This window comes from Homo sapiens, chromosome 19 (assembly GCF_000001405.40).
Source record: "Homo sapiens chromosome 19, GRCh38.p14 Primary Assembly".
Taxonomy (NCBI): Eukaryota; Metazoa; Chordata; class Mammalia; order Primates; family Hominidae; genus Homo; species Homo sapiens.
The window spans coordinates 35,920,797-36,161,187 of NC_000019.10; the positions used below are offsets into that span (position 1 = coordinate 35,920,797).

The 240,391-nt window shown below is 52.0% G+C and overlaps 12 protein-coding genes, 3 long non-coding RNA genes and 1 pseudogene across 67 annotated transcripts, besides 33 other annotated features; 9 read left to right on the forward strand and 7 right to left on the reverse strand.

Annotated features, from left to right (window-relative positions):
- Positions 10,797 to 11,016: an enhancer, noted in NCBI's record as "active region_14508". NCBI's record gives its function as "activates an Ori minimal core promoter by ATAC-STARR-seq in GM12878 lymphoblastoid cells {active_cell/tissue: GM12878}" and the evidence as "EXISTENCE:reporter gene assay evidence [ECO:0000049][PMID:35858748]".
- Positions 11,027 to 11,116: an enhancer, noted in NCBI's record as "active region_14509". NCBI's record gives its function as "activates an Ori minimal core promoter by ATAC-STARR-seq in GM12878 lymphoblastoid cells {active_cell/tissue: GM12878}" and the evidence as "EXISTENCE:reporter gene assay evidence [ECO:0000049][PMID:35858748]".
- Positions 15,578 to 25,828, forward strand: LRFN3 (leucine rich repeat and fibronectin type III domain containing 3). The gene is made up of 3 exons (NM_024509.2): positions 15,578 to 16,759; positions 18,614 to 20,044; positions 23,752 to 25,828. The coding sequence occupies exons 2-3, from the start codon at positions 18,630 to 18,632 to the stop codon at positions 24,221 to 24,223; spliced, it is 1,887 nt and encodes a 628-aa protein (NP_078785.1). The 5' UTR covers positions 15,578 to 16,759; positions 18,614 to 18,629; the 3' UTR covers positions 24,224 to 25,828.
- Positions 25,829 to 26,318: 490 nt separating this feature from the next.
- LOC105372383 (uncharacterized) lies at positions 26,319 to 43,274 on the forward strand. Its single transcript, NR_136525.1, has 5 exons — positions 26,319 to 26,450; positions 36,457 to 36,568; positions 37,418 to 37,479; positions 38,203 to 39,798; positions 42,751 to 43,274. It is a non-coding gene; the product is annotated as an uncharacterized LOC105372383 (long non-coding RNA).
- Positions 26,631 to 26,925: an enhancer, noted in NCBI's record as "tiled region #3529; HepG2 Activating DNase matched - State 12:CtcfO, and K562 Activating DNase unmatched - State 8:EnhW". NCBI's record gives its function as "activates a minimal TATA promoter and a strong SV40 promoter by Sharpr-MPRA in HepG2 and K562 cells {active_cell/tissue: HepG2 | K562}" and the evidence as "EXISTENCE:reporter gene assay evidence [ECO:0000049][PMID:27701403]".
- Positions 27,651 to 27,945: an enhancer, noted in NCBI's record as "tiled region #1826; HepG2 Activating non-DNase unmatched - State 23:Low, and K562 Activating non-DNase unmatched - State 20:ReprD". NCBI's record gives its function as "activates a minimal TATA promoter and a strong SV40 promoter by Sharpr-MPRA in HepG2 and K562 cells {active_cell/tissue: HepG2 | K562}" and the evidence as "EXISTENCE:reporter gene assay evidence [ECO:0000049][PMID:27701403]".
- Positions 38,264 to 38,313: a silencer, noted in NCBI's record as "silent region_10543". NCBI's record gives its function as "represses an Ori minimal core promoter by ATAC-STARR-seq in GM12878 lymphoblastoid cells {active_cell/tissue: GM12878}" and the evidence as "EXISTENCE:reporter gene assay evidence [ECO:0000049][PMID:35858748]".
- Positions 38,324 to 38,373: a silencer, noted in NCBI's record as "silent region_10544". NCBI's record gives its function as "represses an Ori minimal core promoter by ATAC-STARR-seq in GM12878 lymphoblastoid cells {active_cell/tissue: GM12878}" and the evidence as "EXISTENCE:reporter gene assay evidence [ECO:0000049][PMID:35858748]".
- Positions 38,534 to 38,583: an enhancer, noted in NCBI's record as "active region_14510". NCBI's record gives its function as "activates an Ori minimal core promoter by ATAC-STARR-seq in GM12878 lymphoblastoid cells {active_cell/tissue: GM12878}" and the evidence as "EXISTENCE:reporter gene assay evidence [ECO:0000049][PMID:35858748]".
- Positions 41,511 to 41,675: a silencer, noted in NCBI's record as "fragment chr19:36453209-36453373 (GRCh37/hg19 assembly coordinates)". NCBI's record gives its function as "represses an EF-1alpha promoter that drives an FKBP-Casp9 reporter gene in an ReSE screen in K562 erythroleukemia cells {active_cell/tissue: K562}" and the evidence as "EXISTENCE:reporter gene assay evidence [ECO:0000049][PMID:32094911]".
- Positions 42,808 to 43,108: a silencer, noted in NCBI's record as "silencer 1 fragment used in repoter construct". NCBI's record gives its function as "represses an SCP1 promoter by reporter assays in K562 erythroleukemia cells {active_cell/tissue: K562}" and the evidence as "EXISTENCE:reporter gene assay evidence [ECO:0000049][PMID:32103011]".
- Positions 42,858 to 43,058: a silencer, noted in NCBI's record as "peak3453 fragment used in MPRA reporter construct". NCBI's record gives its function as "represses an SCP1 promoter by STARR-seq MPRAs in K562 erythroleukemia cells {active_cell/tissue: K562}" and the evidence as "EXISTENCE:reporter gene assay evidence [ECO:0000049][PMID:32103011]".
- Positions 52,758 to 52,958: a silencer, noted in NCBI's record as "peak3454 fragment used in MPRA reporter construct". NCBI's record gives its function as "represses an SCP1 promoter by STARR-seq MPRAs in K562 erythroleukemia cells {active_cell/tissue: K562}" and the evidence as "EXISTENCE:reporter gene assay evidence [ECO:0000049][PMID:32103011]".
- Positions 54,958 to 55,158: a silencer, noted in NCBI's record as "peak3455 fragment used in MPRA reporter construct". NCBI's record gives its function as "represses an SCP1 promoter by STARR-seq MPRAs in K562 erythroleukemia cells {active_cell/tissue: K562}" and the evidence as "EXISTENCE:reporter gene assay evidence [ECO:0000049][PMID:32103011]".
- Positions 66,147 to 66,206: an enhancer, noted in NCBI's record as "active region_14511". NCBI's record gives its function as "activates an Ori minimal core promoter by ATAC-STARR-seq in GM12878 lymphoblastoid cells {active_cell/tissue: GM12878}" and the evidence as "EXISTENCE:reporter gene assay evidence [ECO:0000049][PMID:35858748]".
- Positions 73,355 to 73,854: an enhancer, noted in NCBI's record as "H3K4me1 hESC enhancer chr19:36485053-36485552 (GRCh37/hg19 assembly coordinates)". NCBI's record gives its function as "activates a minimal SCP1, AML or CMV promoter by ChIP-STARR-seq in naive H9 embryonic stem cells {active_cell/tissue: H9 hESC(naive)}" and the evidence as "EXISTENCE:reporter gene assay evidence [ECO:0000049][PMID:30033119]".
- Positions 74,189 to 74,238: an enhancer, noted in NCBI's record as "active region_14512". NCBI's record gives its function as "activates an Ori minimal core promoter by ATAC-STARR-seq in GM12878 lymphoblastoid cells {active_cell/tissue: GM12878}" and the evidence as "EXISTENCE:reporter gene assay evidence [ECO:0000049][PMID:35858748]".
- SDHAF1 (succinate dehydrogenase complex assembly factor 1) lies at positions 74,392 to 75,516 on the forward strand. The gene has a single exon (NM_001042631.3). It carries the CDS (start codon positions 74,479 to 74,481, stop codon positions 74,824 to 74,826), a length of 348 nt encoding a protein of 115 aa, NP_001036096.2. The 5' UTR covers positions 74,392 to 74,478; the 3' UTR covers positions 74,827 to 75,516.
- Positions 74,499 to 74,578: an enhancer, noted in NCBI's record as "active region_14513". NCBI's record gives its function as "activates an Ori minimal core promoter by ATAC-STARR-seq in GM12878 lymphoblastoid cells {active_cell/tissue: GM12878}" and the evidence as "EXISTENCE:reporter gene assay evidence [ECO:0000049][PMID:35858748]".
- Positions 74,639 to 74,698: a silencer, noted in NCBI's record as "silent region_10545". NCBI's record gives its function as "represses an Ori minimal core promoter by ATAC-STARR-seq in GM12878 lymphoblastoid cells {active_cell/tissue: GM12878}" and the evidence as "EXISTENCE:reporter gene assay evidence [ECO:0000049][PMID:35858748]".
- Positions 74,729 to 74,848: a silencer, noted in NCBI's record as "silent region_10546". NCBI's record gives its function as "represses an Ori minimal core promoter by ATAC-STARR-seq in GM12878 lymphoblastoid cells {active_cell/tissue: GM12878}" and the evidence as "EXISTENCE:reporter gene assay evidence [ECO:0000049][PMID:35858748]".
- SYNE4 (spectrin repeat containing nuclear envelope family member 4) lies at positions 82,511 to 88,017 on the reverse strand. 10 transcript variants are annotated; one of them, NM_001039876.3, is made up of 8 exons: positions 87,758 to 88,017; positions 87,421 to 87,571; positions 86,329 to 86,472; positions 85,954 to 86,148; positions 85,627 to 85,875; positions 84,537 to 84,641; positions 82,817 to 82,875; positions 82,511 to 82,724 (listed from the first exon to the last, which is right to left on the reverse strand). In NM_001039876.3, exons 1-8 carry the CDS (start codon positions 87,883 to 87,885, stop codon positions 82,541 to 82,543), a joined length of 1,215 nt encoding a protein of 404 aa, NP_001034965.1. In that variant the 5' UTR covers positions 87,886 to 88,017; the 3' UTR covers positions 82,511 to 82,540. The 10 variants fall into 10 exon arrangements, with proteins under 10 accessions (NP_001034965.1, XP_047294301.1, XP_047294300.1 ...); XM_047438345.1 differs by lacking the exon at positions 87,421 to 87,571; XM_047438344.1 differs by lacking the exon at positions 86,329 to 86,472.
- Positions 87,189 to 87,730: an enhancer, noted in NCBI's record as "H3K27ac-H3K4me1 hESC enhancer chr19:36498887-36499428 (GRCh37/hg19 assembly coordinates)". NCBI's record gives its function as "activates a minimal SCP1, AML or CMV promoter by ChIP-STARR-seq in primed H9 embryonic stem cells {active_cell/tissue: H9 hESC(primed)}" and the evidence as "EXISTENCE:reporter gene assay evidence [ECO:0000049][PMID:30033119]".
- Positions 87,731 to 88,270: an enhancer, noted in NCBI's record as "H3K27ac-H3K4me1 hESC enhancer chr19:36499429-36499968 (GRCh37/hg19 assembly coordinates)". NCBI's record gives its function as "activates a minimal SCP1, AML or CMV promoter by ChIP-STARR-seq in primed H9 embryonic stem cells {active_cell/tissue: H9 hESC(primed)}" and the evidence as "EXISTENCE:reporter gene assay evidence [ECO:0000049][PMID:30033119]".
- On the reverse strand, positions 88,324 to 93,443 carry ALKBH6 (alkB homolog 6). Of its 6 annotated transcripts, NM_001297701.2 has the most exons (8): positions 93,379 to 93,417; positions 92,718 to 92,792; positions 92,548 to 92,626; positions 92,225 to 92,293; positions 90,608 to 90,668; positions 90,098 to 90,249; positions 89,771 to 89,887; positions 88,324 to 88,757 (listed from the first exon to the last, which is right to left on the reverse strand). In NM_001297701.2, exons 3-8 carry the CDS (start codon positions 92,599 to 92,601, stop codon positions 88,494 to 88,496), a joined length of 717 nt encoding a protein of 238 aa, NP_001284630.1. In that variant the 5' UTR covers positions 92,602 to 92,626; positions 92,718 to 92,792; positions 93,379 to 93,417; the 3' UTR covers positions 88,324 to 88,493. The 6 variants fall into 6 exon arrangements, with proteins under 6 accessions (NP_001284630.1, NP_116267.4, NP_001372985.1 ...); NM_032878.5 differs by lacking the exon at positions 92,718 to 92,792; NM_001386056.1 differs by lacking the exon at positions 92,718 to 92,792 and having other exon boundaries at positions 90,098 to 90,281.
- Positions 93,444 to 93,705: 262 nt separating this feature from the next.
- On the forward strand, positions 93,706 to 130,321 carry LOC101927572 (uncharacterized). 2 transcript variants are annotated; one of them, NR_170988.1, is made up of 4 exons: positions 93,706 to 93,790; positions 96,016 to 96,164; positions 98,438 to 98,588; positions 130,029 to 130,321. It is a non-coding gene; the product is annotated as an uncharacterized LOC101927572 (long non-coding RNA). The 2 variants fall into 2 exon arrangements; NR_170987.1 differs by lacking the exon at positions 130,029 to 130,321 and adding an exon at positions 124,913 to 125,551.
- Positions 93,807 to 93,906: an enhancer, noted in NCBI's record as "active region_14514". NCBI's record gives its function as "activates an Ori minimal core promoter by ATAC-STARR-seq in GM12878 lymphoblastoid cells {active_cell/tissue: GM12878}" and the evidence as "EXISTENCE:reporter gene assay evidence [ECO:0000049][PMID:35858748]".
- CLIP3 (CAP-Gly domain containing linker protein 3) lies at positions 93,864 to 112,077 on the reverse strand. 2 transcript variants are annotated; one of them, NM_015526.3, is made up of 14 exons: positions 111,928 to 112,077; positions 111,396 to 111,619; positions 106,336 to 106,475; positions 106,156 to 106,249; positions 105,790 to 105,951; positions 105,351 to 105,469; positions 103,600 to 103,836; positions 98,375 to 98,510; positions 98,102 to 98,230; positions 97,052 to 97,195; positions 96,859 to 96,982; positions 96,590 to 96,654; positions 96,111 to 96,183; positions 93,864 to 95,416 (listed from the first exon to the last, which is right to left on the reverse strand). In NM_015526.3, the coding sequence occupies exons 2-14, from the start codon at positions 111,559 to 111,561 to the stop codon at positions 95,362 to 95,364; spliced, it is 1,644 nt and encodes a 547-aa protein (NP_056341.1). In that variant the 5' UTR covers positions 111,562 to 111,619; positions 111,928 to 112,077; the 3' UTR covers positions 93,864 to 95,361. The 2 variants fall into 2 exon arrangements, with proteins under 2 accessions (NP_056341.1, NP_001186499.1); NM_001199570.2 differs by lacking the exon at positions 111,928 to 112,077 and having other exon boundaries at positions 111,396 to 111,839.
- On the reverse strand, positions 114,188 to 133,966 carry THAP8 (THAP domain containing 8). Of its 5 annotated transcripts, none has more exons than NM_001331103.2 (4): positions 133,353 to 133,489; positions 119,148 to 119,340; positions 118,527 to 118,922; positions 114,188 to 114,796 (listed from the first exon to the last, which is right to left on the reverse strand). In NM_001331103.2, the coding sequence occupies exons 2-4, from the start codon at positions 119,292 to 119,294 to the stop codon at positions 114,644 to 114,646; spliced, it is 696 nt and encodes a 231-aa protein (NP_001318032.1). In that variant the 5' UTR covers positions 119,295 to 119,340; positions 133,353 to 133,489; the 3' UTR covers positions 114,188 to 114,643. The 5 variants fall into 5 exon arrangements, 4 of the variants coding, with proteins under 4 accessions (NP_001318032.1, NP_001318031.1, NP_689871.1 ...); NM_001331102.2 differs by having other exon boundaries at positions 118,650 to 118,922; positions 133,339 to 133,489; NM_152658.3 differs by having other exon boundaries at positions 133,339 to 133,489.
- Positions 114,803 to 114,976: a silencer, noted in NCBI's record as "fragment chr19:36526501-36526674 (GRCh37/hg19 assembly coordinates)". NCBI's record gives its function as "represses an EF-1alpha promoter that drives an FKBP-Casp9 reporter gene in an ReSE screen in HepG2 liver carcinoma cells {active_cell/tissue: HepG2}" and the evidence as "EXISTENCE:reporter gene assay evidence [ECO:0000049][PMID:32094911]".
- RNY5P10 (RNY5 pseudogene 10) lies at positions 128,350 to 128,423 on the forward strand (annotated as a pseudogene).
- On the forward strand, positions 134,101 to 190,349 carry WDR62 (WD repeat domain 62). 24 transcript variants are annotated; one of them, XM_017026665.2, is made up of 33 exons: positions 134,101 to 134,352; positions 137,984 to 138,075; positions 139,172 to 139,234; positions 145,162 to 145,219; positions 145,461 to 145,631; positions 146,510 to 146,647; positions 147,032 to 147,214; positions 150,760 to 150,920; positions 152,546 to 152,735; positions 160,637 to 160,774; positions 162,267 to 162,445; positions 163,857 to 163,948; positions 165,891 to 166,016; positions 168,242 to 168,309; positions 168,389 to 168,510; positions 169,649 to 169,724; positions 170,404 to 170,515; positions 170,606 to 170,669; positions 171,893 to 172,015; positions 173,235 to 173,368; positions 176,231 to 176,283; positions 178,603 to 178,821; positions 179,952 to 180,079; positions 180,418 to 180,521; positions 180,868 to 180,978; positions 181,218 to 181,355; positions 181,941 to 182,055; positions 182,152 to 182,278; positions 182,360 to 182,411; positions 182,547 to 183,185; positions 183,722 to 183,879; positions 183,972 to 184,277; positions 190,333 to 190,349. In XM_017026665.2, exons 1-32 carry the CDS (start codon positions 134,176 to 134,178, stop codon positions 184,230 to 184,232), a joined length of 4,572 nt encoding a protein of 1,523 aa, XP_016882154.1. In that variant the 5' UTR covers positions 134,101 to 134,175; the 3' UTR covers positions 184,233 to 184,277; positions 190,333 to 190,349. The 24 variants fall into 24 exon arrangements, 22 of the variants coding, with proteins under 22 accessions (XP_016882154.1, NP_001077430.1, NP_775907.4 ...); NM_001083961.2 differs by lacking the exon at positions 190,333 to 190,349 and having other exon boundaries at positions 183,972 to 184,312; NM_173636.5 differs by lacking the exon at positions 190,333 to 190,349 and having other exon boundaries at positions 181,956 to 182,055; positions 183,972 to 184,312.
- Positions 179,811 to 180,312: an enhancer, noted in NCBI's record as "H3K4me1 hESC enhancer chr19:36591509-36592010 (GRCh37/hg19 assembly coordinates)". NCBI's record gives its function as "activates a minimal SCP1, AML or CMV promoter by ChIP-STARR-seq in primed H9 embryonic stem cells {active_cell/tissue: H9 hESC(primed)}" and the evidence as "EXISTENCE:reporter gene assay evidence [ECO:0000049][PMID:30033119]".
- Positions 189,946 to 190,576: an enhancer, noted in NCBI's record as "H3K4me1 hESC enhancer chr19:36601644-36602274 (GRCh37/hg19 assembly coordinates)". NCBI's record gives its function as "activates a minimal SCP1, AML or CMV promoter by ChIP-STARR-seq in primed H9 embryonic stem cells {active_cell/tissue: H9 hESC(primed)}" and the evidence as "EXISTENCE:reporter gene assay evidence [ECO:0000049][PMID:30033119]".
- On the forward strand, positions 190,347 to 192,915 carry OVOL3 (ovo like zinc finger 3). 2 transcript variants are annotated; one of them, NM_001302757.2, is made up of 4 exons: positions 190,347 to 190,500; positions 190,573 to 190,637; positions 191,964 to 192,168; positions 192,657 to 192,915. In NM_001302757.2, exons 1-4 carry the CDS (start codon positions 190,407 to 190,409, stop codon positions 192,863 to 192,865), a joined length of 573 nt encoding a protein of 190 aa, NP_001289686.1. In that variant the 5' UTR covers positions 190,347 to 190,406; the 3' UTR covers positions 192,866 to 192,915. The 2 variants fall into 2 exon arrangements, with proteins under 2 accessions (NP_001289686.1, XP_016882680.1); XM_017027191.2 differs by having other exon boundaries at positions 190,407 to 190,500; positions 191,967 to 192,168.
- Positions 190,577 to 191,206: an enhancer, noted in NCBI's record as "H3K4me1 hESC enhancer chr19:36602275-36602904 (GRCh37/hg19 assembly coordinates)". NCBI's record gives its function as "activates a minimal SCP1, AML or CMV promoter by ChIP-STARR-seq in primed H9 embryonic stem cells {active_cell/tissue: H9 hESC(primed)}" and the evidence as "EXISTENCE:reporter gene assay evidence [ECO:0000049][PMID:30033119]".
- On the reverse strand, positions 192,913 to 194,079 carry POLR2I (RNA polymerase II subunit I). Its single transcript, NM_006233.5, has 6 exons — positions 194,002 to 194,079; positions 193,863 to 193,917; positions 193,543 to 193,616; positions 193,381 to 193,455; positions 193,219 to 193,270; positions 192,913 to 193,021 (listed from the first exon to the last, which is right to left on the reverse strand). Exons 1-6 carry the CDS (start codon positions 194,058 to 194,060, stop codon positions 192,959 to 192,961), a joined length of 378 nt encoding a protein of 125 aa, NP_006224.1. The 5' UTR covers positions 194,061 to 194,079; the 3' UTR covers positions 192,913 to 192,958.
- Positions 193,063 to 193,574: an enhancer, noted in NCBI's record as "H3K27ac-H3K4me1 hESC enhancer chr19:36604761-36605272 (GRCh37/hg19 assembly coordinates)". NCBI's record gives its function as "activates a minimal SCP1, AML or CMV promoter by ChIP-STARR-seq in primed H9 embryonic stem cells {active_cell/tissue: H9 hESC(primed)}" and the evidence as "EXISTENCE:reporter gene assay evidence [ECO:0000049][PMID:30033119]".
- Positions 193,593 to 193,722: an enhancer, noted in NCBI's record as "active region_14515". NCBI's record gives its function as "activates an Ori minimal core promoter by ATAC-STARR-seq in GM12878 lymphoblastoid cells {active_cell/tissue: GM12878}" and the evidence as "EXISTENCE:reporter gene assay evidence [ECO:0000049][PMID:35858748]".
- A 91-nt stretch (positions 194,080 to 194,170) lies between the features above and the next one.
- On the forward strand, positions 194,171 to 205,145 carry TBCB (tubulin folding cofactor B). Of its 3 annotated transcripts, none has more exons than NR_155756.2 (6): positions 194,171 to 194,878; positions 195,245 to 195,388; positions 199,914 to 200,010; positions 200,731 to 201,377; positions 204,655 to 204,727; positions 204,872 to 205,145. NR_155756.2 is itself a non-coding variant. In NM_001281.3 (6 exons), the coding sequence occupies exons 1-6, from the start codon at positions 194,765 to 194,767 to the stop codon at positions 204,984 to 204,986; spliced, it is 735 nt and encodes a 244-aa protein (NP_001272.2). In that variant the 5' UTR covers positions 194,672 to 194,764; the 3' UTR covers positions 204,987 to 205,145. The 3 variants fall into 3 exon arrangements, 2 of the variants coding, with proteins under 2 accessions (NP_001272.2, NP_001287900.1); NM_001281.3 differs by having other exon boundaries at positions 194,672 to 194,878; positions 200,731 to 200,922; NM_001300971.3 differs by lacking the exon at positions 194,171 to 194,878 and adding an exon at positions 194,974 to 195,132 and having other exon boundaries at positions 200,731 to 200,922.
- Positions 194,913 to 195,002: a silencer, noted in NCBI's record as "silent region_10547". NCBI's record gives its function as "represses an Ori minimal core promoter by ATAC-STARR-seq in GM12878 lymphoblastoid cells {active_cell/tissue: GM12878}" and the evidence as "EXISTENCE:reporter gene assay evidence [ECO:0000049][PMID:35858748]".
- Positions 195,313 to 195,402: an enhancer, noted in NCBI's record as "active region_14516". NCBI's record gives its function as "activates an Ori minimal core promoter by ATAC-STARR-seq in GM12878 lymphoblastoid cells {active_cell/tissue: GM12878}" and the evidence as "EXISTENCE:reporter gene assay evidence [ECO:0000049][PMID:35858748]".
- A 2,007-nt stretch (positions 205,146 to 207,152) lies between the features above and the next one.
- LOC105372385 (uncharacterized) lies at positions 207,153 to 219,186 on the reverse strand. The gene is made up of 3 exons (XR_935954.3): positions 219,095 to 219,186; positions 212,896 to 212,997; positions 207,153 to 207,562 (listed from the first exon to the last, which is right to left on the reverse strand). It is a non-coding gene; the product is annotated as an uncharacterized LOC105372385 (long non-coding RNA).
- Positions 207,455 to 207,684: an enhancer, noted in NCBI's record as "active region_14517". NCBI's record gives its function as "activates an Ori minimal core promoter by ATAC-STARR-seq in GM12878 lymphoblastoid cells {active_cell/tissue: GM12878}" and the evidence as "EXISTENCE:reporter gene assay evidence [ECO:0000049][PMID:35858748]".
- Positions 219,187 to 219,269: 83 nt separating the features above from the next.
- CAPNS1 (calpain small subunit 1) lies at positions 219,270 to 229,557 on the forward strand. 7 transcript variants are annotated; one of them, NM_001302632.2, is made up of 11 exons: positions 219,270 to 219,469; positions 220,204 to 220,424; positions 221,504 to 221,537; positions 221,856 to 221,945; positions 222,113 to 222,170; positions 222,268 to 222,332; positions 225,010 to 225,078; positions 225,180 to 225,258; positions 225,400 to 225,516; positions 228,782 to 228,840; positions 229,017 to 229,557. In NM_001302632.2, the coding sequence occupies exons 2-11, from the start codon at positions 220,216 to 220,218 to the stop codon at positions 229,041 to 229,043; spliced, it is 807 nt and encodes a 268-aa protein (NP_001289561.1). In that variant the 5' UTR covers positions 219,270 to 219,469; positions 220,204 to 220,215; the 3' UTR covers positions 229,044 to 229,557. The 7 variants fall into 7 exon arrangements, with proteins under 7 accessions (NP_001289561.1, NP_001740.1, NP_001003962.1 ...); NM_001749.4 differs by having other exon boundaries at positions 219,270 to 219,361; positions 220,201 to 220,424; NM_001003962.3 differs by having other exon boundaries at positions 219,270 to 219,361.
- Positions 219,537 to 219,586: an enhancer, noted in NCBI's record as "active region_14518". NCBI's record gives its function as "activates an Ori minimal core promoter by ATAC-STARR-seq in GM12878 lymphoblastoid cells {active_cell/tissue: GM12878}" and the evidence as "EXISTENCE:reporter gene assay evidence [ECO:0000049][PMID:35858748]".
- Positions 219,677 to 219,736: an enhancer, noted in NCBI's record as "active region_14519". NCBI's record gives its function as "activates an Ori minimal core promoter by ATAC-STARR-seq in GM12878 lymphoblastoid cells {active_cell/tissue: GM12878}" and the evidence as "EXISTENCE:reporter gene assay evidence [ECO:0000049][PMID:35858748]".
- A 568-nt stretch (positions 229,558 to 230,125) lies between the features above and the next one.
- COX7A1 (cytochrome c oxidase subunit 7A1) lies at positions 230,126 to 231,651 on the reverse strand. The gene is made up of 4 exons (NM_001864.4): positions 231,597 to 231,651; positions 230,873 to 230,959; positions 230,666 to 230,750; positions 230,126 to 230,238 (listed from the first exon to the last, which is right to left on the reverse strand). Exons 1-4 carry the CDS (start codon positions 231,609 to 231,611, stop codon positions 230,186 to 230,188), a joined length of 240 nt encoding a protein of 79 aa, NP_001855.1. The 5' UTR covers positions 231,612 to 231,651; the 3' UTR covers positions 230,126 to 230,185.
- Positions 234,547 to 235,278: an enhancer, noted in NCBI's record as "NANOG-H3K27ac-H3K4me1 hESC enhancer chr19:36646245-36646976 (GRCh37/hg19 assembly coordinates)". NCBI's record gives its function as "activates a minimal SCP1, AML or CMV promoter by ChIP-STARR-seq in primed H9 embryonic stem cells {active_cell/tissue: H9 hESC(primed)}" and the evidence as "EXISTENCE:reporter gene assay evidence [ECO:0000049][PMID:30033119]".

Below are 240,391 nucleotides of genomic sequence, written 5' to 3' on the forward strand. Positions count from 1 at the left end.
GTCACCCAGGCTGGAGTGCAATGGCACAATCACTGCAGCCTCAAACTCCCAGGTTCCAGCAATCCTCCCACCTCAGCCTCCTGGGTAGCTGGTACTACAGGTGCATGCCACCACTTCTGGGTAATTTTTTTTTTTATTTTTTGTAGAGATGAGGTTCTTACTATGTTGCCCAGGCTGGTCTTGAACTTCTGTCCTCAAGGGATCTTCTTGCTTCAGCCTCCCCAAGTACTGGAGTAACAGGCGTGAGTCACCTCGCCCTGCCAATAGGTGGCAAAATAATTAAGAAAATCAGAAGTGTTCCATCAGAACCAACATGGTGGTTGCCTTTCAGGGGACAGTACACTTTGTAAATAAAAAGGAACAAAAGAGGAATGTTCTAGAATACATCAATTACATTTATTTATTTATTTATTTGTTTATTTATTTATTTATTTTTAAGACAGGGTCCCCCTCTGTCACCCAGGCTGGAGTGTGATGGCACAATCTCAGCTCACTGCAGCCTCGACCTCTGGGGCTCAAGTGATCATCCCACCTCAGCTTTCCAAGTAGCTGGGACTACAGGCGCATGCTACCACACCCAGCTAATTTTTTGTATTTTCGGTAGAGACGGGGTTTCGTCACGTTGCCCAGGCTGGTCTCGAACTCCTGAGCTCAGGTGATCCGCCCACCTCTGACTTCTCTCTTCATGTGGAAGTAGATGCCTGAATAATTTTACTCAATGATTCACTGTGCTGTGCATTTGTCTTCATCTATAGGCATTTTGTATGTCACAACAGATAAAGTTTAAAAGATCTAGCCAGGCATGGTGGCTCATGCCTGTGATCCCAGCACTTTGGGAAGCTGAGGCGGGAGGGTCACTTAAGCCCACAAGTTCAAGACCAGCCTGGGCAACATAGCGAGACCCTGTCTCTACAAAAAAATTTAAAAATTAGCCAAGCATGGTGATGTGCACCTGAGATATCAGCTACACAGGAGGCTGAGGCAGGAGGATCCCTTGAGCCCAAGAGGCTGAGGCTGCAGTGAGCCATGTTTGTGCCACTGCACTCCAATCTGGGTGACAGAGTGAGACCCTGTCTAAAAAAAAAAAACACTATGCAAAAATTAGCCAAGCTTGGTGGTGTGCACCTGTAATCCCAGCTACTTGGGAGGCTGACGCAGGAGAATCGCTTGAACCTGGGAGGTGGAGGTTGCAATGAGCCAAGATTGTGCCATTGCACTCCAGCCTGGGCAACAGCAGAGACTCCGTCTCAAAAAAAAAAAAAAAAAAAAAAAAACTAACTAATAATGCTTGCTCATTATAAAAAATTTGAAAAATGCAGCAAAATAAAAAAGAAAAAGAAAATTCACCCACTTCTAAGAGACAGCTTCTATTAATGTTTAATTATATTTCCTGTCTTTTACTGGGCATATTTGTATGTATTCTGACCATCCTGTATATAGAAATTTGCATCCTGACCATACTCTATATGCAAATTTGCATCTGGCACATTTTTGCAAACAATTTTTATTAACTTGGAATGAACAGCTGTATTTCCTTCAACTACTCAAATATGACCTGACCTCACTATTGTACACCACCTTTTTGCTCTGGAAAGTAACCAAAGAGATGATCCTCACAGTCCTTAGGGCAGAATAAATTATGTTTTTTCTTTTTTTTTTCTTTTTTCTTTTTTTTCACTCTGTTGCCCACGCTGGAGTGCAGTGGCGCGATCTTGGCTCACTGCAACCTCTCACTCCCAGGTTCAAGTGATTCTTCTGCCTCAGTCTCCCCAGTAGCTGAGGTTATAGGCGTGTGCCACCACACCCGCCTAATTTTTGTATTTTTAGTAGAGACCGGGTTTCGCCATGTTGCCCGGGCTGATCTCAAAGTCCCGGACTCAGGTGATCCACCTGCCTCAGCCTCCCGAAAGTGCTGGAATTGCAGGTGTGAGTCACCACACCTGGCCAGGGCACAATACATTTTTTGTTTTGTTTTATTTTTTGTTTTTTGAGACGCAGTATCGCTCTGTTGGCCAGGCTGGAGTGCAATGGTGTGATCTTGGCTCACTGCAACCTCCGCCTCCCAAGTTCAAACGATCCTCCTGCCTCAGCCCCGCTAGTAGCTGGGATTACAGGCACGCACCACTATGTCTGGCTAATTTTTGTATTTTTAGTAGAGACAGGGTTTCGCCATGTTGGCCAGGCTGGTCTTGAATTCCTGATGTCAAGTGATCCACCCACCGCGGCCTCCCAAAGTGCTGGGATTACAAGCGTGAGCCACCGCAACTGGCTTTTTTTTTTTTTTTTTTTTTTTTTGAGACAGAGTCTCGCTCCGTCACCAGGCTGGAGTGCAGTGGCACAATCTCGGCTCACTGCAACCTCCAACTCCCAGGTACAAGTGATCCTCCTGCCTCAGTCTCCCGAGTAGCTGGGATTACAGGTGCCCACCACCACGCCCAGCTAATTTTTGTATTTTTAGTAGAGACGGGGTTTCACCATGTTGGCCAGGATGGTCTTGATCTCTTGACCTTGTGATCTGCCCACCTCGGCCTCCCTAAGTCCTGGGATTACAGGCGTGAGCCACCGTGCCTAGCCCAGAATAAATTAAACATTAAAGCTTAGATTTCATTTCTCAGTTCACTTGTATTTAGAAAGAGCTGTGGGGGCGAATCTGTTTCCCTTTTCCTCTTCCCCCTGCCTGGGAGCCATCCTGGATCTTTCAGGCCAGTGCTTTCCCAGGGATAGTAGCACAAAAGTGGAAGCCACCTGGATCTCTGACTCCGTGAAGCCTTCACACCAATTCTGCATTCTTTATGTTTGGTCAATTTGTAGGAGAGAAATAAAGTTCGATTTTGCTTAAGCCACTATTATCAATTTCAGCTACTTGTATTTCTTGTCTAACAAACAGTGCTCATGAAACATGATCCATTTCTCATATTCCTGAATCTCTTTAGAAACACCAGTCTTGAGGCTGGGTTCAGTGGAAGGCCAAGGCAAGAGAATCACTTGAGGCCAAGAGTTCAAGACCAGCCTGGGCAATATAACATCTCTACATACATGAAATAAAAAAAATACGACGTGAGTGGATCATCTGGGGTCAGGAGTTCGAAACCAGCCTGGTCAATGTGGTGAAACCCCGTCTCTACCAAAAATACAAAAATTAGCTGGGCATGGTGGCACACACCAGTAATCCCAGCTACTCAGGACGCTGAAGTGGGAGAATTGCTTGAACCTGGGAAGTGGAGGTTGCAGTAAGCGGAGATTGCGCCACTGCACTCCAGCCTGGGTGACAGAGTGAGACCCTGTCTCAAAAAAAATACTTAAATAAATAATTTATGGCGTCATAAAAATCCTTGTAATGAAATCTTTTCCTACTTGCTGGAGTACTTCCAGGAAGTAAATTCCTAGAAGTAGAAATAATGGAACAACAGATATGCGCATTTTCAGGCTTTGGATGCAGGCTGCCCAGTTCTTCCGAAAGGTCATCCTCGTTTGCAGCCAGCAATGGGAGTGGGGTCTCCCATGTCGCTGTGCTCTCCTTGGCTATAGGGAACCAGATTTCTGATATCTTTGCTGATTTGACGGCAAAGAGGAGGGTTTCAGTACTTCAAGTTCAGTTATTACTGGTGGTAAACTTGGCTTTGATCAATTTCAGCTATTTGTATTTCTTTTGTGATCTGTCTTTTCCTCTCATTTGCCCATTTCTCTTTTGGCTGATTGGCTTCTCATATTAAATTTATTAATGTTTTCATTACCTTAAGGATGTTAACTATTTTTTTCTTTTGTGATCTGTCTTTTCCTCTCATTTGCCCATTTCTCTTTTGGCTGATTGGCTTCTCATATTAAATTTATTAATGTTTTCATTACCTTAAGGATGTTAACTATTTTTTTCTTTTGTGATCTGTCTTTTCCTCTCATTTGCCCATTTCTCTTTTGGCTGATTGCCTTCTCATATTAAATTTATTAATGTTTTCATTACCTTAAGGATGTTAACTATTTTTCTTGTTTTCCTTTAAAAAAATTTTTTTTTAAAGAGACACAGTCTCACCCTATCATCCAGGCTGGAGTGCAATGACAGATCACAGCTTGCTGTAATCTCCTGGGCACAAGAGATCTTCCTGCCCCAGCCCCCCGAGTAGCTGGGACTACAAGCATGCACCACCACACCTGGCTAATTTTCGTATTTTTTATTAGAGACAGGATTTCACCATGTTGCCCAGGCTGGTCTTGAACTCCTGAGCTCAAGGGATCCTCTTGCCTTGGCTTCCCAAAATGCTGGAATAACAGGTGTGAGCCACCACACCCAGCCTCTTCCCACATTTTACTCTAGTCCATCTGGAATTTATTTTCATTTATCAGTCTCCAAATTAATATTTGTACCTCAAATGGCTAAGACAGAAATCCAACTGCTGTGACATTATGCTTCTGTTCTATAATGCATTCTTGCTCTTCTGCTCTGTCTTTGGCCAGTCATTCTGGTACATTACCCATCAAGATTGTTCTTACACTGAAACACACTTTAAATTATGTGAGCTTCATGATGTTACTATCTTGTAACCAGGCTCTATCCACAGCACCTAGAGCCTGGCACATGGCAGGATCTCAAGAAATATCTGGCAAAAGAATGAATTACTGAATGAATAAGTGGGAAAATAAATGAATAAATACAATATGCAGCTGAGCGTGGTGGCTCACACCTGTAATCCCAGCACTTTGGGAGGCCAAGGCAGGAGGATTGCTCAGCCAGTTCTGGCCCCACTCAACAGCCCAGCTGAGCTCGAAACCAACAGCCAGTGACATTGCCAACCATGGACATCAGCCACCTTGGACATCAGCCTGGTTGAACTTTCACATGACTCCAGCTCCCTCCAACATCTAACTTCACCACATGAGTAACACCAAGCAAGAACCACCCTGCTGAGCCCTTCCTAAATTCCTGACCCAAAAACTCAGAGGGAAACTAAAATAAGCCACTTCACTTGGGGATAATTTGTTACGCAGCAATAGATAACTGAAACACTGGGTTTGCAAACTCAACCCTCACTCTAACCCTACAGCATCCAGATGTTTAATGTAAACAGTGAGTTGGGCCTGGTGCAGGTGAGCAGGTGCGGTGGGAGCCCTGAGGCACTGGGGAACCTGTGCTGCACTGCCCTGAGCTGTATGTCTCCCCAGATTTGTTCCTTGCCCTCCCCTTTCTTCCCCCATCCTAGGCTGCTATTTCCAGTCTTCCCTCCAGCTGGGGTTGAATCAATGGGAAGCTCAGGTAGGAGGCTGGAGGACCAGAACAAGCAGCCAGGGTCATTCCACTCCCCAAGGGTCATTCTCCTCCTTCTCCTGGTAGTTATGCCTCCTCTAGAGCCCCAGCTCCTGCCAGCCAGACAATCCCACTGTGTTCCCAGCTTCTACTAGGAAACCTTATCTCTGGGCTCCGGTGACACCACCTCCTCCCTTTGTTCCTCCAACTTACGGTGGAGGCAGCTTCCCTCTGCTGCTAATTTCCAGTTTCTTCACTGACTCCCACTGGGCCCCTCAGCTCCTCCTTCCCTACTTAACCATCTCCATCTCCAGGTGTTCATGTCCCCCTGTGTTTTTGTCATTGTTGTTGTTGTTTATTTATTTATTTATTACAGACAGTTTCGTTCAGTTACCCAGGTTGGAGTGCAGTGGTGCAATCATAGCTCACTGCAGCTTCTAACTGCTAGGTTCAAGTGATCCTCCTGCCTCAGCCTTCTGAGTAGCTGGGACTATAGGCACAGGCCACCACACCCAGGTATTTCTATTTATTTTATTTATTTATTTATTCATTTTGTAGAGACAGGATTTCACTATGTTGCCCCGGCTGGTCTCCAACTCCTGGCCTCGAGTGATCCTCCCACCTCAGCCTCCCAAAGTGCTGGGATTACAGGCATGAGCCACCGCGCCCAGGCTGCAAATCCCAATGAAGAGGAAGAACAGGATGCGGGACATGCCATGCAGAGAATGAAAGGTGGGTGCTGTGTGAACGTGGGTACAAGGAAGTTAGGCTTTCACTGGGGTGGCACAATGGCAGCTCTGAGGCAAAGGCATCAGAGCAAAAGAGAAGGAAAAGAGGGAGCCTGCCCTGCAAAGATCTGGGAGAACCGTGCTCCCAGAAGAGGAATGGCTATCACAAAGACCCAAGGCAGGAAAGAGCTGGGAGTGCCTGAGGAACAGGGAGAAGGTTGAGCAAAAAGAGCAGCAACATGGGGCAAAAAGAGCAGGATCATGGGGAGATGATACGAGGATGGAGAAGTTGCTGTGGTCACAGGAGCCATGGGCAGGAGTTTGTGCAACCAGTTTGTCCATTACCCGATGCACACAGCAAATCAAGACAGCCAGTTGCAGCTGAGAAAGAGGATTAGTTGTAGGGTCAACAAATAACAACATGGGAGAGAAGCTCAAATTCATCTCCCTCAGGAATCTGGAGCAAGGATTTTTTTTTTTTTTTTTTTTTTTTGAGATGGAGTCTCACTCTGTCGCCAAGGCTGGAGTGCAGTGGCGCCATCTCAGCTCACTGCAAGCTCCGCTTCCTGGGTTCACGCCATTCTCCTGCCTCAGCCTCCCGAGCAGCTGGGACCACAGGCGCCTGCCACCACGCCCGGCTAATTTTTTTGTATCTTTAGTAGAGACGGGGTTTCACCGTGTTAGCCAGGATGGTCTCCATCTCCTGACATTGTGATCTGCCCGTCTCGGCCTCCCAAAGTGCTGGGATCACAGGCGTGAGCCACCACGTGGGGCAAGGATTTTTAAGGATTTGGGGGTGAGACAAAGTGTGGATATCATTGTTGGAAGACTGCCGGGTGAAGTTTAGGGACATGGAGAGGAAGAAGCAGTATTCTCATACTACTGGCAGTCCTCTGTGGGGGTCTTCACATTGGTTGCTGGAATTTGGGGGTCTGATAAACAACTCAAGTGATCTTTTTTAAAAAAGCCTTAAGATTCTAATGTCAGAGATCCTGCCTGTGGGAACAATGGAGATGCAAGTCAATTAAATGATCTTATGACCCTAATGTCAGACATCCTATCTATAGGCCAGGCACAGTGGCTCACCCCTGTAATCCCAGCACTTTGGGAGGCCGAGGCAGGTGGATCACCTGAGGTCAGGAGTTTGAGACCAGCCTGGACAACATGGTGAAACCCCGTCTCTACTAAAAATACAAAAATTAGCTGGGCGTGGTGGCAGATGCCTGTAATGTCAGCTACTCAGAAGGCTGAGGCAGGAGAATCGCTTGAACCCGGGAACGAGAGGTTGTAGTGAGCTGACATCATGCCACTGCGCTCCAGCCTAGGCAACAAGAGCAAAACTCTGTCAGAAAGAAAGGAGAGGAGAGGAGAGGAGAGGAGAGGAGAGGAGAGGAGAGGAGAGGAGAGGAAAGGAAGAGAAAGAAAGAAATCCTATCTATAGGAACAATGGGGGTCTAGTACCACCTGACTTTTAGCAACAAGGAAGTGGACCAAAGTGCAACCTGATTATGTTTAATTATAACTACATTTCTGGGGCTCGATGGCTCACGCCTGTAATCCCAGCACTTTGGGAGGCTGAGGCGGGCGGATCTTTTGAGGTCAGGAGTTTGAGACCAGCCTGGCCAACATGGTGAAACCCCGTCTCTACTAAAAATACAAAAATTAGCCAGGCGTGGTGGTGGGCACCTGTAATCCCAGCTACTCGGGAGGCTGAGGCAGGAGGATCACTTGTACCTGGGAGTTGGAGGTTGCAGTAAGCGGAGATTGCACTACTGCACTTCAGCCTGGGTGACAGAGTGAGACTCAAAAAAAAAAAAAAAGACAGACAGGCATGGTCGGCTTGTTAACATGCAGACTGCTGGGTCCCCCAGAGATTCTGGTTCAGTAGATCTAGAACAACAGAGAATTTGAATTTCTGACAAATTGTCATGTGATGCTAATGCTGCTGGCAGAGGTCACACTTTGAAAACCACTGGTCTAGAAAAACACCTTTTTTTTTTTTGAGACAGGGTCTTGTTGTCTCACCCACGCTGCAGTGCAGTGGTGCAGTCACGGCTCACTGTAGCCTCAATCTCCCGGGCTCAAGTGATCATCCTGCTTCACCCTTCTGAGTAGCTGGGACTACAGGGTGCACCATCCCACCTGGCTAATTTTTTAAAGATTTTTTTTTTAATATGTGGGGTCTCACTAAGTTGCCCAGGCTGGTGTCAAATTCCCAGACTCAAGCGATCCTCCTGTCTGAGACTCCCAAAGTGCTAGGATCACAGCTGTGAGCCACTGTGTCCAGCCACAAGTGAAAGTAAGTTAATAAAATATGTCACTTGAATTTAATTATTTTGCTAATAATTAATAGATATGCTGGGCATGGTGGCTCACATCTGTAATCCCTGCACTTTGGGATGCCGAGCCGGGTGGATCACCTGAGGCTGGGAGTTTGAGACCAGCCTGACCAACATGGAGAAACCTCGTCTCTACTAAAAATACAGAAAATTAGCCGGGCGTGGTGGCACATGCCTGTAATCCCAGCTATTCGGGAGGCTGAGGCAGAAGAATCGCTTGAACCCAGGAGGCGGAGGTTGCGGTGAGCCGAGATTGTGCCATTGCACTCCAGCCTGGGCAACAAGAGTGAAACTCTGTCTCAAAATAATAATAATAACAATAATAAATAGATAATATTTATATAAACATATCCAAAATACTATTTCAACATGTTATCAATATTTTATAAATGACTGAGCTACTTTTTTTTTTTTCTTTTTATTTGAGACCGAGTTTCTCTGTAGCCCAGGCTGGAGTGCAGTGGCATGATCTCAGCTCACTGCAACCTCTGCCTCCCGGGTTCAAGTTATTCTCCTGCCTCAGCCTCCTGAGTAGCTGGGATTACAGGTACATGCCATCACACCCAGCTAATTTTTGTATTTTCAGTAGAGTCAGGGTTTCACCATGTTGGCCAGGCTAGTCTCGAACTCCTGACCTCAAACGATCCACCCGCTTTGGCCTCCCAAAGTGCTAGGATCACAGGCATGAGCCGCCCCACCCGGCTTACATTCTTTTTTCCTATTAAGTCTTCGAAATCCCTGTGTATATTTTATATTTGCAACACATCACAATTAGGACTTGTCTTCAATAGCCACATGTGTGACTAGTGGCTACCATACTGGACAGCACAGGACAGGCCTGGAATGGTGGCCACTGTTGCGGGGATAGTGAGTTGAAGGTGGAGACTTGCCTCTTGAATTTAGCAACGAGGATGAGCTTTGGCAATAAAAAGTTTCATTTTTGTGAAATGGAGAGAGAGAGAGTATATGAACACTTCCTTCCTGAAGTTTGGGTGTGGTTTTAACACCAATAGAGAGATCTGGCTAACAAAACTCAAAACCAACACCAGATATTAGCAGCACAAAAAAAGACAACCACATATTATGTCCCTTCTGATAGGAGATCTTAATATTATCCCTGAAGTATACTTAACCCCAAACTGAATGTGTATCTGACTCAGCCTCTAGATCTACCAGTTTGCAAGACATACAGAGGATGGCAGAACATATTAAAGGACACCAAGAGGGGAAACCAGTCAAATCAGACTGAGAAGAGATTATTTATAGGTGGATAGTGTCAAAAAGAAAGGAAAAAATTAAAATTTGTAAAAAACAAAAAAAAAAATCACACTTTGGGAGGCCGAGGCAGGAGGATCGCTTGAGCTGAAGAGTTTGAGACCAGCCTGGGCAACACAGTGAGACCCTGTCTCTATTAAAAAAAAAAAAAGTATAAAATTTTGGCCAGGTGCGGTGGCTCACACCTGTAATCCTAGCACTTTGGGAGGTCAAGGCCAGAGAATCACCTGAGGTCAGGAGTTCGAGACCAGCCTGGCCAACATGGTGAAACCCTGGTGCAGTGGCCCATGCCTGTAATCCCAGCTACTCAGGAGGCTGAGGCAGGGGAATCGCTTGAACCTGGGAGGTGGAGGTTGCAGTGAGTTGAGATCGTGCTATTGCACTCCAGCCTGGGTGACAAAAGAGAGATTCCATCTTAAAAAAAAAAAAAAGTATAAAATTAAAAAATTAGACTGAGATGAATGAGAGGGAGAGGGAACAGTTATAAAATAGAAGACTTAAAGAGGTAACAAACAAATACAATGTACAATGCAGGCACCCTGGTCGGATTCTAATTTGAACAAGCCAACAGTTTAAAGACATTTCTATGACATTTAGGGAAATTTGGAGACAGGATGAATGTTAAGACACTACTAAGGATTTGTTGGTTTTTTAGGTGCGATAAAAATGTTATAGTAATGTTTTTTTAAGAACCTTATATTTTAGAGATACATAATGGATGAAATCATGTGATGTCTGGGATTTGCTTTAAACTAACTTTGGGGGAGGTGGAATAAATAAAACAAGATTGGCCATATGTTGATAATTGTTGAAGCTGGGTGATGGGTACTTAGAGGATCATTACATTATTCTATTTCTGTGTACGACTGAACATTAATAAGGCTTTAAAAGGGGGACTGCTGTGAAAAAGAGAAAAAAGTAGGGAAATTGTGTGTTTTTTCCCCCCAGGATCGAAGCGCCTTTAACAGGCTCCACAGCTGACAAGGACGTTGGGATGCAAGAGAGTGAGAAGGCGCCAGGGTGGCTGCAGGGCACATTCAATAGTCGGTCTAGCTCTTGCTCCCGCGGCTGCCTTCTCTGCAGCTCTGGAGGCTGCAGCTTCTGGTCCTGGACCGGGACTTAGGTCCACACCCACGTGCTGACGTCGGGCAGGCTCAGCGGCCTCCCGCGCCTGCGCAGCACCGCCCTTTTCGGGCGCGGCGCCCAGTCCCTACACCCCACAATCCCCCGCGCCGTTCCGGAGGCGCGCTAGGAGTGGGTGTGGCCTCTGCCTCCACATTGGAACAAGGTGAGGCAGAGGGTGTCGCGTGGTCTTCTGGGAAATGTAGTTCGTCTGCCAGGCCGGAACCACCGCTCAACCGGCTCGCGAGACTATGCACCCCACAATGCGCCGCGCGCGCAGCGGCTAAGCGATGCGTTGCTGCCTCCACGTGGTGGCTGAGTGATCATGCTCCGGTTTGGGAATGGGGCCCAGAAGGGTAGGGTTAGGGGCGGGGACGGTGCTGGGGATGCTGAGGGTCGCCCTGGAAACCTCTGGGAAGATTTTCCAGAGGGTAAGTCCCCTGAACCTGGCCCACGAAAGGGTAGTAGTAATGAAGAAATTGGAGGTGGGGCCCGCTATGAGGACCGAATGACAGAGCAGCACCTGTTGGCTGCATATGATAATCAGGCTACTGTTACACCTAAGACTCACACAGTAGGCACTTCCTAGGCCACTTACCGCTCCCTGCGCTTCAGGTATCTTAGCCCATTCAATCCTCCCAGCCACCATTCGAGATATTATCAGCCCTCCTTTCTAGGAGTGAAGCTGAAGCCCAGAAACGCGAATCACTTGCTCAAAGTTATTCAACATGTCAGTGGCAGAGCTGGGATTTGAACTAGGCTGTCGGGCTACCAAGTCTGGGCTCTTCTTCATAGGAATATCTCATCACCCTATTCAGTTATCCTAAAATTGTAATTAGCACATGAATCAAGTCAAGATGGTCATTAACATGTGAATCTCTTTGAGTCGCTGATTACCAGCGCTTGTTCCTGCCCAAATTTGTGACTTAGACCTGCTTCAGGACAAAGTTGACAATCAACATAGATTTATAGTTAGCACATGAATCAGCACAGGTTTCTGTTCACAGGGATCAGATTTCTGATTAGCACTTGAATCAGCAGTGGTTTGTGTCAACAGCTGGAGTCTTTAGGTTCCTGATTTGCACAGGGATCTCCATCCAGGGATTATTTTCTTGCCTAAATAGGCCTGTTCCTTTATGTCCAGGTGACCTTCTCTTCAAATGTTGTCCCAGCTGGGTGCAGTGGCTCACGCCTGTAATCCCAACACTTTGGGAGGCTGAGGCGGGAAGATTGCTTGGGTCTGGGAGTTTGAGACCAACCTGGGCAACATAGCGAGACCCCGTGTCTCCATGAAAAATAAAACAATTAGCCTGGCATGGTGGCATGCTCCTGTAGTCCCAGCTACTTGAGAGGCTGAGGTGGGAGGATCCCTTCAGCCCAGGAGTTTGAGGCTGCAGGGAGCTATGATCATGCCACTGCATGGCAGCCTCAGCGACAAAGCAAGACCATTTCTCTTAAAGAAAAAAAAAAAAGGGCGGGCACAGTGGTTCATGCCTGTAATCCCAGCACTGTAATCCCAGGTTGAGGTGGGCGGATCAACTGAGGTCAGGAGTTCGAGACCAGTCTGGCCAACATGGTGAAAACCCATCTGTACTAAAAATTTTTTTAAAAATGGCCAGGCACAGTGGCTCACGCCTGTAATCCCAGCACTTTGGGAGGCTGGGGTGGGTGGATCATCTGAGGTCAGGAGTTTGAGACCAGCCTGGCCTACATGGTGAAACCCCATCTCTACTAAAAATACAAAAATTAGCAGGGCATGGTGGCACGTGCCTGTAATCCCAGCTACTCGGGAGGCTGAGGCAGAAGAATCGCTTGAATCCGGGTGGCGGAGGTTGTAGTGAGCCAAGATCATGCCACTGCACTCCAGCCTGGGTGACAGAGCGAGACTCCGTCTCAAAATAAAAATCAGCCAAGCGTGGTGGTGCATGCCTGTAATCCCAGCTACTCAGGAGGCTGAGGCAGGAGAATAGCTTGAACCCAAGAGGTGGAGGTTGCAGTGAGCCGAGATCATGCCACTGCACTCCAGCCTGGGCGACAGAGCAGGACTCTGTCTTTAAAAAAAAAAGAGATGGGGGCTGGGCGCAGTGGCTCACACCTGTAATCCCAGCACTTTGGGAGGCCGAGGTGGGGGTATCACCTGAGGTCAGGAGTTCAAGACCAGCCTTGCCAACATGGTGAAACCCCATCTCTACTAAAAATACAAAAATTAGCCGGGCATGGTGGCACATGCCTGTAATCCCAGCTACTCGGGAGGCTGAGGCAGAAGAATCGCTTGAATCCGGGCGGCGGAGGTTGTAGTGAGCAAAGATCACGCCACTGCACTCCAGCCTGGGTGACAGAGTGAGACTCCGTCTCAAAATAAAAATCAGCCAAGCGTGGTGGTGCATGCCTGTAATCCCAGCTACTCGGGAGGCTGAGGCAGGAGAATAGCTTGAACCCAGGAGGTGGAGATTGCAGTGAGCCGAGATCATGCCACTGCACTCCAGCCTGGGCGACAGAGCAGGACTCTGTCTTAAAAAAAAAGAGATGGGGGCTGGGCGCAGTGGCTCACACCTGTAATCCCAGCACTTTGGGAGGCCGAGGTGGGGGGTATCACCTGAGGTCAGGAGTTCAAGACCAGCCTTGCCAACATGGCGAAACCCCATCTCTACTAAAAATACAAAAATTAGCTAGGCATGGTGGTAGGTGCCTGTTATCCCAGCTACTTGGGAGGCTGAGGCAGGAGAATCACTTGAACCAAGGAGGCAGAGGTTGCAGTGAGCCAAGATTATGCCACTGCACTACAACCTGGGCAACAAAGTAAGACTCTGTCTAAAAAAATAAATAAATAAATAGGCCGGACACTGTGGCTCACGCCTGTAATCCCAGCACTTTAGGAGGCCGAGGCGGGCAGATCACGAGGTCAGGAGATCAAGACCATCCTGGCTAACATGGTGAAACCCTGTCTCTAATAAAAATACCAAAAAAATTAGCTGGGCATGGTGGCAGACGCCTCTAGTCCCAGCTACTCGGGAGGCTGAGGCAGGAGAATGGCGTGAACCCGGGAGGTGGAGCTTGCGGTGAGCCAAGATCACACCACTGCACTCCAGCCTGGGCAACAGAGCTAGACTCTGTCTCAAAAATAAATAAATAAATAAAATAATAATAAAATGGGGTTATTTGTTTTTTGCTTGTTGCATTGTTTAAGTCCCTTATAGACTGAATTCCTCTTTATGTCTCTAAATACATTTGTCTCTTTGGTACACATCTGCGGTGCTACATGCCCTCAACCCACCAGGTTTTAGCATAGCTGTTGTGGTAGACAGTTCCGTGTGCAGTGCAGATAGCCCTGGTTCAGCCCAGCTGTTCTCAAAATGTGGTCCCTGACCAGGTGTAGTGGCTCACACCTGTAATCACAACACTTTGGGAGGCCTGGGAGGGAGGATTGCCTGAGGCCAAGAGTTCAAGACCAGCCTGGGCAGCATATTGAGACCCTGTCTCTACAAGAAATTTTAAAAATTAGCTGGATATGGCGATGCATGCCTGTAGTCTCAGTTACTCTGGAGCCTGAGGTGGGAGGATTGCTTGAGCCCAGGAATTTGAGGTTGCAGTCAATTATGATTGCACCAATGTACTGGGTGACAAAGCAAGACCCTGTCTCAAAAAAAAAAGTATGGTCTTTGAAAAGTCACATTAGCATCACCTGGGTACTCGTTAAAAATGCAAATGTTTGGGTCCCACCTCAGACCCACTGAACCAGAAACTCTGAGGTTGGGACCTGGAGATCTATGGTGCCCCCGGGTGATCCTGGTGGGCTGCACTGCAAGGACACCTGGCCTGGCTCCTGCAAGGCAAGGCATCCCTCTCTGCTTTTCTTTCTTTCTTTCTTTCTTTTAAAGACAGAGTCTCACTCTGTCACCCAGGCTGGAGTGCAATGGCTGGATCTCAGATCACTACAATCTCCACCTCCCGGGTTCAAGCAATTCTCTTGCCTCAGCCTCCCGAGTAGCTGGGATTACGGGCGTCCGCCACCACACCCGGCTAATTTTTGTATTTTTAGTAGAGACGGGGTTTCTCCATGTTGGCCAGGCTGGTCTCCAACGCCTGATCTCAAAAGATCCGCCCGCCTTGGCCTCCCAACGAGCCGGGATTACAGGCGTGAGCCACCGCCCCCGGCTGTCAGTGTGTCTTGAGGTCTTTCCCTAATCCCAGATGGCACAAGTTTTCCCTCTTGCAGGCAGAGAAAGGAGCCTTGGGAAGGAGCCCCTCTGGCCTGAAAGATCAAGCCTATTGCTGGGCATGGCCAGGTAAGGAAACTCCAACCGTGGAAAGGACATTCCAGGGAGGTGGTGCTGAGATAAGGGGGGCAGAAAGAGACAGGTTTGGGGGGCCAGTGGCTCTGGAATGAAGCGCTACACTCAAGGCTAGGAATAGTTACTGAATGCACATACACACATACCATTCTCACAGCCCAGGTGCTGCGTCTTAGAGCGTGTGAGTGTGTATGTGTGTGTCTGTGTGTGCGCGCGCACGCACGTCTCTATCTCTGTTTCTGTCTTTCTCTGACTTGTCCTTATCTCTTGTCTCTCCATCACTCTCTGTGTCTCGCTGTCTCTGTGCATTTCCATGTCTCGAATATGTGTGTGTTTCAATCTGTCTCTCTGCCTCTTTCCATTTTCTCCTCTCTATCCATCAATCTAAGCCTGCCCATCTTTTTGTCTGCCTTTCTGTATCTCCGTTCTTCTCTGTCTCTCTGTCTCAGTCTCTCTGTATCCAGGGATTCTCTTTCCCAGCAGCGCCAGTGCGACTCCATGGGAGGTGGGGCCGGGGCGCGTCTTTGAGAGAAGGGGCGGGTGCCTACGCCTTTAAGCGCGGGTGCGCGCGGAGCCTGCGCCTTTAAGCGCCGGTGCGCGCGCTGCCCTGGGTTGCCGGCGAGGAGGCCGCGGGAGCGCCTGGACCCGGCCCGCCCAGCCCGGCCCCCGCCCGGCCCCCGCCTCGGCCCCGGCGGGGGAGGGGTCTCTGAGCGCGGCCCCTCCCCCCTGCGCCCCCGCCTGCGCTGCGGTGCCCCCATCCCGCGTGTCCCAGTCTGTCTGACCGTCCCTCCGCTCCCAGGCCTCGCCCCACCCGGCCCTGGGGCTGCCCGGTCGCCCCCCTCCCCACCGCAGCCGGTCCCCTCCCTCCCAGTCAGCCTCCGCCGCAGCCCAGGAAGCCAGCCGGGACGCCGCCGCCCCGGACCCCGCGCCCTAACCTCCACCTCGGGGGCCTGCACCCCCAGATTGAATCGGGAATTCCGGAAACCCGAGCCTGGAACCCTGATCTGGGACCAGCACCCCGAGATCCGGCCGTGGAACCCCAAGATCTGGAGCCTGAACCCCAGTATATGGGGCTGGAATCTCAACATCGGTCACTGGGACCTCAATATTTGGAGCCGGAACCCCACAATTTGGAACACAGACCCCAATATTTGGAGCAGAACCCCAAGATTTGACATCTAAAACCTCAAGCCTGGAGCTGAACTCTGAATTCTGGGCCTGGGACCTTGAAATCTGGGACTGGATTTCCAGTACTGTACCCTGGAACCCACTCTTGGGGACCTGAACCCTGGGATTCAGGCCTCAAATTCCAAGATCTGGACTGTGGGATTCCAAGGGGCCTGAACCCGAGTTTGGGCCTGAAGTCCTTGCTGCAGACCTGAGTGCTTAAATCTGGGGCTTGAGACCTCCCAATCTTGACTCAGCACCCCAATATCTGAATGCAGAACCCCGGGATCGGATCTCAGACTCTAAACCCCACCGTTTGGCTGCTTAGCATCCCAAGACTGGACCTGGGAGACCCTGACCCTGAACAACCCAAACTGGACCCGTAAAACTGGACCCTAGAGGCCCAATATTTAGGGGTCTGGAACCCCGAGTATTAAGGTCTGGAGACTCCGTTGCCACAGATTTGAGCCGAGTCAGGACACAGTCCCTCTACAGAAGCCTTGGGGACAGGAAAAGCATGACCAGATGCTCCCTCCAGAGCCCTGACCTCTGACTCCCCTGGAGCTAGGACTCTGCTCCCTGGGGCTGCTTCTAGCTCAGGTAAGGCTGCTGAAACCTCAAGGTGGGGACGGGCTGGGAGGAGCATTGTGGCTGCGGGTTACGGTACCAGGTACCCTTTGACACTCTTGGGGTTTCTCCAGAAAAAAAGACATTCCCCCATGGGTCTGCCTTCAGCTCCTGCTCTGCTCCAAACACTCTCTGGACACTGGCCATCCTTGCCCCTCTCTGACCTTCCCTGCCTCAGTTGATGGGACCTCCAGGTCTCTGACCCCTGCAACCCTTACAGCCTTTCGCTGTCTATCCGGTCCGACCGTCTCCGCCACCTCTCTTGTCCACCACTCCTCTCTCTGGGCTCCTTTCTCCACCTGTCCTCTCAATGGCCATCTCTGTTCCCTTTTTCTCTCTCTGATCATCTTTGTGACACCCCTGTCCACAGGTCCTCTCTCCAGTCGCCTCTGCCTGCTGCTTCTCAGTGACCATCGCTGACATCTGTGTCCACTGTGCCTCTCTCTAATCATCATTCACCAGCTCTCTTGCTCCTTCTCCACCCCTGAATCTAAGCCTAGGTCTGTGACCGTCCCCATCCATCTTTGACATTGCTGTCCACCACTCTTCTCTCCAGCAGCCTCTGTCCATCTCTCCTCTCTAGCTTCCTCTGGCCACCTTTCCCTTTCTCTGGCCATCTCTCCCACTGCTCTTGCCCTCCTCCCACCCCTGACCCTAACTCCCAGTCTGCAACTGTCTGACCATCTCTGGCCACCTCTCCTCTCTCTCTCACTCACTGATGCCCTCTGATCATCTCTGGCCACCTCTTCTCTCTCTCTCACTCATTGATGCCCTCTTGATCATCTCTGGCCACCTCTTCTCTCTTTCTCACTCACTGATGCCCTCTTGATCATCTCTGCCCACCTCTTTTCTCTCGCTCGCTGATGCCCTCTGATCATCTCTGGCCACCTCTTCTCTCTCTCTCACTCACTGATGCCCTCTGATAATCTCTGGCCACCTCTCCTCTCTCACTTGCTGATGCCCTCTGATCATCTCGAACATCTCTGCTGCCTTTCCTCTCTCCGATGACCTCTCCCCGCACCATCCTCCTGAGCAGCTGTCCTGGGCTCCCACTGACTCTGCCATGTCTGTCCTTTTCCTCCTCTCTGACCACCTTGCTGGCTTTGGGCCGTTTCTGACCACGTGTCTCTGACATGGTCATCTCCCCCAGATCTGAGCCCAACCCATGCCCTCCCTTCTCTTTGTCCACTGCTCATCTTCCTGACCATCTGTAACCCCTTCTCTTCTCTGGTCATATCTGACCACTTCTGATCATTGTTGCCACCCTGGCTGCCCCGTCTCCCCATGGCCAGCTTTTACCATCTCTGACCACGTCTAAAGCCCTCTGGTTTTCCTGCCACTCACCCAGACCAGCTGTCATTTCTCTGACCATTTCTTTACTTTTTTCTTTTGGAGAGACAGAGTCACGCTCTGTTGCCCAGGCTGGAGTGTGGTGGCGCAATCATAGCTCACTGCAGCCTCAAATTCTTGGGCTCAAATTGATCCTCCCACCTCAGTGTCCCATGTAGCTAGGACCACAGGTGGGCGCCACCATGCCTAGCTAATTTTTAAAAATTTTTGTATAATAGATACACGGTCTCACTTTGTTGCCCAGGCTGGTCTTGAACTCCTGGCCTCAAGCCATCCTCCTGCCTCAGCCTCCCCAAATGCTGGGATTACATGTGTGAGCCACCGCGCCTGGCCTTCCTCTGGCTTTTGGTCACATCTGACGGTCTTTGACCAGCCCTTCTGCCCTCAGCCCACTGTGACCTTCTCTCCTGGTCTCAGACCACCCCCAGCCCCTGCAGAACCCCTCTTCTGCCCTCACGCCTCCCCTCTTCTCCGCAGGACACCCCTGCCCGCGATGGCCATCCTCCCGTTGCTCCTGTGCCTGCTGCCGCTGGCCCCTGCCTCATCCCCACCCCAGTCAGCCACACCCAGCCCATGTCCCCGCCGCTGCCGCTGCCAGACACAGTCGCTGCCCCTAAGCGTGCTGTGCCCAGGGGCAGGCCTCCTGTTCGTGCCACCCTCGCTGGACCGCCGGGCAGCCGAGCTGCGGCTGGCAGACAACTTCATCGCCTCCGTGCGCCGCCGCGACCTGGCCAACATGACAGGCCTGCTGCATCTGAGCCTGTCGCGGAACACCATCCGCCACGTGGCTGCCGGCGCCTTCGCCGACCTGCGGGCCCTGCGTGCCCTGCACCTGGATGGCAACCGGCTGACCTCACTGGGCGAGGGCCAGCTGCGCGGCCTGGTCAACTTGCGCCACCTCATCCTCAGCAACAACCAGCTGGCAGCGCTGGCGGCCGGCGCCCTGGATGATTGTGCCGAGACACTGGAGGACCTCGACCTCTCCTACAACAACCTCGAGCAGCTGCCCTGGGAGGCCCTGGGCCGCCTGGGCAACGTCAACACGTTGGGCCTCGACCACAACCTGCTGGCTTCTGTGCCCGCCGGCGCTTTTTCCCGCCTGCACAAGCTGGCCCGGCTGGACATGACCTCCAACCGCCTGACCACAATCCCACCCGACCCACTCTTCTCCCGCCTGCCCCTGCTCGCCAGGCCCCGGGGCTCGCCCGCCTCTGCCCTGGTGCTGGCCTTTGGCGGGAACCCCCTGCACTGCAACTGCGAGCTGGTGTGGCTGCGTCGCCTGGCGCGGGAGGACGACCTCGAGGCCTGCGCGTCCCCACCTGCTCTGGGCGGCCGCTACTTCTGGGCGGTGGGCGAGGAGGAGTTTGTCTGCGAGCCGCCCGTGGTGACTCACCGCTCACCACCTCTGGCTGTGCCCGCAGGTCGGCCGGCTGCCCTGCGCTGCCGGGCAGTGGGGGACCCAGAGCCCCGTGTGCGTTGGGTGTCACCCCAGGGCCGGCTGCTAGGCAACTCAAGCCGTGCCCGCGCCTTCCCCAATGGGACGCTGGAGCTGCTGGTCACCGAGCCGGGTGATGGTGGCATCTTCACCTGCATTGCGGCCAATGCAGCTGGCGAGGCCACAGCTGCTGTGGAGCTGACTGTGGGTCCCCCACCACCTCCTCAGCTAGCCAACAGCACCAGCTGTGACCCCCCGCGGGACGGGGATCCTGATGCTCTCACCCCACCCTCCGCTGCCTCTGCTTCTGCCAAGGTGGCCGACACTGGGCCCCCTACCGACCGTGGCGTCCAGGTGACTGAGCACGGGGCCACAGCTGCTCTTGTCCAGTGGCCGGATCAGCGGCCTATCCCGGGCATCCGCATGTACCAGATCCAGTACAACAGCTCGGCTGATGACATCCTCGTCTACAGGTGCAGGGTCCAGGCACTGGGGTAGCTTGGGTGGGGGAGTGAGGCAAGGGGAGGGTTGAGGGTACACCTACTAATACCCTACACCGAAGCACAACTGATAAGTGATGCTGGAAGGTTCCAAAAGAAATCAGAGAGCAAAAGTAAAAGAAATCAGGCAGCAAGGATAACAAGACTCTGGCAGAAAGGGTCAATGAAATCTGACAGCAGTGATAAAAAGAAGTCAGACAAGAAGGACGAAGTAAATGAGACAGCAAATGTTAAAATATATCAGGCTACAGGGCTAAAAAAGATCAAGCAATAAGGATAAACGAAATCAGGCTGCATGAGTAAAAAGAAATTAGGCAGCAAGAATAAATAGTAGTAGCAAACATAAAAAGGAAACCAGGCAGCGGGAGGAGAAAGTAATCAGGGCAGAAGAATAAAATGTTAATGGGCAAGGGTGGGTGGGGAAGATAAGGGGATAAAAATAAATTTAAGTTGTAAAGATAAAGAGAGAAACACCAGGTTTTCCAGATGACAGGACTAGATACTAGCTGGGCTGCAGGAAGAAAAGGAGATCAAACAGGAAAGCACAGGGAGCCCAGAAACAATGAAATAAGCAGCTCTGTTAGAAAAAGAAATCAGACCAGAGGTTAGAAGGAAATTGCAGGGAGGAGGTTCGATAGAGACTGGGCTTCGGTGTGTGTGGTGTGAACTATTCCATGTTTCAAGTTCTAATATAGTGACATCCAGATTTTTTTTTTTTTGAGACAGGGTCTCACTTTGTCGCCCAGGCTGGAGTGCAGTGGTGCAATCTCGGCTCACTACAACCTCCACTTCCCGGGTTCAAGCGATTCTTGTGCCTCAGCCTCTCGAGTAGCTGGGATTACAGACGTGCACCAGCACGCCCAGCTAATGTTTGCATTTTATTTTTAGTGGAGACGGGGTTTTGCCATGTTGGCCAGGCTGGTCTAGAAGTCCTGACCTCAGGTGATCCACCTGCCTCAGCCTCCCAAAGTGCTGGGATTACAGGCGTGAACCACCACACCCAGTGTAGATTTTTTCTTTTCTTTTTTTTTTTGAGACGGAGTCTCACTCTGTTGCCCAGGCTGGAGTGCAGTGGCACAATCTTGACTCACTGCAAGCTCCGCCTCCCAGGTTCATGCCATTCTCCTGCCTCAGCCTCCCGAGTAGCTGGGACTACAGGCGCCCGTCACCATGCCCGGCTAATTTTTTGTATTTCTAGTAGAGATGGGGTTTCACCATGTTAGCCAGGATGGTCTCGATCTCCTGACATCGTGATCCACCCGCCTCGGCCTCCCAAAGTGCTAGGATTACAGGCCTGAGCCACCGCGCCCGACAGATTTTTTATTTTCTAAATCAAATCAAACCTAGTTCAAGTTCCTTTTGCCAGGTAAACAGAAATATCCAGTTTGCCACACTTGTGGGGGATTCTCTTCTCTCTCCTGTTGTTGCAAACACAGAACCTGGGGTTTACACACTCCAAGAGGTGGCTCAGTCCAACTTGTTCCCCCAAGCTGGAGAGCACTCAGCACATCTGCAGTGACCGCATGTGGTCAGCAGTGGTGGCTGCTGACCTAGGTGCTGTTGACACCTCTTACCAAAGTCCAACCTTGCATGGATGGACTGCGGCTGTGGGTGAGTCCCTGTCCTCACGGCCAGGCTGGGCCAAGGGTGCAGCCCCAAGGCTGACTGTAAAGACTGGACCTCCCCAGGGTTGAGGACTGTTCCTTGGGGACCTAGTAGTACCTGGATGTCCTTTCCCTCCCTTGGGGCCAACACCTCAAGAAAAGGCCACTTGATTTCCATTTCAGTCCTGGCAACCCACTGAGCTCATTCTACTCCCTTTCTCAGACATGACTCGGAAGATTGCACGGAAGTCCTGCCCCTGAAAATCACACAAGTCGGCCAGGCGCGGTGGCTTAACCCCTATAATCCCAGCACTTTGGGAGGCCGAGGCAGGTGGATCACCAGGTCAGGAGTTTGAGACCATCCTGGCTAACACGGTGAAACCTCGTCTCTACTAAAAATACAAAAAATTAGCTGAGTGTGGTGGCACGCGCCTGTAGTCCCAGCTACTCAGGAGGCTGAGGCAGGAGAATTGCTTGAACCTGGGAGGCGGAGGTTGCAGTGAGCCGAGGCTGTGCCACTGCACTCCAGCCTGGGTGACAGAGTGAGACTCCGTCTCAAAAAAAAAAAAAAAAAGTCACACAAGTCCTGGCCACCTTGCCAGGTGGGGAATGGGATGAATGCTGTCCTAGACAGTCACCCTGCCCCAGGCGGCCACGGAGTTCCCTGTACCTCTCTCATTAGAATAGCCTAGGAATAAAACAGGTGATAAGTCAACTCTCCAACAGGGTGCCCAACTACAAAAGAAACTATAGTGAAATTGGGTGGTAAGGATTAAAAGGAAACAAGAAAGAAAAAGATAAATAGAAACCAGCCAACAGAGATAAAAGAGAAGCAGGTGACAGAGCCGGAAAGAAATAAGGCAACAGGGAGAAAAAGAAAGCAGTAGTGACGGAGGCACATTAGTTTAATGAAAAGGGAATCAGACGACAGGACTCATTGGAAAACAGGCTATCAATACAGTCATCATAATAAGGCAATAGGGCTAGGGGGACATTTATTGGCAGGTTACAAGGAAATCGGGCAACAGGGGTACAGGGAGATCAGGTGGTTTGATTGGAGAGAATCCTAGCTGTACACTAGAGGAAAATCAGGCAGCTGGAAAAGGGAAATTTGGCATAGGCTGCAGGAAATAGGGGAACCAGAGGGAAATTGGCAAGCGTCTGGAGGAGACTGGGAGGTAAAATGTGGGGGAAATTGGATGGGGGTGGCTAGAAGACAAAAGGATTAAATTAGATGGAAATTGGACAGGGTTAGAGCAGAATTGGGTGGTGAACTGGAGAGATGACTGGCAGTGGGACCAGAGTGAAATCAGGCAGAGGATTGGGGCAAAATTGGGCAGGGAGGCTAGAGCGGAGCTGGGCTGCAGGCTGGAGGGAAATTGAGTGGGCAGTGCAAAAGGGAAATTGGGCAGTTGGGTATAAAATGAAACCGGCAAGGTGTGGTGGCTCACGCCTGTAATCCCAACACTTAAGGAGGCCAAGGCAGGAGGCTGGACTGCCTTGAGGCCAGGAGTTTGAGACCAGCCTGGGCAATATAGCAAGAGCCTGTCTCTACAAAAAATTTAAAAATTAGCTGGGCATGGTAGTGCACACCTGTAGTTCCTGCTACTCAGGAGGCTGAGGCCGGAGGATGGCTTGAGTCCAGGAGTCAGAGGCTGCAGTGAGCTGTGATCATGCCACTGCACTCCAGCTTGGGCAACAGAGCAAGACCCTGTCTATAAGAAAACAGAAAGAAAGAAAGAAAAGAAACAGGATGGATTGGAAGAACTCACGTGGTGAGCTGTTAGAGAAATTGGGTGGTGGGACTAGAGTGAAAATGGGCAGCAGGCTATGAGGACGTGTGAGAGGGTGGGCTAGAGTGAAATTGGCCAACAGACTGGAGGGGTATCAGTCAGGTGGCTGAATGGGATGTCAGACCAAAGGGAATTGGGATGTTGGTGAGAGGGAGCTCATTGGGTAGAATGAAATGAAGGAGTGGACTGGTGGGAAGTCTAGCCCCGCAGGGAGTTTGGTGGGGGAAGCACAGGTTGGGGGCTGGGCAGCCTGAGACCTGACCCCCACCTGCCTGCCCTGCAGGATGATCCCGGCGGAGAGCCGCTCGTTCCTGCTGACGGACCTGGCGTCAGGCCGGACCTACGATCTGTGCGTGCTCGCCGTGTATGAGGACAGCGCCACGGGGCTCACGGCCACGCGGCCTGTGGGCTGCGCCCGCTTCTCCACCGAACCTGCGCTGCGGCCATGCGGGGCGCCGCACGCTCCCTTCCTGGGCGGCACGATGATCATCGCGCTGGGCGGCGTCATCGTAGCCTCGGTACTGGTCTTCATCTTCGTGCTGCTAATGCGCTACAAGGTGCACGGCGGCCAGCCCCCCGGCAAGGCCAAGATTCCCGCGCCTGTTAGCAGCGTTTGCTCCCAGACCAACGGCGCCCTGGGCCCCACGCCCACGCCCGCCCCGCCCGCCCCGGAGCCCGCGGCGCTCAGGGCCCACACCGTGGTCCAGCTGGACTGCGAGCCCTGGGGGCCCGGCCACGAACCTGTGGGACCCTAGCCAGGCGCCCCCCCCTCTAAGGGTCCTCTGGCCCCACGGACAGCAGGACCCGGACACCCTGTGGGACCTGGCCTCAAACTCACCAAATCGCTCATGGTTTTTAAAACTCTGATGGGGAGGGTGTCGGGGACACCGGGGCAAAACAAGAAAGTCCTATTTTTCCAAGCTTGGGCGAAGACCCTTGCCCTCGTCTCTGTCTATGGGGGTTGGGGGACGGAGCAGGGGTCTGGAGCTGGGGAATGCCTCCTTTGGGGAGACACCCCCTCCCCGCCCAGTTCAGTCTGAGGACCCCGGAGGAGGCTGAGGATGGCGATCCATTCAGACAATAGATGTTCCCTGCGTGTCGGCTCTGAGCATGCCCTGGGTTGGGGGATGCTGTGGTGATCCAGATAGCCCTGAGCCCTGCCCGCAGGGGCCTAAAGTCAAATGGGAGACAGACACATCCCCAGACAGTGATAGCACAGAGTGACCAGGGATGTGGGGATGAGGGAAGCCTGGGGGATTGTGACAGTCCAGAAGAGGTACCCTTGCTCAGCCCCAGGTGTGGTCAGGGAGGGCTTCCTGGAGGAGGACACATGTGATCTGAGAATGACATATGAAGGAGATAACTGGGCAAAGAGCAGAAGGAAAGCTCTTTCAGGCAGAGGGCACAGCACAAGCAAGGTGGTGGTGTGCCCTGGGCACTGGGGGTGCTATGGTAGAGGTGAGGCAGGAGGGTTGAGCAGGGTCTAGGACCTCCAGGCTGAGGAGCTCAGACTCTGGCCTGATGATACCAGGGAGCCATGGAGGGTTGTATGCAAGGGAGGAATGGGGTCAGTTTGGGGCTTCAGGAAGATCCTTCTAGTGCTATGAGTAGGGTGGACCCAAGGGGAAGACTGAAGCTGGGAGCCCCAGGGGAAGCTGGGGCAGGGACCTGGGTGGGTGAGGACGAAGTTGGACCAGCTGGGCTAGGGAACAAGAAAAGGGAGTGGGTTGACAGAGACACTCGGGAAACTGTGGGAAGCTGAGGCGGTGGGTTATGGAGCTGCGGGGCCATGGGGTGGGGCAGGAAGATGGTGGGGACTGCCCTCATATAGGACCAGGGAGGAGGAGCAGGTTTGGGAAAGATGATATGGCCAGTGGGGAACTTGGTAGGTGTAGGGGGCCCTGAGGATGTCCAGGATGTGGCATTCAGGAGGGTGCAGGACCCCTGGTCTGAGGCTGAAGCTGGAAATAGAAATGAGGGCTTTGTCAGCAGAGATGGGAACTGACGCTGCTGGGGTTAAGACGGCTTCTTGTGGGGGATGATTCCAAGTCCCCACTATGGGACATTTTTTCTTTTTTCTTTTTTTTTTTTACAGATGGGGTCTCACTATATTGCCCAGGCTGATCCCAAACTGGCCTCAAGTGATCCTCCCGTCTCAGCCTCCTGAATTGCTGGGATTACAGGCATGAGCCACTGCCCCTGGCTAGGGACTTTCCATATTTAAGGGTGACGCAAAGAAAAACCTAACCAAGACTAAACAGGACCAGCAGGCAGAGGGACAGGGGGAAGAAGACCAAGCAATTCAGACCCAAGAAACTCTTGTGTTCAATGATATAAATAAAGGCTGCGGTGACCCCCCAGAGAGCAGTGTTAGGGGGTCAGTTGGGGCAGATGGCAGATTCAGCTGATTTGAGAGGAGGGGGTAAGAAAATGTAGCTAGAGGGTGCAGCCCCTGTCAACCTGTGGGCCTGGAGTCCCATGTCTTTGCAGGGTGGGTCCTTACTCTGTCTTGGGCAGCCCTAGGCCCCATGAGACACCAAGCCTGGAGGTTTGCAGAACCAAACCCCGGTCTAGGAGATGTTGAGCCTCCTTGGAGATCCAGGAACGGGGTTGGCAGTAAGAGGAATAGCACCCCCTGAACTCAGGGCTTCACTAATGATGTCCCCAGAGGCAGGAGAGTGGAGGGAAGCTGGGTCCTGTCACCTGGAGGGACACTGGTGTGAGGGCATGGTAAAGAGAGCCCAAGACTGAACTGGCCCTTTTCATGACCTGGGGCACATGATTGTGACCTCGTGGGATGACATATCCTAGATTCTGCCACAGCTTTTCTGGGGGGTCTAGGCCTTGAACATGTTATGCCATGAGTCATGGGACCAGCCTGAGTCCTGGGGGACCTCGTCTGACCACACCCTACTCCCCAAGTCCCCAGCAGTATCATGAGATCCTTCTTGTTGTTTGTTAGCCTTGGACAGCTGAAGTCAGGTGACGTCATCAAGAAGAGTGAGGGCATGAGTCCTGGGGAAAGGGGCCTAGGAGCAGGGGCATAGTGTTTCGAGACTGTGGTCCCAGCTACTCGAGAGGCTAAGGTGGGAGGATTGCTTGAGCCCAGGAGTTCGAGGCTGCAGTGAGCTAGGATTGCGCCACTGCACTGAGCCCAGGAGTTCGAGGCTGCAGTGAGCTAGGATTGCGCCACTGCACTCCAGCCTGGGCCACAGAACGACACCCTGTCTCCAAAAAAACAGAAAAGGAGCCTAGGAAGTGAGGATGCTGGGGGCCTAGTGCTGGCTACAATTACCAGTTGCTCCCATGAGGGGGAGCCAGAGGGCACTGTTCGTGTGTGTGTGTGTGTGTGTGTGTGTGTGTGTGTGTGTGTGTCGAAGTCTCTTGTCGCCTAGGCTGGAGTGCAATGGCGCGATCTCCGCTCACTGCAACCCCCGCCTCCTGGGTTGAAGCGATTCTCCTGCCTCAGCCTCTTGAGTAGCTGGGATTACAGGCGCCTGCCACCACGCCCGACTAATTTTTTTATTTCTCCACGTTGGCCAGGATGGTCTTGATCTCCTGACCTCGTGATCTGCCCGTCTCAGCCTCCCAAAGTGCTGGGATTACAGGCGTGAGCCACCGCGTCCGGCCCTAAACCCACATTTTTAAATGTGAGCAATCCTTGCTGTGTGCAGTGTGCTGGGGATTCATTGCGGAACAAATACAGCACAGGTGCTGCCTTCGCGGCGCTCACTATTTGGTGGGGACACAAATGTTTTCTGAGTTTTGTTTTTTTTTTTTTTTTAGACACAGTCTCAATGTCACCCAGGCTGTAGTGCAGTGGTGCAATCATGGCTCACTGCAGCCTCCACCTCCCAGCCTCAAGTGATCCTCCCACCTCAGCCTCCCAAGTAGCTGGGATTACAGGCATGTGCCACCACACCCAGCTAATTTTTGTATTTTTGTAGAGATGGGGGTCTCACTGTGTTCCCATACTGGTCTTGAGCTCCTGACCTCAAGTGGTCCTCCCACCTTGGCCTCCCACAGTGCTGGGATTACAGATCTGACCGTAGATGTTATATAATCACACCAGCAAGTGTAAGCATCTGCAGTGACCAAGGGGCGCCATGCAGGAGACACATACAGAAGTGCGCGACCCTGTAACCAGGGGCCCTGACCCAACAAGAGAGATTGAGGAAGGCTTCCTGGAGGAGGGGAGGCCTGGCGGAGACCTGAAGGATGCGCAGGTTGGAGTTAACCATGAAAGGGGTGGGAAGGGTATTCCGTGCAAATGGAAGAGCCTGTGCTGAGGGAAGCATGAGTGAAAGAGCTGAGGCCAGGGGGCTGAAGTAGGGGAGGGAAGGGAAGAGAGTGACCTTGGGTTGAGGCTGGAAAGCAGGAAGGGAGCCGATGACGCAGGACCCCGTAGGCTGCTGGGAGGAGTGTGGATTGTCCTCTAAGTGGCATGAGAAGCCATTGAAGGGTTTTTTGGTTTTTTTTTTTTTTGAGACGGAGTCTCGCTGTCGCCCAGGCTAGAGTGCAGTGGCACAATCTTGGCTCACTGCAACCTCCGCTACCCGGGTTCAAGTGATTCTTCTGCCTCAGCTTCCCGAGTAGCTGAGATTACAGGTGCCCTGCCACGACGCCCAGCTAATTTTTGTATTTTTAGTAGAGACTTCTTCACCATGTTGGCCAGGCTGGTCTCGAACTCCTGACCTCATGATCTACCTGCCTCGGCCTCTTAAAGTGTTGGGATTACAGGCGGCATGAGCCACCCCGCCTGGCCCATTGAAGGGTTTTGAGGTCTAATGAGAGTAGCAGTCCCTGATCTCAAGGAAGCTCTGTGGGGAGGAGGATACTGCAATAGTCCAAGCAGAAGGGTGATCCGGACCAAGTTGGGGCCTGAAGTGGTTGAAGAGAGATTTGAGACGACCTTACTAGAGGCCTCTGCCCCCCACCCAGCAGACAGTGTGCCCTACTGTACAGCTACCCAGTTCTGCAGCAAGATTGCAGAGATGGGAAGAAGAGTTGTAAGACACTGGGCTCTGATATCCACAGCTCCACCCCTTAGATGGGGGAGGGACTTCTGTGTAGCATGGGAATGACGGACCTTTTCCAGGCTCAAGTAGCAGGCAGACAGTGGATGGAGGCTGAGAGGCAGTGGGTGGTCAGGGGGAATGTGGACACAGGAAATGCAGGGCTGGAAGGGGGACACACACTTGGTAGTAGCTTATTACAAATATGGAAGCAGGAAGGATGGGAGGAGGGCAGACTGGTCCCTCTAGCATGGGTCCCCCATGTTCCCCCACAGCATGCCTGGACCACCCCCACCCGCCTGCAGAAACACACAATCACATGTGTCTAGGATTTAAAGTTAAAATTTTGCTTGTCAGCTAGGCACAGTGGCTCATGCCTGTAATCCCAGTGCTTTGAGAGGCCACCCTCAGGGAGGATTGCTTGAGCCCAGGAGTTCAAGACCAGCCTGTTTTCAACTCCGTGGACCCTGTGAGGCACACTTCACTCTCCCCAGCCCTCTGGATAAAACAGTAGTTCCTTAGGAACTTTAACTTCCCCCAAAATGCTGTGGCCTCCCAGGCAACATAGCCATACCCCATCTCTACAAATAATAATAATAATTAGCTTGTCCAACTGCCTAGCTAAGTCCATCAATTTCCTGAGCTCAGGGAGTACAACTACTTCTACTGTCAATTCCTCATCAATTCCTCATCTGCTTTTGGCCCCACACATTTTTTAGACCAAAGCTCCGGCTGCTGGAGCATTATCTTGAAGTGACTGTAGACCCAATACCAGGATTCTGCCCTGTCTGTGTACTGCCAGATCCAACCCATGTGTCTTGGGGTGGCTAAATCTGACAAAGGCCCTGAGTGTCTGGGGACACCTGTGATCTCCTGCAAGGCTGAGGCTAATGCCACGCTTTTGCAGCTCTTTGCATGGGCACATATGTGAGAGAATCAGATAAAAGGTGTTCCCAAAAAGGATGTTTGTGTTCAGGGTGGAACCTGACGCCTGCCTCCTGCCTTTGGGTCCTCCCTGATGGCTGTGCCCTCTCATACCTCGCAAAAGCAAAGATAGGTATCAGTGCTGCCTGTCGTCCTGACCTGTGCGGAGTGACGTTGGGAACATTGTGGTGACCAACACAGCCCTAGCCCTTGCCCTCAGAGTTCCAGTTCAAGGCTGGGAGCAGTGGCTCATGCCTGTAATCCCAACACTTTGGGAGGCCGAGGCAGGTGGGTCACTTGAGGTCAGGAGTTCGCAACCAGCCTGGCCGACATGGTGAAACCCCAACTCTACTAAAAATACAAAAATTATCCGGGTGTGATGGCAGGCACCTATAATCCCAGCTACCTGGGAGGCTGAGGCAGGAGAATCACTTGAACCCGGGAGGCAGAGGTTGCAGTGAGCCAAGATTGGGCCACTGTAGTCTAGCCTGGGCAACAGAGCGAGACTCCGTCCCAAAACAAACCAACAAAAAAGAGTTCTATTTCCAGTGGAGGAAATAGATAATCACAAAACAATGGCATCCCAGAGTGGTCGGGGATGGGGAAAGAACAGGCAAGAATGATCAGGGCTTTTGCAGAAGCCCAGGGGACTCCCAGAGCCAGAGGGTTCTACACTTGATCTTAGCCAAAAGGCCAAGAAGCAATCTGAAGTTTCTAACTGGGCCTGGGATGGGAGGTGGGGAGACAGTCCAAGATTTCCTGAGGCAGGGCCAGCTTTATGGCAGTGTGACTGTGGGGTTGCACCATGCCCCAAACTTAGAAGTACCCTATGCTTGCTTTAATGCCCTAGTGTCACTATCTTGAAATTAATAATTTTTGAACAAGGGCCCCACATTTTGATTTTGCACTGCGCCCTGCAAATTATGTAGCCAGTCCTGCCCGGAGGAGCGAACACTTGAGGGATTTACAGAGAGAGCCGAGGCAGAGAGGGTCTTCCCAGGAGAGAGAGCATTGGGTACAAAAGCCAAGAGAGGGCCAGGCGCAGTGGCTCATGCCTGTAATCCCAGCACTTTGGGAGGCTGAAGCGGGCGAATCACCTGAGGTCAGGAGTTCAAAACCAGCCTGGCAAACATGGCGAAAACCCGTCTCTACTAAAAATACAAAGAATTACCTGGACGTGGTGTCAGGAACCTGTAATCCCAGCTACTTGGGAGGCTGAGGCAGGAGAATCGCTTGAACTTGGAAGGCAGAGGTTGCAGTGAGCCCAGATCCTGCCACCGCACACTAGCCTGGGTGACAGAGTGAGATTCCGTCTCAAAAAAAAAAAAAAAGAAAAAAGAGAGGACTGCACACTCAAAGAATGAGCCAGAGTTCAGTGTGGCTGGCGCACCATGGGAGAAGGGCGCACTGTGGGGCCATGGAGGGTGGAGGGTGATAAGGTGGAGGGACAGGGTCAGGTTTGCACTTTAGAAAAATCCATCTGGCAGCTGGGCGCAGTAACTCACACCTGTAATCCCAGCACTTTGGGAGGCCAAGACGGGCGGATCACCTGAGGTCGGGAGTTCGAGACCAGCCTGACCAACATGGAGAAACCCTGTCTCTACTAAAAACACAAAATTAGCTGGGCGTGGTGGCACATACCTGTAATCCCAGCTACTCGGGAGGCTGAGGCAGGAGAATCGCTTGAACCCAGGAGGCGGAGGTTGCGGTGAGCCAAGATTGCACCATTGCACTCCAACCTGGGCAACAAGAATGAAACTCCATCTCAAAAAAAAAAAAAAAAAGAAAGAAAGAAAGATCCATCTAGCTACCATGGGGAGGGTGGATGGGGGCACAAGGCCAGGGAGAAGATGGGGGACTCAGCTGCCTGTGGAAGGAGCTGGGAGTGTGGGTGATTCTGAGGAGGAGAGGCCAGCATGGGCACGTTTACCAGAACCTTGGGTAATAGACATCCCAGTGCAGGAGACGAGCTGGGAGACCCCAAAACCACGGGATGAACCCAGAGCCTCATTTTCACTTGCAAATGTTTACCGTGGGTGGCGGGGGATGCAGAAGGGTAGGTTACAGAATGTCACTCACTGGTAAGTACTTGAAAATCTTTTTATATGAAAACTCGCATGGATAGACTGATGGAGGTGAATGCAAAATTGGCAAGAATTTCGAGTATAAAATGTGAGATTTCAAAGGACTTTCTTCTGGATATGTTCTGGCTTCAACTCCATAGACCCCCGGGGTGCACTTCACTCTCCCCAGCCCTCTGGGTAAAACAGCAGTTCCTTGGGAACTTCCTCTTCAGCTTCCCCTAAATGCTGTGGCCTCGGGGAGCTGGGAATGAGCCCCTTCCTGCCTCTGTACTCACATTCAGGGACATCGACCCCTAACACCTGTTTTTCTTCTCTGTTGGCAACCTTCATATTTCTTTTCTTTTCTTTCTTTTTTTTTTTTTTTTTTTTTGAGATGAAGTCTTGCTGTGTTGTCCAGGCTGGATTGCAATGGCGAGATCTCGGCTCACCACAACCTCCGCCTCCCTGGTTCAAGTGATTCTCATGCCTCAGCCTCCCGAGTAGGTGGGACTGCAGACGTGTGCCACCAAGCCTGGCTAATTTTTGTATTTTTAGTAGAGACGGGGTTTCACCATGCTGGCCAGGCTGGTCTCAAACTCCTGACCTTGTGATCCTCCCGCCTCAGCCTCCCAAAGTGTTGCAATTACAGGCCTGAGCCACCTCACCAGGCTACAACCTCCATATTTCCATCCTCAACCCCAGCATCTCTCCTAAGTCCAGACCTGGCTTACCTCAGTTTCCCGGACCCCTCTTCCTGGACATCCCCTGGGGCCCCTCACACCCACTGGATCCCACACCCACCTCGGCTTCTTCTCGGACCTATGCCTCCTTCTAGGTCCTGTCTGGGAGAGCAACCCCCATGCAGCCTCCTGAATGTCCCCCACCTCCCCTTCCTCCCTGCCCCGGCCCCATCCTGGGCTAGTTCTGGCCTCACCCATCTGGGTCCTTGCACTGGGCTCCTGGCCTCAGTCTCTTCTCTGGTCCAGGATCTTCCTAAAGCCAAACCCTCCTCTGTATAGGCACCCCCATGGCTCCCCAGGGTTCCTGGGACAGTCTGAGCTCCTCAGCCTCTAGCATCCCAGCCCTTCCCACGCCATCCCTCTTCCCCAGCTCTGTTTCTAGCACATATGTTTGTTCCCCACCTCAGGCAGGAAGGAAACACTAACCACATCCTCTGCTTGTGATGAAGGAGGATCTTAAGCAAGTGACAGATGAAGCTATTGAAGGAAAGTGGGTTCCAGCTGGGCGTGGTGGCTCATGCCTGTAATCCCTGCACTTTGGGAGGCCGAGTTGGATAGATCACTTGAGGCCAGGAGTTCGAGACCAGCCTGGCCAACATGGTGAAACCCTGTCTCTACTAAAAATACAAAAATTACTTGGGCGTGGTGGCACGTGCCTGTGGTTCCAGCTACCCCGGAGGCTGAGGCAGGAGAATCGCTTGAACCCAGGAGGCGGAGGTTGTAGTGAGCCGAGATCGCCCCATTGCACTCCAGCCTGGGCAACAGAGTGAGACTCTGTCTCAAGAGAAAAAAAAAGAAAGAACATGGGTTCCTTCTTGAATGCTCCCCTTATTCCTCCCACCAAAGGTAACGTTCTGGGGGAGAAGGAGGCCTGGGTGCAGCTACTAGCATCTGGGGGAGAGGCAGTTGGTAACTGTACCCAGGGTCCCTTGCTTCTCCATTTCTGGAGATCCATCCTTGCCCTCCTCTCCGAGATCCTCCTAGAAGGCTGTAGCTCCATTGTTCTCAGCTTCTGGGAAGCCGAGAGGACGTTCTGGGAAGAAGAAAGTGATGTATAGGCCATTGTTTTCTCACGGGAACCTCTGTCCCCAAATCCTCCAGACCTCCACATCCAGGCACCTGGTGCCCTCTCCTGCCTCTGTCTCTGGTCACTTCCACAATCCAGGAGCCCAGGCGTCTAGCTTCCTCCTTCCTCAGGAGTTCAGGTCTGCAGTCCCCTCCTTCCTCAGGCACAGAAGCCCCATCTCCACTCCCCTCCATCCTCAGAACACAGGCTCCCGGCCCCCTTCCTAGGATCCTCAAGTTCAAATGAGACTGAAAACTTCTCTCTCGGCCAGGCGTGGTGGCTCACGCCTGTAATCCCAGCACTTTGGGAGGCCGAGGCGGGCAGATCGCGAGGTCAGGAGATCAAGACCATCCTGGCTAACACGGTGAAACCCTGTCTCTACTAAAAATACAAAAAAATTAGCCGGGCCTGGTGACGGGCGCCTGTAGTCCCAGCTACTCCGGAGGCTGAGGCAGGAGAATGGCCTGAACCCGGGAGGCGGAGCTTGCAGTGCGCGGAGATTGCACTACTGCACTCCAGCCTGGGCCACAGAGCGAGACTCCGTCTCAAAAAATAAAAATAAAAAAAACTTCTCTCTCAGCAGGCTCAGGAGTCCTCCCCCTCCCCGCACTGGCCCTGCCACCTCTTTTCTAATTTATCTATTTATTTTTTATTTTTTTTGAGGCAGAGTCTCGCTATGTCACCCAGGCTGGAGTGCAGTGGCACAATCTCAGCTCACTGCAACCTCTGCCAGGTTCAAGCAATTCTCCTGCCTCAGCCTTCCAAGTAGCTGGGACTACAGGCACCCGCTACCACGCCAGGCTAATTTTTTTGTATTTTTAGTAGAGATGGGGTTTCACCGTCTTAGCCAGGATAGTCTCGATCTCCTGATCTCGTGATCCACCCGCCTCGGCCTCCCAAAGTGCTAGGATTACAGGCGTGAGCACCGCGCCTGGCCTTACTTTTTTATTTTTAGAGACTGGGCCTCACTCTGTCACCCAGGCCAGAGTCCAGTGGCACCATCTCAGTTCAGTGCAGCCTTGATCTCCCTGGGTCAAGCAATCCTCCCACCTCAGCCTCCCAAGTAGCTGGGACCACAGGTGTGTGCCACCACACCCGGCTGTGCCCCTCTTGTCTTAGGATGGTCTTCAGGTCTCAGCTTCTCCACCTTGCCCCTTCAATCCCTTATTCTGTCTGAGAAACTTACATCCCTCACTCTCTCCAAATACAACCACTTCCTCAATATTCAAAGGGCTTCTTCCGATGCTGGGCACGGTGGCTCACGCCTGTAATCACAGCACTTTGGGAGGCTGAGGAGGAGGGTGGATCACCTGAAGTCAGGAGTTCGAGACTAGCCTGGCCAACATGTGAAACCCCGTCTCTACTAAAAATACAAAAATTAGCTGAGCATGGTGGCACCTGCCTGTAGTCTCAGCTACTTGGAAAGCTGAGGCAGGAGAATTGCTTGAACCCAGGAGGCGGAGGTTGCAGTCAGCCAGGATTATGCCACTGCACTCCAGCCTGGGCAACAGAGCGAGATTCCATCTCAAAAAAAAAAGGTCCTGGCGTGGTGGCTCACACCTATATTCCTAGCACTTTGGGAGGCCGAGGTGGGCAGATCACCTGAGGTCAGGAGTTCGAGACCAGCCTGACCAATATGGAGAAACCCCATCTCTACTAAAAATACAAAATTAGCCAGGCATCGTGATGCATGCCTGTAATTCCAGCTACTCGGGAGGCTGAGGCAGGAGAATCGTTTGAACCCGGGAGGCAGAGGTTGGGGTGAGCCGAGATTGCACCATTGCACACTCCAGCCTGGTCAACAAGAGCGAAACTCCGTCTAAAAAAAAAAAAAAAAAAAAAAAGGCTTTCCTGGAATAAATTACTTTCTTGTCTGTCTTTGGTCTTTTTTTTTTTTCAGCTTTATTGAGATACAATTCAATGGATTTGAGTATATTCAGAGTCATGCAACCTAACACCACAAGCTAACTGCAGGATATTTTCATCACCCTGAAAAGAAACCCTACACCCATTAACAGTTAATCCATTCCACCTACAGCCAGCCTAGGCAACCACTAATCTTTCTGCCTATTCTGGACACTTCATATGAATGGAATCATCACGTGATCTTTTGTGACTGGCTTCTTTCACTTAACGTTTTCAAGGTTTATCCATGTTTAGCATATATCAGTATATCAGTCCTTCTTTCTTTTCACTGCCAAATAATGTTTATGGGCCTAGGGGTAGAATTGCTAAATCACGCGGCAGCTGTGTTTCATTAGTTTGAGGAACTGACAGTCTGTTTCCTGAAGTGGCTGCACCATTTTACATTCCCACCAACAATGTATGAGGGTTCCAATTTCTGCACATCTTCACCAACACTTGTTATTATTTCTCTTTTTAATTACAGCCATTCTAGTGAATGTGAAGTGATATCTCATAGTTTTTTGTTTGCTTGTTTGTTGTTGTTGTTGTTGTTTGGAGACAGAGTCTCACTCTGTCATCCAGGCTGGAGTGCAGTAGGCACAATCACAGCTCACTGCAACCTCCACTTCCTGGGTTCAAGTGATTCTCCTGCCTCAGCCTCCCGAGTAGCTGAGGCTACAGGCATGCACCACCACACCTGGTTAATTTTTGCATTTTTAGTAGAGATGAGGTTTCACCATGTTGGCCAGGCTGGTCTCTAACTCCTGATCTCAAATGATCCACCTACCTTGGCCTCCTAAAGTACTGGGATTACAAACGCGAGCCATTGTGCCCGGCCTCATAGTAGTTTTGATTTACACTTCCCTAATGATTGTGTCCAGCAGCTTTTCATGTGCGAACTGGCCATTTGTTAGTGGGTTTTGCTTCTTTTAAAAACTGCTGAGCCATCCATAAACATTTTCAAAATGCAGGGTATGTTTTTCAGTGTTAAGGCAACTGTTTTGATGTGTTTTCCTTTGCTCTCTATCACCAAATACTGTACATACAAATAGTAAGACTGGGCTTTGTGTTGTCCATTGTTAATCCTAAATGCAACAAAACACATGGAGACTTTGAAAATCCTTCAGAATAATGCTATAGTTAAGATTTTGCTAAAGCAAGTGTTTTTTCTAACTCCTTGAGCTGCATATTGCCTTGAGTAATCATCATCCGAATTGTATCCTCTTCGGTGGCACTTTTGTTTCTTTTGAATTCTTCCCTTGCCCAATCCTTCAGGTATTTGCGATCAGAATCATTTGGAACTTGCTGAATTGTTTGGAAAATCCTTCTGTAGAGGAGAAGAACTTGTTGCCTTCTGATGAACTGCTTTAACATTAGTGTTGCTGGGGTAAGCGGGAAGTGGCCATGTCTGCCAGCAGTCCGCCGGAGCCTCAGCTGGTCTTTTTCCTTCTCTCTTTCTCCATTCCTTACCCTATCTGTCCCTCTCCCCTCGTCCATCTCTTCATCTCACCATAACCCTTTTTTTTTTTTTTGAAACGGAGTTTTGCTCAGGCTGGAGTGCAAAATCTCAGCTCACTGCAACCTCCACCTCCCCGGTTCAAGCAATTCTCCTGCCTCACTCTCCAGAGTAGCTGGAGTAGCTGGGATTACAGGTGCACGCCACCACGCCTGGCTAATTTTTGTGTCCTTAGTAGAGATGGGGTTTTACCATGTTGGCCAGGCTAGTCTCAAACTCCTGACCTCAGATGATCCACTTGCCTCGGCCTTCCTAAATGCTGGGATTACAGGCGTGAGCCACTGTGCCTGGCCTTCACCGTAACTTTTGTGTATCTTTCCCTCTCCCACATTTACTCTCTATGCCGATCTCTGTCCCCACCTCCCCATAGCTGTCTTTCCTTTCTCTGTCCCCTCCTTTCTCCACCCAGCACCCCCATACTTAGGCCTCTGTATGATCAGTGGCACCAGGTCAGGCTGGAGCCAGTACTAATGGGTACATTTGTGTGTAGACCCAGGGTGGGTGCTGAGGGCCAGGCCCAGGCACCTAGGACTATAAATGCCCCTGCAATGTGGTTGGCCTCAGCCCTGCTCTGGCAGGTGACCCCCGGGCCCTGGGCTCTGAGGCTGAGCCCTTCTCTGAGGTCTCCCTTGTGCCCCGTACTGCCCCTGCAGTGGGAGGCCTGGAGGGAAGGCTGGCAGGAGGAACCACACTAACCAGTCTATCTCCCTCTACCCCCAGCTGTGCCTCGGTGCCTTGGGTTTCCTACAGGGTGAGTGCCCCAGAAGGAACACAGAAAGCTGGTGAGTTGGTCTGGATTTGCAGCAGAGTGTGGGGTAGGGAGGGGCTGGTTGTGCTGGCTCAGGTTGGGAGGCTGTCTGGCATGGCTCTGTGACAGGGGATTGGCCACAGTGGAACTTCTTGGGACAGGGCCCTGGCCAGCTGGACAAGGGGCTATTTGGGCAGACTGTGTGCCAGGAGATTGGCAAAACTGGTTCTGAGGAGGCTGGGCGGGCCTTTTGGGGACAGATGGTGCAAAAGAAGCAAGTTTAAGCTAATATTGATATAGCTGACTTCATGCCATGGCTTTGACATCAAGCTCCCCATCATTCTGTGAAGTGTGCACCGATACCCCCTTTACAGACACAGCAGCTTAAGCCCCAAGAAAGGAGGTGACTTGCCCAAGTTCACTTGGCTAGAAAGTGGCCGAGTCGGCTGGGCAAGGTGGCTCACGCCTGTAAGTAATCCCAGCACTTTGGGAGGCCAAGGTGGGAGGATCGCGTGAGCCTGGGAGACCAGCTTGGGCAACAGATTGAGTCTCCTCTCTAAAACAGAAAAAGAAAAGGAAGGAAGGGAGGGAGAGAGGGAGGGAGAGAAGGAGGGAGGGAGAGAGGGAGAGAAAGTGGCAGAGTCAGAATTAGAATCTGACGCATTTAGCTTCCAAATCCACCGGATTATTCTTGACTGCCTCCTCTGGGCTCCTGGTTCCCTCAAGCCCGACGGACGTCTGTGTTTTATGTTTCCAGGGCTGCCGCTTCATCACGGCTTTCTCGGAAAACGGGGGCGCTGAGAAGCCCAACTTCCAGCTATATATGTCGCCACCGCCCACAGGGCCCCCGACGGCGATGCTGGTGACAGCGCTCCCTGCGTGGGCGCCACTCTCCCCGTGCTCCCCGCGCCTGCAGCCAGGCACGACGGTGTGGGTGTGCCCGCCCGGGGCAGAGGAGCTGCAGGGCTCGCGGCAGGCGGCGCTGTGCAAGCAGCGACGTCGCGGCCCGAGGAAGTGGAGGCGGTGAACGCGCGTGGGCGCGCCTCCCGGGACACGGCGCTGGCTCTGCGGCGCTACCTGCTGGGCACTCCCTAATCGATGGTGACGCCGTCGCTGCCGCCCGGCGACCGGCACAAGGAGTTTGCGGTGGTGGCGGGCGCTGGGCCCACGCTCTTGAGGCGCCTCAAGCCCCCTAAGCCTGTTCTGCTGGACCGCGTAGGCCACCCTGCCCGCTGGCCCCATCCATTGAGCCTTGAAGGCTTCCAGAGGCGCTGCAGTTGCAGAGAGCAGGAGACCTATCCGGCACCCGCGTCGTGGCCGCCCATCCTGTCGCGCTGCTGGCTGGCCTCAGTTGTCTGCAAGCGAGAAGCAAGGCCTGTGGCCACGCGTTTGGACGACCGCCGCCCCAGGGTCGCTGGAGTGGTCTCCACACGGTGCCCCACTTTGCCCCAGAGCGTCCCGGGCGCCGAGACTGCGTGTTCCTGGAGGCTAGTGGCCCGGGTAGCCTGTGCTCCTGGTGCTGCGACGCCGACCGGGCGTGCGTGGGCTCTGCGCCCTGGCACGGTGCTGCGCTCTGTGGTGGACCAGTGCACTCTCTGGCTTTGCGCTCTTCGGCTGGCGTGCAGGTGTTTTTCCCCCCGAGGCCGCCGCGGCCCGCGGGGGTTGACACCTACGATCCCTCCTTCGCGCTTATGCCCTGGTGGGCGCGTTCAGCTGCAGCTTCGCAAGCATGGTGCAGCCAAACTTTTCCAACGTGGAATTTGCACCTGCCCCGGTGCTCCCGGACTGCCTGCTGGGCCCGAGCCGCGTCATGAGCAGCATTCTGACCAAAGGCTGGTCCCGGCTCAGGGCTTCGCCTGGACTGAGGTGGCCTAGGGGCGCAGGTGCAGGGCAGTGCAAGACCTGTAGAGAGGCGGGGCGCCCATGGGCATGTTTAGCTTCGGCATCGCCCAAGGCGCAGGCTTCGGGACCCAGGCCGTAGGGCAGCCGGCGGCAGATGAGCAGCCCTGAGGGCCCAAGGGTTTGGGGAGGTGAACCGGCAATGGGATTCGTGGATATTAGGATTGGAGAAAATCATAACACTACATTCCATTGCTTATATAACAAGAGAGGTAGTTTTTTTTGTTTTTGTTTTTGTTTTTGTTTGGTGGTTTTTTTTTGTTGTTGTTGTTTGTTTTGGTTTGGTTTTGCTTTGCACCCCACCCGACCCTCAATTTTTGTATTTTTACTAGAGACTGGGTATCAGCATGTTGGCCAGGCTGGTCTTGAGCTCCTGACCTTAGGTGATCCACCCGCCTCGGCTTCCCAAAGAGCTGGGATTACAGGCCTGAGCCACTGCGCCCGGCCCAGAGAGGTAGTTTTAAAATACAAGTCTGTCCCTCCTCCACTCAAAATCTCCTTGGCAATTATCCCATCTCCCAGCAAAAGCAGTCCTTACAGTGGTTTAAGAGTTCCTACATGATGTGTTCCCAGCACACTGCTCATCTCATCTCTCTCCCTTGCCTCACTGTACTCCAGCCACACTGGTTGCCTTACTTTCTTCTTCCTACCCCAGGGCCTTTGCACTGGCTGTCCCCATGATATCCCTGTGGATCACTCTCTCCCCTCCTTCAAGCCTTTGCTCAAATGTCACCTCTCCACTGAGGCCAACCTGACTGCCCAATTTAAAATTGCAATCCCCAGGCCAGACATGGTGGTTCACGCCTGTAATTCCCACCACTTTGGGATGCCGAGGTGGGTGAATCACTTGACAAGGTCAGGTGTTCAAGACCAGCCTGGTCAACATGGAGAAACCTCATCTCTACCAAAAAATATAAAAATTAGCCAGGCGTGGTGGCACGTGCCTGTAATCCCAGCTACTCGGGAGGCTGAGGCAGAAGAATCACTTGAACCCGGGAGGCAGAGGTTGCAGTGAGCAGAGATGGTGCCACTGCATTCCAGCCTAGGCGACAGAATGAGACTCCGTCTCAAAAATAAAATAAAATTGTAATCCCCCACCCCCAACATTACCTAGCCCTTTCCCAGAATTTTTTCACAGAATATATCACTTTCTGTATAATTACTTTTTCTATTATCTGTCTACAACACATACATTCCTTAAGGGCAATGATTTTTTTTAACCGTTTAATAACCTTTAAAAAAAAAAAAGAAAACTGAGGCAGAGTCTCCCTACGTTGCCCAGGCTGATTTTGAACTCCTGGGCTCAAGGGATCCTCCTGCCTCAGCCCCACCAAAATGCTGGAATTTCAGGTGTGAGCCACCGTGTTTGGCCTGTTGTCAAGTTTTTGTTTGTTTGTTTGTTGTTATTTTGTGATGGAGTTTTGCTCTTGTTGCTCAGGCTGGAGTGCAATGGCATAATCTCGGTTCACTGCAACCTACGCCTCCCAGGTCCAAGCAATTCTCCTGCCTCAGCCCCCCAAGTAGCTGGGGTTACAGGCATGTGTCAACATGCCTGGCTAATTTTTTGTATTTAGTAGAGATGGGGCTTCACCATGTTAGTCAGGCTAGTCTCGAACTCCTAACCTCAGGTGATCCACCTGCCTCAGCCTCCCAAAGTGCTGGGATTACAGGCGTGAGCCACTGTGCCCGGTCTGGCATGTTGTAAGTTTTAAGATACACAGTTAACTGAACAATTTAAAGTTTCCAACCTGAATGAATTTTCACATATGTTCATCTGTGTAGCCCTCACTTAAATGAAGCTATTAGAACACTTCTATCACCCCACATAGCTTCATGAGGTCAGATTCTTACAAAAAGATTTTGTGCACTATTAAATCTCCAGCACCTGTGACAGTGCCCAGCTCTCAGCAAACATTTGTGGAAGGAATAGTAATGGTTGTAATTTGTTAAATGTGCACCACATCATATGCCAGGCACTGGGCTCATAGAGGCAATTATTGCCCAAGGTCATACCTTTTTATTACAGTGTAAAATGTGAACAGTGGGGTGGGAGAAGGGATAAAATAATAATAGCTAGTACTGAGTGCATAACTCTGTGCATTATTTCTTTTTACCTTCCCGCTTGTCTTTGAGGTTGACTATCTAATAATATTGTGGGTTTTTTTGTTCTTTTTTTTTTTTTTTTTTTTTTTTTTTTCTGAGAAGGAGTCTCCCTCTGTCGCCCAGGCTGGAGTGCAGTGGCACTATCTCGGCTCACTGCAACCTCAGCCTCCCAGGTTCAAGCGATTCTCCCGCCTCAGCCTCCCGAGTAGCTGGGATTACAGGTGCATGCCACTACGCCCGGCTAATTTTTTTAGTTTTAGTATAAACAGGGTTTTGCCATGTTAACCAGGCTGGTCTCGAACTCCTGACCTCAGGTGATCCACCCACCTTGGCCTCCCAAAGTGCTGGAATTACAAGCATGAGCCACTGCGCCTGGCCTGTTTTTTGTTTTTGTTTTTTCTTTTCTTTTTTAAGATAGAGTCTCACTTTCTTACCTAGGCTGGAGTGCAGTGGCATGATCTAGGCTTACTGCAACCTCCGTCTCCCAGGTTCAAGCGATTCTTGTGCCTCAGCCTCCTGAGTAGCTGGGATTACAGATGCGCAGCACCACCACGCCTGGCTAATATTTTTGTTTGTTTTTTTTTTTTTTTTTTTTAGTAGAGACAGGGTTTCACCACGTTGGCCAGGCTGGTCTCGAACTTCTGACCTCAGATGATCTGTCCACCTCAGCCTCCCAAAGTGCTGGGATTATAGGTGTGAGCCACTGTGCCCGGCCAATTTATTTTGTTTTGTTTGAGACAGGGTCCTTTTCTTTCACCCAGGCTGCTGTGCAGTGGCGCAACCGTGGTTCACTACAGCCTTGACCTCTGGGCTCAAATGATCCTCTAGCCTCAGCCTCCCAAGTACCTGGGACTACAGGCGTGCACCACCATGCCTAGCTAATTTTTATTTTTTGTACAGACAGGGTCTTGCTATATTGCCCAGGCTGGCCTCAAATTCCTGGGATCAAGCAATTCACCTGCCTCAGCCTCCCAGACTGTTGGGATTACAAGTGAAAACCACCACCCTCAGCCTATAATAATATTGTAACGATTGCTTTTCCCTGGGGAGAGGGGCCGAGACCAGAGCTCAAGTCTCTTGCCAAGCTCACACAGCTAGAAAGTGGCAGTGTCTGGATTTGAACCCAGGTCTGTCTGTGTCCACAGTGCAAGCTTTTAACCACCTTTTTGGTTGTGGGGGGTGTTGTTTTGTTTTGTGTTTTGTACCACCTTGCAAAGACTTATAAAGTAGTCTAGACTTATGTGCTAAGTGGCAAGTGCTTTTATAAATAATGTACATACATTATATAATGTTCTCTTTACAGTCATCCTGGAGATGGGTCTTTTTGTTATCCTCATTTCATAGAGAAGACAGTTGAAGGTTTAAGCCATGAAATCACTGCCCAAGGCCACATGCTGAACAGATGTCAGCTTTGAACCCCAAGCCTGCTTGGGCTGCTGGGAAACAGGCATGTTGTCTCAGAGGGCACCGCGCTCGGCGAAGACTCAGCGAGACTGGACGCTGACCATGGTTCTGAACACACTGTGCTGCGGGACCTGGGCTTTTCCTGTAACCCTGAAATCCCATTCAACCTCTTACGGTCCTGAGAAACAACGGAAGACCAGGGAGATGAGAGAAAAGTGAGGGAATGCTGAGAGAGAGAGGCTGGGTTTCTTAGAAATGAAGACAAGGACTTCAATTCATTTATTTATAACAGCTCAGAGCTGGACTCTGGAGCCAAGAGTCCTGGATGCAAATCCTGCTCCAAGCTGTGTGATTCTGCATAAGTCAATTCATTTCTCTGACTATCTACTTCCCCTCTATTAAAGGTGGATAATAGTATGAACATCATAAGGTTGTTGTGGCATTTTAAATTAAATTATTTATTATTCCTATTATTATTTAATAGAAATAGAGATGGGGTCTTGCTATGTTGCCAGGCTGGTCTCAAACTCCTGGGCTTAAGCAATCCACCCACCTTGACCTACCAACACACTTGGATTACAGGCATGAGCCACTGCACCTGGCTCTAATTTTTTATGTTTATTTATTTATTATTATTATTATTTTTGATATGGAGTCTCACTCTGTCGCCCAGGCTGTAGTGCAGTGGCGCAACCTCGGCTCACTGCAACCTCCGCCTCCCAGGTTCAAGCAATCTTTCCACTTCAGCTTCTCTAGTAGCTGGAACTACAGGTGCCTGCCATCACTCCTGGCTAATTTTTGTATTCTCAGTAGGGATGGGGTTTCATCATATTGGCCAGGCTGGTCTTGAACGCCTGACCTCAAGTAACCCACCTGCCTCAGCCTCCCAAAGTGCTGGGATCACAGGCATGAGCAACCGCGCCTGGCCTTATTTTTATTCATTTATTTATTTATTTATTTATTTATTTATTTATTTATTTTGAGATGGAGTTTCATTCTTGTTGCCCAGGCTGGAGTGCAATGGCAAGATCTTGGCTCACTACACCTCCACCTCCCAGGTTCAAGTGATTCTCCTGCCTCAACCTCCCAAGTAGCTGGGACTACAGGCACAGGCCAGCACACCCACCTAATTTTTGTATTTTTAGTAGAAATGGGGTTTCCACATGTTAGCCAGGATGGTCTTGAACTCCTGACCTCAGGTGATCTGCCCATCTCGGCCTTCTAGAGTGCTGGGATTATAGGCATGAGCCACCACACCCAGCCTTTTTTTTTTAATTAAAAAAAAAAAGTAGAGATGGGGCCTCACCATCTTGCCCAGGCTGGTCTTGAACTCCTGGGCTTGAGTGATCCTCCTGTCTTGACCTCAGAAAGTGCTGGGAGTACAGGCGTGAGCCACTGCACCCTGCCAGCGTTTTTTAAATGACTTCATAGAACACTGTCTGGCATGCAGTAAATATTTGCCAGTATTACTTTGCAGCAATTTTTTTTTCATTTTCTTCAGGCTAGGCCTGTTCTAGGCACTGCAGATGCAACAGTGAACAACACAGACAACATCCCTGCCCTCAGGGAGCTGACACTCTAGCTCAGTCCATACGAAAACTCTATATTCCATCTTTTTTTTTCTATATTCCATTGTGATAGAAAATATGCAAAGTTCTACAGAACACAAGATTATTCTTAAAAGTTCACTTTGGGGTCAGGTGTGGCGGCTCATGCCTGTAATCCCAGCACTTTCGGAGGCCGAGGTGGGCAGATCACCGGAGGTCAGAGTTCGAGACCAACCTGAGCAACATGGCAAAACCTCATTTCTACTAAAAATACAAAAATCAGCCAGATGTGGTGGTGCATGTCTGTAATCCCAGCTACTTAGGAGGCTGAGGCATGAGAATCTCTTGAACCCGGGAGGTGGAGTCTGCAGTGAGCTGAGATCACACCACTGCACTCCAGCCTGGGTGACAGAGTGAGACTCTGTCTCAAAAAAAAAAAAAAAGTTCACTTTGTAGGTGGCTAGCTTCGTGCACTGATAGCAATGAATAAATAACATCCCTTCCTGGGAAGAAGGAAGGAATATATGTCTCCAGTTCCCCACAGCATACACACATGCGCACGCACACACGCGCACACACACACACACACACTCTCACATCCTACCCTCAAGTCTGCTTAATGTGGCAAGTTGAAGTCCTCGATGGCCAGAATCAATGCACCATACATTTGCACTGGCATAGAGATGCTCACATAATTGAATCTGGCTGTCTTCAGATGCAGCCTGTGCTCTCGAGCTCCCTACAGACCTATTCTACACCCAGGCCGTGCTGATCATTTTGTCCCTCAGTCCCACTCTTTTCTTTCTGCTGATACATACAGACCCAGTTTATTTTAAATTGGGAACACTGATAGCTTCTGAATGTTGAGTTTCCAGTGCCAGGGACCCTGGAGGCCCGGGGTATGAAGGCAGGTCGGGGATGAGGCTAAATTCCAGGATCCAATTATATTGCATCCTTCCCTCATCTCATCTCTAAATATTTTGACTGAGGAGGAAGTGAGCCCTTTCATAGAGTCCCATCCCCTCCTAGTCTTCCCTGGTGATGCCACTCCAGTTCCAGGTCTCCTGTGAGGGCCATACATGCTCTGATGGGACCACATGTCAGCTTGTGAAGCACAGACTTAAGTGTGTGGCTGGGCACAGTGGCTCACACTTGTAATCCCAGCACTTTGGAAGGCAGAGATGGGTGGATCACTTAAGCTCAGGAGTTGGAGACCACCATGGGCAAAATGGCAAAACCCTGACTCTACAAGAAATACAAAAATTAGCCAGGTGGCATGCACCTGTAGTCCCAGCTACTTAGGAGGCTGAGGTGGGAAGATGGCTTGAGTCCAGGAGGTGGAGGTTGCAGTGAGCTGAGATCGCACCACTGCACCTCAGCCTGGGCAACAGAGCCAGACCCTGCCTCAAAATAAAAAAGAAAAAGAAAAAAGAAAAAAACAAAAAACAAAAAAGTAATTTAAAATCTAAATAAATAAATAAATGAAAAAGGCCTAAATGTGTGCCCACCACTCAGGTCACATGTGAGTCTGAGACCTTGTCCAGTTCCAAGATGGCAGGACTCCAAAACACCGTCCATCTTCAGCTCTAAGACCATGGCAGTGGCTGCATCAGGACCAAACAACACACCTGAAGCTGAGCCAAGGCTTGTGCCTGTGCTCCTGGGGGGACCTGAGCCTGAACCTGTGGCCATGGCTCATCTGGGGCTTGCACAAGTGACCGTAAATGAACCCTGCCCTGAACCTGTAGCTGCAGCCGCACCAGTGCCTCGACTTGTGACTGTGAAAGAACCACTTCCTGCAACTCTGGCTGTAGCTGAACCAGCACCTATACCACCTACCAAACCCATAGCTAACCATTGTCTACAACCATGTCCAAAACCAAGACAGTATCTGTGTCTGGGTCAGAACTGTCTCATGGCCAAGCTGGGGCTCAAGGTGGTGACAGTGACTAAACCAAGCTTAAAGACTCTGGCTGTGGCAAAATTAGGACTTGACTGTAGCAAAGGACAAGGGGCCATCACAGGGGCTACCACCTGAGCCTCTGGGCTACCATACATCTAGACTTTTTTTCTTTCTTTCTTTCTTTTTTTTTTTTTTTTGAGAAGGAGTTTTGCTCTTGTTGCCCAGGCTGGAGTGCAATGGCACGATCTCGGCTCATTGCAACCTCTACCTCCCGGGTAGAGGTTCAAGCTTGAAGGTTCTACCTTCAAGCGATTCTCCTGCCTCAGCCTCCTGAGTAGCTGGGATTACAGGCATGTGCCATTACACCAGGCTAATTTTGTATTTTTAGTAGAGATGGGGTTTCTCCATGTTGGACAGGCTGGTCTTGAACTCCCAACCTCAGGTGATCCGCCCACCTCAGCCTTCCAAAATGCTGGGATTACAGGCATGAGCCACCGCACCCGGCCTGATTTCTTTTTTTTTTTAAAGACAGGGTCGGGCCTGGCGCAGTGGCTCATGTCTGTAATCCCAGCACTTTGGGAGGCCGAGATGGGCGGATCACAAGGTTAGCAGTTTGAGACCAGCTGGCCAATAATGGTGAAACCCCGTTTCTACTAAAAATACAAAAAAATTAGCCAGGCATGGTGGCGGGTCCCTGTAATCCCAGCTACTTGGGAGGCTGAGGCAAGAGAATTGCTTGAATTCGGGAGGTGGAGGTTGCAGTGAGCCGAGATTGCACCACTGCACTTCCAGCCTGGACGACAGAGCAAGACTCCATCTAAAAAAAAAAAAAAAAAAAAAAAAAGACAGGGTCTTGCCGTCACCCACACTGGAGTTCAATGTCACAGTCTCAGCTCCCTGTAGCCTCTGTCTCCCAAGCTCAAGCAATTCGCTTGCCTCAACCTCCCGAGTACCTGGGATTACAGGTGTGCACCACCACGCCTGGCTAATTTCTGTATTTTTAGAGACGGGGTGTCACCATGTTGGCCAGGCTGGTCCAAACTCCTGGCCTCAAGCGATCTGCTCACCTCAGCCTCCTAAAGTGCCGGGATCACAGACGTGAGCCGTCGTGCCTGGCCAGTATACATCTAGATTTTCAATGACCACTTGTTCCCCATGCCTGGGATCTGCACCTACATGCTGAGCTGATGCCCCTAGTCCCTCCTCAGCAGCCTCCCTGCCTCCTAACTGTGGGTCTCCTGTCCTGAAGGGAGGCAGCCCATGTGCTTTGTCACAGGGTGCATCTTTGGTATTACCATCACTGCTGTCAAGCACAAGTGTGGCCCTATCCAGATAAGAATCACAGTGTATGGGATCTTGGGAGACCCCATCCTTCTCTGTTCATCAATTTTGGGAGCTTTTTTTCTTTTTCGAGACAGGGTCTTGTTTAGTCACCCAGGCTGGAGTGCAATGGTGCCATCATAGCTCACTGTAGCCTCAATCTCCTGGGCTCAAGTGATCCTCCCACCTCAGCCTCCCAAGTAGCTAGGACCACAGGCACACACTACCATGCCTGGCTCTTTAAATTGTTTTGAAGAGACAGGGTCTCGCTATATTGTCCAGGCTGGTCTCAAACTCCTGGCCTCAAGCAATCTTCTGTCCTCGGCCTCCCAAAGCACTAGAATCACAGGCATGTGAGCCACCATGCCTGGCAGGTCATTTTTGTCACCTCTAAAATAGAAGCAATGATATAGGCTGGGGCGGTGGCTCACATCTGTAATCCTAGCGCTTTGGGAGGCTGAGGCAGGCGGATCACCTGAGGTCAGGAGTTCGAGACCAGCCTGGCCAACATGGTGAAACCCCGTCTCTACTAAAAATACAAAAATTAGCTGGGCCTGGTGGCGCTCACCTGTAGTTTCAGCTACTAGGGAGGCTGAGGTGGGAGGATCACTTGAACCCAAGAGGCAGAGGTTGCAGTGAGCAGAGTGTGCCAGTGCACTCCAGCCTGAGTGACAGAGCAAGACTGTCTCAAAGAAAAAAAAAATTGTTTACCGGGCATAGTGGCTCATGCCCATAATCCCAGCACTTTGGGAGGCCAAGGTGGGCGGATCACCTAAGGTCAGGAGTTCGAGACCAGCCTGGCCAACATGGTGAAATCCCATCCCTACTAAAAACACAAAAATTAGCTGGGCATGGTGGCGGGTGCCTGTAATCCCAGCTACTGGGGATGCTAAAGAAGGAGAATCACTTGAACCTGGGAGGCAGAAGTTGTAGTGAGCTGAGATCACGCCACCGAACTCCAGCCTGGGGGACACAGTGAGAGTCTGTCTCAAAAAAAAAAAAAAAAAAAAAAAAAAAAAAAAAAAGATGCAATTATACAGGTCCAAAGTCCCTTATCTAAAATGTCTGGGGCCAGGTGCATTTCAGATTTTGGAATTTAGAATGGTCAAACCAGGCAAATGCCACATATTATATAACACTCCCAGTGTGTGTTACATAATCACAAACATTAATATCTTTGCAGTGAAATGTCTGAATAGTCACACAAAGGAGGATAAATTAAGACTATAGCAGCCACACATGAGTTCAGGTTAGCTTTTGCTGATAATTGAGTTTTAACATCAAACACACAAAACATATTCAGTCTTCAGGTCTTTTGGTTGTTGTTGTTGTTGTTTGCTTTTGTAGATGGTAGATAAGGGATTGTGGCTCTCTAGCTCCTCCCTCAGCAGGTTCCTGTGAGGTGAGAATGAGTTAACACAGGAAAAGCACTTGGAACAGAGTCCAACTCATGGTAAGTGTCATATGAGGGGGTGTTTGCTGTGTTTATCATTTCCTGACACAGGCATATGAAGCTTCCAAATTCCCCGAGCTGTGAACATATCCTAGGACCACATGCAGCCACTAGCATGTCCCAAATCTCTCCTCCAGGAAGGTTTAGGGGCTCTGCTCTGGTTAGAAGGTTGTGGGGGCTAGAGTATGTTTAATCCGGGTTGCTGGCTGGGGGGACCTGATGAAGGTTATGATGTACTAGTGTACCCAGACCAAACCGAGGGTTGGGCTGCTTATTCTCACAGCCTAATAATGAGACACAAATAAACTGGGAAAGAAGAGAATTTTTATTTCTGTAACTGATTACAGGGAGAAGGCCTGGAAATTATCCCCAGATCAACTCAAAATTATAACGTTTTCCAGAGCTTATATACATTCTAGGCTATATTAGAAGAAATTAATCACTTATGTCTTTAGATGAATGCAAACTTACATGAGTAAATTTACTTCATCTAAATGGGTCCAGGTGCTGGGGTGATTACCCTTATCTTGTCTCCTGCTAAATTATGGAGGCTTGGGGAGTTCCTTTAGTCTCCAATAAAGCTTGTTTGTGAAGGTCTGGGGAGTTCCTTCAGACCCCCAATAAAGCTTGTATAATCTTAAATGGGAACTGTTAAGAATTCCTTCGTGAGGCTGGGCATGGTGGCTCATGCCTGTAATACCAGCACTTTGGGAGGCTGAGGCGGGAGGATCACCTGAGGTCGGGAGTTCGAGACCAGCCTGACCAACACAGAGAAATCCCATCTCTACTAAAAATACAAAATTAGCTGGGCATGGTGGCGCATGCCTGTAATCCCAGCTACTCGGGAAGCTGAGGCAAGAGAATTGCTTGAACCTGGGAGGTGGAGGTTGTGGTGAGCTGAGATCGCGCCATTGCACTCCAGCCTGGGCAACAAGAGTGAAACTCTGTCTCAAAAAAACAAAAAATAAAGGAATTCCTTCATGATCTTGTCATGCCTCAAGGGCCAGGAAAGGCCTGGCCTAAACTCTTGGTGAGCTTTTGTTACATTCCAGCCTTTGTATGGACGCTGGCTCTACCAGCGTTTTTTGTTTTGTTTCTTTTTTCTTTTTTGAGACGGAGTCTCACTCTCTTGTCCAGGCTGGAGCACAGTGGCGCCATCTCAACTCACTGCAACCTCCTCCTCCCAGATTCAACTCTCCCAGGTAGCTGGGATTACAGGTGTGCACCACCATGCCCAGCTAATTTTTTTTGTATTTTTAGTAGAGACGGGGCTTTACTATATTGGCCAGGCTGGTCTCGAACTCCCGACCTCAGATGATCCTCCTGCCTCAGCCTCCCAAAGTGCTGGGCTTACAGGCGTGAGCCACCGCTCCTGGCCTCTATCAGCTTTTAGTATTTAACCCAACCACAGTCAGTGCTAAAACAGTTGTTATGGAGGCCTGCGTTCATGAGATGTGGCTTGCCACACTAGGCCACCCCTCAGCACCACTATAGAAAAACAATGGTGGCCTGGGTTCAAATTCCGGTTTGGCACTTGATATCTATGTGACCTTGGATAAATTATTTAACCTCTCTGGGCCTCAATTTCTTCATATGTGAAATGAGAATGATGAAAAGATCTGATTCATAGGGCTGTAGTGAGGATTAAATGAGCTAATATATGGAAAGCACAGAAAATATGCAAAGCTAGGACCCGAGACGTGAAGCCATGATGCTGCATACCTGCCTCCACACCGCCTGGGAGTTTGCCCTGCCACTCAGGGGTCAGGATGCCCCCCAGTGCTCTTAAGGCTCCCCAGCATCCAGTAGCCCCCACCCCAGGTATCCAGAACCTTCAGATACTCAGGGCTCCAGACTTATACTCTCACCAACATGATCCCTCTTTTCCCAAGGACTTGACACTCCTGTGTTCCTTCCTCAATTAATTGGAATTTTAGAATTTTTTTTTTTTTTTTGAGACTGAGTCTCACTCTGTTGCCCAGGCTGGAGTGCAGTGGTGAGATCTTGGCTCACTGCAACCTCTGCCTCCCAGGTTCAAGCAATTGTCCTGCCTCAGCCTCCCAAGTAGCCTGGGACTACAGGCACATGCCACCACACTCGGATAATTTTTGTGTTTTTAGTAGACACGGGGTTTCACTATGTTGGCCAGGCTGGTCTGGAACTCTTGACCTCAGGTGATCCACCTGCCTCAGCCTCCCAAAGTGCTGGGATTACAGGCGTGAGCCACTGCGCCCTGCCAAGATTTGGGCAGGGACAAATAGCCAAACTATATCAGACACTAACAACATCCCTGTGGCTGCCAGTTGAGAACAGATTACAGGGCTTGTGAAGGAATGAGGCCTGGAGGAACAACAGTGAGGAGGCTGCTGCAGTAGTCCCGGCAGGAGACAATGGGGCTTGGACCAGGGTGGGGCAGTGAACGCAGGAGAAATGTGGGCTGGAAACCACCAAGTGAGGCAAAATAAGGAAATCATGGACTGGGAGAAAGGAGGTACCCCTTGATCTGGAAGGACAGGTGGAGGCTCTTGGTAATGGGGGAAGCCCTTGGGTCCTGTCTGAAGGCTCTCCTGTTTACTGGATGAGGTGGGCACACCTGGCTCCTTGGTAGGATTACTCATCTAGATTCCTGAGAAGAGGACTTGCAAGTATTGTGTTAGGACAAATCTGGATATTGAAATCAAGACTCCCAGTTTAAAAAAAAAAAAAAAGAAGGCCGGGCACAGTGGCTCACGCCTGTAATCCCAACACTTTGGGAGGCCAAGGCGGGCGGATCACGAGGTCAGGAGTTCAAAACCAGCCTGACCAACATGGTGAAACCCTGTCTCTACTAAAACTACAAAAATTAGCTTGGCATGGTAGTGCACGCCTGTAATCCCAGCTACTCAGGAGGCTGAGAGAGCAGAATTGCTTGAACCTGGGAGGTGGAGGTTGCAGTGAGCCAAGATCTCGCCACTGCATTCCAGCCTGGGAGACAGAGCGAGACTCTGTCTCAAAAAAAAAAAAAAAAAAAAAAAAGATTCCCGGATAGAGGCTGGGCATGGTGGCTCACATCTACAATCCCAGCACTTTAGGAGGCCAAGGTGGGCAGACTGCTTGAGCTCAGGAGTTCCAGACCAGCCTGGGCAACATGACGAAACCTCGTCTCTACTTAAACACACACACACACACACACACACACACACACACACACACACACACACACACACAGAAAGATTCTTGGTTAGCTGGGCACGGTGGCTCACACCTGTAATCACAGCACTTTGGGAGGCCAAGGTGGGCGGATCACAAGGTCAGGAGATCGAGACCATCCTGGCTAGCACAGTGAAACCCTGTCTCTACTAAAAATACAAAAAATTACGGGGCGTGGTGGCAGGCGCCTGTAGTCCCAGCTACTGGGGAGGCTGAGACAGGAGAATGGCGTGAACCCAGGAGACGGAGCTTGCAGTGAGCCGAGACTGTGCCACTGCACTCCAACCTGGGCGGCAGGGTGAGACTCTGTCTCGAAAAAAAAAAAAAGAAGAAGAAGAAGAAAAAGAAAGATTCTTGGTTAGTAGACGAGGGTGGGGCATCCTAGATCTGCAAAGGCCCCACTCTCAATATCCCAGAATCCAACCCCCTCAACCTCCTTATCCTCCACCCCTCCCCGATGCTCAGGAATTCAGCCCCTCTGAAGACCCCAGCTCTTGGTCACTCCTGCAGGGGAACCCACAGCAGCTGGGGCTGTCAGTTATCCTGGGCGACAGATGGCTATGGTTGTACTTCCACACCTCAGAACCATGGGCAGAGGCAGGTCTGGAGCAAGAACCGCCCACACTGCATCTCTTTTACAACCGGCAGCACACACGTCACTGCACGTGGCTGAAGGTTGCCACTCACACAAGGCAGACTGTGCAGTGACTTCATTCAGGCAGGACCATGACATGGGCAGTCCAGATCCACTGGTCTTCGTGCATTTGGGCCCCGCAGCCACCTGATACCCTGAGCCAAGCCTTAGTCCCCACAGGAGACTGGGGGCCCTGTGCTGTCCCTGTAGCCCCAAAGGGGCCCCTTAGCCACTGCCACCAAGTGTGACACCTACACCCTTCGAGGCCAGTGCCGTGCCTGGATATGCCCCTTCCCCAGCTCCCTGCCTACGCTTTGGGAGTGCTTCCATGTCTGTGTACACCCTGTCAGGCCTCAGTGTCAACACTGAGCCCTCGAGCTTCTGGGCTGGCTGCCGTGAGTGACCCTTCAAGGGAAAGGGTTATAGGCTGCTGGGTAAAGGGGATTCTGGGACTTAGGAATGACACTCCTTAGTTCTGGAGGCTGATTCCTGGGGCAAGGGTGTAGGGTCCCTGGAAGGGGACAGCCTCTGGGTCCTGGGGGCAAGACTGCTGAGTTGGGGGGTGCGGGGAAAATAATTCTAGGGCCCAGAGACAGGGCTCTTTGGGTCTGGGGCCAGGGCTTCTGGGTCCTGGGCATGGGAACAACTTGGCTATAGGGCTGGGACTGCTGGGTTCTCAAGTTCTAGAGACTAGAACACCTAGGTGGTGACAACTCCAGTATCTGGGGTGAGCGCTCTGAGTCCCAGAGCCAGACTTATTTATTTATTTAGACAGGATGTCACTCTGTTGTTTATTTAGACAGGGTATCACTCTGTTGCCAAGGCTGGAGTGCAGTGGTACTATCATAGCTCACTGCAGCCTCAACCTCCCAGGCTCAAGCCATCCTCCCTCCTCAGCTTCCCAAGTATCTGGGACCACGGGCATGTGCCACTATGCCCAGATAATTTTTTAATTTTTTTTGTAAAGATGAGGTCTTCCTATGTTGCCCAGGCTGGTCTCTAATTCCTGAGCTCAAGTGATCCTCCCACCTTGGCCTCCCAAAATGCTGGGATTACAGATGTGAGCCACTACGCCTGTCCCAGAGCCAGACTTCTATGTTCTGGGGAGTGGACTTCTGGTTTCTTAGCACAGAGACTTCTTTACTCTGTGAGGCAGGGATTGCTGGGTCTGTTGCCTGGAGAGCTCCATTCTAGAGGGTGAGGACCACAGGATGTTGGTAGGGATTCCTGGAAGCTGAGAGCAGGGACATTTGCACTATAGGGGTGGCCAAATGCTTGGGTCTTGGAAACCAGACCTGGGAGTCCTGGTGTGAATACCTTTCCCTTCCTGTCTTTCTCCATCCCCACTCCTGCCCCTGCAGCTATTGAGTGCCCCGAAAACAATCACTATGAGCCATGTGGCTTATCCTGTCCAGAGACCCCCCACAGGCAGGCCCACTGGGGGTTACCACTGCCCTGCGGGCATACTTGTGCCTGCGACACAGGCTGCTTCTTCCTTTTTTAAGAGACAGGGTCCTGCCAGGCGCGGTGGCTCATGCCCGTAATCCCAGCACTTTAGGAGGCTGAGGCAGGCGGATAATCTGAGGTCAGGAGTTCAAGACCAGCCTGACCAATATGATGAAACCCCATCTCTACTAAAAATACAAAAATTAGTTGGGTGTGGTGGCAGGTGCCTATAATCCCAGAATCTAGGGAGGCTGAGACAGGAGAATCGCTTGAACTCAGGAGGTGGAGATTGGAGTGAGCCGAGATTGTGCCACTGCACTCCAGCCTGGGCGACAGAGCAAGACTCTGTCAAAAACAAAATCCTAGAATCTCAAGGGCAAGCCCCAGTGTACCAGAAGTGTCAGACTCTGGGATCTTGGAACCCAGTTCTGAGCCAATAATTCCATTTCCTCATTCAACAACCATATATTGAGTATCTACTGTGTTCCAGGCACTATTTGAAGTGCTTCTTTAAGTATGTTAACTGAATTTCAGAACACACTCTCAGTCCAGGTCCTGGGCACCCCCATATAGGATCCAGGAGTTCTAAAGTCCCAATCCCCAATGTTTACAAACCCTCACAGCCCCCCAAATCCTAGATGCCAAACACAACTGCTGTGGACAACAACGATCAGAACCATGGACAGCAGTTCAGGCATTTGTAGCTGCTGTGGGCCCACCCCCTGCCCAGTACCAGTCATCACAGCACCCTGGAACCCCTGCCATTACTTAGAAAGTCCAGCATCCTTGGAATGCTTATAGACCAGCATCACCTATGAACCTCATTCATTTATTCATTCATGCATTAGTTCGACAAATATTTATTGAGCACCAACTATGAGCTGAGAACTGTTCTATTTTATACACGTGTGTGTGTGTGTGTGTGTGTGTATGTGTGTGTGTGTGTGTGTATGTATGTATTTGAGACAGTCTCACTCTTGCCCAGGCTAGAATGCAGTGGTGGGACCGCGGCTCACTGTAGCCTCAACCACTTGGACTTAAGCAATCCTCTCACCTCTTGCCCCTGTAGCCTCTCTAGTAGCTGGGACTACAGGTGCAAGTCAATATGTATGTTCATTTTTTGGAAAGACAGGGTCTTACTGTGTTGTCCAGGCTGGCCTCGAACTCCAGGATTCAAGCAATTGGCCCGCCTTGGCCTCCCAAGTTGCTGAGATTAAAGCATCACCTACTGCACCCAGCCTATTCTGCACATAAACTATATCAATTCTAATTGAGGAAAACTATAGTCCCAACCTCCAGAATCCATAATTCTTACCTCTCAAGATTTGTTGAAAAGGGTGGTCAGGATCATGAACAGCAGTCCAAGCATTTCTAGGTTTGTGGACAGACCCCCAGCCCCTCAACTGGCCCCCCAGAACCCCTGCTAAAAGCAGGGGTCCAGGCATCCTTGGTACTGACACTGGGCCCCCAAGCTCTAGCTTGACCTGCCCTCTCCCCGCAGGTGAATGGTGACTGCAAGAATCTGCACTTACAGGCTCCAGGCAACAGTGCACTCATCTTCTGCCAGGGCTGGGACACCATGGCCAGCTGCCCCTTTGGCCTGTGTGGGACCTACACCCCGGGATCCATGCAACACTGATGCTACCAGCAGCAATAGGGGCGGGGTTAGGTGCTGACTACACTGGGGGGTACCTGGATGCCCAGAGTTGAGGCAAGCACCAAGCTGCCTGAGGACATATTGGCTTGGGCCTGTGGCTGCTTGGTGGGCTGTCTGGGTGTCCAAATGCCTCTGGCAAGATGCCATCATGACCACCATCCTGTGCCACCCTGCCAACCACTAGCACCCTGGCCCACTTTGTTCACATCTATGGCATCCTCCTGGATGCCCTGGGGCCCCTCCAGCTGTGTCATGAGTTGCTGGCACCAGGTCCCTATTTCCAACACTGAGTGGTGGAGATGTGTCTGGGTGCTGGACCCTGCCGCATGCTCATCCGGGTTTGTTCATCTGGGGAGCCTGGCTCCACTCCCGACTGGAGTTCAGCTCCTCAGCTGTTGCCTATCCCAGGATGGCAGACCCTCACTGCCCCATTTAATCCCTGAGACCTTGTACTTCCCGTGATGCCGGCCTCACCCCCTCCCCACTCATTGTCCAGACTTGACCTCAACCATTGCCCATCCTAAAGTGTCAGCCCTACTCTGATTAAAGCCAGCCCCCACCTCATATGCTTCCCCAATCTCAGCCCTGATTATGGCCCAGCACTTCAGCCCTTATCTCTTCAGGGACTCAGAACCTGATCACGGCCCAGCCCCGAAGCCGTCACCCATCCCAGAGACCCATCACTGCCTGTGAACCACAGTTAGCCACCTGGGCTTTACTGATCTGAGGTTCCAGCTTCAGTTCTGTCTAAGCTGAGCTCTCCAGCCCCACCCCTGCAGGGCACCAGATGACAGATCCTAGCGCCCCCTGCATGGAGGGTGGGCCCACGGCAGCCACTTGCCCGCCATCTGGTGCTGCTGCCTGCCAAGGTTGGTGGCTTGCAAACCCTGCCACATCCCCTAGGAGGCCCCAGGCCTCTGCACAGCCTCAGGCAACTCCATGACCGCCCCTTTGGGAGCACCACATTTGGGCTCCTGGGTGTCTGCACGGTTTTGGGCTGCCTGTGGGGTGTGCAGCCCTTCGAGGTGGTGCTGGAGAGAGACCTGGGACTGTCCGGCCTCTGCCATGTGCTGCTGCTATGTGTGCATGGCCACTACTTTGGTGTGGACCTCGGTAACCAGGGACAGTCAAGAGAACCCTTGTCCTGTCATTTACCTCATTTTAGCAACTTTGCATCTCTGTTCCGGTGGACAGGATCTCTGTGTATGGCTCTCTGATGCCTTCCTTCCCTTCCCCTTGCCAACACCCTAATTTCCACTCTTCTCCTCCCTTCTCCCATCTGCACTTCTGTATCGCTCTCCTTCCCTTTCCCTTTCCTTATTTCTTTCTTTCTTTCTTTTTTTCTTGATGGAGTGTTACTCTGTTGCCCAGACCGGAGTGCAATGGCACTGCAACCTCCGCCTACTGGGATCAAGCAATTCTCCTGCTTCAGCCTCCTGAGTAGCTGGGATTACAGGTGTGCACCACGACACCCAGCTAAGTTTTATATTTTTAGTAGAGATGGGGTTTCACCACATTGGCCAGGTTGGTCTCAAACTCCTGGCCACAGCTCATCCACTGGCCTCCCAAAGTGCTGGGATTACAGGCATGAGCTGCCGTGCCTGGCCCTCATGGTCCACATTGGACCTTAACCCATCCTAAAGTGCCAGCCCTGCTCTGATTAAAGCCAGTCCCCTGCTGGCCGCACCTCCTGCTCCATGCAGCCCAGTCTCACTGTGTCTCCCCCACTCCCCTCCTCCCTCACTTCACCACGCCAGCACGCCCCACCACTCTCTCCTGCCCCAAGTCTTCATCTCCCCGTTCTTTCTCCTCCTCTTAGATCTGGAAGTGACCCCTCTCCCCAACAGCTGCCATTGGCTCCTCCCCAAACCCCTTCCCTGCCTGCCCCTCCCTCACCACCAACCCTTCCTCTCAGAATAGCCCCTCGTCCTCTTAGTCTCTCCAGACTCCTCCCTGGCTCTAGATCCCTCCCTTGTCCCTAATGCTAATCCCTGTTTCTCCCCACACCGCCCTGCCCACCCTACTACTCTCTCTCCTCCTCCCTTGGTCTCCACGCCCCTCCCCTGACTTCCTGCCGTGGTGCTGGTCGTACTCCACAATGCCCATCCTGAGTGTTGCCTACAACCCCCTCGCCTCGGCTCTCCCCTCCCCCACAGTCCCGTGTTTCTTCATACCTCACCCCCATGTTCCTTCTCACATGCATCTGATCCCCCTCCACTCTTCCCGCACCAGTCCTGGCACACCGCCTCCGACCTCTGATTCCCCGTGGCCTCCATGGCAACTGCAAAGGTAAGACAGCAGGTGGATGACTTGGCAGCTGCCGAGGCCCGAGCCCTGCGCCCCGCCGCATACTTGCCCAAGGTCAGTCTGTCCGGCAGCCACCGAGGACCCTGGCACAGACACGATGTGGTCCAGTGCCTGTAGCCTCTTGCCTAGCCAGGGACCCACTGGCACCCTGTCACACACACCTGTCACCAGACAGTCCTTCTTCCAGGCCTGCGTGGCCGAAGTGGACCACATCCCTGGAACCACAAAGTGCCCCATGCCTGCCTGTGAGCTGATGGCTGGTACCAGTGTGCTGTCCTGGAGGGCCTGGGCCTCTGCTGTGAGTCTCCACCCAAGAGCGGACAGAGCCAGCATGAGGCAGGGCCTGCAAGAGACCTGGGTCTGGTCTGTAGTGACTCCACAGGTACGGATTGAGGACCTACTAAGTGCTGGGCATAGGCTGGAGATAGAGCACCAACAGGATAGAGTCCTGCACATACCTTTTTTTTTTTTTTTTTTTTTGAGACATTCTTGCTCTGTCACCCAGGCTGGAGTGCAGTGACGCAATCTCGGCTCGCTGCAACCTCCACCTCCTGGGTTCAAGCGATTCTCCAGCCTCAGCCTCCCGAGTAGCTGGGACTACAGGCACTCACCACCACGTCCGGTTAATTTTTGTATTTTTAGTAGAGATGGGGTTTCACCATGGTGGCCAGGCTGGTCTCAAACTCCTGACCTCAGGTGATCTGCCTGCCTCAGCTTCCCAAAGTGCTGGGATTACAGGCGTGAGCCACCGCGCTCAGCTGAGTACTGCACATATTCTTGTGGGGAAGACAGATTTGATTTTCTTTCTTAGCTAACACTTACAGGGCACACAACCTACATCAGGGGCTACCTGAAGACAGCAGTTCTTAAAGCCCCCCAGCAGCATTAGCAACACCCAGAGCTTATTGAAAATGCAAAATCTGGCCAGGTGCAGTGGCTCACACCTGTAATCCCAACACTTTGGGAATTGCTTGAACCCAGGAGTTCAAGACCAGCCTGGGCAACATGGCAAGACCCTGTCTCTGCAAAAAAAGTTAAACAATTAGCCAGGTGTGGTGGCATGTGCCTGTGGTCCCAACCACAGCTCTGGAGGCTGAGTAGGGAGGATCACTGGAGCCCAGGATTTGGAGGCTGCAGTGAGTTATTATGGCAGTACTGCACTCCAGCCTGGGTGACAAAGTGAGACCCTGTCTCAAAAAAAAAAAGGGCCAGGCACAGTGGCTCACACTGTGATCCCAGCACTTTGGGAGGCAAAGGCGGGTGGATCACAGGGGGCCAGGAGTTTGAGACCAGCCTGGACAAAACCCCGTCCCTACTAGACGGGGCAAAAACCCGTCCCTACTAGAAAGACAAAAATTAGCCGGAGGCCGGGCATGGTGGCTCACACTTGTAATCCCAGCACTTTGGGAGGCAGAGGCGGGTGGATCATGAGGTCAGGAGATCGAGACCACGGTGAAACCCCGTCTCTACTAAAAATACAAAAAATTAGCCGGGAGTGGTGGCGGGTGCCTGTAGTTCCAGCTACTTGGGAGGCTGAGGCAGAAGAATGGCATGAACCCAGAGGCGGAGCTTGCAGTGAGCTGAGATTGCACCACTGCACTCCAGTCTGGGTGACAGAGCGAGACTCCATCTCAAAAAAAAAAAAAAAAAAAAAAAAAAAGAACGGCTGACCTTTACTGAGTACTCTCTCAGTTCTAAGCCCTGTTCTCCCTCAATCAATCCTCCCATTTACATTTTATGGATGAAGGAAACCAAGGCATGGATGGTTAAGGAATGTGCCCGATGTCACATGCCTAAAACATGGCATAGCTGGCATCTGAATATTTGTTCGTGGATTTAACAGATTCTCCCCAACTTGGAGTCTCTATATCCACGTCTCCTCCATGTGCCTCAAGGATTCCTGGCCCCACCCTGACTTACCCTTTTTGGGTCACCATCCTCCACTCCCCCCATCTCTTTTTGCCTCTAGGTTGAAGTGCTCGTTGAGGGAATCTGTCTGGCCTTTTGCTATAGATTGGCCTCTCGCCCCCGCGAAACACACACACTTTTTGTCCAGCTCTGACCTAACCATCTATGGCAAGAGGTAGGGTCATGTGAACACAATGTGGTCACTCTATCAGGAAGGATTCTTTTCTTTTCTTTTCTTTTCTTTTCTTTTCTTTTCTCTTCTCTTCTCTTCTCTTCTCTTCTCTTCTCTTCTTTTCTTTTCTTTTCTTTTCTTTTCTTTTCTTTTTTGAGACAGAGTCTTCCTCTGTTGCCCAGGCTGGAATTCAATGGTGTGATATCAGCTTACTGCAGCCTCAACCTCCTGGGCTCAAGCGATCCTCCCATCCTTGCCTCCCAAGTAGCTGGAACTACAGGCACACGCCACCATGTCCAGATAATTTTTGTACTTTTTGTAGTGATGGGCTTTTGCCATGTGGCCCAGGCTGGTCTTGAATTCCTGGGCTCAAGCGATCCACCTACCTCAGCCTCCCAAATTGCTGGGATTACAGGTATGATCCACTATGCACAGACCCTGGAGAAAATTTAACACCCTTTGCCATCGGTTCCTGCAAAGGTCCCAGGGTTGCCTCTGATAGGCTTTGCCTGGCCAATGATTGGGGCCCAGAGGCGTGAGAAATAAGCTGATTAGGCAGCCCTGGGTCCTGTACACATCACTGGATCCTGGATATGGAATCCCTTCAGTGCACATGCTGAAAGTACGGGCAGCTGCCAAAAAGAAGGTGCAAGTATTATTATTAGAAGGGTGAGGGACAGGCGTGGTGGCTCACTCCTGTAATCCCAACACTTTGGGAGGCTGAGGCGGGTGGATCACCCAAGGCCAGGAGTTCGAGACCAGCCTGGCAAACATGGTGAAACCCCATCTCTAGTAAAAATGTGAAAAACAACAACAACAACAACAAAACAGCTGGCGTGGTTGTGTGCACCTGTAATCCCAGTTACTTGGGAGGCTGAGGCAGAAGAATCGCATGAACCCAGGAGGAGGAGTTTGCAGTGAGCTGAGATCGAGCCACTGCACTCCAGCCTGGGTGACAGAGCAAGACTCCGTCTCAAAAAAAAAAAAAAAAAAAAGGGTGGGGAAGGCAAAAAAGGCATTCATTACTAGAGATCCCTGACAGGTTCCCCACACACCCATGATGCTGGGTGGGACCACATGTCTCCCTGTCAGCAGAGGCTGGGAATAGTAGGCAAGACCCCTCCAAAAAAAGAGCAAGGAAGCCATGTTTGTCATGTCCAGGGCACTTGAAAGTAGCTAGCACACTGCATGGTATGCAGACACTGCCCAGTCAATGCCGGTTGTTATTATTGCTGCTATAATTAATCCAAGGGGGAGGGTTGCTGGGAGGATGCTGTCTGGGGATGCTGGTTGAATAGAGGGTGGGTCCCTGGCTTGCCTGAGCCTCTCAAGCCACCTCTCCAAAGCCAGGCTGTGTTCCTGGCACAGCCACCACAGCCTGTGTGTGAACCCAGGTGTGCAAGAGGTGGTAGGGCTCCCCACTCCCCATGCTGAGGGCCACAAGTGTAAGGATGGAGTCTTCCCGGCTGGGGGTGACTGCATCCCTGTTCCTCCTTCTGCAATGGCCAGTACTTCCCTGCAAGCATTCTCTCCGGTCTTTGTTAACAGTCTTGCTTGGGTCATCCACTGATTCCCCGTACTTATCCTTACATGGGTCTTATCTCAGAACCCATAGCTGCACCCTCCCTCCATGACCACCTCACCATCCCCACACCACCCCCAACCCCCATTCCTCCCCAGCCTGGCCAGACCATCCTCATCAAGGTCCCTTCCTCCTCCTGTACCTGCTGGCTAGGAGAGGCTATGACCCATGTTCCCCTTCAGCTGCCCTAGAGGGCAGGTATGTGGCATCACAGATGGAGTCTTAGGCTGTCAATTCTGAGGTGTCCATGGCTGTGGCTTTGGTGCAGTTGTGTGGTTACAGAAGTGGAGTCAAAGATTGGGGCATGAGGCCAGGCATGGTGGCTTATGCCTGTAATACCAGCACTTTGGGAGGCCAAGGCAAGTGGATCACTTGAGGTCAGGAGTTCAAGACCAGCCTGGTCAACATGGTGAAACCCTGTCTCTACTAAAAATACAAAAATTGGTCAGATGTGGTCATGGGTGCCTGCAATCCCAACTATTCGGGAAGCTGAGACTGGAGAATCACTTGAACTCAGGAGGCAGAGGTTACAGTGAGCCGAGATCGTGCCATTGCACTCTAGTCTGGGTGAAAGAGCGAGTCTCTCTCTCTCTCACACACACACACACACACACACACACTCATGCGCATACACACACACACACACACACACACATATCGGGGCGTGACTTCTGGATCATGAGAAAGAAGGGACTGGGGACCTTGTCTTCATGGGTCCCTGATCCCTCTTCCTCTGACAGCCCCCCACCTCGACCCCTGCCCTGAGTCTTGTGACCCCACCACTTGTTTTCCCACCATTGTGTCCCAGCCACAGTCCCCAGTGCCCAGAATACTCCTGCTTTGTCGCACATGGCTCTGCATGCCCAGCCACATGTGCCAACCTCATCAGCCCCAGTGCACTGCAGCCACCCTGTACCGCTACTTTCAAAGCCTGACTAGCTGCCTGCTGCAGGAGGGCTGCTGCCCAGCCCTTGGGGTCCTGGTAACCAGGGTGCCCCAGTGCTGGCCTGACAAGTGCCAAGATCACTGCAAGGCCTCCACAGGTAGCTGGCACAGCTGCCTGTCAACCCAGTCCCTGTCCAGCCCCATTGTCCTGGAGGAATCACAGGTCTGCACTGCCATGGGAGCTGTCTGTTTCCACACATTTGGAGGAGCTCACTATGAATTCCTCATCTCTTGTGTCCACTGCCTGGTGCGTCTCTGTGGCGCAGCCCATGCCAACCTTGAGCCTTCAGCCTGGATCTGCTCCCACTTCTGTGGCCACACAGCTTCCCCAAGGCCCTGACCCTCTCACCCTGTGGCCCGAGGACATGAGCCCAAAAGACCTCAACCACAGTGAGGTGAGGCTCCAAAGGCCCCACACTGACCCACTCTTCCTCACTGTCCCATCTACTCCCCGGTCACCCATGATGACTACTCTTTTCCTACTGATGCTCCCTCTAGTAGTTCTGCCCCTGGCCCTTAAAGATGTCTACTCCAATTTCCTAGTGGCCCTAGTGGCACCAGTGGCTACTCACCACCTTCCCCTTGACTTGCTTGTTGACCCCTCCCCACGACTCTCCACTTGTCATTATTATTATTATTGAGACAGAGTCTCATGCTGCTGCCCAGGCTGGAGTGCGATAGTGTGATCTCAGCTCACTGCAACCTCCACCTCCCAGGTTCAAGTGATTCTCCTGCCTCAGCCTCCCAAGTAGCTGGGACTACAGGCACGTGCCACCACGCCTGGCTAATTTTTGTATTTTTGGTAGAGACGGGGTTTCACCATATAGCCCAGGTTGGTCTCTAACTCCTGATGTCAAGTTATCCACCTGCCTCAGCCTCCCAAAGTGCTGGAATTACAGGGGGCCACCATGCCTGGCATCCACTTGTCATTATTAACCGCCATTGAGATTCCACTTACCCTCCCATTGACTCTCCATTGAATCCTCAATAGTCATCCTATTAACTCCCTAATTGAATCCCCTCAACCCACAGGCTCAGCCTCATCTCTGCATTGACCCTCCCTGTCATTGGACATCCCATTAATTATTTCATTGAGTCATCCATTGCCCTCCCCCAGCTGATCCTACTACGTTTGTTTGTTTGTTTGTTTGTTGAGACAGAGTCTCTCTGTTGTCCAGGCTGGAGTCCAGTGGCGTGATCCCGGCTCACTGCAGCCTCAACCTTCTGAGCTCAAGCAATCCTCTCACCTCAGCCTCCTGAGTAGTTGGGACTATAAGCACACGCCACCACAACTGGCTACTTTTTAAAATTTTTTGTAGACAGGGGGTCTCGCTATGTTGCCCGGGCTGGTCTTGAACTCCTGGGCTCAAATGATCTTCCTGCCTTGGCCTCCCAAAGTGCTGGGATTAGAGGCATGAGCCACCATACCTGACCAATCCTACTGCTGTTATACTGACTTGCCCATTAATCCCATTTACTGTCCTATTGACCCCACCCGACACCGTCCCGACCTCCCACACTGATGCTTTCTGAGCAGTTTGTTGACCTTCCCAGTGATCCATTGACTGGCCTATTAATGTCCTCATTTACCCCCTGTGGACCTGCCCATCAAGCCCCCACCCCTGCCATCTACTGATTCTCTACTGAGCTTCCTATACTGGATATGACTAACTCCTGCACTGCATTCCCCTGCTTTTCTATTATCCCTCTAATTGAGCCTCTCTTTGACTCATCTTCTCACCCTGTTGAGTTTTCTATAGTGTCCCATTCATTCATTGGCACACCTTCTCCTAGAGCACTGTCCAAGTCTCACTAGGCCCTCATTGATCATAGAGGCATCCTTCCCAGTAGGATGTTGCCCATTAACCTTGAACTGCCATCCACAAACCCAGCAGCGTTTGTCAGTCACTGACTACCCTTCTGACTCCACCCCCATTTACTCTCCAGGGGAGCCCCCATTGTCGCCCAAAGCCACTAAGCCTCGGTCCTCAGTGATCCACGGAGTTGTCCATCCCTTCCTCCATTGCCCTTTTCTAGATCCTCCCCTTGCCCCCCGCTGCTGGCCCCTCTTCACTGACTCTTATCCATTCTCTTATTGCCCCTCATTGAACTTCCACTGACCTCTCATCAACTCTGGCCATCCAACCACTCTGCCATGGATCCCCCTTTGAATCCTATACTGACCCCCCATTGAGCCCCAAGCTTACCTCCCACCAAATCCTCCTATGATCCCTAATGACTCCCCCCATTAACCAGCCACTAAGGTTCTCTTTGACCCCTCTCTGATCCTTTCTGCTGACTCCCCCACTACTCAGTGACCATCTCCTGCTGCTGTTCAACCTGCCTGCATGCCCTCTGTGTAGGTAGACGGAATTTGGGAATCGCTGCCCTTCTCTTATGGCCACCACCTCCACACCCAACTTTGGGGCTGCCAGCTGTACATGGACACAGACTTTGGCCTCTTGCTATGACTGGGACAGCCTGGCACTTGTGATGCTGCCATGGCCATATGGACCCTACCTGTGTAGACTCTGGCCCCAGTGACCCTATTACATCCTTGCCCAATGCCCGGAAGGTTGCTAAGTTGCCAGGTTGCAGCCAGGTCTGTGGGCCCCTCTGCCCTGGATTTTGCCAGATGGCCGTGCATGCCCTATTCACCAGGAATGGGCAGTGAGTGTGGCTGGCAGTGGCGGTGGATCCCTTGGAGCCCGGCTATGCAGCACTGTGACCAGGCCCATTCCTCAGCAAGTGCCTGGCCCACTGTGTGCCACCAATACAGCGCCCACTGAACCATATACTGGGCCCTGGCTGCCTACACTGTGGCTTGCAGGGCTCTGGGAGTCTGCCTTCTGTCACGAGTGTGCTTTCGAGAGAGGGGTAAGCTCTGAAGAGCCCTGACATGGGCCACCAGGGGACGGTCGCGTCAGGACCAACAGAAGTTCAGGCCTGGGCAGTGGGGCTAGGCGAGGAAGGGTGGGTACTGGAGAACAGTTAGGACCAGATTAGATGCGGCAAGACAGGCAGGGGTATGACTTGATTTGATTGGTCTGGTTTGATTAACAAGGTCTTTTTAAAATTTTTAACAATTTTTATAGAGACAGGGGTCTCACTATGTTGCCCAAGCTTGCCTCGAATCCTTGGGCGCAAGCGGCTCTCCCTCCTCAGCCTCTTAAAGTGCTGGGATTACAGGCGTGAGCCACAGCGCCCGGCCTGATTAACAAGGTCTTTCTGTCTTTTATGCCTCTTTTTTCGGTGTCTCTATGTCTCCTCCGTGCCGCTGGCTCTCTGCATGTCTCTCTTTCTGGACCTCCCTCTGCCCCGCCCCTTCCCCTGTTCCCGTTCCCCTTCTCTCGGTTCCTCGTTGTTTCTTCCCCGGGCACACCCGTGCTGCTCTCTGCGGGCATCCTCCATCTCCGCCTCCCCCATCCGACCCTGGCTATGTCTCCCCCACCTCTCTCTGTCTCTGTCCCTGACCCTCCCACCCCCGCGGCCCGCCCCAGCTTTGCGGTGCCCGCTGCGTTCGCGCTGAGCTGCGCGCTACCTGGCCACATGCGCGGGTGACAGCCCTGCCGGGAGCGCTGAGTATGCGGCCAGGGCTTCCCGCTGAGCGGCGCCTCTGAGTGCCCGCAGCCGAATGCGGCTGCTTCCTTGCAGGCGGACACCCACCGCTGGGCACCGTCTGGTACCCTGCCCCTGCGGCCCCCGCCCCCGCGCTCCGCCCCTGTGCTCTCCCTTGCTGGCCCGCACCATTCCCGGGCTCAAAAAAATAAATTAAAAATTAGGCGGGGGGGGGGGGGGGTGGTGCGCGCCTGTGTTCCCAGCTGCTCAAGAGACTGAGGTAGGAAGATCCTTAAGCCCAGGAGGTCGAGGCTGCAGTGAGCCATGGTGGCGCCACTGCACTCCAGCCTAGGCAACAGAGCCAGACCTCGTCTCTAAAAGAATTAAATAAAATTAAAAAGTGTATGTCTTTAAAAGATAAGGGTGTTTAGGCCAGGCACGGTGGCTCACTCCAGTGATCCCAACCCTTTGGGAGGCCGAGGCGGGCAAATCACTTGAGGTCAGGAGTTCGAGGACAGCCTGGGCCAACATGGTGAAACCCTGTCTCTATTAAAAACACAAAAATTAGCCGGAAGTGGTGGTGCATGCCTGTAGTACCAGCTATTCAGGAGGCTGAGGCAGGAGAATTGCTTGAGCCCAGGAGGTGGAGGTTGCAGTGAGCCGAGATCGTGCCACTGCACTCCAGCCTGGGCAACAGAGCAAGAGTCTGTCTAAAAAAAATAAGAAAAAAGAAAAAAGACAAAAAAAAAGATAAGGGTGTTTAGCAGAGTCAGCTAGATGGTGGGGATGGAGTATAGGAAGGACAGGCATGACTGAGTAGAGACAAGATAAAGGGTTATGGCCTGGTGCGGTGGCCCACGCCTGTAATCCCAGCACTTTGGGAGGCCAAGGCAGGTGGATCACGAGGTCAGGCATTCAAGACCAGACTGGCCAAGATGGTGAAACCCCGTCTCTACTAAAAATACAAAAATTAGCTGGCCATGGTGGTGCGTGCCTGTAACCCCAGCTACTTGGGAGGCTGAGGCAGAGAACTGCTTGAACCTAGGAGGCGGAGGTTGCAGTGAGCCAAGATTGCGCCACTGCACTCCAGCCTAGGTGACAGAGTGAGACTCTGTCTCAAAAAAAAAAAAAAAAAAAAGGTAACAGGTTATTAGCAGGGTCGGGAAATGAATGATGGTAATCTAGACTCTTGATGGTTACAAAGCAGAGATAAGTGATCATTTAAGCAATAGAGAGAAGGTGGAATTGATACTTTGGTAAGTCATTCCTTTCCTCACCTAGAATGTTGAACACATATTACCAATGTGCTAGTGACTGGCTATGATGTTTTTTGTTTGGTTGGTTTTTGTTTTGTTTTGTTTTTGGAGACAGAATGTTACTCTGTCACCCAGGCTGGAGCATAGTCATGTGATCACAGCTCACTGCAGCCCCAAATTCCTGGGCTCAAGTGATCCCCCCGCTTCAGCTTCTGGAGTAGCTGTGACTACAGGCATGCCCCACCATGCCATCCTAATTTTTGTAGAGATGGGGTCTCAGTATGTTGCTCAGGCTGGTCTCAAACTTCTGGGCTCAAGGGATCCTCCTGCCTTAGCCTCCCAAAGTGCTGGGATTACAGATGTGAGCCAACATGCCCGGCCAATTTAGTGTTTTATTTAGTGCTTTTCATGTGCTCAGCACTGTTCTGAGGAATTTTCATGAACCATCTCATCTAATCCTTATTGCAACTGTATCAGTCAGCTAATGCTGCATAACAAACAACCTCAAAATCTTAGTGACTTAACCCCAGGCAGCTTCCTAACTCATGTGTCTGTGGGTTGGTTGGCATTGGCCGATCTTAGCAGGGGTCATGAAGCACTTACCATATGCCTAGCATAGGTACTCTTTTTTTTTTTTTTGAGATGGAGTCTCAGTCTGTCGCCCAGGCAGTGCAATGGCACCATCTTGGCTCACTGCAACCTCTGCCTCCCAGGTTCAAGCGATTCTTCTGCCTCAGCCTCCTGAGCAGCTGGGACTACAGGCCTGCACCACCACACCTGGCTAATTTTTGAGTTTTTAGTAGAGATGGGGTTTCTTCATGTTGGCCAAGATGGTCTCGAACTCCTGGCCTCAAGTGACCCGCCCACCTCAACCTCCCAAAGTGCTGGGATTACAGGCATGAGCCACCGCACCCAGCCTGAAGTAGGTACTCTTGTCCTTCCATGTTACAAACACAGAAACTGAAGTTCAGAAAGGCTAAGTCCCTTGTCCAAGTCTCACCCTCATTTGTGGCGCAATGAGGAGGGACATCCAGGTTTCAGGGAGGCATGGGAGCAGGTTCAGCCTCCTCAGCCCCAGTCCTGACCCCTTACCTCCCCTGCAGGTGGATGGTGAGCACTACTGGCTGCCCTGGGCACTGCCAGGGGGCTGGGGTTGGCCGCCTTGGAGGGCCACCATGCCATGGTGCACATGGCCTGTGGGCTGTATCTCATGTACACCTGGGGAAGCTCATGGTGCCTTCTGAATTCTAAGGCGAGCTGGCGGGGCTCCATGGGTCCTTTGGAGGCAATGTTGGCCTACTTGACCTGCCTCTGGATACCGTGTCCTGGTCCAAGGGCCTGATCACTATCCACTGCCCACTGACCCAGCCCAACCATGGCTTTCATGTCAGCTGCCCACATGACTTGCCCAGATCTTCAAAGCTCCCAAACTGTGTGGCCTCCTGCATGTGCCGGATGGCCCCTTTAACCACTGTGTGGCCCACATCAACAAGCCCTTCCTTAGTATATGCCTGCAGGATGCGTGTCATCCCAGTGGCCAGCACCGTGGTCTCTGTGACACTCTCACAGGCCATACTGCAGCAGCCAGGAGCCTGGGAACCCTGTGATGCCCTGGAGGGGCCCCAAGCATTGCCATAAGTGCTCTGGCTTGGTCTGGGGTGCAGGCAGGGCAGACTATGGGTTGGCTGGAAGAGCCCCTTCCCCTGGTGGGAGTCCAGGAAGAATTCCTAGCATAGGTGGAATTGGTGGAGGAGAATGTGTGGGAAGAGGATCCAAGGGAAAGGGAACTGCAGCTACAAAGGTGTGGAGGTGGGGAAATACCAATGGGAAGCCAGGCTGACTAGGGGCAGAGGCGATGAGATTGGAAAGAGGAATTTGAGGCTGGGCGCGATGGTTCCTGCCTGTAATCCCAGCACTTTGGGAGGCTGAGGTGGGTGGATCACCTGAGGTCAGGAGTTCAAAACCAGCCTGGCCAACATAGTAAAACAGTGTCTCTACTAAAAATACAAAAATTAGCCGGGTGTGGTGGCACACACCTGTAGTCCCAGCTACTTGAGAGGCTGAGGGTGGAGAATTGCTTGAACCTGGAGGTGGAGGTTGCAGTGAATGGAGATCACACCACTGCACTCGAGCCTGGGAGACAGAGGGAGACTCCATCTCAAAAAAAAAAAGAAGAAGAAGAAAGGAAGAAGGAAGAAGAAGGAAGAAGGGAAAAGAAGGAAGAAGAAGGAAGAAGGAAAAAGAAGGAAGAAGAAGAAGACGGAGGAGGAGAAGGACTAGGAGAAGGAGGAGGAAGGAGGAAGGAGGAAGAAGGAGGAAGAAGGAGGAAGAAGGAGGAAGAAGGAGGAAGAAGGAGGAAGAAGAAGGAAGAAGAAGAAAAGAAATTTGAGCCCTAGGCATTTATCTTTGCCAACTGCCTGCAGCACAGACCTGCCCACCCCAAGGCCATTACAGCATCTGTGCACAGACCTATGATTTGGGGTGTGTCCTGCCTGCCAACCCCGCTCACTGTTCCTCCCGATGCTATGAGAGCTATGAACGTGGCCTCACCATTGATGGCACAGACTGTGTGTCCCAGGACCACTGTGGCTGCTTCCACAATGAATGCTACCTTCTGGTGAGAGGGATCTCCAGGCCTGGAAGGTGAGGACAAGTCTCCCAAACCTCATCATAAGATGTTCCCTGAATCACCAGTATATCAGTCAGCATTTTCAGTTGTAAATGACAGAAAATGATGCCAGCTGTCTTAAATACAGACGAGAATTTGTCTGCTTTTACTTATCTGTAAAGATGAGGCCTTCAGGTCTGGCTGGTTCAAGGACTCAAATGATGTTGCTAAGAACTTAGTTTCTTTCCATCTTTCATCCTCGCCTTTTCCTTTTTCTGCGTTAGCTTCTATAGTAATTAGGCTCCAGGTCCATATGGTAGAACAAAAGCTCAAAATTACAGTGGCTTAAGCTTTTTGTTTGTTTTTAGAGAGAGGGTCTCACTCTGTCACCCAGGCTGGAATGCAGTGGCGTGATCATAGCTCACTACAGCCTTGACCTCCTGGACTCAAGCAATCCCGACACCTCAGCCTCCCAAGTAGCTAGGACTACAGTTATGTGCCACCATGCCTGGCCAATTTTTTTTTTTTTTTTTTTTTTTTTTTTTTTTGTAGAGACAAGGTCTTGTTGTGTTGTCCCGGCTGGTCCTGAACTCCTGGGTGCAAGCAATCCTCCCAACCTCAGCCTCCCAATGTGCTAGGATTACAGGCGTGAGCAATACGCTCAGCCTACAGTGGCTTAAACTTGATAGAAGCTTAATTATCTCTCACAGGCAGTCCAAGTATAACCAGTTTGCTTCCTCCAACACAGGCTCCATCTGTCACGTGGCTCTGCCTCCCCTGTGGTATTGCCCTCATCTCTTCCTCACCGCAGCTACATTCCTGCAAGTTGGAAGGAGAAAAGAGGGCACAAAGAGGCCAGGCCTCCTCCCTTTAAGGACAAAACCCAGAAATTGCACACATCACATCCATTCACTTCCCAGTGGCCAAACTTTATGGAAGGGCCCCATCTGGCTGCAAAGGGGGCTGGAAGATGTATCTTTAGCTAAGTGGCCATGTGTGCAGCTAAAGATTCTAATTTGGCCAAGTGCGGTGGCTCATGCCTGTAATTCCAGCACTCTGGGAAGCCGAGGTGGGAGGATCACTTGAGCCTAGGAATTTGAGAACAACCTGGGCAACATGGTGAAACCTTGTTTTTATAAGAAATACAAAAATTAGCCAGGCATGGTGGTGAGCGCCTATAGTTCTAGGCCACTGAGGTGGGAAGATCACTTGATCCTGGGAATTTGAGGCTTCAGTGAGTCACAAGCATGCCCCTGCACTCCAGCCTGGGCAACAGAGCAAGACCCTATCTCAAAAAAAAAAAAAAAAAAGGAAAAGACAAAGAAAAAAGGCCAGGCATGGTGGCTCACACCTGTAATCCCAGTACTTTGGGAGGCCGAAGCAGGCGGATCACTTGAGGTCAGGAGTTCTAGACTAGCCTGGCCAATATGGCGAAAACTCGTCTCTACTAAAAATACAAAAATTAGCCGGATGTGGTGGCGCATCCCTGTAGTCCCAGCTACTCAGAAGGCCGAGGCAGGAGAATCGCTTGAACCCGGGAGGCAGAGGTTGCAGTGAATGGAGATCACGCCACTGCACTCCAGCCTGGGTGACAGAGCGAGATTCCATATCAAAAAAAAAAATGCTAATTCTAGGAAAGAAATGGAGAATGGGTATCTGAGACTGCCACAGCCTCATTTTCAAACTACCCCTCTGCCTGCGGGAAGTGATCTCCCACTGCTCCAGGTTGATGATGTACAGTCTAGCAGTCCCAGTGGGGAGACAGCACTTCTTTCTTCACAGTTTCAACAGAAGTCCCGGGTCTGATTCTCATTGTCCCAGTGGAGGTCATTTGCCCATCCCTAAACAATTACAGGGGTCAGGGGATGGGATATTCTGATTTGTCTCTAAGTAGCCAGGCCTGGGCATGTAACAGAGCTGTAGCCAGAGCCAGAGGGCAGGGATATTACCCAGGAAATCCCCTAGAATAAGAGTGGGCCAGTTCCCCAAAGACAAACTGAGAGACTGTAACCAGAAAACCATTGACAGGCCCTGGGCAGGAGGCAATAGTATTCCCTTTGAGGTTTTGCAGCTCCTTGAGTCCACTGGAAAGTAAAGAAAGTCCCCCTAGGCTGATTGACATAGTTGTCTTGGAGATTAAGGGTCATTTGACAGGAAAAAGATAGATGTTTAAATTCCAGAGTACAAGCCAGCATGGTGGCTCATCCCTATTATCCCAGCTACTTGGGAGGATGAGGCCGGAGTTCAAGACCAATCTGGGCCACATAGCAAGACCCTGTCTCTAAAAACAAAACAAAAAATAAATATTTAAAATTCCAGAGTGAAGCCTGGGCAACACAGCGAGACTCTGTCTCTACAAAAAACAATAAAAGAAGAATTAGCCGGGTGTGGTGGGATGTTCACGTAATCCTAACCACTGGACATGTTGAGGCGAGAGGATTGCTTGATCCCAGGAGATCAAGGCTGTAGTTTCACCAATATGGTGAAACCCCGCCTCTACTAAAAATACAAAAATTAGCCCAGTGTGCTGGCACATACCTGTAATTCCAGCTACTGGGGAGGCTGAGGTAGGGAGAATCACTTGAACCTAGAGGCAGAAGTTTCACCATGTGGATCAGGCTGGTGTCGATCTCCCGACCTCAGGTGGTCCGCCCGCCTCGGCCTCCAAAAGTGCTGGAATTACAGGTGTGAGCCACCGTTCTAGGACATGTATTTTTGATAGATACATACACCTGCCAGGCAGGATTCACAGTGGTTTGTGATTCTCCCCTGACTCCAAGACTCCAAGCCTAATCCCCGCCCCTGACCAGCTTCTCCTCTCTGAAGGGGAATGGACCCCCCAGCTGGTTGCCGGCCCAAGTGTGCAGAGCCGCGGTTGCGCGCTGGGTGGAGGGGTCCCCCAAGCTCCGGTGCTGGTGGGGCCCGAGGATGCTGTGTCCTTGCGGGCCTCCCTAGCGCTACGAGGACACCTCCAGGCGGCCCGCGGGGACAACAACGGCATTGCGGCCTACCACCTAAAGCTCCTGGGAGGACAACGGGGTTGCAGTCTAGTCGACTGTTCAGGGTGTCCCGGACTCCGGGCTTTAACAGTCGGTAAGGACCCAAACACCGCTGTCCACTGCCCCGACTCCCACCCGCAGAGGGCGCGACCAACCCAGCTCCTAGAGCCACACGCTGCCTCTGGGGGCTTGGCGCCCACACTCTCTCTGCTTGTCTTCCCCTGGCCCGAGAAGCCTGTCCAACCGGCCGAGAGCCATTTCCCTACGGGGTCTCGTCCCTCTGCACGTGCCCAGGGCTGGGACCCCAGACACAGACCTGCCCCGGACGAGGGAACGCACGGAGCTTCCCAAGATGGTTTGAATCAGTAACTGACGGCAAAAGCACGCTTGTGCCCGGCGTCTCTCCCAGTGCCCCGTGCCCTTGGGACCCAAAGTCCGAACCGGTAGCCGGGCGCGGTGGCTCACGCCTGGAATCCCAACACTTTGGGAGGCTGAGAATCGTTTGAGCCCAGGAGTTCGAGCCATTCTGGGCAACATAGGGAGACCCATCTCTGCAAATAATAATAATAATAAATAAATAAATAAATAAATAAATAAATAAATAAATAGCGGGCGCGGTTGCGCGCGTCTGTGGTTCCAGCTACTAGGGGAGTTGAGGTGGGAGGATCGCTTGGGCCCAGGAGTTCGAGGCTGCAGTGAGCCAAGATCGCGCCACTGCACTCCAGCCTGGGCGACAGCGAGACCCCGTCACACACAAAAAAACCCCTAGCTTCCTCTTCTCCCAGAATGCAGGAGTTAGGTGAGGACCCTCTGTTCCCTCCAACCCAAGACCTAGGAGTCCGAACACATAACGCCCTCCAGGCGGTGCCAGGATCCCCAGAACTGCTGTCCCCTCAAGAACACACGTCCCCTACGTGGGAGGCCGCGACCAGCGACTCCGCCCACTTCTCCCAGCCGGCTGTTACGTAACTGCAACGACAGCCAGTCAGACGCGGCAGCGCCGGATGGCGGGAGGCGGGAGTTGGAGGCCAAGGGAAGCGCTGGGCGGAAGTGGCTGTGGCTTTGCCCTTTGGCCTTTGCTGGCTGTGTGGCGGCTCCGCGGTTCGCAGGTCGTTCGCTGAGCGTCTCTGCTTAGCCGCGGTCATGAGCCGGCACAGCCGGCTGCAGAGGCAGGTTCTGAGCCTGTACCGCGATCTGCTGCGCGCCGGGCGTGGGAAGCCGGGCGCCGAGGCGCGAGTGCGGGCAGAGTTCCGGCAGCATGCGGGCCTGCCGCGGTCCGACGTGCTGCGCATCGAGTACCTGTACCGCCGCGGGCGGCGCCAGCTGCAGCTGCTACGCTCGGGCCACGCCACCGCCATGGGCGCCTTCGTACGCCCGCGGGCCCCGACCGGGGAGCCTGGCGGCGTGGGTTGCCAGCCTGACGACGGCGACAGTCCAAGGAACCCCCACGACAGCACGGGGGCACCGGAGACCCGCCCCGACGGACGGTGACAGGCGAAGAGCCGAACTCGCTCGATGGCGTGGTGGAGCCAGGAGGCTCGCCTGACTGCATGGGGGGACTGGGGAACCCGCCTAAGGTGAGAGGTCTTAAGAGACTAGCTTGACGAATTGGGGATGTCAGAGACTCCTCCTTGGCGACGCAGGGGGCCTAGAGAGCCCCGTGATGGACGGCAAGGGAGGCCCGCCTTTTCCGATGCTTGGAGACAGGTCGGTGCTCCTCCCCCATGAGGGCTTGGGGCGGCCTGGGACGCTGGCGGGCTGGACAGTGTCAAGCCAAGAGCTACTTGCCCGAAGGTACGGGGAGCCAGGACGACCCCCGGTGGACAGGGAGAGCCTGAGACGCCCTTCTCTTGACCCCTGAGAACATACCCACTTCTGGCTCCTCAAGGAGTCTCCCCTCTCCTGTATTTAACTCTGAGAAGTGCAGACTTTTTGCTGAGAACGTTTTGGGAAGGTGCCCTGATGAGCGGTGAGAAGCCCGGAATCCCCTTCTGGAAAACTTTCCCCCATTAATTGTGACAAGCCAGGACCATGAGGAAGGGGTAGGGGTCTATCACCCTGGTTGATCAACTGAAGACCCCCAAAGGCCCCTACTTGATGGTTTTGAGGGGCAACATTGACTCATTTGCCCCTTCCCTCTCGGAATGTTGGACAAAGGGAATAAAATTGGGGATATGTCTACTTCCCTGTTGGTGGTCTTAAAGCTTTTATATATTTCAGGATTTTTGAAACACCCCCAGCCCCCCTGCCACCACACACACACGCACACAGACACCTGGAAGGGACCATCTGGGAGGTGATAGGTGTGGGGATCTGACTCCTTCCGGAGCCCTGTAGACTGGCACATTGATTGAAGCGGCATAGTTTTCTCCCCTGGGCAGATCTGTGGAGGGGGCTCATCCTGGCTTAACCCCCAAAGATACCCCAGTTGGCTCCCTAATGGAGGGCAAGTGATTTAACATCTTTGTGTGGAAGAGGAAATGGTGGAGCTGAGAACTGGCTCGGAGCCCCTGAGGCAGTAGTGAGGGTCTCAGACCTGGAAATTTCTCAAACCTGGCTGAAGGGTCCAGCCTCAGCTACAGTGAACGACAAGGCCCTGGGGCAGGAGAGGGGAGATGAACCCCATAGATCACAGATATACTCCCTCCGGTGTCCCCATATGGGCCTGCCCTAGACATTCTGTGGAGGGATGCATTTTGCATCGCTGAGCTATATTTGCACCCATATCAGTTAAATAAGTGGAAATGAGTTCTTGTGGATGTAGCTGTGGGTAGGAGGACCACAGGTAAGGAGCATAGACCTCAGACCAAAGGGAGGATGGACGGAAGAGAAACAGTCACTGCCCTAATCCCGGTGGGGGAGCCACATTCCCAAATGGTTATAAAGTGGAATTGCAGTTTGAAGAATTAATTGCCGGGATAGGCTTCTAGGCAAGAAGACCAAGGCTGGGCGCAGTGGCTCACTCCTGTAATCCCAGCACTTTTGGAGGCCAAGATGGGCGGATCACGAGGTCAGGAGTTCCAGACCAGCCTGGCCAATATGGTGAAACCCCGTCTCTACTAAAAATACAAAAATTAGCCAGGCGTGGTGGTGGGCACCTGTAATCCCAGCTACTCAGGAGGCTAAGGCAGGAGAATCGCTTGAACCCTGGAGGCAGAGGTTGCAATGAGCCAAGATCACGCCACTGCACTCCAGCCTGGGCGACAGAGCGAAACTACGTCTCAAAAAAAAAAAAAGACCAGTGTGGGGAAAGGCCTGGAGGGGGCAAAGGGAAGAAATGCAGGGTCTCAGGATCTCAGCTGGGGCCCGGAGTGCCCCAGGCACAAGGCTGTGGGTTTACTTGATTGTGGCTTCTACTTCTGCTTTGTCTCAGGTTTGTCCTCACCATGGGACTTCAGCCACCTCATTCATCTCTCTCAGCCTCAATTTCTTCCATCAGGGTGATCATGTTAGTCATCTCCTGGCTCCATCTCAAAAGCCAAAGACCAGTGGGGTCCTACTCATCCAGCCCCCCAATTACATCTTCAGCTGCATCTCCTGCCACCCCCTCACTCCTGGCTCCATGATCTTGAGCCCTGACAAGCCCCAGGATTGGAGCTCCTGGCAGGGCTGCAGGCAGGGATCGAGTTTTCAATGGGGTCTGGCATCCTGGGTCAGGAGAGAAGTCACATTAACCTGGGTGTTAACAGATGAATGAGATTTTCCCGGTAGAGAGGATGGAGGAATGCCTGATTTGAGGGAGGAGCTGTGCAGATGAATAGTGGCTAAGAGCACGGACCCGGGAATGGGAAGGCAGGGTTTGAATCCCAGCTCCCATACTTACTGATTATGTGATCACAGGCGAGTGATTTAACTTTTTTTTTTTTTTTTTGAGACAGGGTCTCTGTCACCCAGGCTGGAGTACAGTGGCACAGCTCACTGCAGCCTCGACTTCCCGGGCTCAAGTGATCCTTCCACTTCAGCCTTCTGAGTAGCTGGGACTACAGGCGTGCACCACCACACCCAGATAATATTTTTATTGTTTATTTTATTTTATTTATTTATTTTTGAGACAGAGTTTTGCTCTTGTTGCCCAGGCTGGAGTGCAATGGTGCGCTCAGCTCACCACAACCTCCGCTTCCCAGGTTCAAGCCATTCTCCTGCCTCAGCCTCCTGATTACCTGGGATTACAGGCATATGCCACCATGCCTGGCTAATTTTTGTATTTTTAGTTAAGATGGGGTTTCACCATGTTGACCAGGCTGGTCTTGAACTCCTGACCTCAGGTGATCTGTCCACCTCGGCTTCCCAGAGTGCTGGGATTACAGGTGTGAGCCAGCGTGCCTGGCCTATTCTTTATTTTTCGGAGACAGGGTCTCACTGTGTTGCCCAGGCTGGTCTCAAACTCTTGAGCTGAAGCGGTCCTCCCACCTCAGCCTCCCAAAGTGCTGAGATCACAGTCATGAGCCACCATGCCCAGCCTGATTTAACCTTTTTGCCTGAATGCCCTTATCAGTGAAATGGGCTTAATAAGAGCCTCCCTGATGTGGCCATTATGATGGTACAGTGAATTAAATGCCTGTTGTGAGGCCAGGCGCAGTGGCTCACGCCTATAATCCCAGCACTTTGGGAGGCTGAGGTGGGCAGATCACCTGAGGTCAGGAGTTCAAGACCAGCCTGACCAGCATGGAGAAACCCTGTCTCTACTAAAAAATATAAAATTAGCCAGGCATAGTGGTACATGCCTGTAAGCCCAGCTACTCAGGAGGCTGAGGCAGGAGAATTGCTTGAACCCGGGAGGCAGAGGTTGCGGTGAGCCAAGATCGTGCCATTGTACTCCAGTCTGGGCAACGAGAGTGAGACTCCATCTCAAAAAAAAAAACAAACCCTGTTGTGACAGCAGATGATGAGGCCTGACCCCCACCCATGGCCCTCCTGCCCTCTTGGGTTCACTTGCAACTGTAGAAGCAGGTTCTCAGGAGGCTGCAGCCTCCTCCCCTGAGCCCCTGCATCTCTGTTGCTCTGCCTGAGGGCTTCCTGGGAGTCCTGGAAGGTGGGTTAATGTGCTCAGAGGCAACCCTCAGCCTGTAGGGGGCAGCAGTCACTGGATGAGCGCCCTGGCCCACCTCTCATCTGGTGGGACAACATGTGTTCTGCAGGGTTCCTCAGGGGCACCCATGGAATGGAGCCCCAGTTGCCCACAGTGGTGTCCACTCCATGAGCACCTTTTTTGGCTTTTCCCCTGCCCTGTCTCTTCCCCACTCCCGCTTCCTGGGATCACATCCCAGATAAATCATCACCCGAGTCCTTGGCTCCAAGGATGCTTATGTGTCAAGCATGGAACAGTGCCCAGTTCTCTGCTGATCCTCTGTGTGCATCTGCTGCTCTGTTTTTTGTTTGTTTTTGAGACAGAGTCTCACTCTGTTGCCCAGGCTGGAGTGCAGTGGCGCAATCTTGGCTCACTGCAACCTCCGCTTCCCAGGTTCAAGCACTCCTCCTGCCTCAGCCGCCCCCCGCCCCCAACCCCGCTCGCCACGAGTAGCTGGGATTATAGGTACCTGCCACCATACCCGGCTATTTTGTTTTGTTTTGTTTTGTATTTTTAGTAGACACGGGGTTTCACCATGTTGGCCAGGCTGGTCTCAAACTCTTGAAGTGATCTGCCCACCCCGGCCTCCCAGAGTGCTGGGATTATATGTGTGAAGCACCGCGCCTGGGCTGCTGTTCTGTATTTTACTCTGCTAAGGCACAGGGTCAATGTTTCTCAATCCCTTGACCCATCTGTTAAACAAGAAATCCCCTGATCTAAGAAAATGGCTATAAAAGACATACAGGGATTAGAGTAATTTAGACTACAGAGTGAGTTAAAAATAGAACTGGGTTGTTAAATTTTCTGATTTTGATAACTACTAGAATTGTGTGAGAAAATGGCCTTGTTCTTAAGACATACACACTGAAGAATGTAGGAGTAAAAAGGCCTCGTGTCTGCAACTTACTCTCAAATGGTTCCAAAACATATGCACTGATATAAATATATTAGCAAGGGTATGGATGGTAAATCACAAGGAGCAAAGTGTTAACCACTTTGAATCTGGGTAAGGGCATATGGGAGTTTGTTCTAGTTTTAAAAGGTTTCCCAACACTTGGGGAGGTTGAGGTGGGCCGATCACTTAAGCCCAGGAGTTTGAGACCAGCCTGGGCAACACAGGGCTTGAGCTGCCATGCTCGGCCTAAATTTTAAAATTGAAGTATTTTAAATGTAAATGTAATGTGAAAGTATTTTGAATGTAAAATATTTTTTGTTACACAACTTCATTGTTTTAGTAGGACTGTATTGCATTTTACCTGTTAAAAATTTGGCATCTGAATTAAGATGTGCTGTAAGTGTGAAATACACACTAGATTTCAAAGACTTAGTAAGAAAAACAGATTGTAAAAGATCTCATTATTTTTATATTGACTACATATTGAAGTGATAATATTTTAGACATGTCAGGTTAAATAGAATATAAGTTAAATTATTAAAATTAATCCATTTTTACTGTTTTAATGTGACTGCTAGAAAATTTGTAACTACATCTGTGGCTCACATTCTATTCTTTTTTTTCTTTTTTCTTTTTTTGAGACAGTCTCATTCTGTCACCCAGGCTGGAGTGCAGTGGCGTGATCTTGGCTCACTGCAACCTCTGCCTCCTGGGTTGAAGTGATCTTCCTGCCTTAGCCTCCCGAGTAGCTAAGATTAACAGGCACCTGCCACCATGCCCAGCTAATTTTTGTATCTTTAGTAGAGACGGAGTTTCATCATGTTGACCAGGCTGGTCTTGAACCCCTGTCCTCAAGTGATCCGCCTGCCTTGGCCTCCCAAAGTGCTGGGATTACAGGCGTGATCCACCACCCCAGCCTCACATTCGATTTCCACTGGACAGCACTATTCTAGGAGTTCCCATGGCCTGTTTCCTCACTACAATCTGCTCTCATGGCAAAATTTTAACATAGTGGCTCCATTCTACTGACTCCCTGATGCCTTCTTCAACCACATTGTTTGAGTTGTGCCCCCTTCCTCTTGCTCACTTTTTCTCCTCAGCACTTACCACCCTGTGACCCACTACAATTTCACTTATTTCTTTTAGTTATTGTCAATTTCCCCAAGTAGAATATCAGCTCCAGAGGCATCGTCTTGTTCACTGTCGTGTCTCTGCTCCTTGACCAGGACCTGACACATAGCAGACAGTCAATATTTGTTAAATGAACGAATGACACAGATATGCTCCATTACCGAGCCTGTTGGGTCAATATTGCCAAGACTGCACCCCCTATTTGCTGGTGATCTCAGGGGGACCATGCCTCTTTGGTTGATGCCAGAGTCTCAGCCTGGCCTTTGAAACAGGACAAATCCGGTTTGCATCCTGACTTTTCCCTGAACCTGGAGTCTCTCCCAGAATCTGCAGCTTCCCCCACCCCATCAGTGTCTGTTCCCCTCTTCTAGTAGCAACAACTTGATACTCTTTGGAGACCCACGCTTCTGCCATTTTCAGTCCACATGGTTTAGGTGGGGCTGACCGCAGCCCCCAGCAAAGGTGGAGCATGTGACGGAAGCCAGAGGAGCCAACCTTGGGACTTTGGTTGGAACTACAAAGGAACAGTGACTCTACTATTGGCTGCTAAATTGGTGGGGTGTGTGTCACAGTGGAGGGAGGCTTAGCATGACTGACTCCATTTTGCCCCTGACACCCTGCAGTAACATCCTTTAGGTTAAAAGCTTCTGCTTAGTTTTGTGTGTAGATCAGCTAATTACAGGAGGAATTTAGTTTATAGCTCAATTTTAGAAAAAATAGCAGTCCCTTTCCCAAAACTAACCACCCCACCAAGAGATCAGGAAACTGTACACACAAGTAACAATGTTATACTAGAGATTTACAAGAATATTGTGACCTGACCTACATCATCAAAGAAGTTTTCTTCTGGACTCTTGCTGGCGACCAGATGTCTGCAGTCATTGGTCACCTAACCTCAACCCCCTTCCCTTAGCATAAAAAGAAACCTAAAATTTATACTAAGTTGAGATGGTTCTTTTTTTTTTTTTTTGAGACAGAGTCTCACTCTGTCACCCAGGCTGGAGTGCAGTGGCGCAATCTTGGCTCACTGCAAGCTCCGCCTCCCGGGCTCACGCCATTCTCCTGCCTCAGCCTCCCAAGTAGCTGGGACTACAGGTGCCCGCCACCACGCCCGGCTAATTTTTTGTATTTTTCATAGAGACGAGGTTTCACCGTGTTAGCCAGGATGGTCTCAATCTCCTGACCGCATGATCCGCCCACCTCAGCCTCCTAAAGTGCTGGGATTACAGGCGTGAGTCACCGCGCCCGGCCGAGATGGTTCTTTAGGACACTAGTCTGCCATCTTCTTGGTTTGCTGTCTCTCCAAATGAAGTTGCTTGCTTTTTTTTTTTGCTTTTTTTTTTTTTTTTTTTTTGAGACGGAGTCTTGCTCTCCCCCAGGCTGGAGTGCAGTGACACGATCTCGGCTCACTGTACCCTCCACCTCCCAGGTTCAAAAGATTTGTAAAAATACAAACGTTAGCCAGGTGTGGTGGCGCATGCCTGTGGTACTAGCTACTTGGGAGGCTGAGGCCAGAGAATCAATTGAACCCAGGAGGCAGAGGTTGCAGTGAGCCGAGATCGTGCCACTGCACTCAAGCCTGGGCAACAGCGAGACCCTGTCTCAAAAAAAAAAAAAAAACTAGCCTGGCATAGTGGCACACGCCTATAATCCCAGCTACTCTGGAGTGTAAGGCAGGAGAATCGCTTGAATCCTGGAGGCAGAGTTTGCAGTGAGCTGAGATTGTGCCATTGCACTCCAGCCTAGGGAAGAGTGAGACTCTATCTCAAAAAAAAAAAAAGCCACAACTTCTTTGTCCCTAGGGTACAACCAGCAATGGGATGACACCCCAGGTGCCCAGTGCAGCAACCAGTAACTCACCCAGTATTGGCTTTCTCCCTTCCTGAGCTCACGTCCTGGCTCCCCTGCCACGCCTAAATAAAGAACTGGTGCTTGACTCTTTGTGTCAGGGTCTGGGGCAGCCCCACCCAAGATGGGCTGATGCAGTTCTGTATTCTGTTCTCAAGGCAAAAGGGTCCATCCAGACATATCCAGGCCACATCCTAGATTCCGGGTATGAAGGCACCTAGTATCTTCACACATCCTTTGACAGTGACCATTTATTACACACATCAGACTGGGGGAAGACCATTGACATAGCTGAGCACCAGGTAGGGTGTCCTGGGTATTCGGGCATGAGAGCAGCAGGGGCCTCCTGACGCGGGCAGGAGAAACATGGCACCCACCAGGAGGAGGAAGAGGAGGAAGAGGATAAGGAGGAAGGTCAGAGGCTGCCTGGATGCAGGATCGGGGGCCCTGTGAAGGGAAATGCAGTGTTAAACATACAGGTGGGCTGCTGCTAGGAGCTCTGTCCCCCACACCCTAGTCCCATCTCTCAGGCACCTCACCCTGGATTCCCCTCCAGCCTCACATCCTGGAGATGAGGAGATGCTTGCCTCTTCTTGTCCTAAGGAGGGAGAGCAGCCAGCAGCAGAATGGATAGAAATGATGCTTTATTTGTTTATTTATTTTGAGACGGAGTCTCACTCTTGGCACCCACGCTGGACTGCAATGGCTCAATCTCAGCTCACTGCAACCTCAGCCTCCCGGGTTCAAGCAATTCTCCTGCCTCAGCCTCCCGAGCAGCTGGGACTACAGGTGCCACCATGCCCAGCTCATTTTTGTATTTTTAGTAGAGATGGAGTTTCACCATGTTGGCCAGGCTGGTCCCAAACTCCTGACCTCAAGTGATCCGCCCACCTCAGCCTCCCAAACTGCTGGGATTACAGGCATGAGCCACCACACCTGGCCGACACATTATTTTTTGAGACAGGGTCTCAGTCACCCAGGCTGGAGTGCAGTTTCACAATCACGACTCATGGCAGCCCCAACCTCCTGGGCTCAGGTGATCCTCTTACCTCAGCCTCCCTAATAGCTGGGACCACAGGCACATGCCACTGCAACCATTTACTTTTGTTTAATGATTTGTAGAGATGGGGGGAGGGGGCAGGTCTCACCATGTTGCTCAGGCTGGTCTTGAACTCCTGGCCTTAAGCAATCCTCCTGCCTTGACCTCCCAAAGTGTTGGGATCACAGGCGTGAACCACGGTGCCCAGCCACAAGTGACACTTTGTGTCACCTTTACCCTACTACGATAGACCTACAAAGCTGGTCTTATTTCTTCTCCTTTCCTGGCACCTCCTTATCCCCAGGACCCCACACAGACTTGGAATATCTCCAAGTGTAGTGGATGTCTGGTTGTGTCTGTCCTTTATCCAATACAATCCCCCTTTTTCTGATAACAGTGCCTTAATTGGAGGTGGGCGGCTGTCATGCCTTCCACTCCCAGACCTTCAGGTTCAAGTGAAGCTGACAGCCACCTCCCCAACTTCCATGATTGGTGTGACCCAGACCTGGCCAATCTGAGCACTCTGGTTTATTCAAGGTGCAGCCCATGACCCCATCCGGTAAGTGGGAGTCAGCCCTGGGACTTTGGCAGCTGTCAGTAGGGTCGGAGGCATGCTCCTTCCCCTGGGGTGGGTAAACCAGTGGGAGTGGCAGTGTAGCCACTGGAGCACCCATTTTGCTAAGAAGGAAGCCACCTTGGGGACTTAGAGCCCAAGAAAGGGAGGGACTGAGCCCTGATGTTATTTCTTTCTTTCTTTTTTTTTTTTTTTTTTTTTTTTTTGTTGAGATGGGGTCTCACTATGTTGCTCAGACTGGAGTGCAGTGGTGGGATCTCGGCTCACCGCAACCTCCGCCTCCCGGGCTCAAGCGATTCTCCTCCTGAGTAGCTGGGATTACAGGCATGCGCCACCACACCTGGCTAATTTTTGTAGTTTTAGTAGAGACGGGGTTTCACCATTTTGGCCAGGCTGGTCTCGTACTCCTGACCTCAGGTAATCCACCCACCTCAGCCTCCCAAAGTGCTGGGATTACAGGCGTGAGCCACTGCGCCTGGCCTGGCCCTGGTATTACTTCAGGCTCTGAATTCAACAGTGCCTGGACCTTTCCATTACTTTTTTTTTTTTTAATAGCATTCCCTTTCTTGTGCCTTTTGATTTCTTGGGTTTCTGTCACTTGCCATCAAGATTCCTGAGTGCTACACCTGGTTGAGAACTGGCTCACCTGAGGCTTCCGGAGCAGGGAGTGTCTTTGGTGACGTGCTAAGCGTTTCTGGTGGCCGAGGCCAGACTCCAGCATGTCCTGTCGGGAGTGAGAGGTGTCTGCTTCCTGGAGAACCAGCAACAAAGAAAAACGTGGTTGGGGGAGGGCCAGGATAGGGATGTCATAGAGATGAGATTCTGGGGGAGCAGAGAGATCTCACAGGACAGACAAAGGCAGAGCCAAAGAAACCAAGAGAGGAGAGAATTATTTATTCATTCATTCAATAAATGTGTAATGAGTTTCTGTTACAAGCCAGGAACTGTTCTAGGAGCTGAGGACACAGTGGGGATGGAAATAGGCAAATTCCTGGCCTCCGTGGAGCTTATATTTGACAGGAGAGAGACCATAAATTAATAAGTAAATGAGGCCTGGTACAGTGGCTTATGCCTGTAATCCCAGCACTTTGGGAGGCCAAGGCAGGCGGATCACCTGAGGTCAGGCGTTCGAGACTAGCCTGGCCAACATGATGAAACCCCATCTCTACTAAAAATACAAAAATTAGCCAGGAATGGTGGTGCACACCTGTAATCCCAGCTACTCGGGAGGCCGAGGTAGGAGAATCTCTTGAACCTGGGAGGCAGAGTTTGCAGTGAGCCAGGATTGCACCACTACACTCCAGCCTGGGTGACAGAGTGAGACTCCATCTCAAAAAATAAATAAAAATTTTTAAAAATAAGTAAATGTACAAAGTCAAGCTGTGGTGAGTGCTGTTAGGAAATAAAGTAAGAAGATAGGAGTGCTCATGTTTGGAGGTCACGACAGGCCTCCCTGAAGAGGTGGCACTTCAGGAGAGACTGGGACAGTCAGGAGGTGAGTGGGGCATCATCTGGGGGCCTCAGGATAGGAGTGAATTTGAGATGGGGCTTGAGGATGTAGACAGAGACAGACGAGAGAGAGAAACAGTGAGATAGAAGGAGACACCGAGAGACAGAGATAGAGGGGGAGACAGAGCCACTGACACCTCCTTGGAAGGGCAGGATCTTGCTAGAAGGTGCGCAGAGATGTCCCCAGGGTGCCTGGCAGAAGGTCCCTCAAGGGGGTCTGCTCTCACCTCAAGGCCTTGTCCCCTGCCCTGGGGCCCCCTCTGGCCACACAGCTCACAGGGCACTCCTAGTGTCCGGGCTGTCTTTTGTCCCAAGGGCCCAAGGCCCCCAATGTCCCCCGCCGGATCCCACTCCAACTCTGTGGAAGTGGGGAGGCTACTGGGTGCCCAGGGCCCCCAGACCCCACCAGGTCCTGGCCAGTCCGAGTCTCCCTCGACCTCCAAGTCCTGGTCCAGCGTGTTGGCCTCCTCGAACACCTGGGTCAAAGGACAGAGGTCATGGAGGCTATGAGGTTGGGGCCTGGGTTGGGTGGGGGGTATCAAGATGGGCCCTACCAGGCTGTAGCTGACCAGCTGGGCCTGCAGCTGCCAGAGCCGCCGGAAGATGGAGTCTCGGTAAGCTCCCAGGGCCCGCAGGATCTGCTCCAGGGCTGCCCAGGCCCTGGGCTCACTCCGCTGTGCCAGCCCCTCACCAAACGCTAGCAGCGCCTCCACACGCTCAGCTGCCCCTCGTAGGTCCACCTGGAGGGCCTGGGGACATATGGACATCACCCCACGCACACACCAGGGACCCAAAACCTGGAGTTACCCCCCTCCCCCATTTCCTATCCAAAGGCCTGGAACATGCACTCAACCCATTTCCCATCCCGGAAAGCTGGCACCCACTGCTGGGGCCGTGCCCACCCCCACATCCTGGCCTCTCCTGCCTACCTGCAGCTGCACCATCCCACTCTGGGCCAATGCCCAGTGCCCCAGGCCTTGCTCCAGGTCCTGCAGCCGGCGGCCCAGCCCCAGCAGGCACAGGTGCAGGCTGTTCTGCTCAGCCTCTAGTACCTCCAGGCCAGAAATGGGGTGCTGGGGAACACAGGAGCCAGGTCAGGGCCAGTGGGCCAATCAAGATATCACCCCTGCTCCCATCCCCACCCCTCTTCTGTAAGCTTCTGGAAACTTCTCTGTGGCACAGTCCATCTCCGGGTCTGTCTGCACCAGGATGGCTCCCACTGGGGGGGCCTTCCCAGTGGAGCCAGGCCTGAGGACAGATATCTAGTTCAAGGTCTCCAGGTTTTCAAAGCTCCTGGAAACTTGGATGTGTGAGGCCTGGGGGGTCTGGACAGGGAGCGGGGCTGGGTACCCCCCAAGAAGAATGGGGCTACACCAGGAGCAATGATGAAATGCTTCTCAGCCGGGCGCAGTGGTTCACATCTGTAATCCCAGCACTTTGGGAGGCCGAGGCCCGAGGATCACTTGAGCCCAGGAGTTCAAGACCAGCCTGGGCAACATGGTGAGACATCATCTCTACTTTTTTTTTTTTAATAAAAAAGAAATATGGCTGGACACGGTGACGCACGCCTGTAATCCCAGCACTTCGGGAGGCTGAGGTGGGTGGATCACCTGAGGTCGGGAGTTCGAGACTAGCCTGGCCAACAAGTCGAAAACCCATCTCTACTAAAAATACAAAAAATTAGCCAGGTATGGTGGCATGTGCCTGTAATCCCAGCTACTCGGGTGGCTGAGGCAGGAGAATCACTGGGACCTGGGAGGCGGAGGTTGCAGTGAGCAGAGATCTCACCACTGCATTCCAGCCTAGGTGACAGAGAGACTCCATCTCAAAAAAAAAAAGAAAGAAAGAAATACGTCTCCCCAGTTGGTCAGATATTGAAACACTTTTCCAGAAGGTCCCTCCCCCTACAGACACCCAACACCTTTCCAGAATCATCACCCGGTCCTCAGTATGGAGGCCAGACTCCAGGGGACAGAGAGGAGGTGGGGCTGGCACAAGGGGTCTGGGTCACCTCAGCTCACCTCACAGTGTTTGCCCCCAGCTGGGTCCTCGTAGGAAGAGGGTGTTGACCATCTCGGGGGGTGAGCGGCAGGCTCATTGCCCCTTGGCCCACCCTGGAAGTGCTCAGGAGGGCCCAAGGAGTCCTGTCCCAGGGTCTGGGCCTGCTCTGGGCTAGGAGGCAGGGGGCGGTGACTGGGTGAGTCTCGACACCTCACTTTTCAGCCTACCGTCACCCCAACCCTGGTGGCCTCTCCTATGTCCCCAGGCGATCACAGCCATGGCACCTCCTACCCTCACATGGCCCCTGCCACCACGCCTACCCTTTTGGGAACAAGCTTCCAAAGCCCCGGCCCCCACCTCGTGCTCTCCTCTCCGGACGCGGGGCAGACGGTGCATCCAACAATGTCCGCCTCTCTAGGTGCTCCCGGTGGGTGGTTGAGGGGCTCTGAGCCAAGTCTAGGGCCCAGAGGCAGGGACAGGGCCATGGCTGGGGGCCTGGGGACACAAAGTCAGGTGAGGGCAGCCAGTAAGACCTCTTCCCTAGACAAGGGTGTCCCAGAGCTCCTCCGCTGGAGTCACCCGGGCCTGAGGCTGCAGGAGAGGCCCAGGACAGGTCTGGCTCCGCCCCTTCCAAGAGGAACCTGGACCCGGCCATTTGATGCCCAGCTCAGGTGACAGAAGAGTCACTTAACTCCTTCCTCCCTAGCAGGCCAGTAGCTAAATCTCCCAGCATCACTCCACGCCATCCAAGAGGGTTCCAGATAGAACCCCTGCGCCACCTCCTCAAGAGCCCTGGATTCTGCCCCACTGGGAACCCAGAAATCGGACCTCCAGGGCCTACCCCATTCATTTAAGACCCTAGATGCCGCTCCCCTCAGGAAACCAAGCATCTGGCCCCTAAAAAATAAAAATATAAAACCAAGGAAAGATTTTTTTGTTTATTTGGTATGGGGTCTTCTGTAGCTCACACAAAATTATTGGGAAAATAAATAACCCAGGGGAGCCCCCTTTGCCCACGGTTCCTAGGTCGCGGAGTCACAGCAGCCCCAAAGGGGCAGGAACCTGGGAATCCGAGGGGTCCCGGCCCTGGCGGTCACTTGCCCAGCAGGAGGCCGGCGCGCAGCACGCGGGGCACGCGGCGGATGGTCAGCGAGACCCGGGTGCCGCGCACCAGGCAGGCTCCCGGCCGCGCCGACGGGCAGGCTGCCGCATTGGGCGGCGAGGAGGCGGCGTCCAGCGCGTCTACGCGGGCGGCGGCGATGCCGTGGAGAAGACGCGTGTAGGCGGGGCCGCGGAGCACCAGCAGGCTGCGCGGTTCCAGCAGTAGCGAGGTGGTGGGCCGGGGCGGAGGCCGAGGCTGCAGGGCGGGTTGAGGGTCAGCAGGGCTCAAGAAGTCGGGGGGTGGGGGTGGGCGAGAGGTCGGTAGCCTCCGGGGATCAGCTAGTCCCCAGGGGCAAAAGCTGAAGAGCAAGTGTGCTCACAATGATGGAGGCTTTGGTGGTTCAGGAGTGAAAATTGCTGGGGCCTGGGCTGGGGCTGCTGGAAAGGGAGGGCGAGGGCTCTGCCGTCCCTCGGGAGGGGGCAGGATCTAGGTGGCAGATGGGGGCGTCAAAGGGTCAGCGGCCGGTGGGAGCTGCAGCTGGGATCTCAAAGGGGCTGAGGCTGGGGCTGGGACCCAGGAATAGGCAGTCCCCAGGAAATACAGGCAGAGCTGGGCTGAGAGAGCATGGCTGAAGCCAGGACCAGGTGAGGAGAGAGTGAGGCAGAGGTTAGAGGCAGTGGGGGTTCCCAAGGACATCAGGACATTAGAGGACAACCGCACAGCTGAGGGAGTGTCAGAGCATCCAGGAGCATGCAGGGCTCGAGGGCAAGCCTCAAGGAGTGGGTCGGCGTGTTCAGGGGCGTTTCTGTGAACACTGGGGTGCTAGAAATGCATCACTCAGAGAAATTGTGTCAAGGGGTCAAGGAGAATCTGGGGGTGTCCTGCACCCCAAATCACATTCCTGGAGTAGCAGGACGTCTGGGGCACCCTGAGCAGGGGCAGATAGAGCATCTGGGAGGAGGTGAGGCCCCCCGAGTTAATGGCGGTGGGGTATCTAAGGATATCAGTGTCTGCTGGGGAGTCAGGGGTATCCATTCAGCAGGTTGGGGCATCGGGGAGCCTGTGAAAATCATGGCATGTGGGACAGACACCCTGTAAGCAGATGGGTTGGGTGTCTGGGAGGAAGTGGGTACACCCCATGAGGGGACAAGGGAAGGTATCTGGGAGAGTGCCAGGAGTACCCCGAAGGCATGTGGGACCAGGTCATCTTGGAGGATGTGCGAGGTTGAAGTGCCTACAAGCAGCTGGGGCAGTGTCTGGGGGCCCACCTGTTCTGTAGGGTCATCGTCCTCTGGCCGCCGCGGCTCGTAGAAGTCCAGCACGGTGTGGGAGCCCAGGCTGATGGTGCTGACAGTCGGGTAGTACAGTGGTCCGTCCTCGTGGGGCTAGGGAGTGGGCACCAGGGCTGGGCAGGGCAGGAGTCCACAACCCCCACCCTCTGGGTCAAAGGGGGGCTTCCCAAGCCAGGGACAGGGAGGTGAATGCCTGTTTGGGAGATGTGGCTGCCTAATGAGTGAGGGTGGGTACAGAGTCCCCTGCCCCAGCACAGCTCAGAAGTCTGAGTGGGGGGACACGGGCCGAGGGTGTGTGGTTACCATGATGCCCTCCCCAGGCAGATACTGGTTCACGAGGACATGGTTAGCTGGGAGGCCTCCAAAGAGGCTGAGGTTTGACACTTTGTCCACGTAGCGCTGGAGCCATGGGGGCAGCCGCTCAGGAACCATCCCTCGGGGATGAGGAAGCCCACCTGGGGAAGGCAATGGGGTCCTGAGGGCCCCCCTATAGCAATAGATCCCCCATTAGGGATTCCACAGTGGCTGGAAGCACCCTGATCCTCTCAGGGACCCCTGACCGTTTGGAGATAGCCACTGGGTCCTTCAGAGGTTTCCTCACTTCTCCAGACCACAGGTCCCTTTCAGATACTCCCAACTCATCAGGAAATCCCTAATCCCTCAGGACCTCCACTGACCCCTTCAGAATCCTCCTGGCTCTTGGGGCCCCTTGAGCTGTCAGGGACCCTCTGATGTCTTAAGTCTATTGGACCTGAGTCCCCTGCCCCAGCCTACATCCCAGAATCACTCCTGCCCCCAGCCAGGGATACTTACCCCAGTTCTGTAACTTTCTCCCAGAGAGCTGGGTCCACTTTGGCTTTGGGGCATTAAAAACCTAAGAGGTGGGAAGGGGGTCACTCCTTTCTCAGGATCACCCCTCTATGATCCTCCCACCTAGACCAACATAGGGGCCTTTACCTCCGGGATGGAAATGGGTCATCTGTGTCTGTGGGACCATTCCCTGGGGCGGTGGGTTCCTAGGATTTTGTGGTTTGCCTTTTTTCCTGGGAACGCCTTTGGCCCCAAAGCCCACCTGTGTCTACCAGGATTTAGGAATCAGGGCTGCACAACCGTGGTCTGAGAGTTGTGGGTCTCACAATCTACTCAGAGTTCTGGGGCTGGACAGGGCTCTTTCAGCCCAGCAAATAGTCTGCATTCTAATTTCCTGATTCCGTGCCAAACCTGGTTGCTCATGCCTGTAATCCCAGCACTTTGGGAGGCCGAGGCGGGCAGATCACTTGAGGTCAGGAGCTCGAGACCAGCCTGGCCAACATGGGGAAACCCCGTCTCTACTAAAAATACAAAACTTAGCTGGGCATGGTGGCATGCACCTGTAATCCCAGCTACTTGGGAGGATGAGACAGGAGAATCGCTTGAACCTGGGAGGCGGTGTGGTGTCACACGCCTGCAATCCAAGCTACTCAGGAGACTGAAACACAAGAATCAGTTGAACCCAGGAGGCGGAGGCTACAGTGAACCGAGATCACGCCACTGCAGTCCAGCCTGGGCGACAGAGCAAGATTGTCTCAAAAAACAAACAAACAAAAATTCCTGATTCCTGGGCTCTCTGAGGACAGTTTGAGTTCTGCAACCGACTTGTTCCTATTGCCTGGGGGAGGGAGTATGCAAAGCTGGGCTATCTCAGCACAGCAAAGAAAGTACTTTGAAAATCTTCCACTGCCAAGATCCTAATGATCTAGAATGGGCTATCTCAGTCCAACAAGTCTAGCTCTAGTTGATAATCTACTCATTCCCTTCATGGTTATGGAGCTGTACTGGGCTATTTCAGCCCAGGAATTCTATAATATGTAGATTTTTCAATGCCAAGAACGCAAAGGTCTGGAATGGGCTATCTCAGCAAAAAAGTCTGTGTTCTGTAGCTAATTTTTTCCTGGACTCAAGATCAGTGGGTTACTCCAACACAGGGAAGATCTGTGCTCTGTAACTTAGGCACTGGGGCTGCAAAGGGCAGGAACTCTGAGCTTTGAAAATTCTTCTTTCCCCAAACCTTAAGAACAGAATGCAGACTGGGCCATCTCAGCGTAGATGGTCTGTATTTGGTAACCTTATTGTGCTCTGGGTCTATGCTGGGCTATTTTAGCACAGGAAAGAGTTTACTGGGCTATCTCAGCACAGAAATCTGAATACAAAATTCTTTACTCCCCAGTCTCAATGATCTGAACTGGGCTATCTCAGCCTATGTTTATAACCCCCTATTCTCTAAGCTAGCAGGATTGGGCTATCTCAGTAGAGGGAGTATGAGCTCTGTAACTTCCTTGTTCCTTCTGTCGGGGTCTTCACTGCAGCCTTGGGGGCTCTCATACAGAGGATGGACATTGGGGAGGAATATGGGAAGAGTGGGAAAACAGACCAGTAGGGCACTGAGGTCACCTGTCGAAGCAAATACTCCTCCTCTTCTTTGGAGATGAAGTCAGGGACATAGTAGATTACAGGTGGTGCCTAGGATAGAAAGACCCCCTGAAGGTGTGGCCCTTCAACCCACACAGAGGACATATCATCACAGAGCAACCCCTATGCCTGGAGACAGGCTCAGGATGTCCTCAGACAGGTCAGGGTCTAAAGTCAAGGGACCAGTGCCATTCCAGAATGGACTCTGACAGTAAGAATGAATTTGGTGGAAGGGGGCAGTCCCAACCCAAGAACTCAGGAATCAGCCTGCCTCCTTCACCCTCTGCACCCTGAGTTCTGACAACCTGCTCCACTCTGAACGGTTCCAGGGCTGGGACTCTGGCGTCCTGCTCCTCCATCAACACCAACTCCTTGCACCCAATCCTGTAGGGAGGGGAGGACATACTGAAGTCACTAGGCCTCCCGCCCTAACACCATGATGCAGCATTCCACCCCATCACAGGCCAGGCCTCACCTCAGCCCTCTTCTGAAACGCACTTGGTCTCTAAAATCTGAGTCTTCAGCATCTTACAAGCCACACAGAGAGCCCCTACGTTCCATGCCCGGACACAATGAGCCCCAAGAATAATCCCCCATTACTCTGTCCACTAAGGGCCCATCCAACTACACATATGCCTTCTCAATCCTCCCACAGAGAACATTCTCTGGCCCCACACACAGGGAGCCTTTCTCAAAAGCTCTACACATAGCCCCCAGGGCTGCACTCCAGAGCCCCTTTAAACACCTTGAGACCCCGCTTCAGACCTGCAACTGTGAGCCCGGCTATCAACACTCAGCGACCCCCGCCCCCCACCGAATCCCATTCTGTGCACTCCTGTGACCCCAATCTGAGCCTCCTCAGACATGTCCACCCTCAGCCTCCTCGGATCCCCCCATTTGGACGCCCCTCGGATTTCCCCTCCTGAGCGCCCCTTCACTCCAGCACCCTGAGATCTTTAGCTCTGAGGCTGACTCCCAAATCTTCTTCCCTCCCTGAACCATTCAGATCCCCGACTCCGAGCCTTTTAGGACTCCAAGCTCTGAGCCTCCTCGGACTCCTACTCTGGGCTCCCCCGGATCCCCACTTTCAGCCCTATTGACATCCATCTCTACCCCCAGCACTCCCCAAAACTGACCGTCCACCAGCGTCCCCTCCAATTTCCAAATTCAACATCCCCATCCCCCTCCCAGCCATTTCCGCCCCACATTACAGACGCAGAGTCCGCAGGCCAATGGGAGCTCCCAGAGGCTTCAAGGGCCCGCCTTCCACCCAATCGGCGCTCTCACTCAGTATTCGCCCGCCCCCTTCATGCTCGCCTAAGGATAGGCCGCGCCTCCTGGCCTCTGAGCCATTGGCAGGAGGGCGTGGGCGGGGCATCGTCGTCTGGCACTGGCCACTCAGAACTTAGGAACTGAACCTGGCCATTGGCGGAGTGGACCCCGATGGGTGGGACGGGGGCGGCAGCCGTGACAGCCGCGGGAAGACATGAGAGGCTGCTAGAAGGACTTCCCGCGGCCAGCGCCATCACCTGCCCACGCCGCAGGGAGGTGAGACTGAAGGAAGCACTTCCTTTCCCGTCTTCTCCCAGCAAGGGAAACCCCCAATGACCCGACACAGAGAGGCCATAGAAACGTCTTTATTGAAGAGGACAGGAGTCATGCTGAGTTTGGGGACATGCAGTGAAGGGGCAGTCGTGAGCTGTCCTTGGTGGTCGGGGCCCCAGGTCCGCCCTGGACCCCCTGGGCCTTCAGGTTCTCCCTCGAGCTGTTGGTCTGGCCCAGGTGCTGTGGGGTCCTTTGAGGCCAGTGACTAGAACGTAGATTGAAATCGGGGTTCCAGGATTTGAGATCCCCTCAGGGCCTTGGGGCCTTCCATTTATTAGAGATGGAGGCTTTAGGATTTGGGGTTCCCTTAGGGCTGGGGCTCTTGGAATTTGGTGTCTTGAAACCCATGGACTCGGGGCATTGAAATTCTCCAGTTTCCAGGGATGGGAATTCCTGTGTGGGGTTTCCTGGTGCCTGTGAATAGGGCTTGAGGTGTCTGGGAGCCTGGAATGCATATCCTGACTGCAGTCTCCTCCATACCAGGCACAAGGACCTCATGATTGGGTTTCCTGGGGACTTGGGATTGGATTTTCAAATTTGGGATTCCCTGGGGATTTGGGATTCCATGATTTGGGGGTCCTAGGAGTTACGGCATTGGGGTCTTCTAGGGGCTGTAGGACTTGAGGGCACAGGGGAGTTTGGGACGTGTGTACTCTAGGGTTTGGGATCCCCAGAGTCCTAGAATGGGGCCTCCAAATTTTGGGGTCCCCCAAAGGGGGAAGTCGTTACTTAAAAAATAGAGAATTTTCTGGGAGTCTGGCCAGCACAGGAGCTGTGGGCCATGTGGGGTGGGCTTCATACAAGGCACTGGGGGTTTCTTGAGGGTGCAGAGGGTAGGAAGACTTGGGGGGTCCTGTAATTAGCACTTCCAGGACTGTTTTGGTGTCTGTAAATTAGGGGTGACAGTGGGCTGGTTATGGTGGGTTTCTTCTTGAGGGATAAGAACAAGGGTCTTTGTTAATGAAGGAAGTCTCTGATTGAGGGGTTGGAATCTAAGGGCTTCAGGGTGACCATGGGGTCACGACATCTTGAGAGGACTGATGTTAAATGGGGAACAATGACATGAATGTCTGTTACTCTTTTGCTTTGGGGGTGTGACCTATGTTTATTTCAAGAGGACTTAAGGGGCAGTGTTTGTTAATGGGGAGGTTTCTGATCCAGGGTTGGGTGATTCAAGAATGTTCTGTTGTAATGCATTATGTGGAGAGGGTCACCATCATTTGGGGTGATATGGAAATCTGTTAATCTGGGAATCTGCTCTGAGGGGTTGGGGATAGGGACTAGCCTGAAGGTGCTACTCAGGGAATCTCTTTCTGGGTGACATGGGGTCTGTATTTGGGGGTTATTATGGGAGTATCTGTTAATAATGGGGCCTCAATGATCGAGGGCTGGCTAACAGGGGTCTCTACTCTGGATGTGTTACTGGGAATCTCTATCTCAGGGTGACTCAGGGCTCCTCGGGTGTCAGGAGATGCTAGTGGGGACTCTGTCTCTTTGTCAGGTGTCCAGGGCCTCTAAGACTGCATCTCCGCCCTCAGCATCCAGGGGAACCAGCAGCAGAACAGCAACCTGGAAAGGAGGATGACAGGGTCACGCCCTTAGGCAGGCAGCGGGGACATCTGCACCCATCACCCCCAGCCTTTCCCCCAGTGTTTGCTATCAGGCCTTTCTGGATTCTGCCTCTACCTCTCTGGCTGTGGTTTGTTTGTTTGTTTGTTTTCTGAGATGGAGTCTCACTCTGTCACCCAGGCTGGAGTGCCATGGCACGATCTCGGCTCACTGCAACCTCTGCCTCCCAGGTTCAAGCAATTCTCCTGTCTCAGCCTCCCGAGTAGCTGGGACTACAGGTGTATGCCATTGTGTCCGGCTAACTTTTGTGTTTTTGGTAGAGACGGGGTTTCACCATGTTGGCCAGGCTGGTCTTGAACTCCTGACCTCAGGTGATCCGCCTGCCTTGGCCTCCCAAAGTGCTGGGATTAAAGGCATGAGCCACCCCGCCCGGTCTCTAGCTGTTGTTCTGAGGCTCGTATGGAGTGAAGGGTGTTCTGCTTCCTTTACCGGCCCACCCGAAAGTGGAATTCACTAGAATTCAGTGCGGGGCCCTACACCCTAAAGACTGTTTCTGGGTATGCTTACAAGTCACAAGTTTTCCTAACCTCTCTTTCCAGCCCTGACCAGAGCTCCAGACCTCTGGGTCCAACTGCCTTATGGATCCCTCTCCCTGAATGTCACATAGGAGAGGGGACAGGGGTTGGCCACACACCTGGAAATGGAGTTCTCTGATGCAATGTCCTTTGGGGTCCGGACTGTGGTGAAGGTGCGTTTGGGCTGCGTCACTGAAGAGGAGGGCAGGATGTCAAGTGAGGGGATGACAGACCACCTGTGTCCTCAATACCCATCCAGACCCCTTCTCATTAATACCTCCCCATGTCTCCAGTCCCCACCTGGATCCTACATTCCCAATACCCATCTGGGCCTCTTGTCCATAATTCCCACCATGTCCCCCAGTGACTATCCCTGTCCCCAGTATCTGCTCAACCTCATGTCCCCGAAGAGCCTTGTTGCTAATTTCCTCATATCCTCTAGCACCTATCTTTTTGTGGACCTTGTCTCATCATTTTCCTGGACCCTGTGTCCCCAATTAAATACCAGAGACTGTCACCAGTATATACCTGAGAACCCATGACCCTTCCTCCCATCCCCAAACGTACACTCCTCCCAACATATCATCCCCTAACTCACTTGTCACTTGATGCACTTTTTTGGCTCCAACGCTGTCCCCGGGGGAATCAGTGGATCCGCCAATCCTGAGGAGACACGGGGAGGGGGAGAAGTCAGAGCCACAAAAGGCCAGGGTCTGACTGAGAGCTGGGCCCCAGGGATCTATGAGGAAAGGGCTGGGGGCTCGGGGGTGTCCACACTGTCCTGCTGGTCTGGGAGGAGGAGGCCATCTGAGGGGGGATCAGGGCTCCAGGTGGTGCCCTGGGTTTGGGCTGGAAGTTTGGGCTCACCTCTGAATACGGGATGCTGGTGCGAAGACCCCATGCCTCGGGGGGCAAGTGAAGTACCGGACACCGAAGACAGAGCCATCATGCTTGCCTGTGGGCTGGTCCAGCTCAATGCCATACCAGTAACCTGCAGCACGAGGGTGTCAGGATTTCTCAAGGCCCTGCCTGCCTCCCGGCCCAGAGTCCCCATCCTCACCTGGGGCAAAGTCTGTCTTCCCGTAGAAGCGCACGATCCCCTGCTTCTGGCCCGCGACAAGGACCTGGTCTCCAACCTCAGCCTTGGCCCCGTCACGCTGCTGCAAGCTGCCCAGAGATGGGGATGATGGGGTCTTCTTCTTGCCTAAGGGTAGAAGGTGTAGGAGGTGGGTAGTGGGGCTGAGGCCAGCTTTGGGAACCTCGTGCCACCTGGAAAACCCCAAGGTAGAAAACCCTGTTCTTCGTTTGAAGTGAAACTGAATCCCAGATGCCAGAGAATTAGGAAGGGGCTTTAGGCCTGAAGGGAAACTGAGTCAGAGAACCTGAAGAACCCCAAAATCCTTTCTCAAAGCTGAGGATATGTTGGATAAGGAAAAGCTGAGTCAGAAGTCAGGAACCCAGAAACTGTCCTTTTAAAATGAAGGGAAAATTGGGTCCGAGAGTAAATCAGGCCATGTGCAGTGGCGCAGGCCTGTAATCCCAACATTTTGAGAGGCCGAGGCGGGCAGATCACTTGAGGTCAGGAGTTTGAGACCAGCCTGGCCAACATGGCAAAACCCTGTCTCTACAGAAAAAAATACAAACATTAGCCAGATGTGGTGGTGGGCACCTGTAATCCCAGCTACTCGGGAGGCTGAGGCACGAGAATTGCTTGAACCCGGGAGGCGGAGGTTGCGGTGAGCCAAGATCGTGCCACCACGCTCCAGCCTGGGCAACAAGGCGAGACTCTTGACTCAAAAAAAAAAAAAAAAAAAAGTAGATCAAATGACAAAAGACAGGATCTCCAAGGATTCTTCCCTAAAACTGGGGGAGACCTTTGGGTCTGAGAGGAAACTAAGTCACAGAGGGCAGGGAACCCACAGGTCCTTCTAAGAACTAGGGGGTGCCAGTACTGAGCCAAAGGGGAAACTGAGTCACAGAAGTCAGGAACTCAGAGCTTGTCTTCCAAAACTGGAGTTTGGGCCTGAGGAGAAACTGAGTCACAGAAGCTGAGCTACCCACACAACATCCCCAAACTGGCTCTTCCCACCACAGGGATCCCCTCTCTGACCTTTGTGTTCCCTGCGGCCTTTGCCGGTGACACGGGAGAAGTCCATCCGGGGGGTCCGGGGTGTGGAGGTGACAGAGGAGGGGGGTGCGTCCACTGCCTTGGAGATCTTGGACACGGAGGCAAAGAGACCTAGGGGTACAGAATCCGAGCCTGGTGTTGTCCAAGCCTCTGCCCTCGGCCCCCATCCTCCATCCCCTATTTCCCAGTCAGCAGCATCAGAACTGCCGAGTGGACACCCAGCCACACCCCTCTTGGGCCCGAGGTCGGACTAACCCTGCTTGGGAGGGCAGATGAAGTACCGAACGCCCCCAACGCTGCCATCGTTCTTGCCCTCAGGTTCGTCCAGCTCCACGCCCACCCACTGGCCGCTGGCAAACTCCGTGGTCCCACAGAACCGCAGTGTGCCCGTCTGGGGAGAGAAGGGAGGCGATGGCTAAGGAAGGAATGCTGGGAGGCCAACGTGGAGTGCCCACACACGGGCAGCAAGGTGGGTTGCATGAGGCCGCCCTGGGCCCAAACCCCAGGTCACACATCACCATTTGCTGGCTACATGACTTAACCTCTGTGTGCCTCAACTTCCTTTGCTGTGAAATGGGAACAGAAATTATACTCACCTTATAGGATTGTTAAAGAGTTGCCCTGTCTCATATAGTGAATAGTGACTAGCCACATAGGACAATGTAAATTTATTTATTTATTTATTTTATTTATTTTTTTTTTTTTCGAGACAGCGTCTCACTCTGTTGCCAGGCTCGAGTGCAGTGGCACGATCTCGGCTCACTGCAAATTCCACTTCCTGGGTTCAAGCAATTCTCCCATCTCAGCCTCCCAAGTAGCTGGGACTACAGGTGCATGCCACCACGCCTGGCTAATTTTTGTATTTTTAGTAGAGACGGGGCTTCGCCATGTTGGCCAGGCTGGTCTCGAATTCCTGACCTCAGGTGATCCACCCGCCTCGGCCTCCCAAAGTGCTGGGATCACAGGCATGAGCCACCATGCCTGGCCAACAATTTAAATTTAAACTAAGGCCGGGTGTGGTGGCTCATGCCTATAATCCCAACACTTTGGGATGCCAAGGCTGGAGGATCACTTGAGGCCAGGAGTTTCAGACCAGCCTGGGTGAAAATGGCGAGACCCTCTAATCTTAATCTGTTCCAAAAAACAAAGACAGCAAGACCCTATTCTCTATAAAAGAAAGAAAAAAGGTAACCAGGTGCAGTAGCTCAAGCCTGTTGTCCCAGTTACTTGGGAGGCTGAGGTGGGAGGATCGCTTGAGCCCAGGAGTTCAAGGGTGCAGTGAGCTATGATGGTGCCACTGCACTCCAGCCTGGGCAACAAGCAAGACCCTGTCTCAAAAATAAATAAATACATACCTTAGAAAGAAGACTCAGATGATTTTTAAATTTAAAAATAAATAAATTTAGTCCGGGCGCGGTGGCTCACACCTATAATCCTAGCACTCTGGGAGGCCGAGGTGGGAGGATCACCTGAGGTCAGGAGTTCAAGACCAGCCTGGCCAACATGGTGAAACCCCCATCTCTACTAAAAATACAAAAATTAACCAGGCATGATGGTGCACGCCTGTAATCCCAGCTACTCGGGAGGCTGAGGCAGGAGAATTGCTTGAACCCAGGAGGGTTGCAGTGAGCCCAGATAGCACCACTGCACTCCAGCCTGAGCAACAGAGCAAGACTCTGTCTCAAGAAAAAATATAAATAAATAAAAATACAAATCAATACATTTAAACTAAATTAAAAATGCATTTCCCCAGTCACACTAGCCATATTTCAAGTGCTCAATTGTCACATGTAGCTTGTAGCTACTTTACTGGACAGCACAGACAGAATATTTCCACCATTACAGAAAGCTCTGTTGGACAGGGCTGTTATAGAGAAATTAAAGCCCTCAGAACAGGGCTTGGTATTAAGTAAAGGATCAGCAAGTATTCGTTATTGAAATTTTTTTTCTATTTTAGAGACAGGGTCTCACTCTGTGGCCCAGGCTGGAGTGCAGTGGTGCAATCATAGCTCAGTGTAACCTTGAACTCCTGGGTTCAAGCAATCTTCCCTCCTCAGTCTCCCGAGTAGCTGGGACTACAGGTGAACGCCACCAAAGCCTGGCTAATTAAAACAACAACAACAACAACAAACTTTTGTTAAAAATAGAAATGGAGTATCCCTATGTTGCCCAGGTTAGTTTCAAACTCCTGGCCTCAAGCGATCCTCCCCATCTTGGCCTCCCAAAGTGCTGGGATTACAGGTGTGAAGCCACTGTGCTCAGCCTGTTAGCTATTATCATGCTGTAACTTTGGTCAGGGGACTTATTGAGCCTCAGTTTCATCTGTAAAATAGAGATAGTAAGCCACCTCATGGAGTGATCATCTGGCGGAAACTTTTTTTTTTTTTAGACAGGGTCTCACTTTGTTGCCCATGCCAGGGGTGCAGTGGCACGACCCTGGCACAGTGCAGCCTCAAACTCCTGGGCACAAGTGATCCTCTCACTTCAGCCTCCCAAGTAGCTAGGACTACAGGTGTGCGCCACCATGCCTGATTAATTTTTTCATTATTAGTAGAGATGAGGTCTCACCATGTTGATTGCCCAGGCTGGTCTTGAACTCCTGGGCTCAAGCGATCCTCTCACTTCAGCCTCCCAAGTAGCTAGGACTATAGGTGTGTGCCACCATGCCTGGTTAATTTTTTCATTTTTAGTAGAGATGAGGTCTCACTATGTTGCCCAGGCTGGTCTCGAATTCCTGGGCTCAAGCGATCCTTCTGCCTCAGCCTCCCAAAGTGCTGGGATTACAGGCATGAGCCACCACATTTGGCGGAAACATTTTTAACACATGTAAACTTGCTTAGCTGCAGTGAGACTTTAGTGAGTGTGGTTATTATCATTATGGGAGGCTCATTCACCTCTCCATGCCTCAGTTCCTGGTCCATATAATAGGCTAATTAATTAGTGCTGATCTTTTTTTATTTTTATTTATTTATTTTTTTTTGGAGACGGAGTCTCACACTTTGGCCCAGGCTGGAGTGCAGTGGCATGATCTTGGCTCACTGCAAGCTCCGCCTCCTGGGTTCATGCCATTCTCCTGCCTCAGCCTCCTGAGTAGCTGGGACTACAGGCACCTGCCACCATGCCTGGCTAATTTTTTGTATTTTTTTTGTAGAGACGAGGTTTCACCGGGTTAGCCAGGATGGTCTCGATCTCCTGACCTCGTGATCCGCCCACCTCTGCCTCCCAAAGTGCTGGGATTACAGGCGTGAGGCACCGCGCCCCGACAATTAGTGCTGATCTTAAGAGTGTTGGTGGAGGGACTAGAACAGTGCCTGGCACACACAAAGAGCATTTAGTATGCGCTGGACTCTGTTCTAATGGCCTTACGCATTTTAATTAATTTAAACCTCAACCAGCCCCCTAAGGTGGTTACTATTATTATCTCCATTTACGGATGAAGACATTGACACCCAAAGAGGCAGAATCACTGGCTCCAGGTCCACAGGTGGGAAGTTGCAAAGCTGAGATTTACCTGGGCAAGTCCCTGAGCCTGAGTTCATGACGCTGTGCTATGCTGCTTCTCTAAGGGGCAGTGATTAGTATTCCGTGTCTTCAGATAAAGGTTTTCACCTGTTGGAGCCTCTTATAGTCTGGCTTGTAAAATGGGAAGAGTCAACCCAACCTTCCTTCTGAATTGTGCAATGGATATGATTAGATCGTGCACAGCAGAATGCTTTCTGGATGGGGCCGGGCGCAGTGGCTTATGCCTGTAATCCCAGCACTTTGGGAGCCAAGGCGGGCGAATCGCTTGAGGGCAGGAGTTTGAGACCAGCCTGGCCAATATGGTGAAACCCGTTGCTACTAAAAATAAAAATAAAAGGCCAGGCGCGGTGGCTCACGCCTGTAATCCCAGCACTTTGGGAGGCTGAGGCGGGCGGATCACGAGGTCAGGAGATCAAGACCATCCTGGCTAACACAGTGACACCCTCTCTCTACTAAAAATACAAATAATTAGCCAGGCATGGTGGTGGGCACCTGTAGTCCCAGCTACTCGGGAGGCTGAGGCAGGAGAATGGCATGAACCCAGGAGGCAGAGCTTGCAGTGAGCTGAGATCGCGCCACCGCACTCCAGCCTAGGCGACAGAGCAAGACTCCATCTCAAAATAATAATAATAATAATCATAATAATAAAAATAAACCCAGGCTTGTTGGCACACACTTGTAATCCCAGCTACGTGGGAGGCTAAGACATGAGAATAGCTTGAATCTGGGAGGTGGAGGTTGCTGTGAGCCAAGATCGTGCCACTGCACTCTGGCCTGGGTGACAGCAAGACCCTGTCTCAAAAACACAAAAACAAAATTCAAACTCCTTCCAGTAGCCTACAGGTCTGCTGTGACCCAGCCTTGCTGACCTCTCCACCTCACCGCCCTTCCCATAACTCCCCTCGTCAACACTGCCCCTTCCTGCCTCTGGGTCTCCATACCTACTGCATCCTCTGCTTCCTTATCTTTGCAAAGGAAGTTCTTTCCTATCTCAGTTTGGACATCACCTCCTCAGAGAAGCCTTCTCAGAACACCCCAGCTAAAACCACTCCAGCATTCAGCCAGGGACAATTTACTAAATCCAAACATGTAATGGTGTTGACAGCCCTTGTTGCTACCAGAAATTACCTTTTTTTTTTTTTTTCAATAGAGGCAGGATCTCACTATGTTGCCCAGGCTGGTCTCTAACAACTCCTGACCTCAAGTGATCCTCCCACCTCGGCCTCCCAAAATGCCGGGATTAGAGGTGTGAACTACCGTGCCCAGCCCAGAAATCATCTCAACCATAGGTTTACTTTCTTGACTGTCTCCCCTTCATTACAAGTGGAGCCCCATGACAGCAGGGCGGGGGCAGACACAGCCCTCCCTCCCTAAGGACAGACTGGGTCCCGTATGGAGCCCAAGGGACACCGGGAAATGAGTGAAATTGGAGTCCCTGGATAAATGAAGATTCTCTCTGCCCTCTCAGCTGTGATACCCGCTCCCCCAAGCTGAGACTCCTTTCTCCCTTTCTTTCCCTGGCTTGCTCCTCCACATCTGCAATTTGGGTACATTCCCCATCACACCCCAATCACTCTGGCCTGGACTTGCCTAGCCAGACTTGTCTCTGAGAGCAGAGGGGCCTGATCGAGGACCACAAGACCCGGGGGGAGCCACAGGTGCACAGAGCTGCGCAGATCACTCTGCTCACCCCTCCCCATGGCAGCCATGACCACTCTCGGCCGTCACTGTCAGATGACGGGTTGTTTCCCACCCTGGATGGAGAGCTCAGCACAGGGTGAGGCTCAAAGGAGACACCCACGGAACAACTGAGATAAAATCAAGTACTGGGTGGATAGTTAGGGCGGCAAGTAGACAAAGGGCAGGGACTGCACTCTGCCCGAGGACGCAGCTCCAAGGGATTAAGGGGCTGAGTCCCACCCCCACCCACCATGCAAACACACATCCCAGCCCCTGACCTTCTGGCCATCCAGCAGCACGCGGTCTCCCAGGCGCAAGCCCAGTGCGCTAAGCATGAGATTGCCTGGGACGTTGTCATAGTTGGGTAGCGTGACCTTGGGGAGGGCGCAAGATAGTGGCACTGCCTCTTCCAGAAGCGTCCGCAGCTCCTTGGCCACCAGTGCCGCCTCTGCCTTGTCCAGGGACATGTCCATAGGATCTGGGACCACCTCCGCCGGCACCTGTCCTTTTCGATTCTGGGGGCCAATGGGAAAAGAAGGCAGGGACTCAGTGGCACAGGTCACACCCCCATGGAGGCCCTGCCCCTAGAGACCACCAGTCTGGGTGATGCAGGGGTAAGACTAGGTCATATCCTGGGCCAACCTGGGAATAAGAAGGGTCAGGGCAAGGCGGGGTAAGGTGGCTCACGCCTGTAATCCCAGTACGTTGTGAGGCCGAGGCAGGCAGATGCTTGAGGTCAGGAGTTCAAGACCAGCCTGGCCAACATGGTGAAACCTCGTCTGTACTAAAAATACAAAAATTAGCCGGGTGTGGTGGCGTGTGCCTGTAATCCCAGCTACTCGGGAGGCTGAGGCAGGAGAATCGCTTGAATCCGGGAAGCAGAGGTTGCAGTGAGCCAAGATCATGCTACTGCACTCCAGCCTGGGTGACAGAGCGAGACTCCGTCTCAAAAAAAAAAAAAAAGAAGGGGCAGGGCAGAAAGGTGCAGACCACATCCCCAGGGAAACCCACCCCTGAGACCCAGGGCTGGGGGTGTGTCAAGTAATTGAGGGTGGGCCTGGGGGTGTAGGCAGTAGGGATGAGGGCCACACTTCAGTGCTGTAGGTCACGCCCTCAGGGAGGCAATCTCTGGAGACCCCAAGCCTGTAATGAGGACATGTGGGAGATGAACATTGAGAATGGGCTCCTGTGGGCTGGGTGCAGTGGCTTATGCTTATAATCCTAGCAATTTGTGAGGCCGAGGTGGGCAGATCACCTGAGGTCAGGAGCTCGAGACCAGCCTGGCCAACATGGTGAAACTCCATCTCTACTAAAAATACAAAAATTAGCCGGGTGTGGTGGCGCATGCCTATAATTCTACCTACTCGGGAGGCTGAGGCAGGAGAATCGTTTGAACCTGGTAGGCAGAGGTTGCAGTGAGCCGAGATTGCACCACTGCACTCCAGCCTGGATGACAGAGCCAGTCTCTGTCTCAAAAAAAAAAAAAAAAAATTAGAGAGAGTGAGAGTGGGCTCCTGTGGTATAGAGTCAGGAGTCAAACTCTGGGCCAGTGGAAAATGGGGAGAGGCAGGGTCTCAGGGGCACAGGCCATGTTACCCCAACATACATGTGCCTGGACGGCTGCAGGGTAATTAGCATTGTGGATGGAGCCTGGTAATGCATAGGTCAGAGGTCAAAGATCATATTGAGGGCTTAGGAGAGGACCAACCCTCTCATTCACAGAAGGCCTAGCCCAACTTTCCTCATGACCTTGAAATGCTGTTATGCACTGCCATGGGATAGGCTGGATGACCCTGGGCAGATCCCTTAATCTCTGCCTCAGTTTCCCCATTGTAAAACAAGGCTTATAATAGACTTCACCTGACATGTAATGAACACTAGGCATATTTCAGCTGTTATTGCATTTGCTGAATGTACAGACGGCATTTGTAGTATTTGGGGAGTCACGGGAAACGCAGAGACCTGCTGGAGGGAAGTGGGGGAGGAAGGGAGCAGGAGGGTAACGGGTTCTGGGCAAGGGTGGCAGTACCCTCAGCGCAGGGTTGGCGCCGTGCTCCAGCAAACATTTGGCGGCGCCCAGGCACAGGCTGGAAGCAGCGATGTGCAGGGCTGAGCCGTGGTTGAAGTCACTGCACGTGGAGTTCACCACTGGAAGTGGGCAAGAGGAGGGGTTCCGGGTGAGCGCCTGTGGGACCCCAGCCCTCCTCCCACCTCGGGGCTCATCTCTTAACTTGCAGGTCCCAGAGCCTCCGACGCAGAGCCCCGCCCCCACCTCGGAGCCCCCCTCTCCCTTGGCAGCCCCGACCCTCCCTAGAGTGGTAGTCCCTGAGCCCCCTCTCCCACGCCTCCAACCTCCCGCTATCTCCTCAGATCACCGTCCTCCTTCCCCTCGCAGCCTGGCCTCACCTGGGTCTCCGCGTCCCTCACCCAGGTCCTTGCCCCCTCCCAGCCAGGGCTCTCCTCCTCACCTCGCGGCCTCGCACCCTTCAGCAGCACACGCACGAGGTCGGGCACATCAAAATAGGCCGCGTAGTGAAGCGCGTTCATGTTGGTCCAGCGGCTGCGCAGCGTCACATCTGCGCCCAGCGCCAGCAGCTGCTGCGAGAGGCGCACGGCTGCCGCGGGGTCCCCTGCGCGATAGGCCGGGTCAGCTTGGAACCCCCATTCCAGAGCATGGGCCCAGTGCACGGGGAGGACCCTGGGCTTCAGGGACTATACTTTGGGATCCGAAGCTTCGGGTTCCAGATGGGGCCTGAGTTCTGGGTGGTTTTCAGCGTGTTGGGTCTGGGGGCCTAGGCTTTGGGGCTTATGACTTGGGGGTAGGGGGCCCTCACCGACTCCGTGGGCCCCAGCTTTGCACGCATAGTGGAGCAGTGTCATGTCGGTCAGCCCGTCACGATCGTTCACATGGCAGCCTCGGCGCAGAATCTGTGAGTACCAGGGGAGCAGGGAGGGTCACCCACACATGTGGGGAACCGCATCCCCTCTCCCCCTGGTTTCCCCAGTGTTCTCACCTCATTGCCGATGACGTCTATCTTGTGCTGGACTTGGGGCACCCACTGGCGCACAATGGCAAACAGCTCGGGGATGGTGGTCTGAGGGTCAAACAGGATCTCCTGGCACGCCGGGTCATTGGGATCGAAGAAGGTGAAAGCTGGGGTGGCAAGAGGTCCAAGGTCACCCCACGCAACTGACCCCCTCCTTCCAGCCTCAGTAGGGGAGCTGTAGGTCTTTGCCTTTTAGAGCCTCTAATGCAGGGTCTCAAGCTGGTGGCACATGGGCCACAGTCAACCCACAGGCATTTTCTGTGTGGCCAGCATGAGGTTTCAAACTCAGGTGGGTTCACATAAAAATCTCGATGCCCAGTGTGTCTTGAAAAGTTGGAAGATCAGGCAATTCCCATATAGCAGCAAACTCCACCCCCTGAAACAAAAGCCTGACAGAGAGTGCAGTACCTTGGAGTCTGCATGTCCAGGGGGACTGCTACTGACCTCACCCACTGTTGCCCTGTGAGAGTATGAGTGAAGTTTGGCTGAATCTCCAGAGCAAAAATAAATAAAGCCAGAAGTCCTGGTTTTTAATAAAACTCTCTCAATTGTTTCAAATACCATGCAGTCCACATCAAATGTATCCATGACTGGGCACAGTGGTTCACATCTGTAATCCCAATGCGTTGGGAGGCTGAGGCAGGAGGATTGCTTGAGCCCATAAGTTCAAGACCAGCCTGGGCAACATAGCAAGACCCCTGTCTTTACAAAAAGTTTTAAAATTAGCCAGGTGTGGTGGTGCGCATTGGTGCTACTCAAGGAGATTGAGACAGGAGGATTGCTTGAGCCCAGGAGTTCAAGGCTGCAGTGAGCCATGATTGTGCCACTACACGCCAGCCTGGGCAACAGAGCAAGACCCTGACTCTGGAAATATAAAAAATAAAAATAGAGGCTGTGCGCGGTGGCTCACGCCTGTAATCCCAGCACTTTTGGAGGCCGGGGCGGGCGGATCACCTCAGGTCAGGAGTTCGAGACCAGCCTGGTCCAACGTGGTGAAACCCTGACTCTACCAAAAATACAAAAATTAGCCAGGCGTGGTGGTGGGCGCCGGTAATCCCAGCTGCTCGGGAGGCTGAGGCAGGAGAATCACTTGAACTCAGGAGGCAAAGGCTGCAGTGAGCTGAGATGGCGCCGCTGCACTCCAGCCTGGGTGACAGAGAGTGAGACTCCATCTCAAAAAAAGTAAATAAATAAATAAAAATGAAAATAAAATAAAATGTATCCATGAGCAGGAATCAACCTGTGCCCAGCCAGGGTGGTGCCTAGAGGCACTTCTGTCTCTTCCCACTCGACTCTAAGGAGTACTGCTCTCTGTGACGTCAGCACCCAGCACAGGGCCCTGGCACGTGGCAGGAACTCAGTGCGTGGTGAATGAACGACTACATGAATGATCAGATTATACACAGCCCAGGGAAGTGCCACATAGAAGGTGTCTCCAGGAATCAGCCGGCATGCTCCTTTTAGAACTGCAGTCACATCATAGCCCTTCTTGGCTTAGAACCCTCCTCCAGCTCCCAACCCATCCAGAGTACAGACCAAAGTCTTCCCCACGGCCCTCAGGGCTCTGCACATCCAGCCCCTCAGTTCTCAGCCCTCTCCCCTCACTTATTCCCCTTCCCTCATTTCCCACACTGGGCTCCCTCTGTCCCTCCCACGTGCCAAGCAAATTCTTGTCTCAGGGTCTTGGCACTTGCTGTTCTTCTCACTCAGGATAGACTTCCCACACATCTTCACAAAGCTTTATAAATCTTTGCTCAAATGTCATCTCCTCAGAGAGGCCTTCCCAAACCACACTGTCTAAATCGGCACCCGCCCTTCTCCATCTCCTACTCTTTTTTTTTTTTTTTTTTTTTTTTTTTTTAGAGATAGGGTCTTGGCTGGGCATGGTGGCTCACGCCTGGAATCCCAGCACTTTGGGAGGCCAAGGCTGGCAGATCATGAGGTCAGCAGTTCGAGACCAGCCTGACCAACATGGTGAAACTCCATCTCTACTAAAAATACAAAAATTAACTGGGCGTGGTGGTGAGTGCCTGTAATCCCAGCTACTCAGGAGGCTGAGGCAGGAGAATCGCTTGAACTCGGAAGGCAGAGGTTGCAGTGGGCCAAGATTGCACCATTGCACTCCAGCCTGGAGTCCGTCTCAAAAAAAAAAAAAAAAATAGGGTCTGTTGGAATGCAATAGTATGATCATAGCTCACTACAGCCTTGAACTCCTGGGTTCAAGTGATCCTCCTGCTTCAGCCTCCCTGGTAGCTAGGACTACAGTATACATCACCATGCCCAGCAATTTTTTTTTTTTTTGTAGTGACAACGTTTTGCTATGTTGCCCAGGCTGGTCTCGAACTCCTGGGCTCAAGTGATCCTCCCACTTTGGCTTCCCAAAGCACTGAAATTACAGGTGTGAGCCACCATGCCCAGCCCTTTATTTATTTATTTATTTTTATCATAGCTCATATCACTACTTGACATGTTTACTCCTCTTTCTCCCTCCTTCATTTCCTCTCTTCTTCCCTCACTAGGATCTAAATGCTATGATTCTATTCTGCCTCATTCACTCCTTTATCCCCAAGGCCAGGCACAGCACATGGCACACAGTAGGTGCTCAGTCAATCTCTGTTGAATTAATGTACAAATTTAACAGATACATGATTTCCTCTTGGAGTCCACCTTAGCCTTCTCCCTGTCCTCGACCACATTTCCAGATTTCTTCACATTCTGGGACAAAACCTCTCCCGCTCTACAAGCAAGACTGCTTGGAGGGCTCAGCCTATACCCTCCGACCTCCCACTGAGTCAGAGGCCCCAGCCACCTCCAGCTGCATTTCCAAAGGAGATTTTCCAGTTTTCTGAGGTACAGCACCCCCCCGACCTCAGGCCCCAGATAACTTCCTTTTACTTTTTTCTTTTTTTGAGACAGGGTCTCACTGTGTCACCCAAGCTGGAGTGCAGTGGTGCAATCCTAGCTTACTGCAGCATCGAATTCTCAGGCTCAAGTGATCCTCCCACCTCAGCCTCTGGAGTAGCTGGGACTACAGGTACCCACCATGCCTGGCTAATTTCTAAATTTTCTGTACAGATGGGGTCTTGCTCCATTGCCCAGGCTGATCTCGAACTCCTGGCCTCAAGCAATCCTCCCACCTTGGCCTCCTAGAGTGCTAGGATTATAAGCCAGAACCACTGTGCCTAGCCAACTTTCTTATTTTTCTATTAGACTGAAGTCAACTTGTAGTCTCCCTGATCTACCTCTAGTGGGTGACATGTCCATGGATGCCATCTGTCTTGCTCTATCCTGGCAACGCTGACTCTCTGAACCTGGTTTCTGAACCTCACAGCTGCCGGGGATTCCCAGCCTGCATATCTTCCAAATTCCCCTCCTACATCCAACTCTGGCTGCACTCCATCCCCTTCTACCCAGTACCCAGAGGGAGCTTTCAAACTACAAATCAGACCTGCCACTCCTCTGCTCTTAAACACCCTCCCCTTGCCACTCTTCTCCCCTGTCCCACTTAGAATATAACCAAAGTCCTCACTGTAGCCTTGAAGGCCCTTCCAGATCTGGCCTATGCCAACCTCTCACCTCAACCTCGATCATTCCCTGAATGCAGCTCCAGGATCTTTCTGTTCCAAGTTCAATTCTGCCTCAGGGCCTTTGCACTTGCTGCTGTCTGCCTGGAACACTCTTTTTCCAGCTCTCTTATGGCTGATTCCTCCCCATGCTCTGGGTCCCAAACTAAATGTTACCTACTCAGAAAGAGCAGCCCTGACTACCCCTGCAGGTAGCTGCCCCCTAGTCATTATCGTATCTCCACCTTTAATTTCTTTTTCTTTTTTCTTTTTTTCTTTTCTTTTTTTTTTTTTTCTTTTTTTTTTTTTTTTTTGAGACAGTCTTACTCTGTCACTCAGGCTGGAGTGTAGTGGCTCGATCTTGGGCAACCTCTGCCTCCCAGGTTCAAGCGATTCTACTGCCTCAGCCTCCCGAGTGGCTGGGATTACAGACATATGCCACTATACCCAGCCAATTTTTGTATTTTTAGTAGAGATGGGGTTTCACCATGTTGGCCATGGCTGGTCTCAAACTCCTGACCTCAGGTGATCCGCTGGCCTCAGCCTCCCAAAGTGCTGGGATTACAGGCGTGAGACACCATGCCCAGCCCACCTTTTCTTTCTTTCATAGCACTTGCTCCAATCTGAATTTATCTGATTTCTGATTTATTTATCTGTTCACTTGTTTAGTCTCTCCTTCTCTCCTGCAAGGGAGGATCATGCCTGGATCACTTAGGATTAAATCTCCGGCACCCAGCATAAGGCTTGTCACAGAGTAGCAGCACTCGATAAATATCGCTCGGTCAATGATTAGACACTTTCAGTTTCTCCAAGAGGCCGCCCTCTCAGCTCCATACCCTCCTACCTCAGATCCTTTACCCAGCGGTTACCTCTCCTGGGAGCCCTTTCCCCTGACCCTTCTCTTAGTTAACCCCAACTCACCCTCCAGTCTTCTCAACTGTAACCTCCTCAGGGAAACAATGTCTTAAAAAACTCTTGCAGCAGCTTGTTTATGGTAAATACAATTTTCATAATGTCTTGTAATTACATATTTATATTACATTATATTTTTCTTTCTTGCATATAAACCTAAATGTGAAAAATTACATTATGGTTTAATACCTATTTGTGTGGCTGTTACTGAGGCCTGTGAGTTGTCTCAGGGCAAAGACTGGGTCTCTCTTGCCCCCTGCTGTGGCCCCAGCCCCTAGCATAAAGCCAGGTCCACAGCCGCTTTCAAAAAATGATTGTTGAATGACTAAATGATGGAATGATGTGTCATGAGTCAAAGACTAGGAGTATTACAATTCCATTCTCCAATGGGTGAATGAATGAATTAACGAGGGGTGCTCTGCAGCCAAGATTCCTCTGGACCACCTTCAAATTCCCCAGAATTCTCCCACCATCACCACCAGCAGAGCACAGCCCACCCTCCCCGGCCACCCAACGCTCCAGGCCAGATTCCAGGGTGGGGACAGTGGTTACCGTAGTCCTTAGGGAGGGGGGCAGGTGCCGAGGGGTGCACAACAGGCTTCTGCCGGCGCTCCTGGGTGGGGCTGGGGGCCTCGGGGACGGGTTCATCCTCCTCCTCCTCTTCTTCCTCCTCTCCTCGGGGTGGCGGGGCCATCGGGGCAGGATCTGTCTTAGTCATGGTCCTCGGTGGCCCTCGGGGGGCGGGTGCAGAGTTGGGGGCAGCCTTCAGGCAAATCCTGGAGGCAGAGGTCAGCTGGAGAGGGTGCCCGGCAGGCTCCAGGGTCCAAGCCCCTAGGAGCTTCCAGGGCCCCGGGTGGCCTCCGCGCAACTGGATCTTGGGCAACCATAGGGACCCCCGTTACCCATAGAGGGCCCCGGTGTGTGCGCCCAGCGCCTGCCACCTCCCCCAGGCCCAGCCCCCCATTCTTCTCCTCCCGCGTCAGGCCCCTCAGTCGCGGCTGCCCCCTCCCCGGGTTTGTTTATCTCGGGATTCAGGATGCTTCGCCCCTCCCCTTCTCCGCGGGCCGCCCCCTCCCCATCTTACCTCGGGCAGACAGCGCTGGGGACCAAAGTGGAGACTGGGGAGACTGTGGGAGCAATGGGGTGTCGGTGTCAGGGGACGTGATGGGGGAGGCAAGGGAGACAGAGAGAAGGGGACGAGGCCCAGACGCCGACAGGGGGTGGGGGCGGAGAGGGAGGGGCGCGACTGCGCATGCGCCTGCTGCCCCCCTACCGGCGGCGGGGGAGGAGGGACCAGGAGGAGGGACCGGGAGGCGCTCGCATTGATGGAGGGGCCAGAGGCGGCGACTGAAAGGGGAGAGCCTCCGGGCACTGGGAGAGGAAGAGATGGCTACGGAAAGGAGCGAGATGAGCAGATACAACGGCAAAAGAGAGGGCTGAGAGAGCGGACACAGATCTTCTCCATCCCCTTCCCCCACGCCTGCAAACCAGGCCGGTGAGGGCAGTGGTCTTGGGGCGTGGTGACGATGGGGACCCTCTAGGGGACCCTCTCTCTAGGACCCTAGACCGGACCCCTTCTCCAAGCTCACCATTCATAATGGGTGCCTCAGAGGGGTGATTTCCTAGAGACTCCTATCATGATCATCTCATCCTTACCATCATAATGCGAGGCTCACACACTGGGGCCCAGAGGTTAAGCAGCTTGCCCAAAAGTACATGAGTAGGTGATGGAGCGAACATTTGAAACCAGACAGTCTGTAAAGTCTGATTTTTATTTTTATTATTTCCTAGACAGGGTCTCACTCTGTCACCCAGGCTACTGTGCAGTGTTGTGATCTTGGCTCACTGCAGCGTCAAACTTCTGGGCTCAAGCCATCCTCCCACCTCAACCTCCCGAGTAGCCGAGACCACACGTGCATGCCACCATGTCTGGAGAATTTTTTTTGAGACAGGGTTTTGCCATGTTGCCCAGGCTGGTCTTGAACTCCTGACCTCAAGGGATCCTCCTGCCCCTGCCACCCAAAGCGCTGAGATTACAGGCACGAGTCACCATGCCCAGCTTTGATTCTTAATCACCATGCTACATGCCTGTAGCAGTGTCTGGGAAACAGATCTGCCGATTGACCCCTCCAACTCTCTCAGAACCTGTATCTTCCCCACGGAGGCCTCCTGAAGCCAGCCCAGGGTCCTGGCTCCATTGTCATGGCTTGGCTTCCCACCTGGAGCTGTAGCCTGCTCTGCCTCAAATCATCCCAGCCTGGATGGGGCTGGGTGACAGCCTTGAACACCTCATCCTTCTAATGCACAGGTCCAGTAGCTCCATCTCCAAAAGATTTCCAGGATCTCACTCTCCCCACCGCTACCCTGGGCCCTCATCTTGGTCCATCCTTCTTCTTCTGCCACCAGCACTACGGCAGCAGCCTCTTACCTGCTGTCCCCGTCCTCCTCCAACATGCAGCCACAGGGACCCATGAACACCTGTCACTTTGGAGCCCTCTTTCCCTCAGAGGGGTCTGCCTGCTGCACCTCACTCCAGGTAGAAGCCAAGGCTCTCAGCCATGGCCCACAAGGGCCTATGTGAACCTGCCCCATCATCTCTGCACTCACCTCCTCTCACCCTCTTTTGTTCACTCCACCCCAGCCACACTGGCCTCCTTGCTTCTCCCTACCCCAGGACCTTTGCACTGGCTCTTTTTTTTTTTTTTTTTTGAGATGGCAGTCTCACTGTTCCCCAGGCTGGAGTGGAGTGGCATGATCTCTGCTCACTGCAACCTCTGTCTTCCAGGTTCAAGTGATTCTCCTGCCTCAGCCTCCCGAGTAGCTGGGATTACAGGCCTGTGCCACCACACCCAGCTAATTTTTGTATTTTTAGTAGGGACGGGGTTTCGCCATGTTGGCCAGGCTGGTCTCAAACTCCTGACCTTAGGTTATCTGCCTGCCTCAGCTTCCCAAAGTGCTGGGACGACAGGCGTGAGCCACCGTGCCTGGCCTGCAACGGCTCTTTGTGATGCCCGGAATGCTCTTCCTCCAAATCCCTACGTGGCTCCCTCTCTGCCCTGTTTTAGGATCTTACTTGTTGGTGTCTTTTCACCTTCTCTGCTCTAAAACTGCACCCCTTCCTCCCTTCCCTACTATGGTTTTCTCCATAGCAACACCGCCTCCCAGACCTGACACATCCCAGACAGCAGGCCCTCACTGCAGGGGTTGTTCGTCCTCTGGAACCTGAGCCTGTAGCGCTCCAGGCCAGCCCCTTCTGATCACCCAGGTTTCTGCTAAAACATGGCCTTGGAGGGCCCTCCCCCAGGCCCAAACCAAATTTTTGTTGTCTTTATAGCACTCATCGCTCATGTCTGCAGTGTTCTTGTTTATTTGTTTACTAGTTCATCGTCTACTCAAGTAGAATGAGCACCATGAGGGCAGGGATTTTCTCAGCTGTGTCCACCATGGTATCATGAACTCAGTACCAGGCTTGGCAAAAAGCGTGGGACTCCTTAGAACCAGGTATGATTCTCCCAAACAACCCTTGCTCTGCTCTGAGGCTGTCGTACTGATTTGCAAAGATCTGAGCCGGGGGTGGCAGAAGCCTGGTACCCAGGGGATTGGGGGCTGATGAGAGACTTGGGCCCAGGTCACCCCTAAGGTTCAAGAGATCCCTAGGAGTGGGGTGGTAGAACCCAGGCCCTTGAGGGAGGCACTGCTACTACCCAGGCGTGGGCGGTGGGGCTGGGCCAAGCCCACGTATAATGTCTTTCCTCCTCCATCTTCTATCTTTTGTCCCTCGACATTGTCTGTCTTGATCCTTATGCACTGGGGATCCGAGTGTCCAGGAGCTCCGGCTTGGCATCCACTGTGGCAGGTGCAGGGTCCTGGGCAAGGACCATGGCTATGTCAGGCCCTCCACAGATGATGGTGAAGGTTTGGGATTCCTCAGGTCCAAGGGTCTGGGCTGTTGTCTAAGGCAAAGAAGTGGTAGAGATGGGGAACATTACGAAGCAAGTTGCGGGAGAGACAGACAGATAACGGTGAGGAACAGGGAGGCAAAGGTGGCAGGAGGGCGTGTCAGGAAACAGAGAGAGATGTGGGGAGAGATATGAGGAGACAGGAAAGCAGATGTGAGGGCCAGAGAGACATTCATGGGAAAGGAAAGAAGGGTGGGGAAATGGGAAGAGAAGTGCGGGGGCACAGACGCAGACACGTGGGGGAAAGAGATGTGCAGGCAGACAGACGTACAGACAGGGTCAGAGATATGGGGGAGACAGAAAATATGCAGATAAAGAGAGACACAGGGAGGTGGGGAAACAGGTGGCGGACAGAGATGATGGGCAGAAAGACAATGAATGTTGGGGAGGGAGGAGATTGGGAGGTAGGGATAGATGAGTAGGAGACAGAGATTGAATGACAGGAGGGGAGGCAGAGAGAGGCAGTCAGCTCAGGGGATCTGGCAGGCTCCACAAAGAGCCCCAGGCCCGAGTCTGAGCTCTGTCCCTGCCCCACTGTCCCTCTGTGCCCCAGGCCACAGTCTCAAACTTCAAGGCCCCAGAGGCAGCCACACTGTAGCTCCAGCCAACTGCTATCACCTGAGAATCCAAGCCCAGTGCTGCTAGATATGCAGAGCCTTCAGGAAAGACCAGACTTTTTTTTTTTTTTTTTTTTTGAGACAGAGTCTCACAGTGTCACCCAGGCTGGAGTGCAGTAGCACAATCACAGTTCATTAAAGCCTTGACCTTCTGGACTCAAGCAATACTCCCACTTCAGCCTCTCAAATAGCTAGAACTATAGGTGCAACACTTGGCTAATTTTTTGTGTTTCTTGTAGAGACAGGGTTTCACCATGTTGCCCAGTCTGGTCTCAAACTCCTGGGCTCAAGTCATCTACCTGCTTCAGCCTCCCAAAGTGCTGGGATTACAGGTGTGAGCCACTGCACTCGGCCATTATAAATTATTTTAAAGCACTGCGGAGGCCAAACAAATTGTATCTGTGGGTCATGTCCAAACCACTGACTATCAATCTGAGACTCCTGGCTGGGCATGGTGGCTCATACCTGTAATCCCAGCACTATAGGAGGCCGAGGTGGGCTGATTACCTGAGGTCAGGAGCTCAAGACCAGCCTGGCCAACATGGCAAAACCCCGTCTCTACTACAAACACAAAACTTAGCTGGGCATGGTGGCACGTGCCTGTAATCCCAGCTACTTGGGAGGCTGAGACAGGAGAATCGCTTGAACCAGAGAGGCAGAGGTTGCAGTGAGCTGAGATCGCACCACTCCACTCCAGCCTGGGCAACAGAGCAAGACTCCTTCTCAAAAAAAAAAAAAAAAAAAATCGGATACTCCTTAACTCCAGAGGTACTGTGGGGGCTCCTTCCTGAGCCCCTTCAGTGAGTCTAGCATTCAGAGCTCTGTGTGGGCATCTCTCTCATACAAGCAGGGCTCTGAAAGCCATGGGGGCTAAGCTGGGCACCTCAAGCTTGGCCCTAGGGTTTTAAGACAGGAGAAATTTCGCCTTGGTCAAACTGTGATTTTCAGAGACATAACACCATTCCTCATCTTCCTCCCCCGCCACCCCACACACAGAGACATAACACCCTTCCTCAACTTCCTCCCCTACACACACACACACACACACACACACACACACACACCTTCCTCAGCTTCCTCCCCTACACACACACACACACACAAACACCTTCCTCAAATTCCTCCCCTACACACACACACACACACACACACACACACACACACACCCAGCAGTAAAATATAGAGGCAAAAGGGATTCAGATAGGGCCTGGGGGACACTATTACAGAGATTGCAAACTCCAGCTCTATAGGGGCCAGGCAGGAAGCTCTCACAGGCCTCTTCTGCAGCCAGACACCTGGGTTTGAATCCTGGCCCTGAAACATGTTGGCTGCCTGACTGTGGGCACACTACTGGACTGCTCTGTGCCTCCATTTTTTCATCTGGAAGATAGAGACAACAGCAGTATTAAGATTATAATGAGGTTTTTTTTGTTTGTTTTTTGAGATGGAGTGTTGCTCTTGTCGCCTACGCTGGAGTGCAATGGCACAATCTCGGCTCACTGCAACCTCTGCTTCCCAGGTTCAAGCAATTTTCCTCCCTCAGCCTCCCGAGTAGCTGGGATTACAGACGTGTGCCACCACGTCCGGCTACTTTTTGTATGTTTAGTAGAGATGGAGTTTCACCATGTTGGCCAGGCTGGTCTCGAACTCCTGACCTCGTGATCTGCCCACCTCAGCCTCCCAAAGTGCTGAGGTTATAGGCATGAGCCACCACACCCGGCCTTTTTTTGTTTTTGTTTTTGTTTTTGAGATGGCGTCTCGCTCTGTTGCCCAGGCTTGAGTGCAGTGGTGCCATCTCGGCTTACTGCAACCTCCACCTCCAGGGTTCAAGCAATTCTCACACCTTAGCCTCCCAAGTAGCTGGGATTACAGGTGCGCCACCATGCCCAACTAATTTTTGTATTTTTAGTAGAGACAGGGTTTCTCTATGTTACCCAGGCTGGTTTCAAACTCCCGAACTCAAGCAATCTGCCTGCCTTGGTCTCCCAAAGTGCTGGGATTACGGGCATGAGCCACCGCACACAGACCATAGTGAGTTTTTTGTTTGGTTGTGGTTTTTGGTTTTTTTTGAGACCTTGCTTGGTCACCCGGGCTAGAGTGCAGTGGTGCGATCTTGGCTCACTGCAGTCTCTGCTTCCTGGGCTCAAGGGATCTTCCTGCCTCAGGCTCCCAAGTAGCTGGGACCACATGTGCCCACCACAATGCTAATTTTTGTGTTTTAGTGAGACAGTCTTACCATGTTGTCCAGGCTGGTCTTGAACTCCTAGGTTCAAGCGATCTGCCCACCTTGGCCTCCCAAAGTGCTAGGATTACAGATGTGAGCCACTGCATTTTTTAAAAATTAACCTTGTAGCAGTCAGGCATGGTGGCTCACTCCTGTAATACCAGCATTTTGGGACGCCAAGGCAGGTGGATCACGAGGTGAGGAGATCGAGACCATCCTGGCTAACACGGTGAAACCCTGTCTGTACTAAAAATACAAAAAATTAGCTGAGCGTGGTGGCGGGCACCTGTAGTCCCAGCTACTTGGGAGGCTGAGGCAGGACAATCGCTTGAACCTGGGAGGCAGAGGCTGCAGTGAGCCGAGATTGCACTACTGCACTCCAGCCTGGGCAACAGAGCGAGACTCCGTCTCAAAAAAAAAAAAAAAAATTAACCCTGTAGCTCCAGCTCAAAGGGTCATAGTGAGTTTTCAGCTCACTATGTTATAACTCTGTGTCTGGCAGACAATAAGAGCTTCTCAAATATTAAGTATTTAGTATTAGTAAATGGAGCAATCATTACTCAGCTCCAACCAATAGTTGCTTGGCATTGCCAGATTTTGTTTTTCAGGAAAACCTAGAAATTTGTTTTAATTTTCTGTAGAGACAGTGCTTGCTATGTTGCCCAGGCTGGTCTCGAACTCCTGGCCTCCAGCAATCCTCCTGCCTTGGCCTCCCAAAGTGTTGGGATTACAGGCGTGAGCCACTGAGCCCGGGAAAGCCAGAAATTTGGAAACACGGCTGAATGTTCTGATTTTTGAATAGGGGATCCTAGACAAAATGAAAACACACTGCAGGCCAGGCCACCACCCATGGATGGGGCTGCCAGGCTGGGGTGCCACTCACCAGGCGCTGCAGACCCCGGCGTGCCCGTGCCAGCAGGCTCTCCCCGTGTAGCTGCTGTGCCAGCCGTTCCAGGGCCTGCAGCTGCGCCTGGTGCCGCTCCTGGCACCGTTGCAGCCTCCGCACCCGGCGTTGCAGTGCTCCCAGCACTGGGCCCAGCCCGGTCTGGGCCTGTTGGGCAGGGACTTCAGGTTGTGACCGCTCAGGAGTTGGCGCAGGGGCCAGGGGGGTCAGGAGCATGGTGGCCACAGTCTTGGGGCTCCCCGATGTGGGGCCCAGCACCACTAGGCGCACTGGGCCAGAGACTGGGATGGCAGGGCTCTGGGGCAGGGGTGTATTCTTCTGTAGGGGAGGCGGCGGCGAGACTGGCTTCTGGGTGCTTCGGGTCCTCCGCTGACTCTGGAAGACAAGGCATGGGGTGCAGGGGTGCCGTGGTCAGACTTCGACTCAGGAGGAAAGGGATGGAGGGTCTGTTTCCAAGGGGGACTTGCCTAGGTAAGGCCAGACCTCAGGGAGGAAGTGTCGTCAGGAGGGGAGGGCCAAAGTTCAGACTCAAGGAGGGACTTCCCTTAGGCAGGGAGGTCTGGGGGTTGGATTCCAGCAGCAGGACCTCCCAGCGCTCACCTTGGCAGGTGGTCCCCGGGAGAAGATGGAGGGCACTGCATCAGGCCGCAGGTAGCGCACACCCCAGCGCCACTGGAAGCAGGAGGGTGTGAAGTGCTCGCTGCACAAGTGCTGGTGGCAGCTGGGCACCCAGTGCTCACAGCCCATGTGCTGCAGCCAGGCCTGCAGCCGGGGACCATCCTTCAGTGGGAACCTGCATGGGTGGTTGGGGGGCTGGGTCAGTGCTACGAGGTTCAGACTTATCCCTCCCAGAGGATACCCACCCTGGAGGTCTCTGGGCTCCAAGCCTGTGCCTCCCTAGGGCTAGGAAGTAGACCTGTCTTGTGCCCAGGCTTTCTCTATCTCATACACACAACCACAACCCTTTTTTCAGCTTCATCTTTTAGTAGTAGTATTTTGTGAGACGGGGTTTCGCACTTGTCACCCAGGCTGGAGTGCAATGGCGCGATCTTGGCTCACTACAACCTCCGCCTCCTGGGTTCAAACGATTCTTCTGCTTCAGCCTCCTGAGTAGCTGGGACTACAGGCGCACGCCACCACGCCCGGCTAATTTTTGTATTTTTAGTAGAGACGAGGTTGCACCATGTTGGCCAGGCTGGTCTTGAACTCCTGACCTCAGGTGATCCACCCACCTTGGCCTCCCAAAGTGCTAGGATTATAGGCATGAGCCACCAAGCCTGGCATTTCTTCTTATTATTATTAATTTGAAAGCTCCACCTTTTAAACACCCAGCATCAGCCCACCTCTGCCCCCTCCACTGCCCCTCCTTCCAGCCTCCTTCCTGGTCTTCCTGCCCACAGTCCCGCCCCTCCACTCCCAATTTGTTCTTCCACATCAACTTGTTGGAGCAGTTTATAAAATCAGACAGTTACGATGTGGGAGATCGTGCAGCCAAGCGAAAACGTTTCTTCCACACCATATAAATGGGGGTGTGGGGTTTCTGGATTAAGAGAGATTTAAGAAACATCAGCACAAACGCAGGATGTGGACCTTGCCTACAACAAACAATTCAGTAAAAAGACATTTTAAGACAATTGGGGAAAACTGAACATGAACTGGTTATAAGATAATTGTAAGAAACTGGTCAGGCATGGCGGTTCATGCCTGTAATCCTAGCACTTTGGGAAGACGACAAGGTGGGAGGATCGCTTGAGCCCAGGAGTTCGAGACCAGCCTGGGCAACATAGGGAGACCTCGACTCTACAAAAAAAAAAAAAAATTAGCCATGTATGGTGGTACATGCCTGTAGTCCCAGCTACTCGGGAGGCTGAAGTGGGAGGGTCACCTGAGCCTGGGAGGCAGAGGTTGCAGTGAGCCGAGATTGCGCAACTGTACTCCAGCCTGGGTGACAGAGCCAGACCCTGTCTTTAAAAAAAAAAAAAAAAAATTCATTTTGCTAGGTGTGATAACTGTATTGGTTTATACTTCTGAAACAGTCTTCTGTTAGAAATCAGTCTGAAATAATTACGGATAAAAGATCTGATGTCTGGGATTTACTTTAAAATAGTGCAGGACAAAAACTTAGAGGTGTGGGCAGGGCAGGGAAGAAGATTGGCAAAGTGTTGATAACTAGTGACACAGTGATGGATACTGAGGGCTCTACTTTTTGTGTATGCTTGAAAACACCCACTAACAAGTCTTTAAACAACTCAACAACAATAAAACACAAATAACCTGATTCAAAAATGGGCAAAGGACTTGAACAAACATTTCTCCAAAGACATACAAATGGCCAATAAGCACATGAAAAGATACTTGACATCTCCAATCATTAGGAAAACGCAGTATCAGAACCCTGATGAAATATCATCTGACAAACACCAGAACAGCTACTATTGAACAACAACAAAAAAGAGGCCGGGCATGGTGGCTTGTGTCTGTAATCCCAGCACTTTGGGAGGCTGAGGCAGGAGGATCTCCTGAAGGCAGTAGTCCAAGACCATCCTGGGCAATGTAGCAAGACCTTGTCTCTACGAAAAAATATTTTTTAAATTAGCTGGGTGTGGCAATGTGCATCTATAGTTCTATCTACTTAGGAGGCAATGTGGGAGGATTGCTTAAGCTCAGGAATTTGAACGCTGCAGTGAGCTATGATCACACTACTGCATTCCAGCCTGGGTGATGGAGGAGGAGGGGAAGGGGAAGGGGGAGGGAGTAAGAGGGGGAGGAAGAGGAAGAGAAGAACAGTGTGTGTGAGGATGTGGAAAAACTGCTGGAACTCTGGTACACTGCTGGGAATGTAAAACGGTGCTGCCACTGTGGAAAACAATATGGCAGTTCCTCAAACACTGAAAAATAGAATTACCATATGACCCAGCAATCCACTTCTGCTTACATACCCAAAAGAACACAAAACAGGGTCTTGGAGAGATATTTGCACACCTGCGTTCGTAGCAACATAAATCAGGCCTGGCGTGGTGGCTCATGCCTGTAATCCCAGCACTTTGGGAGGCTGAGGTGGGTGGGTCACTTGAGCCCAGGTGTTCAAGACCAACCTGAGCAACAGGTGAAATCTTGTCTCTACAAAAAATAGAAAAATTAGCCAGATATGGTGGCATGTGCCTAGAGGCACAGCTACTCAGGAGGCTGAGGTGGGAGGACTGCTTGAGCCCAGGAGGTTAAGGCTACAGTGAGCCATGATCACATTACTGCACTCTAGCCTGGGCAAAAGAGCGACATGCTGTCTCAAAAACAAACAAACAGACAACAGAAACATAGCAGCATAAATCACAACAGCCAAAAGGTGGAAGTGTCTATCAACAGATACATGGATAAGAAAAATGCTGCATATACATACAATGGAATTTTATTTTATTTAGTCTTTTTTTTGGGGGGAGGGAGGAGATGCAGTCTCACTCTGTCACCCAGGCTGGAGTGCCATGGCGCAATCTCGGCACACTGCAATCTCTGCCTCCTGGGTTCAAGTGATTCTCCTGCCTCAGCCTCCTGGGTAGCTGGGATTACAGGCTCCCGCCACCATGCCCGGCTTATTTATTTATTTTTGCGATGGAGTCTCACTCTGTTGCCCAGGATGGAATGCAGTGGTGTGATCTCGGCTCACTGCAACCTCCGCCCCCTGGGTTCAAGCGACTCTCCCGCCTCAGCTTCCCAAGTAGCTGGGATTACAGGTGCCTGCCACTGCACCTGGCTATTTTTGTATTTTTAGTAGAGATGGGGTTTCACCATGTTGGCCAGGCTGGTGTCAAACTCCTGACCTCAGGTGATCCACCCACCTCGGCCTCCCAAAGTGCTGGGATTACAGGTGTGAGCCACTGCATCTGGCCTGGAATTTTATTTAGTCTTGATCTGACACATGCAACAACACAGATGAACTCTGAGGGCCATTAGGGTAAGTGAAATAAGCCAGTCAAATACTGACGATTTCACTTATATGAGGTAGAACAGTCAAATTCCTAGAGACAGACAGTGGAATGGTGGTTGCCAAGAGCCTGGGGGAGAGGGAAAGAGGGAATTGTCCAATGGGGATAGAGTGTTTTAGGAGAGGAAAAAGTTCTGGAGATTGGTTATACAACACTTAACATTAGTGAATTGTACACTTAATGATCAAAATTGTACACTTAAAAATGATCAAAATGGTAGATTTTATGTGTATTTTGCCACAGGTAAAAATAATTTTAATAGGCCAGGCACGGTGGCTCACGCCTGTAATCCCAGCACTTTGGGAGGCCGAGGTGGGCGGATCACTTGCAGTCAGACCTCAAGTGATTTTGAATTCAAGTTCAAGACCAGCCTGGCCAACATGGTGAAACCCCGTCTCTACGAAAATTACAAAAATTAGCCAGGCCTGGTGGCGTGTCCCTGTAATCCCAGCTACTCGGGAGGCTGAGGCAGAAGAATTACTTGAACCTGGGAGGTGGAAGTTGCAGTGAGTCGAGATCACGCCACTGCACTACAACCTGGGCGACAGAGCAAGACTCCATCTCAAAAAAAAATTTTTTTTGTTTTAAGTTTTAAAAAATAAAAGCTTTCTCAGTGGTTGTGGGTGAGGATTATCTGATGAGGGACCCTCTAAATGTGCCCCACTTCTCCGGTTTCCGGGTGCCACTTATTCCCAGCATCTGCTCTTACCCTCTTAGATGGTAATCCACTCTCTATTTAGACCTGGGCTCAAGGCTACCCATAATAAAGACCTCCTTTTCCAGCCTTATTTGCAGCCAGGGGTGGCCACATGATCAAATGCTGGCCAGTTTGTCCTTAGCAGCTGCCAGAAACTGAGACTGTAAATGTTTATTTCAAGCTGCTAAATTTGGGGATAGTTTGTTATATAGCATTAGATAACTAAGACACATCTCATGCATATCCCATCTTCACAATGTTTTCCATATCTGTGATATTACTTATTTCATATTTTTCTTAAAACTAACCAATTTTAACTATTAAACAAAGATACTTAAAAGAGAAACTTTACATCACAATTGAAAATGGAAAATCAGTATCAATTCCATAAACAAAAGCTAACCATAAAAACATCAGATGCCATTACCTACTGAGGGTTATGAGCCTGAGGCCTGCTCTCTTTCTTTTCTTTTCTTTCTTTTTTTTTGAGACACGGTCTCATTCTGTTGCCCAGGCTAAAGTGCAGAGGCACGATCATGGCTCACTGTAGCCCTGAACTGCTAGGCCCAAGTGATCCTCCCACCTCAGCCTCCCGAGTACCTGGGACCACAGGCATGTGCCACCACACCTGGCTAATTTAAAATTTCTTTTTGTAGAGACAGAGGTCTCACTATGTTGTCCAGACTGGTCTTGAACTCCTGGGCTGAAGTGATCTCCCACGTTGGCCTCCCAAAGTGCTGCGATTATAGGCATGAGGCACCACACCCCACCCCTGCTCTCTCTTTGTTGAAAAGATAGACTAGTGAGTGCTAGAGAATTAGGGACAAAATTCCTACAGGAGAGAGGGTAAACATAGGCACATCCACACAAAAGAATACGATGCAGCTATAAAACAGAATGTAGAGGTACTCTGTGAACTGACATGCTATTGTCAGGCACACATTATGTGAAAAAAAGCAAGGTTCTAAATAGACTATCTCAGCTTTTAGTCATTGTGGTAGCCCCCAAAAGCTATCCATGTCCTAATTCCTGGAAACTGTGACTATTACTTTATTTATTTATTTATTTATTTAATTTATTTTTTTGAGATGGAGTCTCGCTCTGTCACCCAGGCTGGAGTGCAGCGGCGCAATCTCGGCTCACTGCAAGCTCCGCCTGCCAGGTTCACACCATTCTCCTGCCTCAGCCTCCCGAGTAGCTGGGACTACAGGCGCCCGCCACCACGTCCGGCTAATTTTTTTGTATATTTATTTATTTATTTATTTAGAGACAGGGTTTTGCTCTGTCACCCAGGTTGGAGTGCTGTGGTGTGATCTCGGCTCCCTGCAGCATCAAACTCCCCAAGCTCAGGCAATCCTCCCACGTCAGCCTCCCAAGTAGCTGGGACTACAGGCATGTGCCACATGCCCAGCTAATTTTTATATTTCTTGTAGAGATGGGGTTTTGCCTTGTTGCCCAGGCTGGTCTCAAACTCCTGGGCTCAAGCAATCCTCCCACCTCGGCCTCCCAATGTGCTGAAATTACAGGCGTGAACCACTGTGCCAGGCCTGAATATTACCTTATATGACAAAAGATGTGATTAAGTTAAGGATCTTGAGATGGGGAGATTATCCTGGGTCATCCGGGTTGGCCCTAAATGCCACTACAAGTATCCTTTTAATAAGAGGGAGGAGAATATATTACCACAGAAAAGAAGAGAGGGCAATGCAACCATGGAGGCAGAGACTGGAGAGATGTGGCCACAAGCCAAGCACTGCCTGCAGCCACCAGGAACCGGAACAGGCAAAGAAGAGATTCTCCCCCAGAACCTCCAGAGGAGTACAGCCCTGCCGACACCTTGGTTTTGGCCCAGGAAAGCCGATTTGGACTCCTGGCCTCTAGAACTGTTAGAAAATAATTTGTCTTGTTTTAAGCCACCAAGTTTGTTAGAGCAGCATGGGAAACTAATAGTGTAATAAAGGGAGAAATAAGAATGTCTTTCACATTTGCTGGTATTTATATAAAGAAACTATGGTAATGTGGTTTGGCTCTGTGTCCCCACCCAAATCTCATCTTGAACTGTAATCCCCATGTGTCAAGGGAGGGACATGATGGGAGGTGACTGGATCATGGGGGATGTTTCCCCCATGCTGTTCCCATGATAGTGAGTGAGTTCTCATGAGATCTGATGGTTTAAAAGTGGCAGTTCCCCTCTTGCTCTCTCTCTCTCCTGCCCCCATGTAAGATGTTTGCTTTCCCTTCGCCTTGCACCATGATTGTAAGTTTCCTGAGGCCTCCCCAGCCATTCAGAATTGTAAGTCCATTAAACCTCTTTCCTTTATGAATTACTCAGTCTCAGGTAGTTGTTTATAGTAGTGTGAGAACAGACTAAGACACATAGGAAGGACACACAAGAAACTAAAGAGGCTACCAGTGGGGAGGAGGTGGATGGGATGAACGGAGATGGGGAGAGCCAAGACTTCTCAGACAAAGGAAGATGGAGGTGGAGGGGGCAGGTAGCTGGTGAAAGAGCACAGAAAGGCTGACTCAGAGAACAGCAGTGGCACCCAGAGAGCAGAACCCCAGGGCACACAGCCAGGGAGTCTGGCTGCTGCAGTCAGCCTCCCTCTAAGATCCCAATGTTCTCAGCAGCCCCATTCTTCCGGGACACAAACACAAGATCTATTGCAACAGCATTCCCCATTCTTATTGCCACCATCTCCCAGGCAGAATCTGCCAATGGACTACTCGTATCTACTCTCTGCCTTTTCCTTACTAACAGAACTCCAACTTTCTTTGAGGCCACAATGTGTCCTGCTAAAAGACTATGTTTCCCAGGATCCTTTGCAGCTGGCTGGGGCGTGTGACTACCTTCTGGCCAAGGAATGCTTTAGTGTTGTGTGGGATCTCTGGGATGGTGCCTTAAATGGAAGGGACGATCAACAGGATTCAGCAGCTCAAAGAGCAAAGGAAAAAAGTCAATATCCTAAGAAAGGTCTCCTTAATTGGTCTTACTCTCTCTTGTTCCTCTGGATAGCAGCATTTGTAATGGGCAATGTTGCTTTCTAAAAAACTACCTTAAGCAGACAACAAGTGTTCCCCTTTGTATGCAGTCAAATGCTCTACCACTGAGCTATACCCCCATGTTCCCCTTTGTATAAACTATTTTAGTCTTGCTGGTCATCTTGTCCAGAGCATGGGGTGGCATATACTGCTAGAAGTCCTTTTTTTCTTTCTTACTAATGTAACTCAAAATTTCTTCAGGCTGATTAAATGCCCAGTTTTTAAAGACCACAATTCCCAGCCTCTTTTCCAGTTGGGGTGACCAATGATGAAAAGGTGCCATTGAACGGGGTTTCTGGGAAGGCCTTATAAAGGGAGATGATTCAGTTTAGACCTGAACGCTTTTTGCTCTTCCTCCCTTCCCTTTTCCTCCTATAAGGAATGGTGGCAGTGGTGGCTGGGGCACTGGCAGCCACCTTGGATGGAAGCCACAGGCCAAGGATGGAAGCCACAGGCTAAGGATGACAGAGCAGAAAGAGGCCGGGCATGGTGGCTCACACCTGTAATCCCAGCACTTTGGTGGCCAAGGTGGGAGGATCATTTAAGGCCAGGTGTTTGAGACTAGCCTGGCCAACATGGCAAAACCCTGTCTCTACTAAAAATACAAAAATTAGCTGGGTATGGTGACATGCGCCTGTAATTCTATAATTCCAGCTACTTGGGTGGCTGAGGCATGAGAATCCCTAGAACCCAGGAGGTGGAAGTTGCAGTGAGCTGAGACTGTGCCACTGCATTCCAGCTTGGGTGACAGAATGAGACTTTCAAAAAAAAAAAAAAAGAAAGAAAAATAGTGATAGGACCCCTCATTTCTCATGACTGTGGAGCTACTATCCCAGTGCTGGTTTGCCAACCTCTGTACTTTCTGTATATGAGGGAAAATAAACCCTGTAATAGAATGTCTGCTGTCTCTCTCCACATGAGGATTACACATGCCCACTCCATTGACTTGAGGCTTGCTATATACTTGCTCCAGCCAAAAGAATGCCAGTGAAAGTGACACAGGCCACTTCTAAATATGAAATTGACCAAGAGCCACTGGGTGATTCACTCCACTTTCTTTTTTCCTCCTCCTGCAAGACCAGCAATACTCCAAATAGGGATAGTTTATTCAGCCTGAGACCCCAATTAAGATACTGTAGAGTAGGACCACAAATGACCTGCAAAGGACATAGTGTGAGCAAGAAATACACCTTTGGGCCACGTGTGGTGATTCATGCCTGTAATCCCAGCACTTTGGGAGGCTAAAGCAGGAGGACTGATTGAGCCCAGGAGTTCCAGCCTGGGCAACATAGTGGGACTTCATTTCTTTTTTTTTTTTTTTAGACGAAGTTTCACCCTTGTTGCCTAGGCTGGAGTGCAGTGGCGCGATCTTGGCTGACTGCAACCTCCGCCTCCCAGGTTCAAGCGATTCTCCCATCTCAGCCTCCTGAGTAGCTGGGATTACAGGCGTGTGCCACCACGCCTGGCAATTTTTGTATTTTTAGTAGAAATGGGGCTTCACCATGTTGGCCAGGCTGGTCTCAAACTCCTGACCTCAGGTGATCCACTTGCCTCAACCTTCCAAAGTGCTGGGATTACAGGTGTGAGCCACCGCGCCCAGCCCAATGGGACTTCATTTCTACAAAAATTAGAAAAATTTGCCTGACAAGGTGGTGTCTGCCTATAGTCGCAGCTACTCAGGAGGTTGAGGCGGGAGGACTGCTTGAGCCCAGGAGTTTGAGGCTGCAGTGAACCATGATGGTGCTGCACTCTAGCCCAGGTGATAAAGACCCCTTCTTTAAAAAAAAAAAAAAACAAAAAAACAAAAAACACCTTTGTTGTAGTAAGCCACTGAGATTTGAGAAGTTTGTTTGTGCAGCATAACTTAACCACACTGATTCCTATAGACCCCATAATTTGTTTAAGCAACTCTTATTGCAGGACTTTGTTACTACCAAGCAGATACAATTCTAAGTGATAGGTCCCCCATAAGAGATGACCCCATTGCCACTGTCCCTGAAAGGGCCTAAGACAGAGCTAATGAAAGCTAGCCAGGCATGGTGGCACATGCCTGTAGTCCCAGCTACTCAGGAGGCTGAGATGGAGCTGGTCCGAGTGTTGTGGGTTATTGTTAAGCTGATTTAACATTGTCTCCCCACACAACCATGCTTGACTAGCATAAAAATAAAAAAGAAAAATGAAAAAAACAAAAAAAAAGGAGGCTGAGATGGGAGGACTGCTTGAGCCTGGGAGGCTGAAGCTGCATTGAGCCATGATCGCACCACAGTACTCCAGCCTGGGTGACAAAGCAAGATCATGTTTCAAAAAAAAAAAAGAGAGAGTGAACTAATGAGTGTTCCCATTGGCTGCCAAGCAGGATTTCAAGTTATTTCCTGGCAGCCACTTCCCTCAATGTGTCTCATCTTATCTCTCACCTGGCATCCATGCCCTCTCCTAAGCCTCTTTTGGAAACTGCTTCTCATCTAACTCTTAACTAAGTGGCTTCTGCAAGACTGACTCAGGGGTAGGCCCTGAGGTGGAAATGGGCTAGTCACTAGCGGGTGCCAATGAAGACATGAAGTGATTTTTATACAGTCATCTGGCTGCTATATACAGTCGTCATCATTTTCCTCCTTATTATACATACAAAGCACTTAGAACAGTGCCTGGCATAAGGTAAATACTAAGTAACTATTGTTGTTGTTATGAGAGAGGTAAGAGTGGAAACGGGCCAGGCACGGTTGCTCACGCCTGTAATCCCAGTACTTTGGGAGGCCAAGGTGGGTGGATCACCTGTGGTCAGGAGTTCAAGACCCACCTGGCCAACATGGTGAAACTCCATCTCTACTAAAAATACAAAGAATTGGCTGGGTGTGGTGGTGTGCACCTGTGGTCCCAGCTACTCAGGAGGCTGAGGTAGGAGAATCACTTGAACCTGGGAGGCAGAGGTTGCAGTGAGCCGAGATCATACCACTGCACTCCAGCCTGGGCGGCAGAGCAAGACCCTGTCTCAAAAAAAAAAAAAAAAAAAAGATGATGGCAGCCTGGACTACATGATGACAGTGGATGTGATGAGAAGTAGTCTGGGAATGTGTTTTCCTTATTTCTTATTTATTTATTTTGAGACAAGGTCTCACACGGTTGCCCAGGCTAGAGTACAGTGGCACAATCACAGCTCACTGCAGCCTCGGCTCCTGGGATCCAGTGATTCTCTCACCTCACTGTCTCATGTAGCTGGAACTACAGGTGTGTACCACCACGTCCAGCTAATTTTTTACATTTTGTAGAGATGGGGTTTTGCCACGTTGCCCAGGCTGGTCTCAAATTGCTGGGCTCAAGCGATCCTCCTGCCTCGACTTCCCAAAGTGCTGGGATTACAGGTGTGAGCCACCACGCCCAGCCTATCTTTCCTTATTTGTTAATGATTTATTTAGGAATTTCTCATTTGTGTTTATAACTGTCTTGTCAAGGTGTTAGAGATTTTGTTGTGGTTGTTGCAGGATGGAGAAATGTCTTGAGGGTAGAGCCAAAGGGTGGGTTAATGGACTAGCGGTGAATGAAAAGGAAGGATCATGGGTAACTCCCAGGTCACGTACTCAGTTCCTCAATGTTTGATCCCTCACCTATCCATGAGCTCTGTCATGGCAGAAACAAGATCTGTCAGGATTCTTTGTGTCCAGCAGGGGCTTACTTGCTTCTCCAAGAAATACTCAAAAAGTTGCTGAATTAATCAATGTTGCCAGAGTCATACACAGGCTTAAAGTCCCTTTGGCCCTACACCAGGGTCCCTCAAAGGATCCGTGACACATGGACTGCTGGCTTTCCTGGAGAGCCCATCTGAAAGGCATTCACCAAATCCACCCAACGAATCTTTACTAAGAACCTACTATGTGCCAGGCAATATTCTAGAGGTTGGAGACACAAACAGGAGGAAAGAAGAAAGACAAAGAAAGACAAAACCTCTGGCTTGATTGAACTGATATTCTAGTGGGGGAGATAATGAATGAATACATCGAAAACGCAATATGCAGACAGTGATGTGTTAAAGAGAAAAATAAAGCAGGAGACAGAGAGAATCGTGTGTGTGTTTGGGTGTCAGTTACAGTTTTCCATAGGGTGGTAGTCATAAAGGCAAGAACTTTGAAATCAGAGGGAATCACACAGGCAAAGTCCCCAGGGCAGCAACATGCCTGCCACACTACAGGAACATGAAGTAGGCCAGTGTCACTGGTGTGAAGGGCAGGAGGAAAGAGATGAGGTCACACTGGTATCAGGGAACCAGCTCTGTAGGACTTTGCAGGCCTGCTTTCTACCTGTTCCAGCCTCACTTTATTTTTTATAGTGAGGTGGGAGTCACGGAAGGGATCTGGGCAGAGGAGGGCGCTGATCTGACTCAGGTGTTCACAGGCTCCCTCTGGCTGCAAGCAGGGAACAGACTGGGGGTGACGGTGGGAGCAGGGAGACCAATGAAGAGGCTGCTAAAATAGTCCAGTCTGGAGGTGATAATTGCCAGGAGCAGGATGCAGGAAGAGGAGAGGGTTAGAAGTGATCAAATTCTGGACAGTTTGTAAAGGGAGAGCCAACTGGATTTGCTGAGGGACTGGATGAGGAATGTGTCCTAGCCCACTTAGGCTAAGACCACCAGGGACAAACCTGTAGTCCAGCACTGTCAGATTTATTTACAATGGCAATGGGAGAGTCTGCACACTAGAGATACCATAGGCCAGGGGTCCCCAACTCCCAGGCTACAGACGGGTACCAGTCTATGGCCTGTTAGGAATAGGGCCACACAGCAGGAGGTGAGTGGCAGGCAGGTGAGCGAGTGAGAGAAGCTTCATCTGTATTTACAGCCACTCCCCACTGCTCGCATTACCACCTGAGTTCCGCCTCCTGTCAGAGCAGCAGCAGCATTAGATTCTCACAAGAGTGTGAATCCTATTCTGAACTGTGCATGTGAGAGATCTAGGTTGCCCTCCATTTTTTTTTTGTTTGTTTGTTTTTTGGGTTTTTTGGTTTTTTTTTTAGATGAAGTCTCACTCTGTCGCCAGGCTGGAGTGCAGTGGCGCAATCTCGGCTCACTGCAACCTCTGCCTCCTGGGTTCAAGTGATCCTCCTGCCTCAGCCTCCCAAGTAGCTGGGATTACAGGCATGTGCCACCACACCTAGCTAATTTTTGTATTTTTAGTAGAGACAAGGTTTCGCCATGTTGGCCAGGATGGTCTCGATCTCCTGACCTCGTGATCTGCCCGCCTTGGCCTCCCAAAGTGCTGGGATTACAGGCATGAGCCACTGTGCCTGGCCAGTTGCCCGCTTTTTATGAGAATCTAATGCCTGATGATCTGAAGCGTTTCATCCCAAAACCATTCCCCCAACCCTATCCCATCCGTGGAAAAACTGTCTTCCACAAAACCAGTCCCTGGTGCCATAAGGGTTGGGGACCACTGCCATAGGCCCTATGGGCCTTTGTTTTGTGAGGGAGTCTCAACAAACAGAGTTATTTTTTAGGTGAAATGTAAACTAAGCAGTGTTCAGATTGCCTCAAAGCAAATCAGAACTGTGTGTAAAGGGATCAATATCAGGTCCGGATGGTGAAGTGGGCCCAGGGTTTGTCTTCTCAGATGCAATAAAGTTTACATAGATGTAGAATATTGTGTCCTTATCTGAAGCTCCAAACCTGGATTGTAAATAGGGACTGCTTTTCTGTGTCAAAGTGACTTAGCTCCTCCAAGCAAAAGTGAGATGTTTCATTCTTACTTGATGTGATTTCAAACAGCAAAGTTTGTGATCATCTCTGACTTTAGACAACCAAAGTTTCCTACTAAGAAAGCAGTAGACACTCAAAGGATGGGAATTCTGCCACTTTACATCTGCAGTATGTCCAAGAGAAATATTTTTTCCTGGCTGGGTGCAGTGGCTCACGCCTGTAATCCAAGCACTTTGGGAGGCCGAGGCAGGAGGACTGCTTGTGCCCAGGAGTTTGAGACTAGACTGGACAACATAGGGTGATCCCATCTCTCTCTTTAAAAACAAAATTTTTTTTTTTGAGACGGAGTCTCACTCTTGTTGCCCACGCTGGATTGCAGTGGCCTCATCTTGGCTCACTGCAACCTCTGCCTTCTGGATTCATGCGATTCTCCTGCCTCAGCCCACGGAGTAGCTGGAATTACACGCATGAGCCACCACGCCCATCTAATTTTTGTATTTTTAGTAGACACGGGGTTTCACCATGTTGGCCAGGCTGGTCTCGAACTCCTGACCTCAGGTGATCTGCCCGCCTCGGCCTCCCAAAGTGCTGGGATTACAGGCGTGAGCCACCAAGCCTGGCAAAAAAAAAAAAAAAAAAAAAAAAAAAAAAAAATTTAAATTATCCAGGCATGGTGGCGCGTGCCTCTGGTCCCAGCTACTTGGTAGGGTGAGGTGGGAGGATCACTTGAGCCCGGGAGGTCGAGGTTGCAGTGAGCTGTGATCGTTCCACTGCATTCCAGCCTGGGCGACAAAGCGATCTTGTCTCAAAAAAAAAAAAAAAAAAAAGCAAAGAAATGTTTTTTCCTAGTAATTCTTCCACCAACTGGCTTATGTCAGCCAGATAAATAAGGAGACAGATCTTTTACAGTCGAAGCTAATTCTGACTTTCCCAAGTATGACGAAAGAGGTAAGGATGACATTTTTTAAACCTAAGCAACAAGAAGAATGAAGCACGCTACTAAGATAAGACAGACTGGAAGGTTTTGGGGAGACACGATCGCAAGCTCAGTTTCGGATGCTCTGAGTTTCAGATGGCTCAAATGCGTGGGGAGGGCAAGTGGGCATCTGCAGGCTCTCTAACAGCCTGCACCGACTTCACTTCTTACATCCCTTTCACTCTTCGGCTCGCTTCGCTCGCTATCTGTAGTCAATCGTCTACTCCTGTTTCCCACGCCTGCACCTTTGTATGTGCAATGGACACTGCCAGGAAGGCCATCTCCTCATGGTTTAACCCCACTTCCTAACACCCTCAAGCAAGACCAGAAGCCCCGCACAGCAGCACTAATGCTCGGGCCCCACCCCTCTCAGGGTCCCGCCTCCCTCAAGCCCCGCCCCGCGCTGCGCTCACTTGTAGAAGCTCACAGGGCGGTTGTCTGCACCCAGGCGGCCCGCAGTGTTGGAGCAGTTCGGCGCCCTGCAGTACTTGGGCATGGCTATCCAGCCCCCGCTGAGTTTTGCCGGGTCAGCGGCTGCACTTTGGTTCTCGCGGAGCGCCGCCTAACCCCGCCCCACCCGCGCTCGCCGCCTGCCTCACGTGACGTCCGTGGAGTCTCGTCACGTACCGGGGAGAGAGCTGAGAGCGCCTGCCTACTAGGCGCCCCTCCACAGTGCCACAGTCCCGCCCTCGTCACGTGACGAATGGGCCATAGCGAGTACTGTGCACCTGCGCAAAGCCGGCCCTTCGTCACCCCGACTTTCATCACGTGTTGGGGGGAAGGGCGGCGTCACGGCGTTTCTGAGCCTGCGCCAACCAAATCAACTGGCTAGTCAATCTCTTACGGCTCCACCCTACGCCTACATCCGGGCAACCGTTGGGGCGCACATAGTTCCTCTAGGTGGCGGCAAAAACCGAGGTGAGGCGGCCGTGGCCTTAGCCTCGTAAAAATTAAAACCTGTATGTTTCAGCGAATAATGAAAACGCAGTCTGGATGAAAGACCCCATGACGCTTAATCAGGCATCCAGTACACTGGCTGTGGCCCCGCCCCGCCAGGCACTCGCTCCGCCTCTTCGCCCCCATTGGTTCTAAGCGCCGCCCGGCATCCCTGCGATTGGCTAGGCCGGGCCCGTCGCGTCCAATAGGCGGTGGCGCCGGCTTTCCCGCGGCTGTTCGCTGTTCCAGTGGGTCGTGGCGGTGGCGGCAGCGGCGGTTAGGGGATGTAACGGTCGCCCGCCTCCGGCGTGACGATGGCGGCCGTAGGGTCCGGAGGCTATGCGCGGAACGATGCAGGGGAGAAGCTGCCCTCTGTCATGGCGGGAGTTCCGGCGCGGAGGGGCCAGTCCTCCCCGCCCCCCGCCCCACCAATCTGCCTACGGCGGCGGACGCGACTCTCGACGGCCTCCGAGGAGACGGTGCAGAACCGGGTGAGAAGCTGCTCGCCATGTCTACCCCAGTTCCAGGCTTCCTAGGTTTCCCCTAGTCCCGTCCTGAGAACTGTGGCCCCGACATCAGCCCCCGGCCAGTCCCCTCAGGTTGTTCCCTGCCATGCCTCGTCCCCTAACCCCCGCCCCTTTAGCCACGGCCCCTCCCACTTTCTCCTCGCTGCTTTCCCGGCTCCACCCTCAGCGTTGGAGCAATTCGGGGGTTCCTCGCTGGTTCCCACCCGTGGAAATGCATTTTGCTTCTGTAAATCACAGCCTAGTCCTGCTATATTTTAACCCCCGTTCTATCGCCTTTAGACGTCACGATCATAGCTCACTGCAGCCTCACTGCCCTGGCCCCCGCTGAGTCATTAAGGTCCCTTCGAGGGTTCGGTCCAGAGTGTTACCTGCCCCAACTCTTCCTCGCTTCTACCCCGCCTTCTCTCACCTTCTGCGATCTCTATCCTTTTTCCTCACCAAGGTGGGATTCTTAATCCATATTGTCACTCAAAACTATGAGAAAGACGTGAGAAGTTATTTATAAAATCTCTGCAGTGCTGCCTGGGGAGGAGGGCGTACAGAACAGTTCCCTAAATCCTGAGACAGAAAAATGGAAAGAAATGATTTCACAGTAGGTAGAAGGAATTCCATTAGCACAGCGGCAATTAAAAAAATTGTTTTCCAGCTGTGTAGGCACAAAATCTGTTTTTATAAAATGGAGATGATAAGAACCATACTACTGGTAGGGCGCGGTAGCTCACGTCTGTAATCCCAGCACTTTGGGAGGCCAAGGTGGGCTGTTCACCTGAGATCAGTTCAAGACCAGCCTGGCCAACATGGTGAAACCCGTCTCTACAAAAAGTAGAAAAATTAGCCCGGCATGCTAGCGCGCGCCTGTAATCCCAGCTACTCAGGAGGCTGAGGCGGGAGAAATCGCTTGAACCTGGGAGGCGGAGGTTGCAGTGAGCTGAGGTCATGCCACTGCACTCCAGCCTGGGCGACAGAGTGAGACTCTGTCTCAAAATAAATAAATAAATAAATTATACTATTGCATTGGAGGGAAATGAAATTTTAATTGTGATCTTCTTGGCACGGAGTCCAGATAAAGGGAGGATACCTGGTAGCTGCTGGTGGAGCTTGTTCCTGCCCCATGACTTTCTCCTGCACTGTGATTATACCGCCCACTCCTGGCTACAGGGCTCTGGCTGTACCTCCCATGTGCTCTCTGTCACCAAGGTTCAGTCACACTGGCCTGCTTTTGGTTTTCCTGAGGCTCCATATTCTTTTCTGCCTCCTGGCCTTTGTGATTGGTGAGTCCTCAGCCTGGGCTTTTTGCTGCAATCTGCCTGTCTGGCTCCTTCCCATCCTTCAAGTCTCAGCCTGAATGTCGCTATCTTGAAAGGCCTTCTCGAACCCCATTCTAAAGCAAACAGCCACCTTCATCTGTCACCCAGCACCCTATACTTCATAGCCTTTATCTTATATGTTCCTGAAAGTGCCCTTTGAGCTATTAAACTACATATAACAATAGCAAATTCAGAGAGGCGTTATAGCAAAGTGGCTAAGAGCACAGACTGCTGCTGATGGTATGGTTGGACCCAGGCAGCCTGAGCTTAAACTTTAGTCCTGTTCTTCCTGGCAGGTTATGAACTTCGCTTTTTCTTTTCTTTTTTTTTTTTTTTGAGATGGGGTCTTACTCTGTCATCCAGGCTGTAGTGCACTGGGTTGATCTCGGCTCACTGCAGTCTCAGCCTCCCTGGGCTCAGGTGATCTTCCTGCCTCAAGCCTCCTGAGTAGCTGGGACTGCAGGCGCATGCCACCATACCTGACTAATTTTTTTGTGTTTTCTGGTAGAGACAGGGTCTCGCCGTGTTGGCCAGGCTGGTCTTGAATTACTGAGCTCAAGCGATCTGCCTGCCTCGGCCTCCCAAAGTGCTAGGATTACAGGCGTGAGCTACTGTGCCCCGCCAAGTTATGAACTTATCTGTGCCTCAGTTTTCTTATCTGTAAAATGAGAATAATGATGTAGAAATCTCTCATAGGGTATTTGTGAGGATTCAATGAGGTTACATATCCTAGGCACTTAGAACAACACTGGCATATGGCAAGTACTCTATTCATGTTAGCTAATACTGATATTATGACTGTGTATTTGGGGTAATATTTATTTATTTTTTTTGTTTGGCAGCACAGAGTTGATCTGTCTTGCAAAGACCTAGTCTAAAAGTGACCATTCATACCAGGGCCCAGTAATGCTGATCGACAGATAAGACAACATGAGTGCCATGGCTTGGTTGTTTGTGTTGGAATCCTGGCACTACCCCTTCCTGGATGGGTAACCCCTCTTGGCCTCTGTTTCCTCAACTGTTTTGTTCCTTTTTTTTTTTGAGACAGAGTCTCACTCTGTCGCCCAGGATGGAGTGCAATGGTGCCATCTCAGCTCACTGCAACCTCCGCCTCCTGGGTTCAAGCGATTTTACTGCCTCAGCCTCCTGAGTGCCTGGGATTATAGGCATGGGCCACCACACCTGACTAATTTTTTTGTATTTTTAGTAGAGACAGGGTTTCGCCATCTTGGCCAGGATGGTCTCAAACTCTTGACTGAGCCACCACACCCAGCCTTGTTTAAATTTTAAATATTACTGTTCATGTGGTTTTTTACTCGTTGAAACCGCTCAAATTTCTGGACTGTGAATCTGATGTGGGGAAACTGTCTACCTTTGGTCACTACTGTGTCTCTCCTGTACAGCCCAAAGTGCTAGCTTTGGAGCCAGACTGCCTGGGTTTGTATATCAACATTGCCACTTGCAGATGTAGGATCTTGGGCCTCAGACTTCTTACCTGTAAAACAGGGGTGATAATAGAGCCTTCTTCGTGGCTTGTTGGGAGGATTCAAGTCTTTTATACATATAAAAGTACTAAGAGGCCGGGCACAGTGGCTCATGCCTGTAATCCTAGCACTTTGGGAGGCCGAGGCGGGTGTATCACCTGAGGTCAGGAGTTCGAGGCCAGCCTGGCCAACATGGTGAAACCCCATCTCTACTAAAAATACAAAAATTAGCCGGACATGGTGGCATGTGCCTGTAATCCTAGCTACTCAGGAGGCTGAGGCAGGAGAATTGCTTGAACCTGGAAGGCGGAGGTTGCAATGAGCCAAGATCTCACCACTGACTCCAGCCTGGGTGACAGAGCAAGACTCCATCTCAAAAACAAACAAAAAAAAGTACTTAGAAACTTATTCACAGGTCACCTTCTCACCGCGGCATTCGCCCCCTTCCCCTGTGCTCCTAACCTCCTTATCTGCTTTCTTCTCTCTTGCACCCATCATTACTTGGCATCTATTTCACATATTTGTTCTGCTCCTTTTCTATGTTCTACATACCCATCACCAGTAGAATGTGAGCCCCCCGAGGGCAGGGATTTGTCTCTTCCTCACCACTCTGTGCTTTTCACCTAGCGTTGTATTTGTCAAAGGAATGTTGAGAGAACAAGTGTTAGCTGCTGGTGGATGGCGTGGCCACAGAAGCTCAGTGTGGGTGTTGAATGTAGCAGGACCTGAATGGGTGGCCAAGGCGGCTGCACCATGTGGTGCTGGCTAGGGTGGGTGCCTCTGACTTGGGCTTTTTCTTTGCAGGTGTCACTCGAGAAGGTGCTTGGCATCACAGCCCAGAACAGCAGTGGCCTAACCTGTGACCCCGGCACAGGCCATGTGGCCTACCTGGCAGGGTAAGCAGATAAGGGCCTCGACGTCTAATCATTGCTAGGGAATTTGGAGCTTGGAACCTGAAGCCATCCGTAAATCGCTCTGAGCCTCATATTTTTCACCTGTAGAATGTGGAGAATGGGGCCTGCCTCTGAGAGCTGTGGAGAGGATTCCATAGCCCCCTCTCTGTCTAGAACAGTTCCTGGCATGTAGTGAGTGCAATGAAAGCCTTTATTATGACTACAGGGGGGAGGTGACAGCGATTCTGGGAAAGACAGGTGATTAAAGTCCACGCTGTGGTGTCAGGTAACCTGGATTTGTGTCCCAGCTCTGCCATGTATGCTGCTCTCTGAGCCTCTTCCTCTGCCTCTGTAAAACAGAGCTGGTGACCCCCTCTGCTTGCATAGTTGAGAAGACTGAAGAAGATGCTACAGCTGTTCATTCCATAAATACTCATGTAGCCTGGCACTGTGCTAAGGACGTCCCCTCTCTGGGTTTGTTTCCTTATCTATAAATGGGCCTAAATAGTCGTGACCTGACCTGGCAGTTGTGAGGATTTAAAACAATTACATCCCTCTTTCTCTCTTTTTGTTTTGTTTTGCTTTTTTGAGACAGAGTCTGGCTGTGTTGCCCAGGCTAGAATGCAATAGTGTGAATAACAGCTCACTACAGCCCCAACCTCCTGTGCTCAAGCGATCCTCCCATCTTCACCTCCCATGTAGCTGGGACTACAGGCACATGCCACCACAGCCAGCTAATTTTTTTTAGTGGAGATGAGATCTCACTCTGTCGCCCAGGCTGGTCTAAAACTCCTGAGCTCAAGTGATCCCTCCTGCCCCATACTCCCAAAGTGCTGGGATTATAGCCAGCTTAAGGTCTTAATTAGCCTAGGGCCTGACAGACATTACCTCAGAGGAAGTGTTGGTTTCTATTTAAGAACATAGCAATGTTAAAGTGCCCTAGAATTCTCAGCGTAAACACCTGGAGGAGGGGGAGGAGGAGGAGACCAGAGAGAACCGAGGGAGCTTGTTTATTTGTGGGCTTTTCTGGTGGGAATAGAATCATCCCAGGACCCCAACACTCCCCACAGTTGAGGCACATTTTCCTCTTTCTTCCCAGCTGTGTGGTGGTGATTTTGGACCCCAAGGAGAACAAGCAGCAGCACATCTTTAACACCGCCAGGTAGGCTGAGGCCTGGGCCCGGGGCAGGGGTGGAACCAGGGGCTTGGCACGCCTCCCCTCCCCTACACAGCCTGGAGATACTCATGGGTAGGTGCTCACTCATTCACTTACATGTTGGCTCAGCAGCATTCGCCTGTGCTGGGTGCTGTTCCGTGTGCTGGGGACACAGCAGTGACCAGAGGAGACGAGAATCTCTGCTGGCTAGAGCGAGACAGACTGTAAACTAGTCAGCAAATTACGGGCTGATCATGATCAGTGCTATGGAGGAAATGATGGAGGATGTCTTCGGGCAGGTTTGTGGGCAGAGAATAGGAGGAAAGCCTTATCAGAAGGCTCAGGGAACGCTGCCTTGACTCTGAGACCTGAAGGAAGCGAGAGGGTGACCCATAAGAAGCTGTAGGGAGAGCGCTTCAGGCAGGGGGCACAGGAAGGGCAAAGGCCCTGCAGTGGTTAAGAATCTCCGGCGCTTTAGAAGCAGCCAGGGATCTGGGTGCCTGGAGAAAGGAGCAGGGAAGATGAGGCTGGACCAGGCAGAAGCCACATCCCGTAGGCCTTGCAGCCTTGTAGAGGGTCTGCATAGCATGCTGAGTGCAGAGAGCAGCCACAGGAGGGCACCACAGGCCAGGAATGTGCTTTTCACCCCCAGCCCTCCAGCAGCTCTATTCCCTGCTTTGCTTTTCTCCACAAAATTTGCTCCCATCTCTGATATGCTGTCCAGTTTCCTCATTGATGGTATTCACTGTGGGTCTCCCTCAGTGTGAGCACTCTTGAGAGCAGGGACTTTCTCTGAGTTCATTTCTGTGTCCCTAGCACCAAAGAGCAGTATCTGGCATATTGATGGCTATTTTCTAAGAGAAAGACTTAACATGATTTGGGTTTTAGAAAGATCCCTTCAGCTATAAGTTTACTGGGGAAGGACCCGCTCCTCTGCCTTGGGGCTAACTGATCACTGCTACCCTGGGGATGTGGTCCCAATAGGGCTGTGACCTTTGGAAGGCACACCATGTCCCTCCTTGGCATAGCTCAGGCTCAGCTCCTTTGGCCCAGTTCTCCAGGTGGATGGATAAGGAGTGGGTTTTCTCCTGCCCTTATGGTCCCTAAGGTACGGTCCTTAAGCTACGGCAGGTTCTTGTTATCTGACAGAAGTGCATTCCCTCTTGAAAGTGGCTTTTTGGACCTTTTGCTCCTAACTGTGGGTTCTGTTACTGGTGATAAGGGCAGAGCTGGGTTCCATTCCTGGCTCAAGCGTCTATTCACTGTGGAATCTCAGGTGAGACACTTCTTTCAGAGCCTTGGTCTCCTCTGAAAATAAAATAGCTGCCTCCAACTGGGAGAGCATTCATAAGGCAGCAGCTACAAACCAGAGTCACACACACTTGCCCAATATAGTATGTTTTAAAGGTTGGATAAGTGGACAACATTTCAAGTTTTTTAACACAAAAATCCAAATGTCCCTTTTGTTTGGAGAAGTGAGAAATTCTCTGGCCTCTGGGGCCCAAATTCCCCTGTGGCAGTGAGGGGCTGAGCTTAGTGAAATTTGTCAGGCCCGTTGTGGCCAGTTCCTCACACCTGTGTTGCCTCCCTAATCCCTGTAGGCAGTGGAGTGGGTGGCCTGGATCTATAGTAGATGGTATGCAGGTGTCCGCCCTTGGCCACCAGTGGGTGTGCATTAGGAGGTGGTGTGGCCAGTGTGGGGATTTTCACTCCAACTGCATATCAGAATCACCTGGTCCCTGTGCCTCACCGCCCCCCCACCGCCACGCAAGAGAAAGCCAAATCAGTTGATCTGGGATGAAACTTGGGCATTGGCAATTTTGAGACTTTTTATATTGAAATAATTTCAGACTTAGAATAGTACAAAGAGCTCCTATATACCTATGTACCTTTCACATATTTCACAAATGTTAGCTTTTTTTTCTTTTTTTTTTTTGGACACAGAGTCTTGCTCTGTCACCCAGGCTGCTGGAGTGCAGTGGCACAGTCTCAGCTCACTGCAACTTCCACCTCCCGGGTTCAGGTGATTCTCATGCCTCAGCCCCCCAGGTGGCTGGGACCACAGGCATGTGCCACCATGCCCAGCTAGTTTTTTGTGTTTTAGTGGAGACGGGGTTCATCATGTTGCCCAAGGTGGTCTTGAACTCCTGAGCTTAGACAGTCTGCCTGCCTCAGCCTCCCAAAGTGCTAGGATTACAGGTGCGAGCCACTGCACTTGGCCAAATGTTAGCATTTTACCACATTTGCTTTATCATTTTTTGTCTATATACATATTAATTTGTTCTGAACTATTTGAGAATCAGTTGTAGACATGATGCCCCTATATCTCTAAATACTTCACGCCAGGCATGGTGATTCACGCCTGTAATCTCAGCACTGTGGGAGGCCTTGGAGGCAGGAAGATCATTTGAGGTCAGGAGTTTGAGACCAGCCTGGGGAACATGGCAAAACCCTGTCTCTACTAAAAATACAAAAATTAGCCAGGCCTGGTGGCAGGCGCCTGTAATCCCAGCTACTCGGGAGGCTGAGGCAGGAGAATCGCTTGAACCCGGGAGGCAGAGGTTGCAGTGAGCCAAGATCATGCCACTGCACTCCAGCCTGGGTGACAGAGCAAGAGTCCGTCTCAAAAAAAAAAAAAAAAAAAAAAAAAACTTAATCAAATAAATACTTCAGTGTGTATTTCCTACAAAAAAAAATGACAATCTTTTTAAACTGTAATACATCCAGCAAAATCAGGAAATGAAAATTGATATATCACTCTCATCCACTCCCCAGAGGGCACCATTCAGGAGTCAGCCTTTGTCCCATGAATGTCCTTTATGGCCAAAGGATTCTGTCTAGAATCACACATTGCATTGAGTTGTCCCCTCAGTCTCTTTCAGGCTGACGTGGCTCCTCTGTCTTTTCTTGACTTTCAGGATCTTGACATTTTTTTTTTTCTTTTTGAGATGGAGTCTCTGTCGTCAGGCTGGAGTGCAGTGGTGGGATCCTGGCTCACTGCAACCTGACTCCCCAGTTCAAGTGATTCTCCTGCCTCAGCCTCCCGAGTAGCTAGGATTACAGGCATATGCCACCATGTCCGGCTAATTTTTGTATTTTTAGTAGAGCTGGGGTTTCCCCATGTTGGCCAGGATGGTCTCGATCTCCTGACCTTGTGATCCGCCCGCCTTGGCCTCCCAAAGTGCTGGGATTACAGGCGTGAGCCACAGCACCTGGCCACTTTTTTTTGTTTTTTTGTTTTTTGAGACGAAGTCTCACACTGTCGCCCGGGCTGGAGTGCAGTGGGGCGATCTTGGCTCGCTGCAGCCTCCACCTCCTGGGTTCAAGCGATTCTCTGCCTCAGCCTCCTGAGTAGCTGGGACTACAGGCATGCGCCACCGTGCCTGGCTAATTTTTGTATTTTTTTTTAGTAGAGACGGGGTTTCACTATGTTGGTCAGGCTGGTCACGAACTCCTGACCTCGTGATCCACCCGCCTCGGCCTCCCAAAGTGCTGGGATTACAGGCTTGAGCCACTGCACCCGGCCAATCTTGACACTGAGGATTGTAGACGAGGTATTTTGTAGAGTGTCCCAGCATTTGGGTTTGTCCAATGCCTCCTCACGGGCAGACTCAGGTTCTGCATCTTTGGCAGGAACAGACCAGAAGGGGTGCTGTGTTCTTCCTGGTGCCTCCTCTCAGGAGGTCTCCTATGACTGGTGGTGTTCACTGGGAGCACTTGGCCAAGGTGTTGCCTGCCAGATTCCTCCACTTCAAAGCCTCTCTTTTCACCTTTGTGATTAGCAGGTATCCTGGGGACATCTTTCCTGAGACAGTGCAAATATTATCTTGTTCCTCACCAAACTTTCACTCAACTAATCTTAGGCTTTGACACTTTTCAGATGCTCCCCAGGGAAATCTAATGTACAGCCAGGACTGAGAACTACTGGCTTAGAGGTCAGGGCTCTGCCCTGTCTGGTTAGGTAACTGCAGGCAGGGGACTTCCTTGTGTTGCAGTCACCTCATCTGCCAAGTTGGTTCATGAGAGCCCTGACTCCATGAAGCATGCTTGAGGAATCAGTGCACTGATGGCCAGACAGCATTTGCCAGAGGGCCAGGCACAAGGTCAGGGCATGCGACAGGTTAGAGGTGGCTACGGGCAACAGAAACCCCTCCACAGCATGGCTTAAAACCCAAGAGCATGCTCTTCCTGCATGTCATAAGTCCAGAGGTGGGCAGCCCAGGGGCTGTGTCTCTGAACGCCACATTTTTTTTTTCTGTCTCTCTTTTTGAGACAGAGTCTCACTCTGTTGCCCAGGCTGGAGTGCAGTGGCGCGATCTTGGCTCACTGCAAGCTCCGCCTCCTGGGTTCACACCATTCTCCTGCCTCAGCCTCCCAAGTAGCTGGGACTACAGGCGCCCACCACCACGCCTGGCTAATTTTGTTTTTGTATTTTTAGTATAGACAGGGTTTCACCGTGTTAGCCAGGGTGGTCTCGATCTCCTGACCTTGTGATCTGCCCACCTCAGCCTCCCAAAGTGCTGGGATTACAGGCGTGAGCCACCGCGCCCAGCCCCACTTCTTTTTTTCTCTAGACGGAGTCTTGGTCTGTTGCCCAGGCTGGAGTGCAGCAGCACGATCTTGGCTTGCTGCAACCTCTGCCTCCCGGGTTCAAGCAATTCTCCTGCCTCAGCCTCCCGAGTAGCCGGGATTACAGGCTCCTGCCACCACACCTGGCTATTTTTTGTATTTTTAGTAGAGGTGGGGTTTTGTCGTGTTGGCCAGGCTGTTCGCGAATTCCTGACCTCAAGTGAACCACCCACCCCTCTGCCTCCCAAAGTGCTGGGATTACAGGCGTGAGGCACCGCACCCGGCCCCCATTCCTTCTCTCCTGTTCCACCCCATTTATTGTGAGGCTTCTGGTCTTGAAGTCACTTCATGGCCCAAGATGGAGTTCTGGCTGTCGTGTGCGTATTTCAGGAGGGGAACTGGTAGGAAGCAGGGCAAAGGGTTCCCTTTGACGAGTATTTCAGGAAGTCCCACACAGCATGTCAGTTTACTTCTCCTTGGCCAGACTAAGTCATGTAGCTGTACCTGCATAGTTGCAAGCATAAAACTGGGGTTATGTCAGTAAGGAAAGAGAGGCGAGTGGATATCCAGGAGGCAGCTTGCCCTGTTTGTTGCAGTAAGGAGCCACGGGAAGCCTGGGAAGCAGGTTGACTTGATGATGAATATTCCATGAAGTTGCCAAAGTCTCACTTAGCGACATTTACTTAGTTATCTACACACCAATTTACCATCTCACGTAGGGAGACAATTATTAGATTGTTAAGGAACAAAGGTAAAAATAAGATTAAAAGAGAGAAGGGAGTAGAAGGAAACCATACAATCTGGGAACAGTGAATCTTGCTGCCAGAAACCTACGAGCTAGCCTGTTCATTCAGTGCTTGTGCAGGCTAGCTAGGAGTATCAGAAACATTTTGGCTCTTTATGGATTTTCCAGAACACCTTGAGTATTTAGCAGTGGAGCACAGGCTGCAGGCTACCTTGATGTGATGCCTGCCAGGATCCTCCCATCAGCACCACCCGTTTAGTTAGGCCAGGCCTGTACCATTTCCTGCATCTCTATTTCTCAGTGTTACAGGGTGGATAGGGTCTTAGGATACCCACTGCGGCAGAGGGAGAAGAAAGCAGGGTCCGCATACAGTGTCTACTCCATTTGGGTTTGGTGTCTCAGGGCGGAAGGGGCCTTTGCATTTACCCCCATTTCTCTGTGTGCTTTGCTGGGCACACCAGCGGCACTGGCTCTGTGGGAGCTGCTTGAGCTCACCTCTGCTGGCCTCTTCCGAGGCTTGGGAGGCAGAAGAGGGCAGAGTCCTATCAGAGTCGCCAGGATGGGGTCTGGCTGGCCACCCTCAGCGGAACCAGTGATCAGCTCTTTTCTTTATCCCCAGGAAGTCTCTCAGTGCTCTGGCCTTCTCCCCTGATGGGAAGTACATAGTGACAGGGGAGGTGAGTCGTGATCGTGACTGAGTGGGAGTCGGGGGCTGGGGGGTCTTGGAAGCCATTCCTTCTGCTCCCGGCAGGCCTGGGAGTCCCTGGAATAGCTCCTTCCTGGGCCAGAACAGCCCTGTAGCAGATGGGGGAGGTGGCTTTTGGGCACATCCTGTGGCAATGCCATCTTCGGCCTTGACAACCCTCTAGCCCTGCCCAGTACAGAGCCCAGCAGCAGTAACGACCCCACCTTCCCTAGAATGGGCATAGGCCTGCTGTGCGCATCTGGGATGTGGAGGAGAAGAATCAGGTGGCGGAGATGCTAGGCCACAAGTATGGTGTGGCGTGTGTGGCCTTCTCACCCAATATGAAGCACATCGTGTCCATGGGCTACCAACATGACATGGTGCTCAACGTCTGGGACTGGAAGGTAAGAGCCGACCAGCAGGCCTGTGGCAGGCAGCCAGCTGCCACAGCATCCTATGTCTTGGGCACAGGGAGAGCTACATGAGAGGACGCAGTAAAGTGCTCACTCACCCAACAGATAACAGCTATTGAGCACCTGTGACATGCTGATCCCTTATTGTAGGGCACAAGGCAGGCTCCCAGCTAGAAGCATTATACATATTTTTATATTGACCAGCTGTGACCTTAGGCAAGTGACTTAACATCTCTGTGAGTCTGTTTCCTCCTCTGTTAGATGGATATAGTAGTACTTATCTTGTTGAGTTGTGAGACTTTAATGAGTTGATAAGCACTGGAAGGCTGGGCTTTGGAACAGCTGTGGAGCTGGCAGAAGTGGGTACCAAGTCCTGGCTCTGCCCATAACCCACTATGTGACCTTGAGCACATGACATCTCCCCCTCTGAGCCTGGTAGGGTTGGGGAGAAGCGCCTCCCTCGTGGGGCTTTTGAGGGATTGAGGAAATTTCATGGGTTATCCTGTGAAGGGCTCAGGGCAGGGCCCAGAGCAGGAGCCCCATCTGTGACAGCCATAGGTTGTGTTGTCCTTACATCCCAGCCGTGACTGTCCCCAATACCATGTGTGGGCTGCAGAGCTTAGACCCTTGGAGAGAGCTCTGGAACATACTGTCCCATGGGGACCATTCCAAGCCTCTGTCCCTTCCTCTGTCGGTGAGGAATGAGCAGGGTGCCCCACATAGGTTTCCCCATACAGCAGCTCCCTGGAGGGTCCCAGGAAGACAGACTTGGAGTGGGGACGAGCAGGGAGTTCCAGCCTGAGGGCAAAGGCACAAACAGTCCAGTGGAATGAGTGCTGGCATGAGCTTCTCTGCACTTATTCTTCCAGAAAGACATCGTAGTGGCCTCCAACAAGGTATCTTGTAGAGTCATTGCCCTCTCCTTCTCAGAGGACAGCAGCTATTTTGTCACTGTTGGGAACCGCCATGTGAGGTTCTGGTTCTTGGAAGTCTCCACTGAGACAAAGGTGAGTTTCTGTCCCTGCCCCTTTAGCCAGGCCCTGAGGGAGTCACCATCGGTGGCAGCATGGTCTCCTGTTTCTCCCTGAGATTTGAGGGCAGCGGTCTCGGGCCATTTGGCCTCTCAGGGGCCCAGCTGCTGCTTCTGGGCCTACTCTCAGGGTGCTGATGCACAGGCCCTGCCAGGAACCCCCTGACCCTGGGACCAGCTCTCATTCTTGGACTGCTGCTGTCCAGCCCCTCTGTCCAGAGTGGCAGGGTTCTAGTGTTTTCTTCCCTTCTCCATTTGGAAGAGCTTCTTAGAGTTCTCCTGTTTTGTTGTGTCCTATCATCTGGTCATGCAGGGCCCAGCTGTGTGGACAAGTATCTCACTACGCCCTCTGTGTCTCCAGGTGACGAGCACAGTGCCCCTTGTAGGGCGCTCGGGCATCCTGGGCGAGCTGCACAACAACATCTTCTGTGGTGTGGCCTGCGGTCGGGGCCGGATGGCGGGCAGTACCTTCTGTGTGTCCTACTCGGGCCTCCTCTGCCAGTTCAATGAGAAGAGGGTGCTGGAGAAGTGGATCAACCTGAAGGTACCACCTCCCTCTCTGCCATCAGCTGGACAGACTCTTTCTCGTGATATGTGTCTGCAGGGGTGCTCATCAGCATTGACCACACAGGTTCTGCTTATGTGACTAGTGGTGAATGACGCCCACTCTCTGAGCTTAAGGTTCCACATCTGTAAAATGGGAGTACTGCTGCCCTCCCCGCAGAGCTGATAAGGAAGTCACGTGAGATAACATAGGCAAGGCAGTGAGCACGGTGCTTGGTACCCTGAAATGGGCTCAAGGTGACAGTTGTTTTCCCATGACTATTTGATCTACTTCACATTTCTTTTCTCCTTTGAGCACTCTGGCTGGTAGAGGATTGCATTTTTTTTTAATTAATTTATTTTTTTTTATTGATCATTCTTGGGTGTTTCTCCCAGAGGGGGTTTGGCAGGGTCTTAGGACAATAGTGGAGGGAAGGTCAGCAGACAAACAAGTGAACAAAGGTCTCTGGTTTTCCTAGGCAGAGGACCCTGCGGGCTTCCGCAGTGTTTGTGTCCCTGGGTACTTGAGATTAGGGAGTGGTGATGACTCTTAACGAGTCTGCTGCCTTCAAGCATCTGTTTAACAAAGCACATCTTGCACCGCCCTTAATGCATTTAACCCTGAATGGACACAGCACATGTTTCAGAGAGCACAGGGTTGGGGGTAAGGTCATAGATCAACAGCATCCCAAGGCAGAAGAATTTTTCTTAGTACAGAACAAAATGAAGTCTCCCATGTCTACTTCTTTCTACACAGACACAGCAACAATCTGATTTCTCTATCTTTTCCCCACCTTTCCCCCTTTTCTATTCCACAAAACCGCCATCGTCATCATGGCCCGTTCTCAATGAGCTGTTGGGTACACCTCCCAGACGGGGTGGTGGCCGGGCAGAGGGGCTCCTCACTTCCCAGAAGGGGCGGCCGGGCAGAGGCACCCCCCATCTCCCGGACGGGGCGGCGGCAGGGCGGAGGCGGACCCCCACCTCCCTCCCTGACGGGCCGGCTGGCTGGGCAGGGGCTGACCCCCACCTCCCTCCTGGACGGGGCGGCTGGCCGGGCGGGGGCTAACCCCCCACCTCCCTCCCGGACGGAGCGGCTGGCCGGGCGGGGGCTGACTCCCCCCACCTCCCTCCCGGACTGGGCGGCTGGCCGGGCGGGGGCTGACCCCCACCTCCCTCCGGGACGGGGCGGCTGCTGGGCGGAGACGCTCCTCACTTCCCAGACGGGGCAGCTGCCGGGCGGAGGGGCTCCTCACTTCTCAGACGGGGCGGCTGCCGGGCGGAGGGGCTCCTCACTTCTCAGATGGGACGGCCAGGCAGAGACGCTCCTCACCTCCCAGACAGGGTCGCGGCCGGGTAGAGGCGCTCCTCACATCCCAGACGGGGTGGCGGGGCAGAGGCGCTCCCCGCATCTCAGACGATGGGCGGCCGGGCAGAGACGCTCCTCACTTTCTAGACGGAATGGCAGCCGGGAAGAGGCGCTCCTCACTTCCCAGATTGGGCAGCCGAGCAGAGGGGCTCCTCACATCCCAGACGATGGGCGGCCAGGCAGAGACGCTCCTCACTTCCCAGACGGGGTGGCGGCCGGGCAGAGGCTGCAATCTCGGCACTTTGGGAGGCCAAGGCAGGCGGCTGGGAGGTGGAGGTTGTAGCTAGCCAAGATCGCGCCACTGCACTCCAGCCTGGGAAACATTGAGCACTGAGTAAACGAGACTCCGTCTGCAATCCCGGCACCTCGGGAGGCCGAGGCTGGCGGACCACTCGCGGTTAGGAGCTGGAGACCAGCCCGGCCAACACAGCGAAACCCTGTGTTTGGTGGAGACCAAAAAAATACGAAAACCAGTCAGGCGTGGCGGCGCGCGCCTGCAATCGCAGGCACTCGGCAGGCTGAGGCAGGAGAATCAGGCAGGGAGGTTGCAGTGAGCCGAGAGGGCAGCAGTACAGTCCAGCTTTGGCTCGGCATCAGAGGGAGACCGTGGAAAGAGAGGGAGAGGGAGACCGTGGGGAGAGGGAGAGGGAGACCGTGGGGAGAAGGAGAGGGAGAGGAGGATTGCATTTTTTAAAAATTGGAGGTACCATTGATTTAATAACTTTTCAGTCAAAAAAGACTACACAAAATACATAAACTTTTATTTATTTTTATTTATTTTTACTTTTTTTTTTTTTTTGAGATGGCGTCTCACTTGTTGCCAAGGCTGGAGTGCAGTGGCGCAATCTCAGCTCACTACAAGTTCCACCTCCCAGGTTCAAGCAATTCTCCTGCCTCAGCCTCCCAAGTAGCTGGGATTACAGGTGCCTGCCACCACGCACAGCTAATTTTTGTATTTTTAGTAGAGACAGGGTTTTACCATGTTGGCCTGGCTGGTCTCGAACTCCTGACCTTTAGTGATCCATCCGTCTTGGCCTCCCACTGCGCCCGGCCATAAACTTTTAAACTAAAGCATGATCTATCGATACATTGCAGAGCTTCTTTCCTTTAGTATCTGAAGGTTTGAGTCAAAGCTGTTTTCCCATCTGGAATCAGTTGCCCATTTGGCTATCCGCCCGAGCGTTGTGGTTTCCTCTCCTGTTCCTGGCCTGCCTTTGTGACTCACTCTGGAGATCACCTTCGAGGTTAATGGCTTGTGGAAGAGTTCCAAGTTTTATCTCTGTCCTAGTTGGTTAAACATCATTTTCTCTTTTTCAAGCAAGTGAAAAGCTTTCAATAGATAGATGTTTATTTCCTAAGCACTAAATGACTCATAAATTAAGTCCCTGTAGATTTGGAAAAACTCCTTAAACTGTATCTAGAGGTCTAGCACTTCCTAGTAGGATAGACAGTCCTTTCTAGATACTGTAACTTTTTTCTGTACCGCTTTGGAGTACAGTCTTTATGAAGTTGTTTGTAAGCAAAAGGGAATAAAATTTAAGCCTAAAGGCTGGGCGCGATGGCTCACATCTGTAATCCCAATGCTTTGGGAGGCCAAGGCAGGTGGATCACCTGAGGTCAGGAGTTCAAGACCAGCCTGACCAACATGGTGAAACCCCATCTCAAAATACAAAAAATTATCTGGGTGTGGTGGCGGCCGCCTATAATCCCAGCTACTCTGGAGGCCGAGGCAGGAGAATCACTTGAACCCAGGAGGTGGAAGTTGCAGTGAGCCGAGATTGTGCCATTGCACTCCAGCCTGGGCGCAACAAAAAACTCTATCTCAAAAAAAAAAAAAAATTTAAGCCTAAAATTCAACCCTGTTACTACAAGTGACTTACCTGAAGTTGCAGTCTGCTGAACAGGTATTTTCCATACACAGCTACGTTTCTCTGTAGACAGCAGTGACAATTCTGTTTCCGTTCATGCCTCTGCCTACCTGCTGGCACATGTCTTTCAATAGCAGCAGTATGCTATATCCTGATTTCACAAATCTTAAAATATGCTAAAATGGGTGTCTTAGACCCAAGGAACTGTAAGTCTTCTCTGGAGGCCTAAGGCTGCTCTGTCAGTCCCCATATCCCCGGGCCAGGCCACGTGAAGCACCAAATCCACTGGGGTCCCTTTTGCCCCTACAGGTCTCCCTGTCTTCCTGCCTCTGTGTCAGCCAGGAGCTCATCTTCTGTGGCTGCACAGATGGGATAGTCCGCATCTTCCAGGCCCATAGCCTGCACTACCTCGCCAACCTGCCCAAGCCACACTACCTTGGGGTAGACGTGGCACAGGGCCTGGAGCCCAGGTACTGCCCTGTGGGGAGAGGGAATGGGAGGGGCCCACCCAGAGTCTGTCCACTGGCATTCATCCATGCTTCCAGATCCATCTATCTGTCTGTCCATCCCACAAATACCCATCATGACTCTCAGCCCTGGGCATTACAAAGCAGAAAAGTCCTTGCCTTCCGAGGCAAGCCTCACAGTGAGAAGTGAGGCTGGGTAGGGGGAAGAAACAGTGAGAAAACAAAGGAATAATATCATTTCAGATAGCGGTCAGCATGGTGAAGAACAGTGCAGAGCAGGTGTGAATGTGGCGGAGTGTTTCCATCCACATGGCTGACCCCTACTAAGTGGCTGCTAAGTGCCAGCCCTGGGCTGGAAGCAGGACATGCCTATTATAATGAAGCAGCAAAATCTCTGCCTCTCTGCAGTATAGCAAGGGGGCTCGATGATAAGCAAGTACACGAAAAAGATAATTTCAATAGGCATGAGTGCTTTGGGGAACACAGCAGGGACTCGGGAAGGAGAGTGACTGGGGTGGGCTGTGCTGATTGGGTGCCTGGTGAGAAGGAGCTGCTGTGTGGAGAGCTGGGTCCCAGCAGTTGAGGTGACAGCACACTGGGCTTGTTACGTTGCAGGAATAGTAAGGGACTGTGTGGCCAGAGCCCAGTGTGTCCGGGGAGGATGGTGGGAGATGAGGCCAGTGTGGGGCGCCTGTAGTCTATCCTCAGGTCAGTGGGCAGTTGCTGGGGTTTCGGGCGTTGGGGTAAATGACCAGGCCTTACATGTTAGGTCCCTCAGCTGCTGTGTCGAGAGTGGATAGAAGCACTAGGCTGTGGCTTTCTTCTCCTTTGTTGCAAGTCTGTTTTATGGAATTGGGGGCTACCTAACCAGGGGGTGCCAGGTGCCTAGGGCTGCCTCTTTGTGGATTTCTGGATGCTAGCTCCTGGGTGCCTTTTCCACGACAGGGCCTGAACAGGGGAACTGGGTGTCATGAAGGAAAGGAGGGGGCGAGCAACCCACAGGCAGTGTTGTGTTGTAGTAGTCGGGCTCACAGCTCTGCTGTCTTCTGTTGTGCTCTGTGACCTTGGGAAGGTGACTATACCTCCCTGTGCTTCCGTTTTCTCATGTGTAAAATACAGTACCTAGCTCTTATTGTGGTTGTGAGAATTTATTGCAGGTAAAACTCTCGGCCTGGCACAGTGTAAATGCTCAGTAAACTGTAGCCTTCATAGGGAGACCCCAGGCCAAGGGACAGCTCCCCAGCCTCCTTAGGACACAGAGGCTTTTTGATCATGCGTTGGTGAGGCCAAGAAGAGGTGGGACCTGAGATACATGCCTATTATCTTTCTATGCTCAGAGAGAGAGCAGGAGCTTGGGTTGGGTGAAATGATGGGCGATAAATGTTCATAGGAATCAAAAACTCAATTGCTCTCGGGGCCAGGCAAAAATTTCCGGTTTGTAGCCTCTATATGAAAAGCAAAGCAGAGGAAGAGGGAAGAGGGAAAAGTAGAATTGGAGCAGGAGAGATGGATGGCCACAAATACCATGAGGGATGGCATTGCCGGGGAGGCATCTCCACTGTCACTAGAGGTGGCTGTCACTACTCAGTGACATTGATGGTGATTGATTACCCATGTGGCCTTGTTAGCTTCCTCTTCCACAGGAAGGCGGAAGCAGTCTACCCAGATACAGTGGCACTGACCTTCGACCCCATCCACCAGTGGCTGTCCTGCGTGTATAAGGACCACAGCATCTACATCTGGGATGTCAAGGACATCAACAGAGTGGGCAAGGTGTGGTCAGAGCTCTTCCACAGCTCCTACGTTTGGAACGTGGAGGTGAGCCCCCCCCCCACCCCCTTGCCCCTGCTTGGCCTCTGCACAGTTCCCCACAGTTTGGGAACCCATTCAGTAATTCCTTCAGAAGATACTCATTGACTCCCTCCTATGCATCAGGCCCTGTCCTAGGTGCTGAGGACACAGACACAAAATCCCTGCCCTTAACAAGCTCACATTTGGATGGGAAAGGAAACCTGGAAACATCATCAGTGAATAACACGCCAAGCAGCAGTAACCCTCTGAAGAAAAATGAGGCGGGGAAGGGGAAGGGGAATGCAGGTGGTATTCTAGAGAGGAGAGGGGTCAGGGAAGGCCTCCCTGAGGACATATGAGCAGAGACCTGCAGGAAATCGGGGAGTGAGACCTGCAACTGCTGGGGAGAACCACAAGCACAGAGGCCCTGCGGCAGGAACATGCACTCCACAGAGAGCTTTGCTGTGGAGGTCGTTTATGTATTTCACTGCTTTTTTTAAAAAGGAGTTGAAGACGGGGCATGGTGGCTCACACCTGTAATCCCAACACTTTGGGAATCTGAGGCGGGAGGATCACTTGAGTCCAGGAGTTTGAGACCAGCCTGGGCAACACAAGACCCTGTCTCTACAAATAATTTTTAAAAATTAGCCAGGCATGGTAGCACACACGTGTGGTCCCAGCTACTCAAGAGGTGGAGGCAGGAAGATCACTTGAGCCTGGGATGTCAAGGCTGCAGTGAGCTGTGATTGTGCCACCACACTCCCACACTCCAGCCTGGGTAACAGTGAGACCATGTCTAGGAAAAAAAAAAAAGTTTTGAAGTTTTTATTTTCTGAGAATGAATTTGTGGGTTTTTAAAAATTCTCTAAAGTTAACCAGGCACAGTGGCTCATGCCTGTAGTCCCAGCACTTTGGGAAATCGAAGTGGGCAGATTGCTTGAGTCCAGGGGTTCGAGATCAGCCTGGGCAACATGAGGAAACCCCGGCTTTACAAAAAATACATAAAAATTAGCCAGGCGCGCCTATAGTTGCAGCTACTCGGCAGGGGCTGCGGCAGGGGGGCTGAAAATTTCTTACTGGGAATGTTTGTCCTAGAGAAATTGGGTTTTCAGTGGCCAGATTCAGGATCGTGAGAAAGAACTTTGTCCTTTTGAATAGGCAGCATTCAGCCTATGACTCTGGTTGAATCTGTCTGCCTTCATGGGGCTGACGTTTTTGTTGACAGCACTTTTTTTCCACTCAAAGAATGTTTTTTAATAACTTTTAAAATTCCTGTATGAAATTTTTAAAAATTTGGGATAATAGGTGAAATATTACAGATAAGGCTACAGTCCACATTGATGACTTCCCTGCCCCCAGTTCTGCTCTCTCTCGCCCTCACCATTATCAATTTTATTATGGGTGTCTTCAGTTGATTTTCTTTGCATCTCCTTATTGTTTATGTATATAGCTGTTCAACAACAGTATCTGTGGATAGATCTTTTCATCAGTTCTAGAAAATTCTCAGCCAATACTGCTTCTACCCTCTTCTCTCTCTTTTTTTTTTTCAGACGGAGTTTCACTCTTGTTGCCCAGGCTGGAGTGCAATGGTGTGATCTCGGTTCACTGCATCCTCCGCCTCCCGGGTTCAAGTGATTCTCCTGCCTCGGCCTCTCAGGTAGCTGGGATTCCAGGCATGCGCCACCACGCCTTGCTAATTTTGTATTTTTAGTAGAGACGGGGTTTCTCCTTGTTGGTCAGGCTGGTCTTGAACTCCCGACCTCAGGTGATCCGCCTGCCTTGGCCTCCCAAAGTGCTGGGATTACAGGCATGAGCCACCATGCCCGGCCTATTCGCTCTCTTCTAAGGTTCTATCTAACTCTAAGGTTCTATCTGTATTCTTCATGTTTCTGAAAATAAAAATCACACAAAAGATATGTAGAGTTTATCAATTATTGTTAGCAGCTTTTTTTCCCCCCCAAGACGGAATCTGGCTGTGTTGCCCAGTCTGGAGTGCAATGGCACAATCTAAGCTCACTGCAACCTCCAGCTCCTGCGTTCAAACAATTCTCCTGCCTCAGCCTCCCGAGTAGCTGGGATTACAGGCAGCCGCCACCACGCCTGGCTAATTTTTGTGTTTTTAGTAGAGATGGGGTTTAACCATGTTGGCCAGGCTAGTTTCAAACCCCTGACCTCAAGTGATCTGCCTGCCTCGGCCTCCCAAAGTGCTGGGATTACAGGCGTGAGCCACTGTGCCTGGCCTGTTAGCAGCTATTGATGCTCAGTTCCTGGACCCTTTTATTTATTGAGGGTTGCAATATGGTGATATTCTAAATCTATAATTTATTTTTATTAGTTGGACTACTTACGTGAAGAGATATTTGCTCTCATCTGCCATTTGGTCACCCAGTGCTATACTTCATATAGGAAAGGCAGGAGAAATACTTGATTCTTTCCCTTTATTTACCAGTTTTCAAGATAATGAATTGGTTCCCTATCCTCTAAAGGTAACTAGTTTTATTTAATATCATTATAAACTCATATATATTTAAATATATCAGATATGTTTTAATCTATTGTAATTATTAACTTTATTGGAGCTCATATCATCCCATCTTTGGCCAGTGAGAGCCTCTTAACATTGGCTCCTGAGCCCTTTGGACATGACCCTAGTATTTCTTGATAGCCACCTTGCTGCCTGGGATGCCAATATGTTCCAGTCTCATCTTGTACATTTCCTGTCACACATCAGGAATCAACCATTTCTCGAAAAGACCATGTTTTTTTTTTTGGGCTGGGTGCAGTGGCTCATGCCTGTAATCCCAGCACTTTGGAAGGCTGGGGCAGGGGAATTACCCGAGCCCACGAGTTTGAGACCAACCTGGCCAACATGGTGAAACCTTGTCTCCACTAAAATACAAAAAATTAGCCGGGCATGGTGGCAGGCGCCTGTAGTCCTAGCTACTTGGGAGGCTGAGGCATGAGAATTGCTTGAACCCGGGAGGCAGAGGTTGCAGTAAGCCAAGATCAAGCCACTGCACTCCAATCTGGGTGACAGAGGGAGATCCTATCTCAAAAAAAAAAAAAAGAAAAAAGAGAAAGAGAAGGCCAGGGTTTTTTTTTAGTACAAATTGGGACTTCAGAATCACAGGTTGGGTGTTAGGGATGCTCATCGCTATTGGGTCGTTCTTCCAGAAGCCTAGTTCTTAAGGACACAGGGGATGGTGGAATTAGAATATCCCCAGTAACTCATTTGCTTTTTCCCACATTATACATGCAACAGTCTGAGAATGGACAACTTTTCAATTCTGAAGATAGTTAAAACAATTGTAATGCATATGTTCTCTCTGTTCTCTCCAATTTTTAAAATAGTTATACTATATTTACAGGATCTGAATATGTAGCCATTATATACTATAGTGTCTCCCTTTTGACCCCTGTTTATTTTGGAATGGGGAATTATATATGTGTGTATATATGTATGTGTGTGTGTGTATATATATATATAAAATGATAAAATATACATGACATCAAGTTCACCATTTCAACTATTTTAAATTGTACCATTTGGTGGCATTTAGTACACTTACAGTGTCATGCAGCCATCATTACTCTCTAGTTTCAGAACATTTTCATCACCCACCCACCCCAAAAAATCCTGTATCTGTTAAGCAGTCCTCCCCATTCCCCACTCCCCCCATCCATGGAAATGACTAATCTGCTTCTGTCTTTATGGATTTGCCTGTTCTGAATCTTTTCTTTTCTCTCCTTCTTTCCTTCCTTCCTTCCTTCCTTTTTTTTTTTTTTTTTTTGAGATGGAGTCTCACTCTGTCGCCCAGGCTGGAGTGATGCAGTGGCACGATCTCGGCTCACTGCAAGCTCCGCCTCCCGGGTTCACGCCATTCTTCTTCCTCAGCGTCCTGAGCAGCTGAGACTACAGGCACACGCCACCACACCCAGCTAATTTTTTGTATTTTTAGTAGAGACGAGGTTTCACCATGTTAGCCAGGATGGTCTCGATCTCCTGACCTCGTGATCCGCCCACCTCAGCCTCCCAAAGTGGTGGGATTACAGGCATGAGCCACCATGCCAGGCTGTTTCCTTTCTTTTCCTCTTTCTTTCTTTTTTTTTTGGATGGAGTCTCGCTTTGTCACCCAGACTGGAATACAGAGGCACAATCTCGGCTCACTGCAACCTCCACCTCCCGAGTTAAGCTATTCCCATGCTTCAGTCTCTAGAGTAGCTGGGATTACAGGCACATGCCACCATGCCTGATGAATTTTTTGTATTTTAGTAGAGACAGGGTTTCACCATGTTGCCCAGGCTGGTTTCAAACTCCTGAGCTCAGGTGATCTGCCCGCCTCAGCCTCCCAAAGTGCTAGGATTACAGGCGTGAGCCACCATGCCTGACCTGAATATTCCTTATAAGTGAAATCATAGACTATGTGGGCTTTTGTGCCTGGCTTTCACTTAGCATAATGTTTTCAAGATTTATCCATGTTGTAGCATGTGTCAGCACTTCATGCCTTTTTATGGTGGAATAATATTTCATTGTACGGATAGAACACATTTTGTTCTCTGTTATCAGTTGACGGCCACTTGGGTTTTTTTCTACCTTATGGCTGTTGCGAATACCACTGCTATGAACATGTAAGTACAAGTTTTTTTGTTTTTTTTTTTTTGAAACGGAGTCTCACTCTGTCGCCCAGGCTGGGGTGCAGTGGTATGATCTCCGCTCACTGCAACCTCAGGCTCCCAGGTTCAAGCGATTCTTCTGCCTCAGACTCCTGAGTAGCTGGGATTACAGGCACGCACCACCATGCCTGGCTAATTTTTGTTTTTTTAGTGGAGACACGGTTTCGCCGTGTTGGCCAGGTTGGTCTCAAACTCCTCGCCTCAAGTGATTTGCCCACCTCGGCCTCCCAAAGTGCAGGGATTACAGGCGTGAGCCACTGTGCCTGACGTAGTTCTTTCTTTCAGTTACATCACTTTGTTTCTGAGTTTTTGTAGGTTGTTTTTCATACCTTGGATCATTTTTTAAATATCTTTTACCTTCTTTTGAAACAGTAGGCCCAGCGTGGTGGCTCACGTCGGTAATCCCAACACTTTGGGAGGCCGAGGCAGGTGGATCACCTGAGGTCAGGAGTTTGAGACCAGCCTGGCCAACATGGCAAAACCCTGTCTCTGCTAAAAATACAAAAAATTAGCTGGCCGTGGTGGCGGGCGCCTGTAATCCCAGCTACTTGGGGGGCTGAGGCAGGAGAATTGCTTGAACCCGGGAGGCAGAGGTTGCAGTGAGCCAAGATCGTGCCATTGCACTCCAGCCTGGGCGACAGGGCGAGACTCTGTCAAAAAAAAAAAAAAAAACAAAGTAAGTTATAGTTTTTATCTTTTTTTGTGAAAATATGTTTCTGCTGTGCTTTTTTTTTTTTTTCTTTTTTAAGAGTAACTATTGGATTTGACCTTGGTCCTTTCCTGTTGTTCATTTTTATGTGATACCAGTTTTTCTGAAATTTTAGAAGTTGGTGTGCTTCAGGACAGATTTTCCAACTACACAAGAAGAACTCTGTCTTTTCTTTTTTTTGTGGGGGTGGGGTGGCATGTTTTGTTTTGTTTTTGAAAAGGAGTCTCACTGTTACCTAGGCTGGAGTGCAGTGGCATGATCACAGCTCACTGAAGCCTCAACCTCATAGGCACAAGCAGTTCTCCTGCCTCAGCCTCCCGAGTAGCTGGGACCACAGGCATGCACTACCATGCCCAGCTAATTTTTTATTTTTGGTAGAGATGGGATCTCATTATACTGCCCAGGCTTGTTTCAAACTTGGGCTCAAGCAGTCCTCCTGCCTCAGCCTCCCAAAGTGCTGGGATTGCAGGCTTCTGTTATTTTTATACTGTGTTAAAATATGGCAGCCTGCTTTCTGATACTTCCTTTTTGTGGTCCTCTTTATCTGTTATGTCTCTTCTTTCGTCTCAATCTCCTCTTTACTTTATTTCTTCTGTCCCTGTTGTGATTGGTCAATTTCATTTCTACTCTTAGCAGTTTCTCTTCAGTGTGGAGCTTTGTCCTGGAAGGACAAAGTTCACAGGATCTTCTCCAGTCCCTTTAGGCCTTACCCCTTGCACTCAACTGCTGTTGGGGTGGATGAAACCCTCCTACTTTCAGCTGCTGTTCAGTTTGGCCCAGTGTGCTTTCCAATGAACACCTCTTGGCTACTTTGGAATTATCCTGTTGCTGGGTCTGTCAGATGCCTTATTACTTCTCTGTCTCCCACATGCATGCTGATGATATGTAGGTCTTGTGATTGGTGGTGGTTTGTCCCACTCACTTGTATTTTGGGGTTTATGGGAGTATTTTGTCACTGAGTTTTGCTATAAATGTTGTCTGTAGGTTTGGGTTTTGCTATCTGGTTGATGTTTTTCTTATGTCGAGATTTTGGGAGATTAAAAAAATTAATGCCGCTACTATCATCTTCCCAGTTCTCAATCTTCCGTATTTTGAAATCTCTTTATATGGTGGCTCTTTGTCCTTCTCAGCTTCATTCTAAATATCTTTAGTTTTGTCTTTCAGTTCACTTAATTTTCTCCTCAGTTATATCTAATCTTTGGTTTTTAATGTTTTTATTTTTTTATTATTTTTTTTTTGAGACGGAGTCTCCCTCTGCCGCCCAGGCTGGAGTGCAGTGGCGTGATCTCGGCTCACTGCAAGCTCCGCCTCCCAGGTTCACGCCATTCTCCTGCCTCAGCCTCCTGAGTAGCTGGGACTACAGGTGCCTGCCACCACGCCCGGCTAATTTTTTGTATTTTTTTTTTTTAGTAGAGACGGGGTTTCACCGTGTTAGTCAAGATGGTCTCGATCTCCTGACCTCGTGATCCTCCCGCCTCGGCCTCCCGAAGTGCTGGGATTACAGGCGGGAGCCACCATGCCCGGCCTATTTTTTATTTTTTTATTTTTATTTTTTTGAGATGGAGTTTCGCTCTTGTTACCCAGACTGGAGTGCAATGGCGCGATCTTGGCTCACTGCAACCTCCGCCTCCCAGGTTCAAGCAATTCTGCTGCCTCAGCCTCCCAGGTTCAAGCAATTCTGCTGCCTCAGCCTCCCGAGTAGCTGGGATTACAGGTGTGCACCACCACGCCCAGCTAATTGTGTATTTTTAGTAGAGACGGGGTTTCTCCATGTTGAGGCTGGTCTCAAACTCCTGACCTCAGGTGATCCGCCCACCTCAGCCTCCCAAAGTGCTGAGATTACAGGCATGAGCCACCGCGCCCGGCCAATATGTTTTTATTATTCATTTCTAGAAGCTGTTCTGTTTTGGTCTTTTTCAGCCCTGCTTGGTTAATCTTTATAATTTCTGGTTGGCTGCACACTTTTAATCTTGTCAAAATTATCTTTTAGTTCTTCAAACATATTGAATGTAGTTATTTTATATTCTGTCTGATAATTCCAATTTGGGTTTTTTTATTTTGTTTTTGGTTTGTCTGTCTGTTTGTTTTGAGACACAGTCTCATATGTTGGCCAGAGTAGACTTGAACTGCTGGTCTCTAGCAGTCCTCCTGCCTCAGCCTCCCAAGTAGCTGGGACTACAGGCATGCGCCACCTCCCCTGATTTAATAATTCCAGTATTTAAAGTCTTGCTAGACTCTGTTGCTTCTGCTGCTTCTTGCTGATGGTACCTCGTTTTCTTTTGTGCTTAGTCATGTTTGATTGAGTTCCACATTTCCCTTGGAAGTTTATTTGAGGGTATGTGTTAAGGCCTAGGCTGAAGGTGGGACATGGATGATATATGGTAGCATTTTGTGTCCTTTTTTTTTCTTGTTTATTTTTAGCATAGAAGGTATTGCACGATACCTGTTTATCTTTAACTTACTTTTTTTTTTTCCATGAAAATGCAACAGTAAGTCATAGTGCTGTCATTGAGTCATCCTTTGCCTTGTCCTCTGGGAACTGTAGGTGTATCCTGAGTTTGAAGACCAGAGAGCTTGTTTGCCATCAGGATCCTTTCTGACTTGTTCTTCAGACAACACCATTCGCTTCTGGAACTTGGACAGCAGCCCTGATTCTCACTGGCAGAAAAACATCTTCAGCAATGTGAGTGGCTTCCTTTGTGAACCATCTTTCAGGAGGAACAAAGACCTACTGTAAGCTTGAATGCAGGGGCAGGAGAGAGTCTGATGGACCCTAGATGTTAGGTTCCATGAGGGCAAGAGCCGGCAACCAAGGCAGGTCCCTCTCTGCATCACTGCCTCTTGTTTCTCTTTCTCCTGCCCCCTCTCTGAGGTGGCACGCTCTATCCTCTCTGATTCTTTGCCAGTTGGCTCCTGCTCTGCAGATGTGTGGACGTGGCCACTCCCGGCAGCCCAACACACCCAGCCCAGGTGAAATTGCTTCCTAAGTCTTGAGATGGAATTCCCTGGGAGAGCACCTGATGAGCCAGCCCATTCAGCTGCCACACAGTGAGGCCTCACGGGGGTATGGGCAGAATGCTGGCGAGAGCCATGATGGGAGGCTGGGAAGAAAAGTTTGCTGAGGAAATTTTGGTTAGTATTGCAAGCCCAGTGAGAGGGCGTCTCTGGGGAGCTGAGACCTGAGTCATGCATTCATTTATTCTGCAGACACTTATTAACGTCCATGCCAGGTGCTTGGCTACATGCTAGGGACACAACAGTGACTAAGACTCTTCTGTCCTGTGGCACACACAATCTAGTGAGGGCCGACAGTGAACTGACAGCCGACCATGTTAATGCACAATCACAAGTGCGAAAAGCACTGTGAAGGAAAATGTGCAGGGTGCTAGTAGGACATAGAGCAGCAGCATGTGAACTTATCTGGGACATCCGGAGCAGCTTCCCGCGGAAGGGACAGCTAAGTTGAGATTGGGAAGAGTAAAGAGGGAAGGGGAGAGGGTCTATACTTAGGGAATAGCCTGTATGAAGGCCCTGGGGTGGGAAACAGCTGGGTGAATTGGAAAACCTGAAAGAGGCCAGTGTGATTGGAACTAAAAAGACCCTCCATGCAGGAGGCTGTAGCAGGTGCCCTGCAGGTGCACCTTTATTACTCCCCTCATTCCCTACCCAGTGCTACCATCGTCTCCTCTGTACCTGTGACATACATGCTGTTTTTGGCTGCACACAATAGAAAAACTCAAAACAAGAGGTAAAAGTTAGGTTTCTGACTCATGAAAGTAGTCTGAAGGTAACCAGTTTAGACCGTTCTGCAGGAAGCCCTTAGGGATCCAAGGGCCTTCCAGCTCTCTACTCTGTCATTTGAGGGAGCAGGCTATGTCCTCATGACCCAGTGTGGCTATGGGGGCTCCTGCTATCATATCTGAGTTCCAGGCTGCAGGATGGAGAAAAGACAGCAGAAGAATACGTGCTTGCTTTATATTTAATAGTTCAGAATTTATTCACATATTCTTATCTAGCTGCAGGGGAGGCAAGGAAATAATTATTCTGATTGGTGAAACTCCCAGCTCAAAATTAGAGTTGTATTACTAACGAAGAAGAGACTGGCTATGGAGGGACACGATTTCAGAGGTGCTTCTGAGCTGCTCGTGCTGACCTCAGCCCTGTCCTTCCTGCAGACCCTGCTGAAGGTCGTGTACGTGGAGAATGACATCCAGCACCTGCAGGACATGTCACACTTCCCAGACCGGGGGAGCGAGAATGGGACACCCATGGACGTGAAAGCCGGGGTGCGGGTCATGCAGGTCAGTCCTGACGGCCAGCATTTGGCTTCAGGCGACCGAAGTGGAAATCTGAGGCAAGTGGGCCCTGGCAGTGTCCAGTGTACACCTCCCAGCTCCAGCTCAGGTTCTCAGGGCAGTGGGCAGAAGCCCTGGCCTTGGCACCTCCTGCTGCCCATTGGGAATGAGGGGCTGTGAATAGTAATCCCATGAACAGCTCCCATTGGGAACTTAAGCTCGTAAGAGGCTTCCAGAAGGGCTGAGAGCAGAGTAACTACCAGGACCTCAGCAGCTAGGGTGTGCAGATTTTGCCTATAGAGTGTACAGGCAAGCTCACATGACTCTAGGGCAGCGTGACACTTTCACCAGCCACATGGTACCAGTGCTGAACTGTCACCGAAGATGCCAGCTGGAGGAGGGTCCTGGTGGCTCTGGGAGAGGGGCTATGAGGGTGGGATAGCTGAGAGTTCAGGCTGCTTATGTGCCCTGTTGAGGTTTGGCAGGATGTTACCAACCCAGTAGGTGCTAGTGGGACATAGGCCCTGTTGCTGGGACCAGGTTTAAGATGACAAATGACAGCTGTGACCACCTGGGTATTGGAGCCACTGGGGAATGGAGGAGAGTTGGGGGAAACTAGAGGGGACATAAAGGGGCAGCAGCCACCAGGCAGCCCCAGGAGAGTAGGCTACAAGTTTTCAAACTTTCCTGTTGTCAAGAAGAGCAGAAAGTGCCGATTTTTTTCTGTGAAATTCGATAATTTTTAAATATTGGCACCTGTTTTGATATCAGTCACTGTATGAGACCAGCTCAGTGTGTCAGTGAGCTGCTTACATTGACATGGCACTGTCTGGAGTGGCAAAACGGTACCAAGAGCCAACATGGGGATAGTGCTCTTCCCCCTTGGTGGGCGCTGGCCTGAGCACTGTGTTGACTGATTTAATCCTCTCACTGACCCCTGATGTAAGTGATGTTATTGGCACAAGGTGTCTGGAGTAAGATCACACGGGTAGAATGAAGAAGCTGGGATGACTCGATGACTGATTTCATTTGGGGAGAATCAGGAAGGTCTAGATTTGAGACTCTTTTAACAATGAGAGACTGGAATCAAATGTTCTCATCCATAGCTCCTATCCTGGACTATGACCTCTGGCCCCTAGCCCCTGGCCCCTGTCCTACCCCAGGGACCACCTCTGATGCAGCCCTACGTAAACACCTGCCCCCCTAGAAGACTGTCCTAGATCCCTGGGGCTCTGTTCTGGCCCAGGCACCACAAGGGGCTGCTGCCTGCTGAGGTGCTCCCTGGTTCAACACGGCTCCCTTTACGATGGCAGGTTTCTAAATGAGAAAAGTGGTTGTGCATGTCTAGAGTATTTGGCCATGATAAGGGGTTCTCATTGTTGGTGGCCTGGCCATTCTGACCTATTCTAGAAGTGGTAGAGCACATGGGGCTGGGGTGTGGGGCTTCAGCGGGCGGTGTGTGTCTCCCAGGATCCACGAGCTGCACTTCATGGACGAGCTGGTCAAGGTGGAGGCCCATGATGCTGAGGTGCTGTGCCTGGAGTACTCCAAGCCAGAGACGGGTGAGCCCGCAGCAGGGGTGGAATGGGGGTCAGGCAGGGAGGCAGCCCCCCTGGCAGGGCCACAGAAAGGGGTAGTTGGTGTCTGGTGGGACTGTGGATGACAGCTGGGAGTTTTGTGTTCGGTAAGGGCCCCTGTAGCTGGACCCTGAGACCAGAGTGGCTGGGACTTCAGAAAGCAAGACACCCGCAGGCAGGACTCAGCTTGACTTGCCCGCTGCTGGTGCCAGCACCCAAGCCAAAGGGGTGGATGTATGAATGAGTGAATTGTGAATGAGAAGATAGATTGATTGTTAGGCATTATTTTCAAAAAGTTTGAAGCCTATAGAAATATTGGGAGAATATTATAATGAACACCCCATAGGCTTCACCCAAATTCCTCAATTTTTTTTTTGAGATGGAGTCTTGCTGTCACCCAGGCTAGAGGGGAGTGGCACCATCTCTGCTGACTGCAGCCTCCACCTCTCTGGTTCAAGTGATTCTCGTGCCTCAGTCTCCCATGTAGCTGGGATTACAGGTGCCTGCTGCCATGCCTGGCCAATTTTTGTATTTTTAGTAGAGATGGGGTTTCACCATGTTGGCCAGGTTGGTCTCAAACTCCTGACCTCAGGTGATCCGCCCGCCTTGGCCTCCCAAAGCGCTGGGATTAGGGCATGAGCCACCACACCTGACCTTTTTTTTTTTTTTTTTTTTTTTGAGACAAGAGTCTCACTCTGTCGCCCTGGCCGGAGGGCAATGACGCGATCTCAGTTCACTGCAACTTCCGCCTCCCAGGTTGAAGCGATTCCCCTGCGTTCAAGCGATTCTCCTGCCTCAGCCTCTCGAGAGTAGCTGGGATTACAGGCACGCCCCCACCACACCCGGCTAATTTTTGTATTTTTAGTACAGACGGGGTTTCACCATGTTAGCCTAGGCTGAAGGCTAGGACCATAGTAGGGTCTCCAGACCTCATGGTCCTCTTCATTAAAACAACAGAAAATTCCTTCTGGGCCATCAGATGAGATCATGAGATAGGAGAAGATTTCCAAGTGAAGATTTCGTTTGTTTCAAGACAGAGTCTTGCTCTGTCACCCAGATGATATATGGATGATATATGGTAGCATTTTGTGTCCTTTTTCTTGTTTATTTTTAGCATAGAAGGTATTGCACGATGCTGGTCTCAAACTCCTGACGTCAGGTGATCCACCCGCCTTGGCCTCCCAAAATGCTGGGATTACAAGCGTGAACCACCATGCCCGGCTCCTCAAGATGTTTTCTAGGCTGGGCACGGTGGCTCATGCCTGTAATCCCAGCACTTTGGGAGTTACAGAGTTGGTGGAGTTATATCCTGATGTGATTTTCCCCATGTTCTTCTTTCGTTCTCTCATCCCCCATGCTGTGTGCCCCACCAACTTGTCTTGAAACATATCTTCACTCGGTTCGCCTCTCCTGATCTCCCCTCTGCCTCAGGTCATGTTATTAGGCCTCAGACATAGCAAGTGACCAGAGTAGGGAAGGCTGGTGGCAGATGGGAGTCTGGCCACAGGCAGTCAATAGGACCTGAACAAGGCCCAGGTAGCCAGACCTCAGAGGGTGAGAGGACACTGGTTTTGGAAGAGGCTGAGAGGTTGCCAGGGCTTTACCCAGCACAGACCCAGCAGGCAAGAGCGCTGGGCTCTGCTGGGGCGTCTGCTGTGGATGTCCCTGGAGGAGCGTCCATGCGCCCATCGAGACTCATCCTCCCTGAGCTGGTGGTGAGGAGGTGAAATGCCAGGGTGTGGGGGCTCTGGGAAAGACCACACAGAGCTAAGGGAGTGGCCCTTGCCAGGCTTGGGCCAAGTTGGCTACAGTTGAAGAACCAAAGACCCCTTCTCCGAGGACTGGGCAGCTTGGTCACACTGCCCTTCTGGGAGGCCAGGGCACCCACGCAGCCTTCAGGAACCAGTCTCATTCTCTCCTCTCACAGGGCTGACCTTGCTGGCCTCAGCCAGTCGGGACCGGCTGATCCATGTGCTGAACGTGGAGAAGAACTACAACCTGGAGCAGACGCTGGATGACCACTCCTCCTCCATCACCGCCATCAAGTTCGCTGGTGAGCCCCTTTCTTCCCGCTCCCTGCGCCTTGCTAGCTACCCTGCTAAAAAAGGATTCATTCTTTCAACTCTCCTGTAAAATATATATCCAAACAAGTGAATACAGTATCTGTGTACAGTATACAGAATAATGACTGGGGCCGGGTGTAATGGCTCACACCTGTAATCCCAACACTTTGGGAGGCCAAGGAGGGTGGATCACCTGAGGTCAGGAGTTCGGGACCTTCCTAGACAACATGGTGAAACCCCGTCTCTACTAAAAATACAAAAATTTGCTGGGCGGGGTGTTGTTTCTGTAATCCCAGCTACTCAGGAGGCCGAGGTGGGAGAATTGCTTGAACCTGGGAGGTGGAGGCTGCACTCCAGCCTAGGCAACAGAGTGAGACCCTGTCTCAAAAAAAAAAGAATAATGGCCAGGTACCATGGCTCACACCTGTAATCTCAGCACTTTGGGAGGCCAAGGCAGGTAGATCATGAGGTCAGGAGTTCGAGACCAGTCTGGCCAACATAGTGAAACCCCATCTCTACTAAAAATACAAAAAAATTAGCCAGGCATGGTGGTGTGCACCTGTAATCCCAGCTACTCGGGAGGCTGAGGCAGGAGAATTGTGTGAACCCGGGAGGCGGAGGTTGCAGTGAGCCAAGATTGCGCCAGTGACTCCACTCCAGCTTGGGTGACAATGCGAGACTTTGTCTCAAAAAAAAAAAAAAGAAGAATATAGGCCGGGCGTGGTGGCTCATGCTTGTCATCCCAGCACTTTGGGAGGCTGAGGCAGGCAGATCACCTGAAGCTAGGAGTTTAAGACCAGCCTGGCCAACATAGTGAAACCCCGTCTCTACTAAAAATTCAAAAAAAGTAACCGGGCATGGTGGTGCACACCTGTAATCCCAGCTACTTGGGAGGCTGAGGCAGGAGAATAGCTTGAATCCAGGAGGCCAAGGTTGCAGTGAGCCAAAATTGTTTCACTGCACTCCAGTCTGGGTAACAAGAGCAAAACTCCATCTCAAAAAAAATAAAAATAAAAAATAAGCTGGGCGTGGTGGCCGAAGTGAGTATCCACAGTTCTTAGGAGCAAGGTTTGAACTAGGACGTTGTTGATAGCAGAGACTGTTCTAATTGCTCATGGTCGTAATATTGTTAAATACGGTACTTGGATTCACCACGTGCAGGTTAAGAAGCAGAACATTACCAGAGGCTTGCAGGCCTTCTCTGGGTCCCTCCCAGGTTACCCTTCCTCCCTTATATGGGGCTCACTCCCTTCTGTGAGCCAATGACTCCTCCTTGAGCAACATCTAATACTTGTATGTCAGGCCTGGACCCTCTCAAATGTCCTGTCATGAAGGAGCATGTGTGATGTGCCCAGACTCAGAGTTTTATATTTGTTCTGTCATTTCATCCTCACCAAACTGTTATTCTGTAAAGAAATGAGACGGCCGGGGGCATCTCACGCCATTGCACTCCAGCCTGGGCAACAAGAGCGAAACTCTGTCTCAAAAAAAAAGAAATGAGAATAATAAAAGCAAGAATGTTTCTAATGCTTACCATGTGGCAGTCCCTGTTCCAAGGGCTTCACATCACTCTCCAGAGAAGGAACTGTCACCATGCCCATTGTACGGACCGGAAGTTGAGGCTCAAAGGGGAGGCCCAGGTTCAGAGCAGTGTTTAACAGCTTTGACCTTGGCACCAGAGAATGCCTGGGTTCAGTCCTGCCCCTGTCCTCTCTGTGTGCCTTGGGACAAGGACTCTGTGAACCTCTGTGTTCATGCTTGTCCAGTGGGATGGGTGGTGAGCATTCAGGAAGACCCGCTACATGCATGGGGCCTGGCCCAAGGCTCATGTGGATCTTGCAGTTGATCCTGATGGCACGAGCCTCCCAGCCTGTCTCCACTGGTCGCTGCTGCAGTCCTGCCTCTACTCCGCTACTCAAGTCACCTATCTCAATCCCAGACTGGAGAGGGTGTCCCTTCTTTGTCCCCAGCCTTTGTTTCTCTATATGCCCTTGCTCTGCAGAGCCTGCCTTGGCCACAGCTCCACCTGTGCCCCCTCACACGTACAGCTCATACCTTACAGAGTCCCACCCAGACCCAGCACCCACCTCACCACCTTTAGGAAGCCTTGATCCCAGCACAGTTGATTGATGGCTCTTGCAGTGGAGTTCCCCAGCTAGGGTCCCCTGCCCATGTGGCCCAGCCCTGCCTAACACACAGCGTCCTCCTCCCCTAGGCAACAGAGACATCCAGATGATCAGCTGTGGGGCTGACAAGAGCATCTACTTTCGCAGTGCCCAGCAGGTAGGGTGGCATGGCCTCCTTGGGGGCTGGGGTGGGGGGTTGTCGGGGCATTCTCTGAAGGTCCTGCCGGCCCTGCCAGGGTTCGGATGGACTACACTTTGTCCGTACCCACCACGTAGCAGAGAAAACCACCTTGTATGACATGGACATTGACATCACCCAGAAGTACGTGGCCGTGGCCTGCCAGGACCGCAATGTGAGGTAAGGGGTGGCCCTGGACCCTTAGCTGGCCTGGTCTGCCTTGTCCTAGGCTGTCTGCTTTCCTCCCTCTGTTCCTCTGGTCCCCAAGAAGCTGGGAAGGAATTGAGGGACCCAGCAGGTGTTCCTTCTTGGTTTTTTTTTGTTTTTGTTTTTGAGGCAGAGTCTTGCTCTGTTGCCCATGCTAGAGTGCAGTGGCACCATTTTAGCTCACTGCAACCTCCACCTCCTGGGTTCAAGTGATTCTCCTGCCTCAGCCTCCCAAGTAGCTGGAATTACAGGCGCCTGCCACCATGCCTAGCTAATTTTTTGTATTTTTAGTAGAGACGAGGTTTCGCCATGTTGGCCAGGCTGGTCTCGAACTCCTGACCTCAGGTGATATTGCCCACCTCAGCCTCCCAAAGTGCTGGGATTACAGGCGTGAGCCACCGTGCCCGGCCACCAGCAGGTATTTCTTAGAAGCTGGGCTCTCCCAAGCCTGGCCTCCAGGTCAGCAGAGGGCTTTCTTCTGGCTCTCCCTAGAGCCGGTGTGGGATGACTAAGGTGCTGATGTGGCACATAAACTCCCTCATTCACCCGTATTCCCTGAGCACCTAACTGGGCTGGATGGTGCTGGGATCATGGCAGTGGCCAGGATAGCCCCAGGCCCTCCTTCATGGAGCTCACAGTCCAGTAGAATGGACACGGCCACCTCACAGCCACAGACAGTGACAGAGTGGTCAGAGATGGGGGAGCCCAGGGGCCCTGTGGAGACACCTGACCCCACCTGCGGATCAAGCAGGACTTCCTGGAGGAAGAGACACCTTAGCCTGGGGAGGATGTGGAGGAGCGAGCCAGGGGGAGGCAGAGAGTGAGTGTGCAGAGGGCAAAGCAGTGCAAAGAGGCTCTGCACCCCTTCCCAGTTCTTTCTCATGCGGTGCCAAGCACTGAGCTTGCAGTGTGTGGGGGAGATGAACATTAACTCAGTGGATACCCCAGGACAACCTCAGCTTGAGATGGGGTTTCAGTTTCAGTCTAGGCATCAGATGGGGACAAGAGGTAGCAGGGGGCTTCCAGGGGAGGGGAGGACAGCAAGAGCCAGAGAATGAGGTGGTGGGGTAGGCGGGGCCCTGTTGGCCGCAACATGCCCCTACTTCCCCAGAGTCTACAACACTGTGAACGGGAAGCAGAAGAAGTGCTACAAGGGCTCCCAGGGTGACGAAGGGTCCTTGCTGAAGGTGAGGAGTTGGAGACCCCTGTCTGTCTGCTGCCCTGATGGGCCACCTATTGTGACGGCCCACACCTGAGACCTGTGCCCTTGGTCCTTCCTCAGTGCACCGCGCTGCCCAGCACCTTCTCAGGCCTGGTTAAACAAGGATGCTTGCGAGAGGGTGGGGAGGGTGACCCCAGCTGTGTTTCCTTTATTTACAGAGCCCTTCCCCAAGTGGGGCGTCTAAGTGGGTTCCATTTTGAGTGGCAGCAGGGTATGGTGGGAAGAATCAGAGGCATGAACTCCCCTCCTGGTTTGCCCACACCAGCCACGGGTCACTCAGGACAAGGGGGGACCTTCTCAGAGCCTCTGGTCTAGGACAGTTATGGGTTCAGGTTCTGCCTCAGGCTGACTGTGTGACCTTGGGCAAGCATCATCTCTTGAAATGCACACAGACAGCTTGTCTCATAGACTTGTTCTCTGGAGGAGTTCAGTTTGCACATGTTCAGTGCTTAGCACAGGGCCTGGCTACTGTTGTTACTGCTGCGGTGGTTGTTAATTTCTTCACGTGTCGAATGGGAGCGGGAGCTCCTGCCCTGCCAGAGTCCCATGTGCTGTGCATGCAGCACGGGGGAGGGAGGGGCCCAGGCCTCATCATAAGGAAGAAGCAGGCAGCTGGAGTGACATGTGGGTCCCTTTCCTGGCAGGTCCATGTGGACCCCTCAGGCACCTTCCTGGCCACCAGCTGCTCTGACAAAAGCATCTCAGTGATTGACTTTTACTCGGGCGAGTGCATTGCCAAGATGTTTGGCCATTCAGGTGGGTGTGCCTCTCTGCTTGGGATGCCTCCCCACCCGCCCACACCCTCTGACTCCGAAGGCAAGTGCAGCCTCTCTGCTTTGTTTGCAGAAATTATTACCAGCATGAAGTTCACCTATGACTGTCATCACTTGATCACAGTATCTGGAGACAGGTGGGACATGGACCTTTGGGAGAGTTGTGGCTCAGATACCATGAGCACTGCACTCAGCCTGCCTGTGTAGAGAGCATTTCTAAACTGCCCAGTTTGGATTGTGGGAGTCTTGGTGTCACACCCAGCCCTGAGTTCAAATACCAGCTCTAAGCTGGGCATGATGGCTCACGCCTGTAACCCCAGCACTTTGGGACGCTGAGGCGGGTGGATCACTTGAGCTCAGGAGTTCGAGACCAGCCTGGGCAACATAGCAAAACCCTATCTCTACAAAAAATTAGCCGGGTGTGGTCATGTACACCTCTAGTCCCAGCTACTCAGGAGGGGGAAGATGGCTTGAACCTGGTAGGTAGAGGTTGCAGGGAGCACAGATCATGCCAGTGCATTCCAGCCTTGGTGACAGAGCAAGACCCCGTCTCAAAAAAAAAACAAAACACTAAAAAAACATATCCCAGCTCTGCCATTTATTTTCTTGTCACCTTGAGCAGGTTATTTCCCCTGAGCCTCAGTTTGCTCCCCTGTAAAAGACACCACCGTTTACATTTACCTTAAAAATGGTGTGATGAGGCCGGGCGCAGTGGCTCACGCCTGTGATCCCAGCACTTTGGGAGGCCTAGGTGGATGGATCATCTGAGGTCAGGAGTTCAAGACCAGCCTGGTCAACATGGAGAAACTGTGTCTCTACTAAAAATACAAAAATTAGCTGTGCGTGGTGGCAGGCGCCTGTAGTCCCAGCTACTTGGGAGGCTGAGGCATGAGAATGACCTGAACCTGGGAGGTAGAAGTTGCAGTGAGCTGAGATCGCGTCACTGCACCCTAGCCTGGGTGACAGAGCAAGACTCTCTCAAAAAAAAAAAAAAAAGAAAATTGTATGGTGAGAAATGAATGAGATGATATACATACATTCTTTAGCACATGGGTGGTACTCAAGGAAGTCCCTTTTGTCACTCCCTTTGATTTACCCCAGTTCTTCCCCACAGCCCCCTTCCTCAGGTCTTGAGGCCTCCAGAACAGGCCCTGGTTTGCTGGGATGCCCCAGACCTGGGCCCAGGGTGTGGATGTGGCAAGTCCAGCACCCCTGCACTAAGCGGATAGGGGTGTGTTTTCCAGGAGCATCTGGAGAATGGGGTCCAGGCTGTGGTGTGGGTGGCTTCAGGGTCAGCCACGGCAGCGGCTCCCATGCTTACTCTTCCTCTGCCTTGTGTGTCTCTCTTTGACCTCCGCAGCTGCGTGTTCATCTGGCACCTGGGCCCGGAGATCACCAACTGCATGAAGCAGCACTTGCTGGAGATTGACCACCGGCAGCAGCAGCAGCACACAAATGACAAGAAGCGGAGTGGCCACCCCAGGTCCTGGCAGCCCCTGCCTGTCCACCAGAGGGATGAGTCCCTGCCAGGGCCCCATGGAGTGATGCTGGGGACACAGTGGTGGCCAAGACAGCCCTAGGCCCTGCCCTTAGCACACTCACAGCTGAGTAGGGGAGACAGACTTTGAATATGCAGTTACAGTAATAGATACAAAAAGGTTTTGTGGATTTTTTTAATTTTCGTAAATAATAGAGACAGAGTCTTGCTGTGTTGCCCAGGCTTGTCTTGAACTCCTGGGCCCAAGTGATCCTCCCACCTTGGCCTCACAAAGTGCTGGGATCACAGGTGTGAGCCACTGCACCCGGCTATGAGAAGGGTATTAAAGTGGAAAAGCAAAGTGTTTGGCGAGCCTCTCAGCACTGTGATGGGGGATGCCCCAAGCGGCTGTGGGAACAGAGCAGTCCCTGACCGGCCAGCCAAGGGGAGGGGTGGGTAGACAGGGGATCTGAGGGGAGGGCTGCAGTGGGGCCACGTGTCCTCTTACTCCCACGTGAAAGCTGTAGCTTCACTTACTTCTTTGAATCTTCTAAATATATTTCTTTCAAGTCTTTATGTAGCAAAGCCAATTTTATTTGCAGAGAACTCATGTTCTGGTTTTTGATTTGAGGTTTTGGTTTGGGTATTGCTCATTTTGAGTGGGAGGTTTTTTGGTTTTCTTCTCTTCTGCTGCTGGGTGTGTCTGTTTTTGCCATTGGCTCCATGTGGCTCCCAGGGCAATGTGGAGACCAGGCCTTGACATGGGCCACTGGTCCTGAGGTCCTGAGGTGGTGTTAGAGATATCTTGCTTTTGAGGCTCCCACTCCACCCCCAAGCTATGAACCAGGGCCCTGGCTTCAGTGCCTGCCTCATGCCAAGGGTGTTTTAGTTTCCCGTACTCGGGAAGAGCCACCATCATTGCTACCACCTACAGGAAGCCCAGCACAGGACTGCAGCCCCGCTGTCTGCTTGGCTTTCTGTCCCATTGCTGTGGCCCTGAGAGTTTGCATTCGTTTGTAGCCTGGCCTTTGTTAATCTCATCTATTGTGGTGATGTGTTTCTAGTGGGGAGACGGCATCAAGTGAGAGACTTGCCAGCACCATCTTGACCAGCAGCCAAGAATATGTTCACATGGAGCTTAGCACAGGGCCCAGCCCTAGGCAAGTCCCCACCACCAGCCCATTTGCCTGTATTCTCTCCTTACCATCCTCATTCCTGGCTTTAGGCAGGATACGTATGTGTCCACACCTAGTGAGATTCACTCCCTGAGCCCTGGAGAGCAAACAGAGGATGATCTGGAGGAAGAGTGTGAGCCAGAAGAGATGCTGAAGACACCATCCAAAGATAGCTTGGATCCAGGTTGGAAAAGGGGCCCTATTTTGAACTATGTCAGTGTAGGGAATCATTGCTGGGTTTTGCCCATGACCTTGTTTACAGGGCCTGGCACATATTAAAACTCAGGAGTCGACAGGGTGCGGTGGCTGATACCTGTAATCCCAGCACTTTGGGAGGCCGAGGTGGGTGGATCACCTGAGGTCAGGAGTTGGAGACCAGCCTGACCAATATGGTGAAACCCCGTCTCAACTAAAAATACAAAAATTAGCCGGGCGTGGTGGCGTGCAACTATAGTCCTAGCTACTAGGGAGGCTGAGACAGGAAAATTGCTTGAACCTGGGAGGCAGAGGTTGCAGTGAGCTGAGATCGCGCCACTGCACTCCAGCCTGGGCAACAGAGCAAGACTCCGTCTCAAAAATAATAATAATAATAATAATATAAATAAAATAAATAAAATTCAGTAATCAGGCTTAGCGTGGTGGCTCACACCTGGAATTTTAGCACTTTGGGAGGCTGAAATGGGAGGGTCACTTGAGGCCAGGAGGTCGAGACCAGCCTGGGCAACATAGCGAGAGCCCATCTATGCAAAAAAAAAATTTTTTAAAGAAATTAGCCAGGCATAGTGGCACACATCTGTAGTCCCAACTACATGGGAGGCTGAGGCAGGAGGATCACTTGAGGCCAGGAGTTTGAGACCAGCCTGGCACGTACCAAGACCCCGTTCCTACAAAAAGAAAAAAATTAGCCAGGCCTGGTGGTGCACACCTATAGTCCCAGCTACCTGAAAGGCTGAGGCAGGAAGATCGCTTGAGCCCAGGAATTCCATGTTATAATGAGCTATGATTGCACCACTGCACTCCAGCCTGAATAATAGAGTGAGATCCTGTCTGTAGAAAAAGAAAGAAACTCAATAATCATATCAGTCAAGACTCTTTCAGTATAAAAGCAACCAGGCTTAAGTCAGGAAGAGGATTTTTTGGTGCCTGAAAATTGGAGAGGATTAGCTTTCAGCATGGCTAGATCCAGATAGACAGATGATGTTAAAAGGAAGATTTTTTTTTGTATCTTTTGGCTCTGCTTTTCTTCATGTTGGCTTTGCTGATGGACAGACTGTCCCTTTACTAGGGGAAAAGATACCCCCAGCAACTACAGGCTTATAAAACTCCATAGAGAATAGAACACCTCTTTCCTATAGTAGCTCAAGCAGAGTCTTAGGGTTGTGTGGCTCATGTTTCTGGTATCTGCTGTACCCACTTCTGAGCCAGTTGTTGTAGCTGTCCACATCTCAGCATGTGATCACTTCTGAGGGCAGAGACTGTAGTCAGCTCCATCCACTCACACCACCTGACCAGGCATCAAAGATGTGTTTGAGGCCGGGTGTGGTAGCTCACGCCTGTAATCCCAGCACTCAGGGAGGCCGAGGCGGGTGGATCACCTGAGGTCAGGAGTTCGAGACCAGCCTGGCCAACATGGTGAAACCCCATGTCTGCTAAAAATACAAAAATTAGCTGGGCGTGATGGCGTGCGCCTGTAATAGCAGCTACTTGGGAAGCTGAGACAGGAGAATTGCTTGAACCTGGGAGACGGAGGTTGCAGTGAGCTGAGACTGCGCCACTGCACTCCAGCCTGGGTGACAAAGCAAGACTCCGTCTCAAAAAATAAATGAACAAGTAAAAATAAATTGAATTATGTTGCGGATATTGTCCGGAATCTTTTTCCTCTGCAAAGTCTCTCATCTACCTGTATGTTGGTGAATACAAAGCAGACGCCTGCGAAATTTTAAGTTATTCCCCTCCAGGTGGCCATTTAGGTTTTTCCTGATTGCACATCACTGTTAATGAGGCTATGGAGTGGAGACCACTCCTAAGCCTCCTCGAAATGTGAGGACTTCTCCAGGAGAGAGTCTGAGGAGTAGCACCACTGGATCCTGGAGTTATTTTATTTTACTTTAAAAAAGTTGTTTTATTATTTTATTTCACTATTTTTGTTGCCCAGGCTGGAGTTCAATAGCACAATCATAGCTCACTGTAGCCTTGACCTCCTGGGCTCAAGCAATTTTCCCTCCTTAGCCTGTGGAGTAGCTGGGACCACAGGCTCAAGCTCCCACACCCAGCTAAATATGTGTGTATCAGGGGATGGTGTGTGTAGAGACAAGGTCTCACTGTGTTGCCCAGGCTGGTCTCAAACCCCTGGCCTGAAGTATCCTCCCACCTCGACCTCTCAAAGTGGTGGGATTACAGGCTTGAGCCAGTATGCCTGGCCTTTATTTTAAAAGAGAACCCCGGCTGGGCGCAGTGGCTCACACCTGTAATCCCAGCACTTTGGGAGGCCGAGGCGAGCGGATCACGAGTTCAGGAGATCGAGACCATCCTGGCTAACATGGTGAAACCCCGTCTCTACTAAAAATACAAAAAAAAAAAATTAGCCGGGCATGGTGGCGGGCACCTGTAGTCCCAGCTACTTGGGAGGCTGAGGCAGGAGAATGGCATGAACCCGGGAGGTGGAGGTTGCAGTGAGCCGAGATCGCGCCACTGCACTCCAGCCTGGGCAACAGAGCGAGACTCCGTCTCAAAAAAAGAAAAAAAAAGAGAACCCCAAGAGTTCTCCAAACCCAGTTACTGCCCCACCCTGCATTGCATTAGGCTCTCCATTGTCCCCACACTTTTCCTGCCATCCTTTGGTAGTATTAAGCTTTTTCACCTCGGTCAGTCTCGTGAGTCAAATATCGCATCCCACGGTTTAAGTTTGCATTTCCCTAACCCCCGGTGCTGTTGAGCCTTCTGACTTCTGGGTTGTGGTGTTGCCTCTTTGGGGACTGCCCGGTTATGTATGTGGCCTGTTTGTTGGGTTGTTTGTCCTCTTTTCATGGATTCTGTGTCTTTCCAGATCCTCGTTGCCTGCTAACCAACGGCAAGCTGCCACTGTGGGCAAAGCGGCTGGTAAGTCTTCAGGGAGAGGGTTGCTCAGGGGCTGGCAGAGGAAACGCCTCCCCAGCTCTGCCTTCTGGAAGCCCTTTTTCCTTTCCATGTCCCTCTTTTCCCTGGAGAAGCCCTGTCATCCTTCCAGGCTCAGTGAGACAGCCCTTTGTTCATGATCAGTGCTCTCTGCCAGGCATTGTTCTGGATGTCAGGGACACAACAGTGAGCAAGGGAAACAAAAGTCTCTCCCTTCACAGGCTCACTTGCCTGTGTGGGCGAGGAACAATATCCCCATTAAATAAGTAAATGACGTAGTAGGTTGGGTGCTGATAAGTGCTGTGGAGGGAAAAGAATCAAGAAGGAAAATACGTCAGCCAGGTGCAGTGATACGTGTCTGTGGTCCCAGCTACTCAGGAGGCTGAAGTGGGAGGATCACTTGAGCCCAGGAGGTTGAGGCTGTAGGGAACTGAGAAGGCACCACTACTACACTCCAGCGTGGGCAACAGAGTGAGATCCTGTCTCAAAAAAGAGAAAAAGAACAGGGGCCCAGCACGGTGGTTCATGCCTGTGATCCCAGCACTTTGGGAGGCCAAGGCAGGTTGATCACTTGAGCCCAGGAGTTCAAGACCAGCCTGAGCAATATAGTGAGACCCCATCTCTACAAAAAATAAAAAAATTAGCCAGGCATGGTGGTGCATACCTGTAGTCCCAGGTACTCAGGAGGCTGAAGTGGGAGGATTGTTTGGGCCAGGGAGGTCGAGGATGCAGGGAGCTGCACTCCACAGCACTCCAGCATGAGCAACAGAGCCAACACTTTGTCTCATAAAAAAAATAAAAATAAAAAAGAAAATAAGGAGTGTTGGGGGGTGTCAGTTTTAAGTAAACAGGAAAGGCCTCATTGGGAAAATGATGTTTGAGCAGAGTTGAAGCAAGTGAGACAGGCAGATACTGGGACGAATGTTCTAGTCATAACAGCCTATACGTGTAAAAGCCACGAGGCCAGGAGCTCGAGACCAGCTTAGGCAACATAATGAGACTCCCATCTCTACAAAAGATTAAAAATAGCCAGGCATGGTGGTGCACACCCATAGTCCCAGCTACTCAGGAGCCTGAGGCAGGAGGATCACTTCAGCCCAGGAGTTGGAGGCTGCAGTGATCGTGCTACTGCACTCCAGCTTGGATGGCAGAACGAGACCTTGTCTCTTAAAAAAAAAAAAAGAAAAAGAGACCGGGTGCGGTGGCTCACGCCTGTAATCCCAGCACTTTGGGAGGCCAAGGCGGGTGTAATCCAAGGTCAAGAGATCAAGATCATCCCGGTCAACATGGTAAAACCCCGTCTCTACTAAAAATACAAAAATTAGCTGGGCATGGTGGTGCATGCCTATAGTCCCAACTACTGGTAAGGCTGAGGCAGGAGAATCACTTGAACCCAGGAGGCAGAGGTTACAGTGAACCGAAATCATGCCACTGCACTCCAGCCTGGCGACAGAGTGAGACTCCCTCTCAAAAAAAAAAAAAAAGAAAGACAATGTGGATTATAAGAGACAGAATAAGAGAGGTGAATGAAGGATGATCCCAAGGTTGGGGCATGAGTAACTGGAAAAAACAACTGAAACAGGGAATCTTTAGGAGGAGCAGGTTTGTGCAGAGGAAATGAGTTGAGTTGTCAGCATGTTAACTTTGAAATACCTACCAGACATCCATACAGAAATGTAGAGCAGTCACATGTGCAATTCTGAAGTTTCAGAGAAAAGTTCATGAATCCCAGCTGGGCATTCCCAGCACTTTGGGAGGCCGAAACAGGATTCCTTGAGCCCAAGGGTTTGAGACCAGCCTGAGCAACATAGTGAGAGTCCACCTCTACCAAAAACCAACAAAATGGGCTGGGCGCAGTGGCTCATGCCTGTAATCCCAGTACTTTGGGAAGCCGAGGCGGGCGGATCACTTGAGGTCAGCAGTTTGAGACCAGCCTGGCCAACATGGCAAAACCCCATCTCTACTAAAAATACAAAAATTAGCCAGGTGTGGTGGTGGGCACCTGTAATCCCAGCTACTCTGGAGGCTGAGACAGGAGAATTGCTTGAAACTGAGAGGTGGAGGTTGCAGTGAGCCAAGGTCACGCCACTGCACTCCAGCCTGGGAGACAGAGCAAGACTTCGTCTCAAAAAAAAAAAAAAAAAAAAAAACAGAGAAAGGTTCACGCTGGAGATATGTACCTGGAAGTTGTTTCTGAATGGTATTGAAAGCCAAGAGTCCAGATGGGCTGTGTGAAATGTCCGTGTCGCTCCCTGCAGTGAGTGAGCACTCAGCCAGTTGCCTGACTGTCCGATATCCTTCAAGCTAGGGGACGATGATGTGGCAGATGGCTTGGCCTTCCACGCCAAGCGCAGCTACCAGCCCCACGGCCGCTGGGCAGAGCGGGCCGGCCAAGAGCCCCTCAAGACCATCCTGGATGCCCAGGACCTGGATTGCTACTTTACCCCCATGAAGCCCGAGAGTCTGGAGAACTCCATTCTGGATTCACTGGAGCCACAGAGCCTGGCCAGCCTGCTGAGTGAGGTACACACTTCCACCGCAGCCTGGCCCATAGCCCCGGCACCGTGACGGCCCCAGGGCCTGGCGCCTTAGGCTGACTCCCACTCCATGGGGGCAGGGAGGATTACATGAGATGGTGAAGGGCAGGAGGGTGAGCCCCAGGTCTGTTGCACAGCAAGACTTCCCAAGGCAGACAGGGAGTCTTTGGAAAGTGGGTCACTTGGGGGTTAAGAGCTTGGATGCTAGAGCAGGCTTGTACCCAAGTGGGGGACATTTGGGTAGATCGAGCCCTGACCCTACCCATTCCTGTTGTGTGACCTGGAGTAAGAGGCTTACCTCTTTGGGCTTCAGTCTTCTAAAAAGTAGTCATAATGGGGTCAGGGGCAGTGGCTAACACCTGTAATCCCAGCATTTGGGGAGGCCAAGGCAGGAGGATTACTTAACGATCACTTGAGGAGTTCAAGGCCAGCCTAGGCAACGTAGCAAGATCCCACCTCTACAAAAATATTTTTTAAATTTTTTTGTTTGTTTTGTTTTTAAATGGTAATAACAATCTCTTCTGCCCCAGAGGGCTTTTACAGGAATCCATGCTTAAGTATAGGGCCTGGGCTCTTAGAGGTGCCCGTGCAACTTTAGCTCTTTCTCTACTATTTTCCAAACAAAATTCATTTTTATCCTATCCTATAATTTGTCATCTTCATTGTGGTATAATATACATCCAGTAACATGCACAGATTTTAGGTATACAGCTTGATGAACTATCTGTGTAATTCACGTGTGTCCACTACCCTGGGCAAAATCTGGAGTGTTTTCTACCTCATAGAAACCCCCTTCTGCCCTTCCCAGTCAGGTCCCCGCACCAGGATAACCAGTGTTCTGACCTCTCACCAAGGACTGGGTTTCCTATTCTTGAACTTGATATAAATAGACACGTAGAGGGTTGGGCCTCCTATTTTTGGTGCCACACCTCTTCCTCATCTGTAAAGGGACTGATAATGCAGGGGCAGACCAGGACAAGCTGGTTGCGAGTGGAGGGCATGGCACAGGCCCTGGTTCACAGCCTCCAGCAGTGGGGCTGCTGGCATGGTTCCTGGCGCACTGTTGGTGGCCCCAGCCATGCCTGCCTCAGAATGGCTGTGCTGTCTTCCCCATAGTCAGAGAGTCCCCAGGAAGCTGGCCGCGGGCACCCCTCCTTCCTGCCCCAGCAGAAGGAATCATCTGAGGCCAGTGAGCTCATCCTCTACTCTCTGGAGGCAGAAGTGACAGTCACAGGGACAGACAGGTGGGTGTCCTTTCCACCAAGGGAGCCTTAGTTGGAGGAACCCCCAGCTGATAGCTGCATCCTGGAAGAAGTGCTCTCTGCCTTCCCAGTGGGCTTGTGGGAGTGGGGACAGTTGAGGCCTGGATGGGGCAGGAGCCCAGCCTTAGTTCCCTGGTTCCAGGTGGGGTACAGGAGGGCCTGACCTGGGGGAAGGAGGGGGCATTTGGAGGAGGCGGGGAGGCTGTCGCAGTGCTCCTGCAGGAGCAGCGGGTACAGGTGCCTAGGGGCTCCGGGTGGGGCTAGCTGTTGAGTCTCCAGCTGAAGTCCTTGTTCCCTCTCTGCCCCCACTGGCACTGCAGCCAGTATTGCAGGAAGGAGGTGGAGGCCGGGCCTGGAGACCAGCAGGGCGACTCCTACCTCAGGGTGTCCTCCGACAGCCCAAAGGACCAGAGCCCGCCTGAGGGTGAGTGCAGGGCAGGCAGGGACCCTGTGACAGTCTGTGCGTTCAGCCAAGCCCCTTTCTGGGCACCGATGGTGACTTTGACCCAGTACTGAAGCTCAGAGTCTGTCGAGGAAGACACATGTGGTCCCTGCTGCTGCCTGAGGATTCTGGGCCCAGCTGCCTACAGCTGAGAGCCCAGCTCTGCCACCTCCTTGATGTGGAACTTCCCTTATTCATAAAATGGGGGGCAGCTGCTCTTACCATCCCTCCTCCAGATGGGGAAACTGAGCCCAGGGAAGGGTAGCCCTGGCCCTGGCTCACCAGAATGGTCAGGCTGTGGGCTCCTGACCCCGACTCTGTCCTTCAGACTCGGGGGAGTCAGAGGCCGACCTGGAGTGCAGCTTCGCAGCCATCCACTCCCCAGCTCCGCCTCCTGACCCTGCCCCTCGGTTTGCCACGTCGCTGCCCCATTTCCCAGGTAAGCAGGGGCCAGACACGCAGGGGACTCGCTGCTCGGGCCTGGCTTAGGGCCAGTCACAATGTCTAAGCACAGGCCCTGCACTTGGAGCCCACTGAGCCTGGAAGACGGGGATCCCTGCTTCTCAGCCTGCGGGCAACAGGGCAGGGATGGGTGGGGCCCGCTTTCTCCATTTCAGGTGGCGTCTGCTGTGACTCATGGTGTTGGCTCCTCTTGTCCCTCCCCTCCTTCCCTGTCAGGATGCGCAGGTCCCACAGAAGATGAGCTGTCCCTGCCCGAGGGACCCAGCGTCCCCAGCAGCTCCCTACCCCAGACTCCGGAGCAGGAGAAGTTCCTCCGCCACCACTTTGAGACACTGACTGAGTCCCCCTGCAGAGGTAGGGCCCTGCCTCACCCACACCTGCCGAGGCCGTCTGTGCAGCCTGGGCACAGCATTGGCGTCCCTGGAGTTGGCTCCCCAGCAGGGCCAGGAGGGTGAGTGGAGAGCAACTGCTTCGTTTTTTTTGAGACGGAGTCTCGCTCTGTTGCCAGGCTGGAGTGCGGTGGCCCAATCTTGGCTCACTGCAACCTCCGACTCCCTGGTTCAAGCAATTCTCCTGCCTCAGCCTCCTGAGTAGCTGGGATTATAGGCATCCACAACCACGCCCTGCTAATTTTTTGTATTTTTAGTAGAGATGAGGTTTCACCATGTTGGCCAGACTGGTCTCAAACTCCTGCCTCAGATGATCTGCCCGCCTTGGCCTCCCAAAGTGCTGGGATTACAGGCGTGAGCCACCGTGCCCGGCCCACTGCTTCACTCTTGACCTGAGCCTCACGATGCCTCCTCACCCACTGCCCCTGCTCGTACCCTGTGTCTGTACATAAGGGTTTCTGGGGAGTGCCCCGCTGGGCTGTGGGCTGGCCTAGGGCCAGGGCTGCTCGGCGGGAAGGGTTATGAGGGTCCCCTCGGGATCTTCCCCTAGAGCTCTTCCCCGCAGCTCTGGGAGACGTGGAGGCCTCTGAAGCTGAAGACCACTTCTTCAACCCACGCCTGAGTATCTCCACGCAGTTCCTCTCAAGCCTCCAGAAGGCATCCAGGTAGAAGCTGGCCAAGCACTGCCCACCCTCTGGCTCCTCAACAGTGCCCCAGGGCAGGCTGAATGAGAATCATCCCCCCTGCTCTCCTCCCCACAGGTTCACCCATACCTTCCCTCCCCGGGCAACCCAGTGCCTTGTGAAGTCTCCAGAGGTCAAGCTCATGGACCGAGGCGGAAGCCAGCCCAGAGCAGGTACTGGCTACGCCTCCCCAGACAGGACCCACGTGAGTATTGGGCCCACCTCCGTCAGGGCACGGGGCTGGGAACCCTGAGGCCTTGTCCTCACCTCAGAGCTGTGCCTGCAGGTCCTCGCTGCAGGGAAGGCTGAAGAGACCCTGGAGGCCTGGCGCCCACCACGTGAGTGCCCCAGTCCCAGACGGACAGTCCTGGGTTTCTCGGCGAGTGGCCGGATGTCCAGCCTAGCTGTGGGGCGTGGGGGCCCTAGCCATCAGTTCTGTGTGGTGGAGTCAGTGCCATCTGCTTCCGTTACAGCTCCCTGCCTTACGAGCCTGGCGTCCTGTGTCCCTGCTTCCTCCGTGCTGCCCACAGACAGGAATCTCCCAACGCCCACATCTGCACCCACCCCAGGCCTGGCTCAGGGTGTCCATGCCCCCTCCACCTGTTCCTACATGGAGGCCACTGCCAGCTCCCGTGCCAGGATATCACGCAGCATCTCCCTCGGTGACAGTGAGGGCCCTATCGTGGCCACACTGGCCCAGCCCCTCCGTAGGCCATCGTCCGTTGGGGAGCTGGCCTCCTTGGGCCAGGAGCTTCAGGCCATCACCACCGCGACAACACCCAGTTTGGACAGTGAGGGCCAAGAGCCTGCCCTGCGTTCCTGGGGCAACCACGAGGCCCGGGCCAACCTGAGACTGACCCTGTCAAGTGCCTGTGATGGGCTCCTGCAGCCCCCCGTGGATACCCAGCCTGGCGTCACCGTCCCTGCAGTGAGCTTCCCAGCCCCTAGCCCTGTGGAAGAGAGCGCCCTGAGGCTCCACGGCTCTGCCTTTCGCCCAAGTCTCCCAGCTCCTGAGTCCCCTGGCCTTCCTGCCCACCCCAGTAACCCCCAGCTTCCAGAGGCCCGGCCTGGCATCCCTGGCGGCACTGCCTCCCTCCTGGAGCCCACCTCCGGTGAGTACAGCCCTGGAGCAAGGACTGTCCCCTAAGCTCATCCTGTGTGCTAGTTGGCTCAGCTCCAAAGATGGATACTTGACCTGGCCACAGGGACTGTGCCATTCATTCATTCGTGCATTAACTTAAATATTTAATGAGCATTACATGTTGGGCTTTGTGCTAAACCCTGGGACATGGGACATGGTGGTAAACAACACAGAGAACTGACAGCTTCAATGGGGACAATGCCCAGACTAAACCTTTAAGGAACCCGTCATATGTATCACGAAGTGACACATGCTTAGGAGGGACAGAGGAGGGCGAGGGAGTGCAGGGTGGGGACAGGGGTTGGGATTACAAACCAGAAGATAAGAAGAGGCTTCAGGGAGGAGGCTGCATTGGAGCAGAGACCTGTAGGAGTGAAGGGGAGGGAGCCTTGGGGACCCAGAGAAGTGTTCCAGACAGAAGTACAGCATGGAGTCCACCCAGTCGCTCTGGCCGCTCACACCAATGGAATGCAGCTCATCTTGCTCATTCCCTTCTCTCTACCCCAGGTGCACTTGGTCTGTTACAGGGCAGCCCTGCCCGCTGGAGTGAGCCCTGGGTGCCGGTTGAAGCCCTGCCCCCATCTCCCCTTGAGCTGAGCAGGGTGGGGAACATCTTGCACAGGCTGCAGACCACCTTCCAAGAAGCCCTCGACCTTTACCGTGTGGTGAGCTAAGCCCCAGAGTTGGGAAAGGGTTGAGGGGTCTCTTGAGACCGCCCGGCCTTGGTGGCCCCTGACAAGGCTGGCATCCCTTGCAGTTGGTCTCCAGTGGCCAGGTGGACACCGGGCAGCAGCAGGCACGGACTGAGCTGGTCTCCACCTTCCTGTGGATCCACAGCCAGCTGGAGGCTGAATGCCTGGTGGGGACTAGTGTGGCCCCAGCCCAGGCTCTGCCCAGCCCAGGACCCCCGTCCCCACCGACGCTGTACCCCCTGGCCAGCCCAGACCTGCAGGCCCTGCTGGAACACTACTCGGAGCTGCTGGTGCAGGCCGTGCGGAGGAAGGCACGGGGGCACTGAGGGCGCAGCCCCTCCACCGCAGCCCTGCTGCTTCTGAGGACTTAGGTATTTTAAGCGAATAAACTGACAGCTTTGAGGAATGGTTCCTGGTGTCTGTTTGGGCCTATCCACAAAGCCCTCTTCAAGTGGAAGTGGGGAGGGAGGGTAGAAGGTGATGCCCAGAGGACTCGTGTCTGTCAGTGGAGAGCATGGGACCAGCGCTCCCAAGAAGTTCAGGAACTGCAGCCATGACCTCAGGGCCAGTCCTCCCACACTGCCCACAGAGCTGCCACAGACCAGTGTGAGGTGCTTACCCAGTGGGGCCCATTTGTGCCCCAGGGAGGAGCCAGACCCTCTTACCTGCCCCCTGCCAGTGCCTGAGAACTCACTGGGGCTGCTGTGATCACCATGTGCCTACCTTGCCCAGCAGTCCACGCTTTGCCATATCATGGCTCAGGGCCTCTGGGCCAAGGCCACACTAGATCCCACAAAGTCCACGGTGGTGGTGTCCCCATCTGCAACAGGGGAAACTGAGGACCCATGAACAGGCTTGCCCAAGCTGGGTATGGTGGCCTGCACCTATAATCCCGGCTACTCAGGAGGCTGAGGTGGGAGGATCGCTTGAGGCCAGGAGTTTGAGACCAGCCTGGGCAACTTGGTGAAACCCCATCTCTTTATTTCATGTATTTATTTATTTATTTTTGTTTTTGAGATGGAATCTTGCTGTGTCATCCAGGCTAGAGTGCAGTGGTGCGATCTTGGCTCACTGCAACCTCCGCCTCCCGGGTTCAAGCGATTCTCCTGCCTCAGCCTCCCGAGTAGCTGGGATTACAGGCACCCACCACCATACTCAGCTGATTTTTGTATTTTTAGTAGAGACGGGGTTTTGCCATGTTGGCCAGGCTGGTCTCAAACTCCTGACCTTGGGAGATCCGCCCACCTCGGCCTCCCAAAGTGCTGGGATTACAGGCATGAGCCACCGCACCTGGCCAAAACCCCGTCTCTTTAAATAAAACAAAATAAAACAAGAAACCCAGGCAGGCTTGCCCACTGTATGATCCTGGCAGCAGGCCCAGGCCACGAGCAGCTGGGACCAATAACTGCTTCCCCTTCAGAAGTTCTACATTCCACGAGCTCCCAGCACTGCTACCAGCTCCCCCAGACAGCAGGCATCTGGCCACATGGGGTGTCTGCTAAAAAAGCCACTCTTGGCTGGGGTGTGGTGGTGCACACCTGTAGTCCCAGCTACTCAGGAGGTTGAGGCAGGAGAATCGCTCAAACCCAGGAGGCAGAGGTTTCAGTGAGCTGAGATCACACCATCATTGTACTTCAGCCTGGGTGACACAGCAAGTCTCAAAAAAAAAAAAAAAAAAAATCCTGCCAGTTCCCACCCAGGTGCCGGGCACTGTAGCAGAAGGAACATCAGGCAACGCACCTGCCCTCATGGCCACTCACCTTCTATACAGTCAAACAGATGCAGGAATTAGAGCTCTGTATAATTCTAGATAGGTTGGGGAGATCCATTGCTGGTGAAGGGTCAGGGAAGGCCTTTCGAGGTGACATTTGGGCTGAAGCTTGATAGAGGACATCTCAGGAACACATCCAGGCCGACAGCACAGCCAGTGCACAGGCCTGGGGCAGCCACACGTGATCTGTGTGGAAGCAAGAGGAGCGAAGCCCGGACGGCTGGAATGGAGTGAGCAAGGGGAGGGCAGGAGCTGAGGTGCAAGGAGGAGCAGGGCCTTGTTGCTTCATAACATTTAAGTCCAAGGAATATCCAGAACAGTTTTTTGTTTTTGGGTTTGTTTCTAAATCTCTGCTCTTAATGTTTGGGGGATATCCAGTGTTGCTTATTTCTCACGACTCTGCCTCAGGGAGTCCAGGTGGTCCAGAACTTGAACCACCTGCCTAGGCCTAGGCCCATCTGCCTAGTTCGGCCACCATTGCCCAAAACCTTGCCCAACATCCCTGGGCAAAGCTTGGTGTTCAGCCCCCCAGGCCTCGGACACCCAGGAGACCACCTTGGGCCTCTGTCATGCATGGAATTACCCTTCCTTCCAACCTGTATCATAGTAAAGTCTTCTGCTCCAAGGAGTAAACACCTGGCTTTCAGGGCCCAAGATGGAGGGACGTTGGTTACCCTTGATGTCATCATGCACCTGGCCTCTTCCTCTCCTGCTCTGTTATCCTCTGTGAGCAAGCTTCAGTCTCCAGCTTATGGCCTCATGGTTGCAACACGGCTGCTGTGGCACCCAGCAGCACACCCTCAGGTGGTGTCTCCATTTTGCAATTGTTGGCTTTCCTGCAGCCCTGACTGAAGTGCCTGGCATAAGCCTGGAAGCGCAGGAGCTAGAAGCTGCCCCGATAGTACTGCTATGGGGAGGCTGAGGTTAGATGTGGAGTGCAGGGGGCTCACAGAGGGTGACAGCAGGAGAGGAAGAGGCCAGGTGCACAATGACATGAGGGTCAGAGGCCCAAGTTATTGGTCCCAGCTGCTGGGTGGCCTGGTCCAACCAGGAGCAAAGGCACAGAGCAGGGCACCCTCTAGGGCAGCAGAAAAGATGCAGATCTCTCCCAGGGGTCTCCCTGGGAGACTCATCTGGGGTCAGATGAGTCCCAGGCAACAGGAATGGAGATTGCTTTGATGTGCTTGGACCATCTCTCCTGTCCTGGGCATGTTGCAGCTCAAACAAAGAGGTTCTCTCAATAAGAAAGGCAAGTGGGCTGGTAATCAGAGAGGATCCAGCATGTCTGCCACTTCCCTCTTCCAAATGCCAGGCTCTGTCCTGGAAGGACCATACTTTCTCCATACTTCTTAACCAGGATAAACCACCTGGTTAAGAAGCCACTGCTGGTGGTGCAGCATGTGTGCATGTGGTTTGTGAGCTGACAGGGTCCCAGCAGAAAGATGACAGCATGCTTAGATGGGATATTCCAAAGAGTTTAACCAAGGGATCATTTGCAAAGGAGCAGCAGGGACTGGGAAACCACCGAGGCTGGTGCAGAACCCCAGGACTGGCACCCTGGGAGCTGTTACCACCCCCAGGCCACAAGGCACAAAGAGAAGGAACAAGAACCCAAAAGAGCAAATCCCAGGGAGAGGGTAGTGCTGAGGGAGCTGCAGCCCTGACTCCCACACAGGACGGAGTGAGAATCAACACCCTGACCTTACTCCCCTCCTGCAGGGCACCCCATTGTCCAAATCCTACTGGAAGCCAGAGTGCATAGAAGCCCAGGTGACCCCGCCTCCAGTCAACCTCCTAGGCCATGGAGCAGGGCAGAACAGGACTGAGAGGGTTCCTGGGGAACTGGGTCCCTGGAAGGAAAACAGTTCATCTTTCACTGCAACTCCCCCCCTGCTTCTACCCCCACATCTACCCTTGGCCTCCCCATAGCAGTACCATCAGGACAGCTCCTGGGTCCTGAGCTGCCAGGCCCGTGCCAGGCATCCCAGTCAGGGCTGCAGGAAAGCCAACAATTGCAAAATGGAGACACCACCTGAAACCCCATTTTGCAGATGACCCACCTGAGGCCTGGATGTTTGCCCAGAGGAGGGATTCCTCGGCAGGATGCAGTGGCTCATTCCTGTAATCCCAACACTTTGGGAGGCCAAGGCAGGCAGACGGTTTGAGCTCAGGAGTTCAAAACCAGCCCTAGGCAACATAGCAAGACTCCACCTCTACAAAAAATTTTAAAATTAGCTAGGTGTGGTGGTGCACGCCTGTAGTCCCAGCTACTTGGGAGGTTGATGTGGGAGGATCACTTGAGCCCAGGAGCTTGAGGCTACAGTGAGCTGTGTTCACTCCACTGCACTCCAGCCTAGGTGACAAAGCAAGGCCCTGTCTCAAAAAAAAAAAAAAAAAAAAACCTTCCTAACCAATCCCTGCTTATATGTCTGCCACATGCCAGGCCCCATGCTAAGCATTCTCTCCATGTGAGCTACATGGATCTTCAATACAAACTGGGAAGAGGGAGATTCCTTAGTCTCATTTTCCAGGTGAAGAAACCGAGGCCCAATGAGAAATGACTTGCTCTGGGTCCTGCAGAGAGCAAGCGGAAATGCATGGCCAGCAGACCCTCAGCACTGCCACCCTTGCTTCCCCAAATGAATTGGCACAACTGACTCTCGGGCAATGTAAAGAAATGAAGAAATACTCCTCTCACCAGCAAGCCTTGTACAGATGTCCCCCTCTGACTAGAACACCCTCCCCTTTCATCTGAAACCTTTCAGCGCTTATCCAGGAAGCCATCCCTGTACCCGTAGCCTGGATCAGGAGCCTGTTCGGGTCCCCAGGTACCCCTCTTTTCCCCATCATGGCTGGGTCTCTGCCTCACTTGCCTCTCACTGTCTTGGTCATTCTGGGCTGTCACTGGTGTGCCTCCTTCATGGACTTACGCGATCATTTTCAGTAAGCTAGGTCTGGAGCTTAGAAAATTGTTTAGTTGCCAGGCGCAATGGCTCACGCCTGTAATCCCAGCACTTTGGGAGGTTGAGGCAGGTGGATCACTCGAGGTCAGGAGTTTGAGACCAGCCTGCCCAACATGGTGAAACCCTATCTCTACTAAAAATACAAAAATTAGCCGGGTGTGGTGGTGCGCACCTGTAGTCCCAGCTACTTGGGGGACTGAGGCAGCAGAATCGCTTGAACCCAGGAGACGGAGGCTGCAGTGTGTGGAGATCGTACCACTGCACTCCAGCCTGGGCAACAGAGTGAGAATCTGTCTCAAAAAACAAAACAAAACAAAACAAAAAAAATAAAAACAGGTTGGGCGCGGTGGCTCACGCCTGTAATCCCAGCACTTTGGGAGGCTGAGCCGGGCGGATCACCTGCATTTAGGAGTTTGAGACCAGCCTGGCCAACATGGTGAAACCCCATCTCTACAAAAAACACAAAAAATCAGCTGGGTGCAGTGGTGTGCCCCTGTAATCCCAGCTACTTGGAAGGCTGAGGCAGGAGACTCACTTGAACCCAGGAGGCGGAGGTCATAGAGGAGCCAAGATCACGCCATTGCACTCCAGCCTGGGCAACGAGCAAAACTCCGCCTCAAAAAAAAAAAATTAAAAAACAGAGCTTGGATTGCTTCTTAGTCTTCTGGCTAAGAATCAAGTGTAAAACAGCTTGGCCAGTGTGCCGGGGTAGGGTCCTGGGAGCCCCTGGCTGTGTCAAGAGACCCCCTTTGGGCCAGGTGCGGTGGCTCATGCCTGTAATCCCAGCACTTTGGGAGGCCAAGGCAGGCGGATCACTTGACGTCAGGAGTTCAAGACTAGCCTGGCCAACATGGTGAAACTCTGTCTCTACCAAAAATACAAAAATTAGCCCGGTGTGGTGGTGCATGCCTGTAGTCCCAGCTACTCAGGAGGCTGAGGCAGGAGAATCGTTTGAACCCGGGAGGTGGAGGTTCCAGTGAGCCAAGATGGTGCCACTGCACTCCAGCCTGGGCAACAAGAGTGAAACTCCGTCTCAAAAAAAGAAAAAAAAATAGGAGACCCCCTTTTACTTTCCAGACTGTGGGAGGGAGGAAGAGTGTTGTCCCAGGCAGTAACTAGGGGCTAGATTATTAACAAACTAGTATTTTAGTGCCTGCTACACCTGAACAGTGCTTCTGGCTGAATGTTAGCCCTGGGAATCTGAAGATCAGAGAGGTGGGGCATCCTACCTGAGGATGCACAGCCTGGATCCTCATTTTGCCCTGATTTATCCAGATCTGCTGTCCTCCCTGCACCCTACAGAGCAGGGCAATCACAGCAGGGGGCCCCTTCAGTGTCCTCAGACAGCTGCTGTGATTTGAATAACCAGGCAGGCTGCTGGATGTCCCCTGGTGACTGATTTGCCTGGCAAACAGACCCTCAACCCCTGGGAGACAGTCCCCCTGGGGCCTTGTTTCTTCTTCCTATCCTCAAAAGCTCCCCAGGCCCATCTCCCCTTGCCTGGCTCTGCTTGGTGGTCCTAGTGCTTGTCCACCCCTGGAGGCTGGATGGTTCCCTCCAAAACCTGGGAGAAGATGGGCAGGTCCCCAGGCAGGGGTAACCTGAGCCAGCTTAGTCCACTCCCAGGGCCAGCCAGGAAATTTGCATGAAGAGAATGAGGTTCCTCAGAGGCTTCCCCTCCTTTCCCACCAGGGATAGTCATCCTGGGGCTGAGGTCTGACAGCAGGTGGAAGCAGCCCCTGTGTGTGGAGAGCCTTCCGGAGGGCATGCCCCGCGCCTTCCTGGTCAGGAGTCGGCGTCCACAGCCCCCCAACTGGGGCCATCTGCCTGACCAGCTCCGGGGAGATGCCTATATCCCAGGTGGGCCCCTCACTGTGCCTGGAGGTAAGGGGCAGGAGAGACGCAGTGTCACCATCTGGCTTTTCTCCTCAGACTGCAGCAGCCTGGGGGGGCCACCGGCACAACAGTCGTCCAGTGTCAGGGATCCGTGGACAGCGGTGAGTGTGTAACTGGCTAGCAAAGCCAGCTGTTTCGCTCCTGCCTGCTCTCAGCCTTAATGAAGCTGACAGCCCCTTGCTCCCCCGACCCATCTGCACACGCCCTCCAGCCTCGGGACCTGTCCGCCCCTACTTCTCTGTGTTGGGAATGCCTCTCCTTTCCTAGTAGTGAGCTCTCTACTGTTAGGTCTCACCCCAGGCACCAGGGCCGGCAGCCACAGGGATCTCTTCCAGCGGGGCACAAGATTCATCCCCACATGTGGATGATCCGCTTTATGTCAGAACATGGGACAAGGCAACAGGAGTGCGATGGGAGATAAGGGCTTTTTCAGCTGTGCATGCATTGGAGGAAGGAAAGCGCCAGCCGGAATGTAATATATTCATGAAAGCAAGGCACTGTTCTAGGCATGGGCTGTTATATTCAGCGGGAATAAGACAAAAATCCACAATTTTATGGAGCTTATATTCTGGTTGGGGCTGCATGTATAGACAATAAAATTAGTCAGCCTGTAATTCCAGCACTTTGGGAGGCCGAGGCGGGTGAATCACTTGAGGTCATGAGTTCGAGACCAGGCTGGCCAACATGTTGAAACCTTGTCTCTACTAAAATTACAAACATTAGCCAGACATGGTGGCACGTGCCTGTAATCCCAGCTCCTCAGGAGGCTGAGGCAGGAGAATCAGTTGAACCTAGGAGGCAGGGCAGAGGATGCAGTGAGCCGAGTCTGCGCCACTGCACTCCAGCCTGGGAAACAGATCTAGACTCCATCCCCCCTCAAAAAAAACAATAAAATTAGAAAAATAGACCGGGCATAGTGGCTCATGCCTGTAATCCCAGCACTTTGTGAGGCCAAGGTGGGTGGATTGCTTGAGGTCAGGAATTCAAGACCAGCCTGGCCAACATGGTGAAACCCCATCTCTACAAAAAATAAAAAAATTAACTGGGCATGTGGCGCATGCCTACAATCGTGTAATCGTGGGGAGGCTGAGGCACTAGAATCGCTTGAACCCGGGAGGCGGAGGTTGCAGTGACCTGACATCATACCACTTCACTCCTGCCTGGGCGACAGAGCAAGACTCTGTCTTTAAAAAAAAAAAATGTGTATGTCACATCAGAAGATGGGACTTGGCATAGAGAAAGTAAGGACCATGGGATAGTGAGGGAAGGCCCTGGAGAGTGACAGGCACACACACTAATCACTGTCTCCCACCTGCCTTCCTAATCCTCCGTGGTGGCTCAGGACACTCTGTAAATACTCATTTGCAGAGTAACAAAGGGTGGATGGGGTCCAGCCAGAGAGGCTAATAACTCCTGCATCCCTCCAGCAGCCCACACAGGGCAACCTGACCTCTGCTCCCAGGGGCCCTGGGACGCTGGGCTGCCCGCTCTGCCCTAAGGCCTTCCCTCTGCAGCGCATGCTGACAAGGCACCTCAAGTGCCACAGCCCCGTGCGCCGCCACCTGTGCCGCTGTTGTGGCAAGGGCTTTCATGACGCCTTCGATCTCAAGCGCCACATGAGGACTCACACTGGTGAGCAGTGGCAGGGACAGGGAAAAGTTGCTGGGCCCCAGGTGGGGATGGAAGGAAATGGAGAGAGGTGCTGGGCTGTGGAGTGTCCATGGTTTGTGTATGTGGGGTATGGAGAATCAAGACATGATGTCTCTCGGACCCCAGTGGGTGGGTGTAAGGTGGCACCAAAATAGGGGCCTGTCACGGAATGCAGAGTGCAGACGGATGCCGGTTATACGATTCAGGCTCCAGATCGAAAGGCAAGGGAAGGCCTCCCTCTCCATCCCCCAGGGGAGGGAGCATCCTGGTGAGGGAGAGTGGAGACACAGGTGTCTGGCCCATGTCTGCACTGGGTGACGGTAGCAGATGGTGGGTCATGGGCGGAAGAGTCTGAAGAGCTTGGAATAGGTACCAGAAATGCTCAACACTGGAAAGCAGGGTGGGGGCGCTTTAGTCCAGAGCCCATTGCCCTCTCTGTCCAGCCCTCCCCTCTGCGCCCATCTGTGCAGGGATCCGGCCCTTCCGCTGCAGTGCTTGCGGGAAAGCGTTTACGCAGCGCTGCTCCCTGGAAGCTCACCTTGCTAAGGTGCATGGACAGCCGGCCAGCTACGCTTACCGTGAGCGCCGCGAGAAGCTGCACGTGTGCGAGGACTGCGGCTTCACCAGCTCCCGGCCCGACACCTACGCACAGCACCGCGCCCTGCACCGCGCAGCCTGATACGGTGTGCCAGCGTCCTCCCCACGAGGCAAATAAACACAGAAAACTCACGCATGGAATCTGGTGTTTATTACACTCGGGGGAGAGAGGAGGTCACTCGGTCCAGCGGTGGCCGCAGTGTGGGGCTGTGCACACGTAGTAAAGGCGCATGGCGTCCTGGCAGAAATGATGCATGGTTAGGAAGGATTTGGACCCAGCAGCGCCTTACCCCAAAAGAACAGGCAAGAGAACTTCACCAATAGGTAAGGGCCCGGCAGAGTTCCAAGAAGCGCAGGGTCACCCACATTGATATCCCCGCCCCCAGAAAGGACCAAACAAGCCCCAGATACTTAGAAAGCCCTCGCGCCACTTACCTCGGCCCGCGCACTGTGTGACTGGAAGAACACAGCCTCCTTGTGGCCGCACCTGAGAGGGTAGGGGCTCGGTCACCGGAGGCTTCACACCCTTCCCTCCTCCCTTCGCCCAGTGAGGAGACGAGCCTCACTTTACCTCCCCAGTACCAGCTGAACGCTCACTTTTGGCACGGGTGGTCCTCGGTCCGCGGCAACGTGGGGTCCTGGGACACGTCGGCGATAATCTGGGTCAGTTCGCTGCAGGGACGCGGGGGTGCAAAATTACGCTCAGACCCAGCCTCCAGAGCCAACACCCCCGCCCCCAGCTCAGGGCCCGCCACTCACTCCACTTCGTGCGTGATCTTGTTGACATAGATGCAGCTGTTGTCGGCCTCCTGCTGGTAATCACAGTTCCGGCACTACGAGAGGGCGAGTGTGGGGGAAAGGGGGTCACGGAAGGATTCCAGACAAGATTGGGAGGAGAGGGCAGGGTGATCCCGGAGGATATGACGACAGGACTCTCTTTGGGGATGGGCAGGACATGAGAGTCAGGATCACTTGAGGTGCAGCGGAGGGCGAACAGGGAGTCCGATCACAGAGGCAGGGGGCAGGGCGGGGCCACGCTGGGAACAGGTGGACCTGCCGGGGAAGACCCCGGCGCTCACCGCGTAGAGCAGAATGCGGTTCTCCTTGTCTTCCTTGGGGTACAGCATGTTGTTACTGTGGGGAGGGGGAGGTGCCAGGGGTTAGTTCTGGAGCCATTCCTCGCCCGCCTTCTAACATCACCCGCTCCCTCCGCCTCACCATTCCTGGCAGAAGCGAATACCCACGAAGCCCGGCTCGTAAGTCCCGTCGGGCTCCATGGCGACGCGCAGCCCGCGCAGCCCTCCCAGCCTTCCGCGCTTGCTCCGCCGCGCTACAGGTCGCGGGAGGGGCCAGGCCTAGGTGCTTCGCCAAAAGAGGGCGGAGCTGCGCACACGTGCTGGCTCCCCGCCGCCTCGGGCTCGGCTCTCTCCGCGCAGAGGTTTCATGGCTTGCTTCAATCTTTTGATATCTTAGAGTAATTGCTTCCAATTTTTGGGCATCGCCGCCTCAGTTTACAGAATAGTATGGATCTGGTGCCAGAGCCGGGAAAACGATGCGCATCGTAAACCGCAAAACACTGAGCATCCAGGACAGAAGCCAAGGCGCTTGGCTTGGTTGAAGGCCAGTGCGCATGCGCGAGTTTACCCTTCGCGGACTGGGCGAGCTCTTGCCACTCCTACCTCCGGGCTTCAGTCTTCGCCGCCTGTTCTGGTCCTTTCCCGGGCCGCTATTGGAAGAACCGTGAACTATGGAAGGCCCCTCTGGATTGGCTGGGCTGGCCCAAGAGTAAGGAGAGCCCTCTTCCTGGCGGTGGGGAAGGGACGGCGGCGATTGGCGGACGCTCCTGGCAGGAGAGCGCGGATTGGTCAGGCACGGAGCAGGAGGCGGGGCTGATAGCCCAGCAGCAGCAGCGGCGGCGGCGGCTGCGGAGCGGGTGTGAGGCGGCTGGACCGCGCTGCAGGCATCCGCAGGGCGCGGCAAGATGGAGGTGACGGGGGTGTCGGCACCCACGGTGACCGTTTTCATCAGCAGCTCCCTCAACACCTTCCGCTCCGAGAAGCGATACAGCCGCAGCCTCACCATCGCTGAGTTCAAGGTGTGGCCATGGGGGCGGGGTCCGGAGGGGCGGGGCGAAGAAATTGGGGGGTTCCCGGAAGGGGGAGGCTGGGAGGGGCCGGGGAGTGACTGGGCGGGCCCGGAGGTGATCCCAGGCTGCGGAGGCTGGGGACCCGGTCGCGGCGGGGCGGGTCCGGAGAGAACTCGAGAGTGCAGAGATGAGGGCCGGGTCCAGCGAAAAATCCGACGGTCCAGAGGGCGGGGGCAAGAGGCGAGGGGCTGGATTGCGGCCCCGTGCGTCCTGACTGGGGGGTCTTTTGGAGGAAAAGGGACGTGGCGATGGTCATTGATGCAAGGGGCGGGGCCTCCGTGGCCTCCTTCTTCTCACCCTGCCTCCTCCTCACAGTGTAAACTGGAGTTGCTGGTGGGCAGCCCTGCTTCCTGCATGGAACTGGAGCTGTATGGAGTTGACGACAAGTTCTACAGCAAGCTGGATCAAGAGGATGCGCTCCTGGGCTCCTACCCTGTAGATGACGGCTGCCGCATCCACGTGAGGACTCTCTATCTGGGACACTCCCCCACCCCACCTTTCATTTGGTTATTCAACAGACACTTGCTGGGCTTTGCCCTCAGTCATACCCGAGATAGGTCCTGCCTTCGTGGAGCCTCCAGTGCAGCCTGACGAGAGACAGACCCATCATTAGACAGGGACAGCCTAGAGTGGTCTGGGCTGGGATCAGGAAATCCCAGGGGACTGGAGCCACCAAGAAGAGGTGCCTGACTCCACCTGGGAGAATCAGAGAGGGCTTCCTGGAGGAAGGGATGTCTGAGCTGAGGGATGAGGAAAGGGTGACTTAAGAGAAAGAGGTGGAAAGGAGGGAGCAGGGTGTACAGAGGCCTAGAATGTGAGGTAGGTCACAGTGAGCGACCAGGCTGGACAGCTTGGGAGAAACCAGAACACAGGATCTCTTTGTGCATCCACTCAGTACATCCTTTCTGTCTTTTTTTGAGACAGAGTCTCACTCTGTCACCCAACCTGGAATGGAGTGCAGTGGCACTATCGGGCTCACTGCAGCCTTCACCTCCTGGGTTCAAGTGATCCTTGTGCCCCAGCCTCCCGAGTAGCTGGGATTACAGGTGCCCACCCAGCTAATTTTTGTATTTTTAGTAGAGATGGGTTTTTGCCATGTTGGCCAGGCTGGTCTGGAACTCCTGACCTCAAGTGATCAGCTCACCTTGGCCTACTAAAGTGCTGGGATTACAGGCGTGAGCCACCAAGCCCAGCCCCTTTCTGTCCTTATTCCCTCCCGACCTCACTCAGTCTGTAGCAGCCACATTGCTCCTTGCACAGTCCAGGTGAGCTCGGCCTCTGGATCCTGGGCCTGAATGGTTCTTTTGTCATATGCCTGCGTGCCTCACCCTTCCTTCCTGTCTTAATTTAAAGTGTCAGTATTCTAGTGAAGTCTTCACCGGCCTCAGTGTTAACGTTTACCTCATTCCTTTCCCCTTCTTTGCTTTATTTTAGATTTTTGTGTTTACAAGTAATTCTCCTCTGACACACTCTGGATTTCTCTCATCTGGTTTATTTACTCTCTGTCTCCCTGGATTCGAGTGCCCTGAGGGTGGAAATTTTGATCACTATAATTCACTACTGTGTCCCCAGTACTTGGAATAGTGCCTGGGACAGGGAGGATAGTCCGTGAATCGTTTTTTGTTTTGTTTTGTTCGAGACAGAGTTTTGCCCTTGTTCCCCAGGCCGGAATGCAGTGGTGTGATCTCAGCTCACTGCAACCTCTGTCTCCTGGGTTCAAGCTATTCTCCTGCCTCAGCCTCCCAAGTAGCTGGGATTACAGGTGTGCACCACCACGCCTGGCTAATTTTGTAATTTTGTATTTTAAGTAGAGTTGGGGTTTCACCATGTTGGCCAGGCTGGTCTTGAACTCCTGACCTCAAGTGATCTGCCCACCTCAGCCTCGCAAAGTGCTGGGATTACAGGCATGAGCCACCACGCCCAGCCCTGTGAATCATTGTTGAATGATGAATTGAATCCATAAAGTAAGACCACAAGGATAATGTAATTATCCCCATTTTGCAGAAGAGAAAATTTAGCTTCAGGGTGGAGTTTATTTATTTATTTTTTATTTTTTTTGAGACAGAGTCTTGCTCTGTCTCCCAGGCTGGCGTGCAGTGGCATGATCTCGGCTCACTGCAACCTCCGCCTCCCCGGTTCAAGCGATTCTCCTGCCTCAGCCTCCCGAGTAGGTGGGATTACAGATGCCCGCCACTACACCAGGGTAATTTTTGTATTTTTAGTAGAGACGGGGTTTCACCATGTTAGTCAGACTGGTCTCGAACTCCTGACCTCAGGTAATCCGCCCACCTCGGCCTCCCAAAGTGCTGGGATTACAGGCATGAGCCACCGCACCCGGCCCAGAATCTACTTTCTTAAGGATGAACTGTCAGTAGCATTTTGGCCCCAGTCTACATGACTCTAGAGAGAACTGCTTCTTTTTTCTCTCGTTGATTAACTGTTCATTCCCCATCTGTGTTGTGCCAGGGGTTTCATTATGACTGCATCTGAGAAGTTCTAGTGTATGAGGCAGATGTTGGCTAAATGGCCAGAGGACTGAATGTGAAGGGTCAGGGGAGACAAGGGTTGTGTAGGAGATCATGAAGCTGGGAGACCCTATCCTGGGGTACCTGATGCATCAGTGACGTCTGGGAGGACATCCTGGAGGTGGTGCTGCTGGAGCAGAGACGAGAAGAATAAAAAGAATTGGTCGGGCATGGTGGTTCACGCCTGTAATCCCAGTGCCTTGGGAGGCTGAGGTGGACAGATCACTTAAGGTCAGGAGTTCGAGACGGTGAAACCCCGTCTCTCCTAAAAATACAGAAATTAGCTGGGCGTGGTGGCAGATGCCTGTAATCCTAGCTACTCAGGAGGCTGAGGCAGGAGGATCACTTGAACCCAGGAGCTGGAAGTTGCAGTGAGCTGAGATCACACCACTGCACTCCAGTTTGGATGATAGAGTGAGATCCTATCTTTAAAAAAAAAAAAAAAAAAAAGGTTAACTGAAGATGGGGAAGGGGTGCCCTAGGAGTGGGGCACAACCCAGCAAACACTCCAAGGTGGGAGGGAGCGCGGTGGGGATTAAGACAGGCCACTTCTGTGGCCAAACACTGTGGAAGCTGGGGAGGACCCTGACCTGGCTCAGGTGTTCACAGGCCCCCTCTGGCTGTGTGTGGGGAACAGGTGGTGGAGGACAGGAAGAGTAGGGAGACCAGGAAGGGGCTGCTGTGAGAGTCCTGATGAGGGGACGAGGTCTGGAGCTGTGGGTCAGGCCTCTGCTGGGTGCACAGGACTGAGCCTTTGGGCCACCCTGGGCAGCTGAAGCTAAGGGGTGCGGGTGTTCATAGGCACCTCATAGGCAGTGGCATCTTTGAGCAGGTTTCATAACAGGCGGTTCAGGTACACACAGACCTCCCAGGCCACTCAAGGAAGGTGTTCCAGAGTGGAGCCACTGGGGAATTTTTACATTTTCTAAAATTCTTTTTCTCTTTATAAATATCACCCATATTCATTGTTTAAAATAACAGAACTTCAAATTTGTGAAAATTCTCAACAGAAATTCTCAGTGACGCTTCATCCGGAGGTAAAGGCCATTCCTATTTTGCCATGTTAGCCCAGTGGCTTAGGCCAGACACCTCAGGGTGTTCCTTGGGCCCGCTCTCTCCCTCACCCCCACATCCACTCTCATCAAATCCTCTCGGCTCCACCTACAAAAACTTCCCTGACCCTGGTCCAGCCTCCATCCTTCCCCCAACCTCGCCATCCCGGCAGCTTCCTCCCTGGCCTCCCCGCTCCCCATCTCAGCCAGAGGGAGCCTGGGACCACCTGAGTCAGGCCAGGGCCCTCCTAGCTCAGAGCCCTGCCCTGGTGGCACTTCGCTCCAGATAAAAACCAAAGTCTAGGCCAGGTGCGGTGGATCGTGCCTGTAATCCCACCCAGTACATTGGGAGGCTGAGGTGGGAAGATCACTTGAGGTCAGGAGTTCTAGACCAGCCTGACCAGCATGGCAAAATGTCGTCTCTACTTAAAAATACAAAAATTAGCCGGGTGTGGTGGTGTGTGCCTATAGTTTCAGCTGCCCGGGAGGCTGAGGCAGGAGAATCACTTGAATTTGCAGTGAGGCAGAGGTTTCCGTGAGCTGAGATCACACCACCACACTCCAGCCTGGGTGACAGAGCGAGACTCCGTCAAAAAAAAAAAAAAAACCCAAAGTCTCCAGCAGTCCCTTGTGTCTTCCACTCTCCCTCTGGCTCGCTCCACCCCACCCGCACCACCCACTCTAGAGCGTGAAGGACATTTCTACCTCTGGCCGTCTGCACCTGCCGTTCTTGCTCATCTTTCCAGCCTTGGCTGAAACATCCCCTCTTTTGGGAAGCCTACCCTCCCATGCTCCTTAAGCCTCTTCCCTGTCATATTTTTCTCCATAGCCATCCTCCAGTGTTTCATAGGTACCTGTTCCTTTGTTTGTGGTTGGCCTTCTCCCTGCACAATGAGCACAGCCTGAGGGCAGAGTGCGTCTGTGTTTACACTGAGTCCCCAGCATGAGGCCCAGCTGGGCCCCTGGGAGCTCGGAAACCAATGAATGAATGAATAGTGGGGGCAGAACAGGAAGAGATGCTCTGGGGCCTGAGGTTGGGGCCAGCTTAGGAGAGTCCCAGAGGCCCATCGAGGAGATGCGCTGTGCACAGGGCTGTGGGCAAGGCCTGAGCTCTGCCGGTTGGACTCTGTGACTTTGGGGCCCTTGGCGATGTTGATGCCAGCAAGCGGGGAACTTCTGGGGACAGAGGCAGCCTCTGGGAGCTTGGATGGGGGTGAGGAAGGGGAGGTGGCCAGTGTACGTAGCTACTTCTCCCTTCCGCTGGGCTCAGGAGAGAAGAGAAGGCTGCAGTACAGGCGAGGGAGGGAGATGCGTTTTTCCCAGATGGAGACACTGAAGTCCCTGCACCCAGCACCCAGGCCTCCCTGGCCAGACCCTGATCCCCACGGAGCCCCTCCCCTCACACAGGTCATTGACCACAGTGGCGCCCGCCTTGGTGAGTATGAGGACGTGTCCCGGGTGGAGAAGTACACGATCTCACAAGAAGCCTACGACCAGAGGCAAGGTACGGGCAGGTGGGCGTCGAGGGGTGCGTGGGGGCCAGAGGGAGTATGTGCAGGTATGAGGGCGGGCAGGTTAGACAGGGCCCCTGCAGGGAGGCCAGTGGTGTAGACGGGGGGCCGAGAGCTTGGGAGGATATAGGGGTGAGGCTGGGAGTGGGGACAGACGGAGGCCTGGGGTGGGAATGAGGGCCGGGAGGTGTCAGGGGTATGGGCAGTCAGACGTGGTCGGGGGAGGGCTGGGAAAGTGGAGGGAGTTGAGGGGTAGGTGTGGGGGCTGGGTGTTGTCAGGGTCAGATGGGGGCATGGGGCGGTCGGACGGGGTGTGGAGGGCAGGACAGGTGGAATGCGAGTGGACAGGGTGGCGGTCAGTGAGGGCGCCTGGGACGGATCGAGTGTTGGGGGAGACCGGGGGCCTCAGGGCCGGAGGAGGGCGGAGGAGGAAGGCGGATGATGAAGGCAGATGTGCGCTGAAGGGGTGAGAGACCATGGGTCCTGTAGTGAGGGGTGCAGGCGGCACCCCTTCCATTTACGATTGTGGAGTTGGGGGGCCTAGGAGTCCTGGGAGAGGCTAAGGCTGTGGTGGGAGACCTGGGGCTTGGGTGACAGCCCTTTGTCACCTGGAAGAGAGAGTTCCTCCGTGAACGTGGGCCCCTCGTGGGTGGAGCGTCATCCTGTTAGGCCCGGCCGACACCCCAACTGACCCCAGCCCCCTCTGCCCACAGACACGGTCCGCTCTTTCCTGAAGCGCAGCAAGCTCGGCCGGTACAACGAGGAGGAGCGGGCTCAGCAGGAGGCCGAGGCCGCCCAGCGCCTGGCCGAGGAGAAGGCCCAGGCCAGCTCCATCCCCGTGGGCAGCCGCTGTGAGGTGCGGGCGGCGGGACAATCCCCTCGCCGGGGCACCGTCATGTATGTAGGTGCGTGGCTCGCGGGCCCGGTCCCGGGCTCCAGGGCTCCAAGGCCGGGAGGAAATGTTGGGGGCACAGTGGAGCCTCGGAGACCACGCTCTGCCTAGGGGCGCGGGGTTGGGGGGGACTCGAAACGATCTCAGTCCCTGGAGGTGACGGAACCATCTGCCGACACTGACGGCCCAGAGTGTTTGTGGAGGGAAGTGGGAGGCGCAGGCGGAGTGATCTGTCCAGCGAGGGAGGAAGCAGAAGCCAGAGGCACGCGGCCTGTGCGCTTCGAAGCGTGGGGCAGTGTCAGTCGCGGTGGGGAAACGGGCGGCGTGACCAAGGCAGGAGTGAGGGAACACAGGGGGCTGTGTGAGCCCAGAGGAAGCACCTGGAGGCTGGGAGCATCTGAAGGAAAGGAGGCAGCAGCCAGGTGAAAAGGGAGGAAGAGTTCCCGCCAGAAGGAGTAGCGGGTGCAGGTGAGCAGAGCGCAGGAGGTCCACCTGGGGAAGGGGAGCGGGAGGAGAGGGGAGAAGTGTAGTCAGGGGCATGGGCAGGGCGGCGTCACAGTGGAGAGCAGTGTGGATTTTTTTAAAAAGAACAGGCTAGGCATGATGGCTCACGCCTGTAAACTCAGCACTTTGGGAGAACAAGGTGGGAGGCTTGCTTGAGCCCCGGAGTTGGAGGTTACAGTGAGCTATGATTGTGTCATTGCACCCTAGCCTGGGCAGCAGAGAAAGACCCAGTCTCAAAAAAAAGGCTGGGTGCAGTGGCTCACACCTGTAATCCCAGCACTTTGGGAGGCTGAGACAGGAGGATCACTTGAACCCAGGAATTTGAGACCAGCCTGGGCAACATAATGAGACCCTGTCTCTACAAAAAAAAAAAAAAAAAAATCCCACAAAACTTTTGTCAGTTGTGGTGGTGAGCACCTATAGGTGCCCCAGCTACTTGGGAGGCTGAGGTGGGAGGATGGCTTGAGCCCGGGAGTTGAGGCTGCAGTGAGCTATGATCGCACCACTGCACTGCAGCCTGGGTGACAGAGGGAGACCCTGTCTCCAAAAAAAAAAAAAAAAAAAGATACACGGGGTACATATATGTATTGTTACATGGGTGTGTTGCCTGCTAGTGGGTGGGGACCGGGCTTCTAGTGTACCCATGACCCAAATTGTGAACATCGTACCCAACAGATAATTTTTCAACCCTCACCACCCTCCTGTTTCTGGCATCCCCACTGTCTGGTATTTCCGTCTTTATGCCTGTGTGTACCCATCCCCCAGTCGTCTTCAGCCACTAATTTACGTCTGTCTCTAATTTGCCGATTCTGGATGTTTCATAGGAATAGGATCATGCAGTCTGTGGCCTTTTGTAACTGGCGCCTTCCACTGAGCAGAATGCTTTCAAGTTTCATCCGTGGCATGCCTGTGTCAGTGCCACACTGTTGCCAAATAGTCCTGCATTGAGCGCCTAGACCACAGTGTATCCAGTCACCAGTTAGTGGACATTAGGGTCATTTCCACTTTTTGGCTATTATGAATAATGCTGCTATGAACCTTCTTCTTTTTTTTTTTTTTTTTTTTCTAATTTGAGACAGCATCTGGCTATTGCCCAGGCTGGAATGCAGTGGCACAATCTCGGCCATTTCAGCCTTAACCTCTTGGGCTCAAGCCATCCTCCCACCTCGGCCTCCTGAGTAGCTGGGAATACAGGTACTCATCACCACCCCCGGCTAAAGTTTTGTGGTTTTTTTTGTAGGATGGGATTTCGCCATGTGGCCCAGGCTGGTCTCAAACTCTTCCCGCTCAAGTGATCGTCCTGCTTCAGCCTCCCAAAGTGCTGGGATTACAGGTGTGAGCCACCATGCTAGGCCTGAACATTCTTTTATAAATTTCTGTGTGGCTGGGCATGGTGGCTCATGCCTGTAATTCCAGCACTTTGGGAGGCCAAGGTGGGCAGATCACCTGAGATCAGGAATTTTGAGACCAGCCTGGCCAACATGGTGAAACCCCATCTCTACTAAAAATTCAAAAATTAACTGGGCGTGGTGGCGGGTGCCTGTGATCGCAGCTACCCGGAAGGCTGAGGCAGGAGAATCGCTTGAGCCTGGGAGGCGGAGGTTGCAGTGAGCCAAGATCACACCACTGCACTCCAGCCTGGGCAACCATGCAAGACTCCATCTCAAAAAATAAAAAATACATTTTTATGTGGACATTTGTTTTCATTTCTCTGTGCCTAGGAGTGGAATCCCTGGGCCACATGGTAACACTGTGCTTGACTTTTTTGAGGACCTGCCACACTGCTTCCCACAGCCGCTGCAGCAGTTTTCATTCCCGCCAGCAGTGCAGAAGGGTCCCATTTTGTCCTCATCCTCACCAGCACTTTAGTCTGTCTTTTGCTTACAGTCATCCACTGGGTGTGAAGTGGAACATCATCATGGTTTTGATTTGCACTTCTTTGGCAGCTAATGATGTTGAGCATCTTTGCATGGCCATTTGTGTATCTTCTTTGGAGAAATGTCTATTCAGATCCTTTGCCTTTTGTTTTTTGACACACAGTCTCACTCCGTCACCCAGGCTGGAGTGCAGTGGTGCTCTCAGCTCACTGCATCCTCTGCCTCCCGGGTTCAAGCAATTCTCATGCCTCAGCCTCCCGAGTAGCTGGGATTATAGGTGAGCGCTACAACACCTGGCTAATTTCTGTATTTTTAGTAGAGACAGGGTTTTGCCATGTTGGCCAGGCTGGTCTCAAACTCCTGGCCTCAAGTGATCCACCTGAGCTGGTGGATCTCCCAAAGTGCTAGGATTACAAACATGAGCCACTGCGCCCATCGGTATGTCGGGGTTTGGTTTTGTTTTTTTTCTTTTGAGACGTAATCTCGCTTTGTGCCCAGGCTGGAATACAGTGGCATGATCTCAGCTCGCTCGTTCCAACCTCCGCCTCCCGGGTTCAAACGGTTCTCCTGCCTCAGCCTCCCGAGTAGCTGGAACTACAGGCGCCCGCCACCACACCCGGCTAATTTTTTGTATTTTTAGTAGAGACGGGGCTTCACCGTGTTAGCCAGGATGGTCTCGATCTCCTGACCTCGTGATCCACCCTCCTCAGCCTACTAAAGTGCTGGGATTACAGGCGTGAGCCACCGCACCCGGCCAGTATGTCATCTTTTGAGAAGTGTGTGTTCATGTCCTTTGGCCATGATCGTGGCTCACTGCAGCCTCAACTTCCTGTTGCCCACTTTGTAATGGGATTTTTTTTTTGCAAAGTGGGTGTTCTTTGAGTTCCTTGTATATTCTTCTGCTCAGTTTTTCATTGGGATGCTGTCTTTTGTCGCTGAGTTGTGTATTAGTTTGCTAACAAAGTACCACTCACTGAGCAACTTAAAGTTATTTCTCACAGTAATGGAGGCTAGAAGTTCAAGATCAAGCTGTCAGCAGGTTGGATTTATTCTGAAGCCTCTCTCTCTGGCAAGGCAGTAGTGCCATCCCCCTTAGGTTTTTACAAAGCCCTCACTGGCTGGTGTCTTCACCCAGTGAATGGGGGACAGGGGTGGAAGCAGGGACACCAGTGAAGTGGCTACCATATTAGTCCCGGCAGGAGCTGGAGGTGGTCCTAGTGGTAGCAATAGAGGTAGCAAGAAATGGTTTTCACCAAGACAGGCTTCTACTCAATGGGTAGGCATGGATCCAGGGTGATCCTGAAATTTCATGGGGATTTCTTCTATGTCCAGAAGCTTCACAGGGATTTCTCTTCTGTTGGCAGGTCTCACAGATTTCAAGCCTGGCTACTGGATTGGTGTCCGCTATGATGAGCCACTGGGGAAAAATGATGGCAGGTAACAAGAATTCCCACTCAGGTGTCTGTGTGTGCATTTGTGTGTAAGTCCATGCGTGCTGCTTGCTGAGCTGCCCATGCCAGCTTCTAGAGTGGAGCCATGTGAGGGTCCTCTGACCACACCCACCCCTATCCTTTCCTGCAGTGTGAATGGGAAACGCTACTTCGAATGCCAGGCCAAGTATGGCGCCTTTGTCAAGCCAGCAGTCGTGACGGTGGGGGACTTCCCGGAGGAGGACTACGGGTTGGACGAGATATGACACCTAAGGAATTCCCCTGCTTCAGCTCCTAGCTCAGCCACTGACTGCCCCTCCTGTGTGTGCCCATGGCCCTTTTCTCCTGACCCCATTTTAATTTTATTCATTTTTTCCTTTGCCATTGATTTTTGAGACTCATGCATTAAATTCACTAGAAACCCAGAAAGTATTTAGAGGACTTCATGATTTGGGGACCCACTGGGTAAATAGTGGCCCTTCGGTATCAGGGGCCAGCCTCTGTCTCCTCATATCTTGCTGTTCCCCCATCTTCTCATCATTCCCACCTCATCTGCTGTAGCTACCAGGAAGAAAGGGAAGGGAAGGGAGGGGATATCCTTTGCCTTTAAAAATGATGTACAGCCAGCTGGGCACGGTGGCTCACGCCTGTAATCCCACACTTTGGGAGGCCAGGGCGGGTGGATCACGAGGTCAGGAGATCGAGACCATCCTGGCTAACACGGTGAAACCCTTTCTCTACTAAAAATACAAAAAAATTAGCCGGGCATGGTGGTGGGTGCTGTAGTCCCAGCTGCTGGGGAGGCTGAGGCAGGAGAATGGCGAGAACCTGGGAGGCGGAGCTTGCAGTGAGCCAAGATCATGCCACTGCACTCCAGCCTGGGCGACAGAGCGAGACTGTCTCAAAAAAAAAGATGTACAACTCTGGCTGGATGTGGTGGCTCACACCTATAATCCCAGCACTTTGGGAGGCCGAGGCAGGCGGATCATGAGGTCAGGAGATCGAGACCATCCTGGCTAACATGGTGAAACCCCATCTCTACAAAAAATAAAAATAAAAAAATTAGCCAAGCATGGTGGCGGGCGCCTGTAGTCCCAGCTACTCAGGAGGCTGAGGCAGGAGAATGGCGTGAACCCGGGAGGCAGAGCTTGCAGTGAGCTGAGATCACGCCACTGTACTCCAGCCTGGGCAACAGAGCGAGACTCCGTCTCAAAAAAAAAAAAAAAAAAAAAAAAAAAAGATGTACAACTCAGCCAGGCACAGTGGCTCATGCCTGTAATCCCAGCACTTTGGGAGGCCGAGCTGGCAGGTCGCTTAAGCCCAGGAGTTTGAGATCAGCCTGGACAACATGGTAAAACTTCATCTCTACAAAAATGCAAAAAATGAGTCAGGTATGGTGGCGCATGCCTGTAGCCCCAGCTACTTGGGAGGCTGAGGTGGGAGAATCACTTAAGCCCAGAAGGTCAAGGCTACAGCGAGTTATGGCACCACTGCATTCCAGCCTGGATGACAGAGCAAGACCCTGTCTCAAAACCAAAAAAAAAGAAAAGAGGCCAAGCACGGTGGCCCACGCCTGTAATCCCAGCATTTTGGGAGGCCGAGGCGGGAGATCGAGATCATCCTGGCCAACATGGTGAAACCCTGACTCTACTAAAAATACAAAAATTAGCTGGGTGTGGTGGCGCGTGCCTGTAATCCCAGCTACTCAGGAGGCTGAGGCAGGAGAATGGCTTGAACCCAGGAGGTGGAGATTGCAGTGAGCTGAGATCGTGCCACTTCACTCCAGCCTGGGGACAAGAGTGAGACTCCGTCTCAAAAAAAAGAAAAAAAGCCAGGCATGGTGGCTTATGCCCATAATCCCAGCACTCCGGGAGGCCGAGGAGGGCAGACCACTTGAGTTCAGGAGTTCAAGACCAGCCTGGGCAACATGGCAAAAACCCTGTCTCTACAAAAAATACAACAACAACAAAAATTAGCCGGGTGTGGTGGCACGCACCTGTAGTCCCAGCTACTTGGAAGGCTAGGTGGTAGGATCACTTGAGCCTTGGGAGGTAGAAGCTGCAGTGAGCTGTGTTCACACCACTGCACTCCAGCCTGGGTGACACAGCGAGACTCCATGCCGTGACACCAGCACGTGGCGTGTCACATTATTAAGGATTATACAGCCAACAGTTACTGGGCTGGTTTCCTTTAATCCTCACAGCAGGCCCTGTCCGCAAGTCTTTCACCGTTTCCCGTCAACACTCCACCTTTCCTGCCCAAAGTTTGGGGTTGGGAGGGAATTCCCAGGGGTTCCCAGGACTTGGGCTCGCCTCCCAGATCCCGCAACCTTTGCGTGCCTAGCCTCGGCAATGACCGCCCATCTGCCACGAGGGGGCGGCAGCGCACCGTTCAGACGCTGCGCCCCTGGTGCATTATGGGTCGCGTAGTCTCAAAGGTGGCATAAGCATCCTGGAACGCAAACGGCATTTCCCAGAAAACTACGCGACAATCTGAGCCTGGTCTTGCCCAGAGCTGGAAGCTGAGGTCTCGCCCCTGCCGGCGTTGCGGGGGATTGTGGGATGTAGGCATTTGGCTCCGCGCTCCGCGAAGGGCGGTGCAGCGCAGGCGCGGGCATCCGGTACAGACAGCCGAGCTTAATCTGAGGCGGGGAACCAGCGTCCCGGGGGAGGCGCCGAAGCTGACTTTCTGGCCGCAGTGGAAGTGAGGCGAGCGAGCTCCCTTAGTGGCTGGAGCCGGCTGGGCCTCCTTCCTGTCCTCCTGCTTTCCTGCATCTCTACTTGTCCCTTTCCCCGGGCTCCTGGTCCGCTCCCAAGCCTGTTCAAGCACGAGGCGTTTCCATCTAAAAAAAGAAAAGAAATCTCTTTTGCCGGGCGAGATGTCAGAGCCCCGGGAGCGAAAGTGTTGGTAATGTTAGACAGAATGAGTTCCTCTTCAAAAATCTAACTTCCTTGTCCTTTGCTCTATGAACTGTCCTTCCTGCAGAAACTGCCCTTACCGGGGAAACTGCCCCTCCCCGCCGCTGCAACCCATACCCCGCCTCTATTAGAAATAGGCAATCGGAATCAGCTTAGATTGTGAGGTCCAACCCTAGCCAACGGGGGTTAAAAACCCCTGCTCTCCTTTATTAGGTGTGCTTTTGGTACAGGTCTGGGCAGCACGCTTCTGCAGAAGTAAACTTTGCCTTGCTAAGAAACTTTTCTCCGAGTGCTGGTCTCTCTCTGTGGCACCAAGAACTTATTTCTAACAGTAAGAAGAATTTACTGAGGACAGCGTAGGCTTGAAAAAGAAAAGTTTTACTAGAAAGAATGCTGCCGGGCACTCACGCCTGTAATCCCAGCACTTTGGGAGGCCGAGGCAGGTGGATTGCCTGAGCTCAGGAGTTCGAGACCAACCTGGGCAATACAGTGAAACCCCATCTCTACTAAAATACAAAAAACTAACTGGGCATGCCAGCATGTGCCTGTAGTCCCAGCTACTTGGGAGGCTGAGGCAGGAGAATTGCTTGAACCCAGGAGGTGGAGGTTGCAGTGAGCTGACATCATGCCACTGCATTCCAGCTTGGGTGACAGAATGAGACTCCATCTCAAAAAAAAAAAAAAAAAAAAAAAATGAAGGAAAGAATGCTGCAGGCCAGGCAGGGTGGCTCACACCTGTAATCCCAGCACTTTGGGAGGCCGAGGCAGGCGAATCACCTGAGGTTGGGAGTTCAAGACCAGCCTGACCAACATGGAGAAACTACTAAAAATACAAAATTAGGCGGGCATGGTGGCCCATACCTATAATCCCAGCTACTTGGGAGGCTGAGATAGGAGAATCGCTTGAACCCAGGAGGCGGAGGTTGTGGCAAGCCAAGATCACACCATTGCACTCCAGCCTGGGCAACAAAAGCGAAACTCCATTTCAAAAAAAAAGAGCTGATTTTTTTGTTTGTTTTTTAGACAGCGTCTTGCTCTGTTATCCAGCCTGTGTGTGATCCCGGCGGTGTGATCTGAGCTCACTGTAGCCTCAACTTCCCGGGCTCAAGTGCTCCTCCCACCTCAGTAGGCCCCATGAATAGCTGAGACTACAGGCACATGCCACCACACCCAGCTAATTTCTGTATTATTTGTAGAGGTGGGGTTTCGCCATGTTGCTCAGGCTGGAGTGCAGTGGCACAATCTCGGCTCACTGCAGCCTCAGGCTCCTGGGCTCAAGCAATCCTCCCACCTCAGTCTCCCAAAGTGCTGGGATTCCAGGTGTGAGCCACTGCGCACGGCCAAGAATAAAGATTTTAATAAAGTAATGTGAAATTAACATGAAAAGCCAATAAGGAAACTGGGCAAATATTTGAAAAGACAATACATAAAAGAAACACCAATAGCCAAAAAACCATGAAAGCCAAGTTCACCCCCATTCATATTTGAAGAATGTTACATAAAATATTGAGACACCACCTTTTGCCTGTCAAATCAGGAAAGATGTTTATTTTTATTTTTTATTTTTGAGACAGGGTCTCTCTGTCATCCAGGCTGGAGTATGGGGCACAATTTCGTCTCATTGCAACCTCAAACTCCTGGGCTCCAGCGATCCTCCCACCCCAGCCTCCCAAGTAGCTAGGAGCACGGGCACACCACTATGCCTGGCTAATTTTTTCAAAACACTTTTTTGTAGAGATGGAGTCTTGCTATGTTGCCCAAACTGGTCTCAAACTCCTGAGCTCAAGTGATTCTCCCACTTCAGCCTCCCAAAGTGCTGGGATTATAGGCATAAGCCGCCATGCCACAAAATTTTACAAGAAAATTTCAGCCAGCATTTGACAAGATTCCAGGGGACATGAATGAAATACCTAAAGATAAAAGAGTTCCTTGAGGCCAGTTAAGGTGGCTCATGCCTGTAATCCCACCACTTTGGGAGGCCAAGGCAGTGGATCACAAGGTCAGGAGTTCAAGACCAGCCTGGCCAATATAGTGAAACCCTGTTTTACTAAAAATACAAAAATTAGCCTGGCATAGTGGCGGGCACCTGTAATCCCAGCTACTCAGGAGGCTGAGGCAGGAGAATCGCTTGAACTTGGGAGGTAGATGTTGCAGTGAGCTGAGATCACAGCAATGCACTCCAGCCTACAGAGCGAGAGACCCCTCTCAAAAAAAAAAAAAAAAAAAAAGGAGTTCCTTGACAAAAGAAATGTGGAATTTGCTGCCTTGAACTAAGTTAAATTAGCTGCTTTGTTGCAGGAATTTTCATTAATATGCTAGTCCATGATAACCTGTATAAAAGGATCCTCTTGGGCATTACTTTCTGGGTTTTTTGTTTGTTTTCAGAAACAGGGTCTTGCTCTGTCATCCAGGCTGGAGTGTCATGGTGTGATCATATATCATATCTCACTGCAGCCTCGAATTTCTGGGCTCAAGCTATCTTCCAGCCTGAACCTCCTGAGTAGCTAGGACTGCAGGTGTGTGCCACCATGCCCAGCTAATTAAAAAACTTATTTTTGTACAGATGAGGTCTCATTATGTTGCCTAGAGTGGTCTCTATTCCTGGGCTCAAGAAATCCTCCCCTCTCAGCCTCCCAAAGCACTGAGATAACGTGTGTGCCACTGTGCTTGGCCTGAATTTTTTATTTTAAAATACATTTTGTGAGCTGTGCTTAGTAATGCACACCTGTAGTCCTAGCTACTTAAGAGGCTGAGGCAGGGGCATCGCTTGAGCCTAGGAGTTTGAGACCAGCCTGGACAACACAGGAAAACCCCATCTTTACAAATAATCAAAAAATTAGCCATTACTCGGGAGGCTGAGGCATGAGAATCGCTTGAGCCTGAGAAGTTGAGCTGCAGTGAGCTGTGATTGCACCACTGCACTCCAGTCTGGCTGGGTGACAGAGCATGACCCTGTCTCAAAAAAAAAAAAAAAAGGAAAAAAAATTATTCAACAACAGTTGTTAAAGCACAGGAAGGGCTGGGCACGGTGGCTTCCGCCTGTAATCCCAGCACTTTGGGTGGCTGAGGCAGGCAGATCACATGAGGTCAGGAGTTCAAGACCAGCCTGGCCAAAATGGTGAAACCCCGTCTCTACTAAAAACACAAAAATTAGCTGGGCGTGGTGGCCCACACCTGTAATCCTAGCCACTGGAGAGGCTGAAGCATGAGAATCTCTTGAACTCGAGAGGCAGAGGTTGCAGTGAGCCAAGATCACGCCACTGCACTCCAGCCTAGGCAACAGAACGAGACTCCATCTCAAAAAATTAAAAAAATTAAAAATAGAATAAGGCACAGGAAAGGAAGGCTTTATTCAGAGCCATTACGATAGAGAGAGGGGCCACAGTGGCAGGGCCTTGCAGTGAGGGAGACAGGTTGGGCTCAACTCCAAATACTGCATGGGGAAGTGGGAATTCATAGCCCAGGATCGGGTGGGGCGCAGTGGATTGAAAGTTACTAAGAGGAAACATCAGGGGTAAGGGGGGATTCTGGCTAAACCAGCCTAACAGGATTCTTGCTGAAGACAGGCCCAGGTGATCAGACATCACATAGGGGCTGGTGGAGGATGAGGAACCTAATCAGATGTTGAAGATGGGAGAGGGTTCTCGATAAACTGACTTAGCAGGGTTCTTTGCTAAAACTGGATTTGACAAGGGAGTACACAGATGAGCCTAGCAGAAGATTCAGAGACTTGACTAGTTTGGCCATGCAAGAATTTCTTTTTTGTTTTGTTTTTTTCTGTTTGTTTTGTTCGGCTCACTGCAACCTCCACCTCCTGGGTTCAAGCGATTCTCTTCCCTCAGCCTGTGGAGTAGCTGGAATTACAGGTGCCTGCCACCACACCCGGTTTGTGTGTGGGTGTGTGTATTTTTAGTAGAGATGGGGTTTTGCCATGTTGGCCAGGCTGGTCTCGAACTCCTGACCTCAAGAGATCCACCCACCTCAGCCTCCCAAAGTGCTGGGATTACAGGTGTTGAGCCACCTCGCCCGGCCCAAGCAAATAATTTTTATCAGGGAATTGACTCCAAAGAAAAACAATAGGAGAGGAGGTCCTGCAGGGTCACAGCCCATACAAGAGTCTGGCCGCAAGGAAGCCTGGTAAGAGGAGAGGGAACAGAGCGGTGCTGACCTGCTGAAGGGAAGGCAGAGGTCGGACAGGTACCCGGATTAGTCATCACATAACAACTTGGCATCAGCCATGCTCTGCCATCTACTGTGTGGCCTCAGGCAAGTGACTCACTCTCTCTGAACATCCACTTCCTCTCATGTTGGTTTCTTTCTCAGAGGCTTGTGAGAGGCCTTGGCAAGCCATGGCCATAAAGCAATCACTGGCTGGGCATGGTCCCTCACGCCTGTAATCCCAGCACTTTTGGGGCACCGAGGTGGGAGGATCACTTGAGGCCAGGAGTTCAAGACCAGCCTGGGCAACATAGTGAGACCTGGTCCTTACAAAAAATAAAAAAATGATTCAGGTGTGGTGGTGCACACCTGTAGTCCCAGCTACTCTGGAGGCTAAGGTGGGAGGATCCCTTGAGCCTAGGATTTTGAGGTTGCAGTGAGCTATAATTGTGCCACTGCCCTCCAGCCTGGGTAATGAAGTGAGACCCTGTCTCACTTTTTTTTTTTTTTTTTTTTGACATGGAGTCTTGCTCTGTCACCAGGCTGGAGTCCAGTGGTACGATCTTGGCTCACTGCAACCTCTGCCTCCCGGGTTCAAGTGATTCTCGTGCCACAGTCTCCCGAGTAGCTGGGATTACAGGCACTCACCACCACACCCAGCTAATTTTTGTATTTTTAGTAGAGACGGGGTTTCACCATATTGGCCAGGCTGGTCTCCATCTCCTGACCTAGTGATCCACCCGCCTTGGCCTCCCAAAGTGCTGGAATTACAGGTGTGAGCCACTGCACCTGGCCAAGAAAAAAATTTCTTGCTTATACAAAGTCAGCTGTGGGTCTGGGTGACTATCAAGAGCAGAAGTGCTCGATGCCAGGGCTCGGCCCTCTTCCTTCATGTGGCACCTCCAGGTTTGCTCAGCTCCTAGTGTGACCCGGGCAGGAGAAAACAGAGCATGGAGCATTCTGCACTGCCTTCCCCTGCGCCCGCCATAAACACAAGGTCTTGCTCTGTCCACTGGGCTGGAGTGCAATGGTTGCACTGGTTTTTAAATGCTTCTACAAGGAGCATTTAAAGTGTTCTACATCCAACACTTCTACTTACATTTTATTGGCCAAAGTAAGTCAGATAACTCCTGAGTTCAGCAGATCCTGGGAGATGGCGGAGGGCATTAGTAATGCTTGCCCTACTGTCTCACTGCTGGTGCTGAAAATCCAATGAGAAAATACACACAAAACATATTCATTCATTCAACAAATGTTTACTGGGCACCTATGATGTGCCAACCACTGTTCTAGGAACTGGATACATACCTCTGAGTGAGTACATAGCAGTGAACAAGACATATAGAAATCCCAGTCCAGCCGGGTGCAGTGGCTCACACATGTAATCCCAGCACTTTGGGAGGCCAAGCGGATGGATCACCTGAGGTCAGGAGTTCAAGACAAGCTTGGCCAAGATGGTGAAACACCATCTCTACTAAAAATACAAAAATTAGCTGGGCGTGGTGGCGGGTGCCTGTAATCCCAGCTACTCGAGAGGCTGAGGCAGAGAATTGCTTGAACCCAGGAGGTGGAGGTTGCAGTGAGCCGAGATCGAGCCACTGCACTCCAGCCTAGGCAACAGAGTGAGACTCCGTCTCAAAAAAAAAAAAAAATAGAAGTCCCAGTCCGTGGCAAGCTCACATACTAGCGGAGGAGACAGAAATCTGGATCAATATGTAAAGTACACAGGGCTGGGCGTGGTGGCTCATGCCTGTAATCTAAGCACTTTGGGAGGCTGAGGTGGGTGGATCACCTGAGGTCAGGAGTTCGAGACCAGCCTGGCCAACATGATGAAACCTTGTCTCTACTAAAAATACAAACAAATTAGCCGGGTGTGGTGGTGGACACCTGTCATCCCAGCTACTTGGGAGGCTGAGGCAGGAGAATCGCTTGAACCCAGGAGGTGGAGGTTGTAGTGAGCTAAGACCGTGCCATTGCCCTCCAGCCTGAGCAACAAAAATGAAACTCCATCTCAATAATAATAATAATAATAATAAAACAAAAAAAAAAGTACACAGTACGTGAGCGGGTGATAAAAGACAGGACCTTCCCGTGATCACTAGATGTGTAGACATGAAAGATCTGCTTCCCAGACCTGGGGCTGGAGAAGGTCTTGGTAAGGGAGTGGTGGCCTCATGTCTTCATGTCTGCCCTGAGAGAGGCTGTTTGGATGTTGCTGTGCTTGCAGGGCCTCCATGCTGAGTTTTGTCTCTGTTCAGCTGGGAACATGCAGGTGACCTTGCCAGGCAGGCATCTTCTCACTTTCTCCAGGGCGAAGAGATGAGGGCAGGGAGGTGACAGGACAGATCACTAGGGGTGGCTGTCATGAGAACTTTAGGCTGGAGTGCAGTGGTGCAATCAAGGCTCACTGCAGCCTCTACCTCCTGGGCTCAAGTGATCCTCCCACCTCAGCCTCCCGAGTAGCTGGGACTACAGGCACATGCCACCATGCCTGGCTAGTTTTTGGTATTTTTTGTAGAGATGGGGTCTTGCCATGTTGCCCAGGCTGGTCTCAAACTCCTAGGTTCAAGCGATCCTCCTGCCTCAGTCTCCCAAAGTGCTGGGATTCCAGGCATGAGCCACCGCACCTGGCCCTGTTGTGAGAACTTCTGACTCTTTCCTGGAGTGGGGTGCAGCCAGGGCAGGGCTCTGAGCCTACAGGGCCCTGACCTGACTCAGGTGGTCTCAGGCTTCCTCTGGCTCCACAAGAGGAGCAGACAGCAGGGAGCAGACAGAAGGGAGCAGGCTGTGGGGTGTCCAGGTGGGAAAGGATGGAGGCTGTGGCAGGGTGGGGACAGTGGAGGGGAAGAGTTTAGTTTCTGTAGGTGGAGCCAATAATATCTGCTGACAGGTTGGAGTGGGTGTGAAGGAGAGAGGTGAAGGACCACCCCGGAGTGTTTGGCCTCAGTCACTGGAAGGACAGAGCTGCCACTGACCTAGGTGGGGAAGGTAGTGAGGGAGCAGGTTCTGGAGGAAGGTCAGAAGCTCAGTTTAGGATATGTAAAGCTTAAAATGCCTCTAAGGGCCAGGTGCATTGGCTCACACCTGCAATCCCAGCACTTTGGGAGGCTGAGGCGGGTGGATCACGAGGTCAAGGGATTGGGACCATCCTGGCCAACATGGTGAAACCCCGTCTCTACTAAAAAATACAAAAATTAGCTGGGCATGGTTGCGCATGCCTGTAGTCCCAGCTACTCGGGAGGCTGAGGCAGGAGAACTGCTTGAACCTCAGAGGTGGAGGATGCAGTGAGCCGAGATCGCGCCACTGCACTCCAGCCTGGTGACAGAGCAAGACTCCGTCTCAAAAAAAGAAAAGAAAAAGAAAAAGGAAAAAAAAAGCCTCTGAGATCTTCCATCCTTTCCCATGGAAATGGTGAATATGATGCAGGATGTAGGAGCCTGGAGTTCGCAGGAGGTGTCTGGGCTGGAGATAGAAATTTGGGGGTTAGGGTTAGGGCCAGGTGCAGTGGCTCACGCCTGTAATCCTAGCACTTTGGGAGGCTGAGGTGGGAGGATCACTTGAGCTCAGAGTTCAAGACCAGCCTGGGCAACACAGTAAGACCTCATCTCTACAAATAATTAAAAAAGAAAAAAGATAAAGGAAATTTGGATGTTTGCCGGGCGTGGTAGCTTGTGCCTGTAGCAGTAGCTATTCAGGAGGTTGAGGCAGGAGGAGGATTCCTTGAGGCCGGGAGTTACAGGCTGCAGTGAGCTACATCACATCACTGCATTCCAGTCTGGGTGACAGAACCCCTGTCTCTAAGAACAACACAAAAAACTGGGCGTTGGCCGGGTGCTGTGGCTCATGCCTGTAATCCCAGCACTTTGGGAGGCCAAGGCGGGTGGATCACAAGGTCAGGAGATCGAGAACATCCTGGTTAACACGGTGAAACCCCGTCTCTACTAAAAATACAAAAAATTAGCCAGCGTGGTGGCAGGTGCCTGTAGTCCCAGCTACTCTGGAGGCTGAGGCAGGAGAATGGCGTGAACCCGGGAGGCGGAGCTTGCAGCGAGCAGAGATCGCGCCACTGCACTCCAGCCTGGGCGACAGAGTGAGACTCCATCTCGAAAGCAAAACAAAACAAAAAACTGGGCGTTGATAGCCTAGAGACAGGATTTAAGCTGTGCATGTAGGGGAGGCACCCCATGGCATGAGTGGTACAGAGAGGAGGATAGAGACCTAACACCTGGGGCTGCCGGGAATAAGGGGTTGGGGGCCAGAACTAGATGACAATATGGTTACGATTGGCAGTGAGTGCCATGAGAAAGTACAAGTCATTTTGAAAGCATATAACTGGAAGCCTCACCTAGTCTCAGGTTGGGTGGAGACAGGGAGGTCTTTCTGGAAGAGATGACTCCTGAGGTGACACCTGCAGCCTGAGTAGCTACACAATCAGGCCAGAAAAAAAAAGGCAGCAGGGGAGTTCCTGGCCGAGGGCATGAGGGCTGGCAGCAAGTGAGCCTCGGGAGAGGGCAGAGAGCTGGAGCAGTCAGTCTGGCAGGGAGGGGTGTGGTGAGAAGGGAATCTGGATTAGTCATCACCAAAAGATCTGTGCCAAGCCCGGGTTCAGATCTGGTTCTGCCACCCTCCGTGACCCTGCCTTTCAGAATCTCCATTCTCTCTCCTGCCCTGCAGACAAGGCTTGTGTAGCAGTTACCTTGGCCTGGCCCCAGCAAGGCCTCAGGAAACATCAGCTGCAACTAGTTTTGTCTGTTGTGATGTTGTTATTTGACCTATTATATTAATTATATTATTAACGCATAAGGGTAGTGGTTAAGGATACAGGCTAGGGAGAGTGACTGCTTGGGTTTAACCTCAGAGTCGGTTTACTTATCTGTAAAATGGGGATAATAAATAGCATCTATGTCACAGGGCTGTTAGGAGAACAAGGGAACTGATGGACGTCAAGCACTTGGAGGAGTGGTTGATGGTTACTTGTTTTTGTATCTTTTTTTTTTTTTTGAGACAGTTTCGCTCTTGTTGCCCAAGCTAGAGTGCAATGGCACGATCTCGAGTCACTGCAACCTCTGCCTCCCGGGTTCAAGCGATTCTCCTGCCTCAGCCTCCCGAGTAGCTGGGATTACAGGCACACGCCACCACGCCTGGCTGATTTTTTGTATTTTTAGTAGAAACAGGATTTCACCATGTTAGTCAGGGTGGTCCCAAACTCCTGACCTCAGTGATCTGCCCACCTCGGCCTCCCAAAGTGCTGGGATTACAGGCGTGAGCCACCACACCTGGCCTGTTTTTGTACTATTTAAGGAAGACTAAGAGTCTACCAGCTGAGGAATACAGCTGGCCTCGAGGCTGAGGGAACAGCATGAGCACAGACACAGAGCTAATGGGGGCATTTACAAAGCATTTATCACCAATTTATTTATTTATTTATTGGAGACGGAGTTTCACTCTTGTTGCCCAGGCTGGAGTGCAATGGTGCAATCTTGGCTCACTGAAACCTCTGCCTACTGGGTTCAAGCGATTCTCCTGTCTCAGCCTCCCGAGTAGCTGGGATTACAGGTATGCACCACCACATCCGGCTAATTTTGTATTTTTTAGTAGAGACAGGGTTTCTCCATGTTAGTCAGACTGGTCTCGAACTCCCGACCTCAGGTGATCTGCCCGCCTCAGCATCCCAAAGTCCTGGGGTTATTGGCATGAGCCACTGTGCCCAGTATTTATTTGAGACAGAGTCTCGCTCTGTCACCCAGATTGTAGTGCAGTGGCATGATCTCGGCTCACTGCAACCCCCGCCTCCTGGGCTCTGGTGATCCCCCCACCTCAGTCTCTAGAGTAGCTGGGACTAGGCGCATGCCACCACATTCAGCTAATTTCTGTATTATTTGTAGAGACAAGGTCTCACTATATTGCCCAGGCTGGAGTCAAACTCCTGGGCTCAAGAGATCCTCCTGCCTCAGCCTCCCAAAATGCAGGGAATACAGGCATGAACCACTTCACCCAGCCACCACTTAAGTTTTTTTTTTAATAATCAGTATTGCTGCAGATATCATTTAATTTTGATAGGGGGCCTAGTGGTATGGAGCAACCCATGTTCCCATTTTACAGATGAGAAAATCGCTGCTCAGGAATATCAAGCCACTCTTTTGGGGTTGTGCAGTTATTACAGGGCACAGCCAGGATTCAACTCAAGCCTAGCCAGCCTGCAGGGTAGGGGATAAGAGCCAGCCAGCCTGCCTGGGGGCCAGATTTAGCTCCCCCCGATGAGTCCTGAAAAAGTACTGGACTCCCGTGGCTCATGCCTGTAATCCTAGCACTTTGGCAGGCCGAGGCAGGTGGATCACCTAAGATCAGGAGTTTGAGACCAGCCTGGCCAACATGGTGAAACCCCGTCTCTACTAAAAATACAAAAATTAGCTGGGTGTGGTGGTGCATGCCTGTAATCCCAGCTACTCGGGAGGCTGAGGCAGGAGAATCGCTTGAACCTGGGAGGCAGAGACTGCAGTGAGCTGAGATGGCGCCACTGCACCCCAGCCTGGGCAACAGAGCAAGACGCTGTCTCAAAACAAAAAAAAAAAAAAAGAAAAGAAAAGAAAAGAAACCAGGCTATGTAAAAATATTATTGTAAAAAATTAAATTAAATCAAAAAAAGGCCGGTAGCCCATACCTGTAATCCCAGTACCTCACAGTACTTTGGGAGGCTGAGGCAGGAGGACGGCTTGAGGCCCGGAGTTCAAGAGCAGCCTGGGCAACATAGCGAGACCTCCGTCTCTATTATGTAAAAACAATAATATTTTTTAAGTAAATAAAGAAACCAGGCCGTGGCCAAAGGAATCTTCCTGTGTCTGGGGCCTTCTTTAGAGGCTAGCATACTGAGGACACTCTTTGGGCCAGTCCAGGAAGGAATGATTCTGGTGGCCCCTGACTGGGGCGGGGGCGTGGTAAGGTTCGCCTGGGAGGCGGCGCAGGCGCTGCCTGCGGTTTGACTGCCATCCGGGCTGCTGCAGGCACTGGGAAAGGCAATCCAGCCTCAATCCTCGCCACAGACACGGGCGACTGTCCCCCAGCGTGTGAGTCAAACCATACTCCAGGCCTCCAGGAGGTGTTTGTCGCGACAACACCTGCAGAGGGCCCGTGCGGAGTCCCTTAGTGAGCGGACCGAAAACCGCCACCCTGGAAGGATATTGGCATGCCCTAGGGTGAAAATTCACACTACGACACTCGGGGGGTGGGTCCCCTCCGAGTTCTCGTCCGCGGGTGCCTCCACCCAGACCTGAGGGGTGTCGGGAAGACCCCCGCCTACCGAGTCAGGGCGGGATTAAGACCTCCGGCGCTGGAAACGCGTAGGGCGGGGCCCAGACCTGGATCCAGCTAGCCGGGCGGTGTGGGGTGCGCATGCGCAATGTCCGCTTCGGCTCTAGGACCGCGCGGGCGACAGCAGGGCCGCGGTGCAGTGTCCGACCCGAGAGTTGCGGCCTGAGTCACCGGCCCCGCCCTCCGGAGCCGGACGCTGCGGGAGGCCCGGGAGCGGCAGTGGAACCGACTCCCAGAACTCCGGACGTGTGCGGCGGTAAGCGCCCGGCCCGTACCCCCTCCGCACCCCGCAACTCCGACTTTGGCGGCCCCCAGACCCGGCGAAACCGTGAAGTCTCGGCCTCAGGAGCCCCCCAGATCCATGGTCTCAGATTCGAACCCTCAGACCTGTTCGATCTCCTTTTATGCCGTCCCGGGGACCCTTCTCCACCCTCTGTCTCATGATCCAAAATACAGGCCCATAGGTTTCAGAGATACCCTGTGAATTCTTCCTTGGGGTGTCCTGAACCGCGATCGTAGATCTGTGCCCCCAGTTCCAGCGGGGAACCCCATTGTCCGGGAACCCAGAGCTCACAGCCACGATCTTAGACCCGAGCCCACAGAGCCAGAGGTGACACTGGAATCCTGCCGCTGGGAATACCTAAATTCTCAAGCCCACATTTGGGATTTCCTAAACCCCGCCCTGGGGCCCTTTAGGCCGTGGATGTTTGCTCCGCGCCCATGACCTGCCAAGGACCTCTACATTCAGGCTGGGCTCTGGATCTCACATTCTAGCGCCCAGACATGTCGGGAACGCCTTACGCCAACTTGGGGTCCCCACCAAGAGAACCCCCACCAGATCTGCACCCTCCCCTTCACGCGTGCACCCAGTCCAGGCTCCCTCAAGCCCCACGGGTGCCTTTTAGACCTGAGGAGGTTGCAAACCTGATCCCCCATACCTGCCCCACCCATCCGCGGACAACCCGCCCTCGCAAACTCAGACCCCCACCCGGAGGCTTCAGATTCCTCCCAGGTCCAGCTGCCGGAAATGCGTGTTTGAAGGGAGGGTGTGGGCTCAGGGGCGAAGCACCCACTGGTCCCCTTTTTTCCCCCCAGCAGTGAGTCGCAGCCATGTTCCTGGTTAACTCGTTCTTGAAGGGCGGCGGCGGCGGCGGCGGGGGAGGCGGGGGCCTGGGTGGGGGCCTGGGAAATGTGCTTGGAGGCCTGATCAGCGGGGCCGGGGGCGGCGGCGGCGGCGGCGGCGGCGGCGGCGGTGGTGGAGGCGGCGGTGGCGGTGGAACGGCCATGCGCATCCTAGGCGGAGTCATCAGCGCCATCAGGTAAGGCGGAGACTATCAGAGGGGCGGGGCCTGGGAATGGGAGGAGCCTCAGTGAGGCGTGGTCTGGGAGGGGCGTGGTCTAAAAATAGAATAGGATTAACCTGGAGGCTAACCTGGGTACATGAATTAGGCCGGGGAGGCCTGGTTTGAGAGTTCTGCTGTAAGGGGGTGGACCCCAGTGAGGCGGATATCAGTCATTGGGGGCGGTGCTTGATATGGGAGTAGTCTGATTGTGTGGGACCAGGACAATGTGGTCCTGAGGGGACTGATGTGGAGTTTTGGCGGGTGGGGCTTATGGGTCTGGGCTCAGCCTGCATTGGCTAACCTGGAGATGAACGTTAAAGGTGCGGAGCCAATGCGTCTGAGTGACATTTTACGGAAGGGGCTTGACTTATGAGTGTGGTCAGAGGTTTTAGGTGGGTTAATGAGGAGGTGAGCCCAGGAGGAAGCAAGACCTAATGGGGTAGGGTAAATGGCCCAGAATGGGCTGGGCTTGCTGGGAACTGGCTGGATTAATGGAGAAAAATGCCCTGGTAGGGATAGGGCAGGTTGGCTTAATTAGCCACGGCCACTTAGCAGTGATCCCTTGAAGGGGCGGGGACCAATGGCTGGGGTAGGATGTTGGGAAGACGGGCATTTAGGAAGCGGGCCATGGAGTAGGGTCTTGGGCAGATGGCACCTGAGGAGGATAAGGCCTTGGGAAGCTGGGGCAGAGCCTCTATGAAGTGAGCCCTCCAAGGGGCGGGGTCTTTTGATTCTACGTGGGATTTTTTAGGTTTAGGGTGGCCAAGATGACTGAAATCTGCCACTGGGTAGGTGTGCCTGGCAGGAGGGGAGCCTCCCAGGGGACCGGTCTCTGGGTTTCCTCGAGGGTGGGGTTGGCCTGAGGAAGGGAGAAGAGGGGCACGACCAGGGCAGTGTGGATTGGGACAGATGAGGACAAGAACAAATGAAAGGCACAGCAACCAAGTAAGGAAGATAACGGCTGGGGTCTGGAGCGTTGGGGCTGATGGTTCTGTAGTGCTGCCCGTTGGAGGCCCCGCCCCTGGCACTAACCCCTCCCCCTTATCTCTTCGCAGCGAGGCGGCTGCGCAGTACAACCCGGAGCCCCCGGTAAGCCCCCTCTGCAACCAGACCCCCTTCTCCTGCCAAGGCCTCTTCGAGGTCCCATCCCTGTTCCTGTAGAGAAGCCCCACCTTCCTCCCCTTCTTGTGAAATTCCTCTGCCAGTTCCTCCCATGCCGTGTCTGCAGCTTCGCCATGGGTCTTAGCCATGCCCCACATACGTGCACCCCATTCACTACCACCCCTCATTCTTTTCCTCATCAAGCTGCCCAGCCCACTCTGACTTCCCCACCCAGGGTACCTGGGTTTGGGGAGCCGTCCTGGCCGGGTTCCCCTCCCCCTGCTCTGAGCTCTCCTCCCTTTGCAGCCCCCACGCACACATTACTCCAACATTGAGGCCAACGAGAGTGAGGAGGTCCGGCAGTTCCGGAGACTCTTTGCCCAGCTGGCTGGAGATGTAAGTAACCTGGGGTCCCTGGCCCCGTCCTAACCGTTCCATCCCTTCCCTTGTGGCTGCCCTTGCACACACACCCTTGACCATGACAATCCCAGTGTTCCCATTCTCCATGACATTCTCAGACCCCTTTCAGTCACCCCTGACCTGCCCCTAACTTCCGCCCGCAGGACATGGAGGTCAGCGCCACAGAACTCATGAACATTCTCAATAAGGTTGTGACACGACGTAAGTGACCGGGGTTAAGGAATAGGGTAGATTCAGAGGCAGAGGGGTCAGAGAGGATTTGACCTCTGGCCTCTGACTTTCAACCTGTTACCCACAGACCCTGATCTGAAGACTGATGGTTTTGGCATTGACACATGTCGCAGCATGGTGGCCGTGATGGATGTATCCTTGGGGGCAGTGTGGGAGAGGCCCTGGGTGGACAGAGAGTTTTTTGAGAGTATGTTTGGGAAGCCAACATGTAGCTTTCATATCCACAGATGTGGAAATGCATTCATCAGAACACAGTCACCTGCAGACATGTGGCGGTAAATCATAACAATGCCAGCTGTCACAGCTGGCACTTTAATTATATAAAGTGACCGAACCGTCATAACCACCCTGTTGGACAGGCACAATTATTATATTCCATTTTACAGAAGAGGAAACTGAGGCTCAGTTTCCTGAAAGAAGCAGTCATTTGTCTCAAGTTATAGATAAAGGTCAGGCATGGTGGCTCATGCCTGTAATCCCAACACTTTGGGAGGCTAAGGTGGGCAGATCACCTGAGGTCAGGAGTTTGAGACCAGCCTGGCCAACATGGTGAAACCCCATCTCTATTAAAAATACAAAAATTGGCCAGGCACGGTGGCTCACACCTGTAATCCCAGCACTTTGGGAGGCCGAGGCGGGCGGATCACGAGATCAGGAGATTGAGACCATCCTGGCTAACACAGTGAAACCCTGTCTCTACCAAAAAAAAAAAAAAAATTAGCCGGGCGTAGTGGCGGGCGCCTGTAGTCCCAGCTATTCGGGAGGCTGAAGCAGGAGAATGGCGTGAACCCGAGAGGAGGAGCTTGCAGTGAGCCGAGATCGCGCCACTGCACTCCAGCCTGGGCGACAGAGCCAGACTCTGTCTCAAAAAATAAAATAAAAATAAAAATAAAAATAGGCCGGGCGCCGTGGCTCACGCCTGTAATCCCAGCACTTTGGGAGGCCGAGGCGGGCGGATCACGAGGTCAGGAGATCGAGACCATCCTGGCTAACACGGTGAAACCCTGTCTCTACTAAAAATACAAAAAAATTAGCCGGGTGCAGTGGTGAGCGCCTGTAGTCCCAGCTACTCGGGAGGCTGAGGCAGGAGAATGGCGTGAACCTGGGAGGCGGAGCTTTGCAGTGAGCCGAGATCGCGCCACTGCACTCCAGCCTAGGCGACAGAGAGAGACTCCGTCTCAAAAAAAAAAAAAAAGAAAAAAAAAGAAAAATAACAATAACAAAAATTAGCTGGGCGTGGTGGTGCACGCCTGTAGTCCCAGCTACTCGGGAGTCCCAGCTACTCAAGCAGGAGAATTGCTTGAACCCGGGAGGCGGAGGTTGCAGTGAGCAGAGGTTTCGTCACTGCACTCCAGTCTGTGGACTCAGGTCTTTTGGGCTTGAGAACCCACGTTTATAACAGCCACATGCGCATATACACACACACACACCTAAGAGCACACCCACATACGTGAAGGTGTATGAGGCAGTGTGCACAGGGACACACGTGTTATCTGTACATGGGCCAGCCATTAGCTGATCTTGGATACATGCATATTTTTATTTATTTTTGTTTTAAAAAATATTTTATAGAGAAAAGCTTTCACTATATTGACCTGGCAAGTCTCAAACTCCAGACCTTAAGCAATCCTTCCGCCTTGGCCTCCCAAAGTGTTGGGATTACAAGCTTGAGACACTGCGCCTGGCCTCATGCACATTTAACACATAGGGCAAACAGACACATACATAATATACATGTCATGTAATCACAGACATATTGCATAGAGCAAAGCAATCCCAACTCTACCTCTTAACCAGGTTATTGAACCGCTCTGTGCCTCAGTTTCTCTCTCTGTAAAATGGGTGAGTGATAATGGTGATACCGAATCGGAACTACATCCAAAAGGTTTAGCACAGTGTATAGCGCATAGTATGTGGTCTGTACACATTAGCTCTTAACTATGATCTTGGGTAGAGTTTTCAGCTTTGAATGTTTTCTTCTCTGGAAATAGTCCTGGTAGAACTGGTGTCCCAAGGATTTAGTGAGAAAGTGATGTTCCTGAGTGGACATCAGGTGGATCCTGAGTTCAAGCGATCCACCTGCCTTGGCTTCCCAAAGTGCTGGGATTACAGGCATGAACCACCATGCCTGGTCACACACTTGTTTTTCACATATCCTAACATTTTTATGAAATTGAGTTACTGTCAAGAATTTTCTTTTCTTTCTCTTTTTTTTTTTTTTTTTTTGAGACAGAGTCTCACTCTGTTTCCCAGGCTGAAGTGCGGTGGTGCCATCTTGGCTCACTGCTAACTCCACCTCCTAGGTTCAAGCAGTTCTCCTCCCTCAGCCTCCTGAATAGCTGGGATTACAGGTGTGCGCTACTACAGCTGGCCAATTTTTGTATTTTTAGTAGAGACGGGATTTCATCATGTTGGCCAGGCTGGTCTCGAACTCCTGACCTCAAGTGAACCGCCTGCTTCGGCCTCCCAAAGTGCTGGATTGCAGGCGGGAGCCACCGTGCGTGGCCTATTAAGAATTTTCTGAATGAGCAATTAACAACTCTTCAGGCAAGGAATTTGTACTTTAGAGTAGTTGAATATAATTCCTCATGGTTATGTTTAAAGAGAATCCCTATTTAGAAATGTAAGTGACAATATGTATGGATAAAATGAAAAATAAAACCGCACACCAGGTGATATGACTAGGACCAAGCGGGAGCTGGAGTTTCAGCCCTGGCTGCCCTGCTTGCTGTATCACCATCGTGTCCACAGTGCATGTGATGCATGCATCTGGGTGTAGCTGTCACTCTTCTTAACACCCTCCCACCAGAGCGACACCACAGGCAAGCTGGGCTTTGAGGAATTCAAGTACTTGTGGAACAACATCAAAAGGTGGCAGGTGTGTAGAAACCTCTGAAATCCCTGGCACCCAGACCCCCAAGCCATGGAGACACTATGCCCCACAATGCTCACTTGGACCCAATGTCTCTGTCCTCACAGGCCATATACAAACAGTTCGACACTGACCGATCAGGGACCATTTGCAGTAGTGAACTCCCAGGTGCCTTTGAGGCAGCAGGTATGGCTGGCAGGGACATGCTGGGGCTGGGAGTGGGATGGGTGAGAAAACCTCTACTCAGCTGGTCTGGGCCTGACTCCTGGGCATGGGAGTGGGTTGGGCCATGTGGCCCCCGCACCTGAAGGACTACATCCATCTTAGGGTTCCACCTGAATGAGCATCTCTATAACATGATCATCCGACGCTACTCAGATGAAAGTGGGAACATGGATTTTGACAACTTCATCAGCTGCTTGGTCAGGCTGGACGCCATGTTCCGTGAGTGACAACCCAGCTGTCTTCCTGGGTGGGGATTCCTATGACCTCTATGGACCAAGGTCTCCTCTAAGCCTGACTTTGAGGTGGGCGATGCTAGGGGCACAGTGGTGATTGAATCAGTTCCAGTTTCTGCCCTCATGGAGCTCACAGTCTGGTGGAGGAGACACAAGTCCCCAGACAGTGACAGTTCAGACTGGTGATGGCTGGGAGAGGGGAAGCTCAGGGCAGAGTGATGGGTTGTGATGGGGGCAGCACAGGCCGAGGGTCTAGGGCTCTGGTGAGGGGAAGAGTGAGCAGAGCGTGCTCAGATTGTGCTTGGGGAAGCCTAGAGGGCAAATCCAATCCAGGAGGAACCTGATGCAGCCCAAGGGGTCAGGGAGGGCTCACTGGAGAGGGAACATTGAGACCTGAGGGGATGAGGAGAGAACTTAGTGAGAAGGTAGGGAATACTGTTGCAGGCTGAGGGAACAGCCTGTGCAAAGGCCTAGAAGGGAAAGAAGATGGGGCTTCTGATGCTTTTTGTTAGATTTCTTTCTTTCTATTTTTTTGAGACAGAGTCTGCTGCTCTTGTTGCCCAGGCTGGAGTGCAGTGGCATGATCATGGCTGACTGCAGCCTCAACTCCTAGGCTCCAGCAGTCCTCCTGCCTCAGCTTACCGAATACCTGGGAGTACAGGCACACACCGCCATGCCTGGCTAATTTTTAAAATTTTTTGTAGAGACAGGGTCTTGCTATGTTGCCCAGGCTGGTCTTGAACTCCTGGGCTCCAGCAATCCTCCTACCTCAGCCTCCCAAAGCTTTGGTGTTACAGGCATGAGCCATTGCATGTGGCCTTCTGAGTGTTAGTGTACTGAATGCTGAAGACATGGCTGGGAAGTGGGGATTACTGTCCTTATTTTGTGAAGGAGGAACTTAGGATTCAAGGAGGCAAATTTTCATGCTCATAGTCACCCAGCTAGGAAGTTGTAAAGCCAGAATTTGAACTTGGATCTATCTGAGATCTGAGCTAAGTAAGAGAAGGTAGGAGCAGTGAGCATGATTAGGTCATGCAGGATTGTGGGTGCCAAGTTTGGGGGTGCTCAAACTCTACCAGAGACATTGGGGAGCCATGGCAGGTTCTAGGCAGAGGGAGGACAGGGTCAGGTTTGGCTTTAGAAAGATCCCTTGGCCTCGGCTGGGCACGGTGGCTCACGCCTGTAATCCCAGCACTTTGGGAGGCCGAGGAGGGCGGATCACGAGGTCAGGAGTTCGAGACCATCCTGGCTAACACAGTGAAACCCCATCTCTACTAAAAATACAAAAAATTAGCCAGGTGTGGTGGCGGGCGCCTGTAGTCCCAGCTACTTGGGAGGCTGAGGCGGGAGAATGGCATGAACCCAGGAGGCGGAGCTTGCAGTGAGCTGAGATCTGCCACTGCACTCCAGCCTGGGTGACAGATCGAGACTCCGTCTTAAAAAAAAAAAATCCCTTGGCCTCCAGGCCGGGTGCAGTGGCTTATGCCTGTAATCCCAGCACTCTGGGAGGCTGAGGTGGGCGTAAAACCTGAGGTCAGGAGTTCAAGACCAGCCTGGCCAACATGGCGAAACCCCGCATCTACTAACGATACAAAAGTTAGCCAGGCGTGGGGGCGTGTCTGTAGTCCCAGCTACTCAGGAGGTTTAGGGAGGGAGAATTGCTTGAACCCAGGAAGCGGAGGTTGCAGTGAGCAGAGGTCATGCCATTGCACTCCAGCCTCCAACCTGGGTGACAAGAGCGAGATTCCATCTCAAAAAAAAAAAAAGAAAAAAAGATCCCTTGGCCTCCAGAGAGCCCACAATGCATGAAAAGTAACAGAGGAAAAGAAGCAGGTATGTGAGATAGCAGGGAGGTGAAGGGAGTGGACAGACAAGGTTGATGCCACAAGTCACATAAGAGGGGCCAGGAAATAGCCACTGGATCTACCAGCAAGAAGGCTGATAGTCGGGAGGATCATTTGAGTCCAGGAGTTTGAGACCAGCCTGGGCAATGTAGTAGGACTCCATCTCTACAAAAAAAAAAAAATATATGTATATAGACATAGCCGGGCATGGTGGCACATGCCTGTGGTCTCAGTTGCTCGGGAGGCTGAGGTAGGAGAATCACTTGAGCCCGGGAGGGTGAGGCTGCAGTGAGCTATGATCTTGCCACTGGACTCCAGCCTGGGCCACAGAGACACCGTCTAAAAAAAAAAAAAAAAGGGCTGGGCATGGTGGCTCACTCCTGTAATCCCAGCACTTTGGGAGGCCGAGGTGGGCGGATCACCTGATGTCAGGAGTTTGAGACCAGCCTGGCCAACATAGTGAAACCCCGTCTCTACTAAAAATACAAAAAAATTAGCCAGGCGTGGTGGTGCACGCCTGTAGTCCCAGCTACTCAGGAGGCTGAGGCAGGAGAATCACTTGAACCTGGGAGGCAAAGGTTGCAGTGAGCCAAGATCGTGCCACTGCACTCCAGCCTGGGCAACAGAGTGGGACTCTGTCTCAAAAAAAAAAAGAAAGAAAGGCAGCCAGGGTGTGCAGGACGCTGTGGGTATGGACACCTGAGGGTGGTGGTAACTGAGCGGAGATAGTGTAGTCATCATGTCTAGATTCCCTGTGGGTGGGGAACATGGAGTCAAGTTTCAGGGCAGGCGTGGGGACCTACCTGTAAGACTCTAGGGGCAGGAAGTAGAGTGTGCAGAGCCTCCCTCTAGTAGCCTGTTAGGCTTAGAACTGGAGAGGATGGAGCATAGATGTCAGTAGGAGGCTGGGGCTGGGCAGAGGTGATATCAGTACACAGAGGCCATTATTGAGGAGGGTAACAGATTGGATTCCAATCCTGATTTCTTCACTTTCTTGCTATGTGACCTGGGGCATGGCCCCTCCCTTCCTGCCTCATTTCTTTTTTTCCTGTTTTTAATTTTTAGTTTTTTTAAAAAGCAGAGATGAGGTCTCTGTTGCCCAGGTTGGTCTCGAACTCCTGGGCGGCTCAAGTGATCCTCCCATCTTGGCCTTCCAAAGTGTTGGGATTATAGGTGTGAGCCACCACGCCCAGCCTGTGCCTCATTTTAAAATGACACTTATCTCACAGAGTTGGATTAAATCAGCCAATACCTGGAAAGCACTTTACCCCATGCTTGGCACACAGTAAATACTCAGTGAAGTGCCAGCTGCTATGATTGTCATCCCATGTATTTGTGTAATGTTATTATGCCAAAAACCAGTCTCCTTCCTTCCCTGCCGCCAAACCTCTGCATCTCCTCCTCCAGGTGCCTTCAAATCTCTTGACAAAGATGGCACTGGACAAATCCAGGTGAACATCCAGGAGGTAAGGACCCCCATATTGGGGTATGGGTGCCTGGGAGGACCCCACCCCTCAGCCCTTCATACCAGCTCTGAGCTGCAGTCCCCTTCCTCCTATTTTGCCAGCCGTCCCTGGGTGAGGGCAAAGGGGCTGGTGCTCTTGGGGTTCCCTGTCCTCACTCTCCACCCTCCTCTCCCCAGTGGCTGCAGCTGACTATGTATTCCTGAACTGGAGCCCCAGACCCGCCCCCTCACTGCCTTGCTATAGGAGTCACCTGGAGCCTCGGTCTCTCCCAGGGCCGATCCTGTCTGCAGTCACATCTTTGTGGGGCCTGCTGACCCACAAGCTTTTGTTCTCTCAGTACTTGTTACCCAGCTTCTCAACATCCAGGGCCCAATTTGCCCTGCCTGGAGTTCCCCCTGGCTCTAGGACACTCTAACAAGCTCTGTCCACGGGTCTCCCCATTCCCACCAGGCCCTGCACACACCCACTCCGTAACCTCTCCCCTGTACCTGTGCCAAGCCTAGCACTTGTGATGCCTCCATGCCCCGAGGGCCCTCTCTCAGTTCTGGGAGGATGACTCCAGTCCCTGCACGCCCTGGCACACCCTTCACGGTTGCTACCCAGGCGGCCAAGCTCCAGACCGTGCCAGACCCAGGTGCCCCAGTGCCTTTGTCTATATTCTGCTCCCAGCCTGCCAGGCCCAGGAGGAAATAAACATGCCCCAGTTGCTGATCTCTATGGGATCTGCCTCCTGATCTGACCCGAGAGAGGAGGGGTGGCTCGGGCTCTGGGTCCTGGGGAGCAGGGGAGGTAGTAGATTCGTCCCCAGGGCTGGATCCGTGGATTTCCTCGTCTTTTTCTCGTCGGCATTTTTTGTCTCATCCTGAGCTGTGGAGGCTGAGACAGGACCCAGAAGCCCCAGTGATCTCTGCTTCTGCTTCCAGAGTCTGGGCTGGAGGGAGGTCTCAATGCCACTCCTGGCCCTGTCCCCCAAGGCCATGTTTGCCCCTCTTGCAGCTTCTCCATCCACACTTGGCCTCTGCCTCTGTTGTGTCATGGACCATGCTCAGTGTCTTCCTTCCCACTTGAGGACACCACCCCACGTCCCCGGGTCCCGAGGGGGAGCCTATGGGTGCTGTTTGGGGTACTCAGCAGAGGGCTGAGAGGTAGCAACATCCTAGGAGTATCCCTGGTCCAGCATGAGGCACCGAGGGCTGGGGGCAGTGGGCAGTCCACAGGGCAGAGATCCCTGGCTGGTGGGAGGATGGGCTTGGTGGGGAGGGGTGGACACAAACACAGACACACACAGAGGCCAGCGTTTATTGACACTTGTTCAAGTCTCTCAGGCCCCCCAGGCTTCTTGGTCTTAATTCCTGGGGAAGGAGGCCCAGCCAAGGGAGTACAAGCTGTAGACAGTGCCTAGAAAGGGGAAGCGTTGGAGACAGAATGAGACCTAATCCCCTCCCTGGACATCCCAGGCTTTTAAGGCCTTCAGGCTCCCTGGTTCCCAGCCTGGACCCCAGCTCTAGTTCGGACTCCAGCTCCCTTCCCAGATTGGACTCCTATTGTAAAGCCCCCTGGCTTTGATCTAGACCGGGCTGGGAGCTTTCTCCCCGACTCCTCCCTGGGCCTCAGCCCCACCACTAACCCAGCCCCCGTCCTGGGACAAGAGCCCAAACCCTAGTTACTCCCCTCCCTGCAGGCCTGACTCCAGCTCAGTACTCGACCCCCTTCCTAAACGCCAACCCCCAACCCAGATCCTGGTCAGTCCTGCCCAGAAACCAGCCACCTCTTACTCTGGGTCCAGCCCCGCCTCCCCCGCAGCCCAGACGGGCCCTGCGCTCACCGCCCAGACACAGCGTCATTGTCACTCGGTACAGGATGTTGTCAACGATGCCGCCCTTCAGGTACAACGGGATGTCATTGTCCTCCTGGATGTGGGGGTGTCTGATGAGAAAGGGGTGCTGGCTGCTCCTTAGAGCGCGCCCCGCCTGCCCCGGCTCGGCGCGCTCCCGGCTGGCGCGTCGGATCCCCACCCCCCCCGACCCCCCACCTGGAAGAGCTTCTGTTTCTCGCGCACTCGGTTCTGAAAGCGGTTCCGGGCGGTGGAGCTGAAGGAGCGGATCAGCGCCTGGGACACCTGCGGGGTGGGAGGTGGGCGGGTATTGGAGGCACCTGGAGGGGTGTCCTGAAGTGGGACCCCGCTCTCTGAGGCCTGGACGTGGGGACAGCCCCATCCCTAGCGAGCGTCCCAAAGGCGAGGAGGGTAATAGCTTGGATTCTGTTACCCGCGAACTGCCAGCTGGGTTGGGAGGGGACTCGCCCTGGAGTCTGGCCTGGGGGTGACCGGGCTGCCTAGAGGGTCCTGGAAGGGAGAGGACCCAGAAGGACTTTGTTCTGGGGGGCCTAAGTCCTGAGATTTTTGTTGGGGGAGGGTTTCCTGGATTAAAGGGAGGAAACCAGGTCCCGGGAACGTGGGGACCGGAATGGAGGTCCCCGGGAGCGTCCAGGCTGCCTGAGAAGGCCCGGGTGAGGCCAGTGTTAAGGGTTCCCGAGATGTCAAGTTCAAACCCGGGGCTTTGGGCCGGGGTGGGGGTCCCCAGTTGTCTCCGAAGAGTGGATTGTGGGGGAAGGGACCCAGGCTGTTTAGCGGGGAGTCCCAGGCCCTGAAGGTGGCTCACGTTCCAAGGCCCTAGATGCGGGGGCACTTGGAGAGTCGCGTATTAGGGCGGGGTTTTCTGGGTGGGGGGCTCCGGCCCAGCCCATGGGGGCCTCACCCGAAGGGCCTGCATTCTGCCTTGTCCTCTTCCGCCGGAGTCACCTCCCTTCTCCGCCCAAGGACACGCGTAGTCCTCCTCTGTCCAGGAACCCCAGGCCCCACCCGCTGCGCGCAGCGTGACAGCTGGGGACGCGGCGGGGCTGGGGCTGGGGCTGGGGCTGGGTTGCGGGGAGTCCTGCTCCTCGGATTCGTCCACCACGGAGGAGGCGGTCCAGACCCGCACCCTGGGCCGCAGCGCGCATCCGTTTCGGTCTCGGAATTTCGCTTGGTCCCACCGGAGCCCAAAGCGGTACCAGGGAATACATTTTTGCAGATTTTTGGAGATTTCCGCCGGGGGCAAGTGCAACTCCTCCCCGGATCTCTCCCTGCCCGCTGGTATGTGAGAGTGAGGAAACGCATAAGGCCGTGTTCCAACTCCCTGTTCTGTCTACACAGCCAGAGATTGCACCTCCGAGCCTGTTTCCGTATCTGTAACGTGAGGGCTAAGGCAGGATCTTTCTCAGAGATTTGTTGAGACATTAAATGACCTTGTTTTTAGGAAACACAAGCTAAAGTCTTTGGGAGTAAAACGGTATTTTATGTTACCCTAAGAAACACATCATATCTATTTATAGCTCTCTAATTCTGGCAGTCAACGGGGTGCAGCACAGTTGTCCTAATGGTTTTAGCAACCAGGAAAGATCCTGGCCTAGTCTACAAGGTTTTCTTTTTCTTTTCTTTTTTTTCTTTTTTTTTTAGACAGGGTTTTGCTCTGTTGCACAGGCTGGAGTGCAGTGGTGCGGTCATAGCTCACTGCAGCCTCGACCTCCTGGGTTCAGCGATCCTCCTGCCTCAGCCTCCTGAGTGGCTGGGACTACAGGCGCCCACCACCATGCTCGAACTAATTTTCGTATTTTTTGTAGAGGCTGGGTTTCACCATGTTGCCCAGGCTGGTGTCGAACTCCTGAGCTCAAGAAATTTGCCGGCCTCATCGTGAGCCACGCACCCAGCCAGCAGACAATGTTTGTTTGTTTGTTTTTGAGGCAGTGTCTTGCTATGTTGCCCAGGGTGGTCTCCAACTCCTCCAAGTAATGTTCCTACCTCTATCACCCAAAGTGCTAGAATTAGAGGCATGAGCCACTATACCCAGCTTGTAAAAGGTTTTAACAATCTCTTTTATTTATTTATTTAATTTATATTTTTAGACAGAGTCTTGCTCTGTTGTACACGTTGGAGTGCAGTGGTGTGATCTCGGCTCACTGAAACCTTCTGCCTCCTGGGTTTAGGCAATTCTTGTACCTCAGCCTCCTGAGCAGCTGGGATTACAGGCACCCGCCACCACACCCAGCTCATTTTTGTATTTTTTAGTAGAGATGGGGTTACACCATGTTGGCCAGGCTGGTCTCAAGCTCCCAACCTCAGGTGATCCGCCCACTTTGGCCTTCCAAAGTGCTGGAATTACAGGCCTGAGCCACCGCTTCCAGCCACGGTCTCTTTTAAAGAGGGCTTTTATGATTATTAAATTCCCCTAACACTTTCAAACTATGCTTGTAAATTTAATGTTAGGTTTTTCCATTTAAGAGCCACAAGTAGGGCTGGGCGTGGTGGCTCACACCTGTAATCCCGGCACTTTGGGAGGCCAAGGCAGGTGGATCACTTGAGGCTGGGAGTTTGAGACCAGCCTGGTCAACATGACAAAACCCTGTCTCTACTAAAAATACTAAAATTAACCAGGTGTGGTCATGGGCGCCTACAATCCCAGCTGCTTGTGAGGCTGAGGCACAAAAATCGTTTGAACCCAAGAGGCACGGAGGCTGCAGTGAGCCAAGATTGCACCACTGCACTCCAGCTTGGGTGACAGAACGAGATTCTGTCTCAGAAAAAAAAAAAAAAAAAAGCTGACTTACCAGATAAACAGATGACTCTTTCTTCAATTCTTAAATAACTTTTATGAATAAAAAATTCATAAACTGTACATAAACAGATTTCAAGTAAGTCTTAGTCACCAGCTGAATTCCACATTTTACAATGGAATTACAAGATTGACCTGTTATTTGAATAGGCCAGTTTACCTTAAATATTACAAATTCTTAAAATACCAAGTATTCACAGATTCTCTAACACAAAGTTAATACCATGGGGGCCAGGCACTGTGGCTCACGCCAGTAATTCCAACACTTTGGGAGGCCGAGGTGGGTGGATCACCTGGGTCAGGAGTTCGAGACCAGCCTGGCCAGCATGGTGAAACCCCGTCTCTACTAAAAATACAAAAATTAGCCAGGCGTGGTGGTGGGTGCCTGTAATCCCAGATACTCCGGAGGCTGAGGCAGGAGAATCACTTGAACCTGGGAGGCGGAGGTTGCACTGAGCAGAGATTACGCCATTACACTCCAGCCCGGGCAAGAGAGCGAGACTCCATCTCAAAACAAAACAAAACAAACAAGTTAATACTATGGTTTTGACTGTCTTAATTTTCTTTTTTCTTTTTTGAGACGGAGTCTTGCTCAGTCACCCAGGCTGGAGTGCAGTGGCGCCATCTCGGCTCACTGCAAGCTCCGCCTCCCAGGTTCACGCCATTCTCCTGCCTCAGGCTCCCCAGTAGCTGGGACTACAGGCGCCCGCCACCACGTCCAGCTAAGTTTTTTTTTTGTATTTTTAGTAGAGACAGGGTTTCACCGTGTTAGCCAGGATGGTCTCAATCTCCTGACCTCGTGATCCACCCGCCTCGGCCTCCCAAAGTGCTGGGATTACAGGCGTGAGCCACCACGCCCAGCCTCTTTTTTTTCTATTTGAGATGAAGTCTCGCTCTGTCACCCAGGCTGGAGTGCAATGGCGCAATCTCTGCTCACTGCAGTCTCCGCCTCCCGGGTTCAAGTGATTCCCCTGCCTCAGCCTCCCAAGTAGCTGGGACTAGGTGCACGACACCACGCCTGGCTAATTTTTTGTATTTTAGTAGAGACGAGGTTTCACCATGTTGGCCAGGATGGTCACGAACTCCTGACCTCAGGTGATCCATCTGTCTCGGCCTCCCAAAGTGCTGGGATTACAGGCGTGACCCACTGTGCCTGTCCTGTTTTTCTTTCATTTTCTTTATTTGTTTATTTCATGCGCGTCCGTGTGAAGAGACCACCAAACAGGCTTTGTGTGAGCAACATGGCTGTTTATTTCACCTGGGTGCAGGCGGGCTGAGTCAGAAAAGAGAGTCAGCGAAGGGAGATAGGGATGGGGCCATTTTATAGGATTTGGGAAGGTAATGGAAAATTACTGTCAAAGGGGGTTGTGCTCTGGTGGGCAGGGGCGAAGGGGTCACAAAGTGCTCAGTGGGGGAGCTTCTGAGCCAGGAGAAGGAAATTCACAGGGTTAATCACTCAGTTAAGGTGGGGCAGGAACAAATCACAATGGTGGAATGTCATCAGTTAATGCGGGGCAGGGCCTTTTCACTTTTGTGATTCTTCAGTTACTTCAGGCCATCTGGGTGTATACGTGCAAGTCACAGGAGATGCGATGGCTTGGCTTGGGCTCAGAGGCCTGACATTCCTGCCTTATGTTAATAAGAAAAATAAAATAGTGTCGAAGTGTTGGGGTGGCGAAAATTTTTGGGGGGTGGTATGAAGAGAGAATGGGCGATGTTTCTCAGGGCTGCTTCAAGCGGGATTAGGGGCGGCGTGGGAACCTAGAGTGGGAGAGATTAAGCTGAAGGGAGATCTTGTGGAAAGGGGTGATATTGTGGGGATGTTAGAAGAAACATTTGTCGTATAGAATGATTGGTGATCGCCTGGATACGGTTTTGTATGAATTGAAAAACTAAATGGAATAAGAAAAGGAGCAAAACAGGTATAAAAGGACTAAGAATTGGGAGGACCTAGGACATCTGATTAGAGAGTGCCTAAGGAGATTCAGCATAGTCCTGCCAGCAAAGATTATTTATTTACTTCAAGAGTTAAGAGTGGCAGTTTGGGGATAGCATGAGGAGATATCAGCTGTGATGGCTTGGAGAAACTGTGTAAACTGGCAGTGTAAACAAGAGCAGGGCATGTATGAGTAGTTGAGAACGGTGAATAGGAGTATGACTAGACAGAAGATAGTAGGGATGACAAGTTATTCGGGGGCACAGTCTAAGTTGGTCTGGTGTCTGGAATGAGACTGGGGCCTAATAAAAAGGAGCGTCTATACAGGAGCTTAAATGGGCTGTAGCTTGTAGCATTCTGAGGACAGGTCTGACTTCTGAGAAGGGAAAGTGGTAAAAGTATTGTCCAGTCCTTTTTAAGTTGGTGGCTGAGCTTGGTGAGGTGTGTTTTTAATAGACCATTAGTCTGTCACTGAATACTAAGAGCTGGAAAAAATGCTTGGCTGATTTGACTAATAAAGGCTAGTCTGTTACCAGACTGTATAGAGGTGGGAAGGCTAAACTGAGGAATTATGTCTGACAGAAGGGAAGAAATGACTGTGGTGGCCTTCTCAGACCCTGTAGGAAAGGCCTCTCCCTATCTAGTGAAAGTGTCTACTTAGACTAAGAGGTATTTTAGTTTTTGTGACTCGGGGCATGTTGAGTAAAGCTAATTTGCCAGTCCTGGGCTGGGGCAAATGCTCAAGCTTGATGTGTAGGGAAGGGAGGGGGCCTGAATAATCCTTGAGGAGTAGTAGAATAACAGATGGAACACTGAGAAGTTATTTCCTTGAGGATAGATTTCTACAATGGAAAGGAAATGAAAGGTTCTAAGAGGCGGGCTAGTGGCTTGTACTATAGCATAGCCTGCCTTTGCTGGTGTGTGGCGATTAGGCCTGGTGGAACTGCCATCAATAAATCAAGCGTGATCAGGGTGAGGAACAGGGAAGAAGGAAATGTGGGGAAATGGGATGAACATCAGGTGGATCACAGAGATGCAGTCATGGGGGTCAGGTGTGGTATCCGGAATAATGTGGGAGGCTGGATTGAAGTCCGGGCCAGGAACAATGGTAATTGTGGGACTTAACAAAAAGTGAGAACAGCTGAAGGAGTCAGGGAGCAGAAAGTATATGCGTCAGGTGTGAGGAAGAAAATAGATTTTGGAAGTTATGAGAAATGTAGAGAGTGAGTTGAGCATAGTTTGTGATTTTGAGGGCCTCTAATAGTATTAAAGCAGTGGCAGCCGCTACACGCAGACATGAGGGCTAGGCTAAAACAGTAAGGTCAAGTTGTTTGCACAGAAAGGCTACAGGGTGCGGTCCTGGCTCTTGTGTAAGAATTCTGACCGCACTAACCATGCCTAGGAAGGGAAGGAGTTGTTGTTTTGTAAGGGATCGAGGTTTGGGAGATTAATCGGACACGAACAGCAGGGAGAGCACATGTGTTTTTACGAGAATTATGCCGAGATAGGTAACAGATGAGGATGAAATTTGGGCTTGACTGAAGTAATGGGGTCTGTCTGTGAAGCCTTGCGGCAGTACAGCCCAGGTAATTTGCTGAGCCTGATGGGTGTCAGGGTCAGTCCAAGTGAAAGGGAAGAGAGGCTGGGAAGATGGGTGCAAAGGAATAGGAAAGAAAGCATGTTTGAGATCCAGAACAGAATAATGGATTGTGGAGGGAGGTATTGAGGATAGGAGAGTATATGGGTTTGGCACCATGGGGTGGATAGGCAAAACAATTTGGTTAATAAGGCATAGATCCTGAACTAACCTGTAAGGCTTTTCCAGTTTTTGGACAGGTAAAATGGGGGAATTGTAAGGAGAGTTTATAGGCTTTAAAAGGCCATGCTGTAGCAGGCGAGTGATAACAGGCTTTAATCCTTTCAAAGCATGCTGTGGGATGGGATGTTGGCACTGAGCCGGGTAAGGGTGATTAGCTTTTAATGAGATGGTAAGGGGTGCATGATCGGTCACCAAGGAGGGAGTAGAGGTATCTTATACTTGTGGGTTAAGGTGGGGGGATACAAGAGGAGGATGCAAAGGAGGCTTTGGATTGGGAAGAAGGGCGGCAATGAGATGCAGCTGTAGTCCAGGAATAGTCAGGGAAGCAGATAATTTGGTTAAAATATCTCGGCCTAATAAGGGAACTGGGCAGGTGGGGATAACTAAAAATGAGTGCATAAAAGAGTATTGTCTAAGTTGGCACCAGAGTTGGGGAGTTTTAAGAGGTTTAGAAGCCTGGCTGTCAATACCTACAACAGTTATGGAGGCAAAGGAAACAGGCCCTTGAAAAGAAGGTAATGTGGAGTGGGTAGCCTCCGTATTGATTGAGAAGGGGACGGACTTACCCTCCACTGTGAGAGTTACCTAAAGCTCGGCATCTGTGATGGTCTACGGGGCTTCCGAGGCAATCGGGCAGCGTCAGTCTTCAGCCGCTAAGCCAAGAAGGAGTCAGTCAGAGAGCCTTGGGCAAGAGTTCCAGGGGCTCTGGGAGTGGCTGCCAGGTGAGTTGAACAGTCCGATTTCCAGTGGGGTCCTGCACAGATGGGACACGGCTTAGGAGGAATCCTGGACTGCAGGCATTCCTTGGCCTGGTGGTCAGATTTCTGGCACTTGTAGCAAGCTCCTGGGGGAGGAGGTTCTGGAGGAACGCCTGGCCGCTGCGGTTCAGGCGTTTGGAAGTTCTTGTGTGCTGGAGATGTGGCTGGGGTTTGTCTCACAGTGGAGGCAAGGAATTGCAACTTTTTTTTATTATTGTACACCTTAATTAAGTCCTGTTTTGGGGTTTGAGGGCCAGATTCCAATTTTTGGAGTTTTATTTAATGTCGGGAGCAGATTGGATAATAAAATGTATATTGAGAATAAGATGGCCTTTTGACCTTTTAGGGTCTAGGGCTGTAAAGCATCTCAGGGTTGCTGCCGAACAAGCCATGAACTGGGCTGTGTTTTTATATTTGATGAAAAAGAGCCTAAACGCTTCTGATTTGGGATAAAGAAAAAGCATTAACCTTGACTATGCCTTTGGCTCCAGCCACCTTTTTAAGAGTAAATTGCTGGGCAGGTGGGGGAGGGCTAGTCACAGAACGAAACTGTAAGCTGGACCAGGTGTGAGGAGGGGAGGTGATAAAAGGATTATAGGGTGGAGGAGCGGAGGCTGAGGAAGAATTGGGACCTAGCTCGGCCCGGCGAGGAGGGGAGAGGTCAGATGGGTCTGTAGAAAAGGAAGATTAGAAAGACTCAGCAATGCTTGGGGTTGGGAGTGAGGGGACAGGTGGGAGGGAAAGAAGGAAGATTTGGGACGAGTTGCACTGGGCACAGAGACTAGGAAAGGACTGATGTGTAAAAGAATGCCTGGACATCAGGCACCTCAGACCATTTGCCCATTTTACGACTAGAATTATTTAGATCTTGTAGGATGGAAACATTGAAAGTGCCGTTTTCCAGCTATTTGGAACTACTGTGGAGTTTGTATTGGGGTCAAGCGGCATTGCAGAAGAAAATAAGACGCTTAGATTTTAGGTCAGGTGAGAGTTGAAGAGGTTTATAAGTTCTTAAGAATACAGGCTAAGGGAGAAGGAGGAGGAATGGAGGGTGGAAACTTGCCCATAGTGAAGGAGGCAAGCCCAGAGAAAAGAGTAGAGACACGGAGAAGGGGCGGGGGTTTCTTGCCCTTCAGAAAAGCAGAGAAAGGGTTGGGGCATGGAAATAAGGGATTGGGGGTTCTTGCCCCCTAGAAAAGTGGGACTTACCACTAACGGTGAAGAAGGGGTTGAGGGGTTCTTGCTCCTGCCCCAGAAGAGCAGAGAAGGGGTAGAGACACGGAGAGAAGGGGTTGGGGTACTTGCCCCTCCCCGAGAAAAGCGGGACTTGCCACTAAGGGTGAAGGACCAAGGCAGGTGTCCCTGCGTGGTTTGACACCTTTGAAACGTGGGGGAATAATCAGAGAGGTGGCCCTGCAATGATTAAACACCAAGGGAAGGCTGCCTTCCCAGTCCGTGACCGGCGCCGGAGTTTTGGGTCCACGGATAAAACGTGTCTCCTTTGTCTCTACCAGAAAATGAAAGGAATTGAAATTAAGAGAATGGAGAGATTGAAGTGTGGCGCCAAGATTGAAAGGAGAAAGAGGTTGAGGGATAGGGAGGTTGGAGAAGAGAGTAAAAAGAGGCCGCTTACCGGATTTGAAATTGGTGAGATGTTTCTTGGGCTGGTCAGTCTGAGGACCTGAGGTCATAGGTGGATCTTTCTCACGGAGCAAAGAGCAGGAGGACGGGGGATTGATCTCCCAAGGGAGGTCCCCCGATCAGAGTCACGGCACCAAATTTCATGCGCCACATTTCATGCGCGTCCATGTGAAGAGACCACCAAACAGGCTTTGTGTGAGCAACATGGCTGTTTATTTCACCTGGGTGCAGGCGGGCTGAGTCGGAAAAGAGAGTCAGCGAAGGGAGATAGGGGTGGGGCCGTTTTATAGGATTTGGGAAGGTAATGGAAAATTACAGTCAAAGGGGGTTCTCTGGTGGGCAGGGGCAGGGGGTCACAAAGTGCTCAGTGGGGGAGCTTCTGAGCCAGGAGAAGGAAATTCACAGGGTTAATCACTCAGTTAAGGTGGGGCAGGAACAAATCACAATGGTGGAATGTCATCAGTTAATGCGGGGCAGGGCCTTTTCACTTCTTTTGTGATTCGTCAGTTACTTCAGGCCGTCTGGGCATATACGAGCAAGTCACAGGGGTTGCGATGGCTTGGCTTGGGCTCAGAGGCCTGACAGTTTATTTTTGCCTCTTGGTTCAGCGACACAAGGACCTCAAAATGTTCAGGTGGAAGTCTTATCTCCCAGTTGTTGGATCCATTGTTGTGTGCCCAGTGGAAGCATTCCTCTCCATGAGGACCAAAATCTCTAAACTAGCAGAGCTCAAAGCTGTTGAGGAGAG

Bases quoted from the DNA above. Each gene is read 5' to 3' on its own strand.
- LRFN3 (NM_024509.2), top strand. From the start codon at position 18,630: ATGGCCATCCTCCCGTTGCTCCTGTGCCTGCTGCCGCTGGCCCCTGCC. The intron at 20,045-23,751 runs GTGCAGGGTCCA...CCTGCCCTGCAG, and splicing joins GATGACATCCTCGTCTACAG to GATGATCCCGGCGGAGAGCC.
- SDHAF1 (NM_001042631.3), top strand. From the start codon at position 74,479: ATGAGCCGGCACAGCCGGCTGCAGAGGCAGGTTCTGAGCCTGTACCGC.
- SYNE4 (NM_001039876.3), bottom strand. From the start codon at position 87,885: ATGGCCCTGTCCCTGCCTCTGGGCCCTAGACTTGGCTCAGAGCCCCTC. The intron at 84,642-85,626 runs GTGAGAGCAGAC...CTGGTTCTCCAG, and splicing joins GCAGGGGACAAGGCCTTGAG to GAAGCAGACACCTCTCACTC. The intron at 82,876-84,536 runs GTGAGCCAGTTC...CTCCCTCCTTAG, and splicing joins CCCTGCTCCGGAAGCCTCAG to GACAAGAAGAGGCAAGCATC.
- ALKBH6 (NM_032878.5), bottom strand. From the start codon at position 92,601: ATGGAGGAGCAGGACGCCAGAGTCCCAGCCCTGGAACCGTTCAGAGTG. The intron at 90,669-92,224 runs GTGACCTCAGTG...CCCACCTCTTAG, and splicing joins AGGAGTATTTGCTTCGACAG to GTTTTTAATGCCCCAAAGCC. The intron at 90,250-90,607 runs GTAAGTATCCCT...TGCCTTCCCCAG, and splicing joins GAGAAAGTTACAGAACTGGG to GTGGGCTTCCTCATCCCCGA.
- CLIP3 (NM_015526.3), bottom strand. From the start codon at position 111,561: ATGACTAAGACAGATCCTGCCCCGATGGCCCCGCCACCCCGAGGAGAG. The intron at 106,250-106,335 runs GTGAGAACACTG...TGGTACTCACAG, and splicing joins TAGACGTCATCGGCAATGAG to ATTCTGCGCCGAGGCTGCCA. The intron at 95,417-96,110 runs GTGTGTGGCCAA...CCTCCTTTCCAG, and splicing joins TCAGAGAACTCCATTTCCAG to GTTGCTGTTCTGCTGCTGGT.
- THAP8 (NM_152658.3), bottom strand. From the start codon at position 133,421: ATGCCCAAGTACTGCAGGGCGCCGAACTGCTCCAACACTGCGGGCCGC. The intron at 118,923-119,147 runs GTGAGCGCTGGG...CTTGTCTTCCAG, and splicing joins CCCGGGGACCACCTGCCAAG to AGTCAGCGGAGGACCCGAAG. The intron at 114,797-118,526 runs GTGAGTGGCACC...TCTTTGCCTTAG, and splicing joins GCCGGGGTCTGCAGCGCCTG to ACAACAGCCCAGACCCTTGG.
- WDR62 (XM_017026665.2), top strand. From the start codon at position 134,176: ATGGCGGCCGTAGGGTCCGGAGGCTATGCGCGGAACGATGCAGGGGAG. The intron at 172,016-173,234 runs GTCCTGGCAGCC...TCCTGGCTTTAG, and splicing joins AAGCGGAGTGGCCACCCCAG to GCAGGATACGTATGTGTCCA. The intron at 182,412-182,546 runs GTGAGTGCCCCA...CTTCCGTTACAG, and splicing joins GGAGGCCTGGCGCCCACCAC to CTCCCTGCCTTACGAGCCTG.
- OVOL3 (NM_001302757.2), top strand. From the start codon at position 190,407: ATGCCCCGCGCCTTCCTGGTCAGGAGTCGGCGTCCACAGCCCCCCAAC. The intron at 190,638-191,963 runs GTGAGTGTGTAA...GCATCCCTCCAG, and splicing joins TCAGGGATCCGTGGACAGCG to CAGCCCACACAGGGCAACCT. The intron at 192,169-192,656 runs GTGAGCAGTGGC...CCATCTGTGCAG, and splicing joins CCACATGAGGACTCACACTG to GGATCCGGCCCTTCCGCTGC.
- POLR2I (NM_006233.5), bottom strand. From the start codon at position 194,060: ATGGAGCCCGACGGGACTTACGAGCCGGGCTTCGTGGGTATTCGCTTC. The intron at 193,617-193,862 runs GTGAGCGCCGGG...GCCCTCTCGTAG, and splicing joins ACCGCATTCTGCTCTACGCG to TGCCGGAACTGTGATTACCA. The intron at 193,271-193,380 runs GTGAGCGTTCAG...CTACCCTCTCAG, and splicing joins GAGGACCACCCGTGCCAAAA to GTGCGGCCACAAGGAGGCTG.
- TBCB (NM_001281.3), top strand. From the start codon at position 194,765: ATGGAGGTGACGGGGGTGTCGGCACCCACGGTGACCGTTTTCATCAGC. The intron at 200,011-200,730 runs GTACGGGCAGGT...CTCTGCCCACAG, and splicing joins AGCCTACGACCAGAGGCAAG to ACACGGTCCGCTCTTTCCTG. The intron at 204,728-204,871 runs GTAACAAGAATT...CCTTTCCTGCAG, and splicing joins CTGGGGAAAAATGATGGCAG to TGTGAATGGGAAACGCTACT.
- CAPNS1 (XM_005259295.2), top strand. From the start codon at position 220,216: ATGTTCCTGGTTAACTCGTTCTTGAAGGGCGGCGGCGGCGGCGGCGGG. The intron at 221,946-222,112 runs GTAAGTAACCTG...TTCCGCCCGCAG, and splicing joins TTGCCCAGCTGGCTGGAGAT to GACATGGAGGTCAGCGCCAC. The intron at 225,517-228,781 runs GTGAGTGACAAC...CTCCTCCTCCAG, and splicing joins CAGGCTGGACGCCATGTTCC to GTGCCTTCAAATCTCTTGAC.
- COX7A1 (NM_001864.4), bottom strand. The intron at 230,751-230,872 runs GTGGGGGGTCGG...CCCCACATCCAG, and splicing joins AGAAACAGAAGCTCTTCCAG to GAGGACAATGACATCCCGTT. The intron at 230,239-230,665 runs GTGAGCGCAGGG...TCCCCTTTCTAG, and splicing joins AATGACGCTGTGTCTGGGCG to GCACTGTCTACAGCTTGTAC.